The sequence below is a fragment of the Esox lucius genome, chromosome 13, assembly GCF_011004845.1.
Source record: "Esox lucius isolate fEsoLuc1 chromosome 13, fEsoLuc1.pri, whole genome shotgun sequence".
Taxonomy (NCBI): Eukaryota; Metazoa; Chordata; class Actinopteri; order Esociformes; family Esocidae; genus Esox; species Esox lucius.
Genome location: NC_047581.1, coordinates 35,873,388 through 36,161,745, shown reverse-complemented (window position 1 = coordinate 36,161,745; position 288,358 = coordinate 35,873,388). Strand labels below are relative to the sequence as shown.

At 43.5% G+C, this 288,358-nt stretch overlaps 2 protein-coding genes and 2 long non-coding RNA genes across 9 annotated transcripts; 3 read left to right on the top strand and 1 right to left on the bottom strand.

Annotated features, from left to right (window-relative positions):
• Window positions 1-65,143: 65,143 nt before the first annotated feature.
• Window positions 65,144-144,408, top strand: mef2cb (myocyte enhancer factor 2cb). Of its 4 annotated transcripts, XM_034296219.1 has the most exons (12): window positions 65,144-65,345; window positions 78,262-78,405; window positions 105,809-106,005; window positions 115,415-115,618; window positions 129,956-130,099; window positions 133,981-134,158; window positions 135,218-135,265; window positions 140,927-141,102; window positions 142,163-142,186; window positions 143,018-143,147; window positions 143,633-143,768; window positions 144,026-144,408. In XM_034296219.1, exons 3-12 carry the CDS (start codon window positions 105,952-105,954, stop codon window positions 144,366-144,368), a joined length of 1,437 nt encoding a protein of 478 aa, XP_034152110.1. In that variant the 5' UTR covers window positions 65,144-65,345; window positions 78,262-78,405; window positions 105,809-105,951; the 3' UTR covers window positions 144,369-144,408. The 4 variants fall into 4 exon arrangements, with proteins under 4 accessions (XP_034152110.1, XP_012992416.1, XP_034152109.1 ...); XM_034296218.1 differs by lacking the exons at window positions 65,144-65,345; window positions 78,262-78,405 and adding an exon at window positions 80,228-80,802; XM_013136962.4 differs by lacking the exons at window positions 65,144-65,345; window positions 78,262-78,405; window positions 129,956-130,099; window positions 142,163-142,186 and adding exons at window positions 80,224-80,802; window positions 130,238-130,375.
• Window positions 144,409-151,125: 6,717 nt separating this feature from the next.
• Window positions 151,126-197,687, top strand: LOC105014646. 2 transcript variants are annotated; one of them, XR_828325.4, is made up of 4 exons: window positions 151,126-151,474; window positions 169,400-169,553; window positions 194,468-194,563; window positions 197,210-197,687. It is a non-coding gene; the product is annotated as an uncharacterized LOC105014646 (long non-coding RNA). The 2 variants fall into 2 exon arrangements; XR_828326.4 differs by lacking the exon at window positions 151,126-151,474 and adding an exon at window positions 153,649-153,933.
• On the bottom strand, window positions 151,471-156,919 carry LOC109616536. Of its 2 annotated transcripts, none has more exons than XR_002197713.3 (3): window positions 156,310-156,919; window positions 152,939-153,050; window positions 151,471-152,431 (listed from the first exon to the last, which is right to left on the bottom strand). It is a non-coding gene; the product is annotated as an uncharacterized LOC109616536 (long non-coding RNA). The 2 variants fall into 2 exon arrangements; XR_004576714.1 differs by having other exon boundaries at window positions 156,581-156,919.
• A 24,231-nt stretch (window positions 197,688-221,918) lies between the features above and the next one.
• Window positions 221,919-242,189, top strand: tmem161b (transmembrane protein 161B). Its single transcript, XM_010877122.5, has 12 exons — window positions 221,919-222,156; window positions 227,418-227,521; window positions 228,612-228,695; window positions 230,988-231,085; window positions 234,011-234,167; window positions 236,230-236,381; window positions 236,680-236,740; window positions 236,833-236,973; window positions 237,715-237,828; window positions 238,050-238,224; window positions 238,327-238,423; window positions 238,511-242,189. Exons 1-12 carry the CDS (start codon window positions 222,154-222,156, stop codon window positions 238,795-238,797), a joined length of 1,473 nt encoding a protein of 490 aa, XP_010875424.1. The 5' UTR covers window positions 221,919-222,153; the 3' UTR covers window positions 238,798-242,189.
• Window positions 242,190-288,358: the final 46,169 nt, after the last annotated feature.

Genomic DNA, 288,358 nt, shown 5'->3' with positions numbered 1-288,358 from the left:
CCACAGCGGCCTGTGGAAACTTCCAGACCGGACTGTTTGCTCAGGGTCTATTAATACGCTCTTCTCTGAATGACGGAGTGTCCTGAGCAGACAGCACATGTCAGTGATGAGAAGGTCTCAGTGGCCGAGTGGAGCCACTGGCCACCCGTCTAATACTATTTACAGAGGCAGCGCTGCCCAGGTCCCGGTCTCCGGCGTGGTTCCTTTATGTAAAGCAGACCCAGGAGCCGGCTGTGCATTTCTCTCTCTCTCTGCCTACCCAGCGGATCCAGCCTCCACCGCTGGCTCGTTAATGTTTCCCCGTCCCACCACACCGTCCTGCCGCGCCGCTCCGCCCATGTGTTCACACCGGCCGCTGAGGCGACTCAACCTCAATCGAGCGGGCGTTGGACGGAGCGGGCGTTAGTGATTACATCGCTCGTTCTAGACTGCACCCCCCCCGGGGGATCGTGTTTTGACTCGCCGCGCTCAAGAGGGGAGGTACTACGCGCTCACCGGAGTCGCGCCGATGACCGCCGGTTTGTAAAGGCGACCTCTGACATGCGCTTACCCAAAACAATGAATAGAACGGCCGTCGTCATTCACGTAGGTAATGGCAACATGGACGTAGAGTCCCATCCATAGATTCTTCTTTCTATGGTCCTTGGTCTGGCGTGGTTTGGCCGCCTCACAGAGTACACGTTAGAATCCTTCTGGACCTTTCTTGTCCTTAACCTTGTTTTTCTCTTTACCAGGCACAATGCTTGGGGAGCAGAGGCGGTAGCTGGCCCAGCATGCAGTGCTCACGCTCTTGACTGACAGAAAGCTACCGTGGCCAATAAAAGACGGGTGTGACAGCTGCTTGACACACACACGCGCACACACGCGCACACACGCGCACACACACTACGACAATATAGAACACCTGTTGGTCATTACTTCAGCCGCACGGTGGTGGGGGGGGGGGGTGTGTGTGTGGAGAGACATTTTCCGCAGCTTCCACTTTTTCATAAACAATCAGTAGGAACGGGGGTGCGGGGAGGGGGTGCGGGTTGGGGGGGGACGATGGTGGTGAGCGTCGTGTCACAGTTAGCGTCCAGCGGCGGGGAAGGCGTGGCCGACCGCGGAGCATCACAGAGCCGTTTACAACATTTAGTCCTTCGTCCGTCCGTCCTCACATCCCCGAAAAAGGAGTCACATGTGGCCGTCCCAGGGGGGTTATGGTGGAGTTAAGCAGGCCCACACAAGCAGAGCCGGAACCCCCCACCACCACACACACACACACACACACACGCGCTACACACACAGACACGCTGCCCACCCGCTATTTAGAAGCTATGCTGATACAGTAGGTTACACATCGTCTCACAGCCTCCGTGATGAGCCACCCGGCACATGCGACACAAACAAATACCAGCTACGTTTCAGCCATTAGCTATCCAACCAAACGCCGTTATCCAGAGTGACTCACCATTAGCGCAACCACACACAGTAGGAGGCACCGCAAAGCAAAAGGTATGTTCGAGCACCAGTGCAGTGTGTGCTCTCAGACACATATGTCCCCCCCGCCCCCCTTCCCCAAATAGCCTCACACCTCCATGAGACCACCAGAGGTTATTGTAATTCAACATCTCGGACAGATGGACGGACCACCAACGCTGTGACTCACTGCAGCTCAGCGCCAGCTCTGCTGCCAATGGACAGACACTCTGCCAGCTCCGGGGGAAAGCCCCGACTTTGGACTGGATCTGAAATGTCACACCGTTCTCTGGAGTATATTAAAGAGAAACTCGCCCTTGTGCAATAAGACTGCGGTTGCCGTCTTGATTTTAGTTTGGTAGTAACATCATGGATCACTTGGCTTGTTGGGTGTGAGTTGCGGCGGGTCGTGAGTTCACGTGTCCCGGGTGCGGATAGGTGACACCGTCTCTAATGCCGTCGTCTTTCACCTTCCATTGAAACACCGTGAGGACGCAAAGTGCCGCGCTTGTTGTAAGTTCACACACAATCTTTTAATGGACGCCAGAATGATTGCAGGACGCCATGGTTTCAGCTGGCACAGCGGCCTTTATTCATTCGCATTCTATCTGTTCTTGTGCACTAAAACAGTGTTTTGTCGAAGTCAGAAATCTATTTTAAAAATAGATCATTGTTTCCCCCCCAAAAAAAATTATCAGTCTTGTATTAGTTATTCTCATTTACTCAAAATCAACATTTCTGTGGGCACTCGTCCCTCTGGCAAAGCAATTCATGAACACAGGGTTAATCACAATAATTGTGTAGTGACAGAATATGCTGATTATGTGATTAAGTGTGCATGTAATTGGCATTATTGTTATTTTTAGCTAGAAGTTAATTGCTAATGGAGATCCTGTAATTGGATCAGTCTATTGCAACATTGCAAATGTATTAGCAGCTAATAACTGCTGCAAAGTGAGAACAGAGAGAGGGATTGGAAGTTATTTACAGGGCAAAATATCTGTACCTGGTGGAGAGTGTGTGTGTGTGTGTATGTGTGTGTGTGGTGTGTGTGTGTGTATGCGTGTGTGTACACGTGTGTGTGTGGCAGCTTTACTTGTACATGAGAAAATTAAGGAAGATTTTACAATGTGATCTTGTTTGTGTGTGTGTGTGTGTGTGTGTGTGTGAGCTTGATAAGAAAAGACCCACACAACAAGGTAATCAAAATGTTCTGTTCCTTAATACATAATGGCAAGGACACAATTATGTACCTTCATTTTACAACGTTTTACATTTACGATAACTTAGTTTTTTGTTCAGTGAATTAGAGAACGCTTAACCACTGTCCCTAAAATCCATTGTGTTCTTTGGCATACGTGTGAACAACATTGCTGTCACCAAACGCAGTTTATTACATGTGATTTTGCTGGTCCGACATATCTCCACTGATCTTAAAGCAAGAATCATCCTTTTCAGTTATATGCCTGAGACAATAGCTCAAACCCAACATCCCTAACCAAGCTTTTCTTTCGGCCACTTCTGGTCTTTCTGAATACAAAAACAATGAATTAGGTCAAAATGATCCCAGACCAGTTGGGTGTGTGAGGCCTCATCAGAACAGTACATAGTGTTGAGGAGACTACAAGGAGGGCGATGATGGCGAAGATGTCATTGTTGTTTGTCACTGTTGTTGATTACGGTTTCCGGCTAGCGTATTACTGGTGTTGTTGTTGAGGCTTCTCTGGCAGGTGTGCAGGTGGTTACGGGAAATAATGAGCGAGTGAGGGAATGAGGGGGACAGAGGGAGAGTGGGAGGAGAAACGCCGAGAAGGCCTGTGCTGTGTCATGTGACAGGGGGCTGTTCTCTCAGGTGCTATCAGATGGAGGCGTCCCAGTGATCAGTCTCCCAGCCCCACGTGGTGCCATGCATTGCCCAGTCACAGCACTGATAGGACGGGCCCATTAACAGCTTGTTATCGGCCCAGAGCTGGTGCGATTGAAAGCCATCCCAACAGCCTCGGGAAAATCACTCCGTATCACTCACTGGCTCCTTTGCTACAAAGCAAAGAGCAAGACAGAGGAACGGATAGAGAGAGAGAGAGAGAGAAAGAGAGAGAGAGAGAGACAAAGACTGCTGATGTTGATCTCTGACTTGGGTGAAGGAGGCAGACATTATTTGCTCTCCAAAAGACAGCCAACAAATTACATTATCAGACTCCCTGTAATAAAAAGATATACAATGTCACATGTGAACGACGTCACGACATAAGAGTTATCAGAGCTGGTGCCTTGTAGTGTTGGACGCCTCCAGCTCGTTTCCCATGGGTGGCCCCCGTTTAGGCCCCGGGGGGGTGGGGGGGGGGCAGAGATGGAGGGCCTCAGGCCAGAGCATGGTGTAGGACAAAGGGCTGTGACACAATGGTATGTCCTTGTATGGAGAGTTAGTTGACCGCGGTGGAGCTGTGCCTTGTGCTTTCCTATCAGCGTGGACAGAGGAGAGGCCAAACCTGGAATCACTGGAAGACTTCCAGGGAACATTAGGGAGAGGGAATGTGTGTGTGTGTGTGTGTGCGTGTGCTTGTGTCTGGGCTTACGGGAACATGTCAGCATTTGGGGGCGTGTACTTTTTGTGTTTGCTTGATCATATGTGGGTCGACAATTTCTCTCGTTGAGTCACAGTGCAGCGAATTGCTTACCAACAGACACGTTTCAGCAAGGAAATCACAGAGGACCCGATGGAGTTGTTTGGAATCTAATTGAAAGGGTAGAGTCACAATCAGACGCGCCCCGGAATTCGACTCCCTGGATTGACTGGCAAAGTTTGTGTTGCAGACGTTATAGTTGCGTCAGCGAGACGTTCTCTGGTCCTCAGTAATATTGGTAGGGGAACAGCCCCAGTTTAGGATTTACTTTGACAACTCTTTGCTATTAAGGGACTAATGAAGCATGTGCATCTTCAGTATCCAGTTTGAGAGCAAGGGGGCGTGGACACACACAAACAAACAAACAAACAAACACACACACAAACACACACGTTGCCGACATCAAGCAAACAATAAGATGTAGGTTAATAATGCAGGAATGACTTCCTAGAGGTCAGTCTGTGTGCACTGGCAGAGAGTAAGGGTCAATGGGTTTGTGCCAGAGTTTGGGATGCCTTTATCCAGCACCGCCCGGGGCGCTTTGTTTGAACAGCGAAAGCTGATGAAGATCCAGCGTGAATCCGTATCGTGGTTTAACAGCACTACTAATCAGCCCAAGTCCCAGAGTTACCCCAGCCAAGGTACCAATTCCACGGAACGCTAGATTTCTATTAATTAAATCATAATTGGGTTTTATATATTTATTTGCCTGAGACATTGGCAGAGAGAGGAGTAAGATTAGGCAGAGATTTGCATGTAAAATGTAAGAGCTTCATTAGGCTACCTTGGCAAAGACGGAGTCGTTGGTATGCCTGCGGGGCTCACAGATGGCTCTGTATGTTTGCTAATTTGCTCCTTTTTCAAGGTCATTAGTTCTGTTTGGTGAACTATCAGAAAGTTTGAGGTGGGCGTGTTTTTCGATGAATGCCGATGTATGACAAGTCCTTTGTTACCCTGCTGCGGATGTCCGCAGATGTTTTGGTAGAGTAGATAGTACGATTTACTGGCCAAAAGTGGCCTGGGTCGTGTCGAGGTCTATCAATAGGATCCTGGAGAAATTAAGTCACGAAAGTGGAGAACCAAGAAATGCACATAATAACGTCTCAGTGAACAAACCCAGCCTTGTTCTTACAAAGAATCCAGGCAGGGAACATGCTGTAAATACACGCCAGAAAACAACAAGCAGTATATTCTACTTGTTTTATAATGTCTGGCCCATACTCTGTGGGTTGAAGAGGTTTAGTTGTTCATACAGACAGTATATTTTGCTCCCTCCTGTCCAAGTCATTAATAAGTACAGACACATTGTACTACCTGCTGGAAATAATATGAACAGCATCAACCCAGCCATCTCTCTCCCTTCCTCATTACTCAGTGGTGGTCTGGGAAGCTGAATCAAGGTTTTTAAAGTGCAATTTTCACCATTTTCTCTTCCTTCTTTAGACAAGCCTGTTTGGTTTTCTTACGGCAGGAAATGAGTTTTGACATAATGGATTTTTGCCCAGCCAGCATTACATAAACTCTGACAAGGCACGACGTGTGTGGTGCTGCTAGCTTTGTTTGCATAAAGACTCTTTCCTGTCACTCAAATCGGGTGTAAATAAAAAAATAAAATGGCTGTAAATAATTTAGATAAATTCTGCTGTTTCTCTAATATTTCATGCACGCATAATGTTATCTCCTACTGAGCACGTCTTGATGGATGCCTGTATTATTTTGTTTCTGTGTTTGTTTACATGACTGGTGTCAATTCATATTTTATAGTATTTTTTTTAGATCATAATTTCAAAACGGGGTCAGATAAAGGTTCATATTTTGCATAAGCACAGCTCGAGAACATATACAGATAAAATGTAATGATGTTAATATGTTAAAATATATGATCCAAAAATCATTGTGGCAAAATTGATAAATGAACACATTACATATTGACATCCTTTATTTTACATAATGTACGGTGTATATATCTAAATAAAAATGATATGTTTGGCACATCACAAAATGTGTGTTTTCTTTTTGACTCCCAGAGCAGTGCTCATTCAGCTTATTTGACAGCAACCCCAACCAATAAATCAATTTTGATATGAGAATGACAACATTCAACAAAGAGGTAAAGTAAAAATAACAAAACATCTGAATCTGCAAAAATCCAAGCCACATCAGAACATAGTTTCAACCACGCAAATCATATTTCCTATTTTGGCATTATATTTCCTTTCAAACCAAGAACACAATAGAGTAAGTTAACAAGACAGAGAGAGAGTAAAATAAGCTAGGTTTGATTCTGGTGTAGTTTTATATATAAGTGTGATAATTCGAAATGAGCATGTCGAATTCTTCTGCTTCTGAGATAGGCAATAGTACTTTGTCTTTCAGGGCCATGTTTCACTTAATAATAAAATAGAAAGGGGGAAAAGATTAATCAGCCTGAATATTATTGAAGACATACTGCACATGGATGGTCTTTGCTAGTAGACAGAGAATAAAAAGAATCACTTTTATTATTATCTAACTGCAATTAGTTTAACCCTTTTATCTCTCTCCATTTGTAACGCTATTTGGACCATTTCACAGCGCCTGGAAATTTGGCCACTGAGAGTGAAATTGATATAGTTTGGGAGATACCATCAGCCCAGAGGGAAAAGGGGTGGGGGGGGGGTGGGGGCTCTTCATTTCACAGTCTGTCCTGATGACTTAAATCCAACTATTAACTGTAGAGGATGCTGTGTGAGCTTCACAGCCGGGAATTGAACCAATCTTCTCCATGCCACCCTCTAAACATTATTTCATGTTTCAGGTTCAGGTCAAAGCATAAGCTAAACATTTAACCGATTCACTGCCCGACATTGACAGAAGCACACTCAAAGGATTCACCTACTTTAATCACACTCATTGACAATATTGATTAGCTGTGGGCAACTATATTTTGCAACTATATTTAAAATCACAACAAAATAGCTCTAAAACTCCAGATTTTATTCAGGGAGATGTACAGGAGAAATACATTATAATGTTATCTTTTCAAATAATATTATGACTAAGACATCTTATTAGCATACAGTGGAAAAAGTCTTTAATGAAGGTATCTGAAGGATCTTAATGTCTGGGGATTATCAGTTTTTCTTCTTAAAAGCCATTATTCAACATTGACTAATGAATGTATTGTATGTATTTGTGTTATTTTTGGTCTTTTCTTCATGCTAATTGGCTGCTTTCATATTTCTTCTTCTCTTTTTTTCCAAATGGGGCATTGCAATTACTAGAATTTTTCCCTGCATAATTCAAGCTTATATTTATTTATTTGCATGCAACTTGCCACAGATTGACAAGGGGAATAACTCAATTGATGGTATCTGCTGTAAGACAATGATTATGGTCAGACTCTTGAGAATAAGCTAATAGGATCCTGGAATAAAGCGGACATCTCGTGTATGTATTTTTCTAAGTACCTCACTCCATCATTTGACTAGTGAAACACATTAAGGACAATATAAGACACGCACACTGTGAACAACAACAACAACAACAACAACATGCATTGCTTTGTGGGGAATTGGGGTTGTACAACACAGTGACTACGTTGATCCAAAACTAATGTCAGCGTTACTAATTCTTACTACTCACAAAATGTGATAGAAAAAGGACAGAGAAAGGGATCGTCCATCAACGCAACAAGGACAATGTCTGAGGGAAACAGTTCTCTCAAATAGGTCAGCTAACCACTCGGGGGTTATCATCTCCATTGAAAAGGCTGCTTTTCACTGATAAAGCATGACTTATCAATAGATAACACCAAGGTTATCAATGGAGGTTGTTGGGCATCCTGGTACCACAGGAAACAACGTTAGAATGGTGTTTGAAACGCCTGTTCATTTGGGAATGAAAACAGCTCAAACCTCAAATGACCCAGGGTAGTTTATAGGGAGAGCAGTCGACCAGTGAATACGCTAACAGGGATGATATTTGCAAGATGTTAGTATTCAATATTATAGCATGTTAGCAAGCTAGCTTGTTTCCCTGATAAAAAAATTATAAATCCATGTCAGGTATTATAAATCTCCACTTGACATTACATGTCCTGCCATATCATGATACCTGGTACCCTGGTCTAGACCAGTTTTTCATTCATTTCCTGGATCTGTTTTAGCCAGGCTTCATTTGCATTTTATACATATTTCATAGCACATACTGAACGCTCCAGGTTTCAAATCATTCAGGGATATGTGAAAGAAACCTTACTCTATATTTGTTAGTTTCTCTTACATCATTTTTCTATTTGGGAAACTCCCCCGTACCAGTTGAGGAAAATGTAGCGTGGGCCCATTTTTATTTTTAATTCAAGGTCAAAAGCTAGGTTGTAAAAACGTCTAAATTGGGGGCAGAAGGGAAGCTCCCACACTGCACATGTTATCAGTGCGAAGGAACCGATTCTACAAAATTGACGATGAAATCATTAACAAATGACATTGACACTGCTGAGACACCAGACAGACACTGAAATCAGATAGGCTTTAGACTGTGGCTCTACGAGGTTGATACAATAGGTTTGAACTGCGTGAGGCTATGCTCTACTGAGGCAGCAGGCGATAGTTTGTGGTTTGTCGTGTGTTGTATAGAAGAGTGTGCCAAGCACCTCTCCTGTAGAATGCTCTAATGGTCAGGCAGGTCTCTTCTGACAGTGAGGAGGGGAAACTCAGAGATGAGCAGGCAGGCATCCAGGAAGGGAGAGCAAAGGAGAGAGAGAGAGAGGGCAGTGCTCAGACAGTCATTAGACACAAGCCACTATCTGGTGTGTGTCAATTGACTGATGTTACAGTGGTGTTAAAGCCCTGTCCAAGGGAAAAAGAGAGAGAGAGAGTGAGTGAGTGAGTGAAAGAAAGAGGAAGGGAGAAATGAAGAGGACATGGAACGGTAAATATGGAGGACGAGAGAGAGGGTGAGAGGGAAAGAGAGAGATCCCCCATTCCAGCACCTGTCACATGTTGAGATAATCATGCATCATACCTTGCTGGTGACTGGAGAGTGTGTGGTCCTTTTTAATGGCTGCCATTGACACAATCCATCTCCAGTGCCACCCACCGCCTGTCACCAAAGTGCTACTGTTGCAGTGGGGTTCCGCTGTATTGCAAAGAGAAGAGACGTCCCTTTCTTAAGGAGCCATTAAGATAGAATTTGACACATTAGTAGAATATGAGCAGAGTCTGATATGATTGAGACCTTTTGGAAGCTAATGTCAAATATCAGTCTACTGAAGGGTCCTAACTCAGTCAAGAGCAGGTGACATATATGATGTTTTTTGGTTTTGAATTCTACTACGTTTTCATCAAGTATTAATAATTGCCATCATTGTTCTCTCTATAGTTATTTTTATCAGGGCTGTTTTCCTAAAATAAAACCAGATCCGTGCCTAAAATCATGTTCAATGAAACATCTCAATTTTAGGCCTACTACCAGAGTAGATTTTCTTTATTCTCACCGTAGTAGATTAGAGTGGATTAGAGTATAATATTAGACTATAGGGTTTTGCCTGAGTCGACACCTAAACAGAGTTATATTGAGCACAACTATTTGAGGGATTTGATTGGATGAATGACCCTGAATTTGATGGGAAACAGAAGCTAGGGACAGGTGGGAAAGCCATAAAACTGTGTGAAGGAATGGATACCATATCCATCCATATGTCTGGGTGTCTCGGCAGAGAGCAGGCTACTGGCTTCCACACAGAGACGGGATTGTCCTCTTTATAATAGAACTCAAAGCAGGTCCCCTGTGTGTGTGTTTGTGTGTGAGTGTGTGTGTGTGTGTGGTAAAGCACTGCAAAAAGTCTCAGCATAATCCTTTTTTCTTAAGGGAAACCACAGTAAGGTGAGCTCAGACATTGGAACACGCGTTAATAGTGTATCTGACATGGCTGGAAGTCCCATGGTGCAATGGGGCGGGCAGGCACGCGAGCGGAAGCAGCCCAGCTAATGGAGGACACCGGTGAGAGGTGGCGCAGGCCCAGGGCCTCGGGTGAGCTTTAATAGAAGGCCAGGGAGATGCCTGCCTGCTGTGGTTTCTCGTTTTCAGATTATTCTAGTTTCAGGTGACATGCATCATGCTCTATTAGCAGACTCTTCCGACCGCAGTTTTCTTTGGCAGCCACAAGGGTTCTGCAGCTTCAAACCTAGGACGAGTTTTCCACATGCCGCCTCTTCCATCAAACACACACACACACAGACACGCAAACACACATTTAGTGATGAAAGAATGCACAGGGAACACATACAACTAATGATACTTACTAGGATAGGCTCACTCACACACCAAAATAGCCCAAGCTGAACATAAAATATACATACCTAAGTATCTAAAATGGGAGAGTTTTAAAAAGAACATGCGAGTTAGTTTCAATATATTAACAATATTGCTAAATTTCTGACATCACAAAAAAATCAAAAAAGTACACAGAAATATGTGTCCCTATTTAGATAATTGTTTATACATTTACTAAACCTAAACACTAATAAAGATTTAAATGTACTTAATATTTAATACACTACATATGTTGCATATCAAATTTTTCTAAAATCATGATTAAATATGATTGCAGATATTCACGGACACATACACAGGTATATACTGTAGATAAGAGCATCGTCTCACACACATGTATAGACACGAAAAGTTTCCAGGCCCCGAACGTTGATGTCTGCCGTGACAGACTCTTGATGGAGGTGTTGGGCACCAGTGGTGTTTGTGAAGTACAGAACTGTGTCCACACATCCTGCAGCCTCTGTGAAGTGGTCGGATACTGGTTCCTCTCTCTGCCTTCTGCACACAATCCCACATTCTGGGTGGCACCAGGACGCAGTCAACAGGTCTTCGCTCTCTCCTTTACTCCTCCCTTTCGAGTTTTTCTTCTCTCTTCCTCCTCTCTCTTTATTATTTTATTCCACTCTTTCCGCTTCCGCGTACATCTTGTGCTTTCTTGGTTCATGCCTCCCGAAGGAAACAAAACGTATGGCTGTTAAATTGGTGTGACATTGCAGCTAGCTGAACATTGAAAGACGTTGACTTTTCTGAATGTGAAATTTCAAAAGATTAGTACGTTCTAAATGTCAGAGTACGACTGTAATTTAGCACCTGTAATGCAAAATGTGCATTACATTAAGCTAAATGTAACTTCTTGAGGAGTGCAAGATTCATTTATAGATTTCAGCACATTTTGGAGGTCACCTTTGAATGTGGTGAGAAGTTCAAATGTAAGTAGCTTTTCGGTTCTTGCCTGACAGAGCTTCAATGAGAGTGCAATGAGACAAGGAAACCACTTCTGACAATGCTGGTCTAACCTGGCACATGGGGTTATAGCCAACCAACAGCTAGCAACACTGGCTAGCAACACTGGCTAGCAACACTGGCTAGCAACACTGGCTAGCAACACTGGCTAGCAACACTGGCTAGCAACACTGGCTAGCAACACTGGCTAGCAACACTGGCTAGCAACACTGGCTAGCAACACTGGCTAGCAACACTGGCTAGCAACACTGGCTAGCAACACTGGCTAGCAACACTGGCTAGCAACACTGGCTAGCAACACTGGCTAGCAACACTGGCTAGCAACACTGGCTAGCAAGGCTTGAGCCCACGTAGACTGTGGTGGTCAGATTGGTGCCGAAAAAGTCAGCCACTCTGGCATCATCACACGAAGACCACCAACATCACAAATGTAGCCCAGTCTGAGTTTAAGGCATGTTACAGGCACCTCTACTACACTAGGTCACCCAAAAGAAACGTGACTACCTAAATCTCCTGTCAACACAAACATTTCAGGGGTAATGAACTACTAGTTTTAAGTACATATGTACATTTGTAGGTGAAATGCAAATTATCTGGCAGTTTGTTCACGTATTTCATGTTGTATGTAATTAATCATTTATTTATTTTTTCTTTTGACCTACTAATGCAATTACTCACACTGCTAAGCTAAATTGAGGTAATACTTCTACTAAGTAGATGCAATACTTCTAGGGTTTTAGTATAATACGTTTTGTGAGTGTGTGTGGTAGCAGCTTATTCAGAGGACCTCATTATGTTGAGTGCACCATAGGAATCAAACCCACAACAGCAGATAGTCTATCAGTAAGAACAACTGACCAGTAACCAAAAGATGGTTAATGGATTCAATACATGAGATGGCAAGCCAATCAATTGGTTTGTCTTTGAGTAAGACAGGTAACCCAAATTGCCTACATGACTAAAACGTAGTTTAATGATGATGTATTTTTGATTTATCTAAATAAAACTGATGTTGTGGAAGAGGCCACAGAAATATTCTGGAAAAGTGCTGCTAATCTGACCAATATGTGGAGCAGGCCATGGCTGATAAGATGTTGAAATATCAACCACTAATTTCAGCTGGCTACTATAGGAGAAACGGTCAATATACTAACATGTCTCTGTGCAATGCCATGGAAACAATGGCGAATATTCCAGTTCATGAAATGTTGCCATTATGGGGACCTAACTATAATAAAAGTCAGTCATGACCACAATAAGATCACTTAGCTAAATAAACTGTCTGCTCCTGCAGATGGTCCTGTTGTGTCGACATTCACTAAATAAATCACAACAGTAACACTAGCGGTCTATTTTTAAGTACAGCTAGCTAGCAAAGCCAATATAATACATCTTATCTAGTGGTATGTTTATAGTCTGCTTAGAGACACGCCTATTATATCCTAGCTACACCGCATTACTGTTGATATGTGATGATTAGAGTGTGGAAGACAATATCACACATAAACACTAACAATGCGCAGCTAATAATACCACCTCATAGAAATCAACAGCCATACATACCATATAGACAGTAATGGCCTTGCTAGTTAGTAGTACAAACTGTAGGTCTTACCACAGGGATTCTAGTCTATTCGCGAGAGACGGAACAATGTTTGGAAGTAGTAATATTACTAGAAATGCAGACCAATATGTTTTGTAACATTTTCAATGTGTTTTATCACAACTGTCAAGCCAACCGTCCGAATAATTTTGGCGCGTTGATATAGGGACACATTATGTAAAAGTTGTATTAATGTTCTAAACAGTGAAACCAATATGTACTGTGAATTGAACACACCCTTTCCTGTATCAGCATTCGCCCAACACGCAAAGGAGAACCACCTGGTCTGGTGCTGCCAAAAGGGGACCTTGAACGCAGCCCAGCTGCTGTCACTAAACGCAGCTCGACTGCCACCCCTTGATGGGGCACACCTGCCCAAATCAGGCCTCGTCAGGGGGAGCTTGTATGGGCCTGTTGTGAAGCAGCTGTGGACAGCAGGAAGCGGGAAGACGTTTGTGAAGTGGGATGGGGGTTTTCATTGTGTTCCAGCATAGACTTTGTCTCCTTTTTTATAAATGCCCTCCAGGGACCAGAATACTGACGCTGTGTTCCTTCCCTGTGTGTCACCCTGTCACAGTACATGCATTTCCTTAAAAAAAAAAGATTGATTTGATATAATATCCAAACATTTGGAGGACAGAGCAAAGAAAACAAGAAATGCCTTGCTGCCTTTACTTTCGGGGGGCACTGTATATTTGGACGCACCACTGAAGGTTTAAGCAACCGTGGTTTTCCACCTTTCCCTCTGTAGCTCTGTCCCTATCTACCCACACAACGGGTGTGTGTTTGGGACAGTGCTGTAGGTGTGTGTACCACTGTATAGTCTGGCTCCGTGGCTCCAAAACAGCCAGGGAAACAGTCCCACTCCCCCTGCCACTGAGACGTCATCTACCCATTCCTGGGTCTGTTAGTCGTATTTCTTAAAAAAGGAATATAACGGGTGGAGGTGACAGTCAGAACCCACCAAACAGGATTATTTGATTTTGTTAATTTTTTTCAGGGTAAATTGTTGAGATCCATTTCTTTTTTACACGAACAATCTGAACCCAAAGAACCGATGAGTCACGTACCCAAGTATACAAGGGAAGTTCCAGACACAGGGTGACAGTGTGGTGCTCGACAATGAGCCCAGGAGGCCAGGGGACGTCACACATTCAAGTGGGTGTGTTAGATTGACACCCAGAAGACCATGCAGATAAATGCTTTAGTACAAAACTGGCTATGGGATGATATAACCTCTATATGTATGTTTCCCAGACTGACTGCGGCTGTAACGCATGCTTGTTTGTTCCTCAGGTGAGGGATTGGTTGGCAGTATGCGCCTGTAGCTGCTGTATTTGGTTCATTAGTTAGTTATGTCATGTTATAACCTCTGCTCCACAGACTGGCTATGAACAAGAGTGGTATGCTGAATGTAAGAATGGTAGTGGTGGCGGTGTTATATTATGCAAACACAGTATTTAATATAAATAAAATATAATGTTGACTTTGTTTGATCTATTCTGAACACCGGCCCATGGACATGTAGGTGCCCTACAGTTTGTACAAGGCCAGCAATCTTGAATCATGATACTGAGGCTGAACAATAGCTGTTGCACTGTACTGGGGGACGGAGAAGGTTGAAAACAGAGACACCTTCACTCACCCTCCACTGGCAGCAGAGGCCCCTGGAGGTGCCATGGCAATGCTCGCCCATTTCCCTTCCAGCACAGACATCACGGGACATTTTTAACTCATCCCGCAGGTTTTCAAGATGGTGCCGAGACATGCTCAAGTACATTCCCCACGAAAGAGCTTGGAATCACCAAAGTCAGTTGCACTGTATCTTGGTTTAATTGTAGACAATTTTGGTTCATCCAGGTATTTATGTGCTCTATACAGTGACACAAAGAGTCTATTGAGCTGTTGTCATACGGTTCGAGAGCCATGTATATTTGAGTATCATCAGCATAGCTGTGGTAGTTAATGTCATTGTTCTGTAGAATTTGGCCCATAGGCAGCATATAGAGGTTTTACAGAAGCGGTCCGAGAACAGATCCCTGTGGAACTCTGCATGTCATAGCAACCCTATCAGATTCATGATTACCAATGGTGACAAAGTAGTAGAGTTCTACCCAATTTTCCAGCCTATCTATAAGTGTTCTATGATCTACAGTGTCAAATGCTGCACTGAGATCAAATAGAACCAGAACTGTTATTTTATCAGAATCAGCATTCAGCCGTATATCATTTAAAACTCTAATCAGGGCCGTTTCAGTACTGTGGTGAGGTCATAAACCTGACTGAAATGTGTCTAAGAGACAAAATCCTGAGCCTACAAGGTGGAAAATAGTGGTTGTTCTGCCCTTGAGCAAACCAATACATCCTAATTGCTCCCCAATTGTTGTTGGCATTGGTCTAGCCCAGAGGAAGGCAACCCTGTTGGATACACATTATTGATCAGTTCAGTGATTGTCAAGAATAAGGGTTACTTACCAGTAGTTAAGCTGGAGGACATCCAAGAAGAAACATGAATGATGTAGAACAAATTCCTGTAGCAGAACTTGCTTACTAGAATCTGTTTAACCAAAACATGCATTTGCTTTAACAGATGATTAAAAAAGTATCACTGACCGGCTAATAAACTGGATTACAGGCTGAACAGTGCTAGGTAACAAAAGTTTCTATCTATATAAATGTATTGTATTTTAGCTTTATTCAAGCAGGTGGATCATGAGGCTAACTTTCCTTTTTAGAGATTAGCCCTACATAACAAACTCACGATACACAATATAATATGTATATATGGAATACAAGCTAAATGTATGCTAGCTAGCTGCTGTTAGCGTAATTAAAAAGTGAATTTCTCTCATCTCAATTTTGATCTGCTAAAGATTGCCTGCTATGAAGATAAGTTGTTTGTGATTTTAATTATTCAGAGTTTCCCAAATGTGTCTACAGCTAAGGTACCTCCAAGATCAGTTCCTCATTAATAGGTCAGTAGAGTAACAAAATGATCACCATTAAATAACAAGAAACCAAGATTTCTTACAGAACCCCCAATGACTGTTTCTCTACGAGCGCACTTTAGGCAAGTTTAGGCTAGTGAAGTGGCTGTACTGTCTTTGGGAGTACGGTTAACAGGGCGTCTTGGCTGCCTAATTGAAGCGAGGAGGCAGACAAATGGGTTGACTGGAAACTCTTTGGGGGTTTTCAAGTGACTGTGACGGTTTCTCCGAGGTAGCACAGAGGGTGTCTATTTACACGTCAAATCCTGTGCTTATATTCTTACAGAGCGTGTCAGTGGCAATGAATAACGCGGTTGTGACAATTCATGCCCCTTCACTGAATGGCAGTGAATGAGATGTTTGGTCAATACACCAACTCCTTAGCAACCATTTCTGAAGTTAAATGGAAGTGAATTTTACGCTCTGGCTGGTAGCCAATACACACAAAGTCGGGTACAGCTTCATTGCGGCGCGTATAAAAATAATTTATTCTGTTTGGACCATTTTGCCAAATCTTTTAATCACCATAAAGGCCTTTCAATGTGAGTTACTCTTTTTATTTGTTTGGATTGGTTTTTAAAAAATTGTTCTGATGTATTCCAACATGGTTTATATTGCATTTATTTATTGCGTGCCTAGGGAGAAAAATAGTATCGATGTTCATTTTCGAAGAGAGATCATTTTGATACTTAGTGACAAACTGCACAGACATATATGAATCATGGTACTGATAGCCCATTTATTTATGTTTTGCTGCCTATTTGCTGTGTAACCCGCGTGGAATCGGGATTTTCAACAGAGTATATTTTTATCCATGCTGATCTGATTTTAATGAAAGCTTCTGTCACTTGCAAAGCTAACCTGTGTAATTCGTTGTTTATCCTTTTCCTTGAGTATAAATGGCAGCTGAACAGGCTCAAGCAGAGAGAAGAAACCTACCGTGCACACCTTGGCTTCAGCGGGAACAAGTTTCTTTTGAAAAACTGTGATTTGTTACCCAGACTAGTTGCTTAGAGTTAGTGTGCAGCATGTTGCATGTGACTTACAACCTAGATGTCCTATAGTTCATATGTTGCGACCATAAAAGAAACCTGGCATCATAAGATTCAAATGTTTGAATTATCCCATCCGAATACAATGTGCTCCAGTAGGTGAATGCACGACTCACCGCTTCATACTGAGCTGACCACGGGCAATGTTTGGCCTCAGCAAGGAAACGCTGTGTGCCAGATCACGTGACTGACGGCCATTATTTACATGCTGCTCATGGCGCGATGTTTGTGGAGAGGGATAATTTGACAGTCAGATAAACCAGCAGACAGACGAATAAACAGACCGTTAGGCTACGACAGAGATCTCACTGTCAACCTAACTGTGAGACTTGTTCCTCTCTCACTCCTAACAGCCACGGAGCAATATTTGAGTAGACAGACTAAAGTCTTCCAAATATTGAACAACATGGCTGTTTTTCACCCCATTTCTTTTTTTCTTTTCTTGATTTCTGGGACACTTTCCTGGGCGACGCCTACATATCCAAAACTCACAAGCAGGCAAAGATTCACCCGAGAGAGGAGACACACAGATAGGACATAAGAGATTGATTGGAAAACACCCAGAGGGACAGATAGGACCGTGGAAAGGGGGAGAAATAATTTAAGAAAGACTGACATTAAGTTTCTTTCGCTCTGCCCACTCAGACCACTCAGTTCTGTCTCAACCCTTCACCCTGGCTTCTTCCACTGGAGATTGGTCTAGAAACCACCTATGTGTCCATTCAGAGTGACCCAAAAAAATCTACACTGCCTCTCTGGTGAAAAACCGTACGTCTCTATGAAGTCCCATTCTTCAGTCTACATAGCGTTACATTCTCACAGTTGAACAGGCATTTGATCAATAAGTTTAATTTGATCTCAGTCATTTAATATTTATCCGCCCATCTGCGGCAACATGGCAGCGTTTATTTCCTTCTAGAAGCGTCTGTTTGGTGTGGGGGTGGCGGAGTGACAGTTGTGCGTGGCGTCTGTGTTGTGTGTGTCATCCATGTGTCAGTGCCGTCCGAGTGTGTGTGTGTGTGTGTGTGTGTGTGTGTGTGCGTGTGACTGTGTGTGTGTGTGTGCCGAGTTAAGTGGCCCCTGTCCATGGTGACGTTGTCACACCTCTCCCGGGATCCTGCTCTGTTTCCCGCAGCGTTCCAGGATCCTGGGAAGTGTCTCCGTGGCGCTGCAGGGCCGTGGGCGTCTGGCACAGATAGCGTTCTGATAGCACGGTGACGGACAGGCGGGAAACCTCCCCCCTGCACCCCACCCGCCGGCTGGCCCTCCCCTCCCACGACGTCTACACCCTGCTCTGCCTGTTCCCCGTGCCACTCAAGGTGTGTGTGTGTGTTTATGAGTCTGTGTACTTTAGATCATATATTGAATGATGATATTATTAACGTATGACTAATTATCAAGATGGCACTGATGTGAATCCACTGAAAGTATATTTCACCCACACACACACACATATATATATATATATATATATATATATATATATGTGTATATATATACTTTACTGTATATATATATATATATATACAGTATATATATATATATATATATATATATATAGGTCAAACACCAGTTTATAACTGAAATATAGTTACAATGGATGGTGATCTCTGTTCTTTGTATCAGGAGTTTTCTCTGCTTGACGATTACTTATCAAATGCAAGTGCTGGCTTATCACTTTAGTTCCCAAGTTTCTCTGTCTATTTGGTAATTCACAAATGTCATTGGCATTCCTTTATTCTTCTCTGGCGGTGGCCTATAGGGGAAAGGCTAATATCTTGTGTGTCAATTCACAGCGTGAAAACTTTTAGATCTATATAAGGTTACTCACTGCAGAACTTATTTTCTAAGAGAAAAGAGAAATGCATTATTTATGAACATATTCCCAGTCCATGGTTAATTGTTTATTTTTTTCACAATGTCTTTGATGTAACCAGCCAGACACTTAGTCTGTGAAGAGCTGAATATTTTCCATTACACTCTTTTAATATGTATATAATTATTGTGTGTCATCGCTAAGTTTATGTTAGTTTGATGTTTCCGAACCAGCTAAATACACCAGGAGTAAAAGTAAAATGGTACCTGCCTTGTTTTTTCTTCATGTATATACATAATAACCTCAGGAAATCATTAATGATCAGATCTGCCCTTGGTAGCAGTTAACTTCATTCCACTGTTACCTCATTTTGATATTTATTATTTCTTACACATATACATACCAGTTTACAGTCAACATGGGGCTTGTAATGTTACTTTGAGATATTGTCTTGCATGCCGGTCAGGAAAATAACCGAGGAAGATTGAAGTCCACACCCACCTCTGTGTCCTACACAGGCTTTTCTGTAATGAACAGTTCTGTGTGCATTCATGGGTTAACAATACTGGCCCATAACAGTAATGAAAGCAATTTAAACAACAACATAGAAAATTGCGCCCCGCAAAAGAACATTTTTAATGTCCGTGAGGCAGAGAGAAAAATGTGCAGTTTTAAAGCTTAATTTAATATGAATTTATGTGAAATGAATAAATAAACGTTGGCTGGAAATTGGCTGGTATTACATTGAAACGTTTATTTGTGGAGCACTGTGAATTCCGATATCTCTGAGATTTTCCCAATCTTATGTTAACCAGGGTCGAAAACATTCATTTTGATAATAATTTTGCATTGTGTTGCATTAAAATGTATTCTTAAATGTCTTCGTATATATTGTAAACGTATAGGACAGATCCTATGAGAACCCAGTCAATCCCACACAGTGGCCATTTTGAGTTGGTTAATGTAAGTGTTTAGCATATATAAGGTATTGTTTCCATAACGCTGGCAAAGAGGGACATTCTATATTGCCCAGTAATCTTTTTATTTGCTGCTACATTGGATATAACATTAAGTTTTTTTGCTGAGTGTTTATTTTACTGTACAGTATATATGATCTAAACAGATCAACAATTTTGAATTTATAACCAGGGGAGGGGTGGAAAGACAGGCATAAACATCAACAACTGACATTGTTTATTCCGAAACAGTTGAAACAAAAGTTTTTATACCTTTCGGAGTGTTTGTAAAGTCGAGCTGTGTTCATATCCCACTGCATTTATTCCTTATTTCCTTTAAAAAAAAACACAGTCTAAAATCCCAGAAGCAATAGAAAACATTTCACCAGATTCTACAAAAAACAACTTCAAATTTGCTGCTAAGAAACCATTCTTGTGGAAAAGCAACAAGCACAAGAGATTGCAAGAACGATTTTTTAGCTGCAGCAAAGCCTGTAAGGCATTTATTATAAAATGTTTCTCAAAGTTGAAGCTTGTGCCCTGGTGCCAGATGCTGAGCAAGCACTTTACTGTATGTCCTGCTGTCCCTCAAGGAAGTGACCTTATTTCTCATCAGATTCAGACAGCTACTGAATTTTCTGAACACTTCCTTTCTTAATTTCTTGAAATCTGAAATCTTTAAGGGGGAAAAACAAATAATTAAAAACACACAATAACCTGGTTGCATAAGTTTGCACACCCTTAAACTAATACTTTGTTGAAGCACCTTTTGATTTTATTACAGCACTCAGTCTTTTTGGGTAGGAGTCTATTAGCATGGCACATCTTGACATGGCAATATTTGCCCACTCTTCTTTGCAAAAGCGCTCCAAATCTGTCAGATTGCAAGGACATCTCCTGTGCACAGCACTCTTCAGATCACCCCAAAGATGTTTGTGGATTTCTGGTGAAGCCATGCTTTTGTGGATTTGAATGTGTGCTTTGGGTCGTTGTCGTGCTGAAAGGTAAACTTCATCTTCAGCTTTCTAATGGATGCCTGAAGGTTTGGTGTAAAAATTGTCTGGTATTTGGAACGGTTCAGAATTCCCTCCACCCTGACTAAGGCCCCGGTTCCAGCTGAAGAAAAATAACCCCAAAGCATGATGCTGCCACAACCATGCTTCACTGTGAGTATGGTATTGTTTGGGTGATGTGAAGTTTAGTTTTTGCACCAAACATACCTTTTGGAATTATGGCCAAAAAGTTCAACCTTGGTTTCATCTGATCATAACACATTTTCCCACATGTTTTTGGGGGACTTGATTTTTGCTTTTGCAAACTTCAGCCAGGCTTGGATGTTTTTCTTTGTAAGAAAAGGCTTCCATCTTGCCACCCTACCCCATAGGGTAGCAAGTATGAAGAATACGGAAGATTGTTGTCACATGTAGCACACAGCCAGTACTTGCCAGAAATTCCTGCAGTTCCTTTAATGTTGCAGTAGGCCTCTTGGAAGCCTCCCTGAACAGTTTTCTTCTCGTCTTTCCATCAAATTTGGAGATACGTCCAGTTCTTGGTAATGTCTCTGTTGTGTCATATTTTCTCCACTTGATGACTGTCTTCACTGTGTTCCATGGTATATTTATTGCTTTGGAAATTCTTTTGTACCCTTCTCCTGACTGATATCTTTCAACAATGGGGTCCCTCTGATGCTTTGGAAGCTCTCTGCGGACCATGGCTTTTGCTCTGAGATGCAACTAAGAACATTTCAGGAACTTTATTTGTGATTAATCAGAGTCACTTTAATGATGGCAGGTGTGTAATGACATCTATTCAACATGAGTTTTAATATGTTAATTCTGAACACAGCCACATCCCCAGTTATAAGAGGGTGTGCACACTTATTTTTCATTTTTCCCCTTCGAAGATTTCAGTTTGTTTTTCATTTGAATTGTTCACATTATAGTTCACATTAAAAGTGGAAAAAGTTCTGACATGATGAAACTTGGTCTCATTCTTTTACATCACAAAAAACAGCCATTTTTATATCCACTGTAGACTTATTATATCCACTGTATATACAGCTGAGGAAAAAATTAAGAGACCACTGCACCTTTTTCTTTCTTTCCCAAAAAAGTTGAAAAGGAAAGTTTGGAGTGAGGAAAAGAAGTGTTCAATTTGCAGTGGTCTCACACATTTTTCCAGAGCTGTATATATATATACACTCACCTAAAGGATTATTAGGAACACCATACTAATGCTGTGTTTGGCCCCCTTTCGCCTTCAGAACTGCCTTAATTCTACGTGGCATTGATTCAACAAGGTGCTGAAAGCATTCTTTAGAAATGTTGGTATATATTGATAGGATAGCATCTTGCAGTTGATGGAGATTTGTGGGATGCACATCCATGGCACGAAGCTCCCGTTCCACCACATCCCAAAGATGCTCTATTGGGTTGAGATCTGCTGACTGTGGGGGCCATTTCAGTACAGTGAATTCATGTTCATGTTCAAGAAACCAATTTGAAATGATTCGAGCTTTGTGACATGGTGCATTATCCTGCTTGAAGTAGCCATCAGAGGATGGGTACATGGTGGTCATAAAGGGATGGACATGGTCAGAAACAATGCTCAGGTAGGCCGTGGCATTTAAACAATGCCCAATTGGCACTAAGGGGCCTAAAGTGTGCCAAGAAAACATCCCCCACACCATTAGACCACCACCACCAGCCTGCACAGTGGTAACAAGGCTTGATGGATCCATGTTCTCATTCTGTTTACGCCAAATTCTGACTCTACCATCTGAATGTCTCAACAGAAATCGAGACTCATCAGACCAGGCAACATTCTTCCAGTCTTCAACTGTCCAATTTTGGTGAGCTCGTGCAAATTTTAGCCTCTTTTTCCTATTTGTAGTGAAGATGAGTGGTATCCGGTGGGGTCTTCTGCTGTTGTAGCCCATCCGCCTCAAGGTTGTGCGTGTTGTGGCTTCACAAATGCTTTGCTGCATACCTCGGTTGTAACAAGTGGTTATTTCAGTCAAAGTTGCTCTTCTATCAGCTTGAATCAGTCGGCCCATTCTCCTCTGTCCTCTAGCATCAACAAGGCATTTTCGCCCACAGGACTGCCGCATACTGGATGTTTTTCCCTTTTCACACCATTCTTTGTAAACCCTAGAAATGGTTGTGCGTGAAAATCCCAGTAACTGAGCAGATTGTGAAATACTCAGACCAGCCCGTCTGGCACCAACAACCATGCCACGCTCAAAATTGCTTAAATCACCTTTCTTTCCCATTCTGACATTCAGTTTGGAGTTCAGGAGATTGTCTTGACCAGGACCACACCCCTAAATGCATTGAAGCAACTGCCATGTGATTGGTTGATTAGATAATTGCATTAATGAGAAATTGAACAGGTGTTCCTAATAATTATTTATATGAGTGTATATATATATCAAATGATATGTCAAAATTATTGGTACCCCTAAGGATTGTTTGTTTTTCTTTTATCTGCATAACCATTAAACTTTCTTTGTCTTTGAGTTCTCCAATCTCATAAAACAATATTGTAAAAGTGCTGTTATCATTGCCAGGTGAATACATAAAGAAATTAAAATAAGTGTGCACAACAATTTTGACACATAATTTGACATAATTTGACAGAATTACATTTTTCTAAATGTGTCTTATTTACAAAAAGCTGTTCTGCTTTTCAAATTTGCTAGATGGTCATCTTGATATTTGGATAATCCCACAGTACGAACATTTGTTGCTTATCTTTCAGCAATCAATTGGACAGCGAAGATTATGCACAAGATTGCTGGCAATTTCGAGGTGAGGAGGGTTTCTCATGCTTAGGGTAGTGATTCTTCGTAGACGTGCTGAAGCTCAGAATGGTGTAGTGATGGATGAAGTCAATGAAAACAGCTTCATAAAAGATGGTTTATGGTCAAAACAAAACGATAAGCTGTGATAGAGCCAAGTTGGTTTAGGACTCTGTATGGTCATGTCCGTTTGTTGGAGTAGCCAGCAGCTCTGCCTGTCTATGTGGGAGTGACTCTGACCAGGTTTAAGGGAGATGTCCCAGAGATGTCAGGGTGCCTAGTGTCTCTGCTTGGCCGGATGAGACTGCCCTGGATCAAAGCACTGGCTTCAATATCCTCCCACTTCATCAGCCAAGCAGCAAAGCAGACACCCAGGGGACACCGGCAGAGATAAGGGGGAGATTCTGGAAGGAGAGGAGTGCTGGGGAAGGGGTGTAAAGGGGGGGGGGGGGGCTGGGTAAAGGCCTGAAGGCTGGGGATTGGGAATAGCGAACTGTGCGCAGGGGTGTAACAGAGGCAGACAACCCCCCGCCTCATCAACACTGGCTCTGTGGAACGATCCCCAACAGCCGAGCTCCGGCTCTCACCCAGACCGCACCTCTCCCTTCCCCTCCACCTTCCTCCACCAACCCCCATGAGTCTATTTACTCACCCGCTTGTTCGCCAGGAGCGACAGCATCCCCTCAACCACCCCACACACCCCTCCTTCGCTACATAGACAACCCATCCATCGCTCTGCCCCCACCCCACCCCCCCCCACCATCATCTTCCTCAGAGATATGATGAGTGGGGAGCAACACATTCCGTCTTTTCCTGCTCTCCTCCCTCTCTCTCCCGGTGCTGTTTGATTTCTCCGCTCACCTCGTCCTTTTCTCCTCCTTTCATACCGTAGCGTGCTTTTCTTCTCTTTCTTCCGATCGCACTCCTCCTCAAGGTACCAGTGTGTGGCGTCTCAGTCGCTAGAGTGGAGTGGAGCCTCTTAAAAGTGCTAGCTCATTAAGGGGGAATATTTGGATATGCATGGTTTGTATTTTTAGTGTGTTTGTTTGTGCAGGCTGTGTTCTCCGTGTCTAGTATGTGTGGTGTTAAGAAGTCTAAGTATCGGTGCAGTGCTGAGTCTCATCCGCTTTATTCAACTCCGGCGCCCCAAAAAAACAATAACTTTTTCTCCCACATAACGGCAGCTTTGGTGTGCCATGTTGAAAACTCTGCTTTGCGAAACAATGTGCCACGTCCCCCAGCTGTGCAGCACATGGCCCGGCGGCACATGGCATTGCCCCCAACTTGAAAAATGCAAAGGCTGAAACACAATCTGAATTATAAATTTCGGTCCTACGGAGATATACATTCTACTCAGGTGGGACTTGGTGTCTTTCCACATATCGGTGCCTGCTCTGTGGCTCTCATCTGTCAGGTGCACTCCTTCTGCAGCCTTTTTTTGTACTTTCTCCGCGAAACAAAACGCCGGCCACTAACACTGGCATGTATTTCTGGGACAGGCTGTCATCCATGCATTGAAGGAATGTATAAGGGCTTCTTGAAAAAGGTCACAGAGGCTAAAATACCAGCAGGCTAACTGTGCTGTGCCCCGGGCGCACAATCCACACGGACTGGATGAAACACACCACAGGTCACAAAGGGTCGCCCGTGCTGGGACTGTCCTGCGTGTGGGTGCAGACGCTGTCACCAGGTCCCCGGCTGATCTGCGTTATGGGGAAGTGCGCGCGTGCGTCCAGTGACCATGTGTCAAACGGCGAAGGGGCCCTCAGTGATGTGGGTACCCGGCTGCTGTCACCTCGTCCCATGACCGCAGATCGCATGACATACTCTCGCCTAAACAGGCCACGCGGCGATGGGCCCCGGCAACTGGCAGGCAGCTCTGTGCGCTCCTGAGGTTTGTCCCCGTGTCGTCGCTGCAGGCGAAGCCCACAGCCCATGAATATTTGACTGGTGACCCAGTTTCCCTCGTAGAGTGTCCTGCGCCAGAGCAGACATAGTGTAATATGTTCCAGGTGGCCATGTGAGTCACTGTACATTCGAAAGGGTGACATTTCAGACAGACTTCGGCGTGGCTAGGCATGATGCCCCGCTACTGTATATAGTCGGTTCTAGAAAGACTTGCATTAGGTATTAGTCCTGGGTTGTTTAAGTACGAAATGGGACGGTGGCCTTTTCATTACTTCATTATTCACTGTGTTCCACTTGATCTTAAGGCCTTTCCTGAGCTCATAAGGCTGCTGCTCAAAAGATATGCTCTCATCATACACACACACACACACACGCACACACACACACACACACACGGAGGGAGGGAGAGACAGCTCATATCCCCCATGGTCCATCCTGTGTGTGCAGAGACTCTTCCTGGATGGAGGAAGACTCCTGTTGCTGCAAGGCTTGCTGTTTCAAATCGATACGCGCCTGCTTTTTTCTGCTTTTGTTGGACACCTCCCCTGAACTGGGTTCTTCTTTCCACTTCTTTGTGTATTTGTTGTTTTTCTCTCCACGCTCTCTCATCGTCCTTGTTTTCTCTCATTACACTTGGTCGCGTTACAGCAGGTAAGTGTCTCAGTGTCTGAGTGTTGGCTATACATCAGCAGTGGTAATTCTGGCACATCAAATGGTCAAACTCATCAGTATACAATCAGACATGATTGGACACACACACACACAATGGCTGTTAAAAAATATTAAATGTTTAAGTTTCAGAGCTACTGTGCAGAGTAAAGGTGCTTCTGGGTGCAGCTTACAGTGAAGGAAAACTCCCCTTCATTACCTATAAAGGATTCTATGCCAGCTTTTCAAACAACATTCAACTAATCATTTCTTTGTTTGTGTCCAAGTAATAACATGTCTTTTGGTGTTGCGGTTCATTGTGATGCAGACAACTGTTCTGCAATTTCATTGGTTTGTAAATGCATTTTCTGCTCCTGGGTCCATTGCTTTGTTCTTTTGAGGGGTAAGTTTGGTTGTATTCTAATCTGGCATGACTCATATGAGATATAAGATATCATATCGGAATGCCAATTCCTCCATCAACCAGACAGCCAGTGGCCTGCATCTCCAATGCCTTATATTCATTATCACCAAACAGACATGAATGAGTTCAAGAAGAATCTGCTCAATGCTACCGTCTCTCTATATGGTCTGGTCAGACATTTCCAGATCCCTGTTGACATCAATCTCTCCAAGACCAGCTTGCTGCAACAACCCGTTATGATGGGATATTCACTTCTATAATTCCATTGGAATCCACAATCCAAAATGTTGCCTGCTGAATGAAGAGCTTTCAAGATGTCATAGAGGTCATTTGATGACCCGTGATTAGGTGTTTTGACGAGACATCATTTACAGTTATGACAACTCCTTTCTAGGGAGAAGCATCGCGGCCTAATTTTCAAATGTCTCACCACTCGTTGTGTCCACACTGACTTTCCTAAGACTCTTAACACTTTCTCAACCCCACCTCGTCACATGTGTCACCAGGGGAAACCACATGAGGGTCTCGGCGGATCGGGCAACTATTTGTAAAGTTGTTGAGCTCCAAAATAGCATAGCAACGGAAACTTCACTGAAAGACCTTCTGGAGGCCTTCCAGGACCTCCCTAATGACATTGTTGGAATCTGCAGATGGCAAGTCAAGCCTAAGAACCGTGTGGAGTGAATATATGGCTGAAGCAGGACTGCCCTCCGTACTTACAGAAGTGGATGTGATGTTTAACTCCAAGCCCCTGGAATACATCTGCAGATGTTGCAGACCAAGACCAACCAACATTCTTCTTATGGGGCAGCAAGAATTGTTACTCCCACAAGCCATGTTTGTCAACAGCGACTTCATTGCCAGTCGCATTATGGCATTACGTTTTTCTGGCAAGAGAGTACAGATCGATCATAATCAGTACATTTGACAACCTAAAGATTCGTTCCTCGTGCTGTGGACCTCAACAATCTGTACTAAAGAGACTAATCAGACTGCAGGCCCATCAAACCATCTTTAAGCTGTAAACAAATAGTTGCACTATACTTCAATGAAACAGTTTTTCTTCCTGAATTTTTATATACTATTCTGCAACTAAAAATCCATTTTGTGTTATTCAGTATATACCCATATTCATATCTCATCTTCTAACTGTTTGTATATTTATGCAAGCTTGTCATTAATTATTTTGTAAACATTATCTTTTTTAATTAATTTTTTGTTATCAGTGTAGATTTTATGTCTTTTCTTTGTTATGCTGTCTACCACTATAGGCACTGTTAAACCAAGGAAAATGCTGAATATGCTAATAAAGATAATTCTGGTTGTTTTTTTTTTAGACTAAATGCAAACCCGGAGTGCATGGTCAAGTTTTAATGGTTGTCTAGGTTCAAAACCGCATGTACTATATTAGACCAATTTCCTGGCTGACTGTATCTACCAAAGATAGAGACTCACTAGTTCCTTCCTGTCTTGGCGTGTCAATGCTGGCCGTGTACATCACAATTATGATACAGAGAAAGGAGTTGAAGGCCGGAGAGGCACTAAATATTTAAGAGAGAAGGAGAGTGGGTGAAAGGAGGAGGTGAAAGAATACTCCCACACTGCCACCACGGTAGTGCCAGAATCGCCGGCCAAGCTGTCACGGATGACACAGCGCCACCAGTCTTTGTTTGTGTTTTCCCCTTCGCTTACTCGTCATGGTAACTCGCTAGAATTCCTCCCTTTGCCCCTTATGCTTCCTTCTCAGCATCTCCGTCCTGGGGTAAAGTGATTTTCAAGGTGGAGGTTGGGCGCAGTGTGGTGGCCTGCGGACTGGCAGTGTATTGGTGAGTGGTTAGTCCCTGAACCTTCTCTAACCCCTGGAACAGGGGCGTTGTAGGACCAGCGTGGCAGACGTCCATATCTCCTCATCCAACCTGGCCTCATCGGTTAAAACTGCTGCACGGCCACGGCCGGTGCTCCCACTCATGGACTATGCCTGCCAGGTCCAGTAAATACTGTCAGAAGCATTTAGGAACTACAGTGAGGCCTGGTTAATTTGTGTTGGCCCATTTCCTTCCTACTTACAGGAGAGGTCACATTTGACAAGGAAATAAGGATTACCTTATTTGACTTAATTCAATTTTATTAATTAAACTTAATTCAATGGATGAACAGCAACTGTTTTCAATTCGGGGGACAAACCAGACAAGCTCACATTTCATATGCATTAAAACCCTTTGAGGGTAATAGCCAAATAAAAAGCAAACTAAATTGAAAAAACAAAAAGAAAAACTGTACAGTAGCTTCTGTGATTATTGACATGCAGAGCCTGTTGGAAGTTGGACATCAGTTACATTGCTAATACTTGCTAAATTGTGGTCAAATTGAATAGCATTGCACAAAACAAGTAATGGTGATTGGATCAACATTAACCAATCAGTGATTGAAAGCCATTGACACATTTTCAAATATCAATTTACCCATGTGGTTTCAGGCTTGGACCACGCCCATCAGTTTCAGGGACCAGTCAGAAGGGTTTTAAGAGAATTTGAGAATAGGGTTCAGAACCTGACAATGAAAAAGGAAACTGTGGCTTGCCAGAGAGCTTGACCTGAGCAAGGAGTTTGGTTAGCCTGCCTTGCTAGCTTGTCATCTGTTTTGTAGTATACGCTACTGATTAGCAAAGGGGAGTCTGTGTTTAATTTCACTGTGTAGTAAAAGCACAGTTTGAATTCATTAAGAGGGGATTTCGGCGGTGGTGAATGTGGTTTCCCAGGAAAATGCTGTCCGAGGATGTAATACTAACCAAGGGGTAGTCCTTAGAAAAGGGTCAATTGTGTACACAATTTGGTTCATTACATACAGTGGGGAGAACAAGTATTTGATAACCTCCAAAATCGGCAGTGTTTCCCACTTACAAAGCATGTAGAAGTCTGTTATTTTTATCATAGGTACTGTTCAACTGTGAGAGACAAACAAAAATCCAGAAAATCACATTGTATGATGTTTAAGTAATTAATTTGCATTTTATTGCATGACAAGTATTTGATACATCAGAAAAGCAGAACTTAATATTTGGTACAGAAACCTTTGTTTGCAATTACAGAGATCATACGTTTCCTGTAGTTCTTGACCAGGTTTGCACACACTGCAGCAGGGATTTTGGCCCACTCCTCCATACAGACCTCCAGATCCTTCAGGTTTCGGGGCTGTCGGGGCAATACGGACTTCAGCTCCCTCCAAAGATTTTCTATTGGGTTCAGGTCTGGAGACTGGCTAGGCTACTCCAGGACCTTGAGATGCTTCTTACGGAGCCACTCCTTAGTTGCCCTGGCTGTGTGTGTTTCGGGTCGTTGTCATGCTGGAAGACCCAGCCACGACCCATCTTCAATGCTCTTACTGAGGGAAGGAGGTTGTTGGCCAAGATTTCGCGATACATGGCCCCATCCATCCTCCCTTCAATACGGTGCAGTTGTCCTGTCCCCTTTGCAGAAAAGCATCCCCAAAGAATGATGTTTCCACCTCCATGCTTCACGGTTGGGATGGTGATCTTGGGGTTGTACTCAACCTCCTTCTTCCTCCAAACACGGCGAGTGGAGTTTAGACCAAAAAGCTCTATTTTTGTCTCATCAGACCACATGACCTTCTCCCATTCCTCCTCTGGATCATCCAGATGGTCATTGGCAAACTTCAGACGGGCCTGGAGGATTTTAATCCAAGACGGCGTAGTGTGTTACTAATGGTTTTCTTTGAGACTGTGGTCCCATCTCTCTTCAGATCATTGACCTGGTCCTGCCCAGACCGAGGGAGATTGACCGTCATCTTGAACTTCTTCCATTTTCTAATAATTGCGCCAACAGTTGTTGCCTTCTCACCAAGCTGCTTGCCTATTGTCCTGTAGCCCATCCCAGCCTTGTGCAGGTCTACAATTTTATCCCTGATGTCCTTACACAGCTCTCTGGTCTTGGCCATTGTGGAGTCTGTTTGATTGAGTGTGGGACAGGTGTCTTTTATACAGGTAACAAGTTCAAACAGGTGCAGTTAATACAGGTAATGAGTGGAGAACAGGAGGGCTTCTTAAAGAGAAACTAACAGGTCTATGAGAGCCGTAAATCTTACTGGTTGGTAGGTGATCAAATACTTATGTCATGCAATAAAATGCAAATTAATTACTTAAAAAACCATACAATGTGATTTCCTGGATTTTTGTTTTAGATTATACCTATGATAAAAATGACAGACCTCTACATGCTTCATAAGTAGGAAAACTTGCAAAATCGGCAGTGTGTCAAATGCTTGTTCTCCCCACTGTATGTTCTGTCCACTACCATGTGTGTGTACATGGTTTGAACTCTTCCATTTTGTCTGCTTCTGTAAATTCATTGTACAGCTATGTGTACTTGGACCTAAAGATGTGTGTGGATTACTGAGCAGAAGATCACCTTGACTATGACCAGTCATAGAGAGCCGTGGGCTGTGGAGCTGAGAAGAGAGGCTTGCTTCTCCCCCCACCAAACACCTCCATCACCCGCCTCTACCCCCAGGCTTGGGGTTCTCCTGAGGTTGAGGGTAGGACTGACTGATGAGGTCCCAGGTAAAGCACTGCCCGGGGATCCTCTTAGACACACACACACACACACACACACACACACACACACACACACACCTGGGTGGCTACAAACTCCCCCACTCCTCCTCCCTATCTGCTTCCCCCACATCTTTCTCACCCCCACCTCCATCTCCCCAGCTCCACCCCTTCTGCCTCTCACTTTCTCCCCTCCTCCATCTCTCCACTTCCTCCCCACACATCTTTCCCTCTAAACCCATCCCATATCCTCCTACCTCCTCCATCATACCACACCCCTTCCCTCCTACCACACCCTTTGTCCCTTCCATCTCCCTACCTCCTTCACTCATACCACACCCCTCTTTCTCCAGCCCCCCCCCCCCCCAGATAGCTGTAATAAAAGGCATAAACATGTCCTATTCTTGGGTTCTCTTTCGTCTTACCTTCATCATGATTGAGAATTCAAATCAGTTACACAATGTTCTTCTTACCCTCTTCTTGCCTTTGTTTTATCATCTCATCTTCTGCTTTTTTATTCCTTTATTTTGCTTTCCGCTCCTCCGCCCCACCCTTTACTCCCACTTCTCTCTCCTTTGAAACAATGGTTTCTCGGTGCAGGGAACCCACATTTTGAAACCACAATGCAAATCAGGAAGCCACTGGACAATGGCACCAGCCCCCTAGAAACCCGCAACCAATAAAAAGGGATATGTCTTTGCTTCTATTCTGAGACCCTTTGCCATTTTATAGTCAGTCAGCCCACTGCTCTGTAGTTTGACTGCAGTGAAACACAGACCGGAACCCTCCAAGCTATTTTCAGGCCATTTTTGAAAACCAGTTTTTGTGAACATATAATTACAGACCCTCTATGCTGTACTTAATTCCCAAACAATATGGTGTACTTTTACACAAGGACATGAAATTACTCTCCATTCAGAACACGCTGTTGGACAACAAGGCTCTTGATGTACTGTGGACAGCCTAGCTACTGTTCTTCACCCTTCTAAAATGTGTCTGGAAGCCTCTCTTCTCCTCGTTTATTACCCACACGCCAGTCAATGGAGACGGTGATGATGATGACCAATTGACTGTCCTTGGTGGCAACAACTCTTACTTAAATGTCAAATCTAGAAGCACAGCAGAAAGCGGGAGATAAAAGTAACTTGTGTGCAAAACTTCAAATTCAGACTTTTTTGTGGCCAGTGTACCATGGATAAAGCCCCTTATTCCAAAATATTTATTTTGACATTGTACGTGTGCGCAATAACAAAACCTTTTTTTTTTTTTATATTCTGTAAGGGATCAAATATGTTTTGTACCAGTAAAAATATTAATAATTAACAATAAATCACATTAACATCTAAATTATTTTAATATTATTGTTTCATAAAAAATAAAAATAAATTTTCTAAACCTACAGTTTTGAAATAAAAATTCTAACTGTAATATTAGACATATTATGAACATTGAAAAATAATTGTATATATTACCTTGGCACAAATCAGAAATGAATGAAAAGTATTTTGGAGGAGTACACTTTGTAAACTGTATAAACATTTTATTGATGTAATACTCCAGAGGAAGAGCAGGCCAATCAGCTGTCTGGAGGAGGATGAGCTGACCAATCAGTTGTCTAATTGCATCAATATGCTGAAACTCTGACTATACAGTTAATTAACTTAAAACAATTTCAGTTCAATTGTAGGTAAATATATTTCAATTTTTTTCAGAAAACACTTGTTACTTTAAGTAATTTTAGCACAATCTTGTTTTGATCAGAGAAATTGGTAAATAAAAATACGTATTTTATATGTATTGGTAAATAAAAATACATTTTTTTTTTTACAATTACCTTTTAAAATAATCAGAATGAGCCATTTTAAACACTTTTATATTTCATAAAAAGGTTATATGGGGAGGGTTTACAGACTTGATGTGACAAATTGATTAGTGTTGGTGGCACTACTATTAGAGCCCCATCTCTCTCTCCCTACCAATCCAGCTGCGAGGACTTCAGGAGAATTGAACCAGGCTCTCTCAGCCCAGGGAGGAAATGACAAATAAGTACTTCCAGCCGACTGGAAGAGCCACGCATCAGAGGCTTCAGGACAGGAAATAGGAGGGACATTTTAGACTGTCACACAAAGGATGGTGTGTTCCAGAAACACTCTGCAAACAGCACGCTGAGCCAGGCAACTAGGTATAAAGAGGTGGAAGACCTTTCTCATTTCTTGCTTTTCCTCTGACTCCTTTCAAAGAAGTTGATGAAGTTCCCGAATCAATCAGTGCCCCAGTAACCAGGCAACAGCCACAGTAATTCCGTTCTTTCTCTCACTTCTTCTCATTTTCTCTCTCTCTCTCTCGACTCTGTTGCCACTCAGCTGTCTGAGGCTCGTGTCTGACAGTGACAGCGTTGTTCTCTCCGTTTGCCGTGGCTCTCCTTTTGGTCAGACAGCCGCCCAGTCCTAATTGGTGGAAATGTTAGCAGCATCTGGGTCTGGTGAACGTCTGCCGCGACAGCGGTTGTCCAGCCGGCCGATGATTACCATAACGATGGTTACCATAACGTCACCTCCTTGGCGACGGCCCGGAACTCTGGCAACTGTGCTGGAGTACCTGCCCATCATTATTACCAGCGGTACACCCAGAAGAGACTGGGCATTTCACGCATCCAAAGAAACGAGCCCGGTTGAGTGCAACATTTTATAATAAGCTTATTTCACCCCTAACGCCCCCCCCCACCACCACACCACACACACACACACACAGACACAAACACGTCCACATATGCACACACCCCTCCACTAACCCCCAGCCCAGAGAGAAGCAAAGAGAAGGGGGAGTGGGGAAATGCTATGGCCCGTTAATTTAGGGTAATCTCTAAACAGTGCTATGTGTCATAATTCCAGTTTTATAATGCCACTTTATCTCTCTATTTTTCTGTAAATTCACAGCCTCTGTAATGACATAGGACAAGGCCTTCCCGTTTTCTTTGAAAAGAGAGGAGAAGGTTGTTCATCTCTGGGTACTCTAACCCCCTGTCTTTCAACCACTTCCTCTGACCCACAATCCCTACATTTCTCAACTCTATTGCCTCATGGCCATTTCCAGTACCCTGGTGTGTTGGCAGTTCTCAGCTGCAGCATGAACTCCAGAACACTAATCTGTATTTGTAGTTATACCAGCGCTGTGGAGCTACGACTGTCTGGCAGTGTTAAGAAATGTTTACTGAAAACGTAAAAAAAAGTGTAATATATTGTGTAATAAATAATGATCAATCCTTATCAATTCACAGTATATCAGGTATGTGCATTAATACAAAGTATATGTGCCTTATTTGCATATGTAATACAAACGTGTGAAACTGGACTGCAAACTCCGCAAACCTCTAGACCTAAAAGCACTTGCCTGCGCTGTCTTGACTGCCTCAGTAATCACCATCAGAGGAGCTGGAAACTACAGGCGGCATCCAGGTGTTGTTGTTGGTTTTTTTTACAGGAAATGGCTGTGACAGGAATTCCACTTAAATGAATAGGACAACACTTAAATCCATTACATTTGCTTGTACAGTACAGCAGAAATCATATGACCCCAGTTTTATTTTCCTTCTCTTCAAAACCAGAACCTGTGAACTTTACCTAAGCACAGACATTTTACCGGTTATCCCAGATACAAGAGTAGAGCACGTGTGAAACATGCCTGTTGTCAGTCTCTTCTATAGAATTTATATTAATTCTATGTCCAATAGGGGTAAATGGGGGGACTTCAATTATTGAGTTGGCCCACTGTCGATACCTTGCAGGCCAAATAATTAAAAAGAGACATAATGCAAACCAGTAAAATAGAAGAGAATGAAAGGCTAGGGGATAATATGAAGAAACAGGTAAAAGTGAGTGAAACCTCTGTTTTGCTTTTTTTTTTGCTAAAACAGCAGAATGCCCAGCTGTAACAAAGGAAAATCTAAAATAAATTGATTAAATATTAACATGAAGAAATGTTTCAGTATACAATATATTATAGCAATGACTATAGTATTTTTATTTTAATTAAATAGCTGAATTCTAACTTTTCTACAGAGCAAGTATATATTGAAACTGTCACTTTATTGTAAAATGGACCCATAGGTGTCAAGAGAATTCACACATTAAATATCCAACTGTAATAAATTCTTGCTTTCTAGAATTTTACAAAAATCTTTACTCACTAACACAAACACTCTCTCTCTTTTGTGATGTAAGCTTTGAGACAGTGAGTTAAATCCACCCCAAACAATTGGTATTGTTCAGCCACTGTTGCCGTTTTCAGCCATAACTGGAGTGTTTTTGAAAGGTCATTACAAATGTTTCTGCAGTCTAAAAGTTACAAGAAAAATGTATGGCACAAGCCAGAGTGGAAAAGAGTTGCTTTAGTAAAGCAGAAGCCATCAGTACATATTTTCTGAAACTTTCAAATTCCGGAAATACATGGCTAAATGCTAAGATTATATATTAGTCATAATTGAAACTTTTTACCTGGAAATAAAATTGCCATTTGAATTAAGTAGGTGCAGACTCCATGCTATTATTTCTGACAGTTGTAGATGCACACATACGATTTGATTGAAAATATTCCAAATAGGCACCATTTACATACAAGTTTAGATTAACTTTTTGCATTAGACCATCGCAAGACCTGGAGAAAATCTTTAACTTTCGGATCAACGTTATATTACATTTGCTGCTCTTTGCCCGTTAGTTTGATTTGATTCAATCAGAAAATATTTTCCAGCAAGAAAATAAGAAGGACACATGATATTAACATTTTAGTCAAAAGCAATTGGATCATTCTGTGCAAAACATTCAGAGAATGTTTACACACCACTTGTACAGGATATGATTAGAAAATTCATCAAAATCTAATTAGGGAACGTTATACACCTTCTTTTAGCACTTCTACTGTAAACCAGTGTATTGATTAAAGGCCAACATCGACTACTGTAAACCAGTGTATTGATTAAAGGCCAACATCGACTACTGTAAACCAGTGTATTGATTAAAGGCCAACATCGACTACTGTAAACCAGTGTATTGATTAAAGGCCAACATCGACTACTGTAAACCAGTGTATTGATTAAAGGCCAACATCGACACAAACCGAGGCTAAACAGTTTTATGGCAATTAGTGCTCAACTAAACAGAAAGCAGACGGAGAGCCCGGAGAGATGCAGAATGCCTCTAAAAATACCCACATCAAATCCTACTTGCTGCTATTTCATATCTCCACACCAGCAAACGCACAGGTGGTCAGGTGAAAAAAAGGGGGGGGGGGGGGGTCATGTCACACTGTGGCTGCTCCAGTCTCCTGACGGCCCCCTGGCCTCAGAGGCCTGCGTACAGTACCTCTCCCAAACTGCTGAATACAGGTATTCAGTCCAGGAATCCGGTGGCTACCGAAACATCCAGCCCAAACAGACACAGTGGCTCTTCTAGGTAAATACAGAGCAGTGCCAGAAACCCAGTCCTACTCAGCAGAGGCCTCTACGGCCCTAGTGTTCAATCAATGTGTTCTATTCCTGGCCTTTGTTGCCAGAGTAAATGGCTGTTTCATGGCACTCTCATTCTATATTAACTGTGGTGAATATTTTCTATTAATAAAAAAAATAAAAAGAGTTGCGTTAGGACTTTCTGTATGTGCAGAACAAGAACAAATGACAATTTGAGGTAATCTTACATAGAAACAGGAAGCAACTTCGGATCAAGCGATACTGCTAGTAGAGCGATTTGAACTCTGTAAGTGGTCATTTATCCTATATATTGATCTAGATTTACAGTCTGGCCTCAGTAAATCATGAGCCTGGAAAAGGCTTCATGGTTTGAGATATTCTTGGCAGAGACAAAGGGCAAACATGGGGCTGTGGAGAGTGCAAACAGTCCATGAGAAAACAAACCCGTACCACAGCCAGCGAAAACAAACACCACCGCATGCATGCAGCCTTTCCTCCTTCCCTCCCTGTGCTCAATGCTGCGCTCATTTAGGGTATATTGGGGTACGTTGAGACATTTGTTTAAACACTCAGTGTCACTATTTCACAAATGTGTTTTTATAATCTTAGTATCTACATACTGTATATTTCAGTCAGATGTCATGGTAAAGAGATTAAAATACACTACTATCCTATGGGGACAGGGTATGGGACAGGGTGATTTGTTTTGGGGTTTGTGGGAAATGGGGTCCTGTGGCATTGGCTAATGATGCTGGGAGGTCAAAGTTTAATTCATGGAATGGGGGTGTGCTAAATTGTCACTACATTAAGATCAATCTCTGTTTGGGGTCACTTAGAAATATCTTTTTTTCCCCCATGAAAACATACATTAAATCATTTTGAATAGGAAATATACCAAAACAAATATGAAATACATTCATTGACAAAGTTAGAAATTATTATTTTGAACTGAAATAATTGTGTCCTAATAATTGTGAAATAATAAATATCCTCCATTTGCAGCATTTACAGCCTTGCTGAACTTTGGCATTGTAGTTGTCTATTTGTTGAGGTAATCTGAAGCGATTTCTCTCAAAGCTTCCTGAAGCACCTCCTACAAGGAGGCTTGGCTTGATGGGCACTTACCACCGTACAGTCAGGCTGTTCCCACAACAGTTCAATAGGGTTGAGATCCGGTGACTGTGCTGGCCACTCCATTATAGACAGAATACCAGCTGACTGCTTCGTCCCATATAGTTCTTGCATAGTGTGGAGCTGTGCTTTGGGTCATTGTCCTGTTGTAGGAGTAAATTGGTTCCAATTAAGCGCCATCCACAGGGTATGGCATGGCATTGCAAAATGGAGTGATAGCCTTCCTTCTTCAGGATCCCTTTTACTCTGTACAAACCTCCCACTTTACTACCACCAAAGCACCCCCAGACCATCACATTGCCTTCACCCTGCTTGACAGATGGTATCAAGCACTCCTCCAGCATCTTTACATTTGGCACGAACCTGACAAATGTTCTTTTTTATTATCTGAACATGACAAACTTAGATTTGTCTTTCCATAGCACTTTTTCCAATCTCCATTTGCCTAGGGGCTGTGTTCTTTTGCCCATCTTAATCTTTTCTTTTTATTGGCCAGTCTGAAACATAGCTTTTTCATTGCAACTCTACCTAGAAGGTCGCCTCTTCACTGTTGACATTGAGACTGGTGCTTTGCGGGTACCAGCTGCCAGTTGAGCACCTGTGAGGTGACTGTTTCTCAAACTAGACACTCTAATGACTTTGTCCTCTTGCTCAGTTGTGCACCGGGGCCTCCCACTCCTCTTTCTATTCTGGTTAGCCAGTTTGTTCTGTGAAGGGAGTAGTACACAACATTGAATGAGATCTTTAATTTAGTTTGCCATTTCTCGCGTTGAATAGCCTTTATTTCTCAGAACAAGAATAGACTTTCAGTTTCAATCAGTCTATTCTTCATTTCTTTGTTTCTGGCCATTTTGAGCCTGTAATCGAACCCACAATTGCTGGTACTCCAATTACTCAACTAGACTACAGAGGGCCAGTTTTATTGCTTCTTTAATCAGCTAAAGGGTTTTCAGCAGTGACAAAATTATGAACTTGGATTAGCAAACACAACATGCCACTAGAACACAGGACTGATGGTTGCTGATAATGGGTCCCTGTACGCCTACATTCATATTCCATTAAAATAATTTCCAACTGCAATAGTCATTTACAACATTAACAATGTCTACACTGTATTTTGTATAAATTTCATGTTATTTAAATGGAGAAAAAAAAGTGCAAAAACAAGGACATTTGTAAGTGACCCCAAACTTTGGAATGGTAGTGTAGCTTCATGTAGGCACTTTCATGCTAGGATTAGCAGCGGTCATCTTGAAGCACACTACTTTGGTTAAAATTGAAGCATGAAACATTTTACACAATCAATGAATTTGACCTAACTTGCTTACCACATCCTCCATGCGGTTTCTTCCTTCACATACTCCATGACATGACTCCTCCTAAATATTTGGTCACATGATTGATTTTGTGTTTGTTTTTTTTGGAAACAAGGGGTGGCTCAACTACCCATTTGGCCCTCCCCTACTCTGTTTCTGTTTGTTTGCATTTCCCCTCCAACAACCCCCACATCCATCCGCCTCATCTGTCCACCCTCCACCTCAATCTTCTCCATCACTGGGGAGTGAAACATTACAGTCCATTTTGTGAATACATTGTGACTTCATTCTCAGTATTACTTCAATGTGTCAATTTTGTTTGTGGGTGATTATAGTAGGTCTTAATTCAATGTGAAGTAAAATGAAATCAAGCTGTGGTCTGATTGCCCCCCTGCACTGTAGTCCAGGCAGAGATGGGAATAAATACAGATTCTGATTGATTCAGGGTTTGCATATTTTAGCCAGTACTATTCAAAAGCTCTGTAGACTGACATGATGGCAGCAGCAATGGGCATGGCGATGGTAGTACCATTGGTCTCTCAAGAGGCAAGGCATTTTCCAAATTAGAATTTCATGGTTAACAGAAGAATAATAGGGGAATCTACTTATAGATTTGCACATATAAACAGTATATTACACATATAGCCCAAACATTTATTTTTTTAAATCCTAAAATCCTAAACTGCATCTTACAAAAACAAAATGAAAGCTACAAATTAGAAAAACTGGCAGTGTGTCTGCATCGTCCTACTAATATTGGTAAATATGGTAGTCTACCCAGTTATTTACACTAAGGACCAATGCCCTCAACCAAATCTCGCTTAGGACCCCAAGATGACTAGATTGCACTGGGCCACGTGTTAGAATTAGCTTTTTTTGTAAATTGTAAATGTCAACACCCGTTATTGCAATCAGAGGATTAAAACAATTCTACAGGTTTATATCGTCGCAACTTTACAGGTTTATATCATCCTTTGTCATCATTTATGTTTAGTCTGTGTGACGGCAGAGTGCAGTGCAAAGAGACATCAACAGCTATTATTAACCTTATTACATCCAGTATGACTGGTGTATCTCGGCAGGAGCCACACATACTCTGGAGGAGCTAGACGTCCATAGGCTTCTGCATTTATCAAACATAATTAATGCTTAAAGTCTTAAATAATTTATTATTGTGAGATCTGACAGTGCTGCTCAGAAGGAAATTGGGATCATCTTCCATGACCACCAAGGATTTGCAGATTGGAGGCAGAACTAAGTTTATTTCCTCTGCTCTGCTTTTATCCTTGCAAACGAACCGTTTAAAAGGATCACCCGCAACAGATGCGTTACTGTACAGACGAATAACGCCGCTGCTCTTGAGATCCTGATTTTGTCTGGGTTTTTCTCTCTTCCCTTCACCCGGTCTAATTGTGCAGAAGATCCCTGTGGGTTTTAACGTTTGACACGGCGAAACGCTCTTAAATCCTCCACACTGCTCCCTCCCCATGAGGCCGTGTATCTTAAGAGCAAAAAAAGGATGTATGTCTAATTTGCAAATTTATCACTTCACAAAATGATGCATTAAATGAGAGAGGACACGCTCCGATTCGAAATGCTGACTTTAGAAAATAAGTTCAGATTTTTTAAAATGAGTTTAGACGGGCACCCGCGAACTCCCCACCCACCCAACCGCCTTCTACATCCCCTCGGTTAAACTCTCTTTCTTCTGCATCTCTCCTTGTCTCTCTGTCATTCTCTCTCTTATTATCTGTCTCTTCCACCCTCTTTATCGCTGTAGTTTTTTTTTTTACTCTCCATCTCTCAGTCTCTCTCATTCCCTCTCTAGCATTTGTAGTGCTTATTGGCTTTTATGATCCATATTCTATGTTGTGTGTCTGTGTGTGTGTGTGTGTGTCAATGCCTTTTGTAGGTGCTTGTTTTTTCAATGCGTGTCTATTGACAGGGTTTGGGCACATGCATGCCTGTTACTATGCATGTTTATTTTCATGTGCAAGGCCAAATCAGCATCATCTTATTGATTTTGTGCTCTTGAAAAGCCCTGGTTAGATTCTCATCTCCATTCTGTTAACCTTGAGTGGCTAAGTACTAGTATCGGGCGTACCTACTTAAGTCCATCATCAACTCATTGATTTAGCAGAACATCCAATGAACCCCGAGGCACAGAGAATGATCTTCTCTTCTTCTCTACCTCATACAGTCTAGTCTCTCTCCTTTAGTTCAGTCCTCCATCATTCGTTCCACACGTAAACATCTCTGCAGACAGAAGAGCCCTTCACACACACCGCCACCGGAAGAGAAACCTTGGTAACACATGAACAGAACAAAGAGGGTTATTGGCTGAACCAGTATTTCATGCCCCGCCCCCTCTCACTGTAAAAAAGTGGGTTCTTCTTGAGAAGACACAGTACCATTAACAAACTCTATGATCGGTTTTGAATTGCCAATTTCTCAACTGGTCAATTTTCTGTACGACTGTGGTTGGAAACAGAAGTCTGGTATTACATATTAAGAGTATGGATGCCCCTATGTACGGAATGTTTAATTTGGGTCTGACACCAAAATGGAGGCCTTTGAAGGTTGCTCAGCTGGTAGTTTTGGTCTCTAAGGTAAACATGCCAAGAAACAAGTTAAAAAACCTGTGAAAAAAAGTACATGTAAATGTCTGCCCACAAACCAGAATTCCCTGGAGACATGTTAAAACAAGGGCGAGAACTGAATCGATGACAACTCCCGTCTGCACAACTGGTGCTGATGGGAAAACACACAGCGCCCCAGGTTTTAAGAGGTGCCTCTTTGACAGTGTTAATGGTAGTAAGTGTACTGATGACATCATGTGCGGGAATGTTACACTTTCCCGCCCATGTCAAAGGGCAATTTTGCAATTTCAAAACACAGGACTAGGAGAGATTGGAGCTCTTCCTGTGCCACTCTTTAGAATTAAATTTAATCGCATTGGATTTGATTAGATTCAACCTTACTGTCATTGAACAGCACAACGAAATGCCGTTAGCATCGAACCAGAAGTGCAAATAGAAGAGGGCAGAAAATGTACAAGTATTAAGTATAGCGTATGTTAGAAGCGGCATATATAGATGTGCAAAGTAAAGGCAAAAACAGTGCAAATGGCAATTCTAAATGAGCAATGAAGGCAAATAGGGGAGGGCAGAAAATGTACAAGTATTAAGCATATGTATGTACAAGTGGGAAATGAATAGTTGGGCAATGAGGCAAATGTAAGTTCAAATGGCAATTCTGGCAATTGAGCAATTTGGAGGTGTAAGGCAGTCAATACAACTGAAATGCAGGGATAGCAGTAATGAGGTTCCCGAGGCCGACACGTGCATGTAACGACTGAAAAATCCAAGTACAGAGGCAATTCTACATGTGCAACGAGGCAAACTGAAGGTGCAAGGTGGCATGTGCGACTGAAATGCAGGGAAAGCGGCAATATCACTCTGTAGCTAAATGGGGCAGAGAAAAACAGCTGCCACCCAAGTCGTCAGTACCATGACACTGTCCTGGAAAACCGCCATCTTATATTTATACACTGACCTTCTATGTCTGATCTAAATAGCCGGACCAACCCGAAACTCAGAGGCTGATACATGGTCATTTATTGTTATCCAGTAGCTGGAACAACATGTCTGGCCCAAACTAGATCTGGCTGCTTCATACATAACGAGTAAACATGTTTGATGTGGTAATAATAGGACATGCTTTGAGGTGTCACACAGTAAACGGCCCTATTGGGTGTCCGTTACACTATTTGCTGCTGCATGACATCTACAACATGGTGTCCATGTGTATTCTAGCATTGAAATTGTTATTTATAAACATTATGATACATTTGGACTTTTCTCTGAACATGCCCAGACAAGCCTTTACAGTATCTATTATTAGTGAACTTGGCCTCTTTCTCCTCCTCAATTTCCCTGTTATATAATCTGTTGTCAGCTTTGGCCTTGTCGCTCAAACAGCGAAGGAACTGTTCACTCCCTACGAGTAGGGCCAGGTGATTTATGGCAAAATGACCAAAATGCTGGTAATCCAAAAATAGGTTTAAACTACAAAACCTGGTCTGTACGAAGTTTTGTACCTCGCTGCTAAAATGTCCAGACTATTCCTTTAACCAGTGTACGATGGAGTGATGGGAGCGTCAGGGTCATTTGGCTCCTCACCAGACAGAAGGTCCTACATTACAGAGTCAGCAGATTATTGGAGCGTGGCATGTGGTTAGGTGCAGGTGTGTGTTCTCAGAAAGAGAGGGAAGGAAAGGGAGATGGAGAGAGAGGCAGCAAGGGACAGATCCAGTGTGAGTGTGAAATAGAAAGGAAGAGAGAAAGAGGGAGTGAGAGAGAGAGAGAGAGCAGGAGAGGGTGAGAGTGGGGCCTGTAGATGTGGTCAGTCCCCTTCAGCTCTCCAGGTGCAGGCCTGTGTTGATTGACGGAAACAAGCTCGGGTCTCTCTCTCTGCAACGCTCCAGCTGATGTGAACAAGGACCTCTTCAGAGAGGAAGCGTGGCGACTCTTTGATTTGATGTTATTTTCCTTTTCGTGCACGTGTTTTCTTCTTCATGTGCACTGTATGTGTAGGCATAGGGAGGGTGCTTTTTTTAAGTTATAGAGAAATACAACTATAATACCCTTTAATGTGTGTGTGTGTGTGTGTGTGTGTGTGTGTGTGTGTGTGTGTGTGTGTGTGTGTGTGTGTGAATCCCACAGGGCCTCTAGTCTGTGCTGCACTCCGTTTCATCCCTCATTGTTTGTGACTCAAAGGCTGCCGTCCTCATCTCTGTTTATGCACCCCACCTTCCTCTAAACAAACACAGCCTCATTAGCTGCTGCTCGCCTCCTGTACACACACACACGCACGCGCACACGCACACGCACACACACACGATTGCTCAGAGAACCAGACATCACTCTGGGGTAACATAATGGGCAAGTGGGGCTACGAGTCTTCACACCTTTTTACAAGAAATAATCCAGGAACAACGAGCCTTCAACTCCAATCAACATGTGCACAAGGATACACACACAACGAGGACCTGACGCTGCATGGACACTTAATGTACCTTAGAGTTTACATTTGAAGGAACAGTAAACAGCAGCCGCCATAAAAACAAAGGAGGTATCTAAAAAAAAATATATACATATATAAAATCAACACCAAAACGGGACCTCAATATGAAATGTATATAAGACGATTGGGACCTTGACATTAAATTAATATGGGTCAACCGACACGGAGTGAGACAGCAGCAAAATGGGGAAAGGGGAATTGGAAAGGTAGCTGCTCTTCACCTCTAGAAACCAGTGTGTTCTCTCGAGCCCTTGGGCGTGCCACCTTCCCTGCAAACCCCGACGATCTACCACCGTCCCACAAACACACCGATCTGTGCTCCCTCTCATCTTCCTATGTGGGGCTCTTTGTAGCCACGGTGCCTGAGCTCGGTGGAACACAAAGGGAGACATGAAATACGAGGAAAAGGGGCTGAGAGTTTGGAGGAGCGCGGAGAAGGGAGAATCATTCGCTCGCTTGCGTTGCGGAGGCGCTGCCTGTTTTAGAGGAGTGTCGGGTGGTGAGCGTTCGCTAGGAGTTGATTTGGAGGGTCGTCCCCAGCTGTGTGCCAAGACAGGAGCTTGGAGACGTGGCAAGATACTCCAATTAGATGGGCCTAAATGTGTTGAACTGAGGAAGAACCCCGGAGAGGGAGCTAACGCGTCTCAGCCCCCTCAAAACAACGGGAGGACCTGCAGTAATTACAACGTTTCACAAACTAAGGAAGACACCTCCAGGAAGTTTTCACTCAGAAAGCCTCCTAAACAGACCGGGGAGAAGACGAGAAATGTAGCCATCTAGTTTCACCATGGGGTTGCCTTTCCTTTTTGTCCTATAACTTAGACCAGGCAGGTCAATCCAATACAATGGCAGTCCCACAGTCATGGTTGGTGTGAATTTTATCCTCGCGAAGCCTCGGCTGTTCCTCCATATTAACAGGGAAAATATAGAATATAAGAACAATGAGGTGAGGGAGAACTATGTCTGATACCAGAGAGGACTTGAGTGAGGCCTCCAGGACCCCCAGCCAAAGGCTCCATGCTCCAGCCTCTCTGACAAGCCCCAGCCAGGGACCGTTTCATGTGCCAGGGCCTGCCGCGCGCTGGGTGCCAACATGAAATACCCCCGCTTGCAAAGGGAGCGAGGAATTTCATTCCACGTCAGACTCATCTGGCTTGCCCAAGAAAATGCCCACTGCTCTGTTGTGAAACACGACGAAGAAGGGAGCTTGGTCTTGTGAGAAACACATTTCGAACATCTAGAGGCATGTTGAGGAGAAGTGTTGGGGCTAGCTCATGCCTGGGGTTTTAAATTGGTTGTGGGAGGTTACAGCTGATTATTTTCTGTCACGTTAACATAACTACTGGATCAGTACCTGGATGGTGCAAACAAGGGGGCTCAGTCGAGCTCACACAGCAGGGGGTGTGTGTGTGTGTGGGTGGGTGGATACAGAGAACGTCTCATCTCACTGGTCCATGTCAGGCGTACTCTCACCTGTCTCAAATCTGGGGGTGTCACACCCATACAAAGACAGATGTCACTGCAAACAGATGTGTGAGCAACGGCACTGCATGAATTATCCCAGCAACTCAGTGAGAGTCAATTAGAAGAGATAAGCTGTGTCTCACTGCTTTCTCCTCCGCCTCTCACTCTTCCTGTTTGGCAGCGACTAACTGCGGTGACGAGGGCATGTCAAATCATGTGTGCAGGTGTAAGATGTCTAACCGGCGCTTTGCCTTTTGGGATTACTAGAGGACACTGTGGCACGGCTGTCTGGTGACATTATTACAGAGAATAGGGCAATGGAAGCCGTTTCAGGCACCTGCAAACCAGCTCCAGAACAACATAGACACCTTTCACAGGTGTATTTAAAAGGTACAACTGGCGTTGTGCGCGGGGTCTTATAAACCAAATGTTTATATACTTCCAAACAGCCACTTTGATGAAAACTGCTCTAACAACAGTGTTTGCAACCACTTATATTTCTGCCTTGTAATTATCCCAAATGAAATGTATTTGGCTTTATCTAAAAGCCTCGCACTACATCCCACATACCGTTCCCATTCCATACAGCACATAATTACAACCAAACTAAATAGGCTTGAACCTTATCAAAAAATAATTAATGGCAAATTATATTTGGGTTATCCATAGCTAATACACAGTTTTTTTGCATGCTAATGCCAAATGTTTTGAAACATTCCTGCAATTCAATTACTTGGGAATATCATTAAAGGCAACAAATTTCCAGTTTAATTTGTGCGGACTATTTAAATCACTCCAGAGCCACCCAATCCCCCTTGGTAAGTGGATTAATTAATTTGAATCAATAAAGTCTCTCTGTCGGGCTGCACAAGCCTAAATGATGCTGCACTGACTTATCAGCTCCAATGTAGGTCCAAGCCCTGCATGTAGAGCTCAACAATAACTTTACATAGACAATTACAGACTAAGTACTCCCTCTGTCACACACACCATACAAACACACACACACACACACACACACACACACACACACTCTCTCTCTCTGTCACTCTTTTCTGTAGACAAGGCCTTACTTTAAATTATGATTGTGTATTGTTCAAATGTTTGAGTCCTGTTTCTGAATTGAAATTGTTCTTTTGTTTGAATCCTCATGGTTGATGACAATTTTGACTCTAATTTGTTTTGCGACCCAAAGACCCAATTAGTCCATGCAAGGTATTTGATACAATGCTTGTGGAATAAATGCAACACCTGTATCGTAATGTTATATGCCGAGGTGCACCTACATGTGCACAACAATTCAGGACCGACATTGGTTTTCATGTTTCCGTGTCATTTCACATTAAAGAGAAAGCCTAAAAACATTTTTGCTGTGCCTTAACAAGTAAACCAGCTCCACTGGATTACTTCCCATTTCTGTGCTTGTCCTTAAACTTGTAAAGAAGATCATTCATGGTACGTTTGATTTCCACTTTCAATTAAGGATTTAGTACAGCTGTCTGTCAATATAAAGATTAGATTATGTGAGTAGTGTGCATTTTCCCCTATGAAGAAAAACCAATTGGGAGTTGCAGAGAAGTGTTCTGTGTTTCAATGGACGTTGACAGATGAGTCACCCGGGATCTAAGGTATATTTTGTGAAACGTTACAGGCTTTTCTTTAAAATTTGTTTTTATTTAGAACTGGTTCTGGGCCCGGTTTCCCGATAACGTGGCACTTACTACGGTTTAACGTAGCCTTAAGATTGACCTGGTCGCGACGAACTTACGCCTGCTTCACAAATCAACACGTACGACGATCATGAACAAGTGCACCGCATGTTCCGCGTTACGGCCGTTTGGAATGGAATAAGGCCATTTTGGGGGTTTGGAACGGAATTAGGCCATCAATACGTTTTGAAATATAGCCTATTGCATTTCGATATAGCTTGATTTCTTGTCAGAAGCATATAACATCACTGGATATGTATTCTACTACTACTTAGGCATCAATAAGAAAACGCAAAACTCGAAGAATTAGTGACATTTTGGGTGAAAGAAACTGGTACATCCAACTAATGGGGTGGACTTCAGCCAAACAAAATCATATCGCCGGAAATCGATCACGTGACATCCAATTATCAGTTCCAACCCTAGCTTTAGAATATATTAATGAAGTCACATAGCAATCAACACATGACTGGTTAACTGGGAATATAAATTCATAGTTGGAAAATCCATTCTAATTGTTAGGAATACAAACGCAATAGAAAACAATTAGCCTTCAGAGCTGACCACATCAGTGTTATTCTTGACGAGGTAGAGAGGCACCAAAACCTTTCCGACAATGACTTACCAGTACGATGCAGGGTTTCAGACTTGTGAACGGTTCATTTTGAACACTTTTTTCCTTCTTTATTTGTTATTATTATTTGTGCGTTTTTCCCTTTTCCTCAGTTGACTAATCGCATTCAGTTTCATCCACTCACGCAATTATCTTATTTGTTTAAATAAACTGGTATGAATCAAGTCTTTTGATAATTTTTATTATTTTTATTGCCTTAATATTAATTGTTCGCGATCACTCCTCACAACAGAAAAGTGCCTGTTACTATGACTAATACTGTTTCGTGCCATTTAAAGGGATAGTTCCAAAATGCATATTTTTCCCAAAGTTCACTCACCAGAACATATTCAAATAGGCCCATATAGCCTTTTTCTCCCCAAACAATACATTCCTCAGTATGTCCCAGTGCCAGTCTGTAATTAGCGTTACAAGCATTGTCCAAATTCATGAATGGAAAGGTTTCGTACCGCTAACGCAGAGCTGCATTGCAAGCGGAAAGCTACTTCAAACTACATTCAGTAATCTGTCGCGATATCATTGATTTTTGAAACTGTAAGCTGACGAAACAGCCGGCAGAATTGGCTGAATTCAAACTACCACTAGCAAACTCTTTCATATAGCCACCATACACAGCTTCTGTTCTTTAGCAGTGATGTCATGGAGGTGAGCATGAACTTTAACCCCAACAAGCAATGTGAAGATTGGTTGCTTCGCCGAGTTTTGAAAATTTGCAGATATAGTTTACACTTGTGTGTTATTGCTGTATTTTTGCTTTACATGTTTCTTAATTCTTACTACATAGATATCGTGTGCCATGTCACAATAATTTAATTGTGCAGGATGACACTGTTATTTGGTGCATTTGATAAATAAACTTTGAACTTCTGGATTTCCTTTGTTTGCAAGTATCAATGAGGACTTCCGTCTGCTTGTGGATCTTGAGTTAATACAATTCTACATGCTCTGCAATTGGGACAATACCTCTGCCTCTCCCGAGTCCTATTGTGGGAAAAACAGTGGAGCCACTTTGGCAACGATACATACAATTTTTAGGAGAAACATATTAATAAAGAGGATCGTGACACGTTCAAGTCTAGGACTAAAGGCGAAGGCAATTCCATCACGTTACCCAGTGAACCCGTGGAGACAAGACCGATTGTAAGTAATACATCTGACTGCTATGTTACAGTATACTACACATTGCCTCCGGATATTCTGGGGAAGGGTTGGGGATTGACCTGTTCACCATCACCCCCCTTTAGCTGCTCTCCAAGCTTCTATTCGGTCAATTCATCATCAGTGTACTATGGTTGGAACAAGTAAGGCTATATCCTTACTATCCTTCTATATGTTTTTTTCTGCTGATATTCAAAGTCAGACATAATATATTTATGTATATGTGTGTCATCTACAGTGGGGAGCACAAGTATTTGATACACTGCCGATTTTGCAGGTTTTCCCACTTACAAAGCATGTAGAGGTCTGTCAAAAAAAAAAAAAATCCAGAAAATCACATTGTATGATTTTTAAATAATTAATTTGCATTTTATTGCATGACATAAGTATGTGATACATCAGAAAAGCAGAACTTAATATTTGGTGCAGAAACCTTTGTTTGCAATTACAGAGATCATATGTTTCCTGTTGTTCTTGACCAGGTTTGCAAACACTGCAGCAGGGATTTTGGCCCACTCCTCCATACAGACCTTCTCCAGATCCTTCAGGTTTCAGGACTGTTGCTGGGCAATATAGACTTTCAGCTCCCTCCAAAGATTTTCTATTGGGTTCAGGTCTGGAGACTGGCTAGGCCACTCCGGGACCTTGAGATGCTTCTTACGGAGCCACTCCTTAGTTGCCCTGGCTGTGCGTTTCAGGTCGTTGTCATGCTGGAAGCCCCAGCCACGACCCATCTTCAATGCTCTTACTGATGGAAGGAGGTTGTTGGCCAAGATCTCGTGATACATGGCCCCATCCATCCTCCCCTCAATACGGTGGAGTTGTCCTGTCCCCTTTGCAGAAAAGCATCCCCAAAGAATTATGTTTTCCAAACACGGCGAGTGGAGTTTAGACCAAAAAGCTCATTAGACCACATGACCATCTCCCATTCCTCCTCTGGATCATCCAGATGGTCATTGGCAAACTTCAGACGGGCCTGGACATGCGCTGGCTTGAGCAGGGGGAGCTTGCGTGCGCTGCAGGATTTTAATCCATGACGGCGTAGGGTGTTACGAATGGATTACTTTGAGACTGTGGTCCCAGCTCTCTTCAGGTCATTGACCAGGTCTTGCCGTGTAGTTCTGGGCTGATCCCAAACCTTCCTCATGATCATTGATGCACCACGAGGTGAGATCTTGCATGGAGCCTCAGACCAAGGGAGATTGACCGTCATCTTGAACTTCTTCCATTTTCTAATAATTGCGCCAACAGTTGTTGCCTTCTCACCAAGCTGCTTGCCTATTGTCCTGTAGTCCATCCCAGCGTTGTGCAGGTCTACAATTTTATCCCTGATGTCCTACACAGCTGTCTGGTCTTGGCCATTGTGGAGTCTGTTTGATTGTGTGTGTGGACAGGTGTCCTTTATACATGTAACATGTTCAAACAGTTGCAGTTAAAACAGGTAATGAGTGGAGAACAGGAGGGCTTCTTAAAGAAAAACTAACAGGTCTGTGAGAGCCGGAATTCTTACTGGTTGGTAGGTGATCAAATATATATGTCATGCAATGAAATGCAAATTAATTATTTAAAAATCATACAATGTGATTTTCTGGATTTTTAGATTCTGTCTTTCACAGTTGAAGTGTACCTATGATAAAAATGACAGACCTCTACATGCTTTGTAAGTAGGAAAACCTGCAAAATCGGCAGTGTATCAAATACTTGTTCTCCCCATTGTATGTATGTGTATATATGTATGTATGTATGTTGTATATATGTGTGTTTGTATGTATATTTGTGTGTATGTATGTATGTGTATGTATGTGTATATATGTATATGTAATATATATATATGTCTGTGTGTATGTGTGTGTGTGTATATGTGTGTGTGTGTGTGTATATGTATGTTCCTTTCTCTCGCAAGCAAATAGTGTGACTCTCCTAGGTGAATATAAGAGGATATAGGTAACTTTCTTTCTAGCTAGTGAACACTAACTTTTGTTTACTGTGTATACACTTACTCTTCCCGAACAAACGCGTGGATTGATAGAATTGTGAACAAAGCTGACCGTTAAACACAGGAAGTACCCGTTTATTTGACATTAGAATGAAATTGCGAAAATTGTTACTTTATTTCAAGGAATACAAAATCGTCATGTTCTTTGAGGTAAACAACATAACTTTTTCTAGAGTGTTTTAGAATTGGTTTTCCGCTTGCAATGCAGCTGTGCTGGTTTCCATTAATTAATTTGTACGATGCTAATAATGTTAATTACTGACTGAGACAGAGTAGAATAATGGATTTTATTTTTTAAATGACTATGTGCATGAGGACCTACTTAGGGGACGGTCACCAACATTTTATTTTTGGACGAACCATCATTTTAAGTTACTATTCTTTGGGGGAAACGCACCATAAAATAAAGCTGCACTTCCGTGCATTTTACGATCATCTTAGTGCTTTGGTAATCCGGGCCCAGGTGTGTGCTGTGTCCTGATGGGAATCATCCTGGTAGATCAGGAGGTGAACCTGTTGTCCTTTGGTTTCAATCTTAAGGCTACATGCATCGTTATGTCGTAAGTGCCACGTTATCAGGAAAATGGGCCCTGGTTTGTCATGTAAATCAAATTAGACAAAACCGGTAGTACTATCACTTTTGGTATGTATCAGTGTTACTTTGCTTTTTCTTAGCCACAATACTTTAATATTGTTTTAAGCTAATGTAACAACATATGGAAGATATTTATCCTTCAATTGATCAAGTTTTCTGTCCATCAAGAAACAATAATTTTTCTGAAAAGTTTCGTTAGGTGGGAGCACACACTGTAGCAAGGGATTTGAAGTTGTTGAACCTTGAAGAACCTCTACAGATTCTTCCGAGTCCTGTGCGTTTGCCTATTTAGCTCCCTCCACAGGTTTTTTGGCCATTGATAAAAGCTTGATTCTGTGGTGAGACATTCTTATGTGGACATGGAGAAATACTTCTGAACATTGTCCTGCTGGAAGATCCAACTACGAATTATTTTGAGCCTAATCTGACCATAGAATTCAGTTCAATCAAAGTTCCAATTACTTTTTGCAAACTCCAGGCAATGAAGTTTGTGTCTTTATAAGAGTAGAGGGTTTCTTCTGGCAAAACGTTCAAATAGCTAATTTGCATCTAATTGCCAAAGTTATGAATGTCAATAATCATTTGTCTCATTTCCTGTTTTTTCTTTTTCCATTTTTATACATTTTAAGTGTGGATGTGGCAACCAAGGCATACGTGGTTGCCACATCCACGGTTTTCACGAAAATTTGACTAATTTTTCCAATAATGTCGCGGGTGAAAATGAATTGGTTGCTGGGGGCGGGTTTTTGGCTTACTTCTGAACTTCACTGCGGCCGCACCATTTCTGTCTTTATATGCTATATCGTGTGTTTCTTACAGTCAGACGTCAGCTACCGTAGGGTCCGTGGCTTCACATGCGTATATACTGCATCTTAAGTCTTGTTCCCGGGTGACGTGGATGCACTTGTAAAAAAGTCAGTATTGTGCCCCAACAAAAGTTTAGCTTGTTTTCTGGCATTTTGGGCTGGTTTTGAGCAGTCATTGGGCCGGACATTTTTTCTTAACCTGGCAACACTGATGGCACACTATATTTATACCTTAGTGAATCTCTAAGTCACGAATGCCCCCTTAAGTGTCCCAACTGAATCTGGTTTATTTAACATATAAACCGCAAACAACATCAGAATTTGACCTAAAAAAAGCACAAGGAATTGTTACAAAGTATATTGCATGAATGTTTATTTGTATTGTTTCATATTTACAAGCAAGTTAACACTTAGCGCCCAAATAAATAGCCTTAAACAATTTTCACATGTGGCTTAAAACTTTTGCACTGCACTGTAGATAGTTTAGAAAGACACAGATAAACAGATGATCAATCTCTCTCTCTCTCTATTTCATTCTCTTGCTCGTTCTCTTTCCTACAGCCATAGTGAGGAATCTGATGAGAAGGTGTTGCATTTCTGTTTGTGAGTGTGTTTGTCAGATTTGTTCCGTCTGTAAAACGTACACTGTCACATTTTTCCTCCAACAGGGATCAGTATAATCATAAATCCAGAACTAAACTGGATCGTTTAAAATGGCAATTTTTCACAATTTCTCAAAACACTTCAGTATGAAATCTAGCTAGTCTGAAACCTAATTTGAAGTTCCATGTACCTAAATAGTATGGCTTTGCCCTCTGCCTACATCAGTTTTCATTAAGACATTCTGTGTATTGATGTTTACAATGGAGGACCAGACCTCGGGAAAACGATACTCCTCAATGCATGTTGCCATATACAACATCGATTAACTGGATAAACAACACTAAATATAATATTGCATGTTGGTTAAAACTGCAACAAACATATGGGTTTATGAACAAGAAGGCTTGTTCTGGAATGGTGGGACCTAATGAAATGGTGTGTGTCATAAAGTGCAAGTCTCACCTGTAACAAGTGAATGGGTATGCTAACTTGAATGAAAACAAAGGCATTGTGTCTTACTGTACAGTAGCTCTCCTCCTCTGCCAGCTTTTGGAGGGAGATCATTTTGAAAGCGGCAGTATTGAGACAGGTATTTGGGATGGAACTGAGCGCGCATGTTTCATTTGAATGGTTCCTTTAGAAGTCTATTGACTCCGAAAGCTACAATCCGAAGTTGTTTGATTTGCCAGCCGAAACTAAGCATCACATTTGTTAGGAACAAGGTGCATTATCTAATGCCTTTGAGTGAGCGTGCGCATTAAGAGAAGGAGGAAGAGAGCAAGAGAGACCGATACAGAAATGGAGAGAAAAGGAGAGAGAGACGGCAGGCAATTGTGGACCCATCACATGTTATGAGTGTGGGAATTAGTGTAAAAGACTACGTAGCTGCCTTAGAATCCAATTGATATCTAATTTCTGCTCCTAGTGCAGCAGCCAAGAAAACGGTCCTCGCCACTCTCCTCTCCAGGCAATTAGTCAGCTGTCCATTAACAGGCAGACCCTGGTGGGATCATGTGACTTTGGTTTATACAGTATGGTGTGTGTACGTACTGTGTGTAGGGGTGTGTGTGTGTGTGTGTGTGTGTGTGTGTGTGTGTGTGTGTGTGTGTACTGTAGACCTTCAACCGTGTCTCTGTGACTGATTGCTTCTGAATGGACCTCATGTTCTGAGTAGACACTCTGGCTTCTGTGATAGATGGAGGAAAAAAGATCTTCAGTGTCAAGCATCGACAGGAGACTGTCAGATTTAAGATTTTTAAATCTATTTTCAAGTGCTGTAATATGTACACTCCCTTCTGATTTATTTGGATGGTGGTGTTACATTTCTCTTTATTAATCTCCCTACACCAGCATTCTCGAGTTGCAGTACAGAAAAGCACCCTCTATTTGAGGGTGTATTCAGACATCTCTGTTTTACCTTTTAGAGGTGAACACTAGATCTTCCCCCCCCAATGTCATAAGTATTTGGACAGTAACTGGCTGCTCTCTTGAAGCTAGGTCCAGCCCAATTGATACAAAGCACAAATCATAATGAGTGAGAAAGTTCCAGATGCTGCAGCACAACCTCTTGCCTTTAGCAATAGTTCAGGACCTGGCATCTCAACACTCCCCTAGAATCTACCTCATCCTCTTTGTTCAGGAATCCTGGTGCTTTTTTCAATATTATTTCTTCACAGTCAAACATGCTCCAGTCAAGAAAGTCTGAAAGTGTAACCAATTGCAGAAGACTCTTAGACGGGACTCTTTAATCACACCTCACTCTTTCAAATGTAACTAATAGAGCTGTTATCTGATCAGTACACCTGCTCAGCACCAGATGCACCCTCTCTCTGTATGTCTTGCTGTATACAGTATTGTTTTTTAAATTATACAGTGGTTTTAGTATGTTAACATAATTTATTTGGTACAGAGTGTTGCCCTGTCTTATAATTGCGCGGTTTTGGCCGTCATCCATGAAAATCCACAATTTAATCTCACCTGGTTAAATAAAATAAAGGCAGAGGTTAGTCATTTTGTGGGGACTGTGATCTTTGTACCTTTGTGTCTTTAGAACTCCCCATTGTTCACATTTATTCATAACTATCTACAATTAGGGATCCCAATAGCATTCAAGTGTTTGAAAACATATTCTCACCATTGGCTAAAGCCTAACTTGAAACACAACCAACACAGTACTGTCAATGGGTCAGTCTAATAGAGTTCTGGGAATATGGAACCTGTAGTAACTTCATTTTGCATGATATAGTAAGCGTTTAATCCCTTGTGCATCTTTAGATAGTAAGCGTTTAATTGCTTGTACATCTAACCCTAACCCATTTCCTAACAGTAAATCGGTGAAATCATACTGTTCCCTGAAATAACACGTGCCATTCTGCACTGTTAGCACCTCCATTGAGGCCCCCTGCGTGCTGTCGGTACAGTATGACTTGAACTCCTGGTCGCAGTGACAAAGCCTTACCCCAAGGCACCGACTCAGCTGCAGTGCCGTTTGGGCACCCCTCAAATATTGGATCTCAAATCCCAAATGCCACAGTACAGAGGCACATTTCAAATGTTAACACTGCTGTTCAAATACACACCCAGTGGAGAGGGCGCGTGTAGTCAGAGACAACTGGGAGATTCAAGCACATTACGGTCCAGGGCAACACAGCCACCACTTTAACACCTGAAGCTGAGCACTGGGAGTGTTTGACTTAACAATCTGTCACTGTTTTTTGGGGCTTTTTTCCCCCGGTTGTTTCCACCCTCTATATTTGTTCTTGAGTGGTGGGTACTTTAACCTAACACAGTAATGGCCAGCCCCCCATGGCACTCCTGGTCCATATAGCCTGACCCTCCACATTGCAACAGATTTCAAGCCGGGCCTGGCGCTGCCCTTTCAAGCTGTTTTAAGAGCCCTGTCTCCCTGCTCCTCTCCACTCCCGCAATAAATAGCAGACTTCAGAAATGATGGAAAATCAATAGAAAGACACATGCTTTTAGCGACACTGCAACCGCTACAACCCCTGCCGTAGGAACTTCCCATTCGAAAAATAGTACACACATTTTCTTGCCATTTATTTATTATTGCATTTTTTTATAATTTTTTATCTATTCATATTTCTTCCCCCTTTTTTCCTTTCAATTAAGTGATGTAGAGTTTGTAATGAGCAGTTAAGACAGTAATCGGTTTGCATTAGTCCAAAGACAGGAATTCTGTTTGAACATCTAGCATGCAACTGTTCACTTCCAGGCACTGTGCTAATGTTCGTTAGCATTAGCTCACAAATCTCCCTCTTCCGTTGTACTGGACGCCTAGGGGGCGTGGATTTGTGGAGCATATCGGGGTGTCAGGTTTAAAAGTTTTAGAATTGTTACTCTTCTTCGGGTGCATCAAATTGACCAGTCTGTAATATTGGGGGGAGGGGGGGGGGGGGTCATGACCTCCTGTCCGGCCCAAATCAACGCCCCTGCGGGAAGCAGATGTATAAATATTTTGTCCACCAATTCATCAGAGAGCGAGATGTAGATAGTTCTGGATTTTGGGCAATGAGTCTTTCTCTTGAAATCTGGTTACAATTAACACATGCTTTTGTGTGTCCCTATTCTATGGGAAGAGTTAATCCCAAATGCTGGCATCCGGATCCATCAGTGTCACCATCAGGGCCGGTGTTTTGCTTCTGTGGCTCTGCGACTTCATGTGACACACAGAGGCAGGGTTCTCTGCCGTTTCACTGCTGGTCGTGTGTCAGAGATCCTCTGACAGATTAGAAAATTACACAAAATGCTGGGGTGGAAAGGTGTAATTGAAGACGACATAAGGCTGAATGGGAGACATTTAAATGTGGTGCTGTTAAGCGTGCAGGGCGTGTGGCCTCTGAGGGAACATTTTGAAATGATTACTGTTCCTGACAGGGCCCAAGGACAACCGTGGAGTCACTGTATGTGTATCTGCATGCAAGCAGCTTTGTGTGAGTGTCTCTCATGTAGCTCTAGGACACGAGTGTGCCTAAGAGTGCTTTAGGTTGGTTGAAGACAAACAAGGTTTTTCCTCTGTCGCCATGACAGGAGCTAATGGAGAAAACAAGACACCTCTTAATGAAGATTCTATTTCAAGACAGAACTAAGAAGATGGATAATGAGGCAGATTCCCTTGATGTCTTAATCTGTTTCCTTGTCTGAAGGTAAATAGGAAGGCTGACATCACAAATTACTAGTTACTGTCGTTTGAACTGTTACTTCGCTAATGAAATATGCTTGTGTCAGACATTTGGTAAGACCTCCTTTTACTTTCCACAACATTTTTGTTATTTGAATTAAGTTTTTTTTTTTTTTTTTTGCCATAGCAAAACAATAGTCAGAGGTTGGCTATCTATGTGGTCCTATATTGTGCGTTATATCATGTTAAATAAAGTTGACAGTAGAGCCAACACCCTAAGCCTCTGGTCGGAGACGCTGTTTTCCCAGGGCTGCAAAAACTCACCACGGTTTCTCTAGGTTGTGGTATTCATTTGACAAAATGCATCCATTCTTTTTTGTCATCGTATTCTCTAAATAAATATACTGTAGGCATCTGTCCTGAGTCATGCTCTCTGTCATAGATGGTAAAGGTTTTCTTCAGCCCTGTTGTGGACTTAATAGTCCTCTTGGCTCCTTAGGATGTCTCATTGGGACGTGTTGTCTCTTTTCATTGTAAGGACTTGTGTTTCTTCTTAGGAGATTCCTGATTTATTGAGTTCTTGGCAAGTAGACATTCTGCACTTTACTTGCTTTCCCTGCTTTGGGCCCCTGCCAAAGTATCTGTGTCACATTTACTGATACATAATGATATTATTGTTAACTATACCATGGGTTGTTGGACTGTTTGACCAAAAGAGAATAAAATTGTATTTCCAAAATGGCTCTAATGAGGATGAAACAAAGAGTAAAATAGTCAATGTCAATGGCCCATGGAGTGGAATGACGTGACAGACACATTTACATTATCCAGGGTTTAACTTGGCTCCTCAGTCACACATCCCAAAAGCAGGTTGATGTGGTACATTTATATCATCCCGCATTCTCAAATATAAAAGTGCACATGGGAGGTTCATTAGAAGAATGAGCTTTTCCATATGTTTGGGGAGATTTCATGTGGTCAGTTTCTGTCGACACGGACAGTAAGAAGTCTACCATGTGTAGCTGAAGTGCTTGCACATATATAGTATATGTATGTTCAGGCGTAGCTAGGATTTCCATATTTAGTGGTCTGCGTGTGTACTGTAACACTAAGGATGTGTCAGAAAGTGTAGATTTTGTATGACTTTTTTGCTCTAAAGAGTTTGAGTCATAATTTGCTCTCACAAAATCTGTGTGTTCCTAAAGGCACATTATTAGATCCAATACAATTACAGTTGTACAGGTCCAATTAATGAGAAACATTTCAAAATAGGTATGTCTTTACACCCACATTCATCCTCTAAAATCTAAACATAGATACATGCTTCCTTTACCACATTATAGAAATACCACTAAAGCGTCGCCACAGACTCTATAAATAACACTCCTTGAAAGTCATCCTAACAGCCAGTTTCTTGGTTGGTGCTGTTTCAAAGAAAGTCAAGTTCACACAGTCGTCTAAAGTGGTCTAATGTGACCTCAATGAATATGGTTCATCATTACAGAGAGTTAAGTTCAATTGGCATCACAAGTTCATCGCCATATCAGTTCCTGTTGGCTCAAACTAAAGAATCCGCCGCAAAGATTTAGTCAAGGGGCAAACACGCTCCAAGAGGAGAAGGCACGAGGAGACAGAGTGATTTAATTCAACATGGTGGTTGTATCTCAAGACAATAATTAAAACGTGGAGCGTGAATATTAATCAAGTTTAATTTTGATATTGCGAGTTTGGTTTAATTTACTCATGAAAGCTTATGAGGTGCAGTTAATCAAGCAGTCCTCTCTTACTGCTTAATATCTTTGACGTGTTCCTTTTGCCAGAGATATGGGGCTGGCCCGCCGATTGGCCTGGCCGTCACTTTAGAGATGGTGCCTGAGGCCCCGGCCTGACTCACGCACGACAAAGAAAACGTAGATGATACGCCGCTCTTCATTTGAACCGCATCTGCTCATTTGAACACCACACTAGTTCCACAGTTATGTAGGCTTTATAACACTAATTGGGTTTAAACCATGTAAATGAATAGGTGCCGTGATCTGCGACATCTGAGTGTAATTTTGGTCATTGATCGTGAGAGGATAGTTAACAGTTGAAGATGACATAGCCCATGTCCTTAAGACTGTCAAAAAGAAAGGTTTCAGACATACTGTAGATTTGCAAAGTAGATGTAAGAATTTGCCGTAATGAACAGGGACAATTTGGGTTTGTTTGTGGCCCACGACCAAATACAGGAAAGGTTCTCTTTCTACTCCCCCTGCCTGAGGCAGAGTGCCTTTTGGACAATTAGGAAATAACAGCTTCCTCTCAAGGAGAGTTCAGACCAGGAATTTAGAAAGAAAAAAAAAAAGGAGGGAGAGAATGTAGGAGTGGACGGAAACAAGTAAGGGGGAGAGCACTGAGAGCAACAGTAATTACTTTGCTTTGTTACCATGGACACCTGACAACGCTTCCTGTTTTTTAGCCCATCAGAGAGAACTGCAGCTCACTTGAACTACAGACAACATACACTTTGATTTCTGAATGCGTTTTTTGTTTAGGGATTACTAATAGCTGTTAAAACATTTAGCATTGTTGACAATTTTCTTGACATGTTTTTGAATAGTTCTTTTTACTTAACATGTACACAGTCAGTCTAGGTATTTAATTTACCGTGTCTCACACTTGCGCCTCATGCACATTCAACAGGAAATAATGAGCCCATAGCATTCGTGTTGTGACTACTGTACTGTAGGTGGTGAATAAAGAAGTCAGCCATGGCACCAGTCATAATCCATCCTTCAAAAGAGCCAGATGGAAGGGCTAAAGTTTCAGTCAAAATATTGTTTTTGGACAGAGGTGTGCACACTCGCCCGTGCTCTCCCCCTTCATCTCCCACTCCCTCCCTCCCTCTCTCTCTCTCTCTCTTTCTCACTCTCTTACACTCTGTCTTTCTCTCTCGTTCTCTCTTTCATCCTTCTCTCTCCCCTCCATTTCTCTATTTATCCTGTCCTTTCCGTGCTGTGTTCTATCAACTCCTGTCACAGGGGCCCTTTTGGGGACCCAGCAGTGCCCATCAGTCCGGTTGGTAAGTGTTGAACTCGGCACGCCAAAGACAGGCCGAACCGGCGTGGTTGAGGCCTGGTTGGGTATTACTGTGGGGCGGAGGTATGTGCTCGGTGGTGATTGTGAGCCGCGGCCTCCCCTCTGTCTCCAGGGCCGAACACACACAGAGCGACCTTGTGTGCAGCAGTGAGCTGGGCAGACACACTGAAGTCAGCTCACGCCACACAGTATACAGAGTCAAAGAAACCACACACACACACACACACACACTCCGCTACCGCTCCCTCTGTCTTACAAACAGGCCGGACATGGGCAGACACACGCACGTTACCTGAGGTGAAGTTTTACGTTACAGCTACGTGCCGCTATGCTGACAAGTCAACAGGGTATCCCCGGTTCACTTTAGAATGAGACGTTTCGATTCACTTTACATTCTGTACGCTCATTGACACTCAAACGCTAACCTGGATTTTATCCTTTCTTTTGGTTAAGTTAAAGGTCAAAGGTGGGATAGGATACAATTTAGGTATTAATTCACCTTAAAGGTTTAAGGTATCCATTCTAACTGGTTAAGGGTAAATATTTTGATAATTCTGACAGGTTAAGTTTAGGGTAAAGACTAAAATAATTATTCTGACAGGTTAAGTTAAGGGTAAAGGTTAGGAATATGTATTCATATTGAATGGTTTAAGGATTAGGGTTTTGGAAAGGCTTAAAACAAAAAAGGAAAGTGACTGGCGCTGGGATTTAAACTGTCAGACCCTTTGAATCAGGTTCGACAGCTGAACTGCCAAGCCACCATCCCTAACCTCAAAGCCCCAGCAAACTGCCAATTCATTTCATCGCAATAGTTCTCACAATTGCCCCCAGTGGCCAGTTTTCAAGTAATACTTTCCCAACTGGGCAAATTTCTACATTTGCGCTTAATCCGGTGCTGTGACCTCTGGGCAATAATGGCAATACAATATACACTCGCGTGCGTTTAGTCACTAATTAATGCAAAAACCTACAGCGATGGATCCATGTAATGCAGAGAAAAAGACAAACACAAGTGGTTCAGGTGACGCTGCAGCTCGTAGCCCAGCCCCAGTCAACAGCTGTAGGGATGTTATGAAAACATCTATAAATCCAGCCGGCCTTCCATGAATCTGTCAGTGGTTTCATTACAATAATTACTTTAATATGCTGTTGATGATTTAACGATAAAGCAACGGGAGGAAAAAGAAGGAGAAATGGGTAAAGGGACGGGAGACGCCATGACGAGGTTTCTGGTGCTCTCCCGTCACCGTACTTTGTGTTCCGCCCCTGGCACAGCCTTGCGGTCTCTGGAGCAGTGGCACAGACTACCGCACCCTCGGTGTCACTCGCGCACACACACACACACACACACACACACACACACACACACACACACACATTCATACGCACATGCTAAAATACTTAAAGAAAGCCCATTCTCAGTGCTTGGGCCACAGCGTGGACAGTCTCCAGACAGGTCAGCCAGGTCCCTGTTTCAGAGAGACAGCTCGTTCTCGGCAGCTCTACCTCCTGTAGTCTGTAGTGCACCCGGCAGCACCGCAGTTGGGAGCCGATCCCTCTTCCTCTGCCCTTACCCAGGCCGGACCAAGAGACTGACAGGAAGACTCCGGGGGGGCTCAAACCCCCTTGGCTGGAGCAGACTCCAGTGGGGAACGAGAAGGGGAGAAAGCTGAGGACCAGGCCTCCGAAGCCTGGCCTGCTCGCACGGCAAAAAGCCTGAGCCGAAACCAAGACGGCAGGAGTCCAGTTAGTGTCAGAGTGCATGCCCACACGCACGTCTTCAACAGACCATAAAGAATGGGGGGGGACACTGCGTGGAGAAAGACATAATACTCTTCTCTTGAACACTGAGGATCTACACTGTTGGCTAAGCTTGTAAATAATTCTGTTTCATGCATGTTATGATTTAAATCTGTATTATTATTTTTCTGTTGAAACTATCATAAAACTGGACAAATATAGACATGTCGACAAAGAAATCCCCTTGTTGAAAAAGTAAACAGATTAGTCGATTTCCATTGCCCAGAAACATGTAAACTATACAACAGGGTCAATACTAATGCGTTTGCACTAATACAAAAGTGTGACTGCCCAATCGTCAGGGGATCACAATGTTTTACACCAATCTATAATAACTGTCTCTATTTTTGTTTGGCTATAGACAAAAAAATCTGATTTCCAATATGTCACTCTTCATATAATATTATCCATCTGTACATCAGTGCATTGATTGATTTCTGGGATGTGTAAAATATACATTTCTAGTACTGTTTACAAAACATAGTAGTATCATTAAATTATATTAGATTTAGAGATTTCTAATATTCCATGACTGGAAAATACCCAGGTAAAAATAGGTAACTCTACTGAACTCTTCTAATATGAAACGAGTTACTGTGGGTAGATTATTTAGTTGATACTAAGACTAATTTGGTATGTTCAAAATAGTCAGAAGCGGAAATATATCATTTGAAAGAAGGGGAAAATGACTTACAGTTGGAAACAGAATGCCAAAGTAAAGCTCCAGCTTTCCTCTTGGTGGGTCTGAAGTATTAGTTGAACTTGATAAAATGAATAGCTTACTATTCCTGAATAATGTGTTTATTTTTTAAACAACAAGACTAATTTGTTTGTCAAAATAGTAAAATCTTGCTAAACTTCAATGATCTTCATTACATTTTCCAATTATAAATATTCCATGACATTTTGTTTAAATTTTATTTTAATAAGATTTTTGCTATCAATTCCATTGTAATTTACTGAATGTTATATGTTGTCTTTTAGTGCTTTAATACAAAGAGTCCTTACATACAATAATTGGCTTTTCTCAGCCTTAAAGGAGCTGATGGCAAAGATGCCCTCTTGGATCTTAAGCACAGCAATTGTTTGACATGTCATTAACACAAGATCCCTGACTGGTCACGCACAGAAGCACAACCTTATGGTTAACGGCCATGAAGAAGCAGTGAACATCCACCTGTTAAGCAAGTGTGCAGTGGTGTTAACATCCTGCCCAGGCGACTGTGAGCACGTTGTCCATAAAACAACTGCAAATGTATCTAGCGTCAAATGCCCATGCACGTTGGATCAGGGGATAGGTGTGTGTTTTAATGGTTTGCGGACCTGATGATTGACGTGTCTTTTCAAACACTCAGATTCAACAGATTCTGCCTCCAAAAAGCCAGTGAAGTGGCAAAGTGTTATGTAGGCTGTGTTATGTCACTGATTAGATTCTGGGGGTTTTCTGGGAAATCATTTTCATGTTTTTAGGACAGCTGCTCTACACAACAGCACAGATAGAACAAGGATGTTCGTCCGTTATGCTTGCAGCAAAGCTAAACCTTTGGGTAGCAAGCTATGTACATTAAATGTAGCCCAACCCGGGTTGAATTTAATGTGAAATGCTTTGGATTAAATATGGCTCTTTTTTTCTCTCTAATTTAAACAGACTTGCAGGCTACAAAGGGACTTGATTTAGTTTAGCGCTATTTCATGTTATAATGCTTGTGTTAAACACACATACAATAGGGCAATACGTGAATTCTTATCACAAATAAACAGTTTTTTTTGTTCAATTAAATGAACAAAGAAAAACAAGAAGAGAACAGAACCACCACTGCCCCCACCCCCCACCTATCCTCCCAGTTCATGTCTTACTGATTTCAGTGGCCAGTTCCGCGTCTGTTGAGAGTGGATTGAAATGACTCATCTAAATGTTTGGTTGAGCTGCAGTACATTTTGACACACCTATCAAATAGAAAAGGTTTAGCATTTTTAACTGATGGAATATTTCTAGTTTTCTAAAATGGTCTATCTGTTGTTATCTTGTGATAATCGCCTATGGTATGAATCCCCAGGTTTCTCAAATGCTCAAAGGTGTCATCATGGTTAGAGGGGGTGAATGAGTAGTTTCTAGATTTCTAGCTACAGCAATTATTTTGTTCTAAGGTTGAAATGTCTTTTGTTTGTTATGTGTAATTGATTATGATTATACATAGAGTTATGATTAGGTTTTTCCTCTAGACTGATCACTGCACTAATAGAAAAGGGATGTCAAACCTCTTGCTCCACCCTAAGCCAGTTGGAAGAAGCATGAGCATTGTTGAGCTACAATGTTGGCCACTTTCTAAGATATCAAATTTGGCAAAGCCAATCTTCCCTACATATAAAACTGGCCAAAGTTTATTTTGCCTGAAGCATGTGTTTTAGAATCCCATATGAATGGGTCGATGATTGAGAGCAGTGGCTTACAGAAGGACTTAAGCATGACTATTGGGATATTCTGGAAAAGATAAAGTAATTGTGGTAGGAAATCTGGTTTACTCTATTACAATTGAGAAAAGACCGCTCAAGTTGACCCTTTGAATGGATATGGGATTTCCCTCAAAACAGATGGCAGCCCCAGAAACAAGGGAAAAGGCCCATACCCCATACTAACTTTCAACGCTTTTAGTTGGAAAAAAGAATGAAACCACCATTGCCAATGGCATACTGTGTTTATCTGAAGTTAACCCATGTTGTACAAATAGTGGTGTAGGTGGCTTTTCATCATTCAAGTTTAAATGGAAGCAGGACCACAGGGCGGTGTAAATATACAGTGAGGGACCAGGGGCATCTAAGAGAGGGACTTTTTTGCCCCTTCATGGACTTCAAAATTCTTTTGGGGGCAATAATCCAGGGGACATATGCCACCGCTGACAAAGGTCTGGGTGTCACTGATCCCTCAGCGGGCTAAATATACTAATGAGTGACTGAGGCAGGTGGATTGGGTTGAGGGGAGAGGGTGACATGGGGTGGGGGGTTTGGGCAGGACAAGCCCTGGGTTCAGTGTAGAGACAGATCAGGAACAAAACACAACCCAAAACAGGGGTTTCCATTCAAAGCCAGCTGGTCTGGCTTTCATATATGCAGGACATTTTGTGTTTTGCTTTACAGTTCACTTTTTACTCTTCTTTTACTTGTCACGAAAGTTTATCTCTTTTTTTGTCTGTCCCTCAGCTGGTACTGTAGGGTATTACTTCCTGGAGAAGCAGAGAAACAGTACGGTGAGTTTACAAAACACACTTTTAGCTTCCCCTTTAACTCCGCATGGTGTACTGTGACTTTTTGCTTGTGGAAAAATCTTGTTCTGGCATGGGCACTCTTTTTGGATGATGGCATTTTCCAAGCCACCAGCCATAAATCTGTCAAACAACTAACTCCCTTGTAATATACAGTAGTATTGGCATATTGTTACTAAATTATTTATATTGACTAGTGTAGCCTTTATTGGAAAATGAAACAAAAACTTGGTCGTGTCAACAATAAAAAGAAACCTGGATCTGCAATCAGACCCATATGGGGAGAGAAAGAAAGCTAGGTTCATTTAGCTCAGGTACGTACAGTTAGTGCGTGACAGAGAAAGAAGTCGGTAGAAAAGCTTAAGGGCTGAGCTATGCTGAAGTTGGAGATCGGCAGTTACAAACAGCTGTTGCCAATCACTTCTGTACATGTGAATAGCCCATCGAGGCTCCTGTAGCTACATATGTTTGAGTTTTATACGTATACTTTTCAATTCTCCAAGGCATGACAAATGGTTTGACTCTCTAAAGAGGAACCTAATACCGTGTTGTGTTTTTTGTTTTAATTCTTCACAGTCAGTTTGGGTTATTGGTCTTCCTAAAGTTAATTGCTAAGAACACCTAGTTGCGTAATCTGAAATAATCTGTGAATAAAAAGTGCATTGCTTCAACGTACTGTTTGTCTTAGAAATGGCTTACCTACGCAAGGTAGCCATTTAAGTCACTGCTGCAGACTTCAATATCAATTTATATCACACAGACCAACACTTAAGTAAGACATTACTTGCTAAACTGTGAAACAAAGAGGAAATTTGTCATATTGCACCAACTGAAGGGAATTCATATTGAACCATGTGCTCTGAAGGGAAGAAAATGTCACTCAATAGCAGGCAAATGTCCTAAAGCAACCACAAAGAATTCCATTCCCAAACAAATGTTGAGTTTGAATTTTATGGATGTTGAAAAGCTTTGTTCAAACTTTTTTTTTTCAGACATTTGATTCAAGAAAGTAAGTTTAGAATGGCCCATTGGACACAAGACCATGTTATGGGAACTTAATCTACACAACAAGTTTGAATACAACTGTTAATTGCCTTATAGGCAGGCGTAATATTTCAAACATAATAATAGCTAAGTTGATCATTTATATGCAAATATGTGTACAAGTCGATGCTATCATACCATATAAAGGAACATTCTTTAAATAATGCAACTTAGAGAATTCATGCCAACTCAGATGCCATAAAAGGCCATTTTTCTTTTAAATGTTTTGTCTCATGAGGTTTGATAGGCATTGACTTATTTAATCCTAACATTACATTATTTAAATATTTAATACAAATCTCCAAGCCTCTTTTTGTTTTATTTTATTGCACTTTAAAATGCTGTGGTGTTAATTTATCTAGCAATTTGACAGCTTATGTCCTACATTCAAAACATAAAACAACTTTTATAAAGGAAACATTATCCCACAAATCTAACACAGAAGATATGTCAATAATTCCAGAATGATTTGCCTATATTTCTTATGGGCATAGCCATCAGTTACAGAGCTGTTCACAACATAACAAATATATTTATAAATATATATATATATATATATATATAAATACAGCTTCGGAATAAATTAAAAGAGCACTGCCCCTTTTTCTTCCTTTACAAAAAACTTTGTTTTGAGTGAGGAACAGAAGGGTCAAATTAAGAGACCATTGCAAATTGAACGCTTCTGTTTTTCACTCAAAACTTTCCTTTTCAACTTCTTTGGAAAGGAAAGAAAAAGGTGCAGTGGTCTCATTTTTTCCAGAGCTGTATTTGCCTCTAAAGAATTTAAATAAAAACATTTTAGAAAAATAAATAATTAGAAACGTATGTTTTTAAAAAGGTTTATTGAAATCTTGTTCCTTATTGAAATGATATACAAAGTGGAAATTCTATTTTTACGCAGTTGCTTTTATAACTGTAAAAATATGATTAAAATTATAATTTTTTTTAACCAAAATACATATGTCGTCTTAGTCAATCAGGCATATGGAGTTACAGATTATTGTTGCGACCCTGGTGATTTAGATATTGTTTCTTTAAATCTATTAAGAGATCTATTAAGAGATCTATACAGAACATGAAAGGTCATGTTTCACATCATAAAATAAGGGCATGACGATGGAATCCATATGATGTAGTTCACTCTGCTCATTGATGATTCATGATTTCAGAGAAATAAAACTGCTGAACATATCTCCAGAATTATTTTTCTTTTTGTTCTGGAATCCGTTTTCAGTTAAATATTATATAATATCAGGGAGGACTATAGCAAGGATCTGCATATATTCTTTTTGAGGTTGAAATTGGTAGCCAATAATATTTAAGATTTATTTTTTTGCTGAATAAAAAATTAAACTGAATAAAAAATTAAACTGAATAAAAATAAACTGCTAACCTCAGAACAAAATAAAATGGTAGTGTTGAAAACAGTTAAATAAGTACCTGTTCATTCAAGACAGGATAATATATTGGTTCAGGTGAAAATGAAAATGAAACATTTAATTTCCTGAACTTTTCCCTCTTTCTATCTGCTCGTAGATTGACGTCCACATTATAATTAGCACCAGAAATAAAAGTCAATACCAACCAAATAACTAAGTGATAACATTCATAATATACAGTGGGGAGAGTCAGTCCTACCCCCAACCTCAGGAGAACCCCAAGCCTGAAGGGGGTAGAGGCGGGTGATGGAGGTGTTTGGTGGGGGGAGAAGCAAGCCTCTCTTCTCAGCTCCACAGCCCACGGCTCTCTATGGTCATAGTCAAGGTGATCTTCTGCTCAGTAATGCACACACATCTTTAGGTCCAAGTACACATAGCTGTACAATGAATTTACAGAAGCAGACAAAATGGAAGAGTTCAAACCATGTACACACACATGGTAGTGGACAGAACATACAGTGGGGAGAACAAGTATTTGACACACTGCCGATTTTGCAGATTTTCCCACTTACAAAGCATGTATGTAGAAGTCTGTAATTTTTATCATAGGTACACTTCAACTGTGATTGACCGAATCTAAAACAAAAATCCAGAAAATCACATTGTATGATTTTTAAGTAATTAATTTGCATTTTTGTATGTTGTATGACGTAAGTATTTGATACATCAGAAAAGCAGAACTTAATATTTGGTACAGAAACCTTTGTTTGCAATTACAGAGATCATACGTTTCCTGTAGTTCTTGACCAGGTTTGCACACACTGCAGCAGGGATTTTGGCCCACTCCTCCATACAGACCTTCTCCAGATCCTTTGGGTTTCGGGGCTGACGCTGGGCAATATAGACTTTTAGCTCCCTCCAAAGATTTTCTATTGGGTTCAGGTCTGGAGACTGGCTAGGCCACTCCAGGACCTTGAGATGCTTCTTACGGAGCCGTTCCTTAGTTGCCCTGGCTGTGTGTTTCAGGTCGTTGTCATGCTGGAAGACCCAACTCATCTTCAATGCTCTTTCTGAGGGAAGGAGGTTGTTGGCCAAGATCTCGCGATACATGGCCCCATCCATCCTCCCCTCAATACGGTGCAGTCATCCTGTCCCCTTTGCAGAAAAGCATCCCCAAAGAATGATGTTTCCAACTCCATGCTTCACGGTTGGGATGGTGTTCTTGGGGTTGTACTCATCCTTCTTCTTCCTCCAAACACAGCGAGTGGAGTACAGACCAAAAAGCTCTATTTTTGTCTCATCAGACCACATGACCTTCTCCCATTCCTCCTCTGGATCATCCAGATGGTCATTGGCAAACTTCACTCGGGCCTGGACATGCTCTGGCTTGAGCAGGGGGACCTTGCGTGTGCTGTATGATTTTAATCCATGATGGCGTAGTGTGTTAGTAATGGTTTTCTTTGAGACTGTGGTCCTAGCTCTCTTCAGGTCATTGACCAGGTCCTGCCATGTAGTTCTGGGCTGATCCCTCACCTTCCTCATGATCATTGATGCCCTACGAGGTGAGATCTTGCATGGAGCCTCAGACTTTAGGTCATGACTACGTAGTGAATATGTAGTGTTGTATAGAGGTCTTTAGGGTCAGGTCTATATAGTAAATATTTACTGAAGTGTTCAGGCATTTAGAGTCAGGTCTACACAGTGAATATTTACTGAAGTGTTCAGGCATTTAGAGTCAGGTCTACACAGTGAATATTTACTGAAGTGTTCAGGCATTTAGAGTCAGGTCTACACAGTGAATATTTACTGAAGTGTTCAGGCATTTAGAGTCAGGTCTACACAGTGAATATTTACTGAAGTGTTCAGGCCTTTTTTAGTCAGGTCTACACAGTGAATATTTATTGAAGTGTTCAGGGCTTCAGTTTCAGGTCTACATTGTATTGACTGAAGTGTTCAGGCATTTAGGGTCAGGCCACAATAGTGAATAATTACTGAAGTGTTCAGGGCTTTAAGGTCAGGTCTATATAGTGAATATTTACTGAATTTTTTAGGGTTTTAGGGGCAGGTCTACATAGTGAAAATGTACTCAAGTTGTTTAGGGCTTTGGTGGTAGGTCTACATATCTAAACCCTCCTCTTAACATTAACGTGGAAGAGATGGGACCTTAAGAAACTTTGACCCACTTTGTAAAAACCTCTCTTCACTTCCACACTTTCTTTGCTCCCAAATTCCACTGCCTCGATGGGAAGCAGAGCGTAGGAAACACATTGTTTTTCCCTCTCTGCAGGGTGGCGAGCTCTCTTATGCAGGCGTCTCTTTCCCTTTGAATTACCATCCTGTCATTTTGCTAACACTCTGTAGCCCGACATTTTACCATCCGCACTCCAAATTGACATTCAGTCAGTTGACATTAGCTTACACTATGGTGTGGGGTCTGTAATAGTCTTGGCATTCACAGAATTTTTTTAGGTCTTTTGTATTAAACTTTGATCACATTTTATGTGAAAACAATTTTATTTAAATAGGATTTACTTAATAAGCAAATACAATTTCAATTCACCATAACAATAAACTCGCTGCACTGTAAGGCACAATGTATGCGCACGTTACACTTCGGCCAAACCTCTGACCTGGAAGGTGTATAAACTCACTGACCATGTTGTTCACCTGGTAACTAACATGGCGCTCTCGGTCAGACATCTGCTGTTGCTGATAATAGTAGAATAGTTTCATTGCTGGTGGGAGAGGTTTTTAGTTGCCTCCTGACAACATTTTTCTTTCTGATTCTGTATATGCCTGTATATCGTTTAAGGACCTACAGGACCAGACTTTATGTCCACTCATTTCACCTCAATGAATATTGTCTTAGACCTGAATAGCTGGATCAAGTATCCGTCATAAAAGTGTCCCACATTCAGTGTAACATGGATATGTTATGCGCAACTATTTACATTTCCCCCTGTTTACTCTATGCAAATCTAGTGACTGGTCTCATTCATTTAATCAAACTGTTGCAGTGTAAAAACTTTCTTGCCATTGATTTCAGAGATTAGACTTTTGGTTTCACTTCTTGTCTTTCTATGGGTTTGGTTCAATGGTTATGTTAATTTGGATTCACACCACAAGTTTTGTGGAAAACAGATTGTGGAAAATAGATTGCGGAAAGAACTGAGTGGTGTAGGGGTCTATCTACTGCTACTGGTGTGTTTTAAGTACCCTTGGCATGTGGCTTTGCAGTAATTGTTGTCGTTATGCTGCCTACTACAGATCCAGACACTGTGATCTTTGGTTACAAAAGCCATGTTATTGTAGAAAGTGCATTTCATATTTAAAACAAATTATCACTGAAACAAGACGTATTATACACATGGTAGTGGTTTAATCGCGACTGCATGGAAATGACAAGTGTCTTTGTTCCACTGTAATTGCTTGCTGTAATGGGCCTGGTATTTTTTCCTTTCTCTTCTACTCGCTTTATTATTTCATTCCGAATTTCCACGTCCCAGCCGCGGTCCGGCCTCTTTCATGAACAATCCCTCTGCAGTCTGCGTCTACCCCCCTGAGCAGTGTGTGTCGGAGGCGTCTACACAGTGCGCTGCTTGGTTTCTCTGCTGCCTCCACAGAGTGCCGGAGCGCTGGGGCTGCGGAAATCTACAAAACATGAGTGCTAGTCGCGCGGCACAATGCCATGAGCCTTTTCATCTGCTGCTAATCTCAGTGGCCTGCCTCCCATCAGATGGCATCTGAACACAAATACATTTGGTGGTACAGGAGGGACGGTGTTTCATCCTTCGCTGTGCCGTGTTCCTGCTTTGGCTGGGGGGCGGCAGGGTACATTATATCATGATGGGGTCAGGCACTTCACAATTGGTCCATGAAATTGGTCCACAAAATGTGTCCATGATAAGCAGTTCATGTATTATCAAAATAAAAAAAATGTGAGGTTAGTTTGTTATTTTTATTACAAATTAGACTTATTTTATTAAATGCATGTTTTGTCGTGTTTAAGTAGCCGGGTGGTATGGATATTTGTGTGGCCCGTGACGTCCTTGCAACTTGGAGAAAAAATCGGGTTCAACATTGAATGCAGACTGCTGACATCCCCACCTCTCATTGAACATTGAAAAAGTAGTCAGATTACAAGACGCATCCATCAGTCGGAAGAGTCTGCTCTTGACAACAAATCCCATTGTTAGGACAGAGACATAATGATCTCATCAGCATATCCAACGTCTCTGTCAGGGCGGCATTTCACAATAATACACACTGACACCCATTGGCTTCACTTCCCAGCTTGATGTTAACAAAGGCAGTTTATGTATGTGCGAGATGTTTGCTGCATACTTCTTCTGAGTGTTGTTTAGTGTTTCCAGAATTGCTCGAGGTCTCAGTTGCTCTCCAGGACTTGTGGTGTGTGTGTGTGTGTACAGTACCAGTCAAAGGTTTGGACACACCTCCCCATTCACTTCAATGGGTCAGTCCAAACATTTGACTGGTAGCGTGGGAACAAGAAACAGTGATCATGTCTATTCACCAATCCCCCGGATCTTATGCCCTCGTTTTAGGACTCGGCCTCGCTAATGAACAACCAACTGCGCCCCATCAGTCTAGTAGTTAATAAGCCTGAATGGCGTAACACCTCCCATCTGAAATGACCATAGATCAATTCCAATCCTGGCCAGTGCTGAGGGCCTTAGGTCAGGGCTGAACAAAACCTAGGTGTTATGACATCATTGTCTTGCCAGCGGCTAGGACTCTCAGTTCCCATTTGAATAATTTACCCCCCTGCAGCACATCCCATCAGCCACTTGTGTTACACCAATCTACTTCTGCCCAGATACCAGTTCTTATGAGTCTAAAGCAATGTGTGCTCTTACATGTGTGTAAAATCCATAAAGTGTTGTTAATTCAGAAATACGTGACTAATGGCAACCTTTTTCCTATACCCATTCTATTTTTTTTACATATGTGTTAGGGTCAGGGGTAAGTGGTAATATTTGGATTAGTGGGAACAAAATGTGTGTGCGCACACGGGCACGAAACTTGTCTAAATGCATTCACACTTCAGGGTAAAATACCTGTAGAACTCCAGGATGCACATTTGGGTAAACTTATTGACTGTTTGATTGCAGCTAAACCGACAAAATGAGGAATTACATTTCATTACTTTATGGTAAATTCAGTAGTTTGAAATGATTTAGCTTTCAGACTGTGTGATTATTTTTTTTGTTAACAGCCGCAGTACCTTGATAGTTGAAATATTTGCATTGTGACCATGACTGCTGAAACGTCAGATCACGCGTGTGATCTTTCCACCGCCCCAGGGTTGCGCACATCTGTCAGACACAGCTTCTGCTCAGCCTCAGGAAACACCGGTTGGCACCCCTCTACTGGAGAGAGAAAAATGTAACATTGGCATCCCCACTTTACAGGCTCCATTAGAAAAGAGGCCTGAAACAATGAAATAACTGTGCCTGTTTCTGAGCAGTTAAGAGGGAATTACTTTCCAACCGTTCAAAAGGAGGAAAAATCATTATCGAGGGAGAGGCACTTTTTTTCTCACATGAAGTAATCCGGAGACAAAGGGAACTTTGACTGAAAGACTGAAATGTAGAGCAAAACCACAGCAATCCGAGACGATTTTCCCTGTCAGCATTTGTAATTTTAGCAGCCTAAACACTGGACATGAGGGGGATACAGGAAATGGAAATTGATGTGAATATTAAAACTATTCATGTACTGATGAAATGTTCAGCAGTTTAAACAAGGCTGTTTTAGGGACAGTTAAAAATTTACTGGAGGTTCATGGGATTGGGGGAGCCGGTCGGAAATTTAAGAATACTGTTTTTTGTTATTATTTTTTCTTTTGGGAGGGTTGGGCTGTTTTATTCGGGCCAAGGCGAGGATAATTCGTTTTTTCCTTGGTTTGTATTTACCCCTTTGCTGCATTTTCTGCAATAGGTTAAACCTACAATAGGGAGTTTGGGGCAAATATGGGAAACAACACCTTCTGTGACGTGGCAGTTTCATATGGGACACCTGTAGTCACCCTTGAGCAGTCAAAGTACGCCTACACCACAAAATCAGGCATCTCTCTCCATCAGTAAATTGCAGCTCAGAGGAAAATTATAGTTATTGGCTTTCTTTTTTTCGGCACCTCATCAACTTATCTTTTCATTCAGCTTGGATGTAAAAGAGGTTTCAGCAGTTCCTTTGACTAGTTGCTTGCGCTTGAGTCAGAATAAAAACATTTCTGCTGGAGACAGGGAGTGAGAGCTCCCTGTCGGTCCCATGGTGTTTGGCAAACCCTCAACACACCCGTAGAGTTGTGCGGCAACGACTGAGCCACAATGGTGCCGAAGTGGTGAAGTCGATGTATCCACTTTTGTCAACTGTGTTGCTACCCTTTTTGTTATTTTCACTTTTTTCAATTTTCAATTTTTTTGCATGTGATTTTACATTTTACAGTATAGTAAGGTAGTGGTTATGTGAACAAAGTAATTTTTTTTGTGTAGAGCGATCTTTTAAAAAAAATTAAATACCTGAATAGAATTGAGGACTGTGTAGGGTAGACCGCAGAACACTGGGTCTCCATAGGTTTTACTGGTTAGTGACGCTAACAAAGCTAATTTGCTAATCTAGGTGAATCAGCTTTGGCAAGCCAATATGGCTCTCCTACAGGCAGCACCTGGAACTGCAGAGGTATTTTACTGTATTGTTTTCACTTAAATATTGTATTAGACATGCTTTACCTTGAACAGTGGCACTGGCTAATTTTATGTGTTTTAGGATGTGTGGGGGCCTTATCTCTGGGTGTTTAGGTACGGTATAACTATCATGTGTGTCACGTTGCTGTTATGGATGAATTCACCCAGCAGGGAGAGACTGGAACAGGCTATAAGGGACCATAGGTTGGACAGAAACATTCAAGTGAATATTTTCCTCATAGTATAGTTATAATTTTCTGACCATTCAATTCAGCTCTGCCTTTTCAATATTCACCGCAAGCAACTGCACTTGGTTATGCTATATTTTCAGAATTTCAACCTGGGAATTTATCAAACTTCTTTATTTGTGCGAGTAATTATGATGAGATATTAGACACAGTTGTCTTGTATGGATTCAAACATAAGTGCATATGGCGCCTGTTAATTAAAAACTGCCTTCCTCACCCTTCCTCTTTTAATTACGCTGTACAGTGGGATCAGTCAAAAACTGTAATTACAAATGATATTTCCTTCAGTTTCATTATGCACTTTATTCAAAAGGCAGACCAAATTATAGGTAATGTATTGCTTTGGATCACTTTAAAAGAACTGCACCTGGGCGATGAAAAGGAAGATGCTGTACGTTTGACTCTTCATTGGTCTGTGCAGTGAGTGTAGTCTCTACTGTATCCGCCGTGAGTTTGAAGGCCAGAACAAATGGTAAACTGAGATTGATGATGGCAAATGGCTGTGACACGCACACACGCGCACACAAAAACACTCACATGTAAATGCACGCACGCACAAACAAACAATCCCACAGCCTTTGTGGATCATGTGTGAAGTTGGCCTGTGGGTCTTGACAAACTCTCTCTGATGGGTTTGGTCGTCTCATCATGTAAACTCAAGCCAATGTCAGAACAGCGCCTGTCTCCCTGCAACTCATTAGGGAATCGGAGACAGAGAGAGACTGTCACACACCAAAAACTGGAAGCCTCTTCAGACAGAGCTGCAAAACTTCAAATATGTCAATGCGATGCATGCTAATTCTCTTGAGTGGAACCGAGGCCTTGACAACATTATCAACTCTGACAGGCAGATTGTTTTTTCACGTGGACGTGATCGACAAAAGAATACACGCGGCCTGGACTCTTCCTGTTTGCCCAGGAAACGTGTTTCTGTCGCTCTCTGTCTTTGGAAAAAGGCTCTCGCTGAGCGACACACAGCCATTCACGGCGGTCCCATCCTGTGTGACACATGCCATAAAGCGAGTCAGAGACGGCTTATTGAAGATTCTTATCGGGATCAGGAGTAGTATTGGTATTAAACCACACTCACGTCTTTCACTTGCATTCAGTTGCCGTTCCTCTCCCCTCTTCGAAGGCACAATGCACGCCAAACCTTATGAAGTGTAATTTGCCCAAATGTGCGTACGCAGAGTGACACATTTCAAATTACATAATCATTCTGGAAAACAGTATGTTTTATTCATGAAACTTTGAAGTGACTGTCAATCCCCCTGAAGTGCTAAATATGTTCAGGTCGGTGTGTATCATAACAAGGAGAGACAGAGGGAGGGATGCCCTGATACAAGCCTGTCTGGATGAGACAACAGCTTCCAGGCGTGGACTGAATATTGTTCCATGGGATATGAAGCGGGATTGTAAACTGTTGTTATATTTAGCAATTGGACCGGCCGAACCATCCATGTCAGGACATGTTAAAGGCCATGCCCTCAGACCCAGCTTCAGTTGGATGACATGATGCACCAGTCTTGGAATTAGATTAACTCAAATATGGTCAGCTGATGAACAAACAACGTTCCGCGTTCCAGAGGGTGGCGTGTTAAGAGAACGGTTTGTATAGAGGATTGCCATTAACATTCCACAGGTTAAAACACACTAGGAAAGTAGACCTGACTCAACCTCTGCAAACCTCTTTTATCTATTATTGCTCTCTGCTGTACCTCTTCTGTTTGAGGGCTACTCCACTTTTCCCCCGAACCAGTAGATCTCAAAGTTGCTGACTTTTATATTTCTCAGAAGACTTGCCACTCCATGTACAACCCTGTTTCCGTAAAATTTGAGATGCAAAATGTAAAATCTAATGAAGAACAGAATGAAATGATCTGCAAATCCTTTAAACCCAATATTCAATAGAGAATTGCACAAAGACAACAAATCCAATGTTGAAACTGAGAATTTCCTGAAAATATATGCCCAATTTAAAATTGATGCCAGTAAGACATTAAGAGTTGTGTAATGCTAAAAAGCAAACTGCTGGAACATCTCGCAACTAATTAGGTAAATTGGCAACAGGTCAGTAACACGATCGGGTATGAAAAGAGCATCCCAGAGAGGAAGTGGAAAACTGTCCTGTGGTCTGACAAACCAAAGTTTTTTGGGGGGGAATCATGGACGCTGCATCATCTGGGCTAAAGAGGGGAGGGACCATCCGGCTTGTTATCAGCGCACAATTCAAAAGCCAGCATCTGTAATGGTATGGGTTGCATGGGTTTTGGAGTAACATAGGCTGCCCTCCAGATTATGTGTTTTTCAGAGAAGGCCTCGTTTATTTCAGCAAGACAATGCCAATGTTACAACAGCATGGCTGTGTAGTAAAAGTCCAGGTGCTAAACTGGCCTGCTTGCAGTCCAGACCTGTTCCCCTATTGAAAACAAATAGGACACAGGAGGCCCCAAACCTTTGAGCAGCTGCAATCCTGTATCAAGCATGGGAAAACATTTCACTTTCAAAACTACAGCAATTTGTCTCCTCAGTTCCCAAACACTTACAGAGCGTTGTTTAAAGAAGAGGTGATGCAACACAGTGGTAAACATGCCCCCTGTCCCAACTTTTTTGAAAAGTGTTGCTGGCATCAAATTCATGTGTTGTTCCCAAAACAATAGAATTTCTGTTTCAACATTTGATATGTTGTCTTTGTACCTTTCTCAATTAAATATAGGGATAAATGATTCACACATCATTGCATTCTGTTTTATTTGCATTTTACGCAGCGTCCCACTTTTTCTGGAAACAGGGTGGTATTTACGAGGAAACTGGGACTATGAGGAAAACGTTTGATGAGCAGATGGGGCACTTTCCAGAAGGTGCTGACCTGTGGACGTTCCCATATTGACAATGTTTTCAGTACATTTTGTCGGTAACACGACACAAATGTCTCAGTTGGATATGTTGGACGTGACACTCATACTTCAAATATGTAAAATGGTCAGTGCAATGGCAAAAGTACTGAAGTTGTACCACATCGCAATGTGTGTGTGTCTTGCTGGGCAGAGGCTGTGCAGCCATAGTGTCTGTAGCTCAGCCACCACAATGGGTAAACTTTCCTTTCTCTTAACACCATCAAATACTTGTGAGTAAGCTTCAGTCCTGCTATAATGTGGAAGTAAGAAGACCCTTTACCATCCTGGCCACTGCAGGACAATGGTAAACTATCTGGATTTTTTTCTTTGCATTTGTCTCTCTCTCTCTCTCTCTCTTTCTCTCTCATACACACACACACACACACACACACACACACACACAGGTAAAGTATAAGTTAGCGGTTCCCTAATGTTTGTGGTTACTGTATAACCAACCAAATCTGCCCAGAGAGCCCCTGCAATACCCTGTAATGTACAAGCACTAAGCCCAAGGTCCTGGGAGTCTTTTCAGGTTCCCCTGGTGGACAGTCAGAATATATGCTGGTATATTTGACTGGTTTATCCAGCCTTCTCCCAGTCTTAACGCCTCACTCTGATCTCTCCAGGTGCCAGCTGACTGAATGCGACCTCAGACCCTGAAACCTCCAGGATCCGTCTGATGAATCACTAACAAACTGTCAAAGACAGCCCTGACCACTGACTGGACGGAGGATCGACGACCCCAAAACGAAGGGAAAGTAATTCATGTGGTGGGTACTCTGTACAGCAACACGAGATACACAGAACAATAAAGACATCACCACGTTAGCTGGGTTCCACAAATGATCTGCTCACGTCTGCCCCAGGTCAAGGAGCTACCCTGTACAGAGATATAGTTTTAAAGGACCATATGGCCTGTGTGTAGGGGTTATTCAGAGTTTATGCACACCGAGCTTCATTGCCTACTGTTGATCAATCAATCAATAACATTTATTTATAAAGCCCTTTTTACATCAGCAGTTGTCACAAAGTACTTTTAGAAAACACCTGGCCTTAAACCCCAAGGAGCAAACAACAGTGGTGTTGAATTTCAGTGTCTAGGAAAAACTCCCTAAGAAGGCTGAAATTTAGGAAGAAACCTAGAGAGGACCCAGGCTCAGAGGGGTGACCAGTCCTCTTCTGGCTGTGCCGGGTGAACATATTAAGAGTACAAACTGTAATAATTAATAAATGCATGTGGGCTGTGTCCCGAGTCTTTTTAAACTTAGTCCAGGTCGGGGTTCATGACCAGATGGACAAGGACAGGGACAACACAGGGGAGGGGGGGTGTCAGCACAGTGTCAGCTGAAATCTTTTAGGTATCGTCTTGATCTGCAACGCAACCAGGAGGACTTTGGACAGGGACAGCAACGGGTCTTTCAAACCAGGTACTCCGGAGGTGTGGGCCAAGACCTCATGTCCTCCTAAGTTTAAAACAGCAGGAGAAATTTTGAAAATGCATTCCTTATATCTACAAGGATTTATAGTGGAGAAGGAGAACTGACCATACTTCCCCAGCACAATAATATAGCAGCGTAAGACCTTGGGGTAATTGATAATTTGTATAATTTTCGTTGATAATTTTCATTGATAATTGATCATTTTTGTGTGATGGGCCTCCGATATCTAATAGACCCTACCCTATTGATTCTTCTGGGGTTTAGCCAGAGGAAATGCAATTAAAGATTAAAGGGTCACGTGATGTGAAGGTGGCATCCCGAGTTATCTGACACCAAAGGCTTCAGTTACAGGCCGTAATGCCTGCCCGTCAAGCAGATTAGCGAGCTTGATTTATTTATTGACTGATTTAATTTTGCTATTTTTCCTCTGACTTGTACAGTACAGTGTTGGGTTGACCAGCCTGTCAAGCAAATATTGTTCAATGCAAACTAATCCAGTCTACAGTCTAACTTTTTACACAAAGGGCAAATGTTTCTCACAAGGGGAAATTGAGATTACATTTGTTTTCAAATACCTATTCAAGAAACTTGTGGCTGAGATGAATATCATTGGATTACAATAGAGCCTGCTATTAACAGGCAAATCTGGGGTCCATCTTGCAAATAGGTTTGGCTCTTTTTTCTTATCTGAATTGGCATGCTTGCTGTTTTAATTGTTATCTTCACACTAATTGAGTGGATGTTTTGAAATCATTTTTGTTGGGGGATAACACTTGCTAATTTCCTCATGCTTACTGTCTGTGTCAGGCCTTATCTTGGGAGATAACTCAGGCCTGGAGAATGATTGGCAGATGCAGAACAGCTCTTGTAGATCCATCCATCAATCAATTTTCTCACAGAAACATTTCGTTTTGCAAACATCTGAACATGTGATGAATTGTAAATATGACATTGTTATTATTGTTGTTGTTGTTTTTATTATTATTTCTATCATGCATGTTTAGCCTATAGTCTGAATCAAATCTAACCAAATTATGCCAACTACACTTCTAGCGCATAATCATCCGCGTGTAGCGCTAATAGATTCAACAAGGAGGACAACAACACTTGAATTGCATTAGGTGGCCAGCTGCAGAGGTTGACAGCGAACCCTCTACGGTTATTTAGTTAAAGCACATTGTGGCCATAATCATACTCTGATAGTCCTCTCACAGTGCTTAAATGTCGGTCAACTTTATCAGGTTCGAGATAATAATGCATTAGTACTCGGCCTATGTCCCTTTCGTTAAAGTAGTTGGGAAATGTGAGCCCGCCCCCTTTCAGGAGTAAAAGCGATTATTTCTCCTCGCGCTGGGAGCGGGTGAGGGAGAGACTCGGCCAGGATTGTGGGAGCGAACAGAAACAGCCCTCACAACATCATCAGCTACAGACGTCCACGGCTTCAACCGTCCTTTCGCCGAGACATCACTGGAGACCAAGCAGCCATCCTCACTGTCCTCGAAGACATTGTCAGACGAGTGATCATCTAGTTTTTATGTCCTTTTAGACACGTACACTTTTCGGCTCCGTTCTTTTTTCGAGTTGCTTTTCTGCCTGTGCTGGATTTAAGTGCGTCTTTGCGAAGTCCATCCGACGGCTTCCTGCACGCTCTGTCATTCAGCCGGACGACACAACCGGAGACTGCCTGTGGTAGCTTGCACTTATCGGACAGATTTCATGCATAATAAAGTGAGTAACGTGCTATTACATTTTTGTCGTGTTCAGAAGACCAGTTCCATCTCGATGAAAGCAGTAAGGGGTCTTTATTTATGATCGTGTGTCAGTTTGACATCACCTGGGAAACTTGAGCGCTATTTAGAAGCGCGTTACCTTCCCAAAAAACTTAACTGCACCTTTTCATACGATGTGATTTTACCATGACCAAGTCCTATGGCCAATGTGTGGTATTATCAGAATGGACATCTGCAGCTAAGAGATGTTTTATAGAGTAATTACGATAGTGTAGGATTATCTCGTGGTTCTGTTTGTTTTGTAGTGTTGCATTGACCTTGCAGTGTTTCATTCCCACAATATCGCAACACCGTATCTACAGGCGCACAATCGAAAGGCCTGCTAGAGCTATTGGCACTGACCCATATTGACGCGTTATGACTTGTGTTCAACAAAATAATTGCTCTGAAGTATTTGTTTTAATATATCTACCGAATGGAGTGTGGGAATCCTGCCATTTATAACGGGTCAAAACTTAGATAAAAAAATCAAAAATTCTGCCGGTGCCATACGTTCAGACTGTAGACAATGAATTGTTAGTAATTGTAGATGTAGACTTTTGTAGAACTCTACTTGTCAGGAGTTAGGCTTGTATTTGGTTAAGAAATTAAAAATTTCTTTAAGTCCCCAATGCATTCTGAATTATAGAAATTTAGCAGGGTTTTACTGGAATATTACTACGGTAGCAATTAGTTTTTATTTGTAATTTTTTTTTTACAGTATACTACAAGTCACATTTCCCTTTTTTTTACCATGCGTTTCTGCCAGGCCATATTATTCAAATCCCCCACTGTATAACCAGTCTAATAAAAATCTAGCTCTAATAACTTTATGGGGAACTCTATTAAATTATTCTACCATGGTCGGTGCATACTTCATAATAAGGCTCTTGAGCAAAGGGCTCTCAAAGTAGCTGAATTGTGGAGAATCTTGTAGATGTCCTAATGGGGACCATTGTGACGAACAGAAGCTTGTCTGTTTTCTTGGGGATAAATAAGTTATAGAATGTGACTGTCTCAACCCATCAGAAATGCAAGTACCAACTTATTCAGCTATATGTATAGTTAATATAGTGGCTGTGTACTCTGATCTCTGTATTTATTTAATAATAATATATACTATATCTGCCTAATAGCTTTTGGTACAGTAGACATGTTCTGAGATAGTAAAGATTTTATCTTTAGCATTTTCCTAAAGCTTGTCCAAACCTCTTTTACCAAACTTATTTGTGTTTGTCATAAAGATTGAAGCAGGCAACACCACCTCCAATATCCTCGGGCAAACGTTATAGCTCTTTAGAAATTTAAATTAAAATTACATTTTTATTTTCTAGGTAATATAATTTGTCATTGAGAATCTCGTAGACATTTGCGCAGACACAGCAATGCAAGTTTCATCAGTGCTTTTGTAAATTTGATTTTTGATTCCATTGTTAGACTGAACGTCTGTGATATGCAGATCATGTGCACAATATTATTGTATGCACTTGTAAATTTAAGATTAATAAAATTTGACTTTGCCAATTGTTAGTTAGTATCGCTTGTTAGTGTAATGTAAGATTCAAATAAACTATTTACTCACAGTAAATAGTTAGTTCACTTTATTTGACTGCTTACTTACATTGCTTCTGTATTAATTTTTTATTAGGGGTAGTTGAGAAAATTGTCAGGACATCCTGGAAAAGTACAGACATGTCCAGAGGCTTTCAGTGTTTCTACTAGCTCTGGGCTGTTTGTACCTGACCACTGTAATTCAGACAATGCGTTATGAGTGTTATGGGGTTTTATCAGTAATATCTGTTTAGTTAGATTTTAGAATATCTTAGTTTTTATTTTTAAAAATTTTTTGAGTCTCAAGTGTATTTTCTATTACTCAGAATGTTGTTGACTTTCTGTTGTGAAAGAAAAAGGGGCAAAATTGTCCTTTGACAATGAGTAGTGGATTTAAGCTCGCACTAATACTGCAGTTCTTCCTAACCCCCGTCAGCGATGAAGTTGTGTCGCTCGCCTGTTGCTCTCTTGGGGTTTAGCGTGAGGTTAATCTGCTCAGTAAAGAGGTGAGCGCTAACATGTGGACACGCGATTACACACAGAGGAGTCTATCAGCCAAGATCTGTAATCCACACACACTCACACACAATGTCTCTCTTTCTCTATGGCTCTGCTCTGCTTTGTTTCTCTTGCTCTTCTCAGACCTTTCCTTTCTAAGAAGTCATTAGGGATTTTCGGCTACTGATACACAGAACCAACAGTGACACACTCTTACGCCTCTCCCCAAGAGGGATTAGAGGTTCACATGTCACTCTGATTGGCCAGGGTATTTAGCTGATTGTCGGGGCACATCACTGTACACTGGGGGCTCACTGAAGCTTTATTCATGTGAAGGGACACCCTTTGAGCCACGATCACCGCTTTTGCCGTAAACCCAAAAAAGCAGCCAGAGTGTCCTCTGAATGGCTGTTCTAGTCAGACTATTGCTCTTTAGTACTGATTTATGAATAGGGAGAATATTTACGAGTTGATATTCAACAGCGTGACCTCAGAGAATGCAGCTCTTTATGGGCATTTTGTGAAATAAGGGGAATCTGTCAAAAAGTGCTTGATTTAAGGCGTACATTAGCATGCTCCATAAACTCTAAAATGGACTGCTGAATTTGGTTGCTTGCATTTGAAGGTAATAGTCTGGACAGTGATAACTATTGGTATATGCTGCATAAGGCATGGCTTGAAATAAGTCCTAATGAAGGAAAAACTAAATCTATGAAAACATTTTTCTAAATAGAAAAATCACAGGCATTTACATTTAAGCAAATCATTTAATATGCCTTATTGCTGTACTTTTTCTTCAGTAATGGTAGCAAATGTTTTGGAAGGGGTTTGCAGAGTTTGCTCAGTAAAACACTTTCGCTTGCAGATTGCAGGTTGGCAAGATCTGGACGTAGATTCTGTAGTAATTGCACTTCATGCCCTTCGGCTTAAGAACTAAGCAGTATACGAAGCAATTCTGGGGAATCTTATTTACTTCAGATGTGGAGATCTTTTTTTTTTTTTTATTCTCAGATGTTTCATTTCATTATGTGGGTCCCTTTTCAGCTCTGAAAGGGACAACGATCCATGTGGACACTGGAGCGTATACTGTCAACAGGACAGTTGCCTTTTTAACCCATTTGATCTGAGACGAACTGTGCAATGCTGTCGAGCTCTGCTAAGGATCCGCTCAGAATAGCTCAGTGGTGTTTTTCTGCTGCATTTGAGAAGATGCAAATGCGTTGGTTTTCTGAAGAACTTGAGGGGTTTCAGTGTGTGAGCTTGTTTATTGTTCAGCAGGTGTGCCCTCTGCATCGCTCTGTAGGGCTGGGATATTGTACTCTTTCCTTTTTTTTTGGCACCGTTTTCATAGAAACCCTCTCTGAACTGACCTCGATGTGTGTTTATCTAATCGTTTAGTGTAAATTCCAGTTTTAGTTTCTCAACTGATGCATGTATCGGAAACCATTTCCCCTGTGTTACTGTTTATTGTGAGCACTGCCGTGGCATCTTCTATTTGGGTGTAATTACTAATAAAGTTAATAAAATAAGCCAGAGAAAATAATGTAGTCCTTGAATGGTTTATGATGTATTCAAAGTCAGTTATGAATGTGTCCTTGTTTGTATAACGATGCCAAGTCTTCTGTCTCTATCTAGTAATTAGCTATGACGTTCAGAAACTTCTCCTCGGCACTGTAAGTGGATGAGGGTGTTCGCTAGGGTGTTAAAGATCACAGAGGAATATCTCCGGCTTTGATGTTTAATTGTATTGTAAAATACATTTTAGAATATTTCTGCATAAAGTAGAAATCTAGCTGTGCTGTGCTCCGTGTTTGGTGTTCCTTTTGTGTTTGCGTGTGTTTATATTTTTTTTTGCGTTCTCACATGGTGAGAGGGATAGAATTGATGTCTGGAAAGATGGAAGAGTGCAGAAGAATGTGTCAGTGTGAGAGCTGGAAAGATAAATTGAGTATAAATAAATAGGAGGGAAGCAAACTTATAACTGATTTGAAAACAAAATGAAATAGGAAATTAATAGATTAACAGGATTCAAAGAGAAAAAGTGTATGTTGGGCAGATTGAAGTCATTAGTTGTATCTCCTAACATAATAGAGATGGGTTGTGTTCCAAATGGTCAACCAGACTATAGATGAACAGGACTTCCTGCCTGCTGCTTCCTGTTTCCTGTTTCCTGTCAGGCCTGGTCATCATGGCAGCTGCTTGTTGGGTGGTCTGGACAGGACAGGACAGGACAGACATGGACAAACCTCAGCGCGACCTACCTCGTACATTACTTATATCACCATCTCCAACCCCTGAATACAGGGCAATATACTCCTTAAACCCCCACGTAAGGAGCTGGTCGTGTAAACCTCTGCCCTGGAATATTTGGATTCAGACAAGAGGATAGCAGACAAAAAAGGAGGTTTGGAGATGATAAGCGGAAGAGAAATATTTAGAAAAGGATATAGAGTATTCCAGACAGTGCTCGGGGCACCTAGTAAGTCTGTAAATGATATAATGAGCACAGTTTCTACTCATTTAGAACATACATTTAATAGCTTTTACTTTATTTATCCTATGTCCAGTTTGTCAAGGAACGTTTCAGGCATTAGAACAGCCAGACGTTAGGCATTAAGGACTATGTTTTATTTTCATTCTATATGTTTACTTTCACTAATTTCCCTAGGTTCCTGGCGCGATGCATTTCTTTAATAGCGGACTCATTACAGACGGAACCCAGGCATATTGTGCCATACATGGGTAGTCTCCAAAAACCAAATATAGCCCTGCTGCATCTTGAAGGGTCTATTTTATTGGCCCTAAATGTGCTGTGAAATAAAACAGGAATTAACTCCAAGTCCTTTTTTTTTTTTGGAGGGTGGGTGGTTGGTGGGGTCAGAGGGCTGGGTTGTTTGCACTCAGTGCACATAAAGCTTGAGATGGAAGGCACGTCCCTTAATATGACACAGTGGCCGACCTGTGCCTTTCCCGTCACTGGCTGTCCAAGTGTCGGCCTGAGACTTCTCCTTCACCGTTCAGACACAAGTCTCACCTCCCCATTTGGCGTGGCATGCTCTTGGACCTCACCCAATGACAAGAAAAAGGGTAGGTGGTGGTGGAGGGGTGGGGTGCCGGCATATTTTCCCGTGGCTGCAATTTATCTTTGTCACGCCGGCAACGTAGCAGAGTCATTCAGAAAGGGGGTTCCGACGCGGCGCACAGAGGTTTCTCTGTGTCCTGGCCTCACACACTCTAACATCCATCTGAAAGCCCACCGCTGCCACCAACGCTGCCGCCGGCCACCACCTCCTCCAGCCGCCACCTCCTCCTGCCGCCACCTCCTCCTGCCGCCACTGAGCTTCGCAGCTCACCAGCGGGTATTTTTAGAAGATCCTGTGAGCACAATGGAGACAGAGGCGGATGGTTTCACACACACCCTGATCACCGCGGTCTATTAAACAACTGATACCGCTCTAATAGTTGATTTGTAAGCATTACCCTATACACGTCGGTTAATTCAGTTGGGTGCCGGGGCTGATTATAAAATGTTTTTATGTTTGGGTTTATTTGATGTCGCCAAGCCTCAGCTCTGTTACCACAGGCTCTTTAAGCAGGAAGTTCTGTGCTGGAGTCGGTGGCCACCGTTGAAAACACTGTTAGTGAATAACACTGTCAGGTCGGCGACGTGCTGGTGTAGGAATCCACTTGCAGACCTCCTCTCTGTTCGGGGGAGCACACTCGTCTCTACCCAGGCGGTGTGCTGCCAAAGTCCACAACACTGTTCCTTTCCACTGTCATCTGTACCATTCCCAGACCAGGGGCCATCCTCAGAAGAATGTGTGGTACAGGGCAGTCTCGAACTCACACTGCCGGAGTGAGAAAAAAGATACTGAATGTGATACGAAGGGATCCAGAGAGGGTAAGAGACAGACACGTTCCTAAAGCAGACTTTAGAAACGGGGGGGGGGGGGGGGTTATGTCCATGAAGACAGTCTCTTTGTATTTCTCTCTGTTAGACAACTCTGACAGGCATGGAGTCTGTACCCGTCCTTCTGCCACGTTCTGGCAATGTGTACAAAAAATAAAATACATTTCCAAAAGGAGTTAAAGGAGAATATCAGAAAATAACTTGAATGTGTCTAGGTTAATACATCTCTTTAAGTCATTGTTGGACTGCCTGTCAGCGCGTGCTAGGTAGAACCAGAGCCAGACAGACGTCACCAGACCATAGGTTTTTTGTTTTCTTTGTCTATCTTCCTCTTCAGCTGGGTTGGGGATAGGTGTGTTGTGGTGTCGTAAGTCTTGCAGCTCTACCTCGAGCTGTGCATTTTGACGAGCAGTCCAACGATGCGTTAGAAGGTTTTATACCTAGAAACATTTTAGGTATTTGCCGTTATACCCCTTTAAAGCTTTCCTTGTCAGTTTTTTGTGTAGGATGTTTCCAGGGTTTTGAGTAGGTTTTTCTTGCATTAGAAAAAATAACAACTTCACAACATATTACAGGTAAATATTACTTATTGAGCTGTACCACTTCTTCAGAAACTAATTTTGTTCAGAGAGAAATGAGGATTTCAGAAAGTCAATATTCCTGAAGGTTAGTAAGGTACAATAAAGTTTTTCATTTTCTTCATGAAATTAAAAAAGTGTTTTATTAAATTATTATTTTCTATACCACAGTAATTATTCTTAAATTCAGCAATATCTTTAGATGTTTTAGATAACATATAATAAAGCTGCTTTATCTGATAAAGTTCAACCAGTTTTATATTGCCATAGAGAAATCTTTGCCAATGAAATATACATTTAGAGAAAGGATGCGTTATATCCATTTCTCTGTTTAAAATGTAGTAACTTTTCTGTGCAAGTCAACAGAGAAATGTGTAGGTTTCACGCCAGGCATGGAGGGGTGTGAACAGACAGGGCAAATGATTTGGAGAAGTACGTTTCTCTATCTCCTTCTCTCTCGCTCTGTCTTTCTATCTCTTAGTCTCTCTCGTTCTCTCTCCACTTTTTAAGGGTTTTCTGGCCAGCTCGCTGTTTGCTTTGATGTATGGTTTTTCCTACAGTGACTCCTCCAAAGTGTAGCTCGTGATGTCATTAATTTTATTCATACTTTATAGATGCACTGTCTGAAGAAAAAGAGAAAGAGACAAGGGGAAAAAGAGCGATAGACTGAAAGAGATGGAGAGGGGGAGAGTTGCAGGAAGGAGATTTGCAGTGTGGAGTTGCATGTATAATGAATGAGAGGCCGCTCCGTTTGAAACTCCAGCCTGGCCTTCCACTTCAAGGTTTGCTGGGCAGATCGGTGCCCTGTGCTCAGCACCAACATCTCCCTGGGTGTTGCCGGCGGATGCTTCACCTGACTGCCACCACAGACTAACTCGGGGGTAACACACACAACCCTCCTCTGTACATGGGCGTGTCAGTCCTAATGCGAGGAGACGCGGGACGTGGGAGGGAAGAAAGCGTTTGTAAAGGAGCCGTGCAAGGAGCTTGTTTGATTAGTTAGTGTTTTCTTCATTTGGGCACCTTTGTAACTTTCCCTCTGACATGATGTCGCCTCTTGGTGTACATTTTTCTGTGTGCGTTCAGCTGTAGTATTGGTCAGGATAAAAATGTCCCTGGTCTTATTTTTGGCCCCTGTGCTGGGCTCATTGTTTCTAGCTGAGGAAGCGTGGGGGATACCTGCCGTGGGGGCGGCGTCGGGCTGGCCGGCCTCCTCCATGGTCCCCGGCCCTCCCAGGGCCTTCGCGTCACATCCCTCCCCTACTCCAGTGCATCCTCGCTGGGCTGCTCCAGTGGATCCCCCTGGGGGACGACCAGACCGGATGGGACTCCCATAGAGGGTGTGAGAAAATCCAACAGTCCAGCTCGTAAGACATTCCTTTAGAGTTTTACATGACGCTGTGTTCGACATGGTTGTATAGGGTGATATTCTGGGCTGTAGGCGTTGCTGTCTCGTCGTCGAGGCTACTTTGTCGGGCTGTGAGGGTGGTGTGGTGAGAGGAGTGTAAAACGGGTCGTGCTGGAGCTACGTTTCTCCGGACTCCCACTGTTTGTGTACGCGTGTTTGTAAACCGGAGGGCCAGTGGCCACCCTGCTCACTGCCATCTGCATGTGGAGGTGTGGTGTTCATTTCACTTCACCGTCATGTGAATATCGCAAAGAAAGTGTCAACTTTCTCTCTCGGCCTCCCCTAAGTAATGGCTGTCCTCACACATTCTGGGAACGGAGTGGGGCCTTTTTAAATTGCGTTATTTTTTTGTAAACTCTCCTGAATGTAGGAAACCAGTTTTTTTTTTATGTTGACTTTATTTATATTCATCGTTGTTCTGCCAACTACCGGAGATGTTCACTGCGATTACGCTGTAATAATCACAGTAGAACGAAGCGTGTTCAATTTACTCCGGCATCAGTTGAATTAGTGATGCTCCGAGATCTGAGTTAAACGGGGCAAATAGCAGATGCATTCATGTTTCCTGGTGCCGTGGTAGCCCTGAGGTCACGGGGGTCTTAGCCCTGAGGTCACGGGGGTCTTAGCCCTGAAGTCATGGGGGTCTTAGCCCTGAGGTCACGGGGGTCTTAGCCCTGAGGTCACAGGGGTCATACCCACCACTGGCTCCAGAGGTAGCTGCTCTGCCTTGTCCTGTGTCCTCTGAGGATTTGAATTCAGTTTCAAGTGGCACTCTGGTCCCCTTAATGGTGGACCCATAATTATATGGACCCATATTAAACTAGGCCATCATTGTCAGAGACAGAAAGAGAGGCGAGATAGAGAATGAGAGATAAAAAGACTCATGAGAGAGAAGGTAGGAGAGAGAGCAGAGGAAATAGGGAGAGCGAGCGGTAGAACGAGAGGGAGAGATTTGGGGGAGTAGAGAGGGAGACCGAAACGAGAAAGGGAGAGAGAGAAATCCAGGGCTGGCAAGCCTCACTAGTAATAATTGAGTAGTTGAGCAGTAGTTTTCTCCAATGTGTGTTTTTTTTCTTTCTGAAGGGAATAGTACTGACTGTTATTAATGTGCTTTTGACAGCTTAATTTGAAAAGCGGGCTACTTGTTAAAGAAGACCAGGATTTGTTCTCGGAGAACAGACTGATTTTTTTTTTTATGTTCTTCAAAAATGCCTGTCAATGACCCACTTCTGAGATGGTCGAAAACAAGGAAGAGCAGCATGAAATCCACAGGGAGAAAGAGAGGCGGTGGGGGTGTGGGTGGGGGGGGGGGTGAGAGAGAGGTGGTGGGGGTGTGGGGGGGGGGAGAAAGAGGGAGAGAGACTGAAAGAGAGCAGGAATGAAAAGCTTAATTTTTGTGGGAAGTAAATTCAAAATCCTTTTCTGCTTCTCCCCCCCCTCCCCCCTCCCTCCCTTCACCCTCCTCTCCTCATCTTCCTCCTCTCCTCATCTTCCTCCTCTCCTCATCCTCCTCCTCTCTTCATCTTCCTCCCTCATCCTCCCTTCACCCTCCTCCCATGAACCCCTTTTTTTTTCATCCTCCTCCTCTCCTCACCCTCCTCCTCTCCTCATCCCGATCCTTCTCGTCCTCCTCAACAATCTCCCTGTCCCCACCCCCTCTTCCTTATCACTGCCTCCTCGTCCCCCTCGTCCTCCTCAGTACCCCCCCCCCCCCCTTTCGTCATCCCTCTCCTCCCATCATTCCTCTCCTCCTCCTCTCCTCATTCCCCTCCTCTCTCCTCCACCATTCTGCGTCTCCTCTCCTTGGGTCTTGGTCCCCGCAGTAGACTAGGAAGTGCCGGGAACGCTAACGGGGATTAGCTTCCGATGCTCGCTAGCTCCCCTCGGTTAAGTACACGTGTAATTACTTGTTTATTTGGGATAATGCGCTGCAGGAGCGGCTGGGGCACAGAGATGAAATACACACACACACACACACACACACACAGACGTGCCGCCACACCCACACAAACGCGTGCACACACACACACAGTCAGACTACAGCCCTGGGATGGGTCTGTAAACCGGACAGGGCGGGTCGGGTGGGAGAGGAGGGGGAGTGTCCTGAAGAGTTTTCTCAGGGTGGAGAAAACAAGTCAATAATATGAGAACTGGGAGGGAGGGAACGCCGAGCGGGGAGAGATGTGCCCACCAGTGTGAGTGCGTGAAGTGGAAAAAGCCGTTGGTTAGCGAGGGGACGTGCTCTGCTATCATTAGCCGGGGGGTGGGCGGAGGGGCGCGTGGGGGGTGCGGGGTGGGGCAGACGAGGTTATGTGAACGGTGCAGCTGTGCTCCAAGCTGGGGGATTTGGGTGTGTGTGTGTGTGTGGGGGGGGGGGGGGGACTCCAGCCAGGTCTTTCACTGTACTGGAGCAGAGCAGAGCCTTGTGAACCAGACCTCCCCCCACTCCCCAACTCCCACACTACCCAACTCCCCCACTCCAGATCTTCACTTCCCAAATAAGAAAATAAATACATGTTGATGGCAAGGATAAGACTGCAGAGAAAAAAAACATAGGCATGATTTATATACCTCTCTGTAGGCATTTGCTGTTTTCTTTTCTCCTTTATCTCAGAGATCAAGAAACAGTTTTCAAAAATTCCACCTGGAAATTTGGATCTGAATAACAGTAAAAATAAGAGTGATTATTTTGAAATACATGAATTAAGGATTTGGAGGCGTAGTAAAACTGTTCCAATTCTGATGGTTTTCCCTCTGACCTAGGCAGGGCGGGATCCATTCAAACTCACCATTGTATTGCAGCGCCATGTTTATGCAGTGTCTTTACATTCATCCATGCCCACATCCATGCCCACATCCATGCCCATTAATATGTACCCACGACCAGACAGTTAAGGTGATAATAGTAAAAAAAACAGCTTCTGCGTAAATACTTCAGTGCGAGTTTTATTTAAATGAGCACCTAATCTCCAGTGATATAGCTTTTGCCCCCCCCCCCCCCCCCCCCCCCCCCCCACACACACACACACACACACACACTTTGCCATTGAGCCAGTTCAAATAGTTCAAAACAGAATGGGATGTGGTTGAATCTACATATTGGCATCACAGCGTCGGAGAATACCCAAATTTCCCTGTCACCCTTTCTGATCACATGCTGCAGAAACGGGGCAAGCGCCGCCACCGAGACACACAGGAGGGAGGGGGAGCAAAGCCTCACCGTGTGCTACTAATAAATTCAGCCTGCCACGGTATCCAACAACAAGGCAAAATATCACACATCTCCACATCACACGCTACTCCTACAACAACAACACGCGCAGGAAGAAGGCAGAGCTCAAGAACCGAGGAGTCGGAAAGCTAGCAAGAAGAATAACATGTGAGCAAGTTGTATGAAACTTTCCGGAGGAGAAAATGAAATGAGAAAGAGAATCTTGTCTTGTAGGATAATAGCAGAAGTTAAATTGCCTGGCTACATGGAACAGCCCGTACAGTGTCTCTCCACAAGGTAAAACAATGGGGAGAGACTACCTTGACAGATTTTCTCATGGCTGTGAGCTACGTCTTGCACAATGGCCCGCTGTGGGCTAAAAATAGGGCTGGGCCAGAGTGGCGGTAGGGTTTTTGGCAAGAGGGGTCATCTTTCTTTCATACAGTGGCGTTTGCATTAGTCACAGACCCAGGGGAGTAGTCTGGGACTCTGCTAAGACGTGGAGTTGCGCGGCAGTAATGTAATATGTATTTTTCTATTTTCTACTCTCTCTCTCACTTTTCTTCCACCTCATTGTAAGGGCTAAGTAGCAGTAAGCGTTATCAGATCACCCGGGCTGAGGTCTCTTTCAAACCTTTTTTTGCCCTTTTTTATTTGGTGCAGCTGTGCAGGCTCTTTAATCATACGCTATCTTTTTTCAGTTGCCCCCACCCCGCCTTGTACTCCCTCCTCCCCTAACATATGTTAATTGGCTGCTTTCTGTGACAAATTACGAGCTGTGTCTTTGATGAGGTTGGGTTGTGATGGTGTGGGGAGTGGAGGACGCTGCAGTTGCCAGCCCCCTAACCACTCCAAAGAGGAGTGCGGCACCAAGCCGCCATCTAATGAGAGGCTTGGCCTGGCTCTGGCCTGGATTGGCCTGGCTTTGGCCTGGATTGGCCTGGCTCTGGCCTGGATTGGCCTGGATGGGGCTGACTCCCTGCCCACTCATGCCTCCTAACAGAGTGGGGTGTATAGGTATCCCACCTCACTGTTAAATAGGACTGGGAGGCACTGTTTTGTGAACAGTTAAACGTAACAAGGTGTACAACTATGCAAATACAACTACTCATGAAACCAAATGAATAGGTTCAAAGCCTCTTTACATTTGTGTCATTGAATGTTCATTTATATTCTAGCCAATTCTGAATTGAAACAACATGTTGTGTAACAACCAAAATTATTTATGGAGGACATTTTCAGAGGACATTTTCAGTGTGTCAGTGTGTTTCAGTGTGTCTCAGTGTGTTTCAGTGTGTCTCACTATGTCTCAGTGTGTCTCAGTGTGTCCCACTATGTCTCAGTGTGTCTCAGTGTGTCCCACTATGTCCCACTATGTCTCAGTGTGTCTCAGTGTGTCTCAGTGTGTCTCAGTGTGACTCAGTGTGTCTCAGTGTGTCTCAGTGTGACTCAGTGTGTCACAGTGTGTCTCAGTGTGTCTCAGTGTGTCACAGTGTGTCTCAGTGTAACTCAGTGTAACTCAGTGTGTCTCTGTGTGTCTCTGTGTCTCAGTGTGTGTGTGCCTTGAGGAGATACTGCCAGGAAACATAACACCGGTTTTGCTTAAACAAACTAAGTGCAACAATCGAAGTTTAATGATGCTCAGCATCAACAGGATAACAGTGTTCTCCAATAATCAGCCCAATCAACTTGTGGTTGACGAGGAACTGACATCATGCTACCAGACTAAAGCACATTTTTTTCAGAGGCCAGGGGCATCAAAATGAACGTTTTTTTTTTCCAGTCCTCTCACTCTGCTCTACTCTTTCTATCTTTCTCCTTCTCTTTATTCTGCAATCTAGGTTACTTGGTTTCCTAAAGGAGCACTGGGACTGAGAAAGAAAGAAAAAACAGAAGGTCGAATTTATGAAGGACATCCTTGTTGAAGTGTGCAACCTTCTTTTTCTTTGCAAATTACCTCCACACTGTGCAGTCTCAACTGACGGCTGTGGATCTGGCTTTACAGCAGACGGCCTGTAACGTTTCACAGGTCGTTATGTAAAGCGTTGTTGTTCATTGTCATTGTAGTTGGAGCGAAGTGTGTTACAGTAATGTCACATTACTCTTGCAGAAGATTGGTTGCTTTATTTTAACCAAATTTAGGCTAATGTAATAGCAGACACCCAACAGGTAATGTACAGGTTCATTTTAAGGGTGCGGACCATAACACATAAATCAAATAATTGATTAAGCTTTTGGCACATGGCTCTGTCTGTATGAGTGGTGGGCGGGAATGATGCGTTTAGAAGCAAAAACAGACTGAACACGAACATTGACTGCGTTGTTAGAGCGCACATCGTTTTGAACTGGAGTATTCAGGTCAGGTGCTACAACTACACTTCACACATTAGTCTCTTTGTTACCCACCAATAACTGGCTTGCCTACAATTATGTTTCGAACAAAACATGTGTTTGTTTAGCCAGCTAGCTGTCTAGCTTTGTTCTGATCATATTTTAAAGTTAATTTATTAAAAACAATATGTAGCTCTTTTCTAGTTATAACTTATCAAATCATTTACATTGAAATCAGAGATCCTGAAGCTTTCCTGTCAGGATCAAACCAAAGCAGGTAAGGCTACAATTGATTTCAACATTCAGCCCAAATCAATAACCCATATATTAATGAACGTTTATCTTCAGGTATATCACATTGCAGGGGGAGTTCTGCTAATTATTTTTCAACAAGTTACAATGCATTCACTAACCATGCACTTTGACTCTGAGCATTGTTTTTACATGAATATATTTACAAATTTCCAAGGTGGACAAACAATTTTTTTCTCCAGAGTTGCACTTGTATCCTTGCACTTGTATACATATACTTTTTAATTTTGTGCGGTATTGTGCTCACAGCCCCTGGTTGTCCTTCATTCCCTCCCATGCATTCCATCTCCAGCCTGACTACACAAGTCGTTTGTTTTAGTCTTTACAGTTGCAGTCCAGCCTGTTCTTGAAGTCAGACTGGGCAATCGGCTTCTAGTGGCCAATATGTTGCCATGGGAGCCAGATGTGAGTGGTTGCCATGACACTGTTTAAGGACACCTTGACCGAGTGTACACCAGATCCCCTCCCCAATCCTTCACACACACACTCCAGAAGCATCAGAGGGTCTGCGATTGGTGCCTACCTCATTGATTAATATTTGCCTCTTCAGACTTCAGACACTCGTCCCTTGTTCAAAACATAACCAGTCGTCTGAGCCAGACTGGAGTGGTAAACGGATGTTACAGATTACTGTTGCCGGAATTGTTTGGATAAGCAGGGAACAAACTTGTAATGTAGTCATGGTTTTAAAACACTTTTTTAATGTTTCGGCTAGCCAAAATGGAAAGTCCACAGCCCCTCTCCAAAAATTTCAATTTATTACAATTAAAAAAATTCCGCCACCAAAATGATTTTCCTGCTGATGCAAAGCAGCTCAAATCATGATACAGCATCTGTATGCCAGACATGTTTTAACGTGCTTCGTCACAGATGCTACGAATATATCTATTGTCCATAAACGCTTCCATATTGAACTTATAGAACATAACACAGGATGGAACCTTTATGTGTTCTCCAGCTGTGCTCATGGGAGGCAAGAGGAGACACAACTTCCCTGTGGCTTTCTATGTCTTGCTAGATCAGCAGTAGAGGATGGAGGGGAAAAGAAAGAGTCCCTTGAGCGAGTATGCAAAATACAGATTATCGTATACATAATCCACATAGAAGAAAAGAAGTGCTAAAAACATCCAGTGAGAAGTTAATAGAAAATAAGATGACACCTGCTCAGGAGTGTTAGCCATGTTAGCTTTAGCCTGTGGCTCTAATTGGGGCCAGGAGGGAGGATTTCATAATTGCTGTCAGAAGATCAAATTTAATTCTCTTCTTCGCAGTCATTGCTGTAGGGTAAAGTGAAACAAATTGTCATCAGAGATTTCTAAACGAACAAAGCTTTTAATTAGGCTGATTAGAATGCTTCTGTTAAAAGAAGGAGAGAAAGAACGTGTGATGGAATCATCAACGAATCAACGCCAACGGAACCACGTTGTCTGGTGTTAAAAGACGCCACCATGAGACGTTACAGAAGCCTGTTGCGCTTGAAAAGAAGACAAAGCGGGACCCACCCCCTAACCCGTTGCCCCCCCCCCCCCCTCCCCCCACCCCCGGAGCTGCTGAGCATCACGAGACATTGTCATCCGTGGCAAAGAACATAATTGGGTGAATATGTCAGCGATCTGTGTGTTCTTAGTGACATGGCCCTGAGCTGTTGTCATGGGGACGGGGTTATAAACATTGAAGTTAAACCCCGCCCCCCAACAGTACCATAAACTAGCTGTTGGTTAGCGGGTTGACTTAGTTGCCATCTTTATGAGTTCAGCCAGCAAAATAACACTTAGCAACTGTAGGGTTAATCAAATCATAGTGTGTGTGTGTGTGTGTGTGTGTCTGTGTGTGTGTCAACCTAGAGTCCGGGGGTGTATTCTCTGTTCCAGTCCAACAGCGTGTGTCTAAATGGTGGTTGCACCTGGGCCCTGCCGGCCTACGTGGCACCATGTGTCGTGAGGCAGCGGTTGGACGCCTGCTGTAAAACATTCCCCCTCGCAGATGTGTATTCTTGTGGAGAGTGAATGGGGGAGGCGGTGGGGAGGATAACGTCAGACGTCTTGACAGGTGGAGAACAAGAGAGGAAGAGAGAGAAGCTGAGGCCATCACTCGAAACTAGCGGGATTCAGCGTTGAACACTGGTTGAACCGCTTTCCTGTTTCTGACCATTTCTCAACCACTGCCACCACTGCACTTCTGTCCTCCTGGTATGCATCCTCACCTGGAGCGAGTCCACCCAGTTGTCTTTTCACGTTTTGGCGAGGATTGTTTCTGCCAGTCCGTCATCCTCTTCGAACACACGCCACGGAAAGACTGACTGCTCACGCCACGGCAATGATTCATTTGAGCCTTTCCGGGCCCTTTCCAAATCATTGTTGCCTCCACTTCTGCTTTTTCTGCTGCCTTCTGCTCCGCTCTGGTGAGAAGGCGGTGTCACATCTACCGTAGTCTGTGTTTACAAAGACTGAGCCGTTTGGATGTCAGTTTCCACCGAATCTCAGATCTTATCTGTATGGTAAAAATAAGCAGAACACACGTCATAGTCGTTCTGCTTATGCAGGCCACTACAAGTAGAGCAGCATCTAAATTAGCACCACATGATTCACAATTTTCTGTGATTGTACATTTCACCACAGACCAATACCGCTGGCCTCTAAACCGACGGTGACCCAGTCGACCGGGGACAATCCCCTCAATCGCTGCGTGCTCTGTCCCTGAGGCAGTGCTCCAGTCCTGGCGGGCCCTTGATGCAGCAAAAAGGCAGGTAACAGGGACCTGTATTCAACCGTCCGGCAGCTCGCCCGCTCGCTCTCGTTCCCTGCTCCTAATGACGCTGTGCAGCAGCTGTAGTTTCACAGCCGTTGGCCTGCTTTCAAAGGGGGGGGGGGGGGACGCTTTGTGTCAAGCCCCCTCGTCCTTGGTGGAGTCAGCGACAGGCTGTGGAAAGACTGCTCTCACCTGTCTCCGTTTAGGTTCTGACGGATGGCTACCTGTCCTCCATTTAGGCTCTGGAAGACTATAGGCCCTGTCTGTTGGCGACGAGTGACACGCTGCAGTGCCCGGTCACAGACAACAGAAGTAGGCAGTACCCTGGACTTGAAAGGCCCTGTTTCCTCACAGCCACTCCACCTAGAGAGGAGTTACCGGGTTTTTATTTTTCTCTGAAAGCACACAGAGATGAATGGAGGACACCACTGTGTGCTGAATGGATTTCCATTGGTCCAATAACAGGAAGCCATGGCAACAACATGTTAGTTGGAAATGTGTAGCAGAGGTTCACTGGTTGATGAGGTTTCACCGCAGATATCAGCTTGCTTTGTTAGATAAGTCAACGTCCAGGGCTTTGTTATTTGAATAGTTACTTGACTATCACACTGTCTTCTCGCGTGTTCATAAAAGTATGCAAAACCTGAATTTCTCATAATGAAACTTACTTATTGTCCCCCAACAGCTGACAAATAGGAAGCTATCTATGGACGGGTCAACTTCCTTGTATTTTTATTCAGTTTAGCTAAAGAAAGAAAGGTTCCTTCTATCTTCTCTGAATTGAGCGTGCCATATAGGGCTGCTGTCTTGAGCTGTTAGAGACCAGTTTTGGTTGCCGAAAGGATGCCTTGTAATGCATGAAGAAGAATACCGCTCAAAAGCATTAAACTAGTGCAGCGCTTCCGACGACCGTTACTCAGCCAGCATTGCCACATGCATTGTCATATTTCAGCGCATTTTCTTCTGAAGCCTTTGGTCTGCTCTTATTCTACTCACAGCTTTTGCTAAAGGACATTTTGGAAAGACTTGGAGGCATTTTTGAGAAAAAAAATGGGGTTTTGTCCTCTAAGGTTACACAATCACAACGATACGTCCTGTTGCATCACCAGGAAATCCAGATCTGATGGCGGGCATTGTGGTTGTGGTGATTTTTTGGTGAAAAAATTCTCCCTGAAGATCTTGTGCCAAATGCAAGTGCAGTGTTTCATGATCCGAAGCACCATGATTCCCAAGGCTAAGATGCCGGCTCGTTGAGGTGGGCAGAAGACGTGACATTTCTTTCCTTCCATCTGTCTCTCCTCCTCTTTTGTTTTTTGGGTGTGGGGAGAGGGAAGCATGGGGAGTTTTGGTTCCCATTTTGAGCTCTCTCTGGAGCGGACCAGTTTAGGGAAGGAAGCACCTTTACACCTTTAATTGTCAGTGGCTGCTGATGTCACATCCTTCCGCTGAGTGTGCCGCATGTGTGCTTCCTGCCATACTGTCTATGAGGTCCTTGGGACGAGAGTGCCACCGGGGATAACGGCGTGTTGGGGGGTGGAGTCCAAAAAGGGGGCGGGGTAGGGGTGTCTTGAGGTGGGTCTTATGGTTACTGGGTTCATGATAAAGGGTGGCGGGTGGGCTTGGCGTTGGACAAAGGGGGCTGGAATGATGCGACGTGTGTCCGAATTGATACGCCGAGGTCTGTTATTCCAGTTAAGACGATCAGTGTCAGATACAGTAAAATAGACAGTTAATAGGAACTAGCTCCTCACTTCTCATGGTGACATGGCTTAGAAAAACATCTCTGGCTGCTAATGATCCAACTGGAACGTGACTTAATAAAACAAGGCATGCACCGTGCACGCACACACACACACACACACACACACTCCTCAGCCTGGAAGGCATTATACCACGATACACCACTGTTGAGCTAATCCCAGATGTACATTCTGCTAATCTCTTTAGCCGCTAATGTGTTAAATTTGCCCTAATATTTGCTGTGATTCACCACCAGCGCAGAGGATCACCTACGCGTGGGCGATGTTTAGGTCATTCTCTCCTGTGTGTTTCTAGAGGACGTGGGGAGGGGGAGGCAGGGATAGTCATTCGTCACTGTGCCTATCTGGGCCTGACAGACGGATGGGAGAGCATGGCGCAGCTTCGCAGTCCATGCATAGGACTCACAGCCTGTAATGACATTAGAGATACAATGAGAGGCAATACACAGTCGGCTGGCCAATGGCTCCTCTTCACCACCTCCCACAGTCACACCCAGGCTGCACAGATAAACACCTCCACACACAGCAAACAGCTCTAAACACATTTATATGCATACATATTTATATATATACATACATGTCTAGATATGTGTGTGTGTGTGTGTGTATGTATACATATATATACATACATGAGGATATATTTTATTTTATTTTATTATTTTGTGACTAAGAGAAGATATGACAGGGATGCTTAATCGAAACGGAGCTTAGAGTGTGTGTGTGTGTGTGTTTGTACTCATATTTAGATTGTTCTGAAACTGTATTAAAACTGGGTTTTTTTCGTGCTCTAAAAGGAAATGGGAGTTTATTTTAAAAGAGAGAGGGTTTATTTAATGTAGCATACACCTCCTAAAAGGTTTACTTACTGCAGTGTAATATGTTATTTCAAATCCTCACAACCGCATTTCCTATGAGGATAGAGGATACTGATGTTTTTTTTCAGGACACATGCTATTACCAAATGTGTTGCAGATGTTCTATGGGGAGAGAGCGGCTCTGCCGCCGAGGTGGGGTTTCTAGGAAAAACACCACCAATCCTGTCATGATAAATCGCTTTCTCCATTTCTTAGTAACATAGGGATATTCCTAGTTGGGTCAAAAAATAGAAAACGTCAGCATATGTTGGTGTATCCGTTCCACATATGGGCCCAGGTAGCGCATTTGGTTCTTTGGAAGTTATGGAACCAAATGTTTTTGGTTTCGCAGTGGTTGTGTGAACGAAGCCATGCGTTTCCTGACTGGTGAAGAATTGAAAATGGTGCATGTTCTGCAAACTTTTATTTTTAGATTGCCAGGAGGTTCTAAGAAAGTTTTATTACAGGTTCCTTGAGAGATTTTATTAACATTTTTGAATGGCATCTTTAAAAATATCACTAAATGTAAAAAAATTAAAAAAGGAAAGTCAGAAATGCCTTTTAGGTAATAATCATACAAATATGTATTTGTACTATGACACAGCACCACTGATTCAAACCTATGCCCTTCACTTGTCCATTGAAGGTATTATTCCTCTCTGCTTTCTGGATAATGATAATGAAGATGTCATAGATAGAGCATTTAAGATGTCTCTATAGAGCAAATCATTTTCAATATTCAATCAGAATTAATTTAAAACTAAACAAGCCCATATTTATTCAGATGACAAATTACTTGCTTAATGTGAGAACACAGTGTATGTTTTAATGAAATATCATTATTATTTTTTTATTCAAAAAAATTACAGAAATAACCATAGAATAACTTGACTTCTTAACGTTCTCTAAACTAATTGATAGCAGAACCTGAAATAGAACCATGAGGAAACCTGTAGGGAACATTAGGCCGATGTTCTGATATTCCCCATGCAGATCATTGTGAATCTAAACTATTGGAAGACATTAAATAGACCCATCTGTAAACCTGTTATGTTGAGCTACTGACATAAAAAGAGAAGAACAGTGTTTCACCATTTTCTGTTAACTATTTCAGAACATTGCCAATGTCAAACCACTTGGAGAATGTTCCACAAATGTTATTAGATGTAAACAAGTATGTTTATGTATGTTTATCAAATACCAAGAAAATATATTTGCTTTATCACATTCCTCAAACTGAGAATGCAAAACTATCCTGCATCACCCCCAGAACATTGTAAAATTGAAAGCTGTAAAATTGCCATAGAACAACAAGCACACAATCACCAAGGTTCTCAGAAGGGTGTTTGCTATCTGGGGAGGAAGTGCGTTTCAGAGTTGTGTTGCCCTTCACAATAAAGAAAACTCTCTGTCTATTTCTCCCTTTATATTCCTTTTCCCTGTTTCAAAGAGAGAAATAAGAGCTGAGCACCAGCCTAGGTCATGTCCCTGTTTTCTGTCTCCCCCTCTATCTGATTCTCTATGGTTCACTCCTTTGTGTCCTCAATGTCAAAGCCACATTAACAAGCTACACCCTACAGGATACTGTACACATAGTCTATTAGGAGGGGAAGAAACACTGCCCACACGCTGTATATTAGTTTTTGGTGACTAAACACTTGGGAGTGAGGCGACCTAGAATCAAGCCTCGTGGTGCACAGTGTTCCCATTGGCCTCACAGCTCTACTTCTCAGAGAGAAAGAGATACAGAGGGAGAGATTTAGAGTGGCATAAATGGAGAGAAAGAGTGTCCATTAGATCTATGTGCTGAATCTCCCTCAGTCTTCCTAACAGATGGGAGGGTCGTGGGTTGGGTTCTTCCCCCCCCCCTCCACGAGAGCCCTGGTGCCTGTTCAAAGATCCATCTTTCTGCTTCTCCCTCGTTCTCTTGTTCTCCCTCTGTTAGCTCTCTGTAGGCTTCATGTCACTGAGTCCAGACTGTCCTCTACAGGTATGGCCACCATCTAAACTCAATTTCCCATTGTTTCCCAATGTCCTCTGTGACCTTAGCAGTGACCCCAATTGTCCTTCCCCAGTTGTCACACTAAATGAGGCCCCCACCTGTCTCACGGTGTCAGGAATAGGGGATGGGGGAGAGAAAAAGAGAGGGATTTATTCTGTCTTTTCTTTCCTCTGTTTGCGTGGATCTGCCCTCTCCCCATATGCTTGGTTTTGGGATTAGTGAATTGGCTTAGTGTGGCGGAGAAAGCTTGTTAGTCTTTTCTCTCCCTCTCTTCCTCCTTGCTTGCAGTCCCATGGTAATGCCAGTCTTGTCCCATTTTCTCTTTCAGTGGACATTACAGAGAGACAGTCCTACCTTCTGGTGATTTCTCAGTCTCTCTTTCCCTCTCTCACCTCTCTCGTCTCTCTCCATCGCTCCTCTTTCTCTCTTTTTCTTCCTCTCATTTTTTCTCCTCTCTCCCCCCCTCTCTGTAATGTCCTCCCCATCAGGCTTGCCATGGCATGTCTCCTGGCAGGACAGTGTCCGAGGGGTAAATTGGATTGTGCGGCTCTGTTGTAATCTGTCAGGTTGGAGGGTGCTTACCGTCACCAGCCATTCCTTCATGGCCAGACCTGGAGTGGGGGTGGGATGTGTTGACGTCTGGGGGGAGGGGGGCGTTCTCCGGGAGGACTGAGTCGACTTGTGCTACAATAGGATGGGAGTGTGTCGAGTGGGGGAGCAGAAGCAGGCCCACCTTGCCTCGGGCAGCGTTGGTTTTCGGCGCCAAAGCTGGGATTAAATGTTCAGGACATGAGCTTAGTCTTACTGTTCCAGTTACGCAAGGACCACGGTGTTCCTCCAGACAGTGTTGACATACAGAGGCTTGGGGAGGAGGAAGCTGGAGCCACCCGTGAAACACAGCAGGCCTGGGAGGTCTCGTCTGTCAGATTCTCATCGAGTGATACTGGGCTGACCAGGGATTGATTTGTTGTTGTTGTTGTTTGTAACAGCCCTGGTCCAGGCTCTGGTGTTAGTTTGTTTGAAGACAGTCCTTCATCTCTCTGACAGCACTGTGATGTTGTCTGTGAAAATGTCTAAAGGTGTGGTTATCATCGCCATGGAAAGTGTCTCTGAAGTTGTTTTAGTGTCCATGTTGTTATGGTCAGTGCTGCGTTCCCTTGATACGGTCGCTGCTCTTGTTTCTATATTTGTGTCAGTGCTGCTTCAAACCATCATCACATGAGAACAGTTTTGTCACAAGGGTGCGAAGAAGAGCATGCCTTTATTAAGACATTAATGGGATCATTATACATTGTGATTGGGAGATAATAGAAACATAGAGAGAGCGAGAGAGACTAAATTGTATCCAGCCACATTCATAACTTCCTGGACTTTTACAGGCTCAATTATACACAAAGTGTCAAATAACAACAACGTTAATTTCCTCTTGGCCTCAGTATATTAAATCTGAGACACGGTCAACTTAGAAACAGGGATGATACATTAGGCTATGGGATGATACATTAGGCTACGGGATGATACATTAGGCTATGGGATGATACATTAGGCTATGGGATGATACATTAGGCTATGGGATGATACATTAGGCTACGGGATGGTACATTAGGCAATGGGATGATACATTAGGCTAAGGGATGATACATTAGGCTATGGGATGATACATTAGGCTATGGGATGATACATTAGGCTATGGGATGATACATTAGGCTATGGGATGATACATTAGGCTATGGGATGATACATTAGGCTATGGGATGATACTTTAGGCTACGGGATGATACATTAGGCTACGGGATGATACATTAGGCTACGGGATGATATATTAGGCTTCGGGATGATACATTAGGCTTCGGGATGATACATTAGGCTATGGGATGATACATTAGGCTACGGGATGATACATTAGGCTATGGGATGATACATTAGGCTAAGGGATGATACATTAGGCTACAGGAGGATACATTAGGCTATGGGATGATACATTAGGCTACAGGAGGATACATTAGGCTACAGGAGGATACATTAGGCTATGGGATGATACATTAGGCTACAGGATGATACATTAGGTTACAGGATGATACATTAGGCAATGGGATCTGTTTGCCTTGATGTCAGTAGAGTTCACTACTTACAAGTGGCCTGCAGGAAAACAGGTGTTTTAACTCTGGAAATAATTTCCACCTGTGTTCCTAATGCAAGATGACATGGGTGTGTAACTGATAAGAGGTGTGTGTAACTGATAAGAGGTGTGTGTAACTGATAAGAGGTGTGTGTAACCGATAAGAGGCGTGTGTAACTGATAAGAGGCGTGTGTAACTGATAAGAGGTTTGTGTAACTGATAAGAGGTTTGTGTAACTGATAAGAGCTGTGTGTAACTAATAAGAGGTTTGTGTAACTGATAAGAGGTGTGTGTAACTGATAAGAGCTGTGTGTAACTGATAAGAGCTGTGTGTAACTGATAAGAGCTGTGTGTAACTGATAAGAGCTGTGTGTAACTGATAAGAGCTGTGTGTAACTGATAAGAGGTGTGTGTCTACCATGGGCAGTTATTACCAATTCCAATATCAGGCTTTGAGGTCAAAAGGCACTACAGTGTGCTGATGGGGGCATTTTGAGGGGCTGTTTCATACAGTATATCACTCAGTAAACACAGATTCAGGTTAGAGGAAGGTTCAAATAAGATGGGAATGATAGGGTAGGGAAGTGTGTGTGTGTGTGTGTGTGTGTTTGTGTGTGTGAGAGAGATAGATTGACATGTCTTTTGGTGAAGTGATGTCGTCTTCCACATCAATGTCTCCGTTCGTGCTGCCAGGTGCTCGAAATCTTGTTCAGGAAGGATTGAAAAAGAAGAGGGAGAAAAGAAGCAAGATGGAGGGTTTTTAATGCGACGGCGCTGACAGCTCCCCTGCATTGCACTGAGCTTAAATAATGGGATGCTCATTTGCATAACGAGGGACGTTATCACCTCTACTGTCAAAAGAAAACACAACAACTGTTCTCTTGCTCTTCCCTGAGATAGATTGGGTTGGCCTACTTTAGCACTCTGGAGAGAAGTACCAGTCATCTGGCATACCCAGGCTCACACTGTCTCATACCCTTTGGAAGTTAGCTATCGGCCCAGCTCAGCTCAGCCCACACACACATGCACACAGACACACACACTCACAAACACCCTAAAAAACAGTCACACATACAGGCATGCACAACAGCCAGACATGGAAGCACTCATTAATTACATTGATGATAAAAGATAAAGTTATAGTCTTATTGTAATTTAGACAATGGTATGTTCTACATCCATCCCAAGCCTGTCTCCCCGTCTAGTGTTTTGTCAGCGTGTTTGAGGTAGACGAGTCAGACCTCGCAGTATTCCTGTCAGCAGACTGGTGTTTTTCAGGAGGAATAACTGTGTTTCTTAGTCTGCAGCTAATGTTACACCATGGCTGATTAGAACATTTAAGTTAGCGGCACTTCCAAAACACTGTCAAACTCTTTGTGAACGAGGAGAGATCCTGACAGCGCTGTCAGAGGCAGCACGGTAACGTAACCATCCTGATTTGCATGATATCGGCGGCGAAAAATACAGCGCTGCTCTCACAACATGTTGACAGATTCTTTGTCTTTCTTCAGCGTCCCTTGTGGCTGCGATGATGCGACTTCCCTCCCACACCCAGACCCCCCCCCCCCACCCCCCCCCATCCACTGATTTCTTTTTGTTGCCATATCATGTCATCTCACTTTATGCTTATCCTCTCTCTCTGTCCTTCTTCCTCTTTCACTCTCTATCCTCCTCTAATGCAGGTGTGTATGCTGGAATCTTTGAATTGATCGCGGCGATACAAGAGAAGAGAAGAAAGGCAGAAGAAGAGCGAGGGAAGAAAGAAGAGCGAGGGAAGAAGGCATCAAGTTCTTTAGGGGGAGGAGAGAAGACGAAGACGGGGACGATGGGGAGGAAAAAGATTCAGATCACGCGGATAATGGATGAGCGCAACAGACAGGTAAGAAGGAGGAGGGACGATGGATGAGGGGAGGGTTGGATGACGGGTGGGTAGGGGAGGGGAAACACTTTATTGGCGGTCTGGGAAAGAGGACTTTAGGGTGTGGCACATGAAATCTTTAGGGAGTCTTGATGGGATGACGATGGCGGGGGGTAGGAGCGTGTGGGCGGTTTTGGGTTGGAGGTTGGCTGGTTCCGGGTAATCTGGGGCTTTGCATCGGGTCAGTACCGGGTCTGTCTTTGCTAAACGGGCCCCTTCTGAGGGCACCCTGTCACACCATCGCATCGTGTCACAGCGTCACGCACTCTAGCTCACGGCCGTGGAACATTACTGTGGTGCGGTGTGGTGGAGGGCAAGAGAAAACCGTTCCAAACGACTGGAGACGGTTTGTTGGAGGTGACATCGCAGCGCAGACAGAGCAGACAGAGCAGACAGAGCCGACAGAGCAGACAGAGCGGACAGAGCAGACAGAGCAGACAGAGCAGACAGAGCGGACAGAGCAGACAGAGCGGACAGAGCGGACAGAGCAGACATAGCGGACAGAGCAGACAGAGCGGACAGAGCGGACAGAGCAGGGACCAGGTGTAAACCTGACAGAACTGAGAGGAGGCACCATCTGTGGCACGGCCGGTTGTTAGGCCTCTAGCCTTCTTCTCGCTGTATTTTTAAAACACACAGCTAGTGTGGGTACCTGCAGCTGGACAAGCCGACACCATCGCTGTCCAGTTGTTTCAGTAATGTTTCCATTTCAGATGAAGAGGGAAACGTGTGGATGGACTTGGTAAATGAACGGAATTCACTGTGCTGTTAAGACCCCATTCAAAGCACTGGCTTCATTTGTGGCCTTCAAAATCACAGCCCTGGAAACGGATATGGAACTCTCTCTCTCTCTCCCCCTCTCTCTGCCCTCCAGGCCCACAATCCACCAATTCCTGTGGCACCAGTGACCAGCGCCACTCTGTCACCTCCCTGTCAGGTCAATTGGATCCATACGCTGCTAATTCAGCTCCGCCCCCTCCCTGTCACAGGTCACCCAAACTCGTTCTGACCCCCCCCCCCCCCCACTGATCTGTGAACCATTATCCATAATATGTAGTCATGACATTCGATAGTGATTGCATCTTGCACACTAGAGCCATTGAACAAGGTTTAGATTTCACTGGCTCCTCAAGTCTCTTACAGTATACACTGTAATGGGACTCACTTCACGCTGGCATTGTGATTTCATATGAAAGAATGGTAAAAGATCTATTGGATTCTCCTGAAGTGGCAGTTGAAGCTCGGTGACCTGAGTACTTGTTAGTGAGACGTGGACCGAAGAAATAAGCGAGAAGTTGGTTGGAGAGCAGTAGTGGAGCGGAACTGTTAGGGACTCAGTTATTTCCTGCTCGGCTGTATGTAACATTTCTACAGCACAGCTTATCGGAGTCGTGGGTAATGAAGTCGAAATGAGAATAGAGACGGAGTACGGGAGAGGTCAGAGAGTTAAGAGGGGAAGACTATCGCGTTGCACCGGCGCTCAAACTTCCTGTCTGCTTTTATCTCTGCGTCCTCTCCCTGTCCCACCGCAGACCGGGCTCACCGGGCGCACCAGGCACTCCGGCTCCCAAGGATGAGGAGGGGAGAGAAGGAGACAGGAAGGACACCTGAGGGGAATTGATGCCACAGATTTCCGGGCTGCTTCACTTACAGCGAGACATTAGAAGGAAAGCGAGAGGAGGGGTAGAGAGAGAGAGAGAGAGAGAGAGACGTGTTTTAAAACTTTTTGAACTTCTGTTTTACACCTCCAGTAATCCCTGCTTTGTTAAGCATTGTTTTAATGTATTTAATTGATATAGAATTCATTTTAATTTAATAAGAATCTGTTAGATAAATCCCCAAGACAAAAAAAAGTTGCTCTTTTACTGTTTCCTGGACCATAGCAATGACAGAAAGGGTATTTCAAGTCGTAGACAAGTCAGAAGTGTATCAGCATTACCATCACAAGATGTACATAGACCTTTGCCACAGGAACACAAAAATATCTATATATTTCTTTGGTGCTTGTTTTTATCTTGTTGGAACGGTGGCATGGGCTCTGCATATTTTCACTTCCCCTTTGAGGAAACCTCTGCACGCTCCGGCCAAATAAACATCAGAGGTGTTACCTTTAGCCTCCACATTTTTCACATACTTGTGCCGTTTTCATGCAAACAAGCTTCCAGCCTGCCCTGAACCAAGCCCTCAGACAATCAAGCCATACACACCAAGGAATAGATTAAAATCTGTTTGAATGCCTAGTTTTCTCCTGCTGGTATTTCTGGGCCATCAGGCCAACGTGTCAATCCACATTTCACCCCTAATGTCATATTTCATATTGTTGCTATGACAGCCCTGTCCAGTCCTTATAACAAACACTCCTCCTTCCTCTCTGGGTCCTCTCCTGGCTCTCTGTTGAGTGGCACCGTTCTGTTAGGGCCTGTCTGCTCCACGCCGCCACCCACCGGGCCTTGATGCCCACCGCGGCGCCATCACAGCGGGCATGGGTCCTTGGTCTCTCTGGGCGGCCACTTTGGCGTGCCACCCCCAGGCCCTGAAACACTTCCCCAGAGCAGGGCTAGCATAGCCAGGCCTCCCCGGCGTTGACTGGCTGCCCAGAGCTCTTCACAGAGGGCAGTAGTGTGTGAAGGCTGGCTCCCAGCCCCCCAGCCACTCAGACCCTCTCCTACCCCCGGGCACATGAAAGAGCCCCCTGTGCCATAAAGGCAAGGGCCACAGACAGAGAGCAGACTCACACACGCACACACACACGCGCACACACACGCACACACACACGCACACACACACAAACGTATATTAAGATATTTCTTGCGGCCATACTTGCTCAAACCTATTATACACTCAGGCCCCTGGTTGGACGCACGGAAACACACACGTTTGTATTTAATACACAGAAACCGTGAGATAAACACCACCGGCCTCTTGTCATTAACAAGCAGGCCAGCCATGGCAGGGTCAGGCCAAGTGGGTGGAACAGGGGGTAAAGCAGATTGACGTATCTGTCCGTCCTGTTCAGCTGTGTGTGTGTGTGTGTGTGTGTGTGTGTGTGTACGTACGTACGTGTACGCGTGCATGTGTGTGCAACTGTGCACGTGTGACAGTGGGGGGTTGTAGGTCGCCAAGGGCAAGAACCCCTATGGTTGGGTCAGAGGCTAAACATGGATGAGGTCATCAGTCAAAGAAAGTAGAGACGTGGCAACGCCAGCCCCCCCCCCCCCCCCACATGGAGAGATTCGGGCCCTTCGACGAGGGAGCTTCCTCTTCCTCTTATGGAGCCAAACTCCGACACATTGCGAAGAGACGTGGTTCTTCCACTTGTGACAATTGTGCCGTGTCTCCAATCAATGGTGGTGGGGTGAGAAAGCTTGCGAGGGAAATTAACAGCAGGAAAATAATGAGGCCCTCAGGGTATCTCCTCACCCCTGCACTCCCCCTCTCTCCCCATTTCCCACCTCCTCTCTCCCCTTCTGCTTTTAGTGATGGTAATGTCTGTGAACCGAGCTCCTCTGTGTCAGCCTGCTCAACCCTGGGAGACCCCACAGAGAGAGCGCCGGCAAAAAAAAATAACTCTCATCTTCTCGTCTTTACAGGCTCTTTTGTCAACTTATATTCTATTTCCTCTTGTGCTTTTCCTCCCCACTTTGTCGTCTCTTCCTGCATTTTGGACGATTACCATGAAATGTATGGTAAAAAAAAAAAAAGATATGAAGTGATTATTGTCTTTCACCAAATGTTTCCCTCCTAATCCCTCAACTGCAAGCTCTGTGCCACGTATTTTGGTCAATCTCGCCACTGACACAGCCCTCGCAGGCAGCGCCCAGATTATTGGAATCGGGCAGTGGATATATCACTTTCCACTTGTGGTTTTACAGCATAAACAGGAACGTACTGAGCACAGCCGTCCTCTGACTGAAAGGTTTTACTCAGAAATCACTACCTGGGAAAATCCAATCACTGCCTCAACCAGTTTATAAACTGTAATGTAAGATAATTGTTCATACATGACTAATTGATAGAATTGAATTAATTAACTCGGATTGAAATGTAATCTCCTGCATAGGAGCTTCATTTTTTTCACTGTCCACTGAAAGACAGGCATTAGGAGTATGCAGGGGCTGGATGATGGTTGAGAGTGCAGTAAGCATATACTCTATTAGAGACCTCAGCCTGGAACAAAGCTCCTGTTTGTCATCATTCATCCACTGCTGCCTGTTTGGCCCAGAGGGAGAGTTCAGTACCAGGTCTTGGGCTCCTTTCTGTATTCCTTTAGCGTGAGGAGCCCATCTCTTCCTGCTTTGGCTACTGACAATGGGACAAGTGTTGGTGTGGAGGGGGGGGGGGGGGGGGGGGGGGCGGTGGCATGAAGTGCTGCCGTGTGTGTGTGTTTTCATTTATGTGTGTGTTTGTGTGTGTGTGTGTGTGTGTGTGTGTGTGTGCATGGCCGCGTGCATTCATTTATGTGAAGTGTGTATGATGTGTGTGTGTGACAATGTTTTACACTGTGTTTGGGCATGCGCGCGTGCGTGCGTGTGTGTGTGTGTGTGTGTGTGTGTGTGTGTGTGCTTGGTTAAATGGTTGCTCTGGGTCTCTGTCTCTCTCTCCTCCCCCCAGGGAAGTGAAGGCAGGAGGTGGGAAGCAGAAGCGAAGCCATTGTGAAGGGGAAGCCACTGGGCTCTTCCTGTTATGAGAGGAAATGCATATAAATGTGCTTCCTGTGCCCCCTCCCACTCTCCCCTCCCTCCCTCCCTCTCTCCTCCCTCCCTTTTTACCATCCCCATTATGTGGCAGAACATCAGCCACTCCATGGCCTTTCTTTTTTGTTCTCCTGTTTTCGCCCCATCTTCACTCTCTTTTCTGGCCTATGGCGGTTGAACGACTCCATGGTCCTCCCAGTGTCATGGTAACTATCTTGGTCTTGAGTGGACAGAGATGAAGGAGCCTGGGCACCAAGGCTGGGAATTGCAAGGAACGTCGTAATGCGATATATTCACGATACTTAGGTGCAGATATGATGTGCATTGCGACTGTCATAATTCTTGCAAAATGTATTGTGATACATATATAGTTTAGTGATACTTCCCGAAGAGAATATTCTGCCGAAACCATACAATAATAGATTATGTCAATCATTTGCCTAAAACATTTTGCTGGAGTTTAATTATTAAAATGTATTTGACATGACAGGAGTACATTGAAGGGGTTATCCGCCCAAAACAACACATTCCTATGACACACGCACACAGTTAAATCATACAATGAGTTAGTAACCAACATGTGAAATTTGTTGAAGAAATCTGATGAGACCCGTGTTTCCTACAAAACCCACAATGCAATGCTCTTCCTGGAGACTGGCTCTTCCCGGCTAAGGGACACGTTAGTTATTTATTGTGAGGGTGGCCTGGTCAAACTCCAGGTATCCACAGCACGCCTCCTTCATTGACATTGGTTATATTGAACTGGTGCAACTAACTCAGACAACAACTTTCAATCCAAAAAAGCTGTAGCTTTTGCGGGATTGTGGTTCAGTAGCACCTAAAATGTTGCTGAAATTCCAAGTATAAAGCAGATGTGATTCCTGTTATGATTATTAGAAAGGCATGTTTGTACTACATAACATATATTTCTACCCGAATTTTGCTATAAACGGGCTGCTGAATGGAAATGTATCCAATATTGCTCCAGTGTAGGGAAATGCAATAACACTATGCAGGGGAAGGATAGAATTAACTACTTTAAGAAAACCTACACAAAGCACTTTTCAACAGCTCTAAAAATATCTCACTGCAATCCTCTCCAGAGTAAAAATAAAAGTTCCAACATGCAAACTGTTTCAGTAGTGTATTAGTCTAACAGCGCAGTGTGTACTCTGAGGAGATATAACAAAATGCGCTTGGCGTTAGAGATGGACAGGTGTGTTTTAGATAAGTAGGCCTATGCCTGTAAAATCTACTGACTGATTTGGCAATCTGGAGTGCATCGCTTAAATATGTAACCCAGAAATAATTGGTTAATTTTTACATTGCCAAAAAGCATATTGCAATACATTTCTGTATCTTCCCCTCGTTCCTCCTGTAGAGAACAGTGCAGTGTTTGTGTAGTCTGGATGTAGCCCCCGACCAGGTGACACGCTCTCTCTGGAAACCCCAAACACAAAGGTCTCTGGTAATTTCCAGCGCTCACTATGACCTCATGGTTCCTCCTGAGACCGTTATGTGCAGCCATGCGTTTTGCATTATGGGGCCCTTGAGACGTGCGCAGTTAAAAACACACTCATTCACAGTTTGTTTGACACTTCAGGGAGTATACTATTTTACCTAGCGCTCCTCTGGCCCTGAAGGCTGCCGAGGTGCTACAACCGTGTCCTGTGATTAGCAGGTTGAGGCGCTGATCACGCGCAGCCCTGTAAGGAAAGGGAGGACTTAAAGAGAGGGCGTACCTCGCCTGGCTGGTGTTTTAACAGCGGGGTTGGAGACACTCTGGAGCAAGATCTCCCCCCCACTCCATTCAAGGCATGAGGACTGGTTACAAAGTGGAAGTGGGACCAGAGCAATAGTTAGACAGCCCTTAGCAACAGTAACTTCCTGCTGTGACATCACCAGCACAAGGTTTATGTCTAACAGCTAGGTCACATGTTGGCATCATGTGAGGTCAGTGAGTCATGGTGTTGCGTTTTGCCAAACCGACCAGTGAAGCTCAGCACCATTCCCAGAACTAGCTGGACCTACCTGCCTACTCTGCATTCCCGACATGAATTGCACTAAAACATGGCCGAGAACACGCTGGCTGTTCTGAGTTCTGTGTATGTGAATTTCTTTTAAACATCAGTGTTAAAAGTGTGGATTGGGGGTGGTGTGTAATTTCACCCCTCAGCTGTATTTTGTCTATCAGATTTTGAGGACACTATATGGGCCCCTTCTGTCCCTGGATGCTGAGAATGGCTGTGTGCTGCTGGAACTTCTTTTATAATATCGGTGTCAGTTTAAAGTGAGTGGGCGACGTCAGCCTTGGGCCCGACTGATACTAATGTGTCTTTCACTGGAATGGATCTTGAAGCCTCTGGCACCCAAATTACCTACAACACCCCTGCACAGCACAGGACGACACCATATAGGACCTGTTTAGGATGAGCCTCACATGACCTCACACGACCTCACGCGTCTTATTGAGCGTGTGGCCCCGGCACGTTAGGCATGGTCTTGTGTGTTCAGATCTGTCTCAGGGTATTAGAGATTTTAGTGGTCTTGTTATGACAATGAATCATCCAGTTGCTACCTGCCTCTGGTCCCTGCGTCTCAACATGGGTTTGTTTGGTCGCATTTGGGCATGACTGTAAATGTCACTGTGGTATTTAAAGCCCGAGGGAGGCTTGCATGCGATTAATCAATGGAGTAGTGTATACGTCTCTAGCCTTTGTCATGCGCCATGGTACATGAAGTTGAATGCCTCTCCTGTCTCTTGTTTCACCTCTGTAGTCTTTGCACAAAGTTTCTGGTGGCATAGTGGTGATGTCATCCGCCAACTCTGAGGGAAGGCAGAGGCAGGTTCTGGGGTTCATCTGAGGTTGGCCCGTTCAGGGCGGCTCAGCTCCATTCATCGTAGAGGCGAGTGCGATAGATATCGTTTGATATTGGATTTCTGAGATGTATCCTGTCCGATTGCGTTTCAGGAAAGGAAAGGCAAAACTATCGATGTCTTCCTTCTCCTGTTTCAGTCCTGGGAGTTTCTCAGCTGCGGAAGACCTCTAGGATACTATGAAGGTCACCTGCATTGAGACGTTCATTTATTCATTCACTGATACATTGATCTGTTCTATCCATAGCAACAGTTTTAACTTCGGAAATGTCACAGCGGACCTGAACAGCTGGCTGGTCCGATAATGTTATCCCGATTCGTTTTGAAGATGTGTGTGATTGGTTTATCTCTGGTGTTTTTAGCTTTTAGGTTTTGGCTTGTGTGAGGCGTCAGGAGAGAATGAATGTGACAAACGTTTCAGTTAATCAACATGCCTCGATCATTAGCAACCAGCTGGGCACTGTTCTAGTCGCTCCCTCTCTCACTTTATCTCTCTTTCGTTATGTCTCTCTCATTATATCTCTTATTCTGGTGAACGGTCTTGGTGACCTGGACTGGACAGGTGCCCGGAAAAGGGGGCTGTAAAATCTGTCTTATTGTCCTATCAATGCCCAGGTAATTATGAGGTTATCACAGGGTCATAAACCCATCAGATCCCCTTCCATGCAGCCCAGAGACCCAGCAGAATAAGAAAGGACAGAGTTTATGATGCCAGACACCTAGCAGGTTTCACCTTGAACATATAGCCTGGGTTTCAGTGTTTAACCTTCAACATATAGCCTGGGTTTCAGTGCGCTGATGTTGGTCAAGTTATTACCCCGTTGCTGAAGGCCCAGCAACATGAATGACAGAACAACCATTGTTCTGTGCAAACCTCCCGCTTTGCCCTTGTGAAGGTATGTGTTCGAGTGTGTTAAGTATAGTACATACGTGCAGTGTATCTACGCACTCACACACAGACACACACACAGACACACACACAGACACACTCGGGTCTCTATTTTTAAATACTGACTGTGTGGTTACGGTGTGGCAATGTTTTATTGTATCAACCCAATGCCTCAAGGCAGATAGAAACTCAAGCAGTTACCAGTAAATGTTGCTGAGGTATACTCTCACAAGCCCACAATAGAGACGTGTGGGTGTCTGTGGGTGTGTGTGTGTTTGTCTCTGTATGTATGTGTGTGTGTGTGTCAGTGTGTTTGTCTGTGTTTGAGAGACAGAGATAGTGGTTGATACGCTACAATTATATGATGGGTCGATATCAAGTCGCAGATGTTCCGTATTGAGCATAACCTGCAGCTGGCTCTAACGCCCAAAGAAGATAAACTCATTCTTCATTGATATCTATCTTTTCAAGACTGATCACTATCAGGTCCTTACATTTCTATTCAGCCTCTTTATTTCTTCTTACCAGAGTAGACGGCCTGTTAGAGAAGCCTCTTGGTTGAAGTGGAGAGCAGCTCTGAAATTCTTTTATGTATTCTCAGAGTCATGATTTACGAGTGGAAAAGCTCTGATTGTGCCAGATATTCCTTTCTTCATACATTATGAAGGGAAACAGTGATGTCAAGGATGGCATATTGTGTTTGTTTGTTTGTTTTTAAAAGTATTACACTTCACGATTGCATGTGGGAAAATTCTGATTGGCGTTGACCAAGAGAGCCTGTTTAGGTGTGCTGTACATGAAGTCAATATGCCAAATCCCAGCTGTCAACAAGGAAAACACGCTGAAAACCCTGTAGAATCACCCCGCGACATTCACCGTCTGACTTCCCCCTCCTTCTGTCTTCTGTAGGTGACATTCACCAAGAGGAAGTTTGGCCTGATGAAGAAGGCGTACGAGCTGAGCGTGCTGTGTGACTGTGAGATCGCCCTCATCATCTTCAACAGCACCAACAAGCTGTTCCAGTACGCCAGCACAGACATGGACAAGGTCCTGCTGAAATACACTGAGTACAATGAACCGCATGAGAGCCGGACCAACTCTGACATTGTGGAGGTGAGACCCGGACACACACACACTCACACACACATACACACACACTCTCGCACACACACTCTCGCACACACACACACACACACACACACACACCCACACACTCTCGCCCACACACTCACACACACACGCACATAAAATGACACATGATATCTAAAAGACAAATGCCTAATCCAACTACCCAAAATCACCACAATTTGACATCTGTACAGAGTATGAGACGCTCTCTTAAAGAGACAGGGCTCCACAGTCCTTTGCGCCTGATTGGTCACCAGGGTCTTAAAGAGACAGGCCTCTGAGGTCCTTAGCACCTGATTGGTCACCAAGGTCTCTAGGCTCACCAGAGTGTCGCCCTCCGTGGCGTTGTTGTGATTTCCGTTGCCGTGGGTTACCGTGACACGGACGTGCCTGATCCAAACCTAGTGGGATGCTGAGTGGTAACACGAACGACCCTTGTTACACAGCCAAGATGACCTGCCTGGCCCCGGTGGGCTACACACACACACACACACACACACACACGCTAACCTAGCTGCATCCACCGACACCCAAGCCCTCCATGAGGCAACTTACATTTAAATCAGTTTTTATTTTAAACATTCAAATAATTTAGCAGATTCGACTATCCGTAGCAGATTATGGATAACTAAGACGACCATCAAAACTATTAACGGTGACTACACTTTGACTCAGTGAAGTTATATGTTTTGACAGCATTCAGGTTATTTAACATAGTCTCAGTAGCTAGGGTCTCAGCTAGCGTCTCGGTAGCTAGCGTTTCTGAAGCGGTGTTCTACTTTTCTAACGTGAAATGGAAGTTGGGTGTCAGGACAAAGAGCTCTAACTGTGCTGACAAGAAGATACCCCCTTGTAGGAGTGGGACCAGAGGCGGTAGAACAACAGTGTAAAGACAGACTGTAATAGTTCATTATCATAGAAAGTATTTTACTGTTAATTACTCAGGCAGTGATTGTTATGGTCATAGATGCTTTGTTCGCCATACACTTTGCAAATGCAACAGTGTCAGATGCATTAGATTTTGTTGGTCATATTGCATTTCAAACTAGTGGACTGTATTGCAATCAAAAGTCTTAAGCAGTAGTCCAAATGCATAGCCCATTTATAGTTTTTGCCTGCCGTTTGTGGGAAAGCCTCGTGTTAACCCTATGAAATGCTCTGGAGAATTCCCCTACCACCACAGTAAAAGGAGGAGGATGAACACTCTCTCTGTGTTATTCCAATTCCATTCAGTCATTTAGCTAACCTACCAGTCTCTGTGTATGAGCCCTTTAGCATCTGTCAGTGTGTTAGAGATCATGAAGAGAGCCAGAGACCATGAAGAGAGCTGTCACATGTTTCACCAAGCTCCTGTGATCAGACCTGCAGGGGCACTGAAGCTCTTTATTAGCCCAGGGGAAGATGGCTAACCCGTTAACAGCCGTGCCTGCGGAGTGCGCTAAAGGCCCTAGCTTCTGTGATCCCGCGGCTGACATGTGTTCCGCTCACTCGCGGCGACTCGCAGCAGGAGAAATTGATCTGGAGAGGCCTTAGCCTTAGCCGTGGCGTGCTAACGGGATTGGCCACAGCGCAGCGCGAAGCACGTTTACCGTGGGAGGTGGGGGGAGGAAGGGAGGGGTGAAGATGGGGGGGTGGATCTCTCCTGCTGGGCCCTGAGTGCTGCTGCTAGGTTACGTCACAGGTGGGGGACGTGGGTGTGAGGCGGGGACGGAGCAGGCTTCTGGTTGCGGTGGTAGGAGGTCCAGTGCAGGAGGACACCCAGGGACCACACAGTTGATGCATGTGAACAGCAGCAGGGGAAAACTTCTTCTGTAACTCCTAAGACACAAATGCACACGCACACACACACACACACACAGATACACACACACACTCTTACGGAGACACACGCACACACACAGAGACAAACCAACACACAGAGATACATAACACACACCCACACAGATACACATAAAGACACACACACAGATACACACACACTCTTACGGAGACACACACACACACACACACACAAACACACAGAGACAAACCCCCACACAGATACACATAAAGACACATAGACACACACAAAGACACACACAGACACACACAAAGACACACACACACACAGACACACACACACAGACACACATACATCTCAGTGTTTCGCAGTTGGCTGCTGTGCCTGAAGGTGCAGTGGGAGGCGAGGCAGAGGTAGAGGAGCGCAGCGTGTGGGCGGCTGGCAGAGAGGCCTGCTACATTAGCAATAAAGCTCTATGTAATTAGCATGTCTTTGGTTGATAATTAGCGTTGTTGGAAGAGTGGCACTGAGAGGGTTGCACAGCCTCTACGGCAACAGTATGTTTACAAGAGGCTCCAGGGCCCTCTCTCTCTCTCTGCCTCTCTCCTCTTTTACTCTGTCTTTCTCGTTCTCTCGTTCCCTCTCCCTCTGTGTCTATCTCCGACTCTTAACCGTTTTTCTTGCCGTTCTCCATTCATCTGGCCATGTCTTTCCGCCTCGTTCAGTCGCTGCTATCACACTAATCCACGCAAATGAGAGCTAATACAGAAAGGGAGCGAGAGACAGAAGAGGAACGCAGATACGGCTTGAGAAGAGCTAGATGACTCATTTAGGGAAACTGTCTCTGTTGAAGAGGACACTTCCACAAACATCTGTGAAAATAAAGGCACCAAGTAACTAAGAATCTAAACACTAAAACAGAATTCAACAATATTTAAACATGAATACAATTTTAAAAAAATGTAGGAAATCAACTAAATTCATCAAACCTATTAAAAAAGCAATTAATTTGCCGTAGTAAACCATTAGACCTGAACAAATTTAATCAGTGATTCCAATTTTTGGTTCCAGCTTTTTCAAATGGCGCAGTCAAATTTTCTGTTTGTGTGTGTGTGCTTTATGTAGCCATTAGCAATGATGCTAATGAGAAACATTCTGGTGGAGATGGAAAACCCATCCCAAAACCATCTCAATTTAATGTTAACTAGAATGTAGCCTACTGTCTATGCCAACCTGGCAAAAATATTATTAATTTATCCAGTGGCTATTTGTTTAGCAATCTCTGCAGGCACTGCTAATCAACAGTCTGATGGGAATCTACAAACTAAAATGAGATTTTGTTCCTTGCGGACCTCAGTCATGGTCTTCTGATGTGGTTTAAGCACTGTTGAGGGGTTAAAACCTTCATTTTGCTTTTCTGTAAACAAGAATCTGAAACCTTTGTGAACAAGAATCTGAAACCTAAAAAGAATGAAATACAAAAAGCAGAGTTAGGCAAATAAATCTGATTTTAAAGGTTTAGTTTTAGATACAATGAACTGAAGGAAGAGAAAAAGTGCAACAAAACTTTTAATGATACGAACAAGCCAATTGAATCAAGATGGTCACCAAAGTCTGACCAGCTTCTCACCAATCACTGTAACTGGGCCACAGCAGCCAGGCAGTGAGAGATTAACGATCCCATCCAAAGGGAGATATTATTGAAAAATCATTGGCCTGTTTATGTGTGTATTAACTGGATTCTTGAGTTGCTAAACTGTCTTTTTAGATTCTCATTAAAAGAATACAGCATCAGATGGTAGACAAAAGGTGGGAAGGTCTGAAATAATTAAGGAAAATTCTTTCAAGAATGACTCATTATGTAGTTGTGCGCTTGTTAAAGACACAGAATACACACAGCTTTGCTATCTGGTCATGTTGTTGTCAGGGCAGCTCTCTGAGTCTCCTCTTGGCAGGCCTACAATGCTGTTTGACACTGGCTCCAGATAAAAAGCTCTAACACGCAGACAGATTTCCTATACGCTCAGCCTGCCAGGCCGTCTTCCTGGACATGTGAGCAGCATTAGTGCAGAAATGGGAAGCAGTGTTGGGAAATGACAGGAGAATGGATCTACCTTTTCCTTTTCGGTTACCTCATCGAGAATCTTCTTTGAGTTCCCGCTGGAGATTTATGACATGGATATGGGGAGTCTTAATTGCCAGTGCTCATGAGAGACCTTTTACTTCCCCTGGACAGAGGGAGCCAAGTGAAACGTGTCCAGCACTCGGTACAACTGAAACTCCCCAGTCCAGCGACACACTCTCAGCAGACGGTGCCAAATCCCCAGTCCGCAACGTGTTTGTTTGTCCTCGGTGAAACAAAGGGCTCATGTTTCAGATGGAGCTGACGGATGCAGAGGGGGGGGGGGGGGAGTGGCCCGAAGGCCGGGGGGGGGGGGGCGATGGCTTTGTGGGGAACGGTAGGAGGTGTGGGTACGACGGTAGGGCGGTGGCATCTTGGCCTCCGTCTGGCTCAGTGCGCCGTGTCCTCACATGGTGCGTTGCGTGGACGCGTGACCCCGCCCCCCAGGCCGGATGATGAGGAAACCAACCCCCCCCACCCCCCCCCCGGCGGCCCGATTAACCTAATCTGAGAGTTAACTTCACCATTTAATCTTAAACAGTAGCAGCCTGTGGCGGCCTGACCTATCTGTCTCCCCTTCTACTCTATCTCCCCCTCTCTCCCCCACTACTCTCTACTTCTGACCCCCCCCCCCCCTTCGCTCTTCACCTAGCGGGTACTCCTGAATGAGAGAGGGGGGGGGAGCAGGGGGATGGATGGATGAGTAGAGGGAGGGCGAGAGCGAAGGAGGAAGGGCTGCAGGCTGATAATTATTTCCAAAGGTCATTCTGTTAATGACTACCTGCTCGGCTAATGAGATTCAGTAAAGCTCTCTCACAATGTCTCGCTGTATGTTTCTCCTGTGTGCAGGGATGTGTGGGGAGAAGCAAAGGTGTGACTCCGGCTCAGCAACAGTCCATCAGAGGGCGGGGTGTGTGTGTGGGGGGGGCGGGGGGGGGGGGTAAATGTACCAAACATCCACACGCATTTTTTACATAGCCGGCACATTTCATTTGGCAAAGAAACATACTTTTTTTCCACATGTATAAATACCAGGGAGACTAATTAATTGCGTTGATTTCAGTCTAATTTGCCTCCAAACTTTTCCTCACGACTTAATTAAAGCACTTTTTTCTTCATTGTGTTCTTGCACGTTAGCAGACTCCAAGCATGTGATATTCCTTTCAAAGTGCCAGTGTGCCTTTTCCTTGTGAAAATATTTTCCAGCATGTATACTATTCTGTGTACTTATTTGGATTCCAAATAGCATCAAGAACATTAGCCTTAAGGAGTTTTCTCTGTGGATTGCTGGTCAATGACTGCTTCTTCTGCTTCACAAAGAGCCCTCCTGTCAACTCTTTCAGTTTGAATGCAATCATTTTCTCGACTAATTTTCTACACATATCAAGGTCCTGCTGGATAACTGACACAAACTACTCGTTGCTACTGACAGCCAGATCCGCCAAGGTGCCATGTTTGCACTGGTGAGTTGAGGATGAAAAGGCAGAAGCTGCTTTGACAGCCTTAATCAATTAACCTTGTGATATTGGCCGGCTACCAGTGGAGGGATTGGCCAAAACAAAGACTGCCGTCCGATCTTCATCACGTGTATTTTCTGTAGGTCGCCATAGGCCTTGGTGGGGTGGCTTTGTTCCTGGAATGAGTAGGAAACCATTATCTGTCCGGTCTCTAAGGAAGAAGTACGGAAAATGTACTGATTGTAAACAGATTGTAAAGTAAACCACTAGTATTTTAAGTTGCTCTCGCAAACATAAGGAGTTTGGGCTGTCATCAAATTGAGTACGACATCATGCATATGATACAGAATGATACAGTTTTATGTCATCCCCCAAATCTAATCACCTGGGCTTAGACTGCAAAGCTCACTGGCATGTGAGGTACTGCAAGGTCCTGAACACAGCATTGTCCATAATTATGACCTCTACCTTAAAAACATGTGGTCTCTTTCTCTGAGCAATTTAAATTATTTCCTCATTTACCGAGCAGACAATATATTTATTTACTTATAGTTTCTCTTAACATTTGATCATCAGTTACTCTTTTTTCGGGCAATTTATTTAATATGTTATGATTCCAGGTCATACTATAAGCTATAGATCTGTTGCAGGAAAGATCTTGGAGTGGCAGCATTGATATCTTCAAAGTGCTACGGATCGCTCTACCCTGACTGTCTGTTTACCCGCTTTCCTGACCGAAATGTAGATACAAACTCAAACATTTGGAGAAAAAGCTGCCACATATTGCATGCCCGTGAAACATCTTCTCAGTGTTCCAAGTGCTGCGCGTCATGAATTCCACCTACTCAGGCGTTTCTTTGTAATCTACCAGTCTGCCCTCCCTTAACCCCCTTGTCTCTCTGAGCCGGACAAACCGTCATAGATAGTAACAGCTTGTTGTATTTCAGTTCCATGACCAGGGGGCTGGGGTATAAAAAAAAAACTAAAGCAAGATCATTTGCCATTTTTTTTTCCCCTCTTTCTTTTTCTCTGAAGATTCGGTGTTTTCCTCGCGCTTCACAGCGATTAAAAACAGCTGCAGAGTTCACCACGTAAAGGCCTCTGTCGAACGAGGAGCCCCCACTCCCCTCCCCTCTCCCTCCCTCACAGTTTTTTGGTATTATTTTCCCGAAATAAAACGCCTCAAAAACCGGTAGTAGTCTAAAAATAGAGTGTGGCTGAGCTAAATATAGTGTTTGGCTGGCTGGGCTGGTGAGTAGAGTGAAGAACAGGCGTGGAATCGTTTTGTGTGTGTGTGTGTGTGTGTGTGTGTGTGTGTAGATGTGTGTGTGTGTGTGTGTGTGCGCTCTGTTCATTCAGACTTCCCGTCTCAAAGGGATGACCATGAACACTTGCTCCCAAACGACATCTCACGGTCTCACGTTAACATTTCAAGGGCTATGGACAACCATGGAACAACTCCTTTGGGCTCAGTTTGGACTGCATTCGGGCAGAGTGGTTAAGTTTAGGGTTACAATTTGGTATAGGGTTCACTCAAAATCAGCTCAGCAATTGAAGAGCAATAGTTACGGCATTCACTGAACGTGGTCAAATCATTTTCACAGCAGTTAATTGGCAGGTAAACGTCCCTAGCAGGAGAGGCAAACGTGAAGGATGCCACCCACCTCACTGCCTTGTCAACCCTGGGTACAGGCCTTGTCAACCCTGGGTACAGGCCTTGTCAACCCATGGTACAGGCCTTGTCAACCCAGGGTACAGGCCTTGTCAACCCTGGGTACAGGCCTTGTCAACCCTGGGTACAGGCCTTGTCAACCCTGGGTACAGGCCTTGTCAACCCTGGGTACAGGCCTTGTCAACCCTGGGTACAGGCCTTGTCAACCCAAGGTATGGGCCTTGTCAACCCAGGGTAAAAACAATCTAAAACCCTGCCTGCTGTAGGTGTCCCTGGCGCATGGATCATTTCATTTGACACACTGACTTTCAAACAGCTATTTCTGTCCTTTTCATCAGTAAACATATCGCTTGCTTAAGTTTCCTGTTTTGGGAGAAGCACAAGACAAAATGGCGGTGCTTGCATGGTATTTACTGTCCTTAGCTCAGCACTTTGTTCCACATCAGACAGCCAGCCAGCCAGCCAGTCAGACAGACAACCAGCCAGACCAGAAAAGCAGAACTCTGGACTAGAAACTACTAGTACCATTTTAAAAATCACAAGCGTTTTGAGGTCAACACCAGCGGAAGTCTGAGGTACTCACAACAAAAGGCCTTCTAAAATAGACCTTTCGAAATGTGCCAATATGTGGTCCCTGTGGTGCGTATCACATTGGTGGGGGTCGGCTTCTAGGACCGGCCTGCCTGGTCCTGGCCTTCCCAAAACACAGACCCAAAACAATTCACACCAGTCACCGACATGAAACGATGCCTTGTTCTTTGAGACTATTTGTGGAAATCTGGGAATAATGAAGATCTATTTTTATAACTGGTACTCCCTGACATACTATCGTACTCCTCCCCCTGGTGTCTGTAGACAGGGACTGGGGGGGGGGGGGTGAGAGGGTGTGGAAACTCAAGGTCACAACGTAGAGGTCAAACGGCTGGTCATTGTTCCTCGGGGGCCCCAACCGGGCCCACAGGCCCCTTCCTGTTGTGGGACCATGCGATAAGAGACCCAGAGACAAAGGACGATAACTGACGATTGGTGGGCCACAGGGAGGGAGGCGTCAAGACGACGGCCACAACCAATCCCTCACTACCAGTGCTTTTGTGACTGGGGGGGCGTCTGGGATGGAGGGGGGGGGGGCGATCAGAGACATGTTCCTGGTGTCCCTGCAGTTGTTGTGAGCTATGGGGGTTAGAAGGGGAAGAGCGATGGAGATTGGGATAAGTGTCCCCTTTATCTGCCTTCACTGTGCTGGCATTGTGCCTCCATAGAGCGAGGCTGGCTCATTATGGGGGATTCAGTGTGAATGGCCACACTGTCCTACTGATTGATGCTGGCAGTGTGACTCGTTGTGGACCATGTGTTCCTCTTCCTTTTTGCTTCTGGACAGGACACGCTTCATGGGTTTACCCTGGCCGAGTCTCTGAGACCGTCACTGCATCGCTGTTCCATTCCAGCCGAGTAAAACACTTCTCCGTTAAATGTTCTTCTTTGTGTGTTGCTCGTCCTCTAGGATGGTGTTCCCAGACAGCTGTAACCAAACACACAGGGTTATGACCAAACACACGGGGTTATGACCAAACACACAGGGTTATGACCAAACACACAGGGTTATGACCAAACACTGAGTTATGACCAAATGCATAGGGTTATGACCAAACACACTGGGTTATGACCAAACGCACAGGGTTATGACCAAACGCACAGGGTTATGACCAAACGCACAGGGTTATGACCAAACAAACAGGGTTATGACCAAACAAACAGGGTTATGACCAAACACACTGGGTTATGACCAAACACACTGGGTTGTGACCAAACACACTGGGTTGTGACCAAACACACAGGGTTTTGACCAAACACACAGGGTAATAACCAAACAGCCACTTGGTCCTGAGCTCCTGTATTTGATTGTTTAATATATTCTAGCAGGACTTCAGGAGTCCAGTTGGCTTCAATGTCTTTAATGAGATTCGCTTCAACACTATTGCCAAAGAATTAGCAAATGACGACCAAAAAAACCCACAGAGATACACACACGCACTCTACCTATAGCAGTCATCTCTGGGCATGCCCCCTCTACATGTTCCTGGCATGTTCAGACCACGCTTCATGAAACTGTGGCCTTCCTGCCTTTGGTCTGCCATCTGCTTCTAATACACTAAGCCAGCCTTATCCCTCTGATGTTCCCCCCTTGCTCACGTGCCTGAAAAATGAGCTAGCAGGCCCTCCCTCTGACCCAAGTGCATCCTCCAAGGCCTATCCTAACGCAAATATAGTGGATTACAGTGATGGGGGATGAGTCCACATTGTATTACGGTGATGGGGATGATTCCACAGGATATTAAAGTGATGGGGGATGAGTCCACAGTGTATTGTTGTGATGGGGGATGGGTCCCAGTGTATTACAGTGGTGGGGGATGAGTCTGCAGTGTATTACGGTGATGGTGGATGAGTCCACATTGTATTAGGGTGATGGCGTTGAGTCCACATTGTATTAGGGTGATGGCGTTGAGTCCACATTGTATTAGGGTGATGGCGTTGAGTCCACATTGTATTGGGGTGATGGCGTTGAGTCCACATTGTATTAGGGTGATGGGGGATGAGTCCACATTGTATTACGGTGATGGGGGATGAGTCCACATTGTATTACGGTGATGGGGGATGAGTCCACATTGTATTACGGTGATGGGGGATGAGTCCACATTGTATTACGGTGATGGGGGATGAGTCCACATTGTATTACGGTGATGGGGGATGAGTCCACATTGTATTACGGTGATGGGGGATGAGTCCACATTGTATTACGGTGATGGGGGATGAGTCCACATTGTATTACGGTGATGGGGGATGAGTCCACATTGTATTACGGTGATGGGGGATGAGTCCACAGTATATTGCGGTGATGGGGGATGAGTCCACATTGTATTACGGTGATGGGGGATGAGTCCACATTGTATTACGGTGATGGGGGATGAGTCCACATTGTATTACGGTGATGGGGGATGAGTCCACAGTATATTGCGGTGATGGGGGATGGGTCTACTATCTGTTACAGTGAATGGAGAATGAGTCCAAATCTCAGTAACCGAGTGATTGGGGTTGAACCCGGATAGCAGTAACACAGGGGATGAGTCCAGAGTGGGCCGTCGCTCCTGTGAAGAGGAGGGACATTGGTTCTCACCTTAGCTCCTAGTCATTCACAGTTGGCTGCGCCACACGTCTTTTACCAATCTACTCAGGTGAAATTGAGCATGGCGCTTTGTAATGGTGAGGGAGCTCTCTGCCCCATGGCCCCATGTCACACATCGGTGAGACGCGGCCTGTCACCAGTATGGCATAACGCCGGTCTGGTAGGACCAACCCGGTGCTCTGCTCTGTGTGTGTGTGTGTGTGTGTGTGTCTGGGCGAGTCTGTGTGCGCCGTATTGGCTCCAGAGAATGACAGCGCTTGGGTTCAGACGGTGGCTTGGCCAAAAACAAAGCTGTTTATTTCACAGACCCTCATGACTCCCTTTCTTCAACAGCAGGCGTGATTAAACGTTAGTGGCCCTCTTATTAAAATGATTTAACATGCTTGTTTGCATAACACTTTCTGACCACTGGAACACAATGAGGCATTTATAAATAAAAAAGTATCCAACAGTTTTCACTGATATCTATGTGTTTAGGCCACTGTAATTGTCCTTACTTTTTTATGCTCTGTTCAGATCTTCTGATCTCTGTTCAGATCTTGCACTGGTAACTAGCTGTGTTGTGGAGACCCATTTTCCATGCCACTGATCTGGAACCACTCCCGGGGACACTCAGGCTTCGCACGGTTTGGGTGTAGCCCTGAATTAACTCACCTGAGTGAAGTAGATACGTGCTTGATGATTAGCTTACAACTTTATTCAGGTGTGCTAGCTCAGGAGTCTAATGTATGGACCGGTTGGGGGTCCCTAGCAGAGGTTTGAGAACCACTGGTCTATGCACTCTTACAATCCTAGATGAGGAGGTGTACAGATGAGGAGGTGTACAGATGAGGAAGGCTACAGATGAGGAGGTGTACAGATGAGGAGGTGTACAGATGAGGAGGGCTACAGATGAGGAGGTGTACAGATGAGGAGGTGTACAGATGAGGAGGTGTACAGATGAGGAGAGTATGTAGGACACAGCGTCTACACTCTTAATGCTGACAGGCTGAGCCAGAAGGGAACGACATGAGGAAGGAGTTTAATTAGGAGCAAGCCTCCAAAGGGCCCTCAGTGTGAGAGGGAGAGAGACGGGGGGAGAGACGGGGGGAGAGACTGGGGGAGAGACGGGGGTAGAGAGAGACACTGTGACACAGAGCCAATTCTTCCCTACTCTTTCTCCTTTTTCTCTCTGTCTGAATTGTTTTTCTCTATATCTCTTTGGCTCTCTCTCTGTTTGCCTCCATCTCCCTTCAAAGTGTGTACCGGAGAGCCTGTTTTCCAGGTTGTTAGCTAGATCTCCCCTCGTCAACACGTCTTTAGACTGTGGGTCCATGGGGCTTTAGACTGTGGGTCATGGGGCTTTAGACTGTGGGTCATTATCTCCTGGAGTTATTAGGAAGTCAGCATCAAAAATGTACATTATTTCTGCTCGTTTATTATTATCATGTTTATGTAGATACACTGTCAGCATTTGATGTAAATTATATTATGTGTGAATAAATGCATAATATTGAGCGCTTGAGACATGAGTGAAGTGTTTCATCAGCGCGTTTGCATTATCTACATATTCCCCACAGAGGTCTTTATTAGCCTGCAATTTCATGCTTTTTTTTCCATGCTTTCTATTGTTTTGAAATAGTGGTTGTAGAACACAAGTCCGTGATTGGAGCAGCAGTTGGTTACCAGATAGTGTGACAGTGGAACTGGGGGGCGGAGTGATGGGGGGGGCTGGAACTGGACAGAGAAAGAGAGAGAGAGAGAGGCCCTTCTATGGCCATGACAGGGCTGCTTGGCATTTGATTGGCTGCCAGTCTGGGTGGCAGCACTTGGCAACAGGTGTGGTGTCCGTGACAGGTGGGCATGCCTGGGATAAATGGCGTAGTGAACTTGCGCGGAGCCCTGAAACTGCTGAGCCCGGCTGGAAAGCTAAGCCAGGGCCACATGCCTCAAAGTCAAATGGCGCTCCTGCCTTCCATCCAGCTGCCCCATTAACTCCCCCAGGAGGCCATGCGCCCCACCCCCAACCCTCACCCGCTCTCCCACTCCTACAACACCCTGGAAGCTGGCCTTTACAGGGGAGGCGAGATACTGGTGCCAACCTCAGGGGGAAACAAGAGAGACATATCCTAAAATACCAGATTGTCTTGACAACAAGCCTGTTCTTCAGTTTGATACTAATACCACGCTAATACATCAAAGACTGGAGCAAAGTTCCAAAATATTTGAAAAAAGTTTGTAAAGGAGAGCCTCTGCCAAAAAGCAAGTGATGATATTGGACGTTTGGAAATCTTTTGTTCTTTTGGCTTATCAACCCCTGATAGAAAAGTGTGTATTTTATCGTAGGTCTTCAAAATGTCAGATTTCCTGCATTGTCTGGTAGATTTGTTCGTTGTGATTTCCAGAAGACTGTCAAAGATGTAAGACATGTTTGAAACTTCAGATCTGTTTCCACACTGGGGGCTGGGGAAAGAGAGAGAGATTGAGTGAGGAGAGAGAGAGAGATTGGGAGACAGTGAGAGGGGGGGGGAGACAGTGAGGGGGGGGGGATATTGAGAGCAAGAGGGAGAAAGATATGGCATAGAGAGAGAGAGGAATCTCTAAGATGAGAAGCCAGTGAATCTTGACACGCTACTTCGCCATGAGACGCCTCCGGCATCAAACAGCCTTCACACAGACGAAGCCCTCAGTTCACTAAAACCACACTTTAAAAGGAGCTTTGTTCTCTTGACATCAGCAACGACTGGAGTGTCATTTGTTTTATAAACAGGCGGATCACTCTCAGTCACTTCTCCCTTTACAGGAGTGCTCTGCTCCGCTCTCTTCGCAGCGACAAGCAGTCACACACAAATTAGAAGAATAAGACAGAGTGAGATGAACTTATCTTAGCATCTCTCCCACACCCTCACTCTAGTACTGAGACGTACACACACACACACACACACACAATCAAATCGAGGCTACGTTAAAGTAAATTTAATTACACTGGTGGGTGTGTGATAGGGTGGCCCAGATGAAAGCAGTGTGAAGTGTCTGCTCAGACATATTCCTGCTGTAGACTAATCTCCTTTTATTAAAGCCAGCCAGAGTGGAGGAGAGCGAGGGCTAGGGAAGAGGAGGGGGGTCCTTTGATGGGGGCTCTATCAGCTACTACACCTTTCATTTCACTGCTTCGCTCACTGTAAATCTAATCTACACAATACGGGACACATCTCTTCACTCAACACTGCAGTGCGCCCACACACAGACACACACAGACAACACAGACACACTCATACGCAGTCATCTCTTACATACCTTAACATCGAAATCAAAACGAATATACACATAAACATCACTCGCTGAAAAACTGTTTCCTGTATCACCACCACTTTAGTGCGATATCTTGATCTAACGAAGGACATAAAAGCGTATCTCTCCTCTCTCAGCTCGTCTGGGGGCAGTGCGAGAAGAGAGACAAACGGAGATAGGGGACAGAGAAGAATATGACCACAGAAATAGGAGCAGGTGGCCATCAGGTGGCCGACAGAGAAACTGCTGCCTGTAAACTGTCCACACTCTGACACTACCGAAGACCTGCTTTACACACACACGCATACACACACACACACACACACACACACACACACAGACACATACACACACACACATACACATACACACACACACATACACACACACACACATACACACACACACACACACACACACACACACACACACACATGATGGAGGTGTCATATTTCCGCATTCATGATTTTCTGTGTCAGACTGTGTCAGACTGTGTAATGGATGTGTTGAACGTCCACATGACTTCTCATTTCAGAGAGTTTGAGTACTACACTTGTCTTGTTAATTTTTTTTTGGACAAATCATAAACCGTTTTGCTTTCCTTAGGGCTTAACTCCTGGCAAATTAAAGGACATCCTGTCAAACCTTACAGGGTCCTAACAAGGACCTCATAACTTTAACCTCCTTTAGACATTAGACACACAGAATCTTTGTAATGTCCTTCGTTCTTTCAATGGGTCAGTTCTTCCTGAGGATCCGTGGGGACAGACTCCCTCTCCTCTGCCTGGGGTCTCCTTCCCACTGCCCTTCAACTGTGTTGTGCGACTGCTCTGTTTGCAGACGTTGAGAAAGAAGGGCCTAAACGGCTGCGACAGCCCTGACCCCGACGCGGACGACTCGGTCGGCCACAGCCCTGAGTCCGAGGACAAGTACAGGAAAATAAACGAGGACATTGATCTGATGATCAGCAGACAGAGACTGTGTGTAAGTACCCCCCCTGACACTCCTCTCACCCATCTCTCCCCCGTCTCTCCCCTTTCTCCCTGTCTCCCCCCGTCTGTCTTTCCCCGTCCGTCCGTCTGCTGTCCGTTCTGTGGGGGGGGATCTGGTGGGACCCGGCAGACCCTGAGCAAGAAGGAGAACAAAGGTGGGGAGAGCCCGGAGCTTGAGTCTTCCCTCACCCTCACCCCGCGCACTGAGGAGAAATACAAACAGATAAACGATGAGTTTGATCACATGATAAAAACTCACAAGATACCTGTAAGTACTGGACTTACACAGTGTGCAGTCCTCAGCTGGTGTAGTGATAGACGCTGAGTAACAGACATTAACTTCAGTATTAACCACACTGCACGTCTGGAACACACTGGATAGGACTCCCGTTCTGTCAAGCTCCTCTGTTTGTGTATACTCACAGGACCTAACCCATCTGAGGGCCGTTGGCTTAGTGATCGTGTTTAAGTGTAGTGTGTGCTTTTGCCCCCCCACATCCTTTGCCCTCCGGCTCTGTCTGTGACCCGTTACCCATGATCCCTTGCATGGCTCTCAGGGGAGGAGTGTGGTCTGCATGCGCTTCCCCAACTCTCCTGTGCCCACACACACCACTCAGTCACCTGAAACGACAGACAGACAGATGCTCATAATTGAAAACACAAGGCACACTGGCAGGCTCAGACATGCACGCACACACACACACACACACACTGTAGCTGGCATTACATTAATAACAGTTTAACAATGAATCAAGTCCCTCGCTGCTCTCCACGCCCTCTCACACAGCTCAGTCACTCTCCACACCCTCTCCCACAGCTCAGTTACTCTCCACACCCTCTCACACAGCTCAGTCACTCTCCACACCCTCTCCCACAGCTCAGTTACTCTCCACACCCTCTCACACAGCTCAGTCACTCTCCACACCCTCTCCCACAGCTCAGTCACTCTCCACACCCTCTCCCACAGCTCAGTCACTCTCCACACCCTCTCACACAGCTCAGTCACTCTCCACACCCTCTCACACAGCTCAGTCACTCTCCACACCCTCTCACACAGCTCAGTCACTCTCCACACCCTCTCACACAGCTCAGTCACTCTCCACACCCTCTCACACAGCTCAGTCACTCTCCACACCCTCTCCCACAGCTCAGTCACTCTCCACACCCTCTCCCACAGCTCAGTCACTCTCCACACCCTCTCACACAGCTCAGTCACTCTCCACACCCTCTCACACAGCTCAGTCACTCTCCACACCCTCTCACACAGCTCAGTCACTCTCCACACCCTCTCACACAGCTCAGTCACTCTCCACACCCTCTCCCACAGCTCAGTCACTCTCCACACCCTCTCCCACAGCTCAGTCACTCTCCACACCCTCTCCCACAGCTCAGTCACTCTCCACACCCTCTCCCACAGCTCAGTCACTCTCCACACCCTCTCCCACAGCTCAGTCACTCTCCACACCCTCTCACACAGCTCAGTCACTCTCCACACCCTCTCACACAGCTCAGTCACTCTCCACACCCTCTCCCACAGCTCAGTCACTCTCCACACCCTCTCCCACAGCTCAGTCACTCTCCACACCCTCTCCCACAGCTCAGTCACACTCCACACCCTCTCCCACAGCTCAGTCACTCTCCACACCCTCTCCCACAGCTCAGTCACTCTCCACACCCTCTCCCACAGCTCAGTCGCTCTCCACGCCCTCTCACACAGCTCAGTCGCTCTCCACACCCTCTCACACAGTCAGGGCTAGAAGAGGTACATCCATTGTCAGTGTCACTGAACTCTAGACTCTCTCAAGACTCCCAACCTCACACCAAGCTTATTACACGGTCCAGCTGACCACAGTGGCCGCCTGCTAATTCAAAATAGGGAGAAATGACTTTGTCTATTGGTCTCCACCAGGGTGTCATAATGTCATGGCAGTTAACTGACATTATTTTCCTGGGCACTACTGTTGTGAAAGTCCAGAGCACCAGAGTTTTAGCACAACAAGATCCTCTTGATGGTTATTATTAGTTGAGTTCATCTGAATGCCACCTCAGCTGGGATGGTGGGAACAACCGTCGTCTTTTCCACTTGGTGATGCCTTCTGTCAGCAGCACTGTCAGAGAAGCAGTGTAGAGAACAGGATCTCATGTAACTAATGTCAGGGTGATGGGTAAAGTGCTATCCGTGATTGCAGTGATTTTCACCCAAACTACAACATTACCATCAACATTGTGTGTGGAGGGGAAAACAAACAAAAGAACCCATATCCAAAAGTATGATTCTGAACTATCTCGCCTCGTCTTCCAAAGTCCAAACGTTGGCACAAACATTCCCAAAACCTTCGGGAGTGTGTCATTTCAACGTTCTCTGCCTCCTTTGTAGCCGTGACCTTCCCCCCACGGTAATAATGGCGTGGGTGAAAATCACAGCCAATCAGTCGCGATGTGTTACCTCTGTGTCATTCAACGACCACTTAGACTTCAAGAGTAATCAAAGGTCTTAGCAGTCAGGCTGTCCTAGACAACCACAGCATAAGTGCTACTCCCAATGCAAGCAGAGTGTGCTTCACGCTTCATGCAAAACCCCATATTGGAATGGTTAGCATTACAGCCATGGAGAAAGAGATCATTTCAAGGGGAAACAGTAGCCTCCGATGGAGCAGGCCTACAGCAGGGGTTTTGGTTAGAGGCCAGGGATTGGGGTGCGAGGCGGGGGTGTACCAGGCTGGGGTGAGGTTGGGGGAGGCGAGGTTTTGGGTTTTGGGTGGGGAAGCAGTGACTCCGCACACAAAAAGAGGCAGTTCAGAGTGTGGTCATGACGTCTGCCAAGCACAGGGTATCTGGGAGGCAGGGGACTGGGGAAGGGCGCCACTAAAATGACAGCTTATTGCCTGGGCCCACTGTGCACACACAGAGAGACAAGGGCCCCTGGGAATACTCAGCCACAGAGAGACAAGGGCCCCTGGGAATACTCAGCCACAGAGAGACAAGGGCGGGAAGATTAGAACAAAGGTTCCCGAGGTGGAATACAGTTTGAACATCTGTAAAGGCAGAATGGAATAGGTGGTGTTTAGGAGCCATTAAGGACAGCAAGAAGACAGCTGTGACGGGCGTCTGCATGGGACTTCTGGAAAAGCCAAAGAAAGTGAGAAAGAGAAACAAACGGCAATTCAATTGAGGTGAACATCGGTATATTGGCTTGGTTAATAGGGAAAGATTAGAAGGCAGAGGGAAGTGAAGAAGAACTCGAGGCTGCGCTCCTATGTTCCTACAGATGGGCCCTTCCATGGCCCCGGGACACATGGCTACAATTAAGGCTCTATTTTCTACTTCCTTAAGCTAACATTCAGAAGCGACCACTTCCAGGGTACTCCCAAGGTTAAGCCCTATGGTGGAGTGACACGATAAACATGACAAATCAGGCGCCCAGGGCCCCACAGCCTAGCAGGCAAACAACCTCATCCACATGCTTGCCAGGCCTGTACCTGCCACTTAAAAATCATTCCACCTCCACTCTGCATGGCAGAGGGAGACACAGTAGCTATATTTGACTGAAAGCCTGATAAGTCTGTTTTTATGACATACTTAAAATTACATGCACCTAAATTATATATAGGATTCCAACATAGTGTTTCACAAAACGATGATCATTTAGAATGAGTATGTTGTGGATGCAGCGGTATCTGCTTGGTCATGCGGTACCCCAGAATTCATTTTTTTCCCCCCTGTGTCTGCTTCAAAGTGATCCGTGATTCTATTGCTCTCTCTCTGTCTCTCTCTCTCTCTCTCTCTCTCTCTCTCTGTCTCTCTCTCTCTCTCTCTCTCTGTCTCTCTCCCTGCTGTATTTAATCACGCTGTTCTGTCTTTTCTGCCTATCAGCAGGGGGTGCCCCCCTCCAACTACGAGATGCCGGTGTCCATCCCCGTCAGCAACCAGAACAGTCTCATCTACAGCCACCCGGGGGGTTCCCTGGGCAACCATAACCTACTGCCTCTGGCGCATCATATGCAGAGGAACAGCATGTCCCCTGGTGTCACACACAGACCTCCCAGTGCAGGTAACACACAGATCCGCTTGCGCTCACACACACACATGCACAGTCCCACTGAAAGAAGCCGGGATGCACAGAGGAAGTGAAGTGTTTTGCTGATATGTCATTTAAAGGACGGCTGCTCTGTCTTGGGTTCAGACCAAGCCAGCTGTCTTCTCCGTTTAGTGTGAGGCTCTGTCCTGGGGATGTCTGGCCCTTTGTGTAGGTATTGAGTGGCCGGTGGCATAAGCACTTGAGGCCTGCTGGTTTGTTTTTGTTGTCTGAAGACACTCTTTAGTCCCGCTCTGTCATTAGGCTGCATACACCAATTGGCACAGCACAAACTAAACGGCAACTGCCCCAGATCACTGCCCTCCTCCACCGAACCTGGGCAGTAGTACCCACCAGATCACTGCCCTCCTCCACCGACCCTGGGCAGTAGTACCCACCAGATCACTGCCCTCCTCCACCGACCCTGGGCAGTAGTACCCACCAGATCACTGCCCTCCTCCACCGACCCTGGGCAGTAGTACCCACCAGATCACTGCCCTCCTCCACCGACCCTGGGCAGTAGTACCCACCAGATCACTGCCCTCCTCCACCGACCCTGGGCAGTAGTACCCACCAGATCACTGCCCTCCTCCACCGACCCTGGGCAGTAGTACCCACCAGATCACTGCCCTCCTCCACCGACCCTGGGCAGTAGTACCCACCAGATCACTGCCCTCCTCCACCGACCCTGGGCAGTAGTACCCACCAGATCACTGCCCTCCTCCACCGACCCTGGCCAGTAGTACCCAGCATCCCAATGCTGCCTCACCTTGGAAGCTTAGCACTAAGAGCGGTCTTGAATGGCCAGCAGGGGGCAGTCTTCCCTCTGGTCCCCAGATCAAAGCCCACTAATCCGGGGCCGTGTCGTTCGGACGTGGTGTGTGAGCGGATGTCTTGCATTTGGTCAGGGCTGTTGAAAGGCAAGTGTGTTGGATGGAGTTGACGTGGATGTTGGCAAGATGTGGCTCGTGAAGTAGGAAGGTCTCTCCTCTAATGGCTTCCTTTCCTTTCTCCTCCCCTTTCATCATCCTTCAGGTGGCCTCATGGGTTCTGACCTCACCACTGGCGTGGGCACCAGTGCTGGTAAGGACACACACGCACACACACACACGCACGCACACACGCACACACACACACACACACACACACACACACACACACACACACACACACACACACACACACACACACACACACACACACACACACACACACACACACACACACAGTGCGCCCAGTCTCCCAGGCAGGTCATAAAACTCATGACTAATACTAAACCAAATCCAAGTGGAGATCCTGTCCACGACGGGTTGATTGTAGCGGTCTCGGAGTTCCTCTGGGGGTGTTTCTCCATGTCTGTGTCCTTGGCACATCCTGGTCTCAGTTCAGTGAGAGAGGGAATGAGAATTATAACGGAGTGGAGGGGAAGACAAGATCTACACTCATGGAAGAGAAGGCATTTATTTATTTGTGTGAGCTTTAGCCAAATTTCAGATCACAACAATCTGTTTGTTTCCCGTTAACGCTGTGTCTTGCTCTTTCTTTTCCCCGGCCCCTCTTTTTTCGGGGTGTTTGTTTGTGCGTTTGCCATGTCCTAATGAGCTGAGTTGCATAATACTGCATTCATATGACCTGCAACCACTCTTCATGTCCTCGGCCTCGCTCGCGTTGATGTTCAGTATACTGCAAATGTTTAAACTCTCTCGCAGGTTAACTACTGTCACATGTCTAGAGAGAAATGCATTTATCATAATTACCCTACCGTAATGTCTTGTGTATGTGTAGAGGAATTTATTTGCATGGATTCACATGTGCCTTAGTCAAGTTATATATATCCAAAGATGTTCTATTAAAAGACACCATTGAACATTTTAACTTACAGTCTGATAATAATAAATATAGAACATAAAAGCAGTATTTACACCAGTGTCCAGATCCAGGAGTCTGGAGAACAATATGAACAAAGCTTTCCTAAAGTAGGAAGGGTGTGTGTTATGTTGAGGTTCGGGGAGGTGTGTGACTGAAAAGAGGTCAGGCTTTCGTATCGACGTGTACAGAAGATGTCTAACCACACGATCAAAATGTCTGTACATTTCCTAACCGACCACTAGGGGCAGTTGTGAGCACTTACTATATATTTAAATAGACAGAAGGTTCCCTTGGGTGTTGAGGATTGGATGGTGATAGACTCAAATCCGTGTTGAGGAAAATGTTGCTTTTGTTCGGTGAAGTTTTTAGAGGAATTAAACCTTTGCAAAACCTTAACCCTTAATTCAACCATTCTGAAATAAGGCCTAACCCTAACGCTAATACCCAAACCAAGCTTTTAGGAGTTTTCACTTCACCTATAGATGTTTATCCCACCCTAGGCATATGTCAAGCACTAACTCAAGCTGACATCACATCAGTGTGTGTGTGTGAGTTTGAGTGTGAGTTTGAGTGTGAGTTTGTGTGTGAGTTTGAGTGTGAGTTTGAGTGTGAGTTTGAGTGTGAGTTTGTGTGTGAGTTTGTGTGTGAGTTTGAGTGTGAGTTTGAGTGTGAGTTTGTGTGTGAGTTTGTGTGTGAGTTTGAGTGTGAGTTTGAGTGTGAGTTTGAGTGTGAGTTTGAGTGTGAGTGAGTGTGTGTGTGTGTGTGTGTGTGTGTACGTGTGCGTGTGCGTGTGTATGTGTTTGCATAAATGGGGGATATGAGGAGGGGGTCAGGGGAACACAGCTGGGCAGCCCTGTTTGGCCCCCAGGGTTCCCTCACTGGGGTCAGAGCCCGGTCCCTCTGTCTGGCCCCTCACGCACACACACACACACACACACTCACACACACACACACACAACAGGGCCGTTTGTTGCGGCGTGTGTTCCGATGGCAGCGTGGCCCGGGCCGCGCTTCAAATGTAGCCTTTGTGTCGCCACGGCGACGAACAGAGGCTCTCTGTGAGCAATCAGCACGGCCGTTCGCGGTGAAAACACGACGCGGACGGAGTCATGTGGAACTTAAAAAGATTCCATTCAAGTCTCTCTCAAATCCTACGGGGGGGAAAACCCATGATGAATATTCAGCCACGCATGTGTGCAGGGGGGAGAGAGGCACAGATGGAAGCGTTCTGCGAAGCCACTCATAGGTTTTAATGATGTTCTGGGCTGTGTGTGACTCAATGTGAGGTGGCCGGCCGCGGACCTTTTTTTTTTTTTTTTTCTGCCTCTACTTTGATAAGCTGCCTGTCAGTGGTGAGTGTTCGGGCCTGGTGTTCACTGCGGCAGACGTTTTCTTGCCTTTTGAAATGCCCCCCATCCCCAGACATACGGCCTACTCACAGTCCCTGTGGGTGCCAGCGCTGACAGACAGATTTGATTGATAAGCGACGCATGACACATTCTGATACTGGAAGGTGGAGTTGTCATGTCCTTGCTGTGGAAGTGTTGTGGCAGGGCTTTGCATGTCTGTCTGTCTCTGTCTGTGTGTGTGTGCTTCTTGTCTGTCAGCCCATTCGCCAGCTGGGGAAAGATGGAGACCAGGGGAGAGAGAGATGGGGAAGAGGAGAGAAAGGGACGGAGAGAAAGAGAGGGAGCGGGCTGATGAAGGATGTCCCAATCGCAGCATGTGAACACCTCTGTGTGTGTAGCTGTCAGTACAGCTCTGATCTCTACCGCCTGCTTGCTTCATCGTGTGGTAGAATTAACCAGCTCCTGTCACCTCTCAGCTGAATCACACACATCTCCACAGGTCACACACTCATGCATACACACACACACTCACATCCCCACGCACTAACTAAAGCCTGGAACAGCTCCACCGACATGAAGAACAACTCTACCCAGCTGGTCCGTCTTCTCGTCCAAGACCAGAATCTGAGACAAAAGACATCAAAGACAAAAGCTTAATGTTCCCTGTATTTTTGTCCATAGCTGTGTATGCACATACAGTGGATGCTGTTAGTTAGCCAGCTAGCTAACTTGCCACCATAGTTCAGTTGGTATATTCAGATTTGAATAGGCCAAACCGCAACGGAAGAGCCTGTGTATGGAAAGAGGGATAGAGCAAACCCGTTAGACCACAACAGGACATCAGAAATTGTTCAGTAACAGCAAAATGTACATGAGTTTAACCACATCACCCATCTGTGTGTGTGTCTGTCTGTCTGTCTGTCTCTGTGTGTGTGTGTGTGAGAGTGTGTGTACGTGTGAAAGAGACAGAGAGGCCCAATAAGCACATCTTGCCTGTTCAGAGATGAATTTTTAGGTCCACATGGCAGTCAGCATGTTAGCATACAGTAACAGTTTGGGATCCCCTCCACCCACTATGGGCCCCAGGTCTCATCTGCCTACAGAAATAGCCCTCACCTTTATATCTCAGCTTCACATCTGATGTTGTTGTTTTTGTACTGCAGAAAGGCTGCCTTATCTGGGCAGTGAGCGTTCATTTATGTACTTCCTCAAAATGCTCGCTTGCAGTCTGCCTCCACTCGCTGTTCTACCGTGCTGTTTTGGTCACAGCCACGTCTCAGAATCACTGAGCAGCTGTTCAGTCTCTAGGCTTGTCTCTAGTCTGGTGCCTGCTATGGCATTAGCCTTTCTGTAGCCCTGTTGCTAGCAGCTTGGCCAGAACGCAATACAAGTGTCTTCAATTTTGTTTAACCTAGGTCCACATTAAACCATTCAGTAGCAGCAAGTCACCCGTCCAAAGCCTTTTTTCTTGTGCAACAGTCAATTTCTCTACTCAGTTTCTCCACCTAGAGCTGGGACACTATTACCAATAGTAATAGTTAGACTGAGAGTAAGAAATGAACAAATGAAAAGGGCAGTGCATGTGTTTCTGTCCATACCAGCCAGCTCAACATGCTGCTGCCCTAAAATGGCCGCCTGAAATCCCCTCCTGTACATGTGGGCAGTTGGCTGTGAATCAGCTGGGCTCTACAGTTACAAGTCTCTCTCTTGCGCATTCTCCACTCTCTGCTGTCTCTCTTTGGTTCAATAGAAGTAGTGATACATGCATCTCTGGCCTTACCTTGCATTTGATCATACCTAATGGTACATCTGTCTTGTTCAAGATTTTGGTGTCTGTAAAGTTTTTTGCAAAGTCTCAGCTTTTTTTCGACACATAATTCTCTGATGTGTTTTGGAGCAAAATTGTTTCCGGCTGTTTTGATTGGCTATATAATATGTGTGTACAGAAAGCCTCATCGAGATGGAGTGGAAAGAGTGTTCTCATTCAAGTCTCTCCACGTGGGCCCACTTCACAGTACAATGGCCCAGCCACAGGGATGAGAGAGAGGCAGCTGGGGGGAGTGGGTCTCCAAGAAGCTCGTACAAAACACACACGTGCATCCATACACAGGCTCGGTGTACACACCATTACGCGCACAGGCGTTGAAATATTAAAAGTGGTAAAGTGACAATATTTGACACACAAACTTTGACGCCGAGTGCTCGGTCTGACTCATAGGGTTTCCGAGCACGGGGGCGCGCAGGCAAAAACACCTGCACACACCCGCCCACACTAACACACACACCCACACTAACACACACACCCACACTAACACACACACACACCCACACCAACACACACACACACCCACACACCTACACATTCACACCCACAGACATAAATTCACAGACAAGCCAATGCTGGCAGACTTACACACTCACAGACGCCCACGTACACACACTGTTTTTCTCTTTTTTTCTGTTAGACAGCCTGATTTTCCTTTAACGCTAGCAGTCGTTTACCCTTCAGATTGTTCAAATTGGGCTTTTGAGACTTTTCATTTCCAAACAAAAAACCTCGCTCTCAAATTAAACAAAGATCAGCGAGGGGAAATTGCCCAGGAAGACATCTGCGACTCATTTTCCCTGAAGTATATGATTCGGGAATTAATTTATGTCTAACGTATAATTCCTGCCTGTCTTTCAAGTGGGAAACGTCCATACAGAATTCTGCACTACCCCAGGAAAGGGGGTAGGAGCAGAACTGGGGTAAAAAGAAAGAGTTCTGCTCTCTCTCTCTCTCTCTCTCTCTGTTTTTCTTTTGCTATGCCTTTACGAGTCAGTCAGCCAGTCAGTCTATGAGTCAGTCTGTCAGTCAGCCAGTCAGTCTATGAGTCAGTCTGTCAGTCAGCCAGTCAGTCTATGAGTCAGTCTGTCAGTCAGCCAGTCAGTCTATGAGTCAGTCTGTCAGTCAGCCAGTCAGTCTACGAGTCAGTCTGTCTGTCAGCCAGTCAGTCTGTCAGCCAGTCAGTCAGAGTTTCTGTCAGAGGAAGACCGTGGGTTTAGTGTCTGTCCTAAGGCAAGGTCTTTGTCTGAAGGAGGCTACACGTGTTTACGGCCGGTGGCAGAATGCTGGGTGCTGTCTCTGTGTGGTCACCAAGGCCTCAACGGGATGTTTTACATGGATGGATGCAGGGTATCCTGATTGACTCTGACAGGGGTGAAAGCGATATTCCTCTAAGAAAGGACAGAAGTCCTCACAAATCAGGCGGATAGGAAATTATTTCCCGCTATTAGATTCACTGTCATTGGTCTGCCTGGGTTACTGTGACCTCTCCCTCCCTCCCTCCATCCCTCTCTCCCTCCCTCCCTCCATCCCTCCCTCCCTCCCTCCCTCTCTCTGTCGGTCTCTGGACAGCAGCATTTCCCCCTCATATTTGCAGAAGCAGCAGTATTCTCACTACAACTGGCTGTATTCTGATGACATTGTGTAGGATTGTGTAGGAACCCAGTATAATGACGGCCCCTCTCTGTCTTCTCTCTGTAGGAAACGGCTACGGCAGCCACCACCGTAACTCACCCGGTCTGCTGGTCTCTCCGGGCAGCATGAACAAGAGCATGCAGGCCAAGTCTCCTCCCCCAATGAACCTGGGCATGAACAACCGAAAACCTGACCTGCGTGTGCTCATCCCCCCTGGAGCCAAGAACAACATGCCCTCCATTGTGAGTCCCTCAATCCCTTGTTACCTTCAGGTTGATCCCCAACCCCAGTACAACCCCAGTCCAACCCCAACCCCAGTACAACCCCAGTCCAACCCCAGTCCCAGTACAACCCCAGTCCCAGTACAACCCCAGTCCCAGTACAACCCCAGTACAACCCCAGTCCCAGTACAACCCCAGTACAACCCCAGTCCAACCCCAGTCCCAGTCCAACCCCAGTCCCAGTACAACCCCAGTACAACCCCAGTCCCAGTCCAACCCCAGTCCCAGTCCAACCCCAGTCCCAGTACAACCCCAGTCCCAGTACAACCCCAGTCCCAGTACAACCCCAGTCCCAGTACAACCCCAGTACAACCCCAGTACAACCCCAGTCCCAGTACAACCCCAGTCCAACCCCAGTCCCAGTCCAACCCCAGTCCCAGTACAACCCCAGTCCAACCCCAGTCCCAGTCCAACCCCAGTCCCAGTACAACCCCAGTCCAACCCCAGTCCCAGTCCAACCCCAGTCCCAGTCCAACCCCAGTCCCAGTACAACCCCAGTCCCAGTACAACCCCAGTCCCAGTACAACCCCAGTACAACCCCAGTCCCAGTACAACCCCAGTACAACCCCAGTACAACCCCAATCCCAGTAAAACCCCAGTACAACCCCAGTCCCAGTACAACCCCAGTCCCAGTACAACCCCTGTCCAGCCCTGTCCTAGTCAAGTCAAATCTATCCCTAGTCCAGCCCCATTCCAGCCCAATTCCCATTGTAATCCCAGCTCCAGTCAAGTCCTATGCCCCTTTTAACCCAAAGTGTACTATTTCTTTTTGTCCTGTCAGTATATTTACTGTCTGTGTTTCTGTGGTGGATTTTGGGTATTAGCCTTCAGTGGCAGACTGTACATAAAGTGTTCCACACCGCACCTGTGCTGCCATTGCTACCTGCAAGCCTGTTAGTGTAGAGCTGTAGTAATCGTTAGTCCTGGGTAGTTGCATGGCTTCTACAAGCCACACCAGGCCGCTTCTGTCATCCAGTGAAACTAATTTGAATGTATCGCCCTCCCCCCTTAATGCTCTCAGTCTGAGGATGTTGATCTGCTATTGGTAAGTGGGCTTGTAAAAAAATAATAAATATCCCCAAACCACTGATTTCATCCACCATCCCCACACGGACAGAAAGGGGACCGGTCGTTGTGCTTCAACAATCCACCTGACTGAGCTAAGACATAACTCCCTGAGTGTAGCTTAGTTGCAGCTAACAGCAGATGTCAGGTCAGTGACTTCTTTTTACCATGTCACGGTTAGAAAGTAGTGAGGTGAAGTGATCAAAGTGTTCACACAGGGGCTACTGCAGTACTGTAACTTCCACCACAAGCGATCGGCTGCATATGTTTTGGGGATGGGGAACGTTTACCCAGGGCCCAGGGTGACACCTAGTGGTGTGTCTGAGTCATTGCATTCCCATCGTCTTTCCTCTCATCGGCTTCACTATGTCACCCACCTCCGAGCCATTGGACTCAGGGCTGTTGCATGGCACCTTACTATACATTGCTTCTTTTCACTCAGAACCAGGAAATTGAATGCAACAAAGGGAACAATGTTATTCTGGCACCAAACCGCCATCCTTTCTTGCACTAACCCAGCCACAGTGAACTGCCTCTCCCAGCCATTGCTGTTTCTGTTGCCGTGGAGACCGGCGGGGTTACTATAGCGACGGCGAGTCCACAGAAGGGGTGGTAAATGATAGGGTTGGCAGAGTTCAGCGGTGCCGCATGTCAAGTGATTAGTTTCCAAGAAGCTGGCATCTTTGTTCATTTTTCTAGCATCTGTGGAGCGAGGGGAAAAAAAGGGTCTATTTTTAATCATATTATTTCTGGTGCTGACTTTGTGACGGCACTCATGCTTTTCCCGCCTCTGTTTCTCTTACCCACATAGAACCAGAGAATAAACAACTCCCAGTCTGCACAGTCATTGGCCACCCCTGTGGTTTCTGTAGCAACGCCCACCCTACCAGGGCAAGGAATGGGCGGTTACCCATCAGCCATCTCTACTTCGTATGGTACTGGTAGGTACCACCGCTTCATCACCCGTTCTGCAAATACAGACACGCACACGTGCACAGCCTTTGTTACACACACAAATTGCTCGCACACACATACCATTGTTTGCTTTTACAACAGGTTTACACAAAGGCTGGACATCACTGAGATTATTGTTAATATAAGCGTGATCGAAATGCATTTGGATGCGAAATCACGTATCAGTAGGTGTAATGCCCTGAAACGTGGCCTCATCATGTGATGTTAAAGAATGTCGTTACACTAACCAAACAGCAGGTGGTGCTGTTCACACATAATATGCCGGGTCTCACTACGACACTCCCTTACCCGCTTATGCTGTAACTCAATGACACCTGTATTCGTGCGGCGCCAACTGTACACTGATGAAATCGATTATTATTCTTCTGACCTAAATATCAAATGAAGTACTTTACAAACTGAACTGCCTCAGACCGGTTTTGGCCAATTGTTTTATGTCTGTGTCCCGCAGAATACTCTCTGAGCAGCGCAGACCTCTCCTCCCTGTCAGGCTTCAACAGTGGTAGTTCCCTCCACCTGGGCTCCATGAGCGGATGGCAGCAGCAACACCTCCAGAACATGCAGCACTCGGCCCTGAGTCAGCTGGGGTGAGTGCTGAAGGACGTGCCCAAGGCCACATACAAACCAACATTAGCCTTATCCACACAAGCTGGAGGGATGAATCCATATAAAATGTGTTGGGTTGGGTGACACGTAGAAAAACACTAATACATGTTGAGGTGTTAACCGCTGATTCATTTTGACTGGATTTGGGATGGGAACGTGTTTTCGGCACGGCGTGCTGTGTGTGTGTGACCGTGTCTCAGCGCTGTGTAACCCCTTGCATTTCCTTTCCTTCCCACAGAAATTGCAATAGCAATCACTTATGTCAGAGTTCAAATCTGTCCCTGCCTTCTGCCCAAAGCCTGCACATCAAGTCCGAACCTGTCTCTCCTCCTAGAGATCGCACCGGCAGCACACCAGGGGGATACGGTATCCCGCAGCAACAGAACGCGTCGTCCCGCCAGGACTCGGGTCGCTCCCCCGTCGACAGCCTGAGCAGCTGCAGTAGCTCCCACGAGGGCAGCGACCGCGACGAGCACCGGAACGAGTTCCACTCCCCGCTGGGACTGTCCCGCCCCGCCCTGGATGAACGCGAGAGCCCGTCGGTCAAACGCGTGCGCCTGTCCGAGGGATGGGCCACATGATAGCCACGCCCACCCCACCCCAAGCCCCACCCCAACCCCCCGCCCCTGCCCCCCCCCGCCCCGGGGTCGCGACGCTCCGACGCCCTCGATGTCACCTCACGTCACTCACCTCCAGGCGCAAGGCCATCTTCCTGTCTGTCCCTCTGTCCGTCTCTTCGGAGGAAGTGGGCGCACCCTCTTTTAGATGTAACTGTAGTGTTTTCTTTTCCTTTTTGCAGAGTGTGTATGTGCTATACATATTAAAAGTTCTATAAAGCAGCAGGGTTGGACTCAGCGGGGGAGGGGGGGGTGGGGCGATGGGGGGGTGGGGGGGTGGGGGGGATTTCTTGGTGGGGAACTATGCATTACTTTTGCAGTGTTTGAAAAAAAAAAATGTATGCATATATAATTACACGTGTATATGTGTACATGTATGCATATTGACAAATAACTAAAAAAAAGTCAGGTACTCTGTTTTGTAAAGTACTTCCAACTTGCCTCAGTGATGATCAGTGACTAGAGGATAAATCGGGAGCGTGTGTTGCTGAATGAACCGCCTAGCTCTTGAGTTGGTCAACCAATACATGTGTACAGAGTCAACTTCATTGCTACCTTTCTCCGCAGTTCTCCCTTGCAAAATGTATGTTACAATAGATGATGTCATGTTGCAGGTTCAACGTATTTATGTAAATAGAGGGTCAGGGGGCAAAGGGGAGGGGTCAAAAGTTGCCAGATATTACAGATTATTCATACACAAAATGATAGCTAATATGCAACATTTGAACGATTGTACAGGTATACCCGTAGGCCCTTTGGTAGATGAGAGAAACCAGGAAGCGAAACCATGCTAAACACAGAGCTCCTTAAGAAATGTGGAGCACATTGATAGGACCATCCTTTTACCCAAGAGCCATGTTATTGTAATCAAGAAACCCTGGGTCTGGTAATAGATACTCAGTATTACAAAATACAATTGTACGATACACTTGCTTATATTTTCATATGAAAGGAATACAATGCAAAGCATTTTTGTGGCTTTTTGTAGTTTCTATAAGCCAGAATGTGTTTTTTGATAGCTTTGCTAATACAAGACAGATAGTCTAAGGAGGAAGGAAATTACTGGGTGTTCAAACCCTAAGCCATGAAAACAGACTGAGAACCCGTGCTTTGCTGAACTGTTTTCTCTTTGTAGAGGTTTCGTTTTTAAACGTGTATTTCTAATTATATATAATAATGATAATATTAAGAATCTTTAAAAAAAAAATCTGTGAAATTAACATGCTTGTGTATAGCTTTCTAATATATAAATATATATAATAATGTTTTTTTTGTGGGGGTTTTTTCTTAGTGGAGTTTCTTATGTGCAGTTGCACATATTGTCTGTTTTTTGTTGGTTTTATTTGAGCCTTAGACGGTGCTGTTCTGAGGCAAATTCAGTGTATCCATGAGAACCAGCTTAACAGAGTTGCCCATGTCTATGTTCAACATGTTTGAGGAGACCATGTGGGATCCGACCTGGGGCACTGAGGTCCAGACAGGGGATGACATGTGGCATGTGAAATGAACATGTTTGATACAATCTTTGCATGTCTCTTGATCCTCATAGTTAAGATTCAGCGATATCCTCCAACATCCTCTTTGATGGGACTTACAGTCTGTATATTTTGACCGTTTAATTTAATGTTTTCACAGACAAAGCATTTTGCCCGTCATCGAAGTGAAACACAGTGCAGGACACACCAGAGTCCAGGAGAAAATATTTATTTGAAAGTTCCAAATTCTATCTGTGTCAAACGATGGAGCTGTTGAGTACATGGGTGGTAAACTGTTAATCTACATGTGTGGTAAACTGTTAATCTACATGGGTGGTAAACTGTTAATCTACAGGTGTGGTGCTTATACTCAACCCCAGTCGCCAGCTCAGAGTACCCCCCCCCCACCCCCACCTCAGCACTGTAACATCAAGTATTCAAACATGATGTTGTAGGGAAAATGTACACGCTGGTTTGTGAGAAGCACAAGAGTTGATCTCAGACTAATACAGCTTGTTTAAAAAAAGAAAAAACATTAACTAGACACATTATTTCTCTGCCTCTCACTCCTCAGTCTACTGTCACTAAATTGTTATGGTATTTCTATGTGCATATTTCATGCAAAGGTTCACTATGTTGTGACTGTATACAGTCTGTGTAGTCAGAAACAGGGGCAGAGCCCCTAACGTGTTCTTTCTTTTTTTAATTCAGTACAAAAGGTTGAGAAAAAAAAACATGATATTTCAGGCAGCATATGTGTGGAGAAACCAAAGCCAGTGGCATTTTTGTGTTGTAATATTATTCAACTTTTATTTTCACATTCATTTATGGTTATTGCAAGCATTGAAAAAAAAAAACAATAAAAGCATTTGCTCGAAATGTACAATTGGTTTCCCATTTCAATTTGAATTGGTCAGACTTTATACTGTTCTGGTGTCAAACTGGTAAGAGGTTTGAAATACCATTGCATGTCCTAATGGTATTATCTTTAGTGTCATTGGCTAATTGCCTATATTTGGAATGCATTTCTATGTGAACTGCATTTTCAATCAAAAAATAAATATGTGTAATTTTGGGTATATTCATTGAATATTTGTCATGGAAAAGCATGTTTTCCAAATTCTACTTTTGTTCATAGCTGGTTGAGTTACTTAGCTTTTTGTGCCCCATGCCACATTAATTAGGTAGAAACAAACGCGGAAATCTACATATTTATGTAGTTTGCTTTTTGAGGTCTAGGTGGCGTTTATTGACATTGTGTAACCAAAGACGTGCTTGATTTAATATTTTATTTCAGTTATGGATTTTAAGCTGTTGTATTTCTTCACCTGTTGATCAGTTGTAATTTTTCTGTCTTAGCCTATAATACCGCTAGGCTACCTCCGCTCAAATGAACCCTCACAGTACCTCAGCTATTCTTTTTATCAGTCCCTTCCACAACCAGGAGTCCATAGACTTGTACAGTGATGTGGTAAATCAAACCATTGTTTAAGCTCCCAAACTCTATTCAATTGGGGTTCTTTGATAGATCCACGTTGTTTGCAATTGTCTTTTAGTCTGCCATAATATATATATATATATATATATATATATATATATATATATATATATACACCATAATATATATATAGAGATGAATAGCTAGAAATACTCACTAGTCTTTAGTGTCTAATGTAGCTTGTATAAATCTGAAAATTGTGGAGGTCTGAAGTTAGTGTTTGAAACGCAGGAGCGGCTTTCAGCGGCATAAGCTGGCCTTTGTCGCCAACTGAAGATAAGATGTTATTAAATTAAAACCACATCTTTGTATCTCAAAGGACTGGATGCAGTTGTAGTCTATGTAATGAAATAACCTGGAACCTGAAATAAAAGTATATTCTGCTGGGGAAAGGGTATTTGTATTTTTCAGAGAATTCAGTAAAGTTACTGGTTTTCTTAGTTACCCTGATGTTCTGGTGTGACTTCATTGTGTTTGTCCATTTCTCTGTATACTGTTTGCCCTTCACCTTGATACCTTAACATAGTAGATTAAACGTGAAGGCATGTATCTTCCATATAAACGTAATTTCGTTAGCTTAACAGTTTACAGTAGACAAACCAACAGTAACCGCGGATAATGATGGTGACAATCTTATATGGTGCCATTTTTTTCAACAGCTATAGCAAGCATGACATGACATTGAAACATGGCTATTACATTTCTGGATTTATTTGTTATAGCCTAGCACATAATCTTGGCATTGACTCATGGTAACTCAAATTGCAGACTTTGATTTGACATTTACAGCCACAGTTTGTATCACTTAACATTAAAATAACATCATTACTGCCAGTGATACATTTTGACAATGAACATATATTATTCTGGGCATATGCTATGGAAAAAAAACAACAACAAAAAACAAACAAAATAAAAGGTCCTCTATCTTATTAAATGGAATAACTGGTCGCATATATAGCCTATTATTAAGAAGCATGAATATAATACCTGGAGCAGTGGATCGGTGCTTTGTCATATTCATTTTACATTGAGATAGTAGATCTGAAATGGATGTGAGTTTGGAACATTTGAAAAAACGGTCACTACAGGGATTAATAAATCTGTGTGCAACGTGGTCTGAAAAGAAATACTCAACTTTAATGCCATTAGTACCAAACAGCTGAAATACCTTTCCACAAATTGCTATGAGCAACCACCGTTATCAATTTTGTCTCAAATAGCCGCCATGTATTTTTGTTATAATATGAACTCTATCTGAGCACAATAATTTAATACACTGTACATCGAATTAAATTATTAAAAATAAGGATTGTTTACGGCTGAAACCTTTTATTTTAAGTACTTTGCTGTACATTTTATTACGTCCTAAATCTTAGAGATAACCTTGTTGTATTCACATAACTTAACACCGAGTTAGATTGTATAGACGTAAACCTAGGCAACTACCAAATGTAAAGCAAATGGATCAGATGTTACACCAACATTTTCCTGACCCGGATTCGGACCCGGTTTGTTGCGCGTACAACTTCAAGTGTCAGTGTACTTGTGTAGGGACACCATTTGTGGGATTGGCAAACACCGCATGCATGTACACTGACCGCTCAAGTAAGGGCGTAAAATAATAATATTCTTCATAGTCTAAAAAGATAAGGGAGACCTTAATTTTTATATCTGTATTTGTTTGCACGCGTAACATTTGTTTATGTAGCCTAAGCTAATTAAAATTTTACAGACAGGAATAACGAATCGAAAAAAATAAGCGTACCCTATAGTGCATGCTATGATTAAAGAAGATAACAATATTATTACATTTGCAACTAAATAAACTTGTACACGTGTGTAACACAATATAACTATTTTACTGTAAATGTCTGCAATTCAAATAATCTATTTGTCGAAAAAATAACTAATAAATTAGTAGTATTAGTAATAACATGATAATACCCAGGGACAAGTCTTTTAAAATAAATCTATTATCAAAAATATGTCCAAAAAAGAATAAAGTCAAGACATTTTAAGAACTAAGAAATACAGTGAGAAATAGTATGTTACGTCATTTCATTCAGGTTTATTGCAACAAAAAAAAAGTGTTGTATTTTCTCTTTAATTTGAGGAAGAAAAAAAAGACATTCCACCAAATCTAAGAGTTGAATGTTGTGTTTTTGGCTAGTAAAGACTATTCTTTTTGTTGACGTGTGGTTGCTGCATACCTCCATACATTTATTCGGTCATACGTCTTTCGTTATTTTCAGATTTCAACATTTACATTACTTTCTGCTGTCATTATTTCGTTAAATTACAAAGAAGAAATAATCGAAATATTGGTAAAACGAGTAACTAATATGTGGCCTTCAAACGTGACGCAATTTCCCCACAGTAACCACTAGATGTCGCTATGTATTAACTACCAAAATCCCCTCTCCCCACTCGTAGCCCCTTCCAAATCCCCAATAAAATCTGTATGTCAACACACACCAACATTCCCACCTTGCAAGTATCAATTAATATTTGCCAAATAATTTTGTCCCTTCTAAAGACATTTTAAAGCCTTTGTTCAGCGTCAAATTCTAAAGTTATGTACACTGATGTTATAGTGTAGCCAATCCCCGTATGTAATACTAACAAATAATAATAACACACTGATATATAATAGTGATAAAAACCATAATGACTAAGAATTATAACAATAACAGTGATTGTAATCATAATAATAGCCTGTGTGTGTGACCGGTTGACCTATTGGTGTAACAACATTTTAAAATATAACTAACATTCGCAACCTATCTCTCTTTCACTCTCTGTCTCTCTCACACACACACACGCACCCACACACCCACACACACACACACAAACCATCCAAAAAAAAATGTTTTTGTTATAGTGAGATTAATTCATTAAAACCCATAACGTTCAATAACATATTATTTTTCTAGAGATTATATAGGCCTATAATTTACGAGAAAGTATTAAATGCTATGCATTTCGTTATTTTTTTATTTATTTTTTGTTAAAACGGACAGCAAACATGCTAAAAATCCATAAAACATTATCAGAAAACACAATATCGGTCCTGATAGTAGGTACAATTAACATAGCTAATATTTTTCAAACAGCCGAAAGAGATGCGATTTAAAATAGTGTGAGTGGCTTCAAACAAATATCCTCTCTTCCACTGTGGCTGACCGTACATGAGTCATTTAACTTATTTGGAAATAATCAGTGATATTAGTCCCTGTCGCCTACACGACGATAACGAAGAATTGTGAAGATATGTGGACCCCCACGATATTACTACCTACTATATTATGACCGGACATTTTACTTTGAAGCATTGGCTACTTTTTATCCGAGCCTATGCAGTTATAAATCTCAACGGCCGTCTATTTTAAAATATTTGGCAGTTTCTTCACAATCATTTAAATTCAGCCAGTTTAGGTCAACGTGTTACTGGCACAAGTGCAGTAGTCGGTGACTTTCTATTAAACATGTTTGCACATGTTAATGCGAAATATAGGAAATGTATTTTTGTATTTAAAAAAATAATAATGTTCACATAGTTATCTTTTTACGAAATATTTCTATAGACCATGTTCGGGCCAGCATCAGTAAAACACGTGTTATTAAAGTGATTGGAAACGAACCTCCCGACTTATCTAGGTCACATAGCTGACATTCCTCACGTTACGTATTGGTCCTAGTGCGTCACACTTTTAGATTGATCATAGAAATTCGCAAAATGGTGGTTTGGTTTTACAAGTGACGAGCGCAAATGATGTGCAATAATCTTAGAACGTTGGAGACTATGATTTAGCCTGTGTCAACCCAAACAACTTGCATGTCCATGACAGCATGAGCCCTGTTTGGAGGGAAAAATCTTTAGCCTACGTGGACACGTCTGACCACTTCTATTGGGTGACACATCAGACGAGCGGTTCGGGAGCAAGGTTCACTTGACGAGGAGGCTGAGTTACGAGTAGGGACTAGAGCATCTCCAACCGGCTCGCACAATAAGTTGGGCTGGACAATTGGCGTCGACTTGATTGAGAGCGCGTGCATAGCCCAGGAAGATTTGAATGGTTATGTAAAATATAAGGGTAAGTTAAATGTGTCTCATTTACTTTAGACGACGCCTTGCGATTTTATTTTAAACAGGCAAAATACTAATTATGCAAAACATTTTTTTGATAAAACAAAACGACAATAAGCTACGGAAAAAATAACAGACTTGCTATTTCAAGACAACGGTTAACAAGTCAGCGTTTCTTTCTGTGTGTTTGTCAGCGTGTGTGTGTGTGTGTCTGTGAGCGTGCGTGTGTGTGCATGGTTGGGTGGTGCTGTGGCCGCGCGCGCGCTCCCGTAAACGCCGCCTGTGTGTGTACGCATCATCAGCCTATACCGGGGAAATGTCGCCTTTAAAGAAACCTAAGGTGCGGTAACACTTAACATTTAGCTACTTACATCCTGCAAATGCACATTTCACATACCGTGATCCTAAAGGTTTCATGTAAACTAATCCCAAGCACAATCTACAGCACACTGCTTGGAGTATATAAATAAATTGAAACGTTTTAAAATAGATAATTCAAGTTTAAATAAGAACATATCCTCAGCATTATAATCGCACTGAATCTCTTCTATAGTTTGACAAGTCGCTTTGTTCATACATTGTCCAAGGTTAAAAACATTATATTTGACTTTTTCACATTCTTAACAAACTAATACACTTTGCATAATGTTATTTACTGTTATTTGTGTATGATTCGTAAGGTTATGTATTCGTGTAGCTGCTCGTCATCATAGATAAATACGCATAGCAATCACCACCAAAAGTAATAGAATGCTAAACGAATCATAAAAAAGTAAAGCAAATGCAAATATACCTTTTACATATGCATCAATATTACAAATAATACGCAGGCTGGAACCAACAGCGTCGAAGCATTGAGAATGGCGGAGCGGGTGGTTTCATTATGCATGGGCGATTTCCCAGGCAGAACCCTTGGTTTCTTCACTTCATTTTCTCCATCTGCACTGCTCACACCCGCTCGGAGCTTCGTCAAAAACAAACAAGACAATGTTCGCTTTCAAAACGGCAATCAAATACCCAAGAACCGGTGGGGGGAAATTACTCCGGCAGCGGCTAGACAGACTATGTAAGCTGGATTTGCATATTTTGATGCACTAATTTCCTTGATGTATTTAAATATGGCTGCACGTAGCTGATATGCTTGTCTACGTCATTGAACGTGACCTAGCTGTTAAACCCAAACGTGAATCCGCGTGAATCAGATAGATGCGCCTGCAATTAGCCAGGGGAAAGACAAAAAATAGGTGCAGCAAATTACTTTTCCCGATAGGTTTAGATTTAGTGTTTCTCAAGAAATGACATGCTGTATTCCCCCCAAAACTATTAAATAAAGCAGTTTAATCTCATGGAGAGCAACAATAATAACAATAATAATAATTGCAATTGGTTTAATTGAATTGCTTGTTGTAACTTGTTAGTATCAATATAAATGCTGGCGTGGTGTATAGGCTTGATTGATTTTGGAGCCCACCTGGTCCCAAAGTGTGGGTCACATTTTGCTTTTCTTGCTCTTGGAGCTAGATTTCCTCAATTGAATTATCAAAGGTTCAATTGGTACATCATTGGTACAGGTGTGTTTCTGTCTGTGAATGAGAGAGAGGGAGTGAGAAACAGAGGTAGAGAGAAAGAGACAAAGAGAGAGGGGACGCGTTATAGGGTGGGAGTAGGATATTCATTAACAATTCTAAGGTGAAAGTAGAAGTAGCCAACCAATCCAAATACATTTTTAGTGGAGTTATAAAATGTTTTCCACGTAGGCTAAGTTTTAATTCATAAATGACCACCTTCAATGGTGGTTTGGGATTGTACAGAATACATAATTGTACCCCCTTTTGTCTGAAGGGCTGTTAAGGCTTTCTGTGTGTTAATAAAAAATAAAAATAAAACATTAAAGGAGGTCCGGCTGCAAAATCATTACCTACGGCGATCCCTTCTTAACCTGGTCTGGGAACCGGGGGGAGTCCACGCAAAAAGACGAACAATGCCCCTTCAGTTCGTGTACAACAAAAGAGCGAGGGAACTTGTTTGAGTTCCAAAGCACGTCCGTTTTCACACAGAAAGATGGACACCCCAACCCCCCCCCCCCCCCACCTCCACCCCCCCCCCCCCTCCACCCCCCCCCCCCCCCATCAGGAAAAAAATAACTTGCTGGCTGGCACTCACGGAGCTTCAGAGCTCTGCAATTTCTATTTGGTCCTTTAGACGTTATGGGAAAGTTCTCTCTTACTCCTTCTACCCCTCCCTCCCTCTGAATATCTCCTTCTCATGTGCTTGGAATATGCTCAGGCTTTACTCAGAGCAACCGAAGCACGCCTAATGAACTGAGTGAGTATAAGCGGCAATTTTAAACGAAGGGACGATATTTGGGGGACTGTCCGCCTGGTCCCACACAGCATGTCTCCTATCTGGGATGATTTCTGATAGCTGATGAGGACTGCAGTGATGCTTCTTGCGCAGACTGAGAAAGTAAGTGCAACTTTGGTGATTAACGGCGCGTAAATCCAATGCAGTCTGGTGTGCGTAAAAGTTGAATGACTCGATTAGTAACATAAACGATGTATTTATTTGTATTGGCTAGTGTACGTAATGTATGAATTTACACATGCTTTGTTGTAGCTGAGGAGTACGTAGGCTAGGATTAGTGTTCATATGTGTTCAGGCTAGTGAAGTTCATGGCAGTAGTCGTTTTCAAATACATGTAATAAGTTAATAGGCCTACGCGTATACGTTCGGACAGTTCTGTAGGTCTGTATAATCAATGGAAGTAAATAAGCTTGATGAAGTCTTGTCAAGGCCACCACAGTCATATGCCCAGTGAAAAGGTAGCCAACGCCTCTTAGTGCGTGTATTGTGCCAAGGTTCACTGGCTAAGGGTATGTGCTGGAACCGCGACCATCGCTTAGTTTACTGTGAAGAAAAGGCATCGAGTTTCTCTGAACATTGAGTGTAGCTTAGTCAGTGTGGTAACCCGGGTCAGAGTACATTCAGGATATGATATGCGTACGGTTTTTCAGTGTCTCATAGTTTGTGGGCTGTCTCTGTATCATGTCATCTACAACCAGCAAATCACACTAGTTTGTAGGGCTAATTGGGAATTGAAAACTACTAGAATTTTTTTTGTACATGGTTGGGCTACATAGCCTATACTGCTACAACTTGAATGCACGCGTGAACTTAATCAAATAAGTAAATAATTAAATTAAAGAAAATCATGTTCGACAAAGTTAACATGTCTGGTTTGAATTAGTTTAATTACATATAACAAAATATTGCAGCAATAGTATATTACAGTGTTAAACAGTGTATACATTGCAGACATTCAAGTCACTGTAGAGCATACTATCATGCATTATTTGGAAGGAAAATCACCATGAGAAAATATGAGAAAGGCTTGTTGTTTTAAAGTAACAGAATAACACCAAATACAACGAAAAAGGACCCCAGTGCTGTGTCGCATGGCAAAAGTCGCCTGTTGTATGACCCGCAAAAAGGCTATGGTGAGGAAAATTATGGATTTTCTTTTTGTTTGAAAACTCTCTTCTTTTAAAATTAAAAATGGTATGAATGATAATCTTTGGTCATAACCATTAGATAAACGTACTTGCCTGATTAGTTTACTTCGGTAATGATGAAATGTTGTTTGCTTTTTATGAATACATCAATGTGGGTTGAGGCCTGTAGTCTATATGTTTAGAATTCTTCAGATATGTTGGTTCACCTTAAACCTATACACGATTAAAACATTTATTATTTTAACTTTATTTTGTTATTAGACATAAATTGGGGTAACTTTGAAATGCTATATTATTGTATTGAAATGGTTCTTTCTTGTAGGGTCATTTTGAATAGGCTTCAGGTGCGTTCTAAGTTGGATCAACTGGTGTCACTACCAGGGAATTATCACTTCTTGGTGACCATTAACCTTGCAACTAAAGTGCAGTCACATAATTTTATTAAAGCTCTATCCATCTTTATACTGAGCAGCTGCATAAATGCCTTTCAAACGAATTGGTCTTTCATGTAAGCACCTGAACGAAATGTTCCAAAAGAGCCAATAGCCACAATGCAGGTGAACAGGTATTGGTGGTGACATGGATGCTTTTTAACACTAAAGATTTCAGCGAGGAATATACCGTCTGGTATAGGGGCTATTTGCAGTATATCTGCTGTTGTTTATAGAATAGCTCACATACAATTAAGTAAAGGATTCTAATGAAGAACTACGTCACATTTTGTGCAAATCACCTCTGCCTTGCCCCTCCCACAGCTAAGCCAAACTACATTGTATTGTTTTATATTGAGAAAATCCCCTAGGTTTGCAACACTTTTATTACCTATTGGAAACCTCTTGTGTAGTTATTGACTTCCTGATGTTGGGGTATTATAAAGACTAATGAATTTAAAGGATCCCCACGGCTGATAATCATTGGATATCTCTCACTCTTTCTCTCAAACACGCGCGTGTACACACATAAACGTCAAATACTGACTTGAGCTGTGAGATCACGTTCCACACACATACACACCTGTATTGCTTTTTTTTGTCCAATTGTGAGAATTGTCGCTAAAAATATATCCCTGAAGTACGCTATTATCCGCATATAAATAGGCTATGAGTAATAGCACTGTCATACAGTCTAGGAAAAAAATGTGCGCATGGACATATGGTTAACAGTTAGCTCACTATCGCTGCACGTTTCTGTTTTCCTACTAGTTGTGGTAAATATTAACCTATAAGTACTGAATGTTTAATAACCAACATGGGCATGATGAAACGTTTTGTGTGTCCCTGCAGAAAAATGTACGCATATTTCATAATGCGACATCGCGAGTTTAGCCTACCTGGAAACCACAGTAGCTTATACATCTCGACGATGAAAAAAAACAAAGTTAATTGGAATTCGACTCAAATCGAGACAATTAAAGTGTCTCGCATTGTCCCTCACTCTCGGTTCAAACCGGCCCAGTTCCGTGCTTACAGCAAAGACCCTACTCGGTTTTATCTGTGAGAGAATACAGTCACGATGCTCTACCCAGCCCTGGAATGCTGCCATAATATCCTCCATAGATATGAGCCCTTGTATTTGGTGGTTTAATCGGCTGGAGTTTATACCTTTACTGGATTCAAACAGGATCAAGACGACCGTTCGCACCACAGAACAATCATTTTCTACTTCTGTCCTTTTTTATAATTCTGGAAAGCGCGTGCAGACTGCTAGCGGAAAACTGAATTATTCCGGTGCACTTGGTAATGACGCGAGGAGATTTGCCACTCGCTCGTGCATGAATAGGAGCGTGCATTTGCGATTTTTCATGACATCATCATCATCATTACTTTACACTCCCGCGGTCTGAGGCCTTTGACCTCGCCGGGTTGGTCCAGATTTTGGCATCGGAAACCTACCCCTCCTTCTCATTTTCCCCTTTCCTTGGGGATGGCCCTTTTCCCACTCCTTTCAGACCGTTGGTAGCAGCTAGCCAACAGAACGGAACCCTTGGCTAAGAGACCTCGGCATCTCTTTTCTCCAACATGCTGGATACAATCGGACAACTTGACATTTTTGGCAATCCAACGAGGTCCTGTCTCCATAATCCAAAACAATCGCTACGTTTTAGGCTACCTGTGTCATTTTCGCACTTTCGCCAGGAAGCGGATTTTCCAGCTCCGTATCTTCTTCGCTGTCCTCGCAGGATATCCATTGCTTCTGCCACAACGACTTAATAGAGGCGAAAGAGCCTTTTGTGGGATTGAATTGATTTGAATTGCAAATCGGGGCCTGTGCAACGATGGCTGCATCACACTGTTTTCTCTGAGTATAACTCACTAATGTTGGGTAAAGTCATCATACTATGACAAGCTTACCACCGGGATTATGTGTGATTTTTTTTAACCTTGTGTAGGTTTTTCCCCCAGTTTTTGTTGTTGTTGTTGTTGTTTTACAACGGGTATGTGAGAGTTTAGGCGACTCATATCACCGAAGGGGCCTATATGGAAATTAAGTGTGGGAGTCATATTAGACCTACTTCTGTAGTGATTTATTTGCCTCCAAGTATGTGGGACCGCTACTAACAGCAGGGGCACAATCCCCAACGCAAGGAGAACAGACGACAATTATGGAATATGTTTGAAGAATGGGAAGTGGGTTGTTATCTTTGGTTATCTAGCTGTATGAGTGTGATGGCCGTCATAAAGCTAGATAACCGAAAGTAAAAACTACTTCCAGAATCATCGAAGACCTTGGACATACTGACCGGAGTAACAAGACGCATGACACTACTTGGTACACAAAATAACCTTTTTGGGTGACATTACTAAAATGGATGGAATTAGTCTTAATATGGTAATCTACGTAAATGATATTACAGCTAGCATTGACCGGGCATGTTCACTTATTGGAGAGTTGTATTTATGTCTATGGGTGTTACGACTTTTGGAAACTTGAAGTAGCTTGTAGCAAATCATAGCCTTTAGTACACACACACACACACACACACACACACACACACACACATAGACACACTCGTTTTAGCACAGTTTTTGTAAGATTAAGATAATATTTTTATGCTTCTTGTTCTACATTATTTTTTAAATGCATTATTTTTTATAATTGCATATGGCAAATATGATGGAAAATATACACGACTTGGAGTTTCAGCCCAGCATACATGCTCCTTCTGTTTGGACAATGTAGGCTGGCGTTGAGAATGAGTGACATTTAAGGTGGAACCCACGTGCGAGCCTTATTTCAGCATGATCGACTCCAACCAGGAAACGGCACTGGCATCCCAAACAGCAATAATTAGGACGTATAACAGAGCTGACAAAAATGGAGGATGGGGGGGCGGGGGGGGGGGCAGGGAGTGGGGGACGGCCTTGCTTAATTGATTCCGTTAACCGCAGTGCTGGAGATGTGAACGACTGGACGCTCTCATTCCCACGCTCGGGGGCAAGTGGCAATGCCATGCTCAGTACGAATATGACAGACAACGCCGTCAAGGCGGGGGGGATGGGGGCGACAGGGGTCATGAAAAGACGTCAAGTGCACCAGACTCATCTGCATCCCCATAGAAAGAGACGACGTTTCCCACCCAGCCGACGCGGCCTCCAAACTTATAGTAACGGTTTTGAATGCGTAATGCCTTGCCAATTGTAGGCTACAGATAATGAGGACTGTGGGTCATTATCTTAAAACTGGATGGGTTTATAAATACATTCAAAGATGTTCTTTCGGCCTAATTATGGCATTTCATATGGGCCTTGTTGAGAGCTCTGTCCGTGTTCTATTGTTTAACTCATGGTAATTCGTTTGACTGACAATGCAATACAAGCCTATACTGAAGTCTACCTGGCTGAAGGCATGACATCACTTAATGTGCCCCCTGCATTTGAACTTGACCAGGACCTTTTTGTCTTCCCTTAAATACTAGGACATGCCCTTGGCCTAATTCATATGAAGGCTAAGCAAAAAACAATATTTTTATTTTATTCTGAATTAATGTTTTATGCGCTGGCGGATTTGTTTTTTGCGATCAAGTGTGCACGTAGAGGGAATAAAGCACATGACTGTTTTTTTCTGTTAATAACGTTTCACAAACACTACCTATTAAAAGCTTTTTTGGCAACCCAGAATAGTTGCAAATTGTACCTAAACGATAGATTTCTAACAAGAAATATAGGCCTATTTACTTCAGAGAATATCCTCAGTAAGGTGTCATTTGTAGACCTAAGCTGTTTTATTTTTATGGACTTTTTTTGTCTATTATCTGTCGATTAGGTGACTTCCCTACAATGTTCGTCGGCAATGGAGTAGCCTAGACCCGTAAAATTAATAGAGTTATATATTGTATTATGTATTTTGCTTTAACATGTGTATAATAGTTTATTAGTAGTAGGACTTTTCATATGGATATTAATGTTTTAGTCTGTTGTATTAGTAATTGTCATATAGACTGTTTTAAAATGAATTAGCTGTATCCTACAAATTAAATTGTTTGGCTATTTTTGTAATATTTCTTTGTGCCGGCCTAGGTTTTATTAAGTGAAAGGTCATAGGCCCATGTGAAAGCAGGGTACGACCTATACTGTTGGCGTCTGCAGTGCAGGGGTAGACGATTGCACAGGGGATTATTCAAGTTCAGTGTTAATAAGGCTCACAGTGGCTGAATTCAAAACCGTCTTGCCGACTTTCTCACACCGTCAGACAAAACTAGTGTGTCTTGTTCCGACCGTTGTCAAAAGAGAGTATACAATATCAGGTTTGCGCGGAAAAAAAGAGAACAATTCGGGCGAGCAGTGAATAACCAAGTTTCATTGTCCAGGCGTTAAGTCGATTGAAATCGTCGTCTAGACTTATGAATGGCAGCATTGTTTTCGAGTCTGGGGCCATACTAAATGTCAGCAGTGTGTAAAGAAAAACTTGAGGTCTATAAGTAACCCAGCGAATATAAATCATTTGATTCTCAGTAGTATAAAAGGCCACTGCCCTGACTGAATCAAACGATTTCTTCATCACTGGAGGTCAGAATGTTTTATTGTGACTTTGCCCCAATTACATTTCTAAGTCTAGTCCCTAAATAAATTGTGCCATTTCAACATTCCTCAGCTAATGCCATTTTGATCAGAAATACCACTATGATCTTTAGCATTTGATAGCTTTTTGTCTTGTATTTTATATGTTATTGTAGCCTACTGTCATGACCTTTGTAGGTGATCAGACACTTTTTCTCTGTAGTGCATCACTGTATCAAACAGCACATGTTAACCCTGGTAATTCACCTTAATATGAACGTCATCACATTGCAATGCCAGATGTAGCCCAGTATTGCCAGGAGAGAGCAGTATCACATGTCCAAAACTGCTGCAAATCACACTTGCATCCCTTCATAAAAGTCACCCATATTCTTACTGTGCATATTGTAGCAGGGACTGGGTAGGACGGGGTTTGCATGTGGTGTGTCCTGTCTCCAGAAAATGAATATATATATATATATATATACATTCATAAATATATTATATATATATATATATATTCATATATATATATATAAATATATGTATATATATATATATACACACACACATATATATATATATATATGTATATATAGTTGATGGTATTTAGTCTCCTTGTAAACACTGGCCAACTCTGCCAGAGTTTGATTATGTGGTACATGCTCTATCAAGCAGTATATTGAGCTGCAATTCAAGTATACCCAATAGCAGACAGTCTTAGAGCTGTTTTTCTCTCTTGCTCATCTTGGTTGGCTGTGCATTCTACAGTAGGACGTGGTTGGAGTCGCTGTGAGGACAGCCGTGGTTATTTATGAAACTGCCACCCAGACTGGCTGGTGAGATGAAGAGGAGGAGAGGTCTCGCCATACATTTCAAAAGGCCCGTTTTAACATAGGAATCTGGGCGTGTGATTTTACTGTGAGTGTTAAGGATGGGTGGTGACGCCTCCTCTCTCTGCACAGTAACACTGGCTCCGCTACCCCCTCCCTCTGCACCTACACCTACAGTGCTCCATGGCCATTGTTGTCACGTGATTGGCTGAATAACATAACCATGGCGACCACCTCATATTCATCGGGGGCAAACAATCAGCATATTTTACCCCAGTGTGCTCGAGTTTTTTGCGCAGGGGGGGCTCCTGTCATAGTAAGTGTAGCCTGGCCGGTTGTGCTGTAGGGACTGGCCCAACTGAGTGACGTCTGTGGCGGACAAAGGATGGAGAACTGTCACTATGTTGCTACTGCTCCTGGGATAGACGTGCTCTATTCAGGTTTCATTACATGCAAATCGATAGATTAAATAAACAAATACACATGAAATGTGTCCCCTTCAATAGGCTTCAGACCAAACCAGACCAGGGCATGCTAGATTATGTGAGGCCAGATCAAAACAGACCAGACAGTTACAGAGCAGAGCAGACCAGACCATAGAATACCAGAACGGACCAGAACAGACAAGACCCTAAAGTACCAGTGCATACCAGTCCATACATGTGCAGAGCAAACCAAACCACACAATACCGGACCAGACCAGATCTAGACCAGACCAAACCACACCAGACATCTGCATCATGTAGATGAGGAACAATGGCTGTGTCTCAGTAACGTCTGGTCTGTCTGGCATCTCTCCCCGTGTCTCCTGGACATGAACTTGAACTTGAGACACACAGCCAGACACCATCTGTGCACAAGGGCTAATGAATTCAGTGCATTCAAGTCTGAGGATCGCCACCATTGATGAGGAGACGGCCCCAGACTGAGTTAGCTCTTCATTACTAATAGAATTCAGCCACCAATGCAGCTGTTAGTTCTAATTCTTCCCTTTTTCAAAACAGAAGTGTGTCTGTGTTACACTTGGTGGTTGCCTGTTAGTTGTGCACGACTGCGTGTGTCTTGTTTGTGAGTGTCCGTGTCCAGTTGACATAATGCATGCTAATATCCGTGTTTATGTGGATATATTTGTGATGTTTGTGTGTGTCTATTTTCCACCTTGTCGTCCCACTATTTCGGGTAAACTGTCCCTCATTTGAAATCCTGGGCCAACCGTTATAAACAAGCTGCCACGCTAAAGTCATTGCCTTTATAATTGAATGGGCCGGTTTAGCGTTTCCCTGATAAGGCCTGGTAACTGAATGAGGTGCTAGAGCTTAAACAAGCAAAGTACTATGTGAATTCCTCAGCCCCCACCCAACCCCGACCCCACCCTGTTCCTTCTGCTCAGGTCTCTGTCTCTCACACACACACCAGGCTTTTTCCTCTGGTTGGTGTCACCTTGGCAACGGGAGGTGAGCTCACGGTCCGCATGCCGACGTCTGAGCTCGTGGAGCAGGGATGTTTCCTGGTTTCGGTGTGTGTGTGTGTGTGTGTGTGTGCGTGCGTGCTGTGTGTGCGTGTGTCTATATGCATGTGCTTCTGTGTGAATGAATGAGTATAATAGCACTCTCTCATCACCGCATCAAGGTGCCGCCTTGTATTTCCTGTCAGGTGACTTCCTGCCAGTTCTCCCCGTGTAACATTGTGTGATGGATATCATGACCCAAGCAGTGTGTAGGATACTCAGAGAGTGTATGCCCCTCTCACCAAATGACGACAGACCGCCGCTCTAGATAATTATATTAAAACACGTAATATTAAAACAAGTACCACTGACTCTTATCACCGCCGGTTGGCCATTAACACGAGGACATGTCCAGCCTCCTTCCACCTCCTGAACAATAAAGCAGCCATAACATGAGCCAATAATCCACTGAGGAATGCCACGGTTAGGCTTTTTTAATGACATCATGCATGGCCACTTGAGCGTGGTTCTGAGGAACAGCGGGCCTGCTGTGCTCTGCCACGACACCCCTCCCTCCGGCAGGCTGCCTGGAGGTGGTCGTGGACAGGCCCGGCATCCCTCTGCACCGTGCCGCATTATGGTCACCTCCAGAACATGACTGGATCACAGACGGCTTAACGGGACATCAAGAACAGTCGTTGTAAAAGCTAGCCCTCATAGCGCCGTCACGTGCTTTCATGATATCGTTTGGTTTGTTTGACGAGAAGAGTGAATGGGACATCTATTGATGATATTATTGCTTGAGCTAAATGTGAATTGAATCTGAAACAAAGCCGAATTAATTTAAAGCAATAATCATAAAGCATTTAGTTTGTCTCACAACAATACAGTTACACACAGGTAATGGATTTAGATGATGTACAAAAAACACACAAAACATATTTAAGGAAAAATACTAAACATTTCTTAACTTGCGTTTCAATGATTAATATCATTTTATTTGGTTTTTCTGCATTATTATGTTGGAAAATTAAATCAACATTTGATTTTCCAGCATACATACCTCCCTTCCCGTCCCAGAAATTGATCAACAGACTTCCACAAATATGCTAATGCTAGCCAGATACAAGTACACATTATCATAATTGCTAATGCTAGTGCTAAAAACACACAGCGGGAAATTATGGTTGCCATAAGATTAATATGACTGATGTTGTAAACTGCACGTACAATGGCTACATTGGCTGCATACGTATAAATGGCGGCTTTATGGTATCTGCCTAAATCCATCTGACTGCCTGCATGTCCTTTTCAATGTCTCTGTGCTCCGCTGGTTTTTGATTATGTAAATAACTCCTGCTATAAATAAATTATTATAATTGCATCTGAAATATGCTTCAAATCTTCTTGGAAGACGAAAGTCTGTAAATAATGTATTTCATTTTTTTATTTTTTATTATTTATTCCCAATTAATTACAGATAGCCAAACGTGATGCCTTGTAACTTGACTGCCCTGCCATATATTTTGTAGACACTGTATTTTATTGTTTCTGGCCTTTTTCTAATGACACTGAAATTATTAGTTAAAGGGATCTTCTATGTGAAAATATTAATGATTGTAGAAACCACAAACTATTCAACTAGGTAAAGACCACACCTTCAATGTAGTCATTTTAAAGATTTTATTGAAAAGAAATTGGGGGTAGATGTGTTGGCTTGGTGAAATGCAAAGCGTGAACATTGAGTATGTAGAGGTGTGGTTGAATCAGTTTTCTACGTATTGCAATGACGCTGACTACCTTAGCACCCTAGGTGACTGGGAAAACCTGTCAACACCTTCAGTACTTCTGCAATTAAAACAGGCCGTTCTTTCTCCTTTGTAAAGGACTGACTGTTCGGGCCTCGATGTGTTTTAAATACAGCACGCCAGCTCAGCGTACTCTTTCACAATTAAATTACGTGGAATCTTGGCTTGTCAAGGAAGATGGCTTCGCTGCATATAGAGCAGTAAGCACCGCTAGCAGCCGCAACGGTTGCATTAGCATCTGGGCCTTTTATGCAAATTTTATGAGAAGACTCATGCATATACGCCAAGGCACGGGAGCCGGCGCCTAATATCCTTATTAGAGATGGGAGAATTAAATATTTATTAGGGGGGCAGGGGTTAGGGAGGGGTGCCTGCCCAGTGCTGTTGTGAAGACCTGTGATAGAGAAGGAGGAGATGGAGGAGGAGGGGCTTGGTTGGCTCACTGAAAGTGTCTCTCCCTCAAGGTGCCACCATCTTAAGGCGTTTGGCAGTGGTGAGCGCGTGAGGAGGGTAGACCTAAAATGTCCGCTGGCACACACGCGCACACAGACACACACATGCTCAGCTTGGTAAGCGCACGTTGTGCTCTGAGGCCAATTATTCAATTAGTGCCATCACCAACCATGCATGCCAAGGATCCCATTTGCATACATTTATTCCTTGGATTATTGTCATCTATTTGATTTTCCCCGTATCCTGTTTTCCAGTGTCAGTGTCTCATACTGCATGGATGGCATTTGTCACAACTAAAAATAACAGTATTTGTGTAAAATATTTTAGTGATTCTCGGCTCTACCCAAAGCAGTTTATTGAATATCACACTGAATGTAAAAATGGTGTGCTCTCTTCATATGAACAGTGGTTCAAGTTCCCTTGCAGGCCAAAACTAAAACTCAAAGACGGACTAATTAACTTAGGATAATGACGTAGTGATTAAGAAAGGAAGCCTTTGTCAAGCAAGTGCCATACCTTTCTTTTGTTTTCTCCAAAAAACGACCCAATAAAAAGATTAATACAATCCCACTTGGTTTGAAATAACATGGCAATACATTAAATTACATTTACAATTACTAACAACAATTAAGAGGCTACGAGGACAAAGCAGTGCAAGATTCTTATTTTTCTTTTCATTCCTGGGGATGTAAAAACAAAAGACACACATAGACAAAAAAAGAACCAAAGCTCTATGCTGTTGGATAAGGGAGGTGGTTAACAAGCTTAAAAATAAAGCATCCACTTAACAATGGATAGGTAGATTGTTCCACAGTGTTGCTCTGGTCTTTTACAGTTAGACAGGACAACTAGCTTCAGTTAAAGACTTTCTCTCTCCAGAACTCTCCCCCGCCCTCCAGGCTACCGATTTCCCATTAATTAAATACTACAAATGTGCTCGCTAAGGGAGCGTGGTTACAATCAGAGGTATGCTTCTACACACACACACACACACACACACAACCCATATGCAGCCATACCAAATGGGTCATATTTCAAACTCTCACCAGTGCACACACACATCACTGCAGCCTCTCAAAAAATTGATACCCGCGTCTTCAGTCAGTCAAATCAATATATTTGTCACCTCTTATGTGACAGAGCATCTTCCACTGATATAATCTATATTTGGCTAGATCTTTCCTCTCTAGGATTTTGTGTGTGATTCTGAGATGCCAACTTCAACAAAATTGCAAATGCTGAAGTTTTTCTTTCCAGTCAGTTGAAACCCTATGGTTTGGGAGACGGTTAAGCTGCTCTGGTCGTGACCTCTTTGTTTTCCGACCATGTGGACCAAGGCCGCCACCCACAGCCTACAGTGCCTTTTGGCCACACCAAGCAATGGCTTGGTATGTGTTGAAGTGCTACAGGGTAGGAAAGACTGATAGGAAAACATAGATGTTTTGTGATTTCTGTCCTGTGCATTTTATTAGTTTTCTCTGATTAATGGAGGAAGTCCCAGATGTGGAAACACAAGCTATGTCAGCAGACAGAAACGTGTGTGTGTGTTATGCTGGTTTTTATGTACTGTACTGTATGTACTATAACATTAGCTAAATTACAATAAACTTACCAAGCAAATAATCCACATTATGAACCCTAATATGAGCTGAGCAACTTCACAGTATGAACCAGTTCCTAACGGTCAGCCCTCTTTATGGATAATCGTGGTAGGCCCCAGAGTAGTGAAGTCAAGATAATTAAATGACCGTGTTTGAGTCTGACCCCTGCTAATGGATTATTACTGCAAGGAAATGAGACAGCCAATGTCTGACTCAGATAAGAATAATATTAGGAATGTAAATTTAAATGCAGTGTAACATCAGTGGGCACTTTACACAGAATGAAACTGTGGCCAGGCTTAATTCAAACCAAACCCCCTACAGCAATGTTCAGCATATGCTCACTATGTATTTGCACCACAATTCATCAGTCATTCACCTATAATCGGTGAGGGTCACCGTAATTGTCTTCTTTCTTCTTCCTCTGAACACTGATCCAGCTGATTGCTTAATAATAACGGTGTACTTACTCTGAACTGGGCCGTGTGGCTGTCCCACATTAAGGCCGTCCGCTAAATGAGGAGAAAGCCAAACGTAGTCATGTGTTTTTTATTTTTATATGATCCCCCATGACCGGTCTGTGAGTACATTTGGCCACTGGAGAAGGAGTAACCGTGTGAATACTGCAGTGCAGGTTTTGCGTGCGTTGGTGCCTTGCATTCCGGCCTTTGTGTCTTCATGTGCCACAGTGCCAGCGTTGTGGTTGGGTTTTGGTACCCAGGGTTGTTTGGCACAGTGATTCTCTCTGCATGTAGGCCAGCAGCTGCATAGCAAGAGGAGGGGGATGGGGAGAGCAGGGGGTGAGATGCAAAGAGACAAGCCGCAAAGGGAACGGAGTGGGGGTGCCGAGCTGTTAGCCTAAACCCAGCCGTAGGGCGAGGAACCACAGAACCGCAGGAACGTACCCGGCGCGCTGAGAGACAGAACGGGAGGAATGCAGTGTACGTATGTGCACGTTCATTACGTTTCTTAATCAGTCGTAGAGTGAAATCACCTATCAGTCCTCAGATATAGCTTTTGAATTTGTGTGCTTTGTGGAGCAGCATGTGTGTGTGTGTGTGTGTGTGTGTGTGTGTGTGTGTGTGTGTGTGTGTGTGAGAGTGCCTGTGTGTGTGTGTGATACTACCATGTGATATTATTTTTGTGGTACAGTAATGTATGCTTCAGAAATACTTCAGGATTGGCTGTTCAATTGTTCATAATCTATTAATAAACATTAATAAACAATACCTAATAACAATATTGTTAATGCGCTTAATTTGTACAGAGAGCAAGATAGATAGGCATTATATTAGTGGTACTAAACCCAGTTGCTAGTATCTGGGTGTGTGTGTGTGTGTTCATTTTGGTTTGACGTGAAGGCTTAATCAGAACATGTCAGTCTCCTGGTGTCGGAGAGGAAGTCCACACCATCAGTACACAACAGAACTCTGAGAAACTGGGAACAGATCTGAGGTGGGCAATTCAACTGATTGACACAAACGTCACACAAAAACCAAGGATTAGAAAGTTAAACAAACCATGCAAATCAACACACAAAAACTACAGAAAATATGTATTTAACCATTTAAACAAACATGTATGTGGCCATACAAAAGTATATGTACTGATATGACTATCCTTTCACCTGTTTAGTGTAAAGTGTCATCAATCAGGTTACTTGATCACTTTAGTAGCTTTAATCAACCAACCTACTGTTTTTAAGTAACTTGTTGTTTCCAATTGGAGTAGACCTAACCACATGGTTTATAACTTGAATACGTGTGTGCATCTGTACACCAGCATGTGTTATACCCAGATTGGATATACCCAGGCAACAGCAGCAAAATGATTTCCGAGCCTGCGCCGTCTTCACTCATTTGCTTCAACGAGCCTAAGCAATGTTGTCTGTTAAGATATTGACAAAATACATATTTGCCATGCAAAAAAAATAATAATAATAACACAAATGACATGGCAGAATAAAGATTCAAAACCGGACAAAAAGGAACCATGGCCACCAAGTCACAACACAACCACCAAACGAACCTGCCGCGTCTCGGCTCTCCAAGACGTCAGTGACTGATGATCACCTTAATTGGCTGCATCGGATGTCCTTATCACGCCTTCTTGGCAGATCACAGCCATTGACTCAGTTGGTGCTGACATCTAGGGGATGGAGTGTGGAAATGCTGTCTCTTTGTGCTCACACTATCCATTCTACTGCATAACAGTGGCTACTCAGATGATCACTGCAATGAAAAGGGGACCAATTGTATTACTCCAGCTTTACTCAGTTGTAGTATAAATATGAGCTCCTTTGGTAGACTGGATCCAGTTGTCAGTGGTGACCTTCCCTAGGAAGAGCTCTTACGGGGATATAGATGTTGTTTTCATGTGTCTTCATTGGTTATGGACTTACCAATTTTCTGTGATGTGTGGCCCTAGAAGCTGTGCTCTCTAAAAAAGTAGATATTGCAGAGCATGCACGAGATTCTTCTTGGTGGGATGGAGAGTTCACCTTTGACCCCAGAGGGTCATATCTTCCCCAGGACAGGGGATAGACTGAACTCCCTCACCTCAGCCTTTCACAAGGTTGGGTCAGGGGTGAAAGTTCAGAGGAACATGGGTCAAAAACAGTGTCACTGAAATGTGGCTAGACCAGACTAGTCTGGTTTGTGTCCTGCAGTACTTAACATAGAAAGAGGAGGCAGCCAAATTCCTGTTTTAATTTACGCTATCAGGCTTAATGATCCTAACTTCCGATTGTGCTGACTTGCTCAGTATTTACTTTGAACGCATCTCCACTAAGGCGTGAACGTTGCTTTAAAATGTCCATTCGGTGAATACAGAATGAACAGTGCTCTTTGAACCACCATTGAAAACTGTTGCACTCATCGTAGCAGGCTACCATGTGTAATGTGACGACACATGCTGTCCATCTTTGGATTGAGTTAGAATATAAAGACGTAACTCAGGAAAAGGATCTAAAAAGCATTTATTGGTAGAGGGAAGCAGTTGAGTGACATTAAGGGGTTTAAGATGCTTTTTGTGGCTGTGTACCATGTTTGAACAGAAATGTGCAGAAACATTATTGCCAATTCATCACTCTGAAGAGCAAACTTAGCGCCAGCACACGTCGCCTCTCCCCACAAGAATCATGTGATCAGCACTGCGTATCATATTCATTGTGATTGCCTGTGGAATTATGATGATTTTTTTTTTACCATGAAGGTTACTGTCTGCGTGGAGAAGCACTGCATTTACAAGCTTTCCTATTGGCGTGTTTCCTTGTGTTGCAGGGTTGGTGAGATTTTGCCCTGGACCTGCTTCTGCGGGAGAGATGACCAATGGCAATGTCTGGGACTACTGCTGAACCATGAGGTGGGAAGGCCACTGGGCTGTCAGAGAAGGCGGACAATTGGCTGTTCCTCACACAGGCAGGTTTAAGCACAGGTGAGTTTAGGGTTAGAGTTAGAATTAGCATTATCGTCAGGGTTATGAATTTGGGGGAAAAGGATTTTGAACAGAGTGTGTTTTTGACCCCAAAATATTCTCATAAGTATAGTCTGTACGTGTGTGTGTGTGTGTGTGTACATGCGAGTGGGTGTATGTGTGCTATTTCCCGTGTTCACGTGAGCCTGCATGCATACACGTGTGCTTGAAATTGTGTGTCTGCATTCCTGCAGCAAAGTCAGTGCCTTTGTTGAGCAAGCCCTTAGATGTTAGCATTGGTCCAGGGAACACAGTCAACAGAAAGATACTGACTTCAGAAAGTTCAGACAACAAGATCCCGGGCAATATCAAATCCCAAAACCCATTATTCCTCTGGCCTCTGGTCTGGACAAAAGCGAAGAGCCACCAGGCCCCTAGAGGCTAGTATCCACTTTTTATCATCTGCCCAACTTCACAGTTTAAGAGGTGGAACCCACACAAATCTGACGCAAATTATCTACAAGTTAGAAGTGTACCTGGCAAGGTTATTTGGAAGTTTCCCTTTTTATTCATTGCATAATCTGAGCAGACAGTGTGGATGTGAAGTGGTGCCATTTTGGTCAATCACTGACATTTCATATACTAGAGGATTTCTACATATTATACGTTGACTAAGGTATTATTTGGTATTATCTTATGGCCTGTTTCCTTGTACATTGTAATTCTCAGGGGGGAAACAAAATTCTTGATTTGACCTTTGGCCTTGACCTTCTTAGATTGGCAGATTGTGAGTTTCTTGGGATATTTCTTCCGTACGCTCTTCTGCACAATATGCTGAATCTGTAGACACACAACTCTGTCAGCAGAAAAATATTTGAATAGCTAAAAATACCAACCTCTAAACTCCAGTCCTTAGCAATACCTCACCTCTTCGGAATGATTTGGCGACTCCAAATGGTCGTGGTATTTCCCTTAAACCAGATTTCTTGTGTGATCTTATAGAAATAAAGGGTTTGAGAGAGTGTGGTGTCAGTGGCAGGAGTCAGAAGCAGATTCACTAAACCACCATTTAAACCCCCAGACCTTCAGCCGTCATTGAGAGGAACATTGTTATCAAATCCTTTTCAACACTGATACAGTCAAGGAGAACATTTAGAAAAAACTGAAAAAGAAAAGAAAGTCAAATCAACCATGTGGTTCCATGTTTTAGTGCTGAATAGCAAGCCCCCTTGTGCACTTATACTGTGCATATTTTTGTATTTTATTCCAACATCTTTAAAAAATGCTAGTTATGCAGTTGCCAATGTTAGCTTGTAACACTGAGTCAAAACCGAACAGGAACCTTTTTCAGTTAATTATTTGGAAAAACTTTGCTTCGTGGGTCTTTAGGAACAGGTGATGTATAAACGCCTAAGTCTGGAGGATGGTAGAAAGATCCTATCAATCAAGCCATTAGTTAGGGTTTACAATACACTGGAAATGCAAATGCAATGTGCCTGTCCAAAATATTACCTGATCTATGATGTTTCCACAACAGTCCCTAAGCATTTATTTCGCCATACCAAAATAGAGGCAAGGCAGTTGGCAAGCTAAGCTAAGCGATGTGTGTTCTCCCATCTGGCAGTGGGACCAAGGACGCTTTAGGGGTCGTAGAGTGGAGTCAAGTCCCAGTCTGAGAGGGGTGACTAATTTGTCATATATTTTTAACACTTCTATACTCCTAACAATACCCAAATAGCAGTTACAGCTTTGTTCTGCTATATGCACACAGCACTCTGCCTCTGATATTCATGTCACATCTACAGTAAGCTTAAACCACAATGCATACAGTACATATACGGTGGCACAGATTGACATGATATATGACATTTATTTGGTTAATAGAAAAGCCACCATGACAAACCACAATGTCAATCAACCAGAAACATTTATTTGGTTAATAGAATAGCCACCACGACAAACCACAATGTCAATCAACCAGTAACATTTATTTGGTTAATTGAAAAGCCACCATGACAAACCACAATGTCAATCAACCAGTAACATTTATTTGGTTAATAGAATAGCCACCATGACAAACCACAATGTCAATCAACCAGTAACATTTATTTGGTTAATAGAATAGCCACCATGACAAACCACAATGTCAATCAACCAGTAACATTAATTTTATGCAACAGTTTTTACATCAGCAGTTGTCACAAAGTGTTTTTATAGATACCCAGCCTGAAACTCCAAAGAACAAGCAACAAGAGTTAATGCATAGTAACTAAGAAACACTTCCTAGTAGGATCCAAATTAGGAAACAACCTAGAGAGGAACCAGACTCTGACGGGTGGCCCGTCTTCTTCTGGCTGTCACCGGTGTTTGTATTGTATTGTCTTGGTATTTGGCACAATGTCACTAATTTAGTGTAAATGTTTTTGTAAACAAAAAACGTATGGAAATACGACAAAGATTTGTTGTTAGAAGGCACAGGCTGTTTGCCTAAAGTAGACCTGTCAGGATTTAGCTCCATGCAGCCTCCACCACAGGACATAGGATTATCTCCTGCATGTGTTTGCATGATGAAAAGCATGGTACAGTATGTGTGAGTGTGTGTACTGTTTATGTGTGTGTGTGTGTGTGAGTGGGATTGTGTGTGTGAATCACCAACCTAGGACAATGGGTGCTAGCGTAATACAAATCCACATCTGTCCACGCCACCAATTTATATTTTTTTGATATCATGTAATAAATATGTAACAAACAAATACTATATATTGGTACTAAAGCAGCAAGGTTAAAGCATTGACAGTAGAAAAAAGCAGGTAATTCATATAAAAAACGCATTCATATGAAAGCGGTTATTTCATTTAAATGATTTATTTTCCATCTGTAATTTCTGAATTACCTATTCGTCATGTAATTCTATATTTCATGCCTGGATGAGATTCTTCCATGCTATATACGGCTGAGACTCATGCCTCTTAGCGATAGTACATTTCTTTCCCCGTTCGCGGCTGTTCAAAAATTCCAGAAAACCGGAACACATCCATATTTATTCCTCATTTTAATGCACAGTAATTCCAGGGGTGGGGCATTAGTTATCCATTTACAGTAAAAAGGAAAGCACGTTTCCTTTTGTCATTTAATATCCAAGTAGCCATCAGTGAAGGGTGTAAGCGTCGTGTAGGTAGGCTTTCTCCTGTATCATCGTTTTACAGTGAGAACAAAGGATATGCGCATAATATAATCATGCAAATGAATGCAAATGTCAGCGAGTAGTAGAGGAGAGGTGCGCAGGAGGGATGGGGATTTGCCGAACCCAAGAGGGGTGGTAGTAACTTGGTGCTCACCCCTGATTGGCAGGCCTCTTCTGCTCACAATTAGAGATATTGCTTTTATTAAAAAGAAAATATATTTGATGACCCCAAATTATAGGTTCAGAAATCTCAGTCTTATTCCAAAGCCCAATTTTTTTGTCTCCTGACATATGAGGACACTATGTTTTAGGGTTCCTGCACCATGTACTTCATTCTGCTTAACTTAAACCTATTGTCCTTATTAGAGGACAGTTGTCTGTGCCATGCTTAGATGTTATACTTATCAGGTCCACCAATCCCAAATAGCTAAGAGAAATTAAAAATGCATACATTATCAAAGCTCAGGTCTTAGGAGGTTAGCGTTTGTTGTGTAGTTAAGTGTTTTGAATATCCCTCTTCTGAGCCTGGGTGGGCTTACCCAAGACAATGCCCAAGCAGGACATGCACATCTTGCATGTTCGCGTCTTGCTCCTTCCCATTGTTTTAAAGCACCATTTTGCATAGCCGTTCTCTGTGAATGACATATTCCATTCTCAACCCCGGCTTTCAATCGCTGAGTGCTGAGGGGTTTAAACGAAAACGTGTCTCTTGTGTTTTTGACGGAGGAGGCCCCGGGTTAGGAGGACAGGGTGGCAGCGCGTGTGGAGGCTGATGCAACGGCGCTTCGGCCGTACACAGCGTCAGAGAAATGCAAAACAGATATTACTAACGCCACCGCTAATGAAAGCCCCCCCCCCCCCCGCATCCGCTCAGAGAAAACCGGCCGACACTTCAACCTTATCAAAAAGTGTGACATTTTCCTGAGTACATTCATTAAGGCCTACCGGGGGGGATTAGGGATTGACAACAGCCCCCCCCCACCCCCCCCTTTCCGTTGCCGTCAGCCCCTTACAAAAACACATTCACAACGTACCCGAGGATATTCAAATCAGTGTACGTCCTCCGCACATGCCGAGCATTTTGCATTTATTTACTGTTAGAAAATAAAGGCCAGAGCCCGAAGTGTACACTTTGTTTCAAAACCCTTGTCGCGTGGGTTTTATGTGTTTTTAATGTGTCTCTTCTATGTAATATTTCTCAGAGTAACATCTGAAATATAATTTGCTGTGCCTTTTCAACACCTCAGGATTTTAAAATGCGAGACAGCTAACGGTTACTATCACAGAAGACACACAATGCTGGCCACAGCTTTCAGTATAATTCCAATAAATTCACAACACATATAGTTTTTTACTGTACTTTTTTTAAACAATACCTTATTGTATTTTATTGAAGATAGATATGCATTTCAAGACAAACTTCAGAGACTATCCCTCTACATATCTATTCCTGAAGGTGTATGCTCCAGTGTGTATAAATCGGGGTTCAGAGCTGCCCGCATTTAAACAATGCTAAGTGATTTGTGTGCAGTAGCATATAAGAGAACACTGGAACATCTTGCAGACACACACACACACTCACACACACACTCACGTCTGCTCTACTCCTTAGACACAATATGGCGAGTGAGAAAAGGGGGGGGGGGGCCAGACAGACACTATAGCTAATGAATAATAATGCTGACATTCTTGCATGTCTAATAGTGGCAGACTAAGAAACCTTCTGGCTGGGCCATTGCATGCGTGTGTGTGTGTGTGTGTCTGTGTTTGTGTTTTTGTTCAAGATGCGTGTATGAATATGTCGTTTTTACAAAACCAGCGCTCTAGAAGCTGAAATACATCCCAGTTAAAAAGCGAAATATTCCTGCACTCAATCTTCCAAGATGTGCCAAAGGGGCGGGGATTAATTATGAGCGCGAGCGTAGACATCACCGAGTCCCCGGTCAGTCGTCCCTTTCGGTCTCCCATCACGTAGAACGATACACACCAACGGTAATTGGATATGAAAGCTGAAGGATGTGATAGACATCGGAGATGGAGAAAGACAGGCAGTGTCTCCAGAGCACGAATGGCAAAGATGAAGCTCATTTTCTGTGGGCACCTGGTGGCGTCTGCATAGCAGATCGCTGAAATCCCCCTGAATGCGGGGCAGGGGCTTACGAGAGGGGGGTTGGGCTTATAGTCTACCAGGCCTTATATCAGCCTGGGTACCCCCCCCCCCCACACACACACACACACACAAACGCACAAAATATGTATTTTTTTTGTCTGCATCAAATGTCAAGTTAATTTCCTGGGTGCTATGAGTAGTGCGCCCCCCCGCCCCCCCGGGTCTGTGCGTGGGGGAAGGGGGCAGAGCCAGGGAAGGAGATAGGCGAGAAGAGGTGCCGAGGCGGGGGCGAATACAGTATGCTAGCTTCTGTAAATTGGCACTCTCTGGAGTGCTGGAGTGGCGATGTGTGTGTGTTTGTGAGTGTTTTTGTGATGATAAGTGTGTGTCTGTGTGTGTGTATGTGTGCGTATGTGTGTGTACCTGTACACGGTTCTGTTTTGGGAGCTCAGAGTGTGTTTGTGTGTGTTATTGTGTGTGTGTGTGTGTGTGTGTGTGTCTATGTATGTATGTATTGACACACGTTGTATTTCTAATGGTGGCATACTTTCTTTCTCAATGATTAAAATGTAAAACATTTATTAATCACCTTCTGTGTTTATACACGTGTGTGTATGTACTGTGTACATGTTGGATGTATGTAGTATGTAGGAATTCCCCATGGCCATGTGGAGCATATCGTATGGTCCTTTAGGAGAGTAGTTCCTTTACAAGAGGACAACCTTGTCTTTCTCTGTCTCGGCTATAAGGAGCTGACCGTTATCATGTATGCTGGCCGTTAACCAGAAGAATCCAGCACACTATCATAGTCCCTTACCTTCTCATGAGTGTCTCTCCGTGTGCAGGTCAATGAGTGTGTGTTAGTGCAAGGAGCAGTTTGTTGTGCCGTGTCCAGTCAGTGAACTGATATAAAACGTATATCAGTCACAACGTTGACCCTCCCAACACGTGTTTTGCTGTATTTTTATCACTGTATTACAGTATTACTGTATTCAATACACTTCTTGCATAGGACCCCTAAATGCTGTATTGCCTGGCATTGTCCACTGCCCCCTCCAGAACCCATATTTGCATTGAATAATTGCGTGCCTCTGACAGGATTTATTATGTCAAAAACATATTAAAAAAAATATATATATATATATTTACAATCACAACACCCTATTAGTATTTCCTTCACAATGATTCTCTGTACCTAGAATATGTTATGCGGAAATGAATAATGCAATAAATATATTTTAAGCTAATACAATTTTAGAAAACATTATGTAGTACCTTTAACTGTACAGTATAAATGGGTAGTTTTTGTTACATTTAAATTTTACCAGATGTTCTTATCTTGAGCGACATACAGTCGCTTTACATTTTACATTTTGAGAGAGCTAGGTTAAATGACCACACTGCTTGCTAGTGAATGCTTTCTAGTGCATTTTGCCTGTCCTTTAATGTCAACAGCGACCCTCTTTGGAAATATACAAATGTTGGGGTCATCAAATGTCTGGCCGCCTCTTGTTGCTCATTCGTCAATCCTCAGAATCCAGGAGCATAGGGGTCATCTGTTGACGAGCACTAAACATTTTGGGGCGTTAACACACCTAGCCGAATTGTGATTGCTTGCGCGTAAGTGCGTGTGCATGTGAGGGCATGCACGTTTGTTGTGACAGTCAGGTTCAGTGTCTGTAAGTGTACGAATGCATATTTGAGCATTGCGACAGACCTCTAAATCGCTGTAATGTGGGGAACTGGATGATTCATTTGTCAGTCACGTATTTGCTGATAGTACAGTATGCTCCCACCCAACAACTGCCACATCTCATAACCCAGCAAACCTACACCAGCCCCACAGAAATTACGCATGTTCATTATGCTCCTTTGCATGGCACTGGCACCCTGTCCTGCACAGTGGCAGTGCCAACCGAAGACGTGGCAGAGCACGCACCTATGAGGCCACCGATCCACTGTCTCATCACAAGCTGTTTAACGTTTCCATCATGGCGTTTTTTTTTTTCCTTTTTTCGTCTTCAGAGCGCTTCAGTGTGGAACGCCTGTTCGTGTTTCGCAGGGTAGCCTCTGGATGCCTGCATTCAGTCTGTATTAAAGACATAAGCTTTGTCGCGGATTATCAAGGTCATTATTATTGAGATGTTTCAAGTTTTTTAAGGACACGCTGGTCACATTTTCACATACGTGTCTCCCCGCTTCCTTTCCCCGTCTCATCAGTGTTGCCGTGCGTGTAGCTTTTTGTCTCTGCTAATTAACGTTGTGAAAATCTGAGGCATTTCTGTTCCGATCAGAGATAGGCACCAGGAGGAGTGAATGTGCAGCAAACCAAGATGGATGAAAGAGTGATGTTAGCTCAAGGGAGACTAGAACAGAGGGATGGATAGAGGATGGAGCGAGAGAGAAGGAGAGGAGGGGCAGATGGAGGCGGAGAAAAGACGGGTCCTGGTGGCTGGCTCAATGGTCCTTTGTAGTGGCTTGTGGAGTGGAGGGAGCAGGCTTAACCAGAACACAGGCAGTAATGAAGGAGTGGAGGGAGCAGGCTTAACCAGAACACAGGCAGTAATGAAGGAGTGGAGGGAGCAGGCTTAACCAGAACACAGGCAGTAATGAAGGAGTGGAGGGAGCAGGCTTAACCAGAACACAGGCAGTAATGAAGGAGTGGAGGGAGCAGGCTTAACCAGAACACAGGCAGTAATGAAGGAGTGGAGGGAGCAGGCTTAACCAGAACACAGGCAGTAATGAAGGAGTGGAGGGAGCAGGCTTAACCAGAACACAGGCAGTAATGAAGGAGTGGAGGGAGCAGGCTTAACCAGAACACAGGCAGTAATGAAGGAGTGGAGGGAGCAGGCTTAACCAGAACACAGGCAGTAATGAAGGAGTGGAGGGAGCAGGCTTAACCAGAACACAGGCAGTAATGAAGGAGTGGAGGGAGCAGGCTTAACCAGAACACAGGCAGTAATGAAGGAGTGGAGGGAGCAGGCTTAACCAGAACACAGGCAGTAATGAAGGAGTGGAGGGAGCAGGCTTAACCAGAACACAGGCAGTAATGAAGGAGTGGAGGGAGCAGGCTTAACCAGAACACAGGCAGTAATGAAGGAGTGGAGGGAGCAGGCTTAACCAGAACACAGGCAGTAATGAAGGAGTGGAGGGAGCAGGCTTAACCAGAACACAGGCAGTAATGAAGGAGTGGAGGGAGCAGGCTTAACCAGAACACAGGCAGTAATGAAGGAGTGGAGGGAGCAGGCTTAACCAGAACACAGGCAGTAATGAAGGAGTGGAGGGAGCAGGCTTAACCAGAACACAGGCAGTAATGAAGGAGTGGGTTTGGACCGGGCCTCTGCCTGGGTAAACAGAGATTGTTCTCAGCACTGGGTTCCCAAACACTGCCAACAATGGCACCATTGTCCCGCCAGCTCTCATTAGGGAGAGGACCAAGGGGGGTGATGAGGGTGGGAGGACGGATAGGGGTGAGGTAGGAGTGTTGGGAGGCAGGCAGGGAGACTATTGGGAAACTGACAGGAACCAGGGATGGAGGGGGGTGACTCCCTGGCATCATCCCCTCACTCTCTCTCTGTCTCTGTTTCCTCTTTCTCGTGTCTTTCATCATATTTTCCTCTCGTTCTCTTATCCCTCCATCCTCTCATCCCTTCACCTGTTCGTCCTCCAACCCATTTCTCCTCCTTTCCTCTTATCAGCTTACCTTACCTCCCGGCTATATTTATCTGTTTCCTCTCACTCCGTCTTCCCATCCACCAATCGCTTTCTTCTTGCCTCCTTTTCTTCTTCCTTCCTCTCATCCTCCCATTCTCATCCTGGCTACGCCGTTTGGGGGGCGGCGGAGGACGCCTTGCCTGTCACTCCGCCTCCCTGTCAACATCCCCCATGTATGCAGGGAGAGCCACAGAGGTAGAGAGAGATAGGACAGGAGGGAGAGCGAAGGAGAGAGAGGGAGATGGGGAGTGAAAGGGGCAAAGCAAAAAAAAAAAAAAAAGATCCTGCTGTTTCCTGCTGTAATGAACATGGACGAATGATGAGCACAATAGAATACATTATGCTCTTGTTAGCAGAGGCAATCAATTAGCAGACAGTGCACCATTGGGCTCTCTTAGCCACAGTCTCTTTCACAGACTAGCCCAATGCCCTGGCCTAGCCGCTTTCCCACCCTCAATGCCCAATAGCCACAAAAGATTGGATTAGCGTATTCATTGTGAAGGAGGACATAACGTTGCATGTGCATGTTCACCCTGGTTTGGTCCGCATTCCCTAAAATATCAGTCATCTCGCTCGCCCCGCCTGCACTCCAGTGTCTGACCTGGGAGGTGTAAGCGTTCACAGAATTTGTACGCGAAAGGCATGTTTCACAAAAGGCATGTTTCACTACTAGACTACGGCAATGTTTCTTTTTCACGTGATTATGAATTCTATCCTATTTTCACTTGGCTGCACCTCGACCATATGGACAAACTAATTCAACGTCCTTGTTTGGCTGTTACACATGATAAAACCTGTGTGAGCATTTCCATGGCCCCTGATCGATTTTAAAGTATGATCATCTATTTCTAGTCCACTGAATTTGTGCTAGCTAATATTAACATTGCTAGCTAGTTTTGACTGACTTTGATAACTAATAACAACATTGCCAGATGTCTAAAATATATCTGACAACATGATGATGGCAGCATCTTTTTTTTTTTTTAAACATTTCCAAGCCCCTATAGTGTAATTTAGACTAAACCGTATTTACTGTTACGCAGAGTTGTGGAGTAACGGATAAAAAAAAACTGTAACTGTAATCAGTTACGTTACTAACAAAACAAAACTAACGTAATACAGATACTTTTGAAAAAAATTATGATTACTTTTGGATTACTTCAATAGAAAAAGAATAGGTGCGTGAAATAATTATGACACATTGTGATGTTTGAGTTTATTATTTAATGTTATAAAAATATCGTTATTTGAACCAAAATATGAATTGCACACAGTTGTTTATGTGATCATCATGTGCGCAAAGATGGACGCGCATAACCAGTTTAGTGACGCAGGAAGCACTAGTTTAAATTTATCCGGTTTTGGTTGGCTGGACGGCTGGTAAAAACAGAGTATATCATCGATAATATTAGCATTAGAGTCATATAAAATGTTATTTAGTTATCTACTCAATGCATAATTCTCAGAACAATGATAGGCAATAGACCTACCTGGTGTTATATATTTTTGCTTTTGACGCGGCCCCATCAACTCGGTCCATAGAGGTAGGCCATGTGATTCTGCTTGCTTTGCATCTCTGAAAATGGTGTTCCTTGGTTATCATTGGCTGCTGACGTCATTTACTTTAAGCTAAGTGTGCAGGTTTATAATCACAGTCTATTTCTTTCATTTGCGTTTTGAATATCCATAACTCGAGTCGTGGTCATAACAAATGTAGGTTACGTCGCGCGGGTAAATCTTATTTCTATGCGGTGATCAATATTGCAAACGCGCATTCGTGTGCCGGGGATTTCTGCAAATTTTGACAACATTTTGACTACTGCAGATTTAGTTTATGCGCGAAAAGCTACGGATATCTTCATTTTTATATACAACAATGTCAGTACCCTTTTTGAGTAATTGCCATTTATTTTTTAACAAGGTTTTTAAGCAATTTAAAAACATGAATAAAAAACAAATAACAGAACAGGCTTAAGTTTCATTTGAGTTCGGTTTATGTTGAGATAAAAAGTCAGATTCTGGAAGATAAAGGTTTATTGGATTAATTGGAATGACTGAATACCTTTAGCGCATAATGACTGAATACCTTTAGTGTGTAATGTAGAGATGTAGCCCAATCATATTGAAGTGAAAAGCAATGGTTTAGAAACCTATTTCCAAAGGCACTCTAGCCCACAACCCATAAGGTAAAATGCGAATTCAATTCTTTGGCCAGCTATGTAAACCCTAACATTGATTGATCCCGCAAAAGGTGTTCAGTTGGTTATAGTTGATGCCACTTAATATGAAAGTAATCCGATTACATTATTGAATTTGAGTAATCAAAAAGTTACATTAATGATTACAAATGTGGACAGGTAACTTGGAACTGCAACGGATTACATTTGAAAAGTAACCTACCCAACCTTGCTGTTACGCCTGTCACTAGACTGAGCAACTTGGAGGTGCTATCTGTATGTAGATAAGACAAAGGTCCATTCTTTAGGATTTATGGTCCGTAAAAACATGTAGACCGAGAAAAAGACACGCAAACTGATGACCCATCCACCGGAATTCCAGCTGTGTTCTGACACTTCCAAAAAAGGCTGTGGTTTAATAGGAGATGAGAATCAGGCATGACAATGTCTCTGAGTGACAATGACAATTGCATACCAAATTGTCGCTCAACTCCCATCAGTGATTCATACGTGGTTTGGAGAAATTCCTCTGTCGTCTTTCATGTTTTTCTGCTTTATTCCGTCTGCCTTGCTGAGAAATGTTCCCGGTAATGGTGGCAATCTGTAACCGGAAAGGCAAGGGGCATTTCAACTCAAACACAGGCACAAATCACATCTGTCGAGACAATCTCAGAGGATGTTGCCAATCAGTGTAACTTGCACGTACTTACACACAAAGGAACTCTGTGATTTCATAGTTTTATTTTAGATCACAATGAGAATAAATAAGAAGAAAGTGCGAGAGAAAATGGAATTAATTGTCTGAAAGTGTGATTCTTGCTGACAGGTGCATGATGGGAAAAAGATGTCCTCTTGTTCAGAGGCAGAAGGTTGAGTTGCTATGGCTCCAGGCCTCTGATATGCCCATGGGCAACACAAAGACAACTACATTCTCTGTGTGTGTGTGTGTGGGTGTGGGTGTCTGTGTGCCTGTGTGTGTGTGTATCTGTGTGTGTCTGTTTGTGCTCCTCCATCTGACTCCTAGCATTCGTAGCCTAGGTTTGTTGAAATGTTGCCTTTGCCCTTTAAACTTCCCTCCATTTTGATGATAAGTAATGATAAGTAAGACTCCCTAACTGTCACCTTCTGTACCGCACCATTCGACTCGGTCTATACACACTCCTCTGCCCCTGCTGTTCTCCAGTACTCTTTTACGGAGTAGCAGAATGTGTCATCTGTGCCATATTGCCCAGAACACGCACTGGTGAAGGGTGAGGCCTGCCACCTCTCACCCATGGATGTTGCTGGGCGACAGTATGGCCGCCAATTTGACTTTGTTGAATTGCATTTCGGGCATCTGTTTACACGCTGTTTTTCGTTACTCGCATTACCTCAAGCATCACTCAGCGTTGGCCATCATCCAAACTCCGAACAAATTAAAGTTTGTTAGTTGGTGTGCGCATGTCGGAGTGTTTTGGTCTATGTGTGTGTGTGTGTGTGTGTGTGTGTGTGTTTGTTTGGAGGGGAAACAATGCTTTCTCAGTCTCTGCACTTGAAAGTTGAAGTGTTAAATGTTTCTTGGAGTGGGAGTTATGTTTTTTTTTGTCCTAATGATGAGTCCCAGCCAGGTGAAAATGGGGCACATAGACAGGAAGGACTGTATCTGTCTTGGGCCTGGAAAACAACATCATGTCTTCACTAGTGCTGTCTGCTGCTCCCTTAGCCAACGTCCATTGGCTTCTGTGGATTCTGAACATGTATTTGGCCGTATATGCTACCTGTAGCTAACAGTGTGGGTATGTGTCCGTATGACTCTGGCTGCTCTGATTGGCTCATTAATTTCCTGATTGTCCCGCCTGGGACCTCAATCTGATTGGGTCTGCATCTACGTACGTACCCTGGCTGGCGACATTTTTGCCCTGTGCATGGTGACATGGCCTTTACCACCTCCTGCTGGGTCCTGGAGCTCTACGCAGACTTCCCACTGGGCCTCTCAACCCCCCGCCACCACCTGATCTAGCCCCTTTATCCTGGATGCGTGTCAGCCATGTTCAGATCTCCGCTCTCCTGTAACCCAGCAGGAGACACGCTGTGGAGCAAGACGGGGCCAACCTTACGCTCCAGCCAACCACTGGTGAACAAACGGTCCCTGTGGTCTCCTTCTGACATGCTGTAGTGTAGAGTATGAACGCATGTGAAGGCAGAGTAACCCTGCAGGTGCACATTCTGTACTGGTGTCTCTGCAAACCCTTTGTTTTTTTTTCCACTTGGCTTTATACCTGCCCATGTCTATGCGGAGACACATTATAAAGGCTATAAATCTTTCTCTCTCATCCACAATTGTTATACTTCTCTTTCTCCTCTCTCTCTCTCTCTCTCTCACGCACACACACACACACACACACACACACACACACACACACACACACACACACACACACACACACACACACACACACACACACACACACACACAGATACAGTCATACCGTCCCTGCAGCCAAGGGAATGAAGAATTCTGAGGTTCAAGGTCATTCCTAGTATTCAGCTGCCTAGGGCCCTTTATTGTCTGTGCGCCACACCCCCCCCACACAACACACACACACACAACACGCACACTCAACACACACACACAGAGACACATCCCAGCACCTTGTTCCTTTGTTGTCTTCTTATTTTCCCATTCTCTAGAGAGACTAAACTGAGACAGTGTAGTCAGTCTGTCAGGTGATGACATAACACCACAAACACACACACACAAACACACAAATAAAGATGGTTAACGCACTCCGTACCGACACTCATTTATTGACACAGAGCAGAATATGTCTACACACACATGGTGGCGTGTCACAGCATAATATACTTTGGTTGTTACATGTGTGGAACTGATTCTGTAAATTGTGTGGTTGCTTTCTTTACATTTAACACACTGTGTTTCATGATACACACACCTAGAAAACTGGTGATTCAAAACCCTCAAACGACGCGGTAGTGCTTTGAGCTAGTCTCTTTCGTGTGCTGTTCAGAACTAGCCACTCTGAGCTAGCTGCTCTGCTAGCCAGACAGATTGCAGGGAGCTGATGTGGGCGGTGGTTGGTGAAAACAGTGAGTGAGCCTCAGCCCAGACTGGGTAACAGGGAGGTTGTGAGGGAGGCTTGTGATTAGCTCCTTTGTTGGAGGTCTGTCGAGCTTCATTGGCTCCAGAGAATGGCCTCCTAATAAGCCCAGCCATGCTTGGCCCAAACTTTGTGCGGAAGACAAACTAAGTTATGGTGGTCTGGCGGAGTGCTGGGGGGGCTGACAGGGTGATATACAACGCCTGGACATATGGTGTCCCCATTAGGGCCTCTGCTAGACACTTTCTCATGGGTGTGTGTGTTTGTAGGGGGTGGGCACGGGGCATGTTTCGTCATGTCGTTGTGTTTTCCAAGATGCTCTCTGAAAGGGACTGAATCTCAAAGAGAGACAAGAGTTTTTCTACATGTGTCTCTCCTTCCTGAGATGTAACAATGTCTGATACTTAAACTTCCAAAGACACAACTTACCGATCAAACCCGAAATCCCAAGGAGACCTCAGACACACATTCCTTCTGTAGGACTGGACGACTGAAGGAAAGAGTGTTCAGTGACGGTCAGCTGTACCCATCCACACCTATGAATGTGTTCCCACGTGCTGATACTCACCCATGTGCAGGGGTCCAGGGGTCATGTCAGGTGTAGGGCAAGGACCGGAAGTGTTGGTGGGACGGCCCAGTTGTTTGGCAGGCAGGGGAGTAGTTGGTGGTTTGAGGCTAATTGTTTGGGTCAGGGTGGGAGCGTAGAGGTGGGGGCTGTTCCATGTCTTGGCCGCCGGGCCCTCGGTAACTGAGCCGGCGAGGGGGAGAAAGGGCCCATTGCAGGGCCACACAGCAGGCCCAAACAGCACCTATTCTCCTGGCCAAACTGTCAGCCAGAACAACTTCATTGTGCCCAAATTGGAGTTGAAAGCGAGGGAGTAGAGGAGTGGGTGGGTTGGTGTGTGTGTGGGGGGGTGCAGTGCGTGGAGAGAGTGGTCCATGTGTGGGAACTGGGGGGGGGGGGGGGGTGGGGGGGACTGGAAAAGAGGGTCTCCTGGAGGAAGCAACGTCTCTGAGAGGGGATGAATGGGCTGGGAAGTGTGAGCTCATTTCACAGGAGGATCCCCATAGATTGTACATGAGTGACGGCTAGCCAGGGCAAGGCAGCCAAAAGGACGTTAACATTCTGGGAACGGACAGTTCTGGTTTTGTTCTTGTGCCTATATGGTCCGTACATTCTGGGAACGGACAGTTCTGGTTTTGTTCTTGTGCCTATATGGTCCGTACATTCTGGGAACTGACATTTCTGGTTTTGTTCTTGTGCCTATATGGTCTGTACATTCTGGGAACGGACAGTTCTGGTTTTGTTCTTGTGCCTATATGGTCCGTACATTCTGGGAACGGACAGTTCTGGTTTTGTTCTTGTGCCTATATGGTCTGTACATTCTGGGAACGGACAGTTCTGGTTTTGTTCTTGTGCCTATATGGTCCGTACATTCTGGGAACTGACATTTCTGGTTTTGTTCTTGTGCCTATATGGTCCGTACATTCTGGGAACTGACAGTTCTGGTTTTGTTCTTGTGCCTATAGGGTCCATACATTCTGGGAACGGACAGTTCTGGTTTTGTTCTTGTGCCTATAGGGTCCATACATTCTGGGAACGGACAGTTCTGGTTTTGTTCTTCTGCCTATATGGTCTGTACATTCTGGGAACGGACAGTTCTGGTTTTGTTCTTGTGCCTATATGGTCCGTACATTCTGGGAACTGACATTTCTGGTTTTGTTCTTGTGCCTATATGGTCCGTACATTCTGGGAACTGACAGTTCTGGTTTTGTTCTTGTGCCTATAGGGTCCATACATTCTGGGAACGGACAGTTCTGGTTTTGTTCTTGTGCCTATAGGGTCCATACATTCTGGGAACGGACAGTTCTGGTTTTGTTCTTGTGCCTATATGGTCTGAATATTCTGTATATTGGCAAAGTGGTGACACAACAGCTGAGCCTTCTGTTATCAGAACAGATTGTCATACACAAACACACACACACACACACACACACACACAGTGTTGTAAATATGCTGGAAAGAGTTCTGGTAGTAACCACTTTCAGACATCAAATCTATGTGTCTGTGTCTCAATATTTCAGAAGGTTCTCCTTTCACCACCTACAACCACTTGACCTTCTCAGTCAAGTTTGGGCAGATGTAAAGTGCGTGTGTGTGTGTGTGTGTGTGTGTGTGTGTGTGTTCGCGCACGTGTGTGTGTGTGTGTGTATGTATGTGTGTGTGTGTGTGTGTGTGTGTGTTTGATCCAGAGCTAGCCCCGCAGCTCTCAGGGACTCAACAAAAGGCCTCCTCTATCCATTGTATGAGCAGTGTTTTTCCCAGGAGAGCCAGGGCTCAGTGTGAGAGTGCTCGGATGGCTTTCTCCTGACATGGATGTTTATTCGCTCTGTGGTCCGGCAGGCTGCCTACCCGCTCAAAGGACTCCCTTTACCGTTTTGACGTGTATGACACACACATTGGGAAGAGAGAGAACGAGGAAAAACGAGAGAGAGAAAAGGCTCTCTGCCTGTCTGTTATCGGCTGCGTAAACGAATGTGTCATTCATGCTTAGTTGAACCACTCTTTGCGATGGGATGTGAGCAGACATTTTGTTCCTTGTCTTTCCCCTCAGTAAAGTTTCTTCAGTTGTCCATGGTTTTAGGTCTACCTACAGGGTCAGACCAGGTTTGTCTGGCTTCATTTGATAACCATCCACAATGAGGTGTACCAACTATTTAATCTGAGTCCCTGAGTCCCTGAGGGTTACGTGTTAGTTAGCTTTTGTCAGGCAGTTTTGAATCAGATTTTCTGTTGTTGACACAGAGGCTTATGGGGCCTGGTGCAGCGAGCTAACACAGCGAAGAGCTGAGAATATGAAAGACTGACCTCTCAGCCTGTCAACACGAAGACATATCTATGATCGCCAACAACATGCCAATCTGAACACAATTAGAATTTGGCGTAACATCACATAACGAGTTTGCCACTTGCATACACTGTTGTACACCGGGGAACAAATGGCATCAGAGGGCGTTTAGGGGTTCTTCAAATAGAGGTCAACTTTTAAAAGGGTTTTTGAAATAATTCCTTATTTGAATAGCCATATAAAGAATGTTTTTGGGGTAGATGTCTAAATGGTTAGGTTGTTCATATGAGTCTTTCATTAACATGTATAAATAGATCTTCAAAATTCCCTTTGATATTATTCCTCAAAGAACTTATAGGGGTTCCCCAACAGTTTCAAGGTAGAGGAAACTGCATTAAACTTTACAGAGTGTAGGTACTTCAAATGTTCCCTCTTTACCAATTTCGTCCTATTGGCAGCTTCAGCTATAACTAAGAGCATTGCTAGGCAACTATAGGCAGGGTAAACAATAGGATAAGCCCTTTTATTCTCACTAACTTTTTAGGATCTTTTCAAGGGTCCAGTGATATTTATCTCACTGGCTGGAGAGGAGACAGATCAAAACAAACATGGCTCACTGATACCATAAAATCTGTGAAACGCCATTATCGTCTAAGATATCTGCCCGTTTCCCCGCCCCTCCCTCTCTGCACCCTTTCAGTGAGGAATACAAAAAAAGAGAACTTGTGGAAAAAGCTGCTGTGTTGAGGCGGGAGGGTGAATGGAAACCATTGTTGTAGTGTAACCAGACTCTGCAGCAGGTTGTTTGATCTGTTTTGGGCCTGAAAAGGCTTTTTTAAACCGTCAAATCAGCTGAGAGGGTCAGGGAACGAGATTCTATCCCCTCTGTCTTGCCCTAGACTGATCTCTGTCTCGATGTTTCTCCCGCTCTCTCAGTAACACACTCTCGCTTTCGTATTTTCTCTCTCTTACTCTTCCTCTCCATTTTACTCTCAGACCCTTACTCCATATCTCGCTCTATTGTCAGCCTCTCACTGCTGTGTGGAGTGTGTGTGTGAGTCAATGCCCATTGCAGCAGTAGAGGCTGTGTTACTCTGTCTTGGATATATCTTCAAGTAGACAACAAATCGTCTAGTTAGTAAGGTGAGTAATACCTATATTATGTTATGAAATGTCGGCCACTCTTAAAAAAGAAGACTTCTTGGGCTGTCCCAGAAGGAATAAATGGTGTTCCCCACAGAGACACTTAAGCACACTCGTTTTGAAAGGTTTCAAAACTGACCACAAAGATATCGGGTTCTGTTTACAATCGTTTTGATCTGAAGAACCAACATGATTTTTTGGAGACATCTGTAAGATAGAACCATAACATCTCTATCACAGGTGTGCGTAATGGTTTGTTATCTGTGCCTGGTTTGCTTATTAATTATACAGAAAACAAAGATATATAACATTTGCTGGTCTCCCAAACCTTTGCCATTCTTAAGCATCACAGTAAAAATCCGGCCAACATCTGGGATAAAAAAATTATAATAATCCCACAACAAACGGTTCTAGGAAGAACCAGACACGCGTGTCCAGGCTCATTTGTCATATGAATAGGAAACACACAATATGGTCTGTTTAACCAAATACTCAGTGGTTCTTTTTGTGTGTAACATTGGATAGATTCTCTAATGATCTGGCATTGTTTTGGTATTGTTTAGACGACATGAACATGCCATTGTTTTGCACTGCGTACACCATTATTGTTTTGGTATTGTTTAGACGACATGAACGTGCCATTCTTTTGCACTGCGTACACCATCCTTGTTGTGGTATTGTTTAGACGATATGAACGTGCCATTGTTTTGCACTGAGTACACCATTATTGTTTTGGTATTGTTTAGACGACATGAACGTGCCATTGTTTTGCACTGCGTACACCATTATTGTTTTGGTATTGTTTAGACGACATGAACGTGCCATTGTTTTGCACTGCGTACACCATTATTGTTTTGGTATTGTTTAGACGACATGAACGGGCCATTGTTTTGCACTGCGTACACCATTATTGTTTTGGTATTGTTTAGACGACATGAACGTGCCATTGTTTTGCACTGCGTGCACCATTATTGTTTTGGTATTGTTTAGACGACATGAACGTGCCATTGTTTTGCACTGCGTACACCATTATTGTTTTGGTATTGTTTAGACGACATGAACGTGCCATTGTTTTGCACTGCGTACACCATTATTGTTTTGGTATTGTTTAGACGACATGAACGTGCCATTGTTTTGCACTGCGTACACCATTATTGTTTTGGTATTGTTTAGACGACATGAACGGGCCATTGTTTTGCACTGCGTACACCATTATTGTTTTGGTATTGTTTAGACGACATGAACGTGCCATTGTTTTGCACTGCGTACACCATTATCCTTGTTTTGGTATTGTTTAGACGACATGAACGGGCCATTGTTTTGCACTGCGTACACCATTATTGTTTTGGTATTGTTTAGACGACATGAACGTGCCATTGTTTTGCACTGCGTACACCATTATTGTTTTGGTATTGTTTAGACGAAATGAACGGGCCATTGTTTTGCACTGCGTACACCATTATCCTTGTTTTGGTATTGTTTAGACGACATGAACGTGCCATTGTTTTGCACTGCGTACACCATTATTGTTTTGATATTGTTTAGACGACATGAACGGGCCATTGTTTTGCACTGCGTACACCATTATGGCTTTGGTATTGAATAGACTATTGAGAACCATGCTTAGCGCCCCAGTATTGTATTGACAATCTACAATATTTTTGGTGTTCAGCATGGACAATAAGCATGCAAATATCAGAGGACCATTATACAAGCTTTCTTTGTCTTGTAGCTTTTTCTCCTGGAGGGACAGATAAAGAGGCAGAGGAGGAGGCCCTGTGATTTTTCTCCTGGAGGGACAGATAAAGAGGCAGAGGAGGAGGCCCTGTGATTTTGGGAGGGAGATTTGTGTGCGCACCCATCTGTGCTCCCTACATTTCCAGACGTGAGAAACTGTACATGCATTTGCATAAGAATAATTGACACTTCAAATTAGCCTTCCAATCACAGAGGATTATTTTTCCTGAGCATACATGCAGAAGGAGAGCACTGCCATGCAGGGAAATATTAAAGGCAGGGCTGGAAAGAGGAGGGAGGTGTGATAAAAGATTAACCCTTCCACTTCGCTTTGTAAAAGAGGACTGAGTGTCGGTGTGTGTGCGCTAGTCCTCAGAAAGCAGGAACAGCTCTGAATATATTCGGCACTGTATTACTGTGTTACTGTGACTCTGTGCGTATAACCGGCTGAGTGTAACTGTGCCGTTGAACTGAAGACTTGTGTGGTGAACATGTGAATTAATTAACACAACTGTCACCTCAGTAGAAAAGTGTGTTGATCACAGGGAACGAGTGTTGTTAAGCAACGAGGGATTGGAGGGTTTGAATGCATTAAAGCAAGTGCACTGTTGAATAATTGATAGTGGCTAATGAAAAGGATCAGTTCAGGGGGGACCACAAACTGAATTGTAAGCCTCAGACAAATACACACAAACAAAAACACACGCAAACACACAAAACGCTCAAAAACACTGACACCGTTCTGGTGATCCCGTTGTCCTGGTTGAGCTCATTCCAGTCAATAGCTCCAAGGTCTGTGAGGTGTTATTGTGTCTGTGTCTCCAGCACCTCCTGCTCAGAATGCCATGAATTCATTTTCACTGAAAGGCAGAAAGACGCCTGCATTTGGGTTGGAACTCAGGCCCTGGCCAGCCAGGAAAAGGAGGAAGAGCCACAGAGACGAGGGGGGGGGGGGGGGGTGGGATGGGGGAAGGGGCACGGGGGCAGCCTCGGCGCCGACCCCACCGAAGCACTCAGCATCCCCCCGTTCATGGGATGGCGGATGTGTCTGGGGGTATCCATGACAACCCTTCAGCATGCCAGGGAGATACCACGGCGACATAACCACGGGCGGGTGGTGGTGGTGGGGGGGGGGGGGCATGGAGATCCATTAAGGACCACATATTTCTGTGACATTAATGTTCAGTCACACAGACGACTGAAGCCGGAGACAGTTAGCTACTGACTGACAGACTCATATTAACCGCACCTTTCATCTGTCGCAATGCATCTCTGAATCATCCGATCAGCGTGGATTTGGTCCCAAAAAGATGACACTCAGCCAGAATGTAATTCTCATTGGAACAGCAGCAGTGTGCCTGTGTTTATTTCCTATGTTGAATGTATCGTGTCCTACAGAGTTATAGGTTCCCTTCCAAGGGGGATTAAGTACCAAAATGTATGAAAATGAATACCCTTAGTAGTGCTAAATATCCAACATGTAGAACATAATGGGTGAGTAACTGACTGAGTGTGTGTCGGGGGGGTCGGTAGGACGGAGGGTGCCAGTATGTATTCATTCATTGTGTTTAAGGGATTTAGAACAGTTGTATAAAAAATATTTTTTTTGCTGCCTAAGGCTTGCTCAGGAAAATGTGATGGCTGAGCATTTTTCGGGAAGATATTTATAGCACCACATGACTGTGAACAGGCTGTCACCAGCTGGTCTAGTGAGCAGCAGCACTGGACAGTCACAGTGTTGAGAATGGAGAGAACCGACCACAGGAAAATGCAGGTCTAACTAGACTGTAGCAGTGCGCGGCTCGTAACGGACAGATGGTGTTGGAGAGCAGTGCAGCTCTTCCACTGCGAACTCAGATGGCATGTACATTTATTCAACTCAGCCAGACAAAAAGGCTACCAATTAGACCAAGCAATTAGTTTGATTTCATTGTTGTTTAATTAATAATGGGATGGTGTTTATTTACGAGTAACAATGTAAGAAACAAATTGAAGGATGTTGTTCTATCAAAAACAGTCCTTCTGTCCCTGAATGGTGCGTTGGTGAAGTTAGCTGCTTCGTTTCCAGACCGGGGGGTTAAATCCTTCACGGGTTAGCCCAGCGGTCCCGGGGAAGGCGGTGCAATTGGCCAGCACCGCCTGGGTTTGACGAGTTGATAGTTGAATGTGGTTGTCTTGCCTCTTTGCGCTCTAGTGACTCCTTGTGGCGGCTTAGGCGCCTGTGGGCACAAGCTAGGTGGAAAGCTGAGGTTGCTGCGATTTAGGGGGCCTTTATCATGATACTGGGGAGAAAATGGGTCCAAAGTGAATGTTTCTATTTCTATTCCTTGTATGGCCAAGGAACCACATGTTACATTTGCCAGCACAGTCTTTTCCAGGGTGATAATCGTAATGGTTTGTTTTCATGTAATTGTATAGAGATACATCGGTTCATTCATGTTATGCTACACAGAGAAAAATAACCTAACCGATACAGTTGTCTTGACTAATCCAGGCTGTTAGTAGTTGGATTTAAATTTTACAGAAATGGTTATTTTAATAAAAATTACTGAGGTAGTTCCAGTATACAATCTCAGCTACTTTGGTGGTTAATATATCCACTTGTTGGAGTTCTTAACTCTTGCTGGATGAATTCTATCAGTTCATAATGATGTGTCTTTCAGGCCTGTGAAACAGTTTTTTTTTTTAACACCACTTTGATATGACTAGGCACTCAAATAACAGCCTTATGATATGTATAGTCACAATGCAATGACTTACAGTATAACCTTTAGATTCACATTTTAAATGGACCATATAGGTAGAACCATATTCAGAGATTTCATGGAGAATCCCCTCCATGAAAAAGGGCTGTACTTGCATCATATTTTCCATATGGGGACAAGTCAAAGAACCTTATTCAGTATGGATCAAGAGTCAACAAACAGTAAAGACAAAAATTTGATTCACTCATAGTTTTTGGATAGTAAATAGTCAATCCCCCAAGGGAATGAAAAGAGTCAGTGCACCAGGGCATGAAAAGAGTCAATATCCCAGGGAATAAAACGAATCAATATCCCAGGGAATAAAAATAGTTAATTCCCCATAAGAATGATAAGTGTAAATTCCCCATAAGAATGAAAAGAGTCAGTTCCCCATGAGAATGAAAAGAGTCAGTTTCCCATGAGAATGAAAAGAGTCAATTCCCCTTGGGAATGGAAAGACTTGTGGCTTCCGTTTTAGTAGGACATGTTGCCATGGCTGAAGCTGCAGAACGGCAAATGACAAAGTCCGTAAAAAGGCCAAACTCTACATTTTGGGGTGTGGTAGCAGCGCACCCAGCCACGTGTATTTGACCTTAAAGCTTAATGGTTTGACTTCACCACAGTTCATCCTTTTGAATTATTCCAAATATGACTGAATGGGATGGTCCTCTTTGGAAGAACCGCCACTGAAACACACACACCAGGGAGATTGTGTAAAGGATATTAACAATCGAAATTAGATTCCTGTTTTTGTCTGGCTCTATATATGCCTTGAAAACCTGCCACTGGGGGCAATAGTCAGCACAATTACAGTGAAGTCGGTTTGCGTTCTGCTTGCACTTTGTTTATTGGAATGGGCATAAAATCCAGAATCTGTCTCTGAGGGTCATGTGTTCAAGCCCAGAGCTATGCTAACCCGTTGAGTCACTACAGCTCCGTAAAGCAAACCTTAACCCTTAACTATACCTCTCAGAGTCGATGCCTAAACTGATCCTTATCCCAAACCTTAACCCTCAACCGTTTGTTATATTGTTACTAGTGTTACTGTAGTTTATGCTTCCATGATTACTACTGACAGTTTACTGTCAGCCTAGAGGATGTGGGAAAGTTCTGTTCTGCCTGGGATACACTGCACTTATAATTCACATGAAACCATAAGTCACGGCCTCACGGTTAACTGCGAGACCCATTGTAGGATCCTTCTCGCGGATTAATCCGGGGTTTAGGGGGTTAGCAATTTAGTATGATTGTCTTGCCAAATCAAGCTCTAGCGGTTCCTTGTGGCGGCTTGGGCGCCGGTGAGCGTAATCAAAGCAGAAGGTCAAAGAGTCCTCTCCTTCCGGCTCGGAACGATTCTTGTATGGACCTCCTGGTTGACTAAGCAGCTTGATAAGAACCAGAACGGCATCGACTGTGCTTCGGGAGTTGCAACAGCGCAGCAGGGCCTTAAAAACCAGACTGGGGAGAAAAATGGGTTAAAAAAAAACATAAAATCAGTAAAACAAACATGACAGTGTCCAGGATTCTGGTTTCACAGAGTTTAGGTAATAAAGCCACCATTATCACTGTTTCACCAACAGACGTTTATCAACCATGGAAAAACACTGGACCGTTTGTGAGATCTTGTCACACACACACACACACACGTACACACAACGTAGGCTTACCACAGTGCAAGAAGTGTTATAATAACCCCGTCTGGGACAACAGGGCCACTCAGAGACAGTACCCTCATAATGATGCTCTGATGACTTCACTCATGCTAGTGTGTGTGTGTGTTTGTGTATGTGTGTGTGTGTTATGAGTATGTGTTTGCACACATATACTCACACATTCCTAGATACTCCATTTCTTTCACCCAAGCAGCATGTGCTTTTGAGGGTTAATGTGGTGGACAGAAAAACAAGTAAATAATTCAGAATTGCTGAAACTCTTTCGGTGTATCTCCAGCCAATGGGTAAGAGTGGAGTGGAGCCACTGATAGATGCGGTATGTTGTGACGCCACAATTGTCAAATCTTTATGACTCTACTGTCAAATGCTTCAGCAAGAGGACCGAACCCCCCGACAGAAAAATAGGTCAAAAAACACATGGAGTCTGTGTCTCTGCATTGTGCTCATGAAACATACATCCTCAGTGAATAACCCCTCTAACGTCCTGTAATGTTATTCTGTTCCAGGCGAGAGAGGAGTCATCTGCCATCAGACAGACTGAAAGAAAGACCGTAACGACGGATCAGCTCGTGTGTTATTTAGGATCCCTGCAGATCGTAGAGGTGAGTGAGATCTGTCATTTCACATCTGGCTGTCCGTCCCCCCCACCACCCCCTTTGGCATGCTTGGTCATATCTCAAGAAGCGCTCAACACGAATCACGGAATTCTTACCTCAGCCAATTTATAGTCTGAAAGAGTTTTGGCCCCAGATGTCCTTAAGACGTTATGAGTGACATTGCGTCTGTCAAACGCTGATCGAATGAGACAAAAAGAAACACTGTGCAAATGGAATGGCCTGACCCACATTCTGTGGCGTTATCCATTCCTCTGAAGAAGCCGAAAGGCCATTTACAAAGGTAACCCAGTGATGGTACCTGATGTGAAAGATTTCTTATAGTTTTTGGTACATGTACATTATTTTCTGCTCAGATGGGTGGGCACTGAAGGAATTTTAATCATGAGTGCTTCAATCCACAGATGCGAAATGATATGGTTTATAAAGTCCTGCGTGGTGTGTAAATGGGAGTGTGTGGAACATGTGAGTCATGTTCTTTAATATAAGTGTCTTGTTTCTGTCACTATTGTAGGCCTCCATACAGTTCCATTCTTTGTCCTTGAACATCGGTTTCTGCTCTACCAGTGTTAGATACCTCCCCAGGGAAAAGGGCAGCCCTGCAAGAGCAGTTAGCGGGTGAGGCATTAAGGAAGGGACTCCACGACACTCGAGTCTGACTTGGGGCGATCGGAGACCCACTTTCTGCCAGTGCCAGTCTCCTGGGGGTAGCCTTGCTTTCACATGAAATCTTTTTTTGGGGGGGCGCAGGGAAGAGGACGGAAATGTCAGAGATTTTGAGATTTTCTTTCATGCAAATGGCGTTGTTCTGGAGACGGTAGTGCAAGTAGTCTAGCGTTAGCCCCCTCTATCTAGTAGTGCATGTAGTCTAGCGTTAGCCCTTCTGTCTAGTAGTGCATGTAGTCTAGCGTTAGCCCTTCTGTCTAGTAGTGCATGTAGTCTAGCGTTAGCCCCCTCTGTCTAGAAATGCAAGTAGTCTAGTTTTAGCCCTTCTGTCTAGTAGTGCATGTAGTCTAGCGTTAGCCCTTCTGTCTAGTAGTGCATGTAGTCTAGCGTTAGCCCTTCTGTCTAGTAGTGCATGTAGTCTAGCGTTAGCCCCCTCTGTCTAGAAATGCAAGTAGTCTAGCTTTAGCCCTTCTGTCTAGTAGTGCATGTAGTCTAGCGTTAGCCCTTCTGTCTAGTAGTGCATGTAGTCTAGCGTTAGCCCCCTCTGTCTAGTAGTGCATGTTGTCTAGCGGTAGCCCTCTCTATCTAGTAGTGCATGTAGTCTAGCGTTAGCCCCCTCTGTCTAGAAATGCAAGTAGTTTAGCGTTAGCCCCCTCTGTCTTGTAGTGCATGTAGTCTAGCATTAGCCCCCTCTGTCTGAGGTAACTGAGAACTCCGGGACAGATAACAGCAATGCCAAGTAACTTAGTGGACACGCACACACACACACACGCACAAACTTTGGAATAATGAAATGTGCTTGTAGTTTGACGATACTTTAGCTCCAGATGGGTAAATGTGTCAAGTCAGCACAAGGAAGATGCTGGGAGGCAAACTGGAAGAGAGCTCAGATCAACTGCCACAAACAGCCAGGGAGTCAGGCAGGCAGGGAGGGAGTTAGGAGAAGGAGGGAGAGAGGCAGTGGATGGAGGCAGAGAGGGGAAGGAAGGAGGGAAGGAGGCAGCAAGAGTTGCATGAATGAATGTTATGGGGTTGTGTTTTAGCAACAATAAACAGTATTTCAGTGCGCTGTACTGTGGCCTGCAGTCCTGCCCTGTGGTAAACCGAAACATCCCAAGAAGACAGTAAACACAACATTCAGCTGTGATGTGTCTCTCTTGAACCTCCGTTAGCCTTGGCTGCTGTAGCAACCTGGTTCACAGAGTAGTTCCATGTTGGGCGCACAAAAGCTAGCACTCACCAGTTCTTAAGAGCAGCCTCTATGTAGTTTCCGGAAACATGATAGGATAATACCTTGTTGGAGGAAGGGAGTGTCGGGTGAACGGATGGCGGGGGTGGGCTTGGACAGGGGATCTTAACCCAGGTTGCAGTGGGTGTAAGTGGGATCTGATAAGGCGTTCCCCAGCTCCGCGGCTCTACGAGAGAAGAATAAGCGGCTGTGGCACACAGACACACCCAGGCCTTGTGTCCTGAGCACAAAACCTTGTTGTATTATCGGCTTCTTAGGATATCTTGTAAGACAATACATGTGAGAAGGCCAGGGGAACAATGTGTGAAGGCGCAGGGTGATGTGAAGGGACCTCAGGTCAGGGGTCATTGTTAGCGCCCTTTGTTGCTATCCAGTATTGGAAAATGGAACTGCGCAGACCTGATGTTTTTAAGTAGAGAAATGTAGAAAGAGATATTCTTCATACTTTTCACTGGTGTGTGTGTGTGTGTTATGCTGTTCTTGTTAATTATATGTTGAGTTGAACAGTCGGTTTGAAACACAATATACAGTATACTGTATTAGAAAATAAACACACATAGCTGACTGCTGGGGAAGAGAAGGAAAATGCAATTCATTGCCTTGGGTGTGACAGCAATGCCCCATCCAAGTTCAAAGTTTAACCATGAATAGCTGAACATGTACAGCATTTGGACATAAATTATGTTGTTGAACTAATAGTCTGTGTTTGTCTCTTCCAGGTGGCCAATCTACTTGGGTTCCCCTTTTCTGTTGTCTCTCGTGGAGGGAGAGAGAACATCAGCTTACACATCCATTGAGATGCAGTCTGCAGATGGAGACGTTCCAGAAAACAACTATTTATTATCAGCCTCCACACACCTGTTGAACATGCACAGAAACCTCAAAACATGCACTCCCATTGTTTAAACCGAGGGTTTTTATTTTTGCTTTGTGATTTAAATGTGTATTTTGTGAATTCTTAAGAATCTGTATAGTGCAACATCATTCTGTTATTCTGATTTGTAAAAGTCTGTCTTCAGGATTCAGGATTTACAATGAACTGGTATGTCAAAATGGATCCTGCAGATCATTTCATCTCTATCAACATTTATTAAATTAATTAAAATGATAAACCATAAAGGGAATATGTCCACTGTAAGAACCACTTACACCACTGTACATTTTCTAAATGAACGGAATAAAAAATATTCACTAAGATCTTTTTTTGTTTCGGAGCTTTTTGAGGATTATTAATTTCCCGCTAGATTAACAGCATGTTTAAAATATTTCTGCGGTGTGTTCCTTGGGCAGGATTCACTTCTCTGTGGGTGCTAAATCCTGGCACAGCCAGAAGAGGACTGGTCACCCCTCTGAGCCTGGGTCCTCTCTAAGTTTCTTCCTAAATTGTGGCATTCTTAGGGAGTTTTTCCTAGCCACTGAAATTCAACACTACTGTTGTTTGCTCCTTGGGTTTTAATGCCATGTGTTTTGTAAAAGCACTTTGTGACTACTGCCGATGTAAAAAGGGCTTTATAAATACATTTGATTGATTGATAAATCATAAACATTTCTTAACAGAACTGAGATAACCGGCCTCTCAGTTTTGTGACAGATATTGTTCTTCGAAGTTATCAAAGCCAACGGATAACAAAGTATAAACTATTGTGTGCATGGTTGGTTTAACACTGTTTATTGTCACACCTACGGTTTGCCATGCATATATTGCCAATGTAGTATATGACACTATTACCTGGGCAAAAAGGGCTGTGTCTAAATTAACAATCATATTTTCACACATAAGCATAACACATTGTTGCAATAATTCTTAATTCCAACATGATCTAATTTGGGCATGACAATAAATAAAGCACAGGTTAAGCAAATGTGAATTTGGTTCCAACAACATGGATATAGTACTTGTTCCTGATGGACAATGACAACAACCCTACCCTCTGTCTCATCTTCCCTACCCTCTGGCTCATCTTCCCTACCCTCTGGCTCATCTTCCCTACCCTCTGTCTCATCTTTCCCTACCAACTGTCTCATCTTTCCCTACCAACTGTCTCATCTTCCCTACCCTCTGGCTCATCTTCCCTACCCTCTGGCTCATCTTCCCTACCCTCTGGCTCATCTTCCCTACCAACTGTCTCATCTTCCCTACCCTCTGTCTCATCTTCCATACCAACTGTCTCATCTTCCCTACCAACTGTCTCATCTTCCCTACCCTCTGTCTCATCTTCCCTACCAACTGTCTCATCTTTCTCTACCAAATGTCTCATCTTCCCTACCCTCTGTCTCATCTTCCCTACCCTCTGTCTCATCTTCCCTACCAACTGTCTCATCTCCCCTACCCTCTGTCTCATCTTCCCTACCAACTGTCTCATCTTTCCCTCCCAACTGTCTCATCTTCCCTACCCTCTGGCTCATCTTCCCTACCCTCTGTCACATATTTCCCTACCAACTGTCTCATCTTCCATACCCTCTGTCTCCTCCTCTACTCCTTCTGTCTCCTCATCTGTTCCTTCTGTCTTCTCATCTTTTCCTTCTGTTTTATCTTTCCCTTCCATATTTCATCTCCTATCAAGGTTTTCTCTCACAAATCGCATTAAACCTCTCCCTCACCCACTCCTATCTCCTGCTCTTTCTCACCCCTCCCCCTTTTTATTTCTCTTACCCTCTGTCTGTATCCCTCCTTCCTCTCTTTTCACTCTCTCAGATGTCAGATCAGAGTCTAGTCCTCTGTACGCCCTGTCATCACATTTTTCACACCGACTCATCCCTTAATTGGGCCTGTATCATCATATCATATCATGTAGAGTACCTGGACGCTCCAGGAGTTGAATGATAGCCTCGATCTTTTCTAACACACACACACACCCACACACTCAAAGACACATGTATGCACATATCAGTGTGTACTAACCAGGCTAGAAGGGACTTGGGATAAGCTATCATCAGCAACCCCCCCCCTCCCCTCCATCTTCACACGTTTGTTCCTCACACAAACAGACACACAAACACGCAGAGACTAACACATATAGTACACACACACACACACACACACATGCCTGTGGGTTGGTCAGATGCACTTAATAGGGTAGATATGGGATGTTAGTATGACACCCTGAACACAATAACACCTTTTTGTGTTGACAACAGGTTCACTTGATGTGATTGTGGGAACATGACAGGTGCGTGTGTGGAATCTGTCCGTTGTTGTTTGTTTCATCTGCTTTTGTGAGGTGACATGGGACGCGCTGCAGCCGGTGTCATGCTCTGTTTTTCGACAATATTCTCAGCTCAGGATCCTAAAGACAGTGTACGTATATTCTAATCTCAACCGCACCATTTGCGAAAGGAGCTGAGCTGCGACTGGCATCGGCAGACAAGATCTCAGATGTCACATAACATCATGTTTCCTTTTACAAAAATAACGTGTGTGAAAATCCAACAAAAACGATCCATTTACATAGGACAATGTTATGTAAATTGTGGGCAGTGAGAACACAAGGTGGTGATGCTGAAAATGAAACCACACTACCTATGAAACCATTGGAAATATGTGGGTTCCTACACACACACACACACACACATATGATGTGGAAAGATTTTAGTTTGCATATATCAATGGTTTTGTTCAGTATTGTTCAATATTGTTCTTTTCCAGCTCATACATCCTTCTGTCCTACCATCAGCACAGATAAAACACAATGTGACCTGCAGTAGATCATGTTTGATGCAAATCAAAACGAATCATTCATCACAAATGGTTAAGTGTAAACATTAGGATTAAGTATGTATTGTATGTAATCTGGCATTAGAAATAAAAATGGATACCAGGGAGGGAATTCTATTAGGCTGATCGTTGACAAATGTCTATTGAAATGAAATGAAGGCTGATGTAACATTTCAAGTTAAGGATCACAGGTTAAACTATTCTTCCTGGAATTGCAATGTTGTGCAATACATTTTTCAGCACAATTGAATTGAGCCAAGAGCATTGGGGAACCACAAAAAGCTTTATGTACCATGCTCTGGAGTCACTTACGATTGATCCCAGGTAAACAGTGAAGAATTAATGCAAGAATTTCACTGTTGACATGCCATTTGAAGAAAACATATTCAGCAGTGTTTCTTTTAGGCTTAGGAGAAACATGACCTTGGTAGAACAGGAGAGGAGTAGCTAACTTCTAAACTCCATTATATCTGAAAAAAAGCTTTCTTCTTTTTTTCCTTCAGGACGGCACAGTATTTCACTTTTATCTGCAGATAGCAGGACTTTGTTATCTTATTTGGTTTGGAAAAAGACTCGCCATCCACCTCATGATCCCAGTGCATGGCCAGATACTAAACACTCTTCTCCAACTTTGGAAACTTCTCTGAAATAAAACATTTGATCTAAGTGGATGTTCTATTTTGTTTGCCCCAAACGTTGTTTGCCCCAAACGCTCTCCCCCAGAACCAGAAGAGGTAATGCAATGCTGATAGAAGAGGTAAGGTAACCAAAAGGTGGCTGATTCGAATCCCCAAACCAACATGATAAAGATTCCGTTGCGCCCTTGAACAAGGAACTTAATCTTAATGGCTCATCTAAGTCTCTCTAGATCAGTGTCTGCCACATGCCTGACAAGTGTCAAACATGTACAGAGAAGTAACATGTTTAGGATCTGACAGATAGCATGGATGGTATGATGCTAACAACATTGGCATCTATGCATATGCTGTACTGTATTTAGTTCAGAATCTTCTCAATTCATTTAAAGGAATCTGTAACAAGAATCTACGCATTTCCTTGATGATGATGCAGTGCTGTACACAACGACTCCCTCTATCAAACACTGTCACACCCATGCTGTCTGATTTGAACTGTTACAAAACTCACTTATGAATTGCAGGTTGGTACTAAACGCAAATAAAACGGGTATACGTGTAAAAGTATGATGTCTGGCCTCTTAAATTAATATGATTAGACATTCTCAAACACATTCAGTGTGTGTGTGGGTGTGTGTGCGTGTGTGTATGTGTGTGTATGTTTAACTCGGTGGATAGTGATTCGTTTTTAAGTGTATCTTGAGAGACTGTCCGGGTGTCCCAAGAAGCACCTGGCTAAAGGCCAGAACCACATGAACATGCTCCCTCTCTGTATACTTTTGTTCTTCACTCTCCTCTTCTCCATGTTCCTCTGAATCCACCTGGCTGCCTTGTTGATGTGCATTCCCTCCCTATCTCGCAGAAAGCTTTATTGATATGTAATGCTACTATTTATTGCTGTCAAAATGAGCTTCCGTCTTGTGGGCTCCGAATCTGGCGATTGGGGAATGCTTATGTAGGTCAGCAATGGAAAGGCCTCTGATTTCCTCACTGAAAATTCAGATGCTGTATCTTTACTCTTGAGACATATACTCGTGTCCACTGTGAAAACAGATGAAAAAATTCTCAGATAAAACACCTGTGTTTTCTGTAACCTAAACAGAATAGCTGTACACTTTTCATGTTCATGCCGCAACGCGATGACACCTGGTGTCCAGAACCATGAAGGATGTGTTCATTTTCAATGTGCAACGAAAGCAAAGTATTGATAACCGTGGTGAATTCCATGGGATCTGCCAATCCCATAAATCCTGTCTTTCCTCCAGCCAATTATCTGTTCCTTTCCTCCTCGTAGGGACCACCCTCATGACAGCTTGTGCTGTTTCATGTGAGTCATGAAGGTACCGTAGTCTGTCTGTATGCAACTAGACCTAGAACGTAGAATGTAGAACGTACTCCGTAGCACGTCCTCACAAGGCATTTATGACAACCAGCCAAACCCATTATGAACCGTCGCCATGATGTCCTTTAGGGTTCGTTGAGGTTATTTTAAAATGGCGTGTTGACTATCTGGTGGATATTGAAAGGAAATAATCCACACGCATGTTTATCTGGTTGGAGGCATACAACCCCAAGACTAAATATTTGAATGTTGGGGTGTTGCGCACTCTGACCTGATACGATAGGACGATGGCAACAGAACAGACACTTTCTGCTACTTGGCCATTAGTGTTGACACGTCACGCGCCCCAGGGGCCCTCTTTGTTTTCCCGCCATGCCCCTGTGGACTGCTGGTTGGTTTAAACAAGCACTGTTCTTTTCTGCCTTTCAATTAAACCGCACCCTGCAGCAACCATTTCACACTGTCTCACTGCACAGAGCAAGACAGATAGAAGGAGAGAAGTGGAGAGGTTTTTGTTGTACGCTCTGTTTGTCGGCGGTGTGCTTGGCTCTCTTGGGTTTTCAGGTTCTAGTAATCAAACACGATCTCACTTAGATGTTCGCTGACACATGACATCGGAGGATGGGGAGGGGCTGGGGCCTGTCTGGTTACAGTGGTTTAGGTGGTCACTTTACAAACAGGGGGGAGAAGTGTTCAAAGTAAAAGGTCAAATCTCATCATGCCTATCCTGCCCCCTGCAAAATGTAGAACTTCGAAGGCTGTTCTGGTACTATAAACATTGCAATTGATTAGGCCAATATCAACTTAGCAAGTTGTCGCTGTATTGTCCAGGGGTTTACTTGTTGGCCATTTTAATGAATAAATTAACAAAAACATGTACTTCCCTCCTTGTGTTTACACAGATAATCTCTCACTCTCACTCTCTCTCTCCCTCTCATTCTATCTCACTCTCTCTCACTCTGTCTCTCTCTCTGTCTCTCTCTGTCTCTCTCTCTCTCTCTCACTCTGTCTCTCTCTCTGTCTCTCTCTCTCTCTGTCTCTCTCTCTGTCTTTCTCACTGTCTCTCTCTCTGTCTCTCTCTCTCTCTCTCTGTCTCTCTCTGTCTCTCTCTCTGTCTCTCTGTCTCTCTCTCTATCTCTCTGTCTCTCTCTCTCTCTGTCTCTCTGTCTCTCTGTCTCTCTCTCTGTCTCTCTGTCTCTCCCTCTGTCTCTCTCTCTCTCTCCCTCTGTCTCTCTGTCTCTCTCTCTCTGTCTCTCTGTCTCTTTCTCTGTCTCTCCCTCTCTCTCTCTGCCAGCCACATCAAATCACCTCCTGACTGTTAACTACCAATTAAACAGCAGTACTATTCTACTCCCATGGCTCTGCCCATCAGCCTACATCTGACAGATGAATATACTGTACTATCTAGATGGAATGGCAAATCTGTAAATATGTACATCAGCTATACATTTCTGTATATTAATTATTAATATAGAATATTTTCTAACCACTCATACACCTTTCTCTCATCTCACCACTCAGTATATTGTTCATAAATGTTTGAAGAGTACGTAATGTTTACACTGACCCTGTCACACTTGTAGTACCTTCACACCAGTTAGTACCTTTACACCAAGTAGTACCTTTACACCACGTAACATAGTGTAAATGTTTAAATGTACCATTAAAGAGTAATCTGATCTGACTGCAATTCTCTGAATCTATCTGTTTGTCACTGCTTCTCTCAGTCGGTCTCTCACTGCCTCTCTGTCTGTCTCTCACTGCCCCTCTCTGTCTGTCTCTCATTGCCTCTGTCTGTCTCTCACTGCCCCTCTCTGTCTGTCTCTCATTGCCTCTGTCTGTCTCTCACTCCCTCTCTGTCTGTCTCTCACTGCCCGTCTCTGTCTGTCTCTCATTGCCTCTCTGTCTGTCTCTCACTCCCTCTCTGTCTGTCTCTCATTGCCTCTCCCTGTCGGTCTCTCACTGCCTCTCCCTGTCTGTCTGTCACTGCCTCTCCCTGTCTGTCACTGCCTCTCCCTGTCTGTCTCTGCCTCTCCCTGTCTGTCTCTGCCTCTCCCAGTCTGTCTCTGCCTCTCCCTTTGTCCCTCTCCCTCTCTCTGTCTCCTCTTCTTTTCTCTCTCGCCCTCCCGCTCTCCTGCCTTAGTATCCCATGGTGACTAGACACAGGTCAGGCTCTTCCTTTCAGAGAGGAGGACCTGGAGGCTGAGACCATGCATGCAGGCAAAGTGTCTAGACGTCGTCCCACGACCCCAGCCCCAGATTTAGACCCCTGGCCCCAAGGGGCCTATCAGGCTATTGTCCCTGTATTGACTGACACTGTGGACTCACCCAAACACTTCCTAAACTGCCCTTAAACCGCTGCCGTGTTTCGTAGGAGAAGCATTCTTTAAAAAGTCCTAGAATATTTATAAATATCACAGTTTTTGATGTAATATACTCAGCTTGCGTATTTCATTCACAAATTATTTTGGGGGGGGGGGGGGTTGTTCGAAAATTATATTTGGTCTGCCTATCTGAACAATCTGGGTTGGGATAGGCCTCGGAAAGGGCCATGGCGGGAGTGATAGAGCAGGAAAGACACAGTAACTATGTACAGGGAGTGGGTTCTAGAATGTACTATTACTAATGTCTGGGGTTGGGGTGGGGCAGGGGGGCAATGATTTAAGGCTGGCAAATTATCTGCAGCAAAACAGAGTAGCATACAGCCTCAGACAGGCTTGAGACAGGCATTGGTATATGAGACAAGTGCAGGCCACTTCTATTCAAAGGTCTAAGTGGGAACGTGTAATGATTTATTGAATACATAGTTACAAAAATAGACAATAACGCTGGGGTCTCTGATTCCAGAGGACATCTGTTCCAATATATTTTGTGATCTTGAAAAACCACTCCTGCACCTCAAGACCGTAGAGTAACAGCACATTATAAAGATTAACATGCTGGTAGGAGGACTGGTAGAAATGTGAAAAATAAAAACTAGACGTTAGATTACTCCTAAATGCAGACAGAGTTTAGAGGTAAAACTCCCGGTTTCAACATATATGACATCTCGCCCTACCAGAGATTTCAGTTGCCCACTCCAACCCTTTAATTTGTGTCTCAAACCTACCTGTATTCAATCTGTCATTTTGTAACTGCCAAATTAACCAAATAAACTAAGAATATAAAGAACATGACTCCTTGGTCCTGCTGAAGAATGACTCCACGTTGCCACATCTTACATCGCCTCTCCTAGTGACTGGCCTGTCTCTTCCACACGGGCACATTACAGAACACCACCAATAGAGGTCCTCTTTTCACCCCACAGCTATGCATTGCTCTCAGTATATCCAACCAATGCAGCTCTCTATTGTCAACTGAATGCCCACAGGCAGCCGCACCAACCAAGTCTCTCAGGGCTCTTTTCTGCTTGACGAACATTTACTAAATGCACCTGGCCAACATAGTAGGGAGGATTATGAATCTGTGTCAGAGGTTTGTAGTACAGAGGTCATGGAGACTGTGATGCCTGACTGCTAGGTGCTAAGAGAGTGTGAAATAACAAAAATGATGTCTAAAGCTAATACATGATATTGGAACACGATGGACACACACACACACACACTCTCCGGTCTGAAAATGAAAGGGTCAGTGTCATTGGCCAGTCTTGCGTCATCCATTTCCCTTCCTCGATACACACAAAGTTAAGACAGGGCCGGAGTCACCCACCGTTACTGCAGTGTTTACAGACGGTATAGTTGTCCCTGGGCCGCCACCCCCCCCCCCCCCCCCCGTCTTCACACAGTCACACACAGCAGCCCACGCTCATGTGACTCGCCACACCTCGGTTACGCCACCCAGATGAGACAGACACACAGAGTTATTGCGCAGAGAAATGACATCACCCCTCGCTGTCCAGACTAAAACCCACCCTGTCATGTTGGAGCAGACTGCCATGGAAAGCCTCATCGCTGCTGTGGGGTCCAGATCTAACCTATTATGGATGTTCTGGGGTAGCAGGGTTGATGTTATTTCCTCCTGGGCACGGACTCTGACCGCCCTGGCAAGGCCATTATTCAGATTAAGCAATATTAAAGAGGTGTAATTTCAGCCTGTAGTCTTGTAGCACTCACAAGCCAAAATGGGTCCTTGTATATCGTGCAAAACAGGTCCCCAGTCATCCATTTAAATCATTATCGACTGTATATATAAACGGACAGGTGATAATAATATAGAATAATATATCTCACCCTTCCATTTTTTTAACACTTTTTTATTTTTATTCATGTGCAATGTGGGCTTAAAATGTTTGAATCAAGACCTACTAATGTCAGTAAAAAAAACTGATATTTTTCCTGCTATGTGTATTCTGTAATTAAGGTCATTAAAAGAGCCACAATGTGTCGTTCCAGCCTCAGTTATCTCTCAACAGCCATTGAACACTGTAGCCGTTTTTTGAATGGGTTCCTGTTGACATCCCTGTCCTTCCTCCCCTACAGATCAGTTCACAAGTACGACCGTATCACTGATGTGTCTGGTGGTTAAATACATCACCAACAAAATTATTATGAATTCCAACGTGCTTATAGAGGGATTTAATCAAAACACATCATAAGCCCAAAAGTAAATAAAAAATTAAACGGACAAATGCAATATGTTGTAAAAAGAAAAAGACATACACGTGTGTACTATATGTGCATAAAAACATATAACGCGTTTGATATTGTTACCCATTTACAAATCAACTCTCTTCTTTTCAAAGCTTCTGAAAATCTCCCTGGTCTTTGTAGTTGAATTCGTGCTAAAAATGCATTAGTTTACACAGGAAGGGGGAAGTCATCTTTTATTTTTTTCTTAAAGTGAGTCCCTGTAACTTATGTGATCTGCAAAGTAAAACACATTTAAGTTTGCCTTAAAAAAGGGCCAGAGTACTGATGAAAATAAAAGCTATTATATTTTCATAATGGTGTTATGTAGAGTTTTGCGTAGATTAATCTCAAACAAAATCACAATTAAATACATTTCAGGGCCATTGTTAAAAAGGAATAATTCTAGAGGTGAATAATCATGTTAGCCGATGTGTGTATATTATAAAATCCCTTAAACGTGTATGAAATATCACAGATCACTAAGTGCTTAATATCTTCTTCAGTCTCTTTAATTGGTATATTATGCACTGGCATTATTGCATGAACCTCATCTGAATTGGCACAGTGAAATCTACTGACTGTTGCAGAAAGGGAAACTTTTCTTGAACTAGAAAAAAGGCATTATAAAAGATGGTCGCAACAATAAAACCATTGTATTTCATACTTTCATCACAATGGTTACACAGAAGTTTACAATAATCACTCAGTGAACTTGTTTGTTTGACATTTGTTATCAAGACCTACTTGTATTTGGTAAGGTCACACCAGGCTTCTGACACATCGTACTGCAACACAAGTCAATATCAAAATGTATATTTAGAATGCAAACATTTTCACAAAAGAATTCAGCTTCCATTGTCGCCACTGTTTGTCCTCAAGTGAAGTCTCTGTGTGTGTGTGTGTGTTTAGGTATGGATGAAAGGCCATTCACGTTCAAGTTTAGAGGACAGACAGAGGACCAGTTCACAGCAGAACTCCTCCCATCAGTCCTCCTCACCACACACACACACACACACACACAAAGACACGCAAGCACACACACAAACACACAAACACACACAAACATACAGACAGGCTCTCAGGCATCCGTGTTGTTGATGTTTGAACATTTCAATTCGGGGGGCTAGAAGGCCATGCAGCTGCCTGTCTGAATAGGGGCCCCATTTTGGGTGCGAGGGCGCGGGGCCTGTGAATGCTTTCCCGATGAGAGATGAGGCATATTGAAAACTATATTAAATTACCCTGATTAACAATTTATCCAGGAACAGGCGAGCTGCAGGGGCGCTTTATGGGCAGGCCTGGGGGCTATTCATGGCCACTGCACTAGGGTCGAAAGGTGTCCCAAGTTCACAGGCTCTGGCCCTTTGTTATGCTAACGCTCAATCCCAAATCAGCTGCCTCCTCCACAGCCAGACACAAGCACTTCCCTGAGAACTTTCAGGGAGTCGTCATTCCACTGCGCGCCTTCCCCCGCTTTCCCCCTGCCCAAGAACTGGCGACAGTGCAGTGGAGAGAAAATAAAGAAGAAATCATACGGACGTGTTTGTATGTGTTTATTTGCAAAATCTTTGAGCTAATGCATCAATTCATTATAATCTTTTTTTTTTTACAACAGCAAATAACCATTGTAACAATAAGAACAACAATGAAATTATAATACTACAGTGATGAATCAGTAGGAATCATCATGACTGAATTTCAAATTTATCAATTCCTGAACGCTTCCAGAAAGAGTCCTGAAATATATTGTTGTTGATTGGAAAATTGATTTTGAAAGACAGAGGATAGTGATTTCCCACGCCTCTTGTATTGATGAGCATTTGGTGTGCACCTTTAAGTTTAGGTGATATGGTATTATAATATATTATCTACAAATTATTTACATTTTCAATTTTTTTAAGCAAGGCTTTCCCAAATAGCATGAGCAACAAGCACAGTAATTTACATTAATAATATATATATATAAAATTATACCTACATTAAATGATTGGTTCTGATTGATTTGTCCTGCCGTGGACAAAGGAAAACTTGCTTACAATTGGGTGATAAAAGAGGGGATATTAATTCATTCAATTAAATTTTCTGACAATTACATTTTCATTTTGGTTGTTAGATATTTACTTTTATAAAACATAAATATAAAGTGAATGTTCAAGTGTTGAATTCAATATATATGTGTTTATATCCTATTTGGAAGAGAAACATGTAGACCTTTCCTATTGCCATTTATTTACTTTAGGATGTCTTCGGGGAGAGGTGATCAATAGCTGTTAACAAGCAGGGGTGATATGTCAACATATAAGAGGTCAAATGTCAAATGATGGTCAAACATGCTTAAACCCAAGGTCAAAGTCTTTAACACAGGAGTATATTCGTATTTATTGGCTTACAATCGATTTGCTTCACAATAAACTGCCAGTTAAAATTATTGTATCAGGCTATTTGCTATTAAATGTGATTACAATTTCATGCATTAACATTCAGCCTAATCAATATTCATCTAGACTACAAATCCAAAATCATGGATCAAGGCCTATGTACATAACAAAAATGCTGTTATTAGTTTTCATCGAGAGGAAAAAATATTGACTATTATATAAACCTAAGGCAAAGCTGTGCGTCTTTTTGCAGTGACATGCTCTTACTCCTATTACAAACACTGCCAAGTGACACACTAAATTTGCTGGTATTTTCCTAACTGATATTTTTGAATGCTGTAGGCATGTATATATAGGACATGTGGACAGAGTGCATACATGTTTCTACATACGAAAGACGAAGATGACGTTAGAACGGCCACACTGAGTAACAAAAGAACGAAATCGCACAAATAAATGATTTCCTGTAGCAAATCAGATGAGATTCCACACACGGATTTCACTGAAACTAATTTAGGTGGGTGTGTAAGTGTGCATATACACAGGCAGACCAACACCTTTCACCGTGTTTGATTAGTGGCAAAAGCTCCGATCTGAATGGTCGGAGGACCAATCGGAGAATAGAATGATGATGGGGGAGGGGCTGCCTCAGTTAAAACACCCCTGGTCTCCAGGGGATCTGAGGGGGTCTTTGAGGTGTGTTGCAGTTCTGCCTATGCCGCGGTTGGGCTGAACCTGGAGAAATACCCAGACTCAAGCACTCCCAGACGCAGCTAAAGGGACATGCTCTCACCTCCAGATGTGGTTGTGTTACACCAGCTCACAGATATTCTGCATTGGCTCAGTGAGACTCTGCCCTATCCAAGGATTAAGTCTGGAAGCATTTCCACGTCCCCAAATACACTGCCTGCCGCCTGGGAAAATACCAGTTCGTCTAATTCCACTTGTGAAACTACCAGATTATAATAAGCATCTCCCCCTCCAACCACCCAATCACCAACACCCCCCCCCCCTCGCCCACACACACACACACACACACACACACACACACATACAATCATACAAATCATTATCATTACAATAGAGGCCTACCCATATCTGGCTGTGTTTGTAAATTATTGTGGTTGTTTGTAAAACCAAATATTAAAGCAGATCTGCATTTCCCAAATAGAATAAAAGCACAGTAAAATGTTGATTGGTAAAAAGAAAATGTTATTAGATCCTGCATGGACCTAAACAGTCATTTGGATTTGGCTACACCACATGAAATAAAATGTATTTCACACATAGTCTGTGTGTTGGATTGACCCATGTGTAAATGTCTGGATCTGATGTGCCGACAGAGACTGTAAACCCTGAAAAACTGGTAACCACAGCGTTTTTTGTCAGGTCCCAACTAGGGAACATGATTTTTTAATTAGGGGTTAGGCATTGGAAAAAAGGTATGATTGTGCAAATAGTGTTATAATTGGGGTTTAGCACATGGCAGTGGTTGTCGATCTTACAACCACTTGGCGCTCATCTAACCTCCAACTGCCGATTCGCCTCACGTTGTATTTTGACGACCATCTTTGTAGTGCTTACCGTTTCTTCTTGTTGAATCGCTAGATGCTAGACGCCAGCGCCACGTCAGAAAACGGGTGAAGAAATCACTGGTACAAGTCAATGAGAGCGAGAAGAAGGCATTTATTGCATGCGCGCAGAACTGATAATATACACAGCATTTCCTGCTGAGAAGTAGGCAGTGTGAATCTGACAACTGGTGCTAATTGCTCTTGAGTCTGTGTGTAAACCAACCGCCTCTATGTGCCCAACCTATTAGCTTTAGCCATTGCCGACTACATTCAAGGTCAGGTGTCATGGCTTTGGGAGAAAATGTGGGAACGTGGATTTCTGGTTCAACGTGAACATAGATTGTCCGAACGCTTACTCACCTCATGCTGTGTTTTGATGACCACCCACAGCTAGCGTTTAGCGCTTGTATTTCGTCAGACCTAGCACCTGAAGGGTTGGGCACAGACCCCTTGGCGTTTGCCCTGGCATGCGGTAGCAGAGGGAGGTGTTCACATACACTTGGGCCGTCGTCACACTACAGTAATTTAACAGAATTTAAATAACATTAACTTGAAACGTTAACACACATTTCTATTCATGCTAACAACAAGAAACTGTCTCTGTGCCGTTTGGCAAAACACATCTTGCGCGCCAATGCTTTGGCCAGACCACTGACTGGGAAGCTGTATGAAGTCACTGAATATGTTGTTTACCTGGCAACGAGGGGCTCTCTGGCAAAAAAAAAGAGCTGTGGCTGGTGATAGAATTGTTTCATTGGGATGATTTTCGTTGCTTCTCAACATTTCTTTTTGGATTCTATTTATACATGGTAATGCTCCACACTTCTATGTTGCTGCCTATACCACTTCAGTACACAGCGAGCGAGACATCGTCTTTAGACCTCGTTAGCTGCATCTGTCAAGAAAGATTACCAAAAAACACTGGGAATGTAACGATTTTTAGCTGTTTATACATCATAAAATTAATTATCCTTGACGCAAATCTGGCCAAAAATGTTGTTCATCTAAATAAAACCGTAGTATTGTAATATATTTAAGTTGGAGGGGACTTGAATGAGATCTGGGTCAATCAATTATCACCAAAATGAATACTTGATTTATGTAGCTTTGCAATTAGCCAGGTTACTAATCACTTTCATATTAGAAAATGAAATGACAGGACTATACCAAACATTAGTTTGTCAGAGTTAGCAAACGTTGGCTTGCCAGCAAACCAGCCAGCCAAGACAGCTAGCTTAAATTGCCGGGCCTGTGTCCAGTTCACGTGCCCATGCACGCCACCTGACATCTGAATCCTACTCACTCCCTGAATCTCAACCTTCCACTCCAACTGAACGCCGCACTCTTCCCGCCTCCCAATCACCTGAACACTAAGAACCTGTTGTCACTTGCCTGTTCTTCTGTTTGTCACAGTGTTTAGCTCAGTCTCACCCCCGTCTGATTGTGAGGTACTGTTTTGTCCACTACTAAGCTGCTACTAAGTGTTCACTTTCTTAGATTGAATTTACCAGTCCCAGACTTTGTTCTTTTTGTGTTTGACCATTCAGCCTGTCCCTGATATACTCTTTGTTTACTCCTTTGTACCTTCACTTGTGTTTTTTATTGCCAGTATTTTTAACCCTAACCTGTCCAGCGATCACGATTTCTTGCCTGCTCCTTCTGCGGTTTAAATAAACCTACACTGCACACTCTGCAGTTGTAACCATGAACACGGGCCTCTGTTCGGTACTGTTACAAAGACATTAGAAATATCACAGAGTTTGATATCTAGGGATGAAAGACTTTGAGCTGATTACACAACACTCATTGTCAAATAACAAAAAAATCTGGGATTTTTCTAGCCACCTATTATGCTTGTCATTTCTGTCAGGAATCTTTGACTAACTTTACACAACTACTACTGTACTAGCTATATACAAATAATTTAGGTTAGAAGAGCTCAAGTTAGCTTGTTTTGTTGTAAATTAATGGGTTAGTTAGCTACATCTCAGATATGGAAAGCAACGGTATTGGCGTGTTTACATCATAGCCAGGGGAAGCAGTGGTGCTGGGAGTACAACTGATGAGATTGAGCTCTAAAACCAGCTCCTTAATCTGGGACAAGTTAGGAGCAGTCAAGGACTCCTAAGTCACTAAGATCAAATCACAAACAATCCTAAAGGCTGCTGCCGGCAATCCGCCTCGTAATCAGGTTGACGTTTTAGAAATATTTATTGATATCGATTTTACAAGGCATCGCCTCATTCGAGAGGGTGTTATGATCATAGTAGAGCAAGTCAGGGATGCAGTCACTTCACTAAAAAACAGGAACAGCCCAATAACATCGGAGATCAAGGTTGTGACAGTTTGACGCTACTTGGCCACAGGGAAAATGCAGCGATGCAGCGCAGACGAACTACAAGTCTCAGTCATCTGTCAGTAGAATATTACATCAAACTATTAATGCCCACTCCAGACCCCATATCATGCAACAATTCATTTGGTTTCCTCATGATGTTCGTCGACTAGAAAGAAACAAAGGCGAATTCATGGTCATAGCAGGACCCCCCAGTGTAGTTGGTGCTGTAGATGGGACACGTTATTGCACAAATTATCACAACATCAAAAGATGAACGTGCATTTCTTTATGAGCTGCCAGACATGTAAGAGACTGACAATTAGCTGAACATATCTTGACTAGTTAGTATATCATCCTTGGTTTCATGTTTAATCAATAACACTTTCACATGTTCATGTCTTTATTTCAATATGGCAACATGACACATTTTTCTACAGTATTGCTATGATGACTTCACTGACAGAGACCCCTCTCCTATCAGCCAATCACTGTGGGCTTAGTAAGTTTGTTTGTGGCACATGACATCATCCATAGCAACGGGTCCAACCCCGTCCTTTCTCTTAGCTTAAGACTTCTCCCCGTTCCCTTAGTAGAAGTTGGTCTTAGCAGCTTTGTGAATTGGTTTTAAGAGGGAACACTTATCTAGGACCATTTAGTGCTGTTTAGGAGTCCTCCTAGTGGTATGATAAATTGTTTTGTGAATATGGCCCCTGAAATTGAGATAACTGTCCAACAGCAAAAACTCAGTAAACAGAGGGAATGTAAACCAACTGACTGTTATACAGTAGCTGTATACTGAAGTAGGCTTAATAGCATTCAGGTATGGTAAAGATGGAGGTCAGCTTAATTACAGCTCTACACAATCCCGGCCTGTCATGCAACAATATGATTCAGAAGCATGCATTTCAAATTTTAATAAAATCCAGGACGAGTACATATCTGCATATGTGCAGCTTCTGCCAAATTGTCAAGACAGAACCATGTGTGAACGCTGCATTGCTTTGGCAAAACACATGTACTTCAAAGCTACAGTACATTATTCTGTTTAAGTAAAAAGCTCTTGGTTTGTGTTAAGAAACACAATACATAAATAATTCAGTGGTATTTGCATTTGCGTTGCAATTTGCATTTTTGTAGATTAGAGCGAATGTAGAAGGAGGCGCTACACCAAAGAAACCTCAGTATTCCTCTCTGAACCGTTTTCCGTGCCGTTGGTGAGCAGTTACATTTGACAGAGTTTTTTGTTCTATTTTCTTTCCGCTCCGAGGTAGTATACTGCTGAGATCAGTAGCGTGCATTTCAAACTGTTGTTTGATTAATAAAAGAAGGAAATGATGTATAATGCTCACCAGCTTTCAAATTCCAAAAAGGCCTGCCATTAAAAATGAAGAGTGACATTGCGCAATGAGTGTGTTTGATTGACTATGCAGAGGTTTGACTGTAATATTTCTATCATCTTTATTTATCTTGCAGGGCTCATGAGTGGGAATTCAAAAGAGCAGAAGACACTGAGGAGATGTCACAAAGATTAAAATTGGGAACGAGTGTGAAACTCAACAGTACACAATGGATGCTGACTATAATGTTTGATCTAAAAATAAAACTACTGTTGAGATCTGGGCTGTGTGAAGAACACAACTCCTCTATACAAGGGAGAATACAGTCCATGTTCTATCAATGATGAAGCTGCTGCCTGTGGTGAGGTAACAATATGGACACAATATACAAAGCTTTGCTATTTATTAAAAATGTTATAAATATTTTTCCAATAATAATATTTCACATTTCAATTCAATTAAGTCACAATTTACAGTATACAGTCATGTGAAGAAGTGAGTACACCCCCTGGAAATATAGAAGGAGATTTGACATAAATTCCAACCACATTTATTAATTAAAGTGAAATTGTGTTAAAAAAAATGGTTACCCTAACCATCACATAAAATGGCTAAAAGGATAATCCGGTCCACTAAAACTGGTGGAAATTATTAGAAAATCATTATAGAGTAAGCTCCAGCCTTTCTCCAAAGATTAGAAACTTGGTCTGATTTGGTCTTAACCAAATGGACGTGTGGTAAAATATTATGCTAAGTTCACAAGCCCTGTCTGAGGCCCTAAGAAGACAGATTATTAATGCCCATGAGTCTGGGAGGGGTTACAAAGCCATTTCCAAGCAATTTTAAGTACATCATTCCACTGTCTGAGGTTCATCTACAAATTGAGAAGTCTATAAGAACCGCAGGGTAACATCAAGGGACCTACAGGCCTCTCTTGCCAGATTCAATGTTGAAGTGTACAGTATGAGCCAGCTGTTACAAAGAGACTGCACAAACTTGGCCTACATCGGAGGTCAGGAAAGAAAAAGCCTCTGCTCTCAAATTTATCATCAAGACAAGTTAAATATGTGCCAAAAGGTTAAGTGTACGTATTGTTGGGATTGTAAGAACATACATTTGTAAATTGGTATGATCGTAAAGAATTAACATGTAAAACATGAAACGTAAGCGTGAAATTAGATCTGTGACTGTACCAACACCCTTGAATTTTTACTTTAAATTGTTACTTTATGTCTCCATTTATTTGTTAATGAATCATTTTTCTACTTACAAACTTTGGTCAGTAATCTGGCATCTGCAAAGTTAGGATCCAAACTCAGCTCTTCGAAACTGTACACCTAGTAACAAAAACTTGGACCAATAGCCCAGTGCTCTACCAAAGACTTGAGATTCCTGATTTCATGTTCAAAATAAAATGCCTATTTCCGGTTTCCCTGATTTCTTGTTGTTCACACTGCCATGCTTGTTATATTGGCACTCCTCCCAGAAAGTTTTAGTTACATTTTTTAGGAGGATGAGATGAAACTGCCAAAAGTCCACATCATGAAGTTGTACTTTAGAATTGTAAAACTAGATTCGTAAAAGTGTGTGTGTGTGTGGGGGGGGGGGGGGGGTGGGGGGGGGAGGGGTGTACACACATGACAGCTACAGCGGCTGCGTTTGCGCTGGGTACCATAGTAACAACAATACTCTGGCGAAGTTAGGTTTTGGTATGTCGTCTAGAAGTTTACAGATGTTATATGTTTTTATAAATTAAATAAAAATGAAAGCCAAGCAAATTGTAATTTTTTTGTGGGTTCATTTTAAATACATAATGTAATTGTCTAGGTAAGCAGATTATTTGCAATTCTCATGTGTGTGCAATATTATTCTTGTTATAATATAAAAACAAAATTATACATGACGATTGCCATTAAATTAACAACTTCACTAGTGCAAGTTAGCCAGTCAAACCCGTATAAACTACGGTATTATAAACCCACTCACCTCCTTTTGCGTCCATAATATATAGGCCAACACCCGCCTGATAAGCACACAACTGCACCAACATTCCTTCACAATGCATTTGTTTGGTTTATGTCCCTGTAGGTCTGCAGAGTGCAAAGTTAAATTGTTTAATAATGGGAAATCCGACAATAATATATTTATCCTCTTTCTTTCCTCTCATATTTGTTGTCAATAAATGAGGATTTGATTGGTTGACAAGATGAACACTGTTCATTGCTCGACATGGTGCACAGAAAGCAGCACCTCTCATGGGACCGAGCACCACACACCGCGCAGCTCGCAAAACTGCTTGTAGTTTGCAAGTCATCGCCCTGCTCCAATTGAAAGTCTATGAGACCGTCAGCGCCACCACGGCCCAAGTGCAGGCACCTCACTAGTTCGTCATCATAACACAGTGTTTGTACATTCACAGATCTAATTTCACGCGTACGCATGTTTAACGTATTACATTTTTTACCATCATACTGATTTACCCATGGATTTTCTTACGATCCCAACAATACCTACACTTTGGCAGATATCTAACGCCATAGACATGACTGATGTTTGCCAGACAACACCGGGGAAAAGACCAAAAGTATTGGAACAATGTGCTCCGGACAAATGGGTCAAAGGAGTTGTTGTTTGGCTGCAATCCCAGACACCATGTTTGACAACCTCATGCCAACTGTAAAGCATAGAGATAGTGGTATAATGGTTTGGGGCTGCTTCGCTGCCTCAGGGCCTAACCAACTTGCCATCACTGAGTCAACCATGAATTCCATATTATACTGAAGAATTATTGAGGAGAATGTGAGGCCATCTGTCGAAAACCTGAAATAAACATGGATTTTGTAACATGACCCAAAACAGAAGCAAAGCCCTTGAACATCAAACAGTTCTGTAAGGAATAGTGAGGAAAATCGATGTAATAGACTGATTGATGTAATAGACTGATGGACAGTTTGAAAGAAACAGCTACATTAAGTTGTTTCAGTCAGAGGGGCAAAATCACATACTGAAAGTTGTTAAATTAGGTTACCTTCATCTGTCAAGTGATGAACTGAAGATTACCAATCCATATGTCCAAATATGTTGAAAAAATACAACTTTCCAGGGTTTGTCCTCACTTTTTCACATAACTGTATACCATTTGGAAAGAATACTATTTTGAATATGTATGTCCTATACAGGAAATACTGTATATAGACAGGTCTTGTGGTGGATGCATCGCAGTATTTCCTAAATGAATTGCCTTCTCTGCTGACTTCATCAAACTACAACACATTAAGCTCAATTCAGCCCTGAGGTCCTCATGGGGAAATGTGATTTTGTTATCAAGGCAAATGAGTGACGTGTTTAATTGAGACAGGGGAAAAACATACTCCTGCTGTGTGTGTGTGTGTGTGTGTGTGTGTGTAAGCACACAACTCAGTATGCCACTGGGGACTGAGGTGATAAATCATATGCGTGGCAATCCCTCCAATGAGAGAGAAGGGCTCTGGGCAGTGCAAATACATGGATATGCACCTGAAAACGGTCTGCAAATGCAAAACAAAAAATTGCAAAACCTCCTCCATCCCCCATCTTAAATAAGGTAAACATGAGACAGGTCAGTTGAAAAAAGCTGGCTGATTTGGAGCACATTTTGAAGTACCCATCAAACAGAGAAGATCTAACATTTTCAAATGTTGGGTGTTAATTTCATTGCCTCTAATCTGTAAGTATCTGAAAAATAATTTTGTGAAGGGCACATGTTTCCCTTAGCAAGTTAAGGGAAGCAAATCCTCCTATATATATATACACTCACCTAAAGGATTATTAGGAACACCTGTTCAATTTCTCATTAATGCAAATATCTAATCAACCATTCACATGGCAGTTGCTTCATTGCATTTAGGGGTGTGGTCCTGGTCAAGACAATCTCCTGAACTCCAAACTGGAGTGGCATTGTTGTTGGTGCCAGTTACTGGGATTTTCATGCACAACCATTTCTAGGGTTTACAAAGAATGGTGTGAAAAGGGAAAAACATCCAGTATGCCGCAGTCCTGTGGGCGAAAATGCCTTGTTGATGCTAGAGGTCAGAGGAGGGCCGACTGATTCAAGCTGATAGAAGAGCAACTTTGACTGAAATAACCACTCATTACAACCGAGGTATGGAGCAAAGCATTTGTGAAGCCACAACACGCACAACCTTGAGGCGGATGGGCTACAACAGCAGAAGACCCCACCGGGTACCACTCATCTCCACTATAAATAGGAAAAAGAGGCTACAATTTGCACGAGCTCACCAAAATTGGACAGTTGAAGACTGGAAGAATGTTGCCTGGTCTGATGAGTCTCGATTTCTGTTGAGACATTCAGATGGTAGAGTCAGAATTTGGCGTAAACAGAATGAGAACATGGATCCATCATGGCTTGTTACCACTGTGCAGGCTGGTGGTGGTGGTGATGTAATGGTGTGGGGGATGTTTTCTTGGCACACTTTAGGCCCCTTAGTGCCAATTGGGCATCGTTTAAATGCCACGGCCTACCTGAGCATTGTTTCTGACCATATCCATCCCTTTATGACCACCATGTACCCATCCTCTGATGGCTACTTCCAGCAGGATAATGCACCATGTTACAAATGATTTCAAATTGGTTTCTTGAACATGACAATGAGTTCACTGTACTGAAATGGCCCCCACAGTCACCATATCTCAACCCAATAGAGCAACCCAATAGGTGCTTTCAGCACCTTGTTGAATCAATGCCACGTAGAATTAAGGCAGTTCTGAAGGCGAAAGGGGGTCAAACACAGTATTAGTATGGTGTTCCTAATAATCCTTTAGGTGTGTATAAATATATATATATATATATATATATATATATATATATATATATATATAAATAAATCTCCTATGGTTTCTCTATTGCCCAAATACATTTCTATTGCACAAAAGTTTTATCAAGGTCAGAAGGGGTGAAGTGCATGTGCAGGAATGGCAAGGTTCAAAATTGCCTTGTAGGGTATTTGCTTCCAGATTGTCCTATATTTAATTGGATCATAATAACAAAGTGGTTTCTCCAGAGTGACACTGGACATAAACACAGCACCAATAGCAAAGGGGTTGCAGCAAAGGCGTGATAAAGGAGTGGCAGTCCTTAGGCTCCATCCCAAACCAGCTGAATGAAGCTGGATTGTAGCAGGATGTTAGCCACCCAACAGTTAGGTATAAAATTAGAGACAGCGCTACCTCCATCTTGGATTTGCAGAGGTGTCTGTTACCCATCCTGTGTGTTTTATAATCCCAGATATTTGGGATCATGACTGAGCCCAGTTGCTTAAAACAATTTTTAGTTATTAAAATAGGAATAATCTGTACATTTTGTAGTAATTGTGGGAAAAATACCAAATGAATAACATAAATTTTTACTGGCAGAGATATATTTATCTGTATCGACATCAGCTTACTCTTGTCAATAAATCCTGTATACAGAGGAGGTAGCAAATTAATTTACCAATTCTAGTACGACTGTGACACTTGATTTAACTTTAATAACAAAGAGCATAATGTCATCCCCTGTACAGAAATTGGTGCAAGCATTGCTGTTATAACCGTGCACTGCTATATGAGATCTTAGTTTGATTGAGAGGTTTTATTGTCCAGAGTGTAGAGCAGTAGCAAAAGTAAACAAACCTGTCTCGCCCCTCTGTGAAAGTTAGAACGGGGTGACAGGGATCAATTGATGAGTATTCAAGCACAGACGCATCTGTAAATTGCAACCATTTTAAGAACCCATCCCCAATGTTGCATTTCCTGAAAACCACCAACAGCCACTAGCAGTTCCAGGAATTTTGGACAGGGGGAATTAAGAATGGCCTTGGTCGATGCTAGGGTTTGCTGATCACCGGTGCAGCAATCACTGGCAAAAAGCTGAAGAACAATTTACAGATTGTTCTAGATTACAATTTAGAATGACAGTTACAAATACAAACCAGAAAAACCTTAAAGGCACACAGATGGACTCCATTCAACTAAATACATGACTTAGTAATGACAATTGGTTGTATCTCCCAGCTCAGCCAAAGGGGGCTACATTGGCTATTGTTTTTTCTCTTCCTTCTGTTGATTTTTGATTAATAAATGATTGCAATACATAATCTTTCAGTGTCATTTGCTACATTACCTTTATTTGTCAATAGTGTTGAAGATTACATATCCATGTGTCCAAATATGTAAAAATAAAATAAATATAACACAACTTTCCAGGGGGAGTGCTTAATTTGTTGCATAAATTCTATGTATTGTAGTGATAATTTCTCAAATATTTTAACTATTCGGGTAATCTCCAACTGCAACTGGTCTACTTTCTTTTTTACAGTACTTTACAGCTATGTATGCTGGTGGTTGTCTTAGATAGGTTTACTGTAGTAAGCAGTATTAATTGGGCGCAATAAGGCTGCAAAATAAAAGCGGACAATAGTCTAATCTATGCATGTAACAACATGAATGATTTTAATAATAATTGACCTACACTCTTTTCTTTGAGGACTTTTGATATTGTGATAGTAATTTACAGCAATACCCTGGGAGCAGTTACAATGAACTCTCTTGCTCTTGTCAGTTTAGGTCATTGGTCTTCAACCCTCTCCTGGGGACCCCCCAGCAACCTCACAGTTTAGTTTTTGCCCTGAACTAGCTCACCTGATTCATCAGGTAAGGGCTTGTTAATTAGTTAATAAGTTGATCCAGGTGTGCTAGCTCTGAGATACATCTAATATATGGAATGGCTGGGGGGGTCCCCTGGAGAGGGTTAATAACCTGTGGTTTAGGTAATAGAACCCATCAAACTTTAGTTTACTGGCCCAACAGTCTTGACCTCTCGGCTACCCTGCCACCTTGATGATTGACTGATCCCTGCTGATGATCCCATAGGATATTATCCCAATAGGGTGATTAGCAGGCATCAGCCAATGACGTTGGAAGTCCCATCCAGTTGACTACATTTCAAATTCTGGGAACCCTCAATTTCGCTGCTCATGCCAAAAAAAAGGCTTTTAAACTCTGGAGGCTTCTACCAATCGCTCTGCATAAACTGCAGAAGTACCTTAATGAACTGACACGTTAAAAGTGCATTCCTGTGCTCAGACATTTGAAATATATTAAAAGGTCTGGCTAGTTATTTTAAGCATCAGCTAAACACATCATAGAAATGTGTCAGTCGATTAAATAGCAGATGTCTGTGGATAGACCGGTGAAAAGAAAAGTCACGTGTATTCTCACGTCTTCCGTTGTAGTGGTCTTTTATTGTGTTCTATATAATGCCAGTATGTAATAAACAAATGACTATAATAAGTATGCAACATATTTAACTATTCTTGAATGTGGTTCTATGGAGAAGATGATAATATCTAATGTAATGGGCTAGTCTTTTGTTTTAAGGAAATGAGCGCCCACATAGCGCATAATGTAAACAGGCATTTCTAGTGATACCTATACATCCAGAGTCTTAGCATGACCTCTACTGCATTTGAAAACACTCGGGAACCGAGTTGAATTGGTCATTGCAGCTGTAAAATGTAATTTTAACAACTGAACAACAGTTTGATCAACACATTAATTACTCTTAAATATCACCAACCTCAGAAAGGCTTATGTGCTCCGCGCCGCTCGATTTCCGACTCGGGGAGATTAGTGTGACGGTTGTCGGCGTTGAGTCAGTTTCAGCACCACTGCATCAACATGGTAAGTATCTTACTGTGGCTAGCTAGCAATTACATTAGCCGGTTGCTACTGAGAGCAGCTACCTAAAAAACCACTAACATGACATATGTGCTGCCTCATTGATTCTAATCACATCTAGAACATTCTAATCTAAGTATACTGAAGTGTTTCACCAGTTGTGATATCAAATCGGCACTTCAAAGTCATGCATTTGGTTCCTGTGTAAGTTAGCTGTGTTAGCAAACGTTAGCCTGGCATAAACTAGCTAGCTGTGGTGTACTGTACAGAAGTACGGTAGGCAACTGATTTAGCTTCCCAGTTGAAATATGTCAGACACCTGTTCAGCAAATGGATTCGTACTTGGCTTGCTTGCTAGCTATATTCACTTTGCAAGTTGTGAATCTCATGCATTAGCATGCAGAGAGACAGGTTTCTTCATCTCCTCTAAAACTGTCATTTTGACCTTAGAAAGTCCTGCGTTAGGTGGTATTTTTCTGTGTTATTTTCTACTGTACATACTCTGATATAACATTTCATCAGCCATACAGGGTATGTTCTTCATACAGAATGGTGTGATTATTAGTACTGGTAATGTTTACCAAATCGCCAGGGCAGCCTTTTAAGAAAATTTCACTCAAGTTTTAAGTCCTCTGGACTACAACAGCCTGGGTACCGGATTTTAATATGTTGTTACTTTGGGTTAGTTTAAATAAAATCAGAATGAAATGTGGACCTAGTCTCTCTGGTCCAAATGTAGATATTCCCTCTTGTTGATGTGCTTTTGTATTAAGTTGAATTTGGTGTTATTGTTGGTACGTCTACGCTGTAAGTAGGCCTTGAGTTGCAGATGGATGTTTAGTCTTTGAGGCTACTACTCAGGCTACACTGAAGTGGTAGTGATAGTTGCGATAGAATTCATGGGAATATGAAATAATGAAGGAGGGTTTTGAGATATGGGAGACCAATTAACTTAGAGTTTTGTTGGTTGCTAAGTTGTCCATGATCCATTGTCATGGTGATACCATCAATGATATTTTCTCATGATGCTTAAGACATTTAGATAATTTCGGCTTTTAGCCTTCATTGTCATTTGAGATTAGATTTGCCTTATCTTAGCTGGTAGTTGTCTTGGATAGGTTTGCTGTAGTAAACAGTATAAATTGGGTGCAATAAGGCTGCAAAATAAAAGCGGACAGTAGCCTAATCTATGCATGTCACAACATGAATGTTTTTAATAATAATTGACCTACACTCTTTTCTTTGAGGACTTTTGATATTGTGTGTGTTTGCTCTTAATCCATATTCCTAGTAGAAACATTTTCTGAGGAGATCCTCAAAGCTTTTCTTGTTCTCTTCAACTGTCAGCTTAACCCAAGAGAACTGGACACCTGGGGCAGTGAGGATGGGTTTCCCTCCTTGCTCTCAACTTGTTTAGGGGCCGGATTGAAGGCTGTCACATAGGCACATAGGAGATTGAGCTGTTGGTTATCTCTCCTGTGCCCCCCCCCCCCCCACGGCCTTCATTTGGCCCCTGTGTGGATGGGGTCGTGGGGACTGGGGAAGATAAGAGGGCCCATGCTGGTTCAATTTTCCCAGGCCCGGCAGTCCCAGAATCGGACATAGTCCCCTATGGAGAATGGTCAAGACCCACCCAACGGCGTGTTAAGAGTGTGTGTTTGACCCATATACCGAGAACATACGTTGAAGAGATTCCATCCGGCCTGTTATTGTCAGATACCAGAGGTCGCTTTTTTCTTGGCCTAAATTGTCACATAGGTTAAATGGTTCCTTTTCCTCCCTCTCTAACTCTGGTGCTGGTATTGACTTTGGCATTAGAGTGGATTCTGCACAGTGAAGTCCCCGCCCCCTCCCTTCATCTATCCCTCGCACAAACACGCACGCATGCATGCACGGACGCACTTTTCTGTTTTCTTACCCTCGCCTGTCACTCTCTCAAGTCCAGTAGTAGTCACTCTGTTTACCAAATGGCTCTAATAATCATTGGTCAGGTTTAAGTCAGCTGACCAGTGAACTCCAACACTTTTTTTCTCTCCCACATGCGTTGTTGTTGCTACTCACTTGGTCTCAAGTAGGTGCCACATCAGCAGGTTCTGCTACTCTTGGAATCGTAGTTAAAATGTTTTAAATGCGCAGCAGAAACATTTTAAGACTGTCAACATTTGTTTTTCTTCCTCTTGGTGTTCACGCTCTAATTTCTTGTGTCCTTGTTTGACTGTATCTCCACCAGAGCTAGAAGGTTGTTTGGGTTATTCAGGGCTTTTTGATGTATTCCCAGCCAGACAGACATTCACCGATACATTTTATTTGCAAATGGATTTGCCGGAGAATAAGTTGCATGGTTTTGTTTACAGTTACTGATGTTACTGATGAATGCTGCTCCTTTGCGTCAGAATTGAATAATCCTGTTGTATACCGTTGTTCAATTTGTTAATGTTTATACTTTTTTTTGTGTATGTATTTGTGACCAGTAAAATCTAAAGATCGGTTACTGTAAGTACACTTACAGTAGGATGTATGCATGATTTCCCATGTGTTCAAGTGCTTTCTCCCCTAAGAACTAACAGAACAGTCAATCTGGAGATGGGCTCATTTGGAACACCCATTTTCTTAAAAGGTGCACTTGATACCCATTAACCCCAGTCTAGACTTTTCAAATTCATCATGTTTTATCTTTACCTGACAAATGGTGCGAGTAAATTCATAAAACTTCAGATGGGAGATTGATCTTTAAATTCATTTTTTTTGTTATTAAAAAAAGGAATATATGTTAAAAAAAAATCTAAACTGTTTTGGTTGGCTAAATTGTTACGTGTGCACTTTCTGACTGCTCGGAGATAAATGAGCATCACATTGATTCTGAAGATCCTGTTTAAACTTGAATCATAGATGTAACAGAGATTTGTGTATTTATACGGCTAGGTATTAACAGCGCTCTACAGTGCATCTTTTCAAAGTATTTCTTAAATATTTTCTTTTCAATCTTCTGCTGTACACCAGTGGATGAGGTATTGCTCATTGCGCATGTAGGCTATAATTTGTGTGTTCCCACCTTTTTCAACTTAGCCAGCATACATGCTACCTGTAAAAAGTAGGAAGTAATATTAAAGCCCTGGGCTATAGACTGTATCATTAATGGATGTAGCAGCTCCATTCTGGCCCTTTAAAGGAATATTGATCTGTAAGGTTTGAAATTGAACCCCCTGTGCTAAAGCCTAAGCTGGCTATCATAGGGCTTGGCAGCTTCCCACTGCTGGTTGAGACTGCCACACCTTACCTTATTTCATTATTAAACTGATAGCAGTATGTGCAAATGGCCTAGATGTGCTAATAATGATTTCATTTCATTATTGCTACAGTTGTAGAACTACATCATAAGGGAAGAATTGCACTTAATTACATTCAGTAGTGGCTTCCTTATTATATTCCTAATAATCCCTTTTAAAATGACTCATGCATGAAATTGGTTAATACTGTAATTTCTAAAATTTATAATTCTTTTTTTTTTTTTTTTTTTTTCTTCAAATGCCCCAAAGCTGTTATCTACAGGCTGGAAGGACTAAACAAATCTGGGCTGGAAGGATGAAAAAGGAACCATATATTCTTAAAGCTTGCCCAAAGCCTTTTAAACTGTTCCTCCTCCATAATCCATAGCAGAAACATCAAAGTTAACTAGAATCAGTGTTTTTCCGATGGGTTGGCAGGTTGTTGAACTCCCACCAACACAGTCATTCCTAGCTCCTTTCTCTGACTGAAGATACAGAGAGCTCTTTCTAACAGGTGCCACAGGGTGTTTCTAACCGAAAATAACTTAATAAAACAATAGGTCACATGACGGGGGGGGGGATTAAATTTATTGTTTCAGAGGGAGTCATAATCGGTCGGAAATAATCAGCAATTTTTAAGCAATTCAGCGGTTTAAATGTTTTGCCTGTAATCATCTGATGCCAGTTGCTTTTTTGGTGCAATGCTGCACGGTTTGGTTTTTGCCAAACAAAACGTGTTGTTAACAAAGTCAACTAAAGCTAGCAGAACAAGCACCTGAAAGCATCTGTAAAGACTCCAAGAAGAACTGAGTCAAAACTGGAGCTCTTGGAGTGTGTTGTATTTCGTGTTGCTGAGTGCAGGTGCATGTTGAACGGTGGGATATCATATTTCCACTGGGATGTGAGAGGATAGACCACTACAGGATTGAAAGTGATTATGCATAACAATCTTTAGAAAGGTGGCAAATCCTTTCACTGCACTGTGTTTTGTGTGTCATGGAAGACATGGTTCTTTCCTGTGTTTTGATGACCAAACAGTAAGAGTTAGGCTAATTACTTAATATGTCAGACTGACTGTATATCCCTTTGGCATTCACAGATCAGTCATTGTGTTATCATATCTGGACAAGTTAAGCAAAAATGGAATTGGTGTTTTCCTACGATAAGAAGCCCATATCTGGACAAAACGTTTTTGAAGTCGTCTGGTCAAATGTACAGTCAAAACTCTGTGTTTGAAATGTGCCAAATGTGTACATAGCTACAGTGTATAGATGACTGTACTTAAGCCCCCCCACTTCCAACCTGGATTTCCTTGGCTAGGCGATAATTAAGCACAAGCAGTCAAATGTTCTGCCAAAACCGGAGCACACCAGCCGCACTAATCATGCTCTCATCATCAGAAAGGGCCACAGCTTGGATCCCGCCCACTTTGCCGAGAGTCTAAATTGCGGTGTTCTCCGTCACCGGTAAGAGGACACTGAATATTGTTTGGTGGTAATGACTGAAAGCGCCTGTCATTCTGTGAGGTAATTACATTTGGCTTGTAAATGAATCCTTTCGGGTTCTCTTCTGGCTTGACTTGACACCATCCTTTCCTCTGTGACATTTCAGCACGGTTGTACATTCCCCCTCTGTGCGTAACTTCTGGAGGACTAGCCTGTGCATGGAAGCTGCTGTGCAACTTGAGATGGATATTTTGAACGCCGCAACCTATCTCCCGTCGTGTTGCGAGACATGTTCCTGACTGAAAAAGGGATGGACAGAATCCTGCCACAGGGTCTTTCTGAGCTGTGTGCAGGATACTCACTGGCTAGAGAGTACCCTAACCCTGACGCGTGATCAATGGTTGAAAGACTGAGTGATATACTTCTGTGTCACATTTCACGTTTGCCTGACACTGATGAAAAACCCCAATGAAATGGTGTGCATTTAGCACAGGTGTCTGTCCTGCCTGTCCATGTATCATCTTAATACATCTGTTTGTTTTCTCTCCCTCAGGGTGTGATAGGTGTACAGCTGGTGGTTACCATGGTAATGGCCAGTGTCATTCAGAAGATCATACCTCATTATTCCTTCGCAAGATGGCTGCTCTGCAGCGGCAGGTAATGTTGACGTCTGATTCCTTACGTTTTTCGTCTCTGGCGGTGCCTTTTGGGGCCATTCTTATCTCAGTGTTTTTCCCTTCAGGACAATTTGTTTCAAAGGAGTCCTAACAATGTGGAACAGGATGTTTGCTCAACTTGTAAACACTCTCTTCATTGTCTGCTGAAAAGAATTTCTCCAAAAAACACAAACACATAATTAAGTCCCCTTGCATATACCAAAGGGCTTCATCAAATATTGGGATGACCCAAGAGGACAGGAAATAAAAAGTGCCTGCCTCGTTTCCTCTAATTAGCGCCATATGTGTTTTTGAGTAAACAGCTCTTCAGAACACACTTAATAATTCATCAGTGCTTTTTTCTTCTTCTGGGGGCTGTTGAAGCATCTTTCTTAAAAAATACTTTGGCCCAAGCTGTAGGCCCATAGTTTTGCTCCATGGAGATCTGCAATTAAGTCTCTGCTAATAAATAAATAAAGATGAAAAACAAGCGCTTTTCCCATCCCCTTCGTCTATGGCTCTTAGGGCTTGTGACAAGTGGATTTCTAAACAAAGTTAAAGACATGGCATGAAATGTTTTAGTCTTCAAAAGGCTGCTGTAAAATTAGCTCTTGTTTTAAGTCTGGTCCTTAAGGAACACGATATCTTGGCCTACTCTCTTTGTAAGCCTCCGGCAAGCGTTGTCAGAAATGTATTAGTTCACTTGAGTACATAAAATCTGCTTTTAGGGACATCTTGCATGTGTGTTTAGTAAGGTAAAGTAGTGCAAAACTCTGCTTGTTTGCTAATTGACGGCCCTAATCCTGTAAGGCCTGTAACCACAAACTATTGACCAATAAATTAAGAAATCACATCGGCTGACTTTTTGTTTCCTTTTGCCTACTTTGATCAACACTGACCCGAGGGTGTCGTGGCCTGTATGAATAATGTTCTTGCATAATGTTCTCGATAATTAGCTCATTGATAGATTCAGCTGTTGTCTTGCTAGACCTGCTCATACGACATCCCTCCTGGACCAGGCCTGGGGACGTCTGGGTCCATTCTAAAGCTGCCTAGGTTGCTTACTTGTCTCTTGCCTTCTCCTGTCCCAGTCTGCGATGGTACCAGCACCCTACGGAAGAGGAGCTCAGGAGCCTGGCTGGAAAGCAACAGAAAGCAAAGAGCAAGAAAGACAGGTGGGTGTCTGCGGACCGCAGCGTAGTGGGGGTGGCAGGCAGTCATTCCATCAGGCAGGATTGAAAAGTGTTAAGGCAGATGTTTGTGGTGTATGGAGCGTGGGCCCAGATCTTGGGCATGTCAAGGGAACGACGAAGCGGATGTTTAAGGCCTGTTTGAGTGAGGGGATTTTTTTTATTGGGGGGTGGGGTTACTGGCCTTTGCTACAGAATGGTGGTGGAGTCTTGATTGCTCAGTCCTGACCAGGAGACATTTCTGTGATGTGCAAATAGCTTTAGGCCTAATCTCATTCTGTAGGGCTTCAGGTCATGATCATACTGCCATGACTTCTGGAGAACTAGAGAACTAGGCCTGTTCTTATGTACTGTGGTTCATCTGGCTGGTTTCTGGTTTGTCTCTATTGTCTCTGGTTCATCTCTCTGGTTTCTGGGTTATCTCTCTGGTCTCTGGTTCATCTGTGTTTTTTGTCTGTGGTCCATCTGGGTGGTCTGTGTTTTCAGAACTATGATGTAAAAGTAAGCATACTTTTGCATTAGTGTTCTGGAAATCACTGTGCATCACTGTCCAATTGGCCCAGCCTGGCATTTAATTAACTTAAATGTAAACAGTATCTAGACATTTCCCTATTTCCTCTTGCTTCCAGCCTAACAGCTGAGATTTGTACATACATGGCAGTAAATAAATTGTCAGTGTTATGATTGGAATTATTCTCCTTCCCTTAAGGTGATCCGGCTTGTAGTGTAGCGAGTTCTTGATGAGTCAGATGATTGATGAGCTACATTCAGCACCTTGGACAGAGTATCAGAACTAGCTATAACTGCCCACAGCATGCTGCGCAAACACACTATGGCAATCAAAATAACAACCGACCAGCTTAGCTGTCAACGCTAGCTTTGCTGTGGAGCTATTTAAAATATCAAGATTCACAACTACAACCGCAGCACGGCACCACTGAAAATAAGTAACGCGCCTAGTGATGTACTGTTGCTTTATTGTTCACCTTCATTCTGTCGTCTTTAATTTACATTTGATGTACCGGTGTGGCTTTTACCAAAGCGGTGAGGCAACATAAACTTTGTGAAGTGACTGAATCTCCGGAGTAGGGGTGTAAGGGTACGCTAAAGTCACGGTTCGGGAACGTAACGGTACGCTAAAGTCACGGTTCGGGAACGTAACGGTACGCTAAAGTCACTGTTCGGGAACGTAACGGTACGCTGACGTCGCGGTTCGGTACGTACCTGAAATGTTAAGTCACAGTTCGGTACGATTTCGGTAAAGTGGAATTTCGGTACAATGTTGTTGTTAGCCTTGCTAACGTTAGCTTAGGGTTCCTGGATGCAAGCTATTGAAAGCTAGTCTAAGTCTTCTGTAGTACACAGGGAGGAATTGGCTGTTTGTCATCCTCTAGCTGACATTATAATTTCTTAGTAAGCAAACTTCGCTCATGTGCTAGGCTACTTCAGCTTAGTTCCGTCTCTGGGGAAACTTTAGAATTGTAGACTATATTCACTCACCGAACGTCCCAAACCAAACAGTATGTATACGTGTACTGTCACCCCCCCCCCCCCCCCCCCACTCCGCCGTAGTTTGGCAGCATTCCCCATGCTGAGGTTCTGCCTCCACGGCCTGGGAAATGGTCCAGTCCCTAGGCCTCTGTGAGGCGGGTCAGAGCTCAACGCCCCATCGGCCCGCACTTCAAATGGCTGACCGCTTTCCCTTGGCCTGCTTGTGCCACACATTCCTTTTGTTGTGCCTCAGATGTCAAACGTCTCCGTATTGGGCCCTGGTGTCTTGTCGTGGTATTGTCCGGTGAGTCCAGAACGCACACAGAGCTGAACAAACAGCACTCCGGTAGAGGAACCTCTGGCCCGGCTCCTGCCGTGTCCTGCAGCCCTGCCTGCCCGGCACCCCCCCCCCCCCCCGTTGCTATGCCACAAAATATGGGACTTATGATTTATGTGGGATGCTAATCCGCTCTACAATGGAGCACACATCGCTGTTTGGCGCCCCTTGGTCAGGTTCACAATAGATACTAGGTTTTTGAGTTGCCTCCACGACGCTGCCTTGTCGTATGGCAGATGTCAAAGTTAGATGGAGATGAAGAGTTCAGGTTCTTACCCACTGCTACTTGTGGCCCCTGGTAAATTGATTTGATAGCAATCAATTGAATGAGTGCAGCTGTCTTTGTAGTTGTCTTGATAAGAGGTGGCACAGTGGCCAGCTCAACAAATTGAGTATGTCGGTCTGGTTTGTTTTGTTTGTTTGGCATTGATGCTTGTCTTTTGTTCCAGGAGGAACAATGGCCACATAGAGAACAAACCTCTGACCATTCCCAAGGACATAGACCTTCAGCTTGAGACCAAATGCATCACTGAAGTGGACACATTAGGTATGAGGACTTCTACAAGCGCTATTTAATCACCTCATGTTTGTTAGGAATGGGGATTTGAAAGTACCCTGCAATACAATGTGTGTGTTTGTGTGTGTGTGTGTTTGTATGTATATGTACAGTTGTGCTCAAAAGTTTGCATACCCTTGAAGAATTGATAATATACACTCACCTAAAGGATTATTAGGAACACCATACTAATACTGTGTTTGACCCCCTTTTCGCCTTCAGGACTGTCTTAATTCTACGTGGCATTGATTCAACAAGGTGCTGAAAGCATTCTTTAGAAATGTTGGCCCATATTGATAGGATAGCATCTTGCAGTTGATGGAGATTTGTGCGATGCACATCCAGGGCACAAAGCTCCCGTTCCACCACATCCCAAAGATGCTCTATTGGGTTGAGATCAGTGAACTCATTGTCATGTTCAAGAAACCAATTTGAAATGATTTGTGACATGGTGCATTATCCTGCTGGAAGTAGCCATCAGAGGATGAGTACATGGTGGTCATAAAGGGATGGACATGGTCAGAAACAATGCTCAGGTAGGCTGTGGCATTTAAACGATGCCCAATTGGCACTAAGGGGCCTAAAGTGTGCCAAGAAAACATACCCCACACCATTAAACCACCACCTTCAGCCTGCACAGTGGTAACAAGGCATGATGGATCCATGTTCTCATTCTGTTCACGCCAAATTCTGACTCTACCATCTGAATGTCTCAACAGAAATCGAGACTCATCAGACCAGGCAACATTCTTCCAGTCTTCAACTGTCCATTTTTGGTGAGCTCGTGCAAATTGTAGCCTCTTTTTTTCCTATTTGTAGTGGAGATGAGTAGTACCCGGTGGGGTCTTCTGCTGTTGTAGCCCATCCGCCTCAAGGTTGTGCATGTTGTGGCTTCACAAATGATTTGCTGCATACCTTGGTTGTAACGAGTGGTTATTTCAGTCAAAGTTGCTCTTCTATCAGCTTGAATCAGTCTGCCTCTAGCATCCTCGTCCTCTGGCCTCTAGCATCAACAAGGCATTTTCGCCCACAGGACTGCCGCATACTGGATGTTTTTCCCTTTTCACACCATTCTTTGTAAACCCTAGAAATGGTTGTGCGTGAAAATCCCAGTAACTGAGCAGATTGTGAAATACTCAGACCGGCCCGTCTGGCACCAACAACCATGCCACGCTCAAAATTGCTTAAATCACCTTTCTTTCCCATTCTGACATTCAGTTTGGAGTTCAGGAGATTGTCTTGACCAGGACCACACCCCTAAATGCTTTGAAGCAACTGCCATGTGATTGGTTGATTAGATAATTGCATTAATGAGAAATTGAACAGGTGTTCCTAATAATCCTTTAGGTGAGTGTATGTACCATTTGTAAAGAAAACATGAGTGAGCAGGCAAAACACGTCTATCATTTCTTATAGAATTCCATTCAACTGTAGGTCATAACAGAATGGCACAATCATAAAACAAATGCCTCCAGGTCATGCAACGTCTTTGGTCGTCTAGCATGAACCGCACATTTGAGATCTCCCCAGGGTGATATTAAGGTTAGGAGACCTTGGCTTTTTTGTGGTTTTGGTGCTGTAAAGGCTTCTTTCTAGCAGCTCGACCATGCAGCTAATTCTTGTTCAAGTATTGTGCTCCTTGAAGCAACCACACTGTCTTTTTCCAGAGCTGCCTTTATGTCTCCTGAGGATTCCTGTTGGGTATTTCTTTATATCCTGAACAATTCTTCTGGCAGTTTTGGCTGTAATCTTTCTTTGTGTACCTGACCTTGGCTTGGTATCAAGAGATCCCAGAATTTTCCACTTCTTAAAGTGATTGAACAGTACCGACTTGCATTTGCATAGCGTTGGATATCTTCTTATATCTTTTTTCATCTTTATAACGTTCCATTACCTTGTTAGGCAGGTCTTTTGACAGTTCTGCTACCGATTGACTCAGTATCTAGCCTGCTCATTGCATCCACCCGAGAGCTAACAATCTCTTTGACTATTTATACACAGAGATTAATTGCAATCTAAAAAGCCACAGGTGTGGGAAAGTCACCTTTAATTGCCATTTTCACCTTGTGTGTCTGTAACACGGCCAAACATTCAAGGGTATGTAAACTTTTGATCAGGGCCATTTGGGTGATTTCTGTCATCATTATGATTTCAAAAGAATCCAAACAAATATGTGATAATAAATGGCTTCATATGATCACAATCCTTAAATATTTTTTATTTTTTTGCATCAGTCATATTTTCAAAATCAATCTTACGAGCACAACTGTATATTGCAATACACATTAGGCTTCAATACATCACAAATCATAATGATATCACAACTGAGTCACAATACCTATAATCCCCATTAGCAACCCCTTATTAAGGACCACTTTATTTGAAATAACTTAGAACTTCTAAATGTAATATTAAGGATTGACCTTCAGGACAGTTTAACCTGTCAACACAAATAATTTAGCAGCGTACAATTTTGAAAAGTATATTCTTAAACAAGCAACTTCATATGATTATATTATTAAATAAAGAAGAAATTAATATAATATAAAGGGCAGCAGTATGTAATTTTTTTTAATGTTAACTATGCTAAATCTTTGCATAGAGTAACTGTATACTAATTATTTAGAGAAATTAAAACGAGTAAAAAGATCTTGAAAAACTCCTTCATACATGAATTACTTCTGAGTGTCAAGATTCTTGTTCAAAAACAGTAATTGGTCAACATGCTCTTATGTGAGTGCACTCTGTGGGATCACTATTGATTCTAGAGATCAGAGTATCGATACGATATTGTGGGGGGGGGAAAGAATCGCAGTTGCACAGCGCCGATTGGTTTCCGTGAATATCAGCATGAAACTAACAAACCGACCTGTCACTAATGATCGTTTTTCCTCCTGGCGCGGCTGGTCTCTGCAGCGCTGCATTACTTCCCCGAGTTCCAGTGGCTGGTGGACTTCTCGGTGGCCGCCACGGTGGTATATGTGATCACAGAGCTGTACTACACCGTGGCCCGGCCCTCTGGGGAAATGAACATCAGTGTGGTGTGGTGTCTCCTCGTCCTCTCCTTCGTCATGTATCCTTCAGGCGTCACATTGTTGAACACGTGATTTGACCTCAAGGTCATGCTTAGGAGGGTTCCCGGTCGGGAGACGTCGAGGATGTGTTTGAACGCCGTCTCGCGTGATGGCTCCAACAATCCAAAGCGAAACGTCTTGAGTTAAAGATGTACCGTAATCGTCCTTGTATTTCTTCATTCCATAGACAGTCTGTGAATCCTGCCTTTTGTCCCCTACCTGTTAATGTTTAAATACCTATTTGTGTAAGAGCGTTGAAAACCTTGTAAAGAGCATTGATTGTTCCCAGGCTCGGTTTCAGAGGTCCGGGATCAACAGGCTAGCAGGCAGTTGTTAGTAAGTGGCCGTAAACCTCCGCCTGCCACCGCCTGTCCTCCGCCAGTGTGTCACCAAATCATACGTATTATCCTGGACCGCAGTTCGCCGAACCAATCTTTCCCGCGCTCATGTCGGCCCTGGAGGAGTGCATTTGGGAGGCATGTCATTTCCTGCCTGCCTGCTGAGGATGATTGGAGGCCCAATTTTCGTAGCCCACCAGACTTATTTACCTGGGAACCGAATGGACACGGACGGGGGTGGGAAACGAAGACTCGGAGGAGGCACAGCTGGCTGGGTGGATGATGATGATGTGATGGGGTGTGTGTGTGTGTGTGTTAATGGCACACTTGATTTCAGATTCCCATTGCTGGTGACCCTCTGCGAAGAGTAAAGAGCTGCAGGATGTAGCCAGGCTCCTACTGGGTTAACCTCGACTTAACACACCTCAGCCCCCGAATGGAACCGCAGGCACACCTCAGCCCCCGAATGGAACCGCAGGCACACCTCAGCCACCGAATGGAACCGCAGGCACACCTTAGCCCCGGAATGGAACCGCAGCCACCAAATGGAACCGCAGGCCCACCTCAGCCACCGAATGGAACCCGCGGGCCCACCTCAGCCACCGAATGGAACCCGCGGGCGGGCGCGCGTGCGTGTGTGTGTGTGTGTGAGAAGAAAAAAAAAACAGCAAAATTCACCACTTGCTCTCTGTGGCTGCTGCCCAGGTAGTGCCTTTCAAAGAGTCCCTGAAATAACTCGCCGGGTGGTGCCTTTCAAAGAGTCCCTGAAATAACTCGCCGGGTGGTGCCTTTCAAAGAGTCCCTGAAATAACTTGCCGGGTGGTGCCTTTCAAAGAGTCCCTGAAATAACTTGCCAGGTAGTGCCTTTCAAAGAGTCCCTGAAATAACTTGCCGGGTGGTTCCTTTCAAAGAGTCCCTGATATAACTCGCCGGGTGGTGCCTTTCAAAGAGTCCCTGAAATAACTCGCCAGGTAGTGCCTTTCAAAGAGTCCCTGAAATAACTCCATATCCACTCTCCCTCGGTTGCCTTCCTGAACTGTAATTGTCTATGTTTACCACTTGCATTGCTGTCTTTCTAGCCCTGACTTTTGCCAACAACTAATAAGAACTGTACTTGCTACCATGGAGTTGTGTGGTTGTTCCACCTAGCTATCTGAAAATGTATGAACTAACTGGAAGTCTCTCTGGATGAGCTGTAAATTTAGCAGGCTTTGTTAGCAGCCACGTCGCTGACAGCGGGGCTGCTACTTTGAGAGAGGCTAGCACTGAGTTGTTGGGTACCTTTTTGAAAAGCAACCTTTAATATCCCGGTTGTGACCCCTAGATAAAGGCCAGTGCATTGGAGCCTGCATTAGCATGAATCCCCAGTCAGAATGAATAAAGCTCCATCTCCATGGAGACGCAGGGCAGCTCCAGAAGCATGCTGTGGCCTTAGTTGGCTTGCTGGAAACACTGCGGCTTGGCGCAAAAGGACCATTCTGGATCTGAAAAAGCCAGGCGATTGAGCCACATGGTAATATATACACAGCCACTGTTGAGGGAAAAGAGAAAAGTGACTGTGTGCGCACGCGCATGTTTGGGCGTGCATGTCATGGCATCACTGTGCAGGAGTCTTGATTTCTCCATTATGTCAATCTGCCACCAACATCGCTCCAGAAAGATTTAGGCTATGTTTCACCCATCGTGTGTTTCTGCTGTGTTCTCCTTAACTCCCCTGACCCAGAAAGACCCTGTTCTCCTTGACGGCCCACTACTTTAAGCTGGAGGAGGGTGGCGAGCGCTCACTCTGCATCACCTTTGGTTTCTTCTTCTTTGTGAAAGCCATGGCCATCCTCATTGTCACTGAGAACTACCTGGAGTTTGGCCTGGAGACAGGTGAGTGAGCCTTCAGTCAAAACGGCTGGCTGGCACTTCTTCTGTCTGGGGACCAAACAGCTGGCGAGGATGTTCTTCCTGTCCACTACTGCTTGAGTTGGAAGGTGAAGTTTGTAAGTGGGCTCTGTGGAGCCGATTGAGGAGCTGGTGGGCAGTTAATGGCCTGAAGTTAGAAGCTTTTTTCCCCCCATGGATGGTGTATTGAGAATAGTAGATTCAAGGAATAAATACATTTCCACAAATGGTTATGTAAATGTTTTTTATGGGGATTGTAAATATATTTTTCTCTTTGGCTTAGGTTTTGCCAATTTCTCTGAAAGTGCCACGAATTTTTTGGAAAACCAGGGGCTGGAGTCTCAGTAAGTATGGTATTTTTCTGTTGGTATGTGTTATTGTTGTTTAGAAATGTAATGGACACCTAAGCCCTGTCTGACTGTGTTCTTTCCAACAGGGGTCCCATATCTAAACTCACTTTTAAGCTTATCCTGGCCCTGCTCTGCTCTCTGATTGGTGCATTCCTTACATTTCCCGGCCTCCGATTGGCTCAAATGCACCTGGACGCCCTCAACCTGACCAGAGCCAAAGTCACACAGTGAGTCCCTGTCTTGCCTGCAGTTGTCCTCCCCTCATCCAGACTACTGTACCACACCTGCTGGCATCCCATTCCTCTATGGGCTGGTTGAAGTAGTCGTGTGACCGTTTTTACGGGCCTACTAGCCTGTCCTGTCAATGGGTGTTCATGATGCCATAAACAAACCCTGCTGACGTAGCGGAACCCCACCATACAGAGACACGTCCACCCAGAGTGTTCTGGATGAGACAGGACTGTTTGGCTCGTCCCATAAATCCTTTCCCAGCTGGAGCACGTTTCTATTTTAACACCCACCGAGTGGCAGGCCTGTAACACAGGGGAGGGGGCCTGGAGTGCATCGCACCCCCTTAATCCACTGGGCAGAGTCTAGCCCCCCCCGCCCCCCCACCTGTCAGGGGCTTACCCAGGGTCTGTTCCCAGGGTTACCAGCCCTGATCTCTCCTAGGTACTCGCCTCTCCCTGTGTCTGCCTCTCTGCCCAGCCGTGGAGACACGTGATGAGATGGCTAGTAGGGACTGATTGAGATTACATAAGAGATTTCTGTCAGCGGACATGTCGGCCCAACACACTTGTTCCACGCGTCACGCGTCCAACTTCTTTCATCTGTGCCGTAAGCGCTTACGGGAGTAGAGCCGTCCTTTGTTGACCTGGACAGTGTCCGCGTGTCTGATACTTCTGAATCGGACAAGGCTTTTCTCTGACAACAACGGACAACCACATGTTTTTCTCCCTCTCTTTCAGGACATTGCTCCATATCAACTTCCTAGCCCCTCTCATTATGGTCCTGCTGTGGGTGAAGCCCATTACCAAGGACTATTTCCTGAATCCAACACTCGGGAAGGAGAGTATGCCTTTGTAAGCCCGTCCCCAAAAAGACTCCATGCACATGTTATTTGTAATGAACTAACTTCCCGCTTCCTCTGTCCACCCCTCCCTGTCCGCCCCCCCACCTCTCGCTGTCCCCCCCTGTACAGCCCCTGTCTATCCCGACCTTCCCTCTACACAACTGATGTTGGCTAATCTGTTCCCAGTCACGGCCACACACTGACCGGCTGTCTCCCTCCGTGTGTCCCCAGGATGACCGAGGAGACCTACGACACTCTGCGCCTGTGGGCCATCCTGCTCCTCTGTGTCCTGCGCCTGGCCATGATGAGACACCACCTCCAGGCCTACCTCAACCTGGCCCAGAAGGGCGTGGAGCAGATGAAGAAGGAGGCGGGACGCATCAGCACCATCGACCTGCAGAAGATGGTGAGGGCGGGGCTTGGGCTCGGCCGATCCGACGCGGCCAGGGGGGAGAACCGGCGGGGTTTGACCAGTTCCACCTTCACAGGAGGTTTTCTGTGCCCCCAGGTCGCTCGTGTGTTCTACTACCTGTGTGTAATCGCCCTGCAGTATGTGGCCCCCTTGGTGATGCTGCTGCATACTACCTTGCTGCTGAAGACCTTAGGTGAGTTTGCCCAAATGACCGCCCACGAGGCATATTAAAGAGTGTGGCTTCATGTGCCGCCCTTTCCCCCGACTCTGTGTGTTTTAGGGGGACACTCCTGGGGAGTGTATCCTGAGGATGACCTTCCCTGCTCGCTGGAGATGAACTCCGACCCTGCTGTGGTGGCGGCGGCGTCGACGGCGACTCCCGGTTTGGCTCTGGAGGCCCGGGCGTCGGTGGCCCACCTGTCAGTTGCCCTCGGGGGCCTGAGGACAGTGTTCACCCCTCTCCTCTTCCGTGGCCTACTCTCCTTCCTCACCTGGTGGATCGCTGCCTGCCTCTTCTCCACTTCCATCTTTGGCCTGTTTTACCACCAGTATCTTATGGCGGCATAGCAGCCTTCCCCCTGGGTCAGGTGTGTCCTGCAGGACTCTGTTCCAGGCCCGTTCAGACATGACTGTGTGGGGTGGGGCCCTAATGAACACAACCCTCCCCCTGTGAGCCCTGTCACTCATATCAGCAGGCTGTCCTCCACCAATGACTGAGCTCTTCTTTTACTAAAAGCCGTTCCACTGTAGCCGAATGATGCTGAAATGAAGCCTTCTCACTTTAAAATCTATATCAAACAAAAACGAATGATTGGAAGGTTCAACAAACCGTTGAACTGTGTTCTGAAGGACCATTTGGCGTTTACAGTAACACGTTTAGCTGAAGAGAGGTGCAGATGTAAAGTTTGGTAACCGATTGATGGAACAAATGGCACAAACCGTCTTTCTGTTAACAAACTTGGCATTTCCAACATTGTTAAATGGTATATGTTTATGTTAAAAGATATCAGTTGACATGGTTAAAAGTAGTTCCTGAGAACAGTGCTGAATTGTTTGTTGAACTTAGCAATCATTGTTCCTTTTTTGGCCAAAACCTTGTTTTCAAAAGTTTTCAATTCTATTCACAGCATCACTCTGCTACAATGGAATTGCCTCTACTTTTCTGAGAGCAGGATTCACAAATCCTTAACAAAAGAGACTAATATAAACACGAGTAACAATGTATGTGTGAAGTCTTAATCGGAGAAGCAGAGACAACCGTGTCCCTGCAGGCTGAAGGATAGGGGCGACAGGCTTGGGATTTAGTACAGGGACATGTGAGCTAACCTGCCAATAAGAGGTCACTGCTGCCCGCCCGTCATCGTTCGAGAAGGGACAGCTGAATGAGATGGCAGTCCTGCTGGAGAGGGAATTGGAGTGGAAACCTTACCGGGAGATCCCCTACTGAGATCATCACTTGAAACCGTTATATTTAAATGTGTTTAAACTGACTGGCTCCCAAGGAAGAACATGGGTTTTGAAGAATGTGTTCCTTCTGATTTGTGAAGTATTCCGCCACCTCCCCTTGTTGACCTGGTACAAACTGAGCCATACTGAGGGAGCTGAGAGAACCGCGTGGCCCTTCTGACAGCTGCCGACAGTCAGAGAGGGTGGCACACGTGATGTGTGTGTGTGTGTGTGTGTGTGTGTGTGTCTGTCTACGTGTTGTTCAGTCCCAGCTGTTACGTTAGCATTCAACCAAAAGGGCATTTTGATCGAGAGAAGTGTTGTCAACTGCCACTTTCAGTCACCCTGCTCTGTACGTATGCAGCACTATAAGAGCCAGTAGAGAAAGTAGTGTTTTGTCTTCTAGCTTTATTTCATTTATCAGATGTTTTTTCTTTCTTGTTGTTGTTTGAAAGAGGTGCCAAGAATGAGTTCCCTTCAGCGGGCGGTGGATTTGATGACTGAAACTTATTAACACACAGCAACGCTGCGGCCTTCTGTATCCATAGTCACCCTCAACGATGTACTTTTTGTTTGTCATTTAGCCGATGCTCTTAACCAAGACGTTTTACGGTGTTGAGCAGCACACTCCCCTGTGGGTGTTGACCCAATGGCCCTGGTGTTGCAAGCGTCATGCTCTGCCAACGAGGCCACGCGGGACGTGAATGGAGCGCGAGTGTGTTCCCACTCGTGCATATCGTTCACGTACGACGACAACAGGCTTGCTGACGCACAGGAAACGCATCCATCCTGTTCAGAAGTGAAGGACTGTTGTGGGAACGTGACTCAAGACTGTAGGGTTATGTCTACTGGAGGTCCAAAGGGCTGACGATGCATTAGCCGGCTAGCTTCGATGAGCAATCAGAGAGAACATTTTATATTCTGGTTTAACTAGAAAGCTAATATATAGATGTGTTTTTTTTTTTTGTTGAGCCAATCAGACCAAGATGATTTCAAGCATATACACCTACTGTACTGAGCCAAAGTCTTAAGCCATCTGAGGATTATTTTTAAACTATTAATCTGGGCATTGATTCATTGCCTGTAAAGACACTATTAATAAAATGCAACAATTTCTTGTGTGTCCAGAAGTTTATTAGGATCTTGTGAGATGGCTAGAAGATGTCATAAATATGAAGACTTTGGGCACTTTGAAGACAATAATGTTGTTGACTTTAAACTCTGTCTGCATCTGAGTAACAGTACTTAAGTGTTACTTCCTCGAGGGACTGGAGGAAATCCAATTAACAGCTTGCTCAGCATCTGGCAGAATCATCTGGCACCAAAATGCACGCTTTGGCTGAGAACATTCTTAGAAAGAAATGGCCATCTTTGACTGGGGAAAAAAACTTGATGATAATGACCCCAATGATGTAACGGTATTAGATTGTCCTCCTCATAGACTTGAACATGGATCACTTGGACAGGGAAAATAACTAGGTCAAAATAAAGCCTACAAGACATCTGGAGGAATTTACCAGAAAGTGATGATACAACGATCTACCAAAGCAAATTCTTTTAGTTTTGCATTCTGTGGCCATACTGAATATATGTTTTCATTTTATCCATGCTCTTTGTGTTAACTTCAATATTATGTTTTTCTTAACAAATGAACACATGGCTCAGATTAATGGCATTAAAATAATCTTGGGTGGCCTAAGACTTTGGCACAGTCCTGTTAGTAGTTTTTTTTTTTTGTATCTTCAGGCAAGTTTGCGGGCTAACTCATTGATCCTTCTTTGTGGCATGTTCCTCAGAATTTAGAGAAATGTTCGTATTGATCAATAGTTGTTCTAAAGCTAGTCTGGAGAATTAACATTCTCACAGCGTCATATCGGAAGACAGTCTTTCTTTTTTTTTTTTATGAAAACTTTTTTTTAAAGAGCTGTCCAAGTCTTATCTTCACTTGTTCCTATCCATTTAAAAGGTGCAGATTGTGCACACTATGAATGTATTAATCCTGCTTAATTTCAGGTTGTTCTAATGATGGAAATGTTTGGTGTCCATGATTTAAATGGTTACCTTTTAAAACAGTTTAATGGCAGCACATGGCTCCTATTTCTAGCCATGTGTCTCATTTGACAGTTTCAACAGCAGATTTGTTTAATTTTGACAAGCATTTTTGAAATTACATTTTTATGTATATTTTTTTTTGGGGGGGGGGGGGGTCTATAATTTCCAATCTTAACACCAAATTATGTATTATTGGGCTCTGCAGTGTTTTTAATCAGTTCGGAAATGTGTTGAAGACAAATCAATTACAAATCGTATCTTTAGATTTTTTTTTCTCCCCCCGATATGTCAATCAAGAAGTAGCTGGGATACTTTTACAATCCGTTAGCCAGAAGGCATTGTTTGTCTTGTCTGTCACCAATTGAGTGTTTTATTTTGTGTTCAGAAGTATTTCTATTCTTCCATGTATTTATTATTCCTGGTTTAGTTTGTCATTAATAAATTAAAATCATTACTTGTTATTTAATGGTTTGAATCTCAAGAATCACAAATGTTCTTTCTTATAAAAACTTTGCTTGGTTGACACGTCACAAGGAAAAGCTCATTCATGGCTCACCCCAGAGGCACAAAAGGTTGTTTGTCAGTTAAGTACACTGGCATTCAAGACCATATTGTCTAACTTAGATTTTAAACAGGTTTGTTTAGAAATATTATTGAGCATGCTGAGAACACTGCAGGAAGTGGCGCTCACTTCAGTCGATGTTGAAGATTGCCTTTAGAAGCGTGGCATACTCCACAACTGATAATGTTGCCTGTTCTTGCCTTTATAATGCAGCTGTTTCCCCGGGGACGATTGTGTATGTAGTTGTCCATGGTTGTTTGGTGGATGAGGTCAATTTCCTCCCATACTGTGTACATCCCTGTATCCAAAAGACGTGTGATGCTGCATAAAATGGAAATAAAAACAGAGTGCAAGGATGTGCAAATCATTTAACCCCTATATTCAATAGAAAATAGTACAAAGACAACATATTGAATGTTGAAACTGAGACATGGTCAGTATTATGACTGGGTATTAAAAGATAATTCCAGAGAGGATGGGTTTGTCAGAAGTGAGGATGGGGAGGGGTATACCACTCTGTGAAAGACTGTTCAGGCAAATAGTGCAACAATTTAATAATGTTTCTCAATGTAAATTTGTGAAGGGTTTGGAGTTCTCGTCATCTATGATACACAATATCATTAAAAAGACTCAGAGAACCCAGAGAGATCTCTGTAAGCAAGGGACGAGGCCGAAAACCTATATTGGATGGCCGTGATCCTCGGGCCTTCAGACAACACTGCATTAAAACCGGACACAATCCTTTATTGGGCATCACTTTATGGGCTCAAGACCACTTCCAAAAACCATTGTGTGTGTGAACACAGTAATTCAGTGCATCCACAAATGCAAGTTAAAACTCTACCATAAAAAAGAAAAAAACCATATATAAACAAGATCCAGAACCGCCACTGCATTCTCTTTTAAGATGGACTGAGGCAAAATGTGAAACTGTCCTGTGGTCAGACGAATCAAATTTGAAATTATTTATGGGAATCGTGGATGCCACGTGCTTCTGACTAAAAAGGAGAGAGACTATCCAGCATATCAGAGCACAGTTAAAAAGCCAGCATCCATAATGGTATGGGGGTGCATTAGTGCCCATGGCATGGGTGACTTGCACATCTGTGAAGGCACCATTAATGCTGAACAATATAAACAGGTTTTGGAGCAACATATGCTGCCATCCAGACAATGTCTTTTCAGGGCAGGCCATGCTTATTTCAGTAAGACAATGCCAAACCACGTTCTGCGCATATTACAACAGCATGGCTCCATAGTGAAAGAGTCTGGATGCTAAACTTGCCTGTTTGCAGTCCAGACCTGTAACCCATTGAAAACATTTGGTGCATTATGAAATAAAAAATATGACAAAGGAGACCCACCCCAGACTGTTGAGCAGCTGCAATTCTGTATCAAACTAGAATGGGAAAACATTTAACTTTCAAAACTACAGCAATTGGTCTCCTCAATTTCCAAACGCTTACAGAGTATTGTTAAAAGAAAAGATGATGCAACACAGTGGTAAACATGCCCCTGTCCCAACTTTTTTTTAAATGTGTTGCTAGTATCAAATTCAAAATGGGCATGTATTTTTCCAAAAACTATTTTCTCAGTTTCAACATTTGATATGTATTCTTTATACTATTTTAAATTAAATGTTGGGATGAATTATATGCACATCATTGTATACTGTTTAATTTGCATTTTACACAGCGTCCCAACATTTTTGGAAACAGGGTTGTAGTTACTAATTTGGTCAAAAGGTGCTATAGAAATATAATGACATTTGTTTTTTCATTGCCAAATGTATAACTAAGTGAATAATGCCTTCAGGCAAACGGTGCTCAGAGTGTTCAGATATTCTATTAATAAGAATTAGTTACCAATGGATACTGTTTCTTTTATTTGAATCCCCTCCTAGTCTTTCAGTGTTGTCTGATATGTACAGTACAACATAAGGGATGGACACCTTCAGAAGTCATGCCTTACCAAAGATTCCCTGTGTTTGTGCCCTTGTCCCTCAATCTTGACCCTTCTTGTCTTTTCCTCTGTTAAAGGCATAGCAACAGGAGTTACTTTTTTTGGTTTGAACGTGGTATTGGCAGCGAGATCGTTATGACATGCATGTACAGTGGGTAGAACAAGTATTTGATACACTGCCGATTTTGCAGGATTTCCTACTTACAAAGCATGTAGAAGCATAGGTACTCTTCAACTGTGAGAGATGGAATCTAAAATTACAGAAAATCACATTGCATGATTTTTTTTATGATTAATTTGCATTTTATTGCATGACATAAGTATTTGATCACCTACCAATCAGTAAGAATTCCAGCTCTCACAGACCTGTTAGTTTTTCTTTAAGAAGCCCTCCTGTTCTCCACTCATTACCTGTATTAACTGCACCTGTTTGAACTTGTTACCTGTATAAAAGACACCTGTCCACACAATCAAACAGACTCCAACTTCTCCACAATGGCCAAGACCAGAGAGCTGTGTAAGGACATCAGGGATAAAATTGTAGACCTGCACAAGGCTGGGATGGGATACAGGACAATAGGCAAGCAGCTTGGTGAGAAGGCAACAACTGTTGGCGCAATTATTAGAAAATGGAAGAAGTTCAAGATGACGGTCAATCTCCCTCGGTCTGGGGCTCCATGCAAGATCTCACCTCGCGGGGCATCAGTGATCTCATGATGAAGGTGAGGGATCAGCCCAGAACTACACGGCAGGACCTGTTCAATAACCTGAAGAGAGCTGGGACCACAGTCTCAAAGAAAACCATTAGTAACACACTACGCCGTCATGGATTAAAATCCTGCAGCGCACGCAAGGTCCCCCTGCTCAAGCCAGCGCATGTCCAGGCCCGTCTGAAGTTTGCCAGTGACCATCTGGATGATCCAGAGGAGGAATGGAAGAAGGTTATGTGGTCTGATGAGACAAAAATAGATATTTTTGGTATAAACTCCAGTCGCCGTGTTTGGAGGAAGAAGAAAGATGAACCCCAAGAACACCATCCCAACTGTGAAGCATGGAGGTGGAAACATCATTCTTTGGGGACGCTTGTCTGCAAAGGGGACAGGACGACTGCACTGTATTGAGAGGAGGATGGATGGGGCCATGTATCGCGAGATCTTGGCCAACAACCTCCTTCCCTCAGTAAGAGCATTGAAGACGGGTAGTGGCTGGGTCTTCCAGCATGACAATGACCCGAAACACACAGCCAGGGCAACTAAGGAGTGGCTCCGTAAGAAGCATCTCAAGGTCCTGGAGTGGCCTAGCCAGTCTCCAGACCTAAACCCAATAGAAAATGTTTGGAGGGAGCTGAAAGTCCGTATTGCCCAGCGACAGCCCCGAAACCTGAAGGATCTGGAGATGGTCTGTATGGAGGAGTGGGCCAGAATCCCTGCTGCAGTGTGTGCAAACCTGGTCAAGAATAGATAATTGTAACCTGGTCAAGAACAGATAATTGTAACCACTGTGTGCATCTGACTCTGGGTCTTAATGACAATGTAGCAGTATTCCTGTTCTTTATAGACTTTCTAACATACTAATAAACAGATTTTATATTGATGTGAAAACAGACCGATTCTACACACTGAGTCTTCAAAAATGTAGATTTACTTGCATTTACATTGGTTTTATAATTCTCTTTTTTAGGGCCCTATGCAGTCTTTAACTGTATTTTAACCACAATTGTGTGTGAAATAAATCATTGTGTGCTCATTTAATGAATGTAACTCTTTAAATGCTCAGTCTGTTCATGCAGGCTTTTAGAAACCAAAATTGAAGATGCATACACATCTCTTATTGGATTGCTGAGATTCCAGCCCCTTACACAGATGAACAGTCATTGCTCTATTTTCAATCAGATTACAATATGATGTCATGAAGTAGGAGAAAGAATTTCCAACACACCTGAACAGGCAGAAATTCCACAATATTCTTTCTGTAACACAAAAAGAGTGCTATTATCATTTTCACTTCATTAATTTGACCTTGTGAAGGAATCGTAAAAAAAAACCTGTCAAACATAGTGGATGAATGAAATTCTTTACTCAGATTGCTGACCATTGAACAAAGATGGAAGTGGGTGTTTCCTCTCAAATATGCAATGGACATTGGTCTCTTATGTGAGCTACCGGTTCCTCAATGTCTGCCTCTGGGCTACTTTTTAATCCCCAGAGAGTAAAGACACTTTTTCATCCTCTTTTACACAGAGCAATGTCCCCGTTACTGCTCTGGGTCATTGGGATCTGATATTTAAACCAGAGGAAAGAATGCACTGTACTGGCCCTCCAACACCTATTTTAGCAGCATCTCTTGCTCTGGCCAGTACCAGCCCTACTCTCAGAGGAAAGCCAGTAGTTGGAGGCAGGGAGCTTTCACTATGAGTTGAATTGCCACCATTTCACCTGATGGAGACAGATCCGCCCTGCATCCTATTAGAAATGCAAACTCCCTATTCAAGTGCCTGCAGAGTCAATTTCAAATGCTCTTTTAAAATAGAAGTGATTGCCTCCCTCTGACTAAAGGATTTGCTTCTACTCTACTAAATTGTCCTGCTATGTTTTCATATTTAAGGCTAAAACTCTAACTAGGAACATCACAGCAAGATGCAGCCCCTGTTATTTCAATTGCTAAATTTGGGGTTCCTACTTGATTTTGGCCCATGATCCAAATTAGACAAAATTAATTATTTGTCGCCATGATTTACAGTTAGGTATTCAATGACAATTGAAAGAAGGAAATTACCTTGATTACAGCATTTCCAACCATTAAATGCCAACATCAAATAGCATTTACAAAAAAAGCAATCTATTTAAAATTTGGTTTCTGGACACTTTCATTTGTCTAAAACCATAACAGCTGTATTGTTTTGTTCGTGCTCATTGGCCTTTTATTTCAATGGTTTCAAAGCATGTGAATGGAGCCAAATAGTGTTCATAATTTCACAAGTTATTTCCCACCTTTTGATACTGGACGCCAAATTGTCTGCAAACCAAAAATGGTTGCCATGTGTTACTATTAAACCCATCAAGCTGAGACATTTGTACTACCCTTATTGCCCCAAAACCTCAGTGAATAGTGCTGCATTGCTGTTAGTTTGCCATATGACCAATAACACCACTGTTTGTTTTCATGTGGTAAATCGGGAGTTGTCAAGATTTCCGAGCGGACATGAAAACACTGAACTAACTGCCATTGTTTCTAGACTTACTGTGTTTGCGCACCAAGTGTAACCTGGCCAAACCTGGTGCCAACAACGTCACACTGCTTCAAAGTAAGCAGCTTCTTGTATTCACCCTAAAAACTATTGTTTTGGTATGTTTTGGTACCATTTGGCTCTGTCCTTGGTTACAGCTCAGCGTCATTCAGTCAGGTACGCAGATCATTTAATTGGTCTGATGAATAAATTACCTTGGCGTTCAAGGCTTCCATCTAGACACATTTCTAAAAATGTTCTACTTCATTGTGAATGAGGCTAAAGACGGCGCAATATTTCTTTCACATCCATTCTGATCTAGCTCGTGGTGTCACTTTAGATGAAATGGAAGTTCTTGTTTCAACTGAAATTGATTGAGCCAACCCCTATTGATTATATGTGACTGTCCTCTGTTGTCACTGTAGTTGGGGTGCGATGGTGAGTTCAAGTACAGGGGGATTGTACTCCTAAATCCTGAGCGTCAGGAGAGAGGATAAAGGTGGTGAGTGCCATTGGGTAACTGGGCCAATACATTCATTTCAGAGGCAGCCTGATCAATGAGATAGATCCCAAAACAAACCACTGGAGAGTCTCCTTTCTTTCCCTTGAGAGGGCCCTATTCATCCCCGTCTGTTCAACACAGAGGGCCGCAGAGCACCCCTTTGGGGGTTGGGGTATCCCTGCACACCCCTACAACTCCATCCCACAGAAAGAATGACAGAATCTTCTGGAGAGGTGTCCATTTAATCGCTAGCTCTCTGTCTGATGGAGAATAGGACTTCCACTTTTGTGTTATTAGGACTTGGAGAATAAATGGCTAGAAGAGGAGCTACTCTGCCGACGACCTGACCTTGTGGAATGAATTGCCCATAAGAGGACACTTCAATTTTCCTGGACGCCTCTGACCTAGTTTTATAGATTGTTTTAGCAATTCTACTTCAGGTTTTGAACATGGAAAAATTTGTTTTGGTGAAAGAAACTTCAATTAAATTGACTCCAGCAGTAGTTACATGAGTCGTTACATGTCGTTACAAGCCATAACACCCACCAATTCAAGATGTTATGAAATATTTTCTGTTATTCGAAACAAATAAGATTAGCATTTACTTCTATTACAACTGTTTCATCTCTGAGAGATGTAACTGCAACTATGTGTAACGATCCTAAACTCTTGTTCTATGGCTGGGGACACTAGTCTCTTAAACCAGGCCTAGAATGTCGCTAGGCCTGGGGTGAGAAAAAGTTTTTTGCCAGTAACGCCTCAAAACACGTTAACGCAATCAAGGGGAAAAGTCTCATTCTAAACTAAACGAAAAGAGGTGTCAGTTGCAACCTCCAGACGTAGGCACCAAAATAATTTCGCCTAACAAATGTTCTCTTTCCTCCGACTCGTTTTGACCTGCGTATGCTACTGCGCTTCCTTTTGCGTTCAGAACACGAACCTGATCTTCGATTATTTAAATCAGAGGAGTAACCACTAGTATCACTGACCTGTCCGTTTTCAATTTCAATAAGTCGGCCATGCTTGATAAATTCAACTTTTACCACAGCCTGTAGGAAGGCACGCCAAAACATATATTTTTTTAAGAACAGCAATTAAGCAGAGAAGTTGTAATGTTGTTTGTTTTTACTCGATCTTATGAATAGAGCACAGTTCTTCCAAAACAGAATTAAGTTTTTCTCTATATTTGCTTCTTTTCTGATATGTTGCAGCCTAGGTAGGAACTAAAAACATCCATGCAATGTGTTCTACCAAGTTGGAAGAAATAGTGAAACCACGATAAGCCCGCCTTCAACAAGCCTGTGAATGGAGGTTTATTTGAAAACTAACATCCAATAGAAATCTTGCCGCTGAGAATCAGACGGTGGTGCGAAATTTACACAGCCCAGACGGATGTCAAATAACGGTTGCCTTGTCTTGCACGACACCTGCTCATCGGTAGTACTGACAAGTGTCACGCTAAAGAATGTATGGACTACGTCCACTAATTGGTCGCAGCCGGCAAACTCTGAAAAATATATTTCACCAACTCGTTGGCTATTGCTGTGTGGTAGGAACGGTTGGTCGTGTGAATGTCTGTGGGAAGTAGGAGTGCTGGGGATGTAGCCTCAGCACCCCAACGAAATTCCACTATTCCATTTTTCGTTCAGCAATACACGTAATTTCATCCGATGGTCATGCGCCTTACCTTGTGTTCGATATCTGTTCAGTGTGAGTCAAGTGTTGCCAACTTAGCGACTTTGTCGCTAGATTTAGCGACTTTTCAGACCCCCTTAGTGACTTTTTTTTTCAAAAAAGTGACTAGCGACAAATCTAGCGACTTTTTGGAGTGTTATTGGCGACTTGTTCTTACTCTTCTCAAAGAGCAGCGGGTGCCGCCGTGGACCCCTCCCCTTCTGAAAGCACTCACAGGCGGCCCAGTCCTCGCACAGCAGTTCCTCCGAGCTGCAGTCAGAGCAGGAGAAGTTAACTCCTCCGCGTCCAGACGGAAAATGAATCGCGCATGCGCTCCGCTAGAGTGTCTCTTTTGGGTAACTTTTGCCGGTCCCAAGCCCGTATAAAGGAGGAGGGTTGGTTTAAAAAAAAAAAAAGAATCGACAGAAGAAAGTTACTTTGTAGTTCTAAACACATTTAGGGTGTTTTTACTCACTTGTTGTCTCTCCTACGACGTTATTCCTCTCCTACAGGCAGCGTCCATCACGTGCAGTTCTCTTAATCCATGACCATGATGATATCTCCCCTTGTGTGTCGCTCTAAATGTTTATTTTTTTTCTAGCCTTTTGATTTTGACTTAAATAGCACCCCCACCATTTTGCTCAGGTGATTATTTATTGTACATGGACAAAATTTGTAAATACGCATGTATATTCTTTTCCCCAACAAGAGATGTTAAAAAAGACCGACTGACCAATGGATTGCCCCTTGTTAAACAGCCTAGTGGTTAGAGAAGCGGCGACCTGCAATCAATAGGTCCCGCGTTCGAATCTCGTCACTGTCAAATCGTTATGCAGTTGGATATCTTCCGGGTAGATAGAAACTTCGCTGGCCACAACCTTCAAGAGCTGCCTTATAGAAAGCCTAAAATAAAACTGTATATTTATATTGCTACTGTTACTGGTGGATTTTCAAAGTAAGCACCCATGCATGCTTTTTGGGTCAGGATAGACAAAAACTTCACTGTCTACAACCTTAAGTAGCTACATTATAGTTAGCCTACAATAAAACTGTTTATATTGCGACTATTTCTAGTGGATTTTAGATGTACGCATACGTGCATACATTTTTGGGGTTATATAGGCTAGATCAAAACCGCTTGGGTAGTAAAAGATTAGGGGTTTCCACAATTCTCTCGTCTTTTCACTTGACAAAAAAGTCTGTTTTTGTGCCATGATATAGCTCTGGCTGTGTAAAGTTCATATTCAGTCTCGCTAGAAATTGCTGAAATTCTTATGACTATTCCAAGCCAGTGGCAAAAGCCATACAGTTCATAGATGCTATTTGTGGTGGAAGTAAGCTTAACAAGAAACAGTCAGTTTAACATAATACTTCATTATAATCTAGTGAGGGCAACAATGTTTGTCGCTCTTTGCGGGCCGGCTGAACTAGGCTTGCCTGGTTTCTTTTCTTTGTAGCCCAATATAACCATTAACAACATATCACTTTCTTTGAGACATAGCAACATTATTATATGTTAAAAAAAAAAAAAGTTGAGTGCACTATTTTATTTTTGTTCAGTTTAGCTGACAGTGGGAGAAAGCTACCCAACACTTAATCAGCTTTCTGTGGGCACTTCCAACAGCAGTCAGTTATAAAGTACTGTAAGTTATTAATAGGGGCTCCTATTATGAAGTTGAGAACAGTAAATCAGGGTGTGAAATTTGTTTTATCAAATTAACAGTTTTAATTGAAAACATTAAACAAACTTTGTTATAATTAAGAGAATATTTTGTGTAAAACCTCTGAATGATTTGTCAATCCCACATACAGTATATTTTGAAAACATTGCTTGTTGTAGTTGTATTTGTGAAATAGTTCTCCACAGAATTTGTTTTACCTATTTAATGTTTGGAAGCATAAAAAACAGCAATGTTGTTGAAATATCTACGGAATGGAAAAAAAAATTCTTAAACCAGAATCGTATAAAGTTGTGCACGTCCCGATTGTGCATCAAATGTGTGATTTTTTAGGAAAACGTGGTGCTTTCAAAGTAATTGATGGTACATTCAAACAAAGTGATTCAGTTTCTCTGAGATGGGGTGACTAAAAACATCACCAAATTCAAACAAGATAGATTGAAGAGGATGAAGTTGAAGAAGTGATACACCAAGCCGCACCTACTTACTGAAACAGTGGGTTCCATGGGTGGCTTCGGACAGGATTCCTCATGTGTTACTGCTTGATGGGAGGAACTGTGGTCCATATCGAATGTTAGGTTGCCCACTATATTTATTAAATACTATGTGAATCCAATCACCTGAAATGGCCAAATTGGTTACACTCAATTAGCTCAGACAAAATGTGATCTTTAAACAAAAATAAATCTTTAGGATTGCTAATCCATTTAACTACAGAAATGATTTTTGGCCCAATCTTTGACGGTCCTCTAGCGTGTTCATTTTGAATAACATTTGATTTGCTATTTGTAACTGAATTCATCTGATTTGGTCTTTGTATTTCTGGCACCAATTACCCAAAAATATAGGAATTTCTTCTTATGCATCGTGTTCCAAGAAGTATTATCTCTGTGGACCGTTCACCAAGGATGTGCAAAGGTGCTGCAGTTGAACCTTTTCCCCTACTGCCAAAAGTTCAGTCCATCACTTCCTACAGCGCAACAAAACCTAACCTGATACAGAAATACTTTTAATGCTATTTTCAGTCATGTTTCCATTGATGATTAATATTACCATGCCATTTTCCCAAGGAACAAAGTAAGCCGTATTAAGACATTAATTGACTATGGCAATGAAGACTTTCCAATATTTTCTTTTTAGAAATCAAGGTTTTAGTGTTAGTTTTTCTCTAGTAAATGTTTATGATATTCTTGTTTTATCTTTCCATCTCATCTAAGACCTGCAATCTCACTTCTATTGCTACAACCTTTGGTATTTTAGTCACTCACATTTGACTAAATATAGACCAAATTGCTCAGAATAAGTGCTTCAAAAAGGAATACTAAAAATGTCACATGAATTGTGTATGGTACCGTTAATAACACCATTACTGCACAACTCCAACCACAATGTTAATGGTGCTCTGTTGTAAATGAGGTTTTCAAGTGGAGGAAGTGGGAGTGGTTCAAATTGGAACAGTTCTTCGATTTATTTCTGTAACAATATGTAGGACATATTCCAAAGATTGTGATTCTTAAGTATATCTGCAAAAAAAAAAACGGCTGTCCGTGCGACTTTTACACTAAAAGCAACAAACCAGAAAGTCTGAAAGATATTGAATTGTTACAAATGGCATCAAAGGCAATGGCAATCAATCGAATAAACATTTGTTTTTATATTTTGTAGAGCGCATTTATTCCTGAATAGGGTTCTCCTCACTACGATAAATAAACAGGGTTGACTTCCCCCTAGTGTCTTTGGACAGAACTGCACTGGACAGGAAGGTGGTGAGCCTGATCAGTGATCATCATCAGAATCTCAGCCTTCCTGAATCTCCAAAGAGAAAGCAGCTTATTAAAGCAGTCATATCCAACAGGACCAGGTGTCGAATGTAGATCTCTTTTTTATGCAGCTCGAAGATCAAGGATTGTCCTTTGCAATTGTATTGTGCTTCTATTTCTCACAAGATCCAATCATGAGGATTGCAGTAAGGGTCGGTATATCCTGAAATCTTGCTATAGATGGATGTGAAATGCATCATAAAAGAATACCACACATGGACAGGGCAGAATGGTTGTCAGAATGTTAGTGTGATCGCTAAAATCCTACCACTGTCCTCCATTGGCTTATTGTGTCTTATTATTATACTGGATCAAAGACAGTGTATAAAACGTAGACCCAATGCATCATCTTTCCAGTAATTATTAAATATTAATATCTGGATTGCACACACTCACACACACATATATATACATACTCAAGCCTGTCCACAGCACACACACACCTACATGCAAGGTGTGATTGCTGTGCTACAGGGCATGTTCCCTGCATGCGTGCCTCAATTCTAATTGAGTTTATTTGCAGTGCGGTATTTCATTAAGGCTGATAATGAACAATACATTCACACAGAGCCCCACTCCCGGTCCTTCCACACAATGCCTGGATATCAACTGATGTTCCTCATTAAGGCAATTTAAACTGTACCATACCTTCAGGAATTTTAATTACAATTATGATTAGATAGAGAACAGTGCTCAAACTGAACAGATAGAAAACAAGAATCGACTCCGTTATCAGTACTAACATGGCCACATTTTTCATGAACTAATACATCTGCATGATGCAGCGGTCTACATGTTTTAAGAACTGCAGTGTTTAGAAGCCATTTTTCCACATTCCAGAATATACCGAGCTCGCTAAACATGTGTCAGATCAGTTAGACATTAAATTCCGTTAAACGTCACACTGCATAAAACCTAAAGTCATATTGTGTGTATGCCTTAGTGTAGCATGCGCCTCTAATTACACTATGATGTGAAAGGCGATGTTTGATAGCAGCATCTTGCTGCCTGTGTACAACAGGGTTTAGTGTTGGTTCTCACTACTGATTGTAATGTTTTGTATTTTCAATACGGTTGAATTGATTGAATCAAAGCAAAACAACCAAACACAATTATAGTGTAGTTCATATAAATTAGAATTACAATTAAAATGAATACTTCAATTAAAAGGACCCATGTAAAGGTCCATGTAATCCTCTGATAGTGTCTGTTTTTCCACAACAATAGATTTAAATAGCTGAATGAGACTTGTGTCGGAGATACATTTGTTTACGGTGTAAATGAGTGAATATGGCACGTTTTTTTCTTCTGAGGTAACGTGGGACACATTTTCAACAATTACTGCCCCCGGTGCAGATTACCTAGTCACCAGGTAGGTACCTAGTCACCAGGTAGGTACCTAGTCACCAGGTAGGTACCTAGTCACCAGGTAGGTACCTAGTCACCAGGTAGGTACCTAGTCACCAGGTAGGTACCTAGTCACCAGGTAGGTACCTAGTCACCAGGTAGGTACCTAGTCACCAGGTAGGTACCTAGTCACCAGGTAGGTACCTAGTCACCAGGTAGGTACCTAGTCACCAGGTAACCAGCCCTGTCAGCGAGTTGACACGCCGTCCAGGTCAGTGGTCTGGCCAAAACCTAGCACGTGCACACGTGCAGCGACTGTTTCTCGTTGCCGGCATGAATCAAAAATGCTATTTACATTTTATGTTAATGTTATTTAAATTAAATGGTTTTCACAACAATTGTAGTCTAAGTAGCCTTTGGGAGGTCACGTACTGACATCCACAACGACTTGACTCTTGACCCCCTCCATGCCACCTGCATTGGCCGGCAGGCTTGGAGCAGCTCAGGTCATTAGGGCCATTCAGTAGAGTCCATTAAGTCTCCCTGGGGGTGTGGGGGGGGGGGGGGGGAGTTGTCGGCCAACGGACAGACCTCAGGATTCCTGCACTGGCCGTATTGCTGATCCACTGCTATAGTGTGGAGCTGGATGCGTTTAGAACCTAACCACTGCGGTGTGTGTGTGTGTGTGTGTGTGTGTTTGTGCACTGTACAATTATTTTTTTATTCAAAATAAGGTCAAAGGACAATCAGCTACAGTATGATTGTGTGCAAAAACAAAAATGTCAAATTAGAAACGCAATCCTATTGCAGCTATATGCTGTACGAGTGTATGTTGATAAACCATGTTTCACACATGTGCACACAGGAAAAGCACACAGAAATGACTACAGACAGAGAAATGGAAAACACATAAGAAGAAGATTGATCAGTACACTTTGATCAGTATAAATGTTGAATCCTTTGAAATTATATCACTTTGCACATTACATAACTTCAGGAAGAAAAAAAAATAAATCCTTTGAAGGTTTTTCTTTCACGCCTCTTACCATTAGAAACTGTTAAATGCTAATGTGTATTAAGTCTAAAAGCAACTATCATTCATCTTTCACAATGCTTGGCTGTAAATTACAACATTATCTGTGTAGAAACGGACAAAAAAAAGGAGGTAGCGCTGGAAATAATGGAAGGATATTTAAAAAAATGAAGAAAAAAACAGTCTCTGGGAAAGATTAGGCCTGCCCCTTTCCAGTAGGGCCTGTCAGATTTATTTCCAACATCAAGGGCCTCTCTCTCCTCTCTCCAACCCCATTCGTCAGAGGCCTGTCGGGGTTTTATGTGTGGCCAGAGTCTTGGACGCAGACTAGGGAGGCTGGGTGGAGGGCTGGGTAGAGCTGAGGGCTAGGGGAGCAGAGAGCTGGTGCGGGGGGTCAGTGGGCAAGCCTTGCCTGTCCCCAGGAACGGTTGCCAGGGTACGTGGGTCAGAGGCATCCTCCGTCGTCTGGTATCCCAGGGTGCAACAGGAGCACGGGACCCCAGTGAATCCGCGGTGGAGGTGAAAGGCCCTGTCACCAAGATAAAAGTGGACCTCCCTCCTCCTCTGATCTGCCATGAGAGAGAGCCGGAGGGAGGGAGGGAGGGAGAGAGAGAGGAGTATACCGAAGGAGGGAGGAAAAGAAGAAAGAGAGAGTGTAAAATCCCTCACTGTAATTCATGTCCATACGTCTCGCATGTGAAATCCTTATTGCTGATTGGGTGTGAAGAAAAGGGATGTGCGTTCATTGTTCGTAGACAAGTCCCCTCCTCAAACAAACCCCTCCCCCATCCTCCGCCCTCCCCACCCCCTCGCCAGGCGCCTGTACCACCACCAGACACCCACCACCCACTCTTGTCATCTTACTGTGTAACCTAGCAACTATTTAATTAAAATAGCATCAGCAAGGATAGTTTTTTTCCCCCCCTAGCCCAGGATTTCCTCCAATCTCGCTGCTGTTCAACACAACGTGAATCAAAAGCACGACTCGTCTGCCATTGTCTCTGACAGGCCTGCCAGACAGGATGCGGATGATGTCAAATCCACGCCAACAGCAAACCAGTGGTGTATCAGGCTTCAACTGTGGACAGGTTAACTGTGGACGTGTGTAGGACATCGTGTCACAGAGAACTACATACAAGGCCTTTGACATTTCTGTCCTTCACTTAAGTTCCCTTCTCTCCCCCCCCCCCCCGTCTCTCTGCATGGGAAAATCTGTGCGTCCTCTCATTCAACCCTAAAAACACGTCTTTCACCCCTTCTGTAAACGTGCTACGCCTCAGCACGACGTAGCTTTTAAGGGAAATTTAAAGCAGGTTCCAACATCAGTGTTCATCGCCCGTCCCGTCATTCAAACTGTACATACCACTTCTGTTTCCAAATAAAATATGGACCCCCCCCCCAAAAACAGGTCTGCCAACAGGAAAATCTCCTTTTCCGCTCTTCTCCATCCACCTATAGATGCCTACAGGTATAATGGAGATCCTTATGCATCTCAAAGGGACGTAATAACGGGCCTGGCTTCTTCTGGATGTACTGCATTGTAAGTGTGCTTTTATAGAATCTCTGCCATTTTCTTCAGGCACTTGAGAGGGGCCGACAGTGTGATTACCCAAGGGGAAGGTAGTAGGGGAGAGCCATGCTAAATGCGTCTAATGATCCTCCCTCCAAATTGGCACATTATGGGGTTGACCCGCTCTCCAGGTTCACGCTTACCTTCTACACATTCTAATCCTTCCTCTCATGCCTCCCTCTCACTTTCTTCAACACTCAACCTTTTCCGTTATTACCCCCAAACATATTCAGACGTTTTCATTGAAACATGGAAACTTCACTTAAGGCCAGTGAGAATTGGATGGAGTTTAAGAATACTAAGGGTGTAAGCTATATATGTGGTTTTATGTCTTATTCTCAATTCATAATTATTATTATTTACCTTTAAACCAATTCAGAACGGCTGGGATCAGTGTATGGAAAGGAAGCACGTAAAATAACAGGAGTTGTGGCTTTGACTTGTGATATGTACAATGGACATACTGTACTGCCTGTCTGTAATGGTAGCTTGTGTAATTGTGCAGTAGGGACAATGGACACACTTTGTAACTGTGTATAGATTTTAAATTACTCCTCTCTCATTTCTCACTATCTCTTATTCACTCCTGCACACACACACACATTATCGAGTGCTGACAAACACACACAAAACTACTTATTATGCAATAAAACATTTATTACACATGCAAGGAAAATCCGTTCTGAGATGATAAAAACTGAGTGATACATATAAGATTGTTAGATGGATTTTAAAACAATGAGAATCATGGGTTGTTGCTGATCATTGTCATTAGAATTAAACACCAGGGTACTATGAAGAGAAACAAATCATGTACATTGTTTCTGGCATTGATCTTTTGTTATTTCACGTAAGACATTTTAGTATCTGATAATGATCAATACCAGTGTCTGGATTTTTGCAAACAACCAAAAATAGTTGGAAACATGGTGGTGTATATATATATATATACACACACTCACCTAAAGGATTATTAGGAACACCTGTTCAATTTCTCATTAATGCAATTATCTAATCAACCAATCACATGGCAGTTGCTTCAAAGCATTTAGGGGTGTGGTCCTGGTCAAGACAATCTCCTGAACTCCAAACTGAATGTCAGAATGGGAAAGAAAGGTGATTTAAGCAATTTTGAGCGTGGCATGGTTTTTGGTGCCAGACGGGCTGGTCTGAGTATTTCACAATCTGCTCAGTTACTGGGATTTTCACGCATAACCATTTCTAGGGTTTACAAAGAATGGTGTGAAAAGGGAAAAACATCCAGTATGCGGTCCTGTGGGCGAAAATGCCTTGTTGATGCTAGAGGTCAGAGGAGAATGGGCCTACTGATTCAAGCTGATAGAAGAGCAACTTTGACTGAAATAACCACTCGTTACAACCGAGGTATGCAGCAAAGCATTTGTGAAGCCACAACATGCACAACCTTGTGGCGGATGGGCTACAACAGCAGAAGACCCCACCGGGTACCATTCATCTCCACTACAAATAGGAAAAAGAGGCTACAATTTGCACGAGCTCACCAAAATTGGACAGTTGAAGACTGGAAGAATGTTGCCTGGTCTGATGAGTCTCGATTTCTGTTGACACATTCAGATGGTAGAGTCAGAATTTGGCGTGAACAGAATGAGAACATGGATCCATCATGGCTTGTTACCACTGTGCAGGCTGGTGGTGGTGATGTAATGGTGTGGGGGATGTTTTCTTGGCACACTTTAGGCCCCTTAGTGCCAATTGGGCATCGTTTAAATGCCACGGGCTACCTGAGCATTGTTTCTGACCATGTCCATCCCTTTATGACCACCATGTACCCATCCTCTGATGGCTACTTCCAGCAGGATAATGCACCATGTCACAAATCATTTCAAATTGGTTTCTTGAACATGACAATGAGTTCACTGTACTAAAATGGCCCCCACAGTCACCAGATCTCAACCCAATAGAGCATCTTTGGGATGTGGTGGAACGGGAGCTTGGTGCCCTGGATGTGCATCCCATAAATCTCCATCAACTGCAAGATGCTATCCTATCAATATGGGCCAACATTTCTAAAGAATGCTTTCAGCACCTTGTTGAATCAATGCCATGTAGAAATAAGGCAGTTCTGAAGGTGAAAGGGGGTCAAACACAGTATTAGTATGGTGTTCCTAATAGTCCTTTAGGTGAGTGTGTATATATATATATATATATATATATATATACACACCCCCACTTATATATATCCATACTGATGAAACAAATATCAAAGCAGATAATTTTATATATTGAATATTGAGGACTTTTTTCTCCTTCAATCTAAGAAATATGACAATTCTTATTGAACATTGATAATGGATATATGGTTAAAACAGCCTATGTCAACTGTTTGGAGCTTCAAAATGAAATATACTGTAATTCATTTATATGCTTTTTGTCTGTCTGTTGTGCATCATCGCATAAATGTATCCTGAAAAACAGAGCTCACATGTTCACAAAACTCTTTGCATAATGCCATGTAGTTTTGAACCCATGTTTAAACTAGAACTTGATTTTAGTTAATTCTAGTTTAATCTCACAACTACTAAAATATATTTTATATAGACACACAATCACAACAGTCTCCATATGCTTATATGTATAATAGATATTTCACATTTCAAACCAAATATCCTGTAAAAGATTATCGTTTATCCTGGGTATTTCTTTTTTAAATGTTTGACAATGTTTTCACTCATTTAACTATCCATGATAATGCAATCAATATGCTACTATAAAAAATAAAATAAAAAAGATGTTCTCTGTCAATTCTAGAGACGTTGATAAAGATCCATCCACTCATGCCCTTGTGGAGTGGGTGTTCATAGATGACACCGAGGTCTGTGGGAGACTGTGGGAGAGGGCACGGGCAGTTTGGGGGGTCGTGTCCCCATTGGCCCTCCCTCGTACTCTGACACACGCCCCCTACATCTTGACACATGCAACAATGCTGCCCCTCCACTAGACAAATCCGACATGACTGGCTCAGACAATGGCGTTGCCCACAGCCATATGCTGCGCTTGCAGCCAGAGAGGAGTCCTCTGCCCAGAGGTCCGTGGGAACAGCGAGGAGACAGAGGAGAGAAAAGCTGAGGAGACGGGAGGAGGGGAGAGGAGATGGGAGAGAAGGAATGAGGGTGCACGAGAGGTGGTCGACAGCTCTGTTTTTGGTCTCAGCTTGTCAACAATTACACGAACAACCTTCACATCAGACAGAGACATGTATCCAACATGGTCTGTCGTCCTGGGCTCTTGGACATCTATTCCCTATCCAGTCCTCCCATTCCACCTCAGGCCCGCGGTTCAAAGTCCCGCCATTTGCACTCGCATACATGCACAAACGGATGTATACACAACACACACACACACACAACCGTATGCCTCATTAAAATACATAACCCTCACACCCCTAGTGCATGCATTAATTAGCACCCTGGAAGCCAGCTAGCTCCCTCCATTAACACCCAAGCCCCTTTCATTAGCATGACAGTTGCTAGCAGTGGCCGCGTGCCCACAGGCAGCAGTGATCTCTCTTCAGGGCTCCTGATTAAAAGGAGAACCCCCTCATATGCAAAACCTTTTGGCTCCTTTTCATCGCCTCGCCCGTGTTGCGCCACGCGGATGTTCCCCTCGCCCAGACCGAACACCGCCAGGGCTAACGGTTTCCACGGGCCTCTCCCCAATGCCCGTCTCTGTCCTGCCCGCTCTTCCTTCCTCTCGCCCTCGCGCGTTCCCACCCCCTCACGCTCAATGGAGTTGTCACCTCATACTCTCCACTAGACCTTTTCGCTCAACCCTATTCTTTTTCAGTGTAAGCCCTATTGAATGTATTCCACAGGGGGAGGCCCGATGTGTCCCCGTCTTCTGAGCAGATACAACATACACATGTTCAGATCATCTCTTCGCATTACAATGGCAGGCCGTAATGACATGCTCCACTACAAAGGCTTTTCTTTCTTTCTCTCTTTGTTTTTTTTTCCTTTCCTGCGCACTCTCTTCTATAGGATGCATCAGTCCTGGGGAGGGATTTGGACAGACGTACCGGACTGGGATCCCACCTTCAGGCTCTGCCCCACAGGGTCTCCCATCCAGAGCGGTTTTCAAGGCAAAACGTCTCATTAGCTTGAGCCCTTGAAAGACTGGGCAATGCATTTCAAATACAGTTACACATTCCCTTTGAATGGATGGCAAAGGACACTCAGGGATAGAAATATAGGCGGGAAAGAAAAAGATAGAGATGACTCGACTCGAGAGAGAGAGAGAGAGAGAGGGACAGAGTAGATGGGGGATAAAGACTGCTAAGGCTAGAGTCATTTCATGCCATCATTATCACCTTAGGCAGGAGTACTCATTTTAATGCGGCTTCTCTGAGGAGCTCCAGGATAATAAAACTTTGGTGAGATTTGAATGTGTTTTGTGTAGGGTTACGTTCCCATGCCATATAGAGAAGTACTTTACATTGAAAGGCAGACTATGAACACACAAGAATAGTGGTACAGTGAGAAATTGCAATAGGAGGTGACTGGCATGGGCTGGATAGGCCTATTCAATCATCTCACATCATAATAGCCCTGAACCCACTCTGCCTTTACGAATGTGCATTAGTGTTGTTAACTGTGAGTTGATTGGAAGGATGACATTTTTAGCTAATCGAACACTGTGGTCTGTGATGTACAATACGTCCTGTTTCTATTTAGCAGTGCATTGTGGAGCACTGTGAAGCAGAGAAGAAGCAGACCAATGACTAACAATAGCTTAAAAGGTTGTCTGTGTCCGTGAGCCATGGAGTTGCCCCTTCCCTCTTGCCAGTCAATAGGCCATCACGGCCACACACCTCTCTGCCTTGTTTTCACAAGCAGGAAGGTGGAATGACTCGGTCAAACCTGACCCCAGTCATACTCCTGTTCCCAGAAATACTGAATCCTAGCACAGTGGTGTTTGCATCTGGACAATCTCTGAGGGGTGGCAAGTAGAACAGGACCCATGCAGGTTCTGAATTGTGTGCCAGAAACTCCAGCAGAACTCCCGGCCACAGGCAGTGGCATAGCGGGCGTAACTTCTGTCACTGGTGATGCGGACGGCTGTGATGGGATTCTGCGGGGAGGGGCGGGCGGGGGGGGGGATCTCTACTAATGAGTTCTCTCTCAGAGAGGGGGCAGTCTGGGGTGGGGGCCACGGAGGTCAAACAACTGCCCATCCATAGACCAGAGACCTTATTCAGTCCCAACAGAGCCAAGCGGCGTGATTAGCTGATGCTACTGGAAGCACTCCGGGAGCCTTGGTGGCCTGCTGATTCCATGGCGGATGGCCAACATCTAATGAAGCAATGCAATGTTCCCGGGGTTCCTGTCACAGCTGAGGACACTGTTAGAGTGAATACGCCCAAATAGCATGCCCTCCTTCCTGGCAAACCGTTGGGCCAGGCTCTACCTTTATCTGCTGTTTGGTGTTTGAGCTGATGTCACTCCTCAACTCCCTCTAACCTAATCCCACTCCAGGGGTCAGGGGGTCATAAGGTGAACCAAAGGATTAACACGTTTGTCTTCGCAAGGCGGAGACCTCAGATGAATGGGCCCAGGTGGTTGGGCCGAATGGTTAAAAACGCAAACCTGGCTGGGGATTTTGTTCATTTAGATTTTTTAACGGACATGCATTTGTATTTTTTCCATAATCCATATATCGTTTTTTTTGTGTTCCCATACAGTGCATTGTGCAGCAGTTTGCTGAATGGAGTTAGTTATCTTACTTTACCAATGACCAGTCATTTTAACCAGGTAACAGTGTGGAAAATATCTTTGACATACATCTGATATGATTTGATGACTTAATCAACTTACACATGTCTTGCCAGTTCCTGAATTCATTAATTGAATTAATTTATGTTGCCTTTCATGGAGCATGTATTCAATGTGTAGAAACTCATCACCCCTTTTCAATCAATAGATTATTTTAATACAGGCTTCATCCATTGTGTAACCAGATACCAATCCAAAAAATTATATTACAAACTCCCCCAAAAAACGTACATTTATAAGAATAACCGGGTGAAAGGCTTTTTCCTTTCCTGCAGTGACCTCTCTCTGATGCTCGTTGAAGAACACAGACACCCTCTACAGGAAGGTATCATTCCCAGACACACCCACACAAATGTGCAGATGTTTCCGGTGGACTTGGCCTTCATTAACCAATTAGGAAGTTGAGAAATTCCAGACCCAAGAGACATAGTCTACCCATCAGTCATCTCTCACAGCACTTCCACCTCGGAGTCTTGTGCAGCCAATCACCAATCAGTCGATGTTCGGTAACGCTGGCGTGGGACAGCTTAGCTGATCTGTCCCCATACTGAACAGGGGCAGAATAAGTCAGTTATTGCTTCATTAAAACACTTTTGTTTGTGGTAAAATAGTAGCTAGCTAACCAATCATCCAGGCCAGACTGTATGTAATGGTGTAGACTCAATGGACAGGCGATATCTCTGCATTATCAAACATCAGACATCCAGCTCCAGTGTGACTTGTGTACTGTGATTTCCTAGAAGTAAAAGATAAATATCGGACTCTGTAAGGTTAATCCCACACAATGACATGGTCACTCCCACTAAAGGCCTACACTGAATGGCTGTAGTGCCTGGCTCCTCTGCAAGGTGCACAATAGCCTGAGGATGGGGTTTACAGAAGTAGCGGCATTGGTTGAGAGCTAATAGAATATAGTAGGAAGGAACTGTGTTAGAGGTAGTGGCATGGGCGGGTGAGGGCCTGGGCCCTGCGGCACACTGCAGGGGATAAAACGTTCCTCCACATCTGCCAAAGCAGCTGAGAGACCGGGAGGCATACACAGGATTAGCATCCTGCACTGTCGCCACAGTCACTGAGACACATGCGGCTTGTAGCTTCTCGCGGACGGGAAAGTGGGTTCATCGCCGACCCCTGCACGGAATGCAAATTAGCAGGAAGACTCAACAGAGAACTCTGTCTTTCCTTCGTATGATTTTAGTCTTTTTGTGGTGGTAATTCTGAGTGTGTACATGAGAGCTGTTTTCTTAGTAAGGTTTATGATGGTGGGAATCAGTTTGATTTCAGGTAGTGATGATTCAAATATATAAATAATGATTTGCTGATTTCAGTCCAAGATCAGTGCCATTTAGGTAACTCCAGGCAGTATTAGGGTCGCATGGCTTTTGGGTAAAATTGGGTTTTAGGTACTCTTTGACTCTGTACACCAGTAGTCAATTTGGTGTTGACAATTTGAAGCATATGCAAAAAAGCAACTCATACTGATTATACATTTGTGGATGTATCTATCTGGGCTGTTTTGATCCCACAGGTCCTGGGGCCCTAAAGGCAAACAGTCCTGGGACCCATATTAAGATGAATGGCATCATAAAATGGATCAAGTAACACGGCATGTTAGTCAAAATCTGGTTTCCACAAGATACCTCTAAATGTGTGAGTATTGAAAACAGGGGGCCAACTGATGTTGATCGCTACCGTTAGGAGAGTTTTATCATTTGTTAAATAAAATGTATGTATTTCAGTAATGCATATCTACAGTTTTTTTTGGCAAATTGGATTCACTTTAGCCCTGTCTATAGAGGCGCGCGCGCACACACACACATGCACACGCGCGCACACACATGCACAGGGTTCCCTGGGGCGTGCCTGAGGATGTGAAAGCAGGGGTTGTGCAGTAAGACCCAGGGGGCCCACAGCCGGAACCCCACCCCCCTGACACACAAGCCAAATTGTACTAAAAACAGCCTTACAATAAGCCCAGAAATGTCACATCATTGCCCTATGTTCTTGTCCGTGCTTGTTTTCTAATAGACCTGTATTAACTATGAAATTCCCTTCAACGGACAATGCTTGTAATGTTGTTCGACGAAGATGGACCTAAATTAACTGACCTTGGTGTAAAAGATGACACTTGGCAGATGGTAGAGCATGGCCTTTGATCCCCAAGGGAGCCCCGTACGAAAAAGCATGAACAGAGCTCCCGTCGCTACCGAAAGTCTCTGCGGATAAGAGCGTCCGCAAAATAATGTCAGTGTGCTTTATTTCAATTAACTGCTGCCTAGCGTATGATTTGCTTCACACCTTCCGACATTTCATCACTCTAGTTTAAAGAAACATATAAAATGAAATGGCATTACACATTTCTCTTTCTTTCACCCCCTTTTGAAAAGTTCCACCCGTTAATAGTGTAACTGTGATTTGAACGTTACCGAGGTTCTCTTTAATGAGTGCACTGATCCACGGAGAGAACGCAGGTAAAGGGCTTTTTATGAGAGGGCCCCTGTCCCTGTAGCCAGGGCAGCGCCGCTACCATTTCACAGCTAGCTTCAAAGACGCGCTTCAAATGTAGCCCGACGAGACTCCCATCTCCTCTTATCTGCCGCCACATAGGTCCTCCGGAGTGGGAGTGAGCGGCGTGAAGATGTGAAGGAATGACGGGGGAGGGAGGAATCCACATACGTGGGGATACAGGGGAAGAATCAAATTAGCTGAATGCGAAGCAGGAGAGTTCCAGGTAGTTGTTAGAGACCCACATCACAGCTCTGTGCCTGGCAGAGGTGGAGCATTTGGCTCCATCTGTCTCGGCCCGTGATCTTCCTTCCTCAAACAGACCCCGGGAGACACTTCTACTGTTATCATGTTGTAGCGGAACCGATCTGGACTCTACCTGTTCAAAGTGGGATTGTGTAATAAACCTAATGTTGATATATAGTATTTTGGGGTTTTGGGTGAACTGGGGATTCTTTTATTTTTTATATGTACACACTCCAGCACCGTAGATTCTTTAGCTCAGAAAAAGCGTTTTTTTTTTTTATATTCAAACAATGTCGACGTTCCATCTTAATTTGCTTGATAAACGTTGCGGGAAAAAAAATCATTTGAGTGATCAACCTTGTGGTGACCCTTGGTGGGAGCCAAGCACACCGCTGAGCTCTTTGTATGGTTGCTATGGCCCTCAGACATCCGTTAATATTCATAAGGGAAATTAACCGGCCATCTGAATAAATTTATGGGCCCTCGTAAATACAGCCAAAGACTTTCAAGACTTTTTTCCACAAAGGAGATTAACGTGCGTGTGCACGCTGACATGAGTACAGCTCATCAGTTCTCAAGAAGCAATTTTTCGGCCTCTATTTTGGTTCCTCATTTACACATTCATGTTTGGTGCATGAAAATAAAAACTGTAAAAACGTCACAGCAGATGTGTAAAAAAATGGGGTAAAAAGTCTATTATTTAGGGTTGGATCCCTACTCAATTCCCCTGGTGTTCTATTACTCTGTGATAGACAACCTACTACATCTTCAACGGCCCCCCTTATAGCTTATAACAAAGCACCATGGGCCAGAGAAATACAGCCGGGAAGCTTTGAGGTTGGATTGAATGAATGAAAAAAGAAAATGTCACCAATTCCATATCCGAAGATCTCAGATAGAGGCTGACAATGAGCGCACATCAAAGGGAAGATGCAGACCCCACAGTCTTCAAAAGGCTCGCTGAGACACGCATTCAGGGTTATTAAATAGATGAATATTGACAGGATCCTTCCTATTCCACGTGAATGGTGGCTCGGCTACCTCAGCACATCCAAAGAGGGCAGGGAGACGGTGAGCGTAGCCTGACACTCTCCACCTGTCGGGCTTTCACATCTGCCTTAATTGACGGGCAAAACTCCAGGAACGACTACCCCCAAACCCCCCCCCCCCCCCCCCCCGCTTGCTCATTGGACCAAGCAGTTGTTGAGCCAATCAGGTTTTCTTTTCCTTTTGCCAAACTGGAAGACGTCCTTCAGCACTTTGGCCCCATTCATCTCTCCAAACAATCCCCCAAAGAATTTAACTGGCGGGCAAACACAGATCGTTTCAGTAATGGAAGGGGAACCTTGGCTGTCTGTGTGAATATTTACCCTGTCATCAAAGGACGAGCATGCATATAAATCTCCACCCGGGTGTGGAGGCTCAGGATCAGGCTTAGGAAAGGAGAAGTCTGGGGGAAAGAATGTGCTGGCAATGACTGTCTATGGAGGAGGGATTACCCAGAGAAGCACAGCCAGGTAGAAGGTTATACTGAGGGAGCAGTAATGGGGGAAACACAATGATAGGATTGCGCTTTAGACCCACAAAAGCTTAAAAAACACACTTCTTCCACATAACCTCGTAAACACTTCTATGGTTTCAAGTAATACGTTGTCAATTAATTTTACTATAAATGTGTGATTCACTTAAGTAAGGCTGGGTTAGGGTTAGATTAGCCCTGACCCTGTTGGATTTGTTGAGCCATAATGGATTTTTTTTACATTAAACCAAAACCATTACGCAAGATATCGTAAGTTTAACATGTAAATTGGTACTCCTTAACTGAGCTTTAACTTTTTTCGACCACGCATTGTTTAGCTGTACTGATTGTGTTTTGGATGTTTTCGGTGTATTTAAGACTTCGGACAATGTGACTGAACTACAGAGACGTCCCAGTGCGCCGCCAACCCAGCGGAGATCTGTTGTCTCGTCACACCGTGACCTGTGGGGCTGCCCGGTATCACACGCTGTAGAGTGACCCCTGTCTCAGCCACTGATACTGGGGATGATTAGCCTGGAGCTAACCGCTAATTACCTGGCTCTGTGGCCTTGAGGCTGACATCTGCCCACGTGCGCCGGCAAGTCCTACTCGGCTATGCATGGGGTGGAGACTGTGGCCGCTGGGAGTTATGGTCTGTGATGGAAAATTATCTTGCTCAATAACTCTGGTGCATTACAGAGGTTGCATAGTGTGTCATCCCCATGAATAAATATGTTTGAAAATAAAACAATATCCTCCCACTCACGAGGTACTACTGTAGGGGAAGAGCCTGAACACGAGCTGCTGCGAAAACGCAGGATATTAACAGGAAGCAAAGGGTTTCACAGTCTGAACAAAGCTTTGGTTTTAACTTCCGTAAATCCGCTCATTTCAACTTAGTCAATACCTGATCTCCACTCTGACGGTGAGACCACAATTCAATTGAAGAAAGAGCAAAAGAAATGGCTGCGATCAACCAGTAAATTGAATGTTTTGTCAGATTTTTTTTCTCTCCATTCATTGGAGGTAATGTTTGGCACGGACACACCTGTTCTAAATAAGAACCCATTTTAGGGGTTCGAAAACGCCCCTTGGTGCTCAGCACAGTTAGCTGGAGATGAGGGGAAGCTGAGGGCAAATCAAACCTCTCTTTAAATGGCAGTCAGATGTCACAAGCAAGTCACCCAAATACAGATTGCAAATGACCCCAACCCCCTTCAATGTCCTATGCGTCATATACAGTAGCCGAATACATTATTTAAAATGTTACCAGCGAAATAGGACAGCAAAAAGTGCATTCAAAAAGTTATAAAACATGAACGCCCTGGAATACAGAGAGACACTTGTAATATTCCAGATGACTATTTTTCACTTGGGGAGAAGTGAGGTGCTGGGGATCTTTAATGCATAAAAACAAAATGGCTTCCATTTTTTCAGAAGAAATAAGCACTACTGCTCTAAAGGGAAAGAGCTGATGGAGTTGCAAGGAACCTCTCTTTTCACACATGGGAATGGGTTTCACCCTCAAGTACAGTGCTCCTCTTTCCCTTTTCCTCTCCATGGGAATGCGGGAGAGGGTGTAAGGCAGGCAGGAGGGAGTTTTTTCCCCCCCTGTCATCTCGCAACGCTAGCGAGTGTGCTCTGCTCTCAGATCAACAAAGCCTCAGTCACATATTGTATTATGTGTTGTCTCTACGCAGCTCTGCAAACCTGTCAGAGACCCTAAAGATTCAAGAACATTTAAAAGGATGACCTTATTATTAAGAAGAGAGAGAAATCCATTTTTGATTCTTTAAAGGTGGTAATGGTGAGATACAATGTTTTATATACTCATTTGCTGACATGTATTTAAAATGTATAGCTCATTGTATTAGCTCCAAAGTGACATCCAAAGGCCACAGTCACAGTATTGTAAATGCTCATCTTCTTAGCAGGTTGGCCTATAACAAATATGCCAGTCAAAATATAAAACTGTAATATGAGTTCATGTTCTATTGTTTAGTAGCAATTAACCTACTCCGCATAATTTTAACTCCATTACAAATTATATAGCATAGAACACTACTGGGAAAAGAATCTAACAATGTGGTATGTTTTTAGTTTATGGTTTCACCACACTCACAGGTGGATAATGTTTCAGATGAAACACCCGTACAGTATTAGTAAGTCAAGGTGTTTTCGTCACGTTCCACTTTTCAAATCAAAGCACCGTTCTGCTATGAACCTGACTGTCTTTTTTCCATTGTCTACTTGGAGTTGTGCGAAACCAATCCATGTCAAGATAACAGCAAAGGCATCAGCGCATCAGTTTAATCAGCACACATATCTGGGGCCTTGCCACATGTCTTCACTAGTTTGCTTTTTGGCCACACTTTCTCCCAGTCTCTCTCTCTCTCTCTCTCTCTCTCTCTCTCTCTCTCTCTCTCTCGCTCTCTGTTATTCTTTCTCTGTGTCTCCCTCTAACATATCACAGTCTCATGCTTAAACAATAACAAGTATGTATTATTAACCATTTGAGCAGAGACACAAATTAACTCCACATACATACAAGCCTGCTTCCAAAAAAGCTAAAGTAATGCAAATAAAAACAGAATGCAAAGATATGCAAATCATTTATCCCTACATTTAGTTGGAAATTGTACAAAGACAACATATCAAATGTTGAAACTGAGAACATTTGAGGAATGCAAAGATGAATGCCCATTTTGATGCCAGCAACACATTTCAAAAAAGTTGGGACAGGGGCATGTTTACCACTGTGTTGCATCACATCTTCTTTTAACAATACTCTGTAAGCGTTTGGGAACTGAGGCGACAAATTGGAGTAGTTTTGAAAGTGAAATGGTTTCCTATTCTTGCTTGATACAGGATTTCAGCTGCTCAACAGTCCGGGATCTCCTTTGTCATATTTTTTATTTCATAACGAGCCAAATGTTTTCAATGGTTGACATGTCTGGACTGCAGACAGGCCAGTTTAGCACCCAGACTTTCACTACGGAGCCATGCTGTTGTAATACGTGCAGAATGTGGTTTGGCATTGTCTTACTGACATATGCAAGGCCTTCCCTGAAAAAGACATCATCTGGATGGCAGCATATGTTGCACAGATGTGCAAGTCACCCACACCATGTGCACTAATGCATCCCCATGGCATCACAGATGTTGCCTTTTGAACTGTGCTCTGATAACGAGTTGGATGGATACTTTCCTCTTTAGTCCAGAGGAAGCGGTGTCCGTGATTCCCCCCCAAAAAATTCACATTTTGATTCATCGGACCACAGGACAGTTATCCAATTCCCCTCAGTCCATCTTAAATGAGCCTGGAACTTATTTATATTGGGTGTGTCTTTGCATGGTAGAGTTTCAACTTGCATTTGTGGATGCAGCGACGTGCTGCGTTCACAAACACTGGTTTTGAAGTGTTCCTGATTTCCACCACAGAATTGTGTCTGACTGTCCTGCAGTGCTGTCTGAGGGCTCGGAGATCACAACCATCCAATATTAGTTTTCAGCCTGGTCCTTTGCACACTGAGATTTCTCTGGATTCTCTGAATCTTTTAATGATAGTATGTACCATAGATTGAGATCCCCAAACTCTTTTAAACTGTACACCATATTCTTAGATCGTTGCACTATTTGTTTTTCACAGAGAGGGTGAACCCGTCCTCACTTCTGACGGACCCATCCTCTCTGGAATGATCTTTTAATTCCCAGTCATGTTACTGACCTGTTGCCAATTGACCTACATAGTTGTGGGTTTTTTTTAGCATTTCACAACTTTTCCAGTCTTTGGTTGCCTCTGTCCCAGCTTTTTTGAAACGTGTCGCTGGCATCAAATTCAAAGTGGGCATATACTTTTCAAGAAACAATAAAATGGCTCATCATCAACATTTAATATGTTGTCTTTGTACTATTTTCTATTGAATATACAGTAGGGTTTGAAAGATTTGCTCATCACTGCATTCTGTCTTCAATTACATTTTACAACCCAACTGTTAGGCAACAGGGTTGTTAAATCATCACAGAAATAATCTCACTCATAAGAACTCCTTTGCCCCAATATGCGCATGAGCATAAATGCACACACGTACACACACACACACAAACACACACACACGCGCACACATACACAAAGCCCTTTGTGTTCTCCCACACCATCCTCCTTGGGGGACGTATCCCGTGCTCAAGACCCCTATAGATGGGCAGCAATCCGTAAAATGAGCCCCTGCTGTCTCCACTGGGCTCGGCCCTGCCTGGTTACGCCTGTTTCCCAGGGATCCACTAAGGGGCCAGCGCCCCCAGGCCCTCCTCTCACGCAACACCACCTCCCAGGGCCAAACGCTAAAGCAGGCTCCCTGCCCGGGACAATGGGGTCTGAGGAACGTGGGAAAGAAATGTCATAGGCCTCTCTGACAGCGATGGTGCGACCCCTGACCCCCAGACCTGGTCCCATGGGGGCCCTTTATGTAAACAGAGGTTGGCCAAACAAAAGCATGCCTCTCTGTTAATTAGATTCATAACCCTGGTAAGGAGCTGGAGAGCTGAGGAAGTGAGTCGTGCTCTCTTTGGACCGCTGACCAGCAAATGATGAAGGACTGTCCTGAATGACCAGCTTATGATGAACAACTGTCTTGAAAGACCAGCTCATGATGAAGAACGACTGTCCTGAAAGACCAGCTCATGATGAAGAACGACTGTCCTGAATGACCAGCTCATGATGAAGAACAACTGTCCTGAATGACCAGGTCATGATGAAGAACGACTGTCCTGAATGACCAGGTCATGATGAAGAACGACTGTCCTGAATGACCAGGTCATGATGAAGAGACTGTCCTGAAAGACCAGCTTATGATGGACTGTCCTGAATGACCAGCTCATGATGAAGAAACACTGTCCTGAATGACCAGCTTATGATGAATTCCTAGCTTATGTAGAAGAGAGGCTGTCTTGAATGTGGAAGACAACGTCTCAATATTGTTTAGTGGAACAGACTCCACTAATTGCAGATGATTTGTTTATAAGACACTAATCTTGGCTACATCAAAAGGTTATACACATTAACTTCCTATTAAAAGTTATGCAAAACCGAGAAGGCTTACATCTTTCTTTGGGTAAAATCAGGTTTTTGTCAACAGCCGAGAGTGAAAGGACTTCATACCCTACATTGGGGAAGAACAACAGCTGAACAGCAGTGTGGCGTTTACAATCTCATCTCTGTTAACAGCCATGGTCATTTAACCCTTGACCTTTGGGGATGTCCCCACTAATTCAGACTGCTGTCCTTTCCATATGGTAGTTAGAGATGCAGGTCAAATGGGGATGGCTGCACTTTCAATTGGTTCAGGGAGGAGAAGGAAGTGGTGTTAACCAGAACTGAAACGGCATCAATGATGCACACTTGACAAGTCAATAGAAAGTGTATTGGTCACTTCCCAAATTGACCTCTGAACTTATGTTTTGCTGATGGGGTAACCCCAATAGGAGAACTTCAGGTCATAGTTGTTAGAGTGGTGTGTCATTGGAGTCTTAATACTGCCTGGCTCAAAATATTTAATATGCACTTCAATAAATAATTCATTACAACTTGATGGAGAAGGAAATCTGGCAATGTTTGAACAGTTACTAGTATTTCTATTTATTTAAAATCAGAGTCTGACAACACAAATTGGATACGTACTCAAATGTATGAAAGTGGGATGGAGAACACTGTGGTTGTGACAAATGACTGGAGAATACGGCCATCACCACCGCCATCACCAGCAGCGTGGCCTGAGACCCCAATAAAGCAGGTCGCATGTCAACTACCTCGGTTCAGAGGTCAGCCCATTATGCTGTCGGACGGCGTGGCGGTTGGCCATCCCTTTCACACACAACGGCCTTATCTGTTTGCTCATGGCCCCTAACAAGGTCCCATTTGTGACCTCATCTGGGTCCAGCACATGTCTGGGTCGGGTCATGGTGGCTGGGGGTCAAAGGGCATGGCCTTTCCACCGTGACCTGGTTCCCAGGGGGATCAGAGCTATGGACTTCACAGTCAGTTAGTGGGCATCCTCATTAAACAGGCAAGGATGTGGGAGGAGATGAGTGCAAGGCATGGCTGGTGTCAATGTGGAGAAGACCATGGAGGGTCACTGACAATGGAATATTATCTACTGATCAACTTCAGAGCCTTTCACCTCACCGTTAACAATGGCATTTGTAAACTGGGTCCCGGTACACGTTTAACAGCACCACGGTACACGTTTAACAGCACCACGGTACACGTTTAACAGCACCACGGTACACGTTTAACAGCACCACGGTACACGTTTAACAGCACCACGGTACACGTTTAACAGCACCACGGTACACGTTTAACAGCACCACGGTACACGTTTAACAGCACCACGGTACACGTTTAACAGCACCACGGTACACGTTTAACAGCACCACGGTACACGTTTAACAGCACCACGGTACACGTTTAACAGCACCACGGTACACGTTTAACAGCACATATTTTCATTAGTTTCATTAAGGGGAGAACCCCTTGACTAATATAAGCCCTAACCATCCCATGGTGTGCCCAGTTGAAGCCCTAACCATCCCATGGTGTGCCCAGTTGAAGCCCTAACCATCCCATGGTGTGCCCAGTTGAAGCCCTAACCATCCCATGGTGTGCCCAGTTGAAGCCCTAACCATCCCATGGTGTGCCCAGTTGAAGCCCTAACCATCCCATGGTGTGCCCGGTTGAAGCCCTAACCATCCCATGGTGTGCCCAGTTGAAGCCCTAACCATCCCATGGTGTGCCCAGTTGAAGCCCTAACCATCCCATGGTGTGCCCAGTTGAAGCCCTAACCATCCCATGGTGTGCCCAGTTGAAGCCCTAACCATCCCATGGTGTGCCCAGTTGAAGCCCTAACCATCCCATGGTGTGCCCAGTTGAAGCCCTAACCATCCCATGGTGTGCCCAGTTGAAGCCCTAACCATCCCATGGTGTGCCCGGTTGAAGCCCTAACCATCCCATGGTGTGCCCAGTTGAAGCCCTAACCATCCCATGGTGTGCCCAGTTGAAGCCCTAACCATCCCATGGTGTGCCCAGTTGAAGCCCAAACCATCCCATGGTGTGCCCAGTTGAAGCCCTAACCATCCCATGGTGTGCCCAGTTGAAGCCCTAACCATCCCATGGTGTGCCCAGTTGAACTGACGATCAAAACAACAGCCTGGGACAAAGTCAAATCTGCTATCAAATGACGGAGGCTTGGTTGACGCGTCCACATTGGGAATGAAGAATTATTGAGATAGCTTTCATATTAAGAAGCATTAGAAGATCTTTTGTGGGATCAATCAATGTTACAGTTTAGGTAGCTGGCCAAAAACAGAATTAGTATTTTACCTTATGGGTTATGTACACTGCCTTTGGAAAGGGTTTCTAAACCATTGCTTTCTACATCAATATGACTGGGCTACACCTCTATTACACACAAAAGATCTGTCATATATTCAGTCATTCCAATTAATCCAATAACCCTTGATCTTCCAGAATCTGACTTCATCTGAACATAACCCAAAATCTAAGGGTGTTATCCTATTCTGTAATGTGTTGTATTCACATATATTATTGCTTCAAAACATTGCTGTAAAAGAAATGGCAAATTCTCGAAAAGGCTATTGTCATTATTGTATACATAACAAATATCAAGATATCCATATCTTTTCGCGCGTACACTATATTTGCAGTAGTTTGATGTTTTGCTCCACAACCACCGACATAGTCAAAACGAAGCAGAAACCCCAGTCACACTTCAAATACCGTGATCACTTTCCAAATAATGTTTCATCATCAAGGCAGCGCCATGTTACAGCTATGTAAAAGTAGTTGCCTAATCTTTAAAAAAATGAAGTCCTACAGTATCTGAAAAAGATCACCTATCATTGTTCTGAGAAAGATGCGTCAGTAGTAGGCCTACTAAATCACATTTTATATGGGTCAGCCAATAGCATCTGTTTTAACCAGCCAAAACCATAGAAAATTTAACTGGCGCTTCACCGGTCACAAACCTGGCTTTGCGCGCCTACCTTTGCGCACATGATGATAACAGGCACAACAACTGAGGCGCGCAACTGATATTTGGGTTCAAATATCGATGTTTTTGAAACATTACATAAAAAAATCCAACATACAGTTGTGTCATAATTATTTCGCGCACCTGTGTTCCTTTTCAATTAGGTAATCCAAAAAGTAATCGTGCATTTATTTTTAAGTATCTGAAATCCTTTTACAATATTTTAGCTGGTAACGTAATGGATTATTATTAAAAAAAAAAATTTACAACACAGATTACTTCCCCAACTCTGCCAGTGGAGAGGAAGAGGCGTGGCTAGACGTTCCAGGGGATCCTTATTCCCATTAACTAGAGGTCAAGGGCTAAATGGTTGAGGTCTGGGGGTCATTGCACTTTGTCTACCCAACCCTTTAGATCACTGATGGTGTTGAACATGTGTACATGAAATGGGAGATTAAATCCAGATAGGGAACATTTTGGTTTTGGGGTTAAGCTGTATTGCAGGATGAATCAACCTGAATTAAAAGCAAGTCCTAATTGAGTCGCTGAGAAATTAATGCATACAGTATAACACACCACATTGACCCCAGCTTTAGGATTTGTATTTAACCAGAAGGTTAAAGCAAGCATATATAAGAGATACACCTTTCTGAAAGCTACAAAAATCTCAGAGAAGCCGTGTTTCAGGATGTTTGGCCACAGGTTGTAAAAGTAGCGCTGTCAAGGCAAAATGGGTCCCGGAGACACAGTATGTGTCCCATGTCATCAAACCCACTCACTTTTAAACTTGAAATGTAATTGTTATCTCAGGGATGACAGTGATTCTACTTATAGATAACACATATAAACAACATACAACAAATACAACTTAAAAATTCACAGAAGTTACAGACTGCATGTTTACGTTTTGTTGGCCCAGATTGTCAGTCCTGTGGTTGTGGGCCCTATGGTTGTGGGTCCTGTAGTTGTGGGTCCTGTAGTTGTCATTCATGTTGTTGTGGGTCCTGTGGTTGTGGGCCCTGTGGTTGTGCGTCCTTTGGTTGTGGGCCCTGTGGTTGTGGGTCCTGTAGTTGTCTTTCCTGTGGTTGTGGGTCCTGTGGTTGTGGATCCTGTGGTTGTCGGTCCTGTAGTTGCGGGTCCTGTAGTTGCGGGTCCTGTGGTTGTGGGTCCTGTGGTTGTCGTTCCTGTGGTTATATGTCCTGTGGTTATATGTCCTGTATTTGTCATTCCTGTAGTTGTGGATCCTGTATTTGTCGTTCCTGTGATTGGGAGTCCTGTGGCTGTGGGTCCTGTAGTTGTGGGTCCTGTGGTTGTGGGTGCTGGGGTTGTGGGTCCTGTGTTTGTGGGTCCTGTAGTCAGGCCCTGGCTGTGCTTAGGCAGGTAGTGGCTGAGGCCAAGCCAGCGTTGTGCGACCCTGTCTCCCCAGGCCGGCAGATTAGAACACGTCTCCCCGTCGCTCGCTTTCATCCGTGGCCAGCTCCCCAGCGGAGCACGGACCAGAGACAGACCCGCTTTCTCTCTTTTCCCTCCACCCCTCCTCCCCCTCCGCCTCCTTCTCCTCACGCAGGGAGGACCCAGAGCTGAGGTGCGCAGGGACAAACCTGGCGCCGTGCACAGAGGAGGAGGAGGAGAATGTGGGGTGGAGAAGAAAAGGAGAAACGCGCATTGTGCTTTTCAAATGGATGGGAAATGATTCGCTGGGATTTGCTGACAATTACATGGTGGGGTTTAATCAATTCAGGCCATTCACAGTGTGGAGAGGGTTGATCCACCAATACAAAGGACAAGGCTGTGGGGGGGCGGTACCTGAGAAAGCACTGGCCTGGTGTAAGTAGCATGGGGCAAAATTCCCCTCCTCACACATGGCATAGGAGCATATGGCCCTGCTCTGAACTTATTAGCTGGCGGATTAAGGGCCAATGGCAGACACCTAAGGGCCTCCGGCTGCCCCTCCTCAGCCCTCCTCATCCCCAGGAGTAGGGCTGACTGACAGGGGACATTGTGTGAAGTACACGACTCGGTCCACCCCTTAATTACACTGTCACAAGCTCCTGTTTGATGATGTTATTTGGGGAGGGGAGAGCTGGTTCTGACCATCCATCTACAGCCCTCTACAAACCATGCTGAGGACTTCATTTCTTCATCAGATGTACATAATACATCTTTGATTGTATTTTAACCTTTAAAGGTAAAATTAAGAGACATACCCAGAAACGTTGAACACGCACGCAGATGATGTCAGTGGATATGAGGGATAATTGCCATCTCGTTGCTGCTCACCAGTCAACATGACATGGTCAGGTAGAGAAAAGGCCTGGCTGCCACGGGGCTGATTATAGGACCATTATTCACCACTGTACTTAGTGCCTGGCTGAGAGCAGGCATTAAGGGCCGGACGGGAGTCAAGAGGGGCTCGGTGTCGGAGTGTGGGTCGCCGCAGGGGTGTGTCTCAGACAGGAGCACGAGCTGCAGAGGTCACCCAGACGCCCCCAGTCCCGGACTGGCCTGTCTGAGTATTCACTCCTCTAAGCCCTCATTTGATCTGGAGAGCGGTGGGGGATCCTATGGCTCTCTCTGTGTGGCACCGCGTGGGTCCGTCGACCCTGGCAACCTCCCTTACCTGGTGCCTGTCAGAACACCTCCTTTAGATGGGAGGAGAGGGGCTAATGCAGCCTGGCCACGGTGGTGCTCCACCTGCCCTCATAGGGTGCAGGGCCACTGGGTCGGCTGAGCACTGTGACAGTGGGGATCCTCTGCTAATCCCCTCACACACTGAGCAGGCCCAGAGGTCACAGGGCAGCTGAGAAAGGCCACCTTCTTGGCTCTTAAGGCAGGATTACAGGCCCAGCAGGGCTTGGGTCTTCAGGAGCATGGCGTCACACAGTACACCACAGACACCATACAGGAGACAACAGAGAAGGTCTTTTAGAAGGGACCGACGTGTTGAGATATCTGAGCCCTCTCCTGAGACCACCTGCGACCTCTGACCTTACATGCGCTGCAACCTACCCAGAAACCCTCTACTACCCACCTCGACCTGCCAGCCAGGCGAACCAATTTGAAAGCGTCCATTTTGGGGGCCGTCCGTTAATCCCTGTAACCATGTGCCTGTGTGTTGCGTTTACCTGGAGTGTTTGCTTGTTTGCTTCCAAACAGAAGGGCTCGTTAGTTGAGCGCTCAGCGGTTGATCTTTAATGAGAGGGGAATTTATCTCCCCCTCTGCCACCCCCCCCCCCTCCCCCGGCCCCGTTCGCTCCACAGGCTCTTCCTCTATACGTTATCTTTAAAACTCCTCGCAGGCTTTCATGTGTCTTCGTCGCTACGAGGTGAGCGACTGCTCCTCAGAGAGGCTTCTGTCTTTGAACACCACTGATTAATGCTCTTTGAGGACAGCCGAGAGGCAATAACACCTCACCTCCTTTACATACAAAGCAAAGAGTTTTCTACACAAACAGTAATGCCATGGAGGAAAAAGAGAAGTAGAAAATATACAGCCCTTGCTGGCACTTCATATTCATGGGCATAAATGGCCTCCTAATGGTAGAGTCTTTTCTTTCTCGACCTGCCTCCACCCACCTGGGCCCAATCAGCTGCTTTTGTGTTTTGCATCTCCCCACCGGCTTTCAAGACACCACCTCACCTTTCCAAACACTTTGGGAATCCGATATTGTTAAAAGCATTTTTCATGACAAAATTAGACACTATATGGGTTATAATAGAAATTACAAGAATGAAGAAAAACAGATAAAGAAAAACTGCTGGGCAGAGGCATTCAACCAATATGAAAAACAAAATATAAAATGCATGCTTTGAAAATTAAAAACAATATAATAATATCAAATAATATCTTGCATTATGAAATGTATGATGGAAATTTCCAAATATTTGTGTACTATTAATACATACATTTCTCAAGAAACATATAATTTGGCTAATGTTTTATAATTCACATGCGTTCTTTTCCCCACATATGGGGTCCCATAACTTAAGAGTTAGCATCTATAAATTCAAATTAGGCTGAATGTTTTATTCCTCACTGGAATTGATGGTAAGGTATAGTGAGAGCCATTCAGACGTGAATGGAAACAGCCTTGGATATGCTTACGATGACTGCAATGCTAAACCATCGGCACACTGTTTCTGCATTTAGCTTAATGGGAGTGTATTAGATTATCATAATGATAAACCTTAGCAGAGGTTTAATATAGACGGCAGCATTTCCGACTAGCCAAATGCTAAACCTTCGGTCGCATTTGGTCGCATTTGCTGCCATTAACGGCTGAAAGCGATGCAAATCTGTCACAGGTCCATCTCTCTCTCTCTCTCGTCCTGGTCCTCTTCCTCTCTCTTGCTCAGAGCCAAGTCAAACGGAGTTAGCCAAGATAAATTAGATTAGCCCATCTTTAGCGGCTACAGAAACTTCTGATTCAGAGCCTCACTCCATCAGCAGCGTGCCGACACTGACGCCGCTGACCGGAGGACTTGCGCCGGCGCCGACCCGTATCTGGCAGGGTCAGTCCGGATCAGGATACAGGTCCAGGTTTTGGGCCACAGGACACGGGCGCGTAAGGAAGAGCGTCCACTCCTGACACGTGTGTTCAGGGGTCCCCCACCCTGTCGCCCCACTCCGTGCCTCGACAGCTGTCACCGGGAGTCAACGGCGTGACAGGGGTGCCCCTGTTTGTGCTCCCGTGGAGTGGGCTTGGGGGGGGGGGGGGTGACAGAGGCCGTATCCTGGCTGCCAGTCACTCCACACCAGGTCGGGCCGGCCCGAAAAACACACCTCTCCTAACACCATTTCCCCGCCTGCTGCCAGCAACTCAGGGAGCGCCGAGACGATCCCTTTACTCAAAGAGCGTCTCAGTTGGTGACCACAGTGGTCCAAAGACGTGAAGGACGTACAAGCCCGAGTGCATCTCACCGTTTGCCAGTTTTCACCAATGGCCACGGACCAAGACGACAAGACCAGTGAGGAAAGACGACGGGCTTTTCGTGGTGACGAAACGCCTGTGAAGCGCAAAAAAGGGACCTTTCCTGTGATGCTGAGGCTCCCCAATGTGGCTTTGGGGCACCTTCCTGTCAGGAACGACTAACAGGAAGACAGACCAAAGCATAATAGGGCTTATCTAAGGCTACAAAATAAGCACATCTTTAACCCACTATGGTGAAGACATCAAGCCTGGCTACTATCAAACCCTCTGCCTACACCTCACACGACATAATGTTCATGTTTTTAAAACAGTCTGTGCAGGATTTGGATTCAAGATGAACATGACGTCATGTTAATTCCCTTTGAATAACGAATGACGCAGTGGTCACAGCGCTAACTTTTAGCTGATTTGGCTGATCGTAGTTAAAGGAAATGCATGTAGGATGTGCACATTACAGTTAACAAGTAAATAAATGTATTTATTTCTGATTCTCATGGATTTACAACAGTCATATTTTGCTAGTCACTGTGACAAAGGACAGCAATATCAATCTACATCTGATACATTTTTGGGTGAATCGAGAATAAACGTATTATAACCACTTCCAGGTTAGTTGAAGGGTAACCAGCTATGCTTTGAGCCTTGGTTGTAAGGATCCCAGCCTGGTTACAGTACCACAATGACCATCCAACAATGGTGTCTTATAGAAGCCCGTTCTGAAACCAAATCGGTTCTCTCACTTATTTTCTTAGTTGGACCTCCAACTTCTTTGTTCGACCATGGCAAGACCTGTTCTGAGTGGAACCTGTTCTGTTAAACCGCTGTATGGTCTTGGCCACCTTGCAGCAGCTCAGTTTCAGGGTCTTGGCAACCTTCTTATAGCCTAGGCCATCTTTATGTAGAGTAACAATACTTTTTTCAGATCCTTAGAGAGTTCTTTGCCATGAGGTGCCATGTTGAACTTCCAGTGACCAGTATGAGGGAGTGTGAGAACAATAACACCAAATTTAACACACCTGCTCCCCATTCACACCTCAGACTGTGTAACACTAACAAATCACATGACACTGGGGAGGGAAAATGGCTAATTGGGCCCAATTTGGGCATTTTTCACTTAGGGGTGTACTCACTTTTGTTGCCAGTGGTTTAGACATTAATGGCTGTGTGTTGAGTTATTTTGAGGGGACAGCAAATGTACACTGTTATACAAGCTGTACACTCACTACTTTACATTGTAGCAAAGTGTCATTTCTTTAGTGTCGTCACATGAAAAGATATAATCAAATATTTGCTAAAATGTGAGGGGTGTACTCACTTTTGTGAGATACTGTACGTGTACAAAGCTAATGTGTGCAAGTGAATATAATGTTTAATCCATGCCACAAGCAAATAAGCATTAATAGTAACATAGGTTTACTAACATCCCTATTTATTCAGTTAACAGAAGTAGCCCCACCTGAATCAGTGCAAAACCCACAATTATAATGTAACGTCTGGCCACTGAGGATGGAGATGTGAGTCCGGCATGCTAAGAGGCAAAGTCAGGCTCAGCAGCGTGAGTTTCAACAACACAAGTGGTAGATAGAGGAGCAGATGGGGGAAATACATTGTCAGAAAGAATGCCAAAGACTTGCTCAAGGGCAGATCAACAGATGTGTACCACCTTGCTGGCTTGTGGATTTGAACTAACAACCTTTCGGTTCTTGGCCCAATGCTCTAATTGCGAGGCTATGTGTGTGTGTGTGTGTGTGTGTGTGTGTGTGTGTGTGTGTGTGAGTGTGTGTATGTGTGTGTGAGTGTGTGTGTGTGTAATGACTAAATCAAGGGGGCTACAGGGCATGAGTGTAGGCGTGGTAGCCTAACCCTTCACTGTTAACTGCGTAGGTGGTGTTAAATCCACTTCAGCCCAGAGCCGTTTTACCATGGAAGGCCTGAGGGCCTCCGTCTGACACGCTCCCCGTCTCTCTCTCTCTCTCCTTCACCTCAGTTTTAAACATGTCAATTTCCTCTGAAGGAGGATGTCTAATCTCTTACAATGATACATCCAAGTTCTTTCCCTTCCACACTTTTTTTTAACATTCCATGGCAACCTAGTGGGGCTGTCACTCATTTTAATGTGACGCCAGAGGTAAAGTTAGTTATTCTGAAATATTTATACGGTATTAATCCAACGTTAATCCTGACGATGTCAAGTGAAATGAGACCGACTTAGATATCGTAGCCACCAGAATGATTAACGTGTTGTTATAGAATTAGTAACGTCACCATTCATTACACATAGATACAGACAAACCACAGTCAAAATGCATTACAATTCACATTATTCATCTATGTAGGTTCACAAATTGGGACGTTAACCAATGTTCGGACAATGCACATCGCCCTTTGTTGTTAGAATATAACGATTTCATTAGTAATAGCGTTTTAACTCTGTTTACAAACCCAAATACACATCATAGTAACACATTAGCTAGACGACTGGCATTTTTTTTCATAAACTGCTGAGGATTTAAATGATGCTGAGCGATCATTACAAATATTCATTGCCAGGATACAAAGCAAATGACACGTCTTTTTATAAAAGCATGTTAAGTCTCTATAGAAAACCAAACACACATTGTCGTAATGTATGAAAAATAAATATGACAATTGTTTTATATATGCTTTTCAGCATTGAAATAATGATGAGTGATGCAACACAAAATGCCCCAAAAATATTGTCTGCAAAATAGGGGAAAGACTGTAAGTACAAAATGAGATGCATGTGTGCAGCAGACAGAATAAGAGGGTTTTGATCAGGAATCTCCCCTGGATAATTGTCAGGATTCACTGTTTGGAAGATGACTGACAAAAGGAAAAATATGACACTGGTATTTGTTGAGGAAACATGAATGTGTCAAACATCCGTCAAACAAAGGAATGCAATATTTATGGATTTTTGAGGAATCTCTCTCTAGACAGACACACACACAAATATGCAAAAAATCAAATTGTCCCGCTTTACACTCTTCAAAGTCTTCTCTATGTCGTCATACAGCTATTTTCCTTCATAAAACAAAGAAAAAAAAAGCTTGTTTACATAACAATGACAAGAGATTTCTACAATTGTCTCCTAAAAACATGATTATGATAAAAATTGGAAAGTTTCCAAAAGGTAACGTCATACACTGTGCATGATCCTGATAATGTTGTTACTAATGGAGGAAGATAAAAAAATATATAGAATGAAGGATATTGAAATCATTTATAGACTCACATAATTTACAGCTATTAGCTATGAGGCTAAATAAAATTATTCTCTGTTTTCTCATAGAGGCAAAGAGAGAAAAACAAAGCAAATCTTAGCAGACCAGAACAATTAGCAAAAATTGCTTATTTTAGAAATTATCTATTTCATAGAAGCGATCTTAATTGTATAAATTAAATGTTATATAAATGTATGGCAACCAGTGATAATCTATTGTAAAACTATTGTAATAAAAGGACATTCGGTCGGCATGGTTTTGCAGCTGGCTTCACATTAAAGACAAGGCACAGTTTATTTTGATGTGTAGTGTACAAAGACAAAGCATCCATAGACAGGATTACAAAAACAAAAATCTAACTTTGCCAAGAAATTCATAATTAAAGTGAAAGACAAAATGAAAGAAAATTATAATTATAGACCAGGACTAGAGTGCACTCTGGAGTCTTTAAAGTCAACGTGTGTGAAATTTTGAAACAAAGAATCTACTGTGAGGTCTTTCATTCCTCTTTTTCTGAGCAGCTTCCAAATTAATTATTGCCTTCTCGATATGGCACACACACACACACACACACTCTCTCTCTCTTTCTCTCTCACACACACACACACACACACACACACACACATGTACACACACATACACAAACACGCACACACACACACACACAAATGTTGCAAAGCATTTCAATTCTATTCTTCGAGGCAGGGCCTCAGTGTCTTTCGGGAGGGGGTGTCCTGACACAGAGTTTCTGTTGGTTTTAGTTTTGCACTCTCAATCAGTACCTAACAGGAAGAGCTTTAATCAGGTTTTTAATGTGGTGGTACAAGAGGTGGGCTGTAGTATTGTCCACAAGTGAAAGGCTGGTCGGAGGGGAGTCCTTTTACGTTTCTTTACATTCACCTGCTGGGCCCTATTGGGTCTCTTTCAGAGAGAAAAAAAGAGGGGAAATGAATAAAGAACAGAGGCAAAAGGCTCCGTCAGACGGGCCCATGGTTTAATGAAGGGCTACTTGTAATCTCCATAGTGGCTCACAGTGATGCCGGTCAGGACATCTATTAGAGCTTCCCCATGTCCTTCACAGGGCTATTCAGACCCACAAAACCTGAGACAGGGAAGCCCATAACACAACTATGAGCTAATGATATGCTGCTTTAATTTGTGTGGAACAGAGGGGGAAGAGAGAGAGAGAGAGAGACAGAGAGAGCAAGTACATTTAAATACAAAAAGACAAATATTTCTTATCAAAATTGTAAACCCTATTAATATCATACTGTGATTCTTTACCATTAAAAAAGCAGGATTTCCTGACATTCATAGCAGACACAGTGAGTGATGCATGCTATAAGCCTTCTAAATTAAACATTAGGAACATTAACTTCCCATGTGAACCATGGCCATTTGATTTAAATGTACACCGCACTGGATACGTACTCCCATAAAAGTTGACAAACGCGCACTGGCGTACCTTCTTCAAAGTCCAAGGCACCAGGCACCTACACAACAGAAGGTACTGTGGCGCCATCTAGTGGTCATTAAATGCCATTTATTACTGCTAAGTCTCAATGACACTGGCCGTCGTGAAGGTGCGTAATCCTCACACACACACCACCACACCCACAACCACACACACATACACAACCACACACACACACACCACCACACCCACAACCACACACACACCCACAACCACACACACACCCACACACACACACCACCACCACACCCACAACCACACACACCACCACCACACCCACAACCACACACACACACACACACACACACACCACCACACCCACAACCACACACACACACACACACACACACCACCACACCCACAACCACACACACACACACACCACCACACCCACAACCACACACACACACACACACACCACCACACCCACAACCACACACACACACACACACCACCACATCCACACACACACACACACACCACCACCACACCCACAACCACACACACACACACACACCATTATTCTACAGAGCAGCATAGCATTTCATAAGTAGTCCTGAGGACTCAATTCACGGAAACCCCTAACCCTTGCCATTTGGCGTTGTGGAGCGTGGGCAGGATTTGACTACTGCATTAACTCCATCCATCAGTCTAAGTACACAATGCAGAGATAATAATAATCATTTTTTTTAAATAACACTCTGCAACATTCAACGAATTTCAAGATAATTTCTATGATAACCATCCATGAAAAACCAAATCAATTAGGGAACAGATTGATTTCAGGAGTGTTCATGGACCGATTGGTTTAACAGGCTAAGTCAACTTAAATTGCCTTTGTGTCAGTTATTACTTGAGAACATTCTGAATTACGAGAACAGCAACTACTAGAAATATGCTGCAATATGATCTTTTTATAAATAAAATTATTAGGTATGTGCCTGAGCAACTGAGAATATGAAACACAAGCAACAGACCTGGGATAGAAAGCACATAATTAAAAAATAATATGAATACAAATCTATGAGGCTAGGCCGTGTACGCTGTACGGCATCCTCCAGCCTGTGACTCCCTCTTTTGGATGTTTACAATGCCACACTCCAAATTAACTCCTCCTCCACATTTACTAGATTGGTTGAGAAGTGTAAAAGACAACTTCTATTTAATCTTGTCAAGACTATGAATGTGGGGTGATGTTAGGTTTCAATTAAAGGTCTATTTGAATGCAATTGCCCAACTAATATTTTCTATTTTTTGTGTTTAAAACATTTCTCCAGGAGGAAGAGCCGGATTTTGATGACTGATACAGCCGCCATGTTTTTTTTCCTGTCCCAGGAAGCCAGACATTTTCAGCGGGGAATCATCACTGGCTATTAAACGCTTTCAACTGTAAGGAAAAGCAATTAAATGTGATAGATCACAGGGGCACCTTGTGATTGTAGTGCAGAACTTCCGCCAATCAAGATCCAGTTTTTAAATGAAAAAACGAACAATGCATGAATAGGGACTTGGAGGATAGGCTCCATATTGACTGCTTTTAATCATACGGGCCTGCAGTATATTGTGTGTATGTCTTAGGTTAGCCAAATGATTAATTCTTTCCCCCCACCTTAACCACATTAAATACAAAAATTACAAAATCAGACATGAATAGCCTAGCGATACATGGACCATGTAGATATGTCAGCTTGTAAAAGGGTCGAGGTCAATCGCTGCGATGCGGTATTACCAATCAACCAAACGTTTTTTCTCAAAAAACAAAAACTACTGTATTTAATCACTAGCCTACCCCGTGAGGTTTTTAAATGACACACACACTGATTTTCTTGGGGAAATTATACAGCTATTTCTGTTGTCTTGGCCACGTAGCCCAGCCTATTGGCAATATCCTATCCTAGACTCCATGCCGGTTGTACTACTCGACTTCAAGAGAATCCTTAACTTTTGATTTTTCTAATCAAAACATTGGAGGAAAATCACTAAACCACAAGGACTACAGTAAAGGTAGGTTGCCCCATCTACTCCTAACACAGTCTACCTTGTGGGTCTTTACAAAGCAGTTCACACACACACACACACACACAGACGAGGTTGAGACACAGAGAACACTACACAGACAGGTCATACATTACTCAAGCCGCAGCCTACATGAGTCCATGTCGGTGAAATGGGCTGGCTATTTGGAAAGGTGCGGACATGGCACATGATATAAAGGGTCATTTGGAAGATTTTGCAGGGGCTGTGTACTGTGAAGGATTGGATTTTCACATGAATGCCTGCACTTTCACATCCTTCTCCATTTCACTGGGGATGGACACAGTCTGAGTGACAGAGCACAATATGGGTCTTCAGCCCGTGTTCACGTTCACACACACACACTCAGACACACACACACACACACAGACCAATGTGGAGAGAGAACATACCAACCTTGAACCATGGCTGCTTATCTAAACCTTTCTTGTAGATTTAGCCATAGAACACACTGCCATAACGGAACTACGGCTCCATTCAGGAACAGGAGCAAAAACATTACCCTAGACAACTTGTCTTTCGGGTGATTGTGTTGACAAATTTCGTCCAATATATTTTCCCTGGGTAATTCTGAGGAGTTCTTGAATGCAGATCAGACCATTGTCAACCAAGGACAGCTCTTTTTGACTGTGGAGCATTTGATTCCAGTAAACCTTCTAGTCAGTCTTTTGACTGAATCCTAAAAAGAGTTGAAATGTGAGAAATATCCTGCCAATAGGTGGAAAATAAAAGACTGGCCTTGGGGTCTTACAATTCTCTTTAAAGATGTTGATGCATATTTAATGTGCAGAAGGCAGTAGGATGTGTGTTGAGGATGTCACTTAATTCAGGACGAGCTCTGCTATAAAGTAATACTGTACAAGGAAAATGACTTACTACAGAATTACACACTTTGACCATGCTGTATGTGCTGTGTGTATGTGCGTGTACATACATGTGTGTGTCTGTATATGTGTGTGTGTATTCACGTGAGTGTGTGTGTGTGTGTGTATTTACGTGTGTGTGTGTGTGTGTGTGTGTGTGAGTGTGCATGTGTGTGTACATACATGTGTGTGTCTGTATATGTGTGTGTGTATTTACGTGAGTGTGTGTGTGTGTATTTACGTGTGTGTGTGTGTGTGTGTGTGTGTGTGTGTGTGTGAGTGTGCGTGTGCGTGCCTGTGCTTTAGGGCTGTTTCACTAAATGGATAGAAAAAGACAGGAATTTTACTCTGGTGTTTTAATTCTGCTGTTTTCATCATGAAATAAAATTTTTCCTCCTCCCTGTGTGACTGGACAGGTGAATGGATGAGGGATGGGTGATGGATGGATGAGGGATGGGTGATGGATGGATGGATGATGGAAGGGTAGATGTGTTTCCGTTGGGGAGCGGTAGGGCCGCTCCATGCCTGTTTAGTATGCACATCAGGTAAACTGGGTCTGTGTTCCTCATTTAGCCAGCCACTCTAC

Bases quoted from the DNA above. Each gene is read 5' to 3' on its own strand.
- tmem161b (XM_010877122.5), top strand. The intron at 227,522-228,611 runs GTAATGTTGACG...CTCCTGTCCCAG, and splicing joins TGGCTGCTCTGCAGCGGCAG to TCTGCGATGGTACCAGCACC. The intron at 236,382-236,679 runs GTGAGTGAGCCT...TCTTTGGCTTAG, and splicing joins GGAGTTTGGCCTGGAGACAG to GTTTTGCCAATTTCTCTGAA.
- mef2cb (XM_034296219.1), top strand. From the start codon at position 105,952: ATGGGGAGGAAAAAGATTCAGATCACGCGGATAATGGATGAGCGCAAC. The intron at 130,100-133,980 runs GTAAGTACCCCC...TCTGCCTATCAG, and splicing joins TCAGCAGACAGAGACTGTGT to CAGGGGGTGCCCCCCTCCAA. The intron at 142,187-143,017 runs GTAAGTGGGCTT...TTACCCACATAG, and splicing joins AGGATGTTGATCTGCTATTG to AACCAGAGAATAAACAACTC.